Source organism: Scomber japonicus, chromosome 12 (assembly GCF_027409825.1).
Source record: "Scomber japonicus isolate fScoJap1 chromosome 12, fScoJap1.pri, whole genome shotgun sequence".
Classification (NCBI taxonomy): domain Eukaryota; kingdom Metazoa; phylum Chordata; class Actinopteri; order Scombriformes; family Scombridae; genus Scomber; species Scomber japonicus.
The window spans coordinates 11622318-11910675 of record NC_070589.1 but is presented as its reverse complement, the minus strand read 5'-3'; the positions used below and the strand labels follow the sequence as shown (position 1 = coordinate 11910675).

Below are 288358 nucleotides of genomic sequence, written 5' to 3'. Positions count from 1 at the left end.
AGGCATCCTTCATACGGTACAAATGGTTCTTGACAGGTCGGAACGCTTTATCACAAAAACACCCACAAAAACACCCAAAAGTACATCTTTATTTGAAATGACACTGACCACCTAGAAACCATTTGAGCTTGGCATTTATCATCGATCTGCCAGTTATAACCAGCATGTGACAGTGTCCGACGACCTCTTATCTCTCTCCTAAACCCTGGGAGTGCAGAGGATAGCTGTGATAATCATATGTGGAATTGGTTCAGTTCTCTGCTGCTGAAATGTGGCAAGATTATAAATGTGAAATATATGATTGATTTGGATTCTAGTCACTCCTGCATACAACCTGCCTCTTTGTAGTGGGTGTTTTTTTTTTAAAAGCTGTGTTTTCAGGAGAGGGTGTCTTTTTTTCTTGGTAGGAAAAGGTACACAAGCTGAAAACCATATACTTTTTTTATATCAAGCCCTCCTGCATTTGTGCATGCAATTATATGAACAATGATATGTATACAATCAATACTTTCTGAACTAGGATTCGGTCCCAACCCTTCCCTTGTTGGACCGAATGCCGGAGAGAGAATCACTATTTTGCGGGTAAAAGTTCAGTCACAGTGAACTCTGCGCAAGGCGCCAGGAAGCCAACACATCTCGCCTCCTTCTTCCCTGAAATAAATAAGGAGCGAGATTTGAACAAAGAACACGTTTGAATCTCTGCAAGATGTGTTCAGAAGCTCTATAGGAGGGACTAACATACTTATTGTGAAGCCAGAGTTAGTTAATACAATCAGATCATAGTATTTACTTTTCATGTCTTCGTTACCTGACAGACATTTTATCGCTTCATTACAGGCATAAAAGTGGTTTACACCTACATAGCTTCAGTCATGATTATCCCTTGTGTGTCATTATAGTTAATTTGCAGTACAGTTTAGCAGAGGTAATTATTCAGAGACTAAACCATATGTCTTTGATTTAAATGCTTCAAGAAGCTCTCGTCACATTACAATAAATGGTTTAGGTATTTAATTTGATGTGTGTGGGCAGCTGCTACAGCCATCATTTTACAAGATCTTTTACATGGAGCTTAAAAAAACCCTTTCCCGACTCCCTCCAGGAAGGAGAGAAGGTCGTCAAGAAGATTGGCGGAGTGTTCGCTTTCAAAGTGAAAGATGGACCAGATGGGAAGGAGGCGACTTGGGTGGTGGATGTGAAAAATGGCAAAGGTTCTATCACCAATGACCCAGGTTTGTATCTATAATCTAAGTTGTTAAGCTCTACTCGTGCTTTCTGTCGCAAAGATCTCTTTATTGGATGGGTACTTTTATGTCCATTGCAGTAGTTTTCAACATTTCACCACTCAACACTGTATGTCTTTCATGCTCCTGAAGGGGTCAAAACTCCAGCAGCACTTGTAGCATAAAGAACGGCTTGTAGCCTTCATCACATTCAGCATACAACACACTACAAAGAATATTACAGACTTCTTTACTTCTCCACGACTCCTTGGAAGTAGGTGAAGTGGGACCAGAAATCCCCTCTCTGCTGTTCAGTCTCTTGACACTGCACTCTCCAGAGTTCCAAGTCAATGTAATTAGAATGAGATGAAAGGAACACATGTATATATGGGAATGTAGATGGTGGTAATGAAAGGAAGTTCGGTGGGTTCAAATAAAAGATAGTGTTGAAATGTCAGTCAACACATTTAATTAAAGGTAAGGCATTCATAAAAGCCTCCAGGATCTTCCTGAAAGCTGCAACAATCCTTTATGACAATCAAGGATCTTCTTTGGAGTACAGTTATTGATAAGTGACTTTGTTGAGCCATTGTCTTTTTAAGGCAGGGAGTCTGATTTCCTGTTCACTAAGATACATTTTTAACCAACAGTGCAGGCAAATTAAATTATTATTTTTTTAAATAGTTTGGAGACACAAAAGTATTTCTTTAATTCAAGAGGATAAGATTGATTTGTGTTTTGGGTTCAGATGTCGGGGATTGCTTCAGCCATCTGGATGTGTATGAGTGAGATGCAATTTCTACAGGTGTGTGAAGCTCTCCTATACAGCACTTAACATTTTAAGACCAAGGCAGTCATTACAAGATTTGGCTCAATTTCCAAATAACTGAATCGATCTTTTAGATAGCTTCTGTGATGGATTTAAAGAGTGATAATGCTGCTGCACTTCATGTCAAAACATCAAAACATCAAACTAACTGAAAACACACACACACACACACACACACACACACACACACACACACACACACACACACACACACACACACACACACACACACAACTAAATAGCCACATGACTGTTTCCATTAGGCCGACTCTCTCTGTGATGCTCTCTGTATCTAATGGATCTAAGCCATTATTTCTGAGTTTACCATTGCTGTTTCATCTGATTGAATGTTCCTGAAATGTTCAGGGATGTCCTAAGATGCCCTTCTGCACAGTTTGTGCAACAAGAAATTCAAGTTCAGTGTTTTTTTTGTTGTGTTTTTGTTATTTGAAAAGTTAGAGATGTTAAATGTATACAGTGTTTGATTGCATCATTGTGTTGAATGATTTGTAGCTTGTATTTGTTATTCAAGCTTTATCTTTTTTTTCTTCTTTTTTTTTTTTTTTTTTAGAATTATTGTATATAGTTGAGAGGCAAGAACACGGTGTGTGTGTATATATATTAACATATAGAAGATCCCAGTCTGATAGAAACTCCATCTGTCCTTGAGCACAATATACAGTAGCAGATTTCCTTTACAGCACATCTCAGGGTGGACAAGAATAAAACACAACCTCTGCAAAACAAAAGAAAGCTAGTATGTGCTGATGTGTGTGGGGGGGGGGGGTAAGAATAGATAGCCAAATTATGGGATGGCCTTGCTGCTCTACCAGAACAAGGACGCAGCCATCACTATGGTGACAGATAGATGGTAGGCTTCACGGCTGTTATGCTATTTCACACTTTATACAGCCTTAAGAGCTGCCTTACCTTTTACACTGTCCCTGTGAATGCATCAAATCTAAATTTGACATATTTTAATGTGTTTTTATTTAGGTTGTGTGTGCAAACAGGCGTTTGTTAGTTTGGTAGAAGTCAAGCAACTTTAGGGACAAAGTGATATTCTCTCATTTTTGTTTTATCTTCAGTAAAACAAAGAGTAGAAAGACAGAACTCTTACATTTGTACATTTTTTCCCATCATTCTCCTGTTGCACATGCACTTCCCGTTAGGACAATTGTAAGCCTGCACCGATGCAGACTCGCTATTTACACTCCACATTGATTTGATTGGGACAGCCCTTTGATATGGACACGTGAACACGCAAATGAAGGGAGGGTGGATAGGACGAGGGGATAAGGGCTGGTTTGGGATTGGGCCTCAATATATGTGTATGCCTACATGTTGGGGGTAAAGTATGCTACACAGATTATGGTACACTGCCCAGGACTCCCCAGCAGTCAGTCACAGCTGATGAACCCTCTCTGATGAGTCCAGTTTCCTTTGGAAGTGAAGCAATCATGATTCTCTAATGTCATGAGATAGATTAGCTACAGATTAACCTTAATTTCTTGTATTATGTATGTGTACAAGGACACACATGCACATCAATGCACCATCAAAGCCCGGGAAGAAGAAGACTGCAACTTAGAAAACATGAACATAAACTAAATATGTAGTAACTGTATTTTGTTCGTGTTTTGTGAGGAAGGAAATGCATTCAACATGTTTATTAGACTTCAAGGATTCACCCAGTGTGAATATCATACCATTCTTAGCTTTAGATTGTATGTGAGAAAGGGCACTTGTAACATGATCCATCTCTCTGAAGTCTTCTTTCCATTTCACATCAGTCAATAAAGAGAGAGCCAAGCTGCAGAATGTAAAAAAAATATGTACCTGAGTTATACAGTACACAGCTCGATCAACACACATAGTCCATATACTGTTTATTGAACAGTACAGTGTACGGTTCATAACTCTGCCTGGAGTACTGCCTTTTAAAGCGAGATCACTTTTTGTGTAGATTATGTCACTGAGGCATCAGTTTATTGCAACACATTTTTTAAAGGGCTGTATAATTCACAGCACACACACTGCATGCTGTTTCTGCAGAAAAAATAAAAACCCAATTTCATCTGAATTCACTCTTTGATGCCTGATCAATGACATATTGATACATCACTACGCCTGAGGCAGAAATCATGATGGAAAAGGTTGTATCCTGTGTCAACACGCTGATGGTTACATATAGTATACATAGTATAGAATTATTGCTATAATAGTGATGTAACATTTACCTTTTCTATCTTTTTCTTCAATATATCCAACATTATATATATATATTATTTCCCTTCATATGTGTACAAGGAATAGCAAATATGAATTGTTTTTGAATTTTAATACGTTTGATATGTTTGATATGGCAGTATAATAAATACGTTCTTCTTCATTTTGTCTTTATTTTAGGTAAAAAGGCAGACTGCACCATAGCCATGAGTGATGAGGATCTTCTGGATCTGATGACAGGAAAGCTGAACCCACAAACGGTGAGTGCAATTGTGTATTAACAGTCAAGTTAAATGTTTAAAAAGTCTTATATTTAACATTTATTGACAGATTTCACTCCATTGAGTCATTTCAGTTCAGTTCAGAGCTTTATTGTCCTTCGAGGGGAAATTTGGTTTGCAGTGACAGTACAAAAAACAACTAAAACAACAACAATAAATAAATAAACAGTGACATAAAAAACATCATCTCAGCATACAGCACAACCAAACTTGATAAGAAACAATCACCATCGGAATAAAAAGTAAAAGTATCAATAGAGTCTCGCCACACAAGCAGTGCATTCAGGGGTTGTACAAGTTAACTGCATTGATTACACGTTGGAACAAAGGAAAAGTGGGTGATCAGAACTGGACAAGATTGACTGTGCTTTCTCTGAGAGAGAGCGCTGCTTCATGCCAATTATCTTACTGTCCTTAGTTTTCTGAATATTTAACTTGAGGAAATGGCTGTCACACCACTCCACAAAGTCCATCGCATCTGGTCCATGGTCAACCTCTCCATCCTGGAGCAAACTGACCAAGACTGTGCCTGTCATTGTGGTGACTTCTGCTGTCATTTATATATAAGATAAACAATAATGGGGACAGGACACACCCCTGTGGTGAGCCTGTAGACGACAACTTGTTTTGGGATAAGACATTATTTACCCTGACTGACCAAGGCCTGCATGTTAAAAAGTCTGGGAGCCATTTCACCATACTGACATTAGGATTAAAAAAGGACACTAGTTTCGGGCATAAGATGGGTGGCTGAATTGTGTTAAAAGCTGAGGAAAAGTCTGCAAATAAAAGTCTAGCATGAGTTTTTGTACCCTCAAGATGCTTGTAAAGAAAGTGAAATACAGTGGTGGAAGCGTCCTCCACTCTTCTATTTGGCCGATAAGCAAATTGCATCGGGTATCAGCCATCAGCCAGAAGAATTTTTAAAGCATCAGGAAACTCATTTTGAAATGTAACTAACAGCACAAAGGTGTAAATAGTGTTAGTGGCCTCAGTTTGAGCTTTCACAAATATGGTAAATATCTCATTATATATACGGTATATATATATTGTGCTGACAGAGGGGACAGAAATCCTCTGCATACTGCACAAGTAAAATGCATTTAATGGCTACATCTAAATGATACTGATACCAATTAGAAGGATTACATGTATGTAGCCTAACACAGAAAGTCCCTAGTATAAGTATGATGGTAAATTAATGAAAAATGAAAAACAGAACACTTCAATCAGTTCTCAGCACCTTTTTAGTCTGTTGGCACCAGCTGTATGGGAAAATGTGTCAACCTGTCCTAAAACTAGCTCTAGTTAGAGAGCTGGATAGCAACCCGCATACAGCTTACCTGTGAGAGGCTAACAAGCAACACCCTCATCCAGCAACAACAGGAAAACAAAAAAAAACTAGGTTTATGCTAAACTTTTAAACACTTTTAATTTATTTTGTTTATTTGTAGTTTATTTATTTAAAACATTTATTTCAATGTCAACACAAAGAAATATGCTCAGTCCATCTCCTCCAATATGTCACTGTACTTTAGTTATTAAAAAACGTATGTTTTCGATAGCCGACACTCTTTCAGTGACAGGTGAATTATTAAAAGTGTCTTTTCTTGGAGCTACAAGTTTATGTCTCTCCTCTGAACTGCTGTTTCCTCAGGCGTTCTTCAAAGGGAAGCTGAAGATCACAGGGAACATGGGCATGGCTATGAAGCTACAGAACCTCCAGGTTGCCCCAGGCAAAGCCAAGCTGTGAGACCCTGCAGAAGTTTGATTGGAAAACTTCATCCCTCCTATTGAAACTGTAATTTTGCTAATCAACAAGCCCACTGAATACTAAAATAATGTATTTAATTTTAGAAGACGGTCAATACAGTTTCGATTCCAGCTGCTACTTTGATATCAGGTTTGTCGTTAAGCTCCACATTGTTGGATCTTGGCCCATTATCTTCAAATCAAATTATAGAAACATCCAGTGAGTTCGTTACACACAGGAGCTGCATGTTTTTTCTGCTGCTTCCATGTATGCAACAACAGATTTCAAGAAAAGTGAGTAGCTCTTCTGTATTTTGTTAATAATATAGTCAAACCACTCAATGTGCCTCTGATTTCTGCCACTTCTAGCCTGAGCTATTTTGATAGATCATTTTCTAAAGCATACATGTCTGTAAATCATAGCAATCATCTAATTTTAAAAAAAAACTAATAAATCTTTCACTGAAAATAACTTTTTGGGCTGTGCAGTGATTATATTCATATTTTCTATCTTTCTATTTCATCATACTATGATATGATTTTTTGCTATCGGCATATTGGGATTCAAAGCTCTCTCTCATCTAGATGAATACATTAATTACATTTAATTTTACAGGAATCTGTTACGGCTTTGGATCTCAAATACTTGAGAAAATGCTTTTTTTTTAGTATTTTCCTATACAGTAGGTAAAATACTAAGAGAATATTTGATTCAATGGAATAAGAGGAACTTCTTTCCACATCATTATAATTTGGTAAATGTCATTACAAACCTATATAGATGTACGGGTGTGTGTGTACTTCTGTTGAATATCATTGTTCAATTCATGCACAAATACACTAGGAATCATTTATTGAAACATATTGATCAGGTGAAGCTCTTTGGTGTGTTAAGTTTGCTCAAATCAATAATATCATTGTTTGGCTTGTGGCAAAGCCTACATGAAGAATTGAATGCAGTCTGGAACAAAACAAGTGTTGCTGCTAACATTACAGCATTATAATGATATAGAATTTGACTGGTACCACTACATTTCTGTTCCTTCATGCCATACTTTATAAAACATGCATGTCCCATGATTGGTTGCTCTCATTTAGACTGCCAAACCTAAGAGTAGCAGCTTTGAAAATACTACGCAAAAGAAAACCTGTTTATTGGTCAAATGAGGTTCATATCACTTCTGTTGAAGATTCAGTTCTGGTTTCACTTGAACTCGAAACATTTTTTCTCTGCTAGCAAATCTGTCTCACTCAAATCTTGACAAACATGGAGCCTAACCAAAGAGCAGAGAGTGCCTAATGCATCGGATTACCAGAGTCAGGAGGTTGTGTTTGTACTCGGGCACCACAAGTGAGAGGTAGTTTATTTATTTGGAGGGTTTATCCCACTTTTTGAGGGATGTTTCAGGGCTTTATCAGATCAAATCAAATTGCTGGACTACAGATTAAGAAGAAAAATAAAAACTCCACCAGATTAAGTTGATTTATTTGCAATAAGGCCATCATTCTCCATTAATCTTAACAACAAATCCAATTTAACACGTATTATAGTTCTGCTTTACATATGTACTCTTTCACTGTAACATATTCACTGGTTAGAATTCAAACAAGAGTACTTCACTTGTTTTTGTTTTGGTCAGCCTTTGTGCCCTACTTCCCTCTTTCTCTATTTCCCCTCCATTTGTCTATTTATTATGGAGTTTATCCAAACCTCTCCCTGAAGGCCTGCACCCTCCGCCCACCACTGCGCACCTTCTGCTAGATCCAGCCTGCGTTCATAATTGCTCCTTTTCAGCCAACTCCGTTTAGCCCACTCTGCCCTCCATCCTCTCACTCTGCCAGGTGGCCTTGTGGCCAAATGACGATGTATGTTACACAAGCAGCACGGCTGGCCTGTCTCACTCAGCACCGGGCTAATGGGATATATAGTAACAACTACAGTGTGAAGGGGTGAAGGAGTGTGAAGTGAGGGTGAGTGGTGTTAGCGGAGGCTTTTTAGGCTTTGTTCGCCGCAAATCAAGTCGGAAGCTCAGCCTTGCTAGTTTTCTTTTCTTAGAAAGGGAAAAAAAGGGATATATTGGATTTGCTTCTATTTGAGCAAGGTGGACTTTGTTATTTGTTCAGTTGATCAATCATCTGCACACAGTATTAAAAAAAGTTCACCTTCTGCCTGTAAGAAAAATCGAAAAAATATATCCTGTAACTGTGAATATGAGATTTGAAAGTGACACTGTGGTGTCTTGGGATCTTTTCACAGACACAGTATGTACAGTATGAGTCAGAGCCAGAGTGCATCTAACATTCCCCATATGAGAAGAGTGAAGTTTGAATTTGTACAGTCAAACAAACAGTCCTGTGTTCTTGGGTAATTGCTACTATATATTGACAATCATCCCTCATCACTTTCTAGACCCCTCTTCTGACACAGCCTTGTTGAAACATCTTTAAAGTCAGGAAAACAATAAAAAAAGAAAAGTTTGCTTTCACTTGTGAGGAAATTCAGAGTTTATTAGCGATGTACTAAAGCGCCTGAACACCAAAATACAAGATCAATGTAGTGAAGAGAGTATTATCATTTAAAGAAAGACATTTGAATGTGGCCAGAAAGTGGCATTTACTGGGTAATGGCAGATTCAATTTCACTTAATTAACCAAGATTGTCTTAGGTCAATTTCTCAGGTCTTTGAGGGACCTGACTGAGAGGGAGTGAGATGGGACCACAAGCAGGAAACAATAAGCATCTTGACTGCTGAGCATATTATGAAACAGGTGCGCTTCTCCTGCACTGATATTCAGGCGGAAAGCAATGAGCCATCAGCCTATTAATGAAGCAATCTATGGGCTTACAGGCCATTGATTGCTGCCTTTGTTAATAAAGACAATAAATGATGTGATCCTTTTTGCTGGTTCTTTTTTCTCATGTATAGAGCCTTTTTTCCTTTGTCTCTTCAGAGCAACTGGAGAATATAGACATGTGTCATGTACAGTAGCAATCAGCCCATCTGTGAGGTTATCCCGCTTCTTTATTAACAATGCTGATGACGTCAGATCACTGTGCTTTTCCATGTTGCCTATCAAAGCAAGAACAGGCAATAGAGTGTTTTAACTCACCATGTTCCTGCTTTCTCCGGCATTGTCTGTCATTGCCAATATTTTAGCTTGGAACTGCCATCTCCCCTGTCCCAGCGCATCCACGGCTTTCAGGGAGAGGTCTGAGCTGTTACTTTTAAGAAACATTTTCTAATATGCCAGAAACAACTCATCTTTAGTACATCTGAACTCACGGCGTTGTGCCAGCTCGTACAAGCTTCCAACAAAAGCTTCAATTCACTCTCTGGGCTTCTGCACATGCTTGTGAATGCACGTCATATCTGCTCAGGCACAAAATGGTTGCTAAATTTAGCTATTACCATGGTGTATATAGCCTACTGAAAACAAAAAAGTCTGACCTTTCTGTCCCTTCTTCGTCTATGTCTAGCTTTGACACTACTTAAAAGCAGTCAAACCAACCATGCTACATTGACTATTCATACTGGTGAAATCAGAGAGTTTTGATGGTTGGAACTTCCAGGCATCCAGTCAGCCACCTTCTGACACCATGTACAATAGCAATTAAAAAGGAACCATCAGCCCGGTTGTGAATTTAACCTGTTTCTTTATTAACAAGAGCACACACTGATGACATTATGTTACTGCAGACATCTTTTTCCTCTTGTTTTGTTGTGATAAAACTGCTGTAATGTTTCTCCACGGCATGCTAAACTGAAAGTGTAACAGCAGTACAAGTAGAGAGAGTCATAAAGTAATGCCAGTAACATAGCAGTGATGTGACACCTTAGTTGTTACAGGTCATTTTAGCAAAGTAAGTCTGTTAGATTGGACTTTTTTTGTAAGCTGAAGAATGTGTTATTTCTTAGTCTCACTTTATCTCTGAATGCACAAGGAAGCTAACCTTCAGCTCCCCTGTTGACACATAAAAGAATCATGGGAGCTGTAGTTTATGAATGCAAACAAAGAAGTCATGACTTTTTATAATGATTAGGAGGTGCTGATGTACATACGTATTGAGAAGTCCATTCATTAGCTTTCAGAAATACTGAAAGAAACCAATTATATAACCATAACAATGGTATGCTCTATGGTATGTAAATGGGTATTTTTAAAAGGCATCACAACATTAAATGTATTTGATAAGTAGCCGGCTAATATGTGTGCCACTTCACAACACACACTTTGCACTGCTCAATAATTACATCTGTCCTGTTTTCTTGGGATATTTTTGATGGAGAGTGGAGTGGCTGGCTGAGTGCACTGGCCTCCACAGGTTTTTATATCTTTGACAGATGTAGTAACCTTGTACAATAGTTTCTTTAATACAGCCCTCTGTTCTGTCCTTTTAGTCAGCCTCTTGTGAACCTTTCGGTCAGTGGGCTGGCAATTGCACATAATTCCTGCAATTTGTTCTTCAAGGTTGTCTTGGTGATGGCCATTCTACATCATTTTGAACCTAGTCTTGTTCCAAAGCTGCTTTAGTTGCTCCTGTTCAGAGCGTTTGCTTTAAATTAGCAGAGCAACTAGTGAGATTATATCTTGTAGCTCACTTTAAAACAAGTCAATTCTACAGTCATTTTAGAGACAAAAAACTAGTGAGAAAACTCATTTTAGAGTATTGAAGTACTCAAAACAATTACTGACAAGATCATGTATTGCGGTGTCTTCGTGTACATCAAAATGAGATTTTAGCTGAGCCCAATTTTAATGAGTCATCCGTCGCGCCAAGTCACCTGAAGTGCACCGGTAATCTTTTAAATCTCTTCTCTTTACCTAACTGACAGCTTTAGTTTACATTGGCTTTAGTTTACATTGGGATTTATTCTGGTTTGAATAGGACATCTGCTCAGGCAAAAGAGTTGACAGTAGAGAATGGATGCATGGGAATGTCACAGCTTGTCAGCCTTCCAAATAAAGTTTTTAGTTTTAGTCCTTGAAGTGTCCGACACCTGACTTGTGCCTGCAGCTCTGACACACTTGAACAATCTTGTAACTCCAATTTTAGATCTCAGATCCATTAAACAAGTCAAACAGAATACTATTTGTATGTCTTTGATATATTTTTCATTTCTTGATGTTTTCTTTTTTTTACAGAGTTGGTACATTTTTATCAATTTAGGACTACAGTGAAATGTTCCTTTTTACAATTACAGAATGGCAGCTCATGAAACATACTGGTAGTAAAATCTACATTTTTTCACTTTTGAAATACATACAGTAGATGTACAGCATATATCACATACATATGGACAGAGTTCAGAGTGTGACCTGCGGATGATGACTTGAGTTGTGTGTTTTTTTTAATGCAGTTTGTCTTGGTGCACATCAGTAATGCACTGGTCCCATATGCTTCTCCTTTGGTTGTTTAAGGCAAAGAGGGAATACAATGGGGTGCAAAGACAACTTGACATGACTTCAACACAAGGGCAAACATTCATCTTCATTTTCATCATGACCTTCATCATCATTTCTGCCCTGATTCTGACAATGACCGTACAGTACTGTAGGTATTAGACAACAAGGCAGAGAAGTGCAGGGGAAAAGGTGTTGCTGAGAAAATATGGGAAATCTTAAAGAATCCCTATTTCTTTCTTTTTTTGAACATGAATGAAATAGTTCCATTTGTGTGTTTAAAATACCGATTTCAGCGATTTCCTTGTAACTCAACTTACGTGGATTTGTCCATCTCTGTCTCTTTGTTTTGCAGTTTACTGAGTCACTGAAGTCACTAATAGAAGATTTTAGTTTCATCATAGAGAACAGAGTGACAAAAAGTGAAATATACAAAAAACCCCAGTTAATATTATGCTAAAAACATACCAAAAAAGGTCATAATGAATAAAAACAGATACAAGTGAATTTCCATTTTTTCTGCAGTCCACAGAGGGAGAGGTTCCTTTAATTATATCTGACATTAGCTATTGTGTTCTCCATTTCTGCTCCTTAAAGACAGGCTGACTCACATTTATGGGAAGATGTTAGTTAAACCTCAAACAGGATCAGTTCTGCGGTTTGAAACATCTGACAGCCGGAGCGGCACAATGTCACTGCTTGTACCAAATAATACATCTCTGATAAATATGTACACACACAAACATACACAATCAAATGTGGGTCATTATTTAGGTTATGTAGAAAAAAAAAAGTCTTTTTTTCCTGGGTCATCTGCAGTCATCCACTTTTGGCCGCTCTCCTTCTCGGAGGGGAAAAGTGTGTGAATTGAATCACCTCAACTCTTCAATCTGCCTCCCTCTCCTGCTGGTCCAGCGGCTGTAGATGTGCTAGTAGCTGTTGGCAGGGCAGATGATTTTATACGTTAGTCTCCAGCCCGTTCATGTCGACGGAACAGTGGTCCTTGTCCCTGTGCTCTCTCTTATGGTGAGAGGAGTGAGCGTGTTTCTTCTTCTCAATCGGCCGAATCCCCTCCTCTAGCTGGATGAGGCGAGCCACGTCCGGGGACAGGTGGTCCTGCTTGCTACCCGGTGGAGGTGCCTGGTAGCAGCCGTTCTTCTGGTTCTGGTAGGTCATCATCTGCTGGATACTTATCATGGGCTTCGTCTCACAGATCAGAGGCACCTGGTGGACATAATGATCATAGATGAGAAGAAGAAGAAGAAGAAGAAGAGGGACTTTGTATCATTTAGTTAAGCAAGTCACATGTGCAGCAAACTCATTCAGAGTCTGTTTTTAAAATGGCAAACATATATGTACATAAAGCTTATATCAATATTTGGGATAATGATATGTTCTGGGGCTTTTTTAAGGAAAGAAAACACATGAATAAAGGCAACGATGACACTGGCAGAGGTTGTGATTTTCACTATTATCAGAATAATTTAAATGAAACAGTAAACTTGAAGCTTGTGCATGATTAATAATGGTTAAACATGTCAGCAGGTTTTTACTACAGTTGTTATGATGAAATGTGATGATCTAAAATCCATATTTCACCATAACATATGTTGAGTTTATATTGAACTCAAATAAGACCTAGAGACTACTGTACATGCCCGCTGCTGGTAAAGTGAAACAAATTAAAGGAACCATTCAATATTCTATATTTTCTCGCCAAGAAAAGACCACTTTCATGTATGTGCATTAACTAGGCCTATATTAGCTTAGCATAGCATACAGGGGGAAACAGCTAGCCTGGCTCCATCCAAAGGCAAAAAAAAACAACCTGAAAATAATCTTTTTTGGGGGAAATCTGGAGCTACTGTATTCCTTTAAATCTACATACAAAATACATTCTACATACTAAAAGAAACAATCAATTAATAACATTGATCTTCACCCACACATCTGTTATTAGACAACAGTTAAAGACAAAGGTTCCTATACACAAGGGAGAAGCCAGTCAAGAAGCCGGTGAATGGATGCTTGGCAGTCTCAGTATTTATTGATTTGTCCTTGCATGCTCTCACCTGCTCGCCCTCTTTGACAAAATCTTTTCTGCAGATGTGAGCCATGATACCTGTGGCCAGGGCATCACCCATCACATTGACCATCGTTCTGAATCGATCCCTGGGTGACAAAATCAAAAGTGAGTCATCATGAAAATTTGGGAAAATAGAAATGATTCATAGTTAACCTAACCCTAACCCTAACCCTCTGACCCTAGTATGGTATGTGTTTATTTTTCTCTACAGAATCTATAGATTAATAGATCAGTAGATACAGATGCTGTATACTGGAAGATGTCATAATCACTTCCCGAAATCATGGTTTTGATTGTATTCATCTATATAGAGAGATTAACCCTTACTTACAAAGCCCAGTCAACAGCAATGATGAGAGTGATGTCATCAGTGGGCAGACCCACAGAGGTCAACACGATCACCATGGTAACAAGTCCAGCTTGCGGGATTCCAGCTGCACCGATACTGGCTGCAGTAGCTGTAATGCTGATGGAACAGAAAGAAGAGCAGAGTGCCTTTATTTGTATAATGTACAGGGACATGATGTTCAACACCCCATTAAGGTGTACGTGGTCTTTCATCTAAATGAAGTAAAGGAAAATTATGAAGTAGGGACAGTGTTAGAAAGTAACTAAGTGCACTTACAATGCAATTTTTTAATACTTTATTTTCATTTGAAGAAGTTAGTACATTTTGATGATGATACCTCTGTACTTTACAATGCCATACTTGTTACTCACTATATGTTTACTCACTCATATGTTTACACTGCAGTATTGAATAAAGGGTCTGAACACTGTGTAGGGAGAGTGTGAGATCTAGGGAGCATGATTGCGAATGTGGCGGATGCTCTGTCTAAGATCTTGGAACTCTGAGTTCAAATTTATAAACTGTCCCTATGCAGGACAGGAGGGTGGAGGGGTGGAGGATGTAGGATGGATGGTGGTTCGGGGGGAAGGGGGGTATGGGTTTGCATGCAGATGGAGCAGCTCTGTGGTCAGCAGCCAAACGGCACGGGAACAGGACGCAGAGAGAGGGAAAAATGATTATAATTCTGGCGTGACAAGGGACATGAGTAATACAGGTCATATGGGTTTTACCGCCAAGGGATTATGAGGGAATGTGCACAGACTGAAGCCATGAGGAGAGGTCTGCTTAATGTTATTACAGTAGGACATGTCATCAAATCAGATGAGGGACAGGCATGTTTCTGGACCTGTGTAGACTTGTTTACCTGTGTGTGAAAGGTAGATGTGATAGTGTTAATGGGAGGGGTGTTAGTGTTTTTGTCTGCCAGTCTGTTTGTCTGTCTGTCTGTTTGTCTGTCTGTCTGTTTGTCTGTCTGTGTGTCTATCTGTCAGTCTGTCTCTGTCCCCGGGGCTTCCAGACTGATTTAGCAAAAATCTGATCAGACTAAGAAGCTCATATGAGGCGTAATCTGTGTGACATTTACATATATGTGTATCTAGTAAATCCCATAATATTTTTTATTAATTCAGAATTAAACTAAATGTGTGACGTGGTGTGATTAATTCACATGTTGTACTCAAAACACCACAAGTAGGCTAAATGCCTGTTTTTCAAACTCCATTAGTTTGAAATGTAGTCTCCAAGCCCAAGCTGTGATGATATCATTAGTGTTATTTTTTTCTAGCTTTAGAAAGCTGCCTTTAGAGTCACTGAGGACAGAATACAACAGTTTTCACAGGATGAGTAATATTCCTTGGGGAATTAAACTGAAATTGATGTGTCCCATACAGTATGTGGAGGTTTTCATCTGAATCTACACCTGCTGACATTTATTAGATTTTATATAACATTTCCATCAAATGCACATTTTTTGTGTGACAGTTACAGTCAAAATGTAGCCAGGCTTACCTAATTGTGATGATCTGTCCGAAATCTAGCTCATAATTATTCACTTGGGCGATGAAGATGGCTGCCACAGCCTCGTAGAGCGCGGTGCCGTCCATGTTGATGGTGGCCCCCACAGGCAGCACAAAGCGGATGATGCGTCTGTCGATATGGTTGTTCTCAAGGAGGCACTTGAAGGTGATAGGCAGAGTGGCTGAGCTGCAGCAAAAAAGATAAATAATGCCAGATAATGAGCCTCTTCTTAGACAAGATGTGTAATCAAGACTATAACATACAGAAGCTGTGATTATATGATTATTTGAGGTGTTTTTGATCACACAATAAAGACAGAAGTCTAACAATTTTGTTACATTATTCCAAGTAGCTATTTTCTCTGTGGGTCGTTGTATTGTTTTCCCCACCATGATGGAGTCATGACAGACTCACTAAAATTGGTGTTCATGCAGTTGGTAATATATATTTATTTACAGGATTATTTTTGCAGTAATTTCACAGTTGTTGTCACAGCTTCCAATATTTGGACTAAAAAACAAGTGTATGACAGACATTTTTTGTAATGCTGGAAAATGCTGAAGTAAACACATAGTTTGTTTTTAGAGGGTAACAAAAGGAACAAATAGGTTCGGAAATTAATGGAAAAAATTCCAGGTTATACATGGACACAAATGATTCAAGATCTTGACTCAAGTGGCCACATTATGTGTGCAAAAATGTGTACATTTTCTGAGATGCAATAACAAATCAGCCAAAAAAAAAAAAGGTTTATGTTTTTAATAATAGCAAGTTAGATGAGATCTGGAAATTCATCCTCTTGGTAAGCTGTACCAATATAATTGCGTTAATAGTGAATTATATTTATCCTTCACAGCCTCACTGAACAAATCCTGTAAATATTTCTCAGTAGCAGGAGAGCATTTGATGGGTGTATGCCAAAAGGTCATGGACGACGATCCAGGAGTAAACAATCTGTCACTCAACTACTAAACACTACGTATACGCCATATGCTACGTATGGTTATATTGCTAACAGACATATTTAATGTTGCAATTTCAGATCACTTTTGCATCCTCTTTGATTTGATCCATACTACAAAGTGCAGAGTGCCAATAGATATATTAAAAGTTGTCAAATGAATGCTAACTTGTTTACCAATGAGTAGCTCAAACTAGCCGTGTAATATCCAAGTAATATGATGGTGGATATTCTCAGTGAATTATCAACATTTAAAATAATGCTTCCTTCCTCTTTTCAGTTCCAGAAGAATTACACTCTACAAACAAATGTGATAAGTTTGCTGAGTTCCTTTATGACAAAGTTTCATTTATCAGAAACAATATTGTGGCTTACTACAAAAATACCTCTCATATGCTCTCTACTCTTCACCAATGCATGACAATACAGCCACTATGTCATTTTTCACACTTAAGGTCTGGACGGAGTCATCGAGCAGTTTAATTCTTCGACCACCTCACTTAACTCCATCCCCACTAAACTGTTAAGTCTGTCTTTCATTGAAAATTGTTAATGCCTTTTTGCTTACATAAAACTTCCCTACCTCCCTTCAGTGTGCTGTTGAAAAAGAGTCTGGATCCATGTTTAATTGGTATTTAGAGACCAATTACAAAACTTTCTCTCATCAGCAAAACACTGGAGAAAGTTGTATATAAGCAATTGGACAATTACCTTTTTACACAATAATATTTATGATGCATAGAAGAAAGCCCTCTAGAAATCAATCACATATTTACAACTAAAATGTATCATACACAGACAAAAGTAGTTTACAATCAGATTTGCCTGTAAAATATTTCACATGTACCATATAGCAATTAGGCAATAGAAAGAGGTTGGCCACCTATCAAATCATTATGGGATATAGATATCAATAGCTATGTGCACAGACACACTTCCTTTGTGCTGTAAATGGAGCCTTTATTTTCCAGGAAGATTATACCCAGGGGCAGACACATTTGCACAGTGAAAGCGTAGTTTATAGGGAAATAATCTAAAGACCAATGGTATCTTTATTCTATGGCCATTACACTGTCTAATCAACATTTGCTTTATAGTGATGAGTTAAAGCAAAAAAGTCACCTATTTCCACTTTAAAACGTTGGTGAATGGTGAATGGTGAATATGTGTGTGTGTGTGTGTTTGTGTATGTGTGTTGTGTGCTTGATTAGGTGTTCATTTTAAGTTGTTGTATTTCGGTACTTTTAAACTTTGATTCATAACAACTTTACCTTCTTGATCAATTACTTTTATGGTGATATTAAGCACCTTAAGGTGTCATTGTGTGTTATACAAGTAAAATTGACTTGACTTGTCTAGTGTTGTTGTAAAACATCAATATATAGCCTTAACAGAAAAGACAGCAGTGAGATTTGCGTCACGAGGTTAAAGGGTCACTGTGAAGTGAAGCATTCATTTCATTCAAGGTGAATTCCATTATCCACTCCATTTACACTGATAATGTAGTATATAAGCATAATTACTTTGACCTCAACACTTTGTTTGTTGCTTGTTATTTTTGGTGAGTTGCAAATTAAAGTTTGTTATTGTATATTATATAATGTTATATAATTGTACAATTATAAACATCATGAGAAAACCATTTCATTATTGTTCCTCAAGGGACCACAAAAAAACCTGAAGAAACAAATGTATGTGTACAAAATTAACAATAGAATGTGCTTGTAAAAAGTGGAGACTAGACTGTTACAGACTTCAAGATTTTTACCTAGAAGAGGTGGCCAAGGAAATAAGCAGGGCCTGTAGAATGCCTCTGATGTAAACGATGGGGCTCTTCTTAGTAATGAAGAAGTACATCGCTGGTAGAATGAATAGACCGTGCAGCACTAAGCCCATTACCACTGTAATGGCGTAAAAGCCCAGCTTCTTCCCCATGGCTGAAGGGTCATCCATCTCCAAGATCTTCCCGGCAACCAGGAATACAATGCCAAAGGGAAAATACCTGGAGGGAAGGAAGCAATGATGAGAGGGGTTTGTTCAGGAAATGCAGATACCAGATAAGCTTTCTTTTCAAAATGTTATTTCCTTTCATGGTGTGAAGTTTTAACATTCATGGTGCACTCAGTGTCCACATACAGCTCATTTACAATCATGCCAGTAGTAGGAAGTGTGTGAATAGCAATAAATTATAAATAATCTACAGTCACTTCATGGTAGCACTAGAGGTGGACGGACTGACTGACATTGCGACCCCTCGCACCATTGATGAAAAGATTCAGAATTTGTTTTCAGGTAAATTATGATTAGTATGATTTTTATATTAAAAAGTTGTAACCTGTAACTGTTCACTAATTTTTAAAAATCTAAAATGTAGCAGGTTTTTTTGTGTCGTTTACTTTGATGTTACAGCTCTTACCAGATGACAATGGCAACAATCTTCAAAACTGCCTCATTCACACTCTGGCAGAAGTTGACCAGAGCACTTCCATTGGGCCCCATTCTCCCCAACATTATCCCTGGATTGAAGAAAAACAACAAGTGGAACATGCATGAATTGATAAGTGCATCAGTAACACATCTACAATGATGTACCTCACAGGATAAATTAAAGACAATACACATAAACACTTTCAACTAAATTATGCAAAGGGGTGGGTGTGCCAATAATTTGATCCAGCATTTTTGCATATGAGTGCATTGTTCATGTTATTATGTGAAGGTTTGTGTGATGAAACCATGCCAACCACTTACCCATAGTCGCAGAGAAAATAACAATCCCCAGCACATTCATGCCCTCGCTGGTACCAGGTGATGTTTTCATTATGACGTCAGGTGGTGGCGTGAGATCCAGGGAGAAGTTCTGGATATCAGTGCCGTTGTCATCCTGGATACCGTAGATGTAGACCCTACGCGTGGTGGTCTCGTCCAGGAGCTGAGCCACTGTTGGCTTGGGGATGAGTTCTGGTACTCTCTGGGTTCGATACTTGAAACCAAACGAGAATACAGCTCATCAGTAAACACCAGCAACAAATCAAGCAGCATATTCTCACATGATGATGACACATATGGGCTCATTCATTAATAATACAGGTCATTATGTACAACCTTATACATTTGAGCATTAAAGGAATAGTTCCACATATTGGGAAATAAACATATTCACTTCCTTCTCGATAGTTCCATGAGGTGATCAATACCAGCACCTTTAAAGCTTACTAATTAACACGTTATATGTAATTTGTTAAAAGATATGATACACAAATATGTTGCTTTCACACTTTGATTTTTGTGCAGATGAAGCAAACAGAATATAATGTGTTAATTAGTCAGCTCTGGGGGTGCTGGTGGGTCGGACAAAGATGTTAGCTGTTTCACTTACCCATTCCACAAGTCTTTATGCTAAGCTAGCTAGCTGGCCTTAGTGTACAGATATGACATGAGAGTGATACAAAGTGAATATGTATATTTCCCAAAATATCAAATGAGTGCTTAAACCTTCATTCCTAAATATTTGTGCTGTTAGTTTGTGTTTTTAATCCCCCCCCCACACCTCTTTTTTTCTTTTTAGCATATCTTTGCCTTTATCATGTTAGCTTACCTGTTGAAATGTTGCTTGAACCAAGTTGGCTGGAAACATGTTGCTGAGGAAGATAATTTTGAGAATATATGAATAGCCTTCATTAAATGGAAGATGTAAAGAATAATGCATACATATGTATTTCCAAAGTAGGCCTGTTGTAAAAATGTCCTCTACAATCACAAAAAACAGAGCAAAACCACAACACAGAGGCTGATTTAAGACAGCATTCAATGCTGAAAGAAATATTTGTTTTTCTCTCAACATTAAACTGCCTTTAAAACTGAATTATTTATGAATTCACATGACAGATATGTTCACCTTATGTATATTAGAAACCTCATTATGGAACTGACTTGCACAATACACAACACTTCTGTTAACTCTGGAAGTCAATACGAAGGGACAGCTTTTACCTTGATGCAGCTCATTAGTGTTCTTCATGAAAAGAATAACTTTCCCAATAGATTAAAACATTGATCAGAACGTTTTTTTCTTGCCTTTATCTTTTCTGGGAAAACATTTATGGCCTTCATTATTTCCACACAAAAAGCTAGTTAGGTAGTACGAAGGTGATATACTTTTTAATAACCAGCCAAAAAAACCCACTCAAATCTCTGCTGAAAAAAATGGCATCGCATGCGCTGCCTACCAACGGCAGCTGCAGCAGAGGCAGAAACCTCAACAAAAGGAGCAGAGAGAGATGAAAACCTAAAAATAGTCAAACAAAAGGGAACCCAGGCTAAATTAGTGCAAAAGGGGGAAGCGTAACATGAGTGGGACATGGATGCCCAACATCTTTCATAAACAGGGGAACAGATGAATGCTTGTTCAACAGATCTGACTCATATAAGAGACTGAAATGGATGGCATATGTTTATTAACTATACAGTATAATGGTTGTTTTATATATATACCCAAACCTGCTGCTGGAGCTTGTTCCTGTGATAAATTTGCATAATCTCATGGTTCCTGTGGGGGTTTTCTTTGGGTGCTTTCCTCCTACAGTCCAAAGACATGCTGGTCTGGCTATTTATAGACTCTAAATGACTTGTGGGTGTGAATGGTTGTCTCTCTATGTGTCAGCCTGGCAACACACCTGAGTCCTTGCCAGAATGAACCCCACCTCTCGCCCACTATGAGCCTGATTACCATAACTGGTTATGGTCAATGGAAGGATGGATATACTGTATACTGATTTTACTTTGATTCAATCCTCACATAGTTCACAGTGATTTTCAAATATATTTTCTCAGATAATTAAATGAGACTGAGGGTTTACAGAACTGGTGCACTGCCGCAGTTACTATATAGGCTCACGTGGCAGAGGACAGGGTCAGAAATAATACCATGAGTACGCACTGATGACGCTGCAGTAATAATTTCATAGAGAAAAATAGATTATGACTTGAATCTTCTTGTTATTCTACTGCCAGCAGGAAGCTGTGGCTTAGGTCCACATGTCCAAGTGTCCTTGAGAAAAGATATGATTCAGTGAGTGAAAATACAATTACTAAAAATAATCAACTTTATTTATGCAACACATCCATGTTCAAGGTATTTCACAATAGAAACAAGAGGAGAATGGCATACTGACGAGAGCCTAGGGATAGTTGATAGAATTAAATTACACAAAAAAAAAGAACCAAACATGATTGTCGGAGCACAGCTGAAGCTTATGATGACTCACATAAAAATCCTTTAATCTGACAATGAATTGTTTATGTACACAATGTAAATTGTAGTAGGTCATTTCCTTTTTACATGTGACCATATAAAGGAGTGCAGCATAATGTGATAACCTCACTATGTTTCACACAATTTGACATGCTCATAAAATGAAAAATCAAGTTCAGTGTCCAGACTGAAGCCACACAAAAAGTTTTGTTCAGCAACCTCTTTGATTGATGGAGACTTAGAACACACACATGTACGCACACACACACACACACACACACACACACACACACACACACACACACACATGCACGCACAGACACACACATGCACGCACACACTTATTGGTAAATGTTCATCAGTCTGTTGCACCAGTGCATGATGAGAGGTTCCCCATCATGCCTACCTCACAAACTATAACTATGATTATGAGAAAAATACATAATTTCAGATTGTTGGAATTACAAAATAGTATAGTCTAAATGGGGAGAAGTGTAATAAGAGAAGTGTAATAAGAAGCACCTTTTGTTCCTGATGCAGACTGTTCCTACATGTGAGTCATATATGTAGCATTCTTAAAGCAGTGCAGAGAACAGAGAGTCTGTCATCAATCATAACCAAACTCACCATTGTAATAGCAGTGGCTGTAAATCCCACATCAACACAGAGCTCAAATCACATTCAAAATTTAAACAGCACATTTCACATACAGAGAGATTAAATGGCATATTGTATCTTCACAGCTTATACATTCAACAGATTGACTTCAAAGACATATGGTGAAGATATAGAGGGACAATGTGGTATAAGTCAGTGGCCTGCAGTGAGTATTCTACATGGATTTGACCATTTAGCCATTCAACAGCAAATCCTGTGTCTAAGACAGAGCAAAGCAGGCTAATGAACCACTCTGACCTCTGTGTCCCTATTAAATCCAAGTATGCACATATTCATACATACTGTGCTCACTTTACATACTTATCACACACATTCATACACACACACATGACCACACACAGTTGGGCCCATTTGTGAGTGTACCAATGTAGTATCCCTGCATGATAGATGAGGGCTCTAAAGAAGCTTTGCGAGATAAATCCAAAGCACAGCTGTGCTCTGTAAAACACACACACACAAACCACGCACACACACACAAATAGGCTGAGATCCTGTCGACGACAGAGCTTCACCACTGCCACATGATCAGTACATAGTTAGATTTTATGGGCTTGGCCAGTTTATTACTCCCTTTTTTAACATCCTGAGGGAGTCATTCAAATACAATGTATTTCTAATATGATTTGATTTTGTCATTAAAACACTCAAGAATATTAAAAAACAACACCAGAATTAAGAGGACAACTTTTAGATGACTGAGCTTGATTCTTTTTGTCCTCAGATAAAAACTCATAAGGCATTTTATGAAGTTTTTGAAAAATATACATTTGTATTCAAATAGAATCACAATAAACTTGAATATTCTGGTTGTGGAGTTAACACTTCAGCAGGTCTCTGTGTCGCAGGCCACTGACTTTAAGCCTACTGACCGACTGTCACACTGACACAGTGGCTCTCAGGGCCTCACTGTCCTGTTTCTCACTGCAGGGCTGACCCACGTTCACCTCAAACACACCACTGCATGCTTCAGCAGCGATAATTAGCTTAGCACAATAACCCATTGGCACATGAGGCTCAGGGCTTACACTTTGAGCTCAAGCAATTTCCTCCACTTCAGTCCTCATAAGACAGCACGCAGAGCAAGAAATTAAAAACACGGGTATTATAAGGCAACTTTAAGTGACAGTGCTGTGCACACAGTATCGGCGCTATAATTAAAGGGAACTTATAATGCTCATCTCCAGCTCTATATTTTTATTTTGGGAGTTTAAAAATACTGGCCCTTTATGCCGCCACTCAGTTCAGCCTCTGTTTCTAAAGGTAGAGGGTCAGTTAGAAATAATGCAGGGAGGAATAGTAGATGCAAAAACAGCCCTAATGACTAGCACATCTCCAACAGGTAAACTTCTTATTTTACTATGCCCTGCTGTGTAATAAAAAACTCTCACAGTGTTCCAGTTTGACTTAGTAATGGCTCAGTGTGACCACCCCCAAAACAATGGAAAAATACCATGATGTTAGCGGAGCAACATGCTTGGAGCAGATTACCATATAAAGAAATCTGTCATGAGCTATCAGAAAGTAATGATCCGGCTCCTGGGAGTCCACATTGGGGAGGGCCTGACCTGGAGCACGAACACCACTGAGCTGGTGAAAAAGGCCCAGCAGAGACTCTACTTCCTGAGAATACTCAGGAAAAATAATATCTGCTGGTGTCCTTCTACCAAGCCTCCATCGAGAGCATTCTTACATAGTGCATTTGTATATGGCACACCAGCTGCACAGTGGCTCAGAGGAAAGCGCTCCAGAGGGTCATCAACACGGCCCAAAAGATCGCCGGCTCTCCCCACACTAGAAGACCTACACAGTTCCCGTTGCATCAAAAAAGCGCAGAACATTATAAAGGACTCCTCTCACCCTGGGCACTCTCTGTTTGAACTGCTGCCATCAGGCAGACGATTCAGATCAGTTAAAACAAGGACAAACAGAGTTTTTATCCTACAGCTATAACTACACTCAATACTTCTAATTAATACTGTTTACTGCAATAGGGCTGTGCAATGACAGGATATAACCGTATGTGGGTATACTTGGACTGTTTTTATGTATAGTATTTATTGATTATCTTTTTCTTTCATTTTTATCTATTTTTTTATTTTTTTTATTTATGAATGATGCATGCACTGACTGGTGAGGGCTTTAACATTATTGTACTTTTGACAATGACAATACAGGATCTATTCTATTCTATTCTATATGTATATATGTAAATATCCTCTGTTTTGATTTGTCAGAAAAAGTACTGGGATTGCTGTCCAGGAGATTTCTCTATTTCATATTTTGTTAATTTCAGATGAGCAAATCTAATGCAGTATCACAAATGCAGTATTCTTTATTCATGCAAGTCATATGCTGTTCTGTCTCTCTGTGTAGCCCTCCGTGTGAAAGGTGACATTGCTTATGTGCCTCACGTCTGGGCCACCTGTCCTGCTTCTAATAATGATGATGATACTTTCCTGAGCTAACCAACACTGTGCATTGACAGTTTGACAGTCTCTTACCGAATGAGATCCAGCAGAGCGTCAGCAGAGCTGGTCATTGGCTTCTTGCTCTCATCAGAGTCCTCCTTCTGAGCGGCTCCCCCTGGATGGATGATGTACACCATGACAATGCCCACTACCACAGCCACAAAGGTGGTCCAGAGGTAGTAAGAGATGGTCATGATGCCCAGGCGGCTGGAGCACTTGGCGTCCAGGGCAGCTAGACCTGACATCAAACTGAAGTATGGAGAGAAAGTGGGAGCACACAGAGGCGGGGAGACAAAAAGACAGATGGTCGTGTTAGAAACTGAGAAGGACAATGTGAAACTGCTGCAACACATCTGTCCTTGTTCTGTGTCAATAACTGTCTGAGCTTCTGTTCCTGCTCTGGGGGACTGAATTAATACAAATGTTTGGCTTATTGGCATTCTGTTGCAGTTATTCAGCTAACAACCTCAGTGTTCATTTGTACTCAAAGCATTTGTGCAGCAAAGGAATAATTGAAAGTGGCACTAAATTATATTGTTAAGCTGCCAGTTGATTAAATATTACTGAGTTATAGGTTCAAAAGCATAGATGCAGATTTATTTATGTGGGCAAGTCAGTTCATGATAAAAGTTGTAAATGTACTTTACAACAGTGTCATGAGTGCCACCAACATTTAAAAGCCAGAATTCATATTGTTCACTATTTACTTTAATAACATACTTATGTGCAGGCTTAAGCAAACCCCCCAACCATCAAAGCTTCAGCTGAGTGTCTGGTTATGACATGACGGCAGCCACTTATCACAACTCTTTGTTTTCAAACCAGAGACTTGATTTACATGAAACACTGCCTCTGCAGAGAGCTGGAGATCTCATACAAGGCCATCTTTGAGAAAATGTTGAACGTGACAGTGAGAGGTAAGCATCAAATCAAAAGATATCCAAGTAATCTGTCTTTCTCTCTCTGTCTCCATATTCACATATGGATCCAGCCATTCAGAGCCTTGTTTGTTCTCACAGAAAAGCCTGGAGGAGGGGGAAAAAGCAACTGTAATCATGAACACTATAAACAGAAGAGAGTCATTTGCATTTAAATGGGCTGCTCTCTATTCTGATATTTATTTTTACTGTGCTGACAGGGTGACATTCACTGTAAGTTTTCAAAAAAGCTCATTCAGTGCTGTTTTCCTCTCAGCTGGTACAGAGAAAATGTGAAAAAAGAAGGCAGGATTTGTGGGAAGTGTGGAGAAACTGTTGAAATAGTGGAACAGCAGGTTGGTGAAGCCAGTGGCAGTAGGAGGAGAGAGTTGGAGAGATCTTTACTGTCTCTTGAGCTGGTGTGACAAGATTTTCCTTCCTGTTCAAAGCGTAATCTGGCTTGTGTTGGCAAGTGTTTTGATGGTGCTGCTCAGTCTCTCTGTGCAGTCGACCTTATTCTGCCATTCCTCTTTTTATCATCCCCAAAATGTACAGCAGTCTCCATTTCCTGTGGATGACTCTGCTTAGTGTGAATGTAAAGTGTTAAGTATGCAGTGCAAGTTGCGCCACTAGGATGCGAGGATGTATGTGATAGCAGATCATTCATTTATCCACAACTGAGTATGCTGAATCAAAAAATCAAAAAGCCTCTAATTTCTGCCTGATTTTTGCAGTGTACAAGTATGAAACTGGTTGAAAGTGTCAGCAGCAACAGCATGTAAAGGCTGCATGCATTTATATAAAGCTGGATTTAAGCACAGGATTATTTATTTTCACTGCACTGCAGCCATAGAACATTTTGACAGCTAGATGGGAAAAAAGATTCATGCAAGTGAATCAAAGCCACATTTGATTTGAACTGAAGCTTAATGATTAAAAGGACAGCTGAGCCTGAGCTAAGAAAGAGGTGGCAATACAGTATGTGCACAAGTGATGGGCTGCTTCCCTACAGCTGGTCTCATTACAATAAAATGACCTTGAATAAAGTTGAGACACTTTTCCAGCTGTACAGGGTAAATATTTCTAATCTTTCAAATTTCTGGATTGTCTGAGCAAATCTAGATAGGGCAAGGTAAAGAAAATACCCTTAAGAATTAAACGTAAAGGAATAGGCCATAGCACATAACATAAGCAAACATTATGTGTACTACTGATGCAAACCCAACATTTCATACTGCCTTTGCTTCCCATTGTTAGCATTCAATTGGTGAAACATGTGGTGACTTTTGTTGTAAAGCAGGAAAAGTAATGGTTCACCAAAAATGGACAATATATCATTTTTAAATATTTAAGGGAGTAATGGAATGAGCAGGAGCAGCTACAGTGAGCTGTTAGATGAGTGGTAACAAGCAACAGGCTGCACTTTCACTTCAGCAAGATAACTGACTTCATTTACTTATTGTTGTGTGGATTTGCACTGTGTGCAGCATGAAATCAAATTGTAATTATTATTACTTCATTTTAAAAACAATATTGGTTTGTCTTGCAGCACTGTAAACAGTTAACCAGTTGCTCCTCTGTTATATTTCTGACTGCTTAACAAAAGCAGGAAACCAGAAAGTTACTGTTCCTGGCCAACAAAATAGTCTGACACAAAACCTGTAAAATACTGTAAAACCACAACTTTTGTTTTCGTGCTTCCATTTTAGCGAAGCTTAAACATGTTGATCAGTGATATTTAAATGTGGTGGTACTGTTGGTGTTTTTAAGACTGCTTCCAGTCTGTCTACTAAGCTAAGCTAACTAACTGTCTCCCTTCTTTACTTACTGTATGTATTAAGCGCACAGACATGAGAGTAGTATCAATCTCAGCATATTCTCCAAATTGCCCAACTATTCCACTCAGCTGCAGTCCCTCAGCTGCTGTCGAGTTGCTAAAAGCACTTTGGCCATCTTTGTAGTTTGAAAGTGTCCCCACTTTTGCTCCCTGCAAACAAACCCTGTCTATGCATATGAATGAAGATGTGAAGCATAAAGGTACAGTGAAGACCAACTAGCTTTCTTTTGTCAGCACATAAAATATGGAGATGGATAAAATGTTTAACAATGCCATTATAAATGAAATGTATTCATGCATTCTTTTATTTTATTTTTGGACTTCTTGCCTTTATTTAGATGGTAACTTGCAGAAATGTCGATAGGAAACAGGGAGAGAGGGAGAGGGGAATCACCTGCAAAATAGGTCCTTGACTGGATTATGTGGCATGCGCTCTAAACACTTGACCACCTGGGTGTTTCACCAGGGTGTTTCATATCTCGAAAACACGCCAATTGTAATTTTTCTTTCTGAATAGTGTTACAGCTACCACTTCTTTTCCCACTCATAGATGTATCCAACCCACTGAATTGCCTGCTGCTTCAGGGAAGCTGATCTGCAGCTGACCTTGCACTTAGCAGGACAGACCCACACAATGAAATTCATCACCTGTCAGCAGGCTTTTTCTTTCAGGAAAGTGTTATTTCCATGTAGTATAGGTGTAATATCTGTCTGACAGATTTAACATATTTTAGCTGGGCCGAATAAGTATCTTCATTCATTGCTACAACATCACAGCTCTCTACTCACAGATACCACTACTTCAGTTTTCACTCTTCACTTACAGAGGTGACAGTGACAGGTGGTCACTTTTGATTCAAGTATTTCTAGTGTTTTGACAAAATAAAAGTAAAAGTGAGTGTTGTTAAAAGTACATTCTACCCTGAAGGACGTCTGTTGCTGCTGCTGCTGCACTCCACTGAACATTCCTATTTCAGTTTCATCATTGTATTGTACTCCAGGAATAAGGTGGGATTACAATTGATTAAATGTCTGCCTATAGCATGTGAGACAGTGTATATATTAGTATGCATAAGTAAGACCATTATGGAGCCAGTATAAAACCAATTAAGTGCTTGATTAGCCAGGATGTGGACACCATCATGATCTGAATTCTCGTTGTACATATTATAAAGTCATACATGCTGCAAATGGAGTGAAGTGGAGGTTATTATTATTCCATGTTGTTAGTGTTGTGGTGTTACTAGAATTACATTGACTAAAATGCAGCTGGTGTGAATAAACCTCGCCCCCTTTGGTATATCAGTATAAGTGCAGCTGCAGCGTTGATTCATTTAGGAGCCTTACAAGCACTAATCAGGGATAAGACTACCTTCAGCAGGAAAATCAGAACACTGTAAATACAGAGTCAAGCTGAAGTGGATTGGTGGTGCACAAAAAGCCACTCATCTGGAAAATGGCAGACAATGATTTCAACTATGGTGTGCTGTTGTAGTCCAGATGTTGACTATCTTGACATGATTTTTTTCATACAGCAGTTCTTTGGGAAACAAAAACAAACAAACAAACAAACAAAAAAAAAGCTTCAGCTGGAGATCATAAAGGGAAAAAAATTACATTTCCTGTTTCAGGGATTTACCTGTGACCCCTTCCTCCTCCTAGCTCTGTGTACTTAAATCTGATAATAATAATGTCAAACAATGAACTCAACAAAAAAGTGAAACGATAGAAATGAATAGCAATGAGTGATTAAAATATGAAGAAGAATTACGTTGGGATTATTTCATTTCATGGACATTAATACTGACAAAGTTTTCTTTTATCTCTGGCAGAATTATTCAAATCAGTTGCTGATTCATCATCAGATCAGATTATTTAGATGTTTCAACATGTAATTTGTCTTTCCTCTACTTTGGATAGATAAGTACTCTTTGTAATTTTAATGTGTTTTGCATCTTAATTCATGTGTGGGATAAATGAAAGTCTTGGTTTGATTTCAAATAGATGAATACTGATAAATGTGTTTTTTTGTCTTGAATCACACACACCCCAACTGATGAAAACATTTGATAATACATATTTCCTCATCAACCGTCAATCAGTTGGGAAAGACAGTAAACTTTATGTAGAAACATACTTCTATCACACTTCTTGCCACATATTCAGTGGGTTATTTGATATTCATTTGATAAAAATTGCATCCAGAAATAATTAAATTAATTGCAACACAGTGACATGGATACATTTGTGTATAAATTGGTAATTAATGCTATCAAGTATGCTATAAATACACTATGAATACAGTGGAACCCCCTCCCCTTGTCACTTGGCAGCAGCGGAAACATTGACACGTTTAAGTGAATGTGCTAAACTTGTTAGCAAACAGTTTTTTATGCACATCCAGCAGATATTAACAATTAGAATTCATCTGGCATAGTGTTTCTGGTCACCTGGAAAATTTAAGTTCAATATTCACTCTTTTTTACATTTATGTATCTCTCCAATAGCTTCAGAGTGAAATATGTGGCTCCTTAGCTGATAAATGTTTATTAGCTAGTAGCTAACTTGCTAACCACATGCTCTGAGGAAGGCTTTATGCTGAAATGCATCAGCAGATTTGTCACCTTACATGAGGTGACTCTTTTTGTTGTTGTTTTTTAACTATGGTGTGCTACCTTTTTTCTGACTTTGTTCTGGAGACTATAGCTATCACTGTCTGTCTGAGAATGAACCAAACAGTTAAATTGTGGACTGAAAAAACAAAATAATCAGCTGAAAGATGCTGTTAACCTCTGCAGCACAAGAGGCAACTGCATAGTCAGGTGACAATTCTCGGACGGATCCACCACTATGAGTCATGTGATCCATTGTTTAATATGAAGATTTTGAGCATGGTAGCTTTAAAATGAAGTCATGTCAGAAGAGAAGTCACAAATGAAGTGTAACTATTTCTCTAATCGTCCTGTGAAGATCCTGACCCCCGGGTTGGGAACCATATACAGAGTGTAGTTGGAAGATCTACACATGGAATTTACGTAAGATTTATGAAGCAAATTGATGAATGAATGTTACTGGGGGATATATGTTGAAATTGATGCTACAGGAGGTAGAACAGACAAAGTATCATCAATAATTACATACAATTAAAAATGAAATTATTAAGAAAAAACATCTTTTTAGAATAGATGTTGCATTGCATTCTTTTTGGTGATCAGAGTAAAACCTGTGAATTCAGAGGAACCCTACACATCAGCTCGTGTTCAGCCTGTTATCAACAGGAAATTGAATCACACACTGAAGAGTGACAGTACAGTAGCTACGCAGTGATTTGTCTCTCTCTGATATCTGAGTCAAGGTAGGATTACAGCGAGTTGCCTGCCATGTGTAGCTGCTTGGATCGTGAGATTCAAACACACGTTCAACAGATCTGCCACAAGATTTTTGGACCATATGGGGCTTATAGTCCTCCCTGCTGCACCTTCGTCGAGCAAGAGCATTACAGTAATCCTTCATCCAGATGAAAAAGAGAAGGCCGAGGCTCCTTGGAGAGGGGTTATCCATGACAACCTCGACAGCTAGTAGTGACACAGTGGCCTTTGATTCAGCAGCTCAGATCAACTTGTATAGACCACGTTGATGACGCTCTACCTCTTATATGAGAATTATGTATGGTCACACTATGTAATCCTGCATACAATTGTGCAAAGGAATTAATAAAATAGATTGATTTTTTAATGGGTCCTTTCTTGAAGAACTGTTCCCTCAAGGCATTTGGAAATCAATCTCATGACAGTCCGTGAGTTAAAACAACCCTGAGAAAAACCAGATTCTGCCCTGCTCACCGACTATACAGTATGTTGTTTGTGAAACAAAAGGCCATCACTACTCTTCTCCTTCTTTTTTTTCTTTTTTTTTTAACAATCAGGAGCATGTCTGGTTATGTCTGTAATCTGTTACTGTTGACAGGTCTCAAATAGCATGCTTGTCACCCTGCTGACAAAAATACTGTTGTTCCTGTAAGAAAGTCAATACAAGTCAGTGTGTGTGAGCATACTGTGTGAACCACTTAAGATGAAGGTCAGTGCTGATCAGTATTGGATAGTTCCAGTCTTGTTCTGATGGAAATGATGAAGTGACAGAGAGTGAAAACAAACAACAAGTCAAGGTGTTAGAACCTGAAGAAGCTCCTTTAATGGCTGTGTGGTGAGAGAGAATGATTGTTACAATGGAAATAACAAGTGTTGCGCTTTTAAAGTGGGTTACTGTTTACTGGCTATCAGGGTCAGTCAGTCAGGAAAATCCTTGCTGCCTTGCTGTACAACGCTGTGTATTTATCTGTCTGTCTGTATGCTGAGATTAAGAAAACCAATCATCTAACTCCATTGCCTGACCTGCTGAACTGACTGATAATATTGAGAGGCAATGCAGTCATTTGCCAGGTCTCTGTTTCCCTCTACGGTCAAATAGCTACAACAGTATTTATAAAGAGACAAACCCAGCAGGTAAAAACATCAATAAAAGAATTTATTAGACAGGAAACAACCAGCAAGGTAAAACACAGAGCAAATGTGTCACATACTGGGCAACGATATTTCTCATCGAAGTGAATATTGCCTCTTGAAGCTATAATTAAGGGACACACCAAAAAAAAAGAAAAAAAGAAGATGATTGGTTTTCTATTGCTCATTCACTCGTTATGTCTTCTTTTTATAATGTCGCGTGTGGATCATTAACCTTGTTACAGCTTCTACCTGCTGAGAAGATCTCAGTCAGAAGTAGGAGAGGAGGAGAGGAGCAGGTTAACCTCAGGTCTCTACACTGAGCCTGAGGAAGGAGGAGCAGGTATGGAAGCCTAATGATGCAAAAAGTAAAATGAGTCACACTACCAAATTATAACACAATCTATATGTTGTTCTACTTGTGTATTTATGTGATACAGGATTTGTGCAATTTACTTTTATTTCTGTTTTTTTATTAGCAATATGTTATAATTTGATAATTGGATACTCTATTTAATTTATATTTATATATTAGAATTGTTTCTAGTCTTTATAATTTACTTTGTAGTATTTGTGATTGTATCTAACTTTTGTATTTATGGTTGTTATTTCCATAAATACCAAAATTATTCATCTATAAAATATCTATATGGGGAAACCTTTCACAGTGCTGCATACTGCATATGATAATTATATATTTAGAAAGTAGAACTAAAGTGATTCATTACAAGATGATTAGTTAAAACATTTCAATTCAATTTCCATTTTGTGAATTTCAAATAAAAGAACAGTCATGTATTTCCTCATTGAAGTTTTCTTATTGTTAAAGTCTCGTCTCGATCTCGTGAACCCAATATCGTGTCTCGTCTCGTGAGCTGAGTGTATCGTCACACCCCTAATACTGCCTTAGCTGTGCTAATGTATGTAACGTAGCAAACAACCTGATCACCTCTTCATGCTGCTGATGCTGAATATGCTATGTATGTTTTAAGATGTGTTATATAAAAAGTATTTGTTAGATTACAGTAAATGCGGCACAGCATTATAGCTTCAGCTCTACAGCTACTTCACCAAACTGTGAGAAGAAAGTACTTTGAGTGAAAACTTATACAAAGCACAAGACAAAACAAACACTTCAGTAATGTGGTGCCCATTACTTCAAATTGAATGAAACCTTGATGAAGGGATGTTTAATGCGGATGAAATGTTAATTACTTGTTGCAAATATGAATTCCAATGTTACCTTGAAATGTTATGCTCTTCAGTGTTGTATATTCTCTGATGATGTGGTCTCACTCTACAGTTGATTATGATTGGCTCCATAGATGGACAACTAGATGAAATATCTTAAAATAACATGCAACAAACTCAGACACCTTTTCAGGCTGAAGAGACTCCTGAACAACTTTGCTTTTGTAGCCAGACAACTATCCATCACAATGTGAGTTTATGAGCACATGGTGTATGCCCAAACCCATTAAGTCACTGTGACATCCAGAAAACAGGACACAAGGATGAAAATTTGAAGCTATAACTAGAATCCTCATTTCCACTCTCTCTCTATCTCTATTATCTCTCTATTCACTAACTCTATTCATATTTGAATCCTATTTCCCTGTACAGTAGTCATGTCTCAAGAAAATTACTGAAGCTCATTTTGCCTCTACTTCTTTTAGTTAGATAACTATTCACAGGGAATTATCTGGCTACCAAGCCTAATCAGGCAATCAATCACCCCACCCCTACATAACAACACAAAATCTCTCCAGAGGGCAAACCCACACACACACACACACACACAAAACATATTTAAATTGTCATTTCCCTCGTGTTCTTTTAATGAGAAATCCAAAAACAGTGGGGAAAGCATGTGGGTGATCAATTAAAATGAACGCTCCATGCCGCTCTAAGAAGAATAACATAGACTTAAATGTTTAGGATGCACAAGTCTATTTTATTTTTAATCTTCAGGAGACTTTGTACATTATATTTAGGGATGTCAATCACTTATTTGAATTTCAGTCTGCTTCTAGAAATGTTAAATCTCACCATAAATCTTTAGAAGGATACCCATTGCTTTCTATGTGTTTTCTGAAAAGCAAAACATACCCAGGAGCTTCACAATCAAGCAAAACATGCTTCCATGCTACATATGACTCATATTCCTACAGACCTTGTCAACAACCTAGAGGACACAATTACCCAGATCTGTTTTTCGATACTCTACACTCACGCCAATTATTTCCTCTTAGCTGTGTGCATCTGACATGTACATGCTTAAAGATACATATGGATAGTGACTGAGAGCTAACTACATGTCAAATGGATATACAGACAAATACAAAGTGAAATGCCTGGAAACAAGTGCTTACTTCAGGGAAGCCATCTCAGTCAAGAAATTGTTACGTGGGGTAGAGCAGATAAACCCAAGAGCAGATACACAGAGGTAGCAAACCAGGGCTAACAAGACAACAGACAGGAGACACAGATAGGAGCCAGAGAGGGAGCACACAGGATGGTGCAGAGGGTATGATCTAGCAGTGTGGATTTAGCAGGATTGAGTGTAAGTAGAGTTCTTCATGGAGTAGGTTGTAGCTAGTGGGGCTCTGCTCTGACTCCAGCACACCTTTCTCCACTCAAACAATCACAAACACAGGGAGAGAGAGGGGGGAGAGCCATTGGGAGAGGTGGTGGAAGCAGGTAGGGAGAGGCAAGACTGAGGCAGGAATTGTCATTTTCCTCTCTCTGCAAGATTTCACACAAATGCGAATGCAATTATCAGCTCTCTGAATACAGTGTGGATCAGCCATATGTTTGTGCGGATGCTGCATATCATTAAAACAGAGCTTCACCTTTGACCTTCAGACCTCAGCCACAGCACTAGTAAACAAGAGCTCCCAAGGGCTTTATTAAAGAAGTAGAAACCACAATAAATCAAACAAAACACAATATTTTGTCCAAATCTCCTCCTGTTAGATACTTGATTTCAATTGCAGTCCTAAAAAATCAAAGAAACATGGAACATAAGGAGGCAGTAAGTGGAGTGGCCATTGATTCTGCATGACGCGTTCATGGGATAATCTGGTTTCCGCTTTGGCTGGTGTGCAGATGGCGCTGGGAGGGAAAAAATGGGGACAGGCAGGCTATAGGGCCGGGGCGGATATTCACCCCTAGATAAGCCCTACTGTACTATGAACCATGTCCACCAGTTGGTCTGTGCATCTCAATTTAGATGTACTGTCTTCTTCCACTGTCATCAGTATGTATGGCAGGAGAGAGACAGAGGGAGAAAAGCACAGCATGTTTATGGCTGTGGCTGGATTGACGTATGTGTCTGCAGAGGGTTGCAAAACTATGCAGATATACCGCAAATCACCACTGACTGGGTGGAAGCGGGGGGATAGTGATTAGTCCCAACACAACAGCTGTGAAGTAACAAGCCATGCCTTCTACCTTCATTATCCATTATTGCCTCCATCGAGTTGAAAGCAGGCACCGGGAACATTGAGTGTGGTAGAGACTCCACAGTAGCTCTGGCAGTCTGACTTGCCTCGAGAGCGCTAAATGTTTGCCGTGATTGCTTTTACATTCCCGTGTGCTCAAGTGGTTTGCTGAACTTGGCAGTGTTTGGCCCTCTGCCTACATCCGCTGTTTCAGATTAGTTGTAATTAATGTCTCTTGCCCTCACGTGCCTCAGGTTTGGCAGGAAACCTGGACGGAAGTGATCTGCTGCTCTATATCTGTGAAACTGTGGAAACGGATCATCACTATGCATGAGTACACAAATACATTCTTATACTGCCTTTTGCCTTCAATAACATAAAAAAAACAGAAAGAAACAAAGAGGAAAAAGACACAGACACACTGACTGATAGAGACAGTGAGACAGGCAGACAGAGAGAGACAGAGAGAGGAAGGGAGGATTAACTTCTCATCCAGTCTTTGCTGTTGCATAGATTGTAAGTAGCTTATTGCACAAAGCACCCTGCATGTAACCGGTGCGTTTGCATGATTTGTTTTGGGAGTTTTTTTGTGGTGAACATCACTGACCTCATGCAGGCAACTAAGAGCTTTGGGCCTAAAATAGTCAAACTGGAGGATCTGGCAGGATGTACACTCATAAAAAATGCATCTAAAGCTATAAAAGGGCAACAGGTTTACTTCAATATATACATTATTCTTTAATCCTTGATGTTTGAATGGGGTAATTGCTTTAAAAATCTCATAAAGTTTGTGCTTTTTTTCTACATAAATCAACGAATGTACAGTCATGCACAGTTAGAGTACCAAATCTTGTTGGCTATGCATAAAAAACTTTGGATTTACATCCAATACCAGTGCAGGAAGTAGTGTGTCCTTTATGTAGCAAAGCTGATGTAGGGTTGTGGAGGTTGGGTTGGTGGATGATGAGCGTGTAATACATTCAGCTTTCATGCAATTTATTTGCATAATGTAATTGTGGGTTTTGCAGAATTGGTGTTCTTGTCTGGCAGTAAAGAAGGTCAGAGTTATTATGTGATAAAATGCAATAATTTCCTTACTTTGCTTTGTAAATTTCTAATTGAGGTTGCAATTTCACGCATCTCCCAGCGTACTGTTCAACAAACCCAACAGACTAGCCTGGGTTGATTTGTTAAAGGTGGGTTTACAGGCGGATTAAATAATAAACTAAAATTATGAACATTGGGGTCTGTCTGTGAACAAAGCTGCACCATTTAAAAGCATATGTTATGATGTTAATTAATTCATAGGAATAAGAAAACAGAGCAAACATGGCCAAACTGACCATAGCACTATCATGGACAGATAATTGATTTGATGCAGAATAAGGCCAGTATAAACACAAAAAGAAAATGGTAATTAAATGTTAAAAAACAGCATGATACAGATACCAAACAACAAAATGGACCTAGACATGCATGATAAATTACTACTGTAACTTGCACAGTATCAGGGTGTCAAGGGCAGATGTTGTCTTTAATTTTTCATTTATAAACCCTAAGTGGAAAACTCATAATCTCAATATAATGTAACTGTGTAACTCAGTACACAGTGCATAAACTAATTTACATATACAATTAGAATGAATTACCCTTTCAGTTTCAGGAAACGTCTTATTGTAGACCCCAACTACTCACATGGCTCCATATGACCATTCGGGGGAAAAATGCCTCTTGGGGAGCAAGACCAAACATAATCAATTCTCTCTGAAGCCACTACAAAGCAAATCCAAATACATCATGTGGGGTCAGCAGCTCTGATTTCTCAGATGGCACATCTTCAAAGTGATATTACCTCTGCCAGAAGCAACAGTGTGATACCATCAAAATTATTCTACAGCATATGGCAGCGAAACTCATTTTATATGGAGGTGCAGGAGATTGACTCATGTGACACTCATAGTGCCTCAGATATATACAACTCATTTTGCCCATTAGAAATTCAAATAAATGTGGGTTTGCAAACCATCCAACACTGCAAATGTAACCCAACAGTATTTTCATTCCAAAATATGTCAAAGAGCTACAACGTGAATTGCAGAGAAATGTGATTTGCATCCAGAACCAGCAGGTGATGGTGATAAACTAGAAAATACTAAGGAAAGTGTAAAATATTTTGTGTTTGAAGTCCCTCCTTTTAATTCTTTATTGCGACCCGACAAATTTTATTTCTCAAGCACATACCAGCATTGGAAGTCAGTTTCCGCCCAAATAATTATACTACTTTTAACAAGTTTGGCATTTGCCACAAATGGCAAATTGTATATTTTTATGTGTGGGTGTGTGTGGAGCTGTGCTGCTCTTACCTGGACACGACAAGGGGCAAAATTAACATTTTCAACATCCTCATTAGTAGCTCTCCGGGAAACTGGAAGTATTTCACCTCCTGTAAGTGACAGAGAAAAACATACTGTTATAACACAAACTTTTATAATACATGCAAAACACATGATGTAAGTATTTGCTCAGCATACCTGCAAGATACCTTTTTTTAGGACAAAGTGCAAGTTGCTGTGGAGTTTTTTCATTATACTAACCAGATGTCAACCAATCACTGGTTCATTGATCTAACCATATTATTGGTGAGTGTGTTAGACTTTCTGGTATTTTGTTACAAGACATACTTCCATAAATTGTAGTGCATTTCTATTGAAGAATGTCTCCAAAATAAGTTTATACAAGGTGTTCCACAGGGATCAGTGCTTGGTACTCACTACTTTTATTTAAAATATGTTATGTTACAGAAATACATTATTCTATTAATCAGGCTCATCTAGATTACCTTTAACTAGTTCATTCAATTATTAAAGCCATTGATGCTGTATACTACTCCATGTGCTGCAGGTGTTTACAAAAGAGAGTTTGAAGAATAGGCAAGAAAACTTAAAAGTGATGAAGTGTCAAGAAGAATTTCATTTCATTTTTCATGTCAACTTCAATCCTCACAATGATAATGATATTCAGGTTTCTATCAATTAAATAACTTTGAAATATTGGGAAGAAATGTGTAAACTAAACTGGACTTCCTAAAAGACTGTGAGAGACTTAGAGAACACATTATTCACACAATTGACTTTTAGATTATTTTTTAAGTCTTCTATAAAATCTGAATGGATTTGCTTCACAAAATATGTTACACCTACTGAAAAGTGTATGAGCCACCTAAGGTCATTCCCCGGTGACTCATGCTGTCCTAACAATTAATTCAAAGTCTAGAGCTGCTTTTAGCTTTTATGCTCTTTGTTGGTGAAATTGTCTCCCCCCACAAAACCTTTTCAGTTTCCTGTCAATATTGTCTGTTGCCTTTTAGTACCTGAACATACAACATAACCTTTTACACAAACATGTTTTTTGTTTGAGTGTTTTAGAGAGTGCATCTCTTTACAGTGCCACCTGCTCTTCCACTTCCTCCCATCAGGAAGAAGACTTCAGTCCATCAAGACCAGCAGGACCAGACACACGAACAGTTTTTATCCTAGAGCTGTATCCCTTCTTAATCGCACTAAACATTTGAATGGATTGCACTAACTGCATTATATTGCAACTGCACTTTTTTTTACTGTAGCAATATTTATTGTATCTACTGTATGTCATCTTTGTACTTTAACTTGTCTGGTTTTCTGTCTTAGCTTTTATACTTCATCATTATGGTATGCAACTACCAAAGCAAATTCCTTGTATGTCTTTGACTACTTGGCAAATAAAGCACATTTGACCTTTGACCTTTACATGTAAGACAATAGTCTAATCACATTTTGTTGATACATTAGATTTAAAGCATACAAAGAACATTTTCCAATGCAGACTACATAAGTGCAACATCTCTACCCCAGTTTCCTGTCTCTCTGCACATTCAACTCTTCATGACAATTTCATGACAATCCATCCAATAGTTGTTGATATTGCCTAGAAACGTGTAAATGTGGCTAAAAAATATTCAAACATGGGATAATGGAGTATTGCAGCCCCTTGAGAGTAAGGAATAAAAATGAACAAAATGTGTCTGATATGTTTTTCACACCTTGGTAGCTTGATGTTGTCAGGTGAGAGATGACATGTATGTTTTGTCTTACATTTTAAATGTTAGTTTAAAATGAACACATTGCGTCATTATGCTACCTCTAACTTAATATTCAGTACATGTGTACTGAACAGTGGTCTGTTACAGAGAGTTAAAAAATGTCTGATGTAGCTAATGTACCTAATGTCAGACAAAAAGGTAACCATGCTGAGTGACCATAATTGAGGATGTCTCTGCATACTTAACTCACATCTATTTAAATACACTGTATTAAGAAATCGAGCATCCTTCTGCTTCTGCTGCGCTCTGTTTCTGGACACAATGTTAAACATTATATAACTACTTTATTGTTTAATTACATTATTTACCTGTGGAAAAATCAGAGCTCAGAGCTGCACCATGTATTCAGATTATATAACTTAATTCATTTAACTCTTCACGAAAGCAGCCATATTATTAGATGCACAGTTACATGTATGTGTTTGACTAGTCATTCTAAATAGTAATCTTCACAATTAAGCCTTGTTTATTGTATTGAATGATATCTGTATGGCTGTTTCCTCATCAGTATTCAATGAGTTCTCACTGCCACAGAGGTGTTATACAGCCGCTGAGGGTTATGTTTCACTCATATGACATTTTTGTCTAGTTTTATAAAGTGCTTTAGAAGCTTTTCCTGGTTTGTCAAGGGGCTTATGTGAAACTCTATCACCCATGAAACTTCACACAGTGTCTACATGTGCTTTTTATTGGTTGGTTGCTATTCAGCAGCCAACTTCTGATGTTGGAAGTCAGAGGTTTCCTTGAATGTAGTGGAAATAAGAATGTTTTATCAGATTTTCAACAGTCCCATCTTGCAACTATATATCCAACCATTAAAATGGCAACTTCATATTCTTTGGTTCATAGAAAATTAAAAGAAACTGTAAGTTTTGTGCTTTGTGGATTGACAATGAAAAGAACAAAAACTGACACTTCAAGTGGTGAGCAACAGGAAATATTAGAGTATATAAAAAGACTCTAATACATATATATCAGGTTCTTGTTCACAAGTAATTATGTAGTGTGAGATGGTTTGATGTGTCTGTTCAGCCTCAAGATGACACTCTCAAGTCATCCAGCCCTCATTCATGGTCACATATTCCAGACAATTGCCATTATGAACGTCCTGTGCAAGTCAGCTACACTTAAAGCTGCTGTGTATGACCCACAGAAAATAATCACCCAACTCAACAAATTGTTTTATTGTCTTCCTCCTGCTTGTTTTAGTTTTGCCATTCCCAAATGTATGTCAGTCTTTTTGTGTTGCCCCCAAATTGTTAAAAATGTATTAGTGCAGGTTTAACAAAGGTTTTCCAATAAGAAACAAAATGTCTGGGGTCACTTAGCTAATGGAGCTTTCATGACACAGTAGGAAATGCCCAGGTGTTGATAATGAGATTAATGATGGCTGACTCCCATTTAGCTGCTTCACTTTCATGGTCTTGACATTGCTCTCGGCCATTGCTTAATGTTATTAGTGACACCTGTGCTTTTGCATCTGTGCTGAAAAGGGAGGCAAAGTAAAAAAAATAGTGGCAAGAATATTCTGTTAAAACACCCTCCCAGTTATTATATCTTGATGAGAGTAAGACATGAAGCTAAAGCGGCAGTAGAAAAAAAAACCCCAAAGGTGAAGAGTTGGGAATGGAAATCAAATTTAAGTACACCACATCTGCGCAGTGACATGACTGAGCAGTAAAAGCTTTTTGCTTCTGGTTTGGAGTCAGAGAGCTTTTAGGGCTGAAAGGCTGTGTATGTGTGTGCAGGGGGCACATTGGGATATTTTGTGTTATTTTATGTCAAGTCTGTGTGTGTACACATGCATCTCCTGTATGTGCTCATGTGTGTATATATATATATATATATATATATGTGTGTGTGTGTGGGGGGGGGGGGGGCAGGGGGGTGTATTGTTTTTGTGCAGGATGGACAAACACAGCTGTCACTGCGTCGGCATCTGCTAGCAGCGGAACAAACACACTGGCTGTTTCTACTAGAGATTTGGTATACTCTCACACCACAGATACACGCACACACACATGCAGGCACACACTTAAAGTCCACGTTCTGGCACGTCATTTATGTGCAAATAAACATCCATCCAACATCCTTGGATCCAGCCTTGCATCAAATCCCTGTCTATTGGAGTGACGTCTGAAACGCTGAATGTGTTATGACCAATGTCTGTGTCCAATGAGAATTTAATGAACTGCAGCAGGGTGTCACATTTGTTTCCTGCTTGAGTAAAGCAGTTTGGTTGCTCAGAACTGTGATTTTTCAGTAGAAATGCTTTATGATAAGATGCTGATGCTGACACAATGAGCCAGTATAGAGCAGAACGGATGCTGGTTATTAATGTAAAGACGCAATCCACTGTTTGACATGCTTGTGCTGTAATTTAAAACTAAAGTGAAAAATGTCTGTTCAGTTGCATTGATAACAAACTTCGAATTGTATCAATCAATAAAAGAAAAAACAAATCTGCATCCATTGCACAAAAGTCCCCTCTTATTTGTGAGGCATAGAGACAGCCTAAAGGCCAATGTGAAGGCTCATGAATGCCCTGCATCAAAGCCAACACACATAGCACCATAACACACACACCCCTCCACCCCAAACTCTTACTTTCACCTTGTATTCATGACCGTCCTCACCTTTGTCTCTTCCATAACCCTGCCAGCTGCCACACAGTAGCCTCTAATCCACCACGATCCCCTTCATTCTACACTAAAATATTTAAACCCTTTTTTCACTGTGACAGAAACAAAGATGAAGAGAGAGAGAGAGAGAGAGAGAGAGAGTTTTGTGCTGCTCTGTTTCTGCTCTCTTCAAGGGATAGAAAAGCTTCTCATGTATGTCTTGTAAAAAAAAAACTCAAACAAACAAGCAAACAAAAACCAACTGTCAACCTTAATTGTTCTGTTTGTGACAGAGACAGAAATGAGCCTTGTTCCTCCATTCTCCCTAATCCCAATATTTGTTGTTGTTCAACCATCACCTCTTGGCAAAGCCACTCAGGAAGCAACTGAGAGCTGGTTTTAGTGTTTGGTCACCATACCAACAACATAAGTAGCGCAGTGCCTCAGTATAATACATAAGTTTTGGTAATAATACAAGTTAGATGAACCATTTTCAATTTATTTAAATCAAAGTACACTAATATAGAGTCTGACATATTTAAGATTTCAATTCTTACACCAAGATCCAATTACTGGATCTTTTCCAGTGCTTTCAGTACAATCTGGTGGCCTTCATCAGAGTCAAAGACATACATGTCCTGCTATCGAGTTGTCAAGACAACTGAAGCATCTCCATGACAACTGAGCAAACTACATCCACCGATGAAGGTTTTTTTTTGGTGTATAAATTGGATCTTTTGTGCTTTTAGCCATCCTAGCATTGTGGTTTCAGGCAGTACCAGTCCAGCACTTGGTTGTTCCAGACTGAAGTATCTCAACAACTATCACATGGAATGCAAAATTTTACACTGACATCCATTGTCCCTACAGGATGAATTAACTGAGAGTGGTAATTCCCAAGACATTTTATCTAGTGCTAACAACAAGTCAAATTTGTAATTAGCCCAAAACTTTGGTTTAAATATTAACATGCTAATAGGCTAGAGATCATAGCAACCATTATACCTGCTAAACATCATCATGTTAACTTTGTCATTGTGAGCATGTTAGCAAGCTGATATTGGCATTTAGCGCAAAGCACCACTTTGCCTTTGTACAGCATCACAGAGCTCCTAGCTGTAGACTTGTAGTCTTGTTATTGTAAATTGTCAAAAAAGTTAGAAGGAAATATAAAAGCTGTAGTCAACACTGGGAGCCATGTAGCTACTGTTGATTGATTTCACATGATGACTAATTTTGTGAACTCGCTGTAATAAATTCAGCCCACTGGCTCCTGTTGCCCCCTGTGACCCTGAACAGGAAAGGCAGTATGAAGTGGTCGCATGTTTATAAGCACATCTTTTCACTTTAACCCATAAAGACTCATAAAGAAGTAGCTTCTGCACATACTTCCTGCAGTATCTTAACCACATCATGTGGGAGGATAAAGTGATTTAGCCTTTTGTTTAGTACACTGAAACTGCTGTGAACCCCATCAGCAGTTTGTCAGAGATTGAGATTCTCCACTTGTATAAGTACGAGTTAGCTCTCATGTACACTGATTCTTCTTAAGGGACGTGTGTGCTCCAAATAAAATAGACAACTGTTACTATTGTAAGAGCATTGCCTTAGGACTTAGCACTTCATGCAAAACATGGATCAAACAAAGATCTGAAATTGCCTTGCTAGAATTTCCACTGACAATGCATGCATGCTCAACCATTAATTGTAATAACTACGCACATGATGAATACAAATGCACACATACACCCACCTCCTCCAATGGGAAGAATGTCAGCAGCCAATTTCAAAACTATTATTTTTTCTGTCATTATTTCAAGCTCCCTTAAAATTGCAACGTTTCACTTTGTCAGTCAAATGTACTTGAACAGAGGGTTTTTAAAATATAAATTCACACATAAAGGTAGTAATAATCTTTTCTTTTCCACTTCCCATTCTATCTAGGATGAATTATATAAGTGAATACGAATGGTATGTTGTTGACTTGATGTCTCTGTGAGTGATTGACAACTAATCTCCCCACCGGCAATCCCTTTCCATGGAGTTCATCTGAGAGGCTGCAGGCAATCAGAGCGACTGATGAGATACCATTTCGCATTCTAAAAAAGGCATAAAAGAAACATAGTTCCTGCTCCTGGGAATGTTCTGTATCAGTGGAGAAACTGGCTTTCGGATGAGTTTCAACCCCCTTTCATGCAGCATTATTCTCTCAGCCAGTAAGCTTCATAACGCTGTAATTTTACACTGTTCTGCAGAGTGAGCAGTTATGATAAAGAACCTTGCATCAGTCTCGTAGGCGTAATTGAACAGCCATCAGCACAGTCTTTTCCTCCCTCCATCTGTCAGAACCACAATCCACCATTCATTAAAATCTCCCTGCCTTATATGGCAGACTGCGGGGGAAAAAACTATATTTTGGTAGAGTTGTATGGGCTAAGAGAGGCTGGTTTATAGTAAACACTTTTATTTAAATCAAGTGTTTGTGTTTGGTCAAGTGTGTGTATCTGTCCCTTTGTGGGGACTTCTCATCTAGGGACAAGTCCCCACACGGTTAATTTTAGGGTTAAATTGGTTTACGGTTAAAATCAGAATCATGACCAGGTTGGGGTAGAGGTTGTGTCTAGGCATGTGATGGACATAGTTACTCCTCCAGAAAGTCATGTAAGTCAATACAACACCCTCTGAAAGATAGCGCATGTACATGTGTGTGTGTTTGTGAAAATGTTAGTGTGGAGCACACGGAGAGTAGATGTAAGGAACGGGGAATTGGGTAATCTCCTGCATTAGGAGTCATGGTGTCTGAATCCATCTCTGTATTTAAGAAGGAGACAGGGGGTAATAGTCAGACACTTTTGGGGGGAGGGTAAAGCGGATGAGCAGGCGAGTGTGTTTGGGGGGTAACCAGGGTTTACAGGGGAACCAACTGACCTGCTCGGAGAGGTGCTTGCCTCTGAGGAAGAAGCCCAGCAGGCAGCCTATGACCACAGCCAGCACAGAAAGGATGAGCAGTCCGTTCTGCTTGCACACATTCTTCACCCGCCCCCACACTTCATCCAGAGCCACCGCCATCCTCCTCCACCTCCTCCTCTCCTCCTGCTTGTCCTGGTCCTGACTGCAACTTTGCAACCACCCTCAGAGAAACCCACCAGAGCAGCCCCCCCTTTGCCACTTATTCAGCCATATAGATTCAGGACACAGCAAACAGCCGCCAACACTTTGTAGAAAACAGCAGGGCCTGGACGCAGCACGTGGGATGAGATAGATGGATGTAGACTGATAAAGGTGGGATTTAGAAATAAGAAATAACGAAGGAAGAAAGAAAAAGATTAAAGAAAGAAAAAAAAAGTTTGGATTTGATTAACGGAGGGAGGTGAAAAGTAAAATTAAAGAGGTAGTCGTCCAACAATAAAGCACTTCAGGAGTTCCTCTATTCCTTTTCCAAGCTGCTTCCTTGGTTATTCCACATGAGACTAACAGCAGCACACAGACAACCTTTCTATCACTGTCTGTCTCTCTCACCCAGTCAGTCACCTCCCTCCCTGTCTCTCTGCCCCCACCCCAACGTGTTCCTCCTGATGGCCAACAGGGGGCTCTGCGACAGCTGGTGGTATTGTCATCAGGGTTAATACTACGATCCTATTAGGCCGTGCTGCACGACTCAGATCTAAGGCTGGATTAGAGAGCTCTCTGAACAATTGGACAGCGGATTGTTCCAGACCACAGAAAAAAAGAAGAAAAAAAATGAATAGAAAAAATGTGCACAAGTGACATGAGGTAAATAATAAAAGAAACACAGTAAAGTTCATTACATTCACAGTGCCACAGTCACAAGAAATAAGCAAGACACATTCACTGTTGTCTGCGTCATTTTGGTAATATATACACCATGGTAAAATATTAATTTCAATCTCACAGCTGGAAAGCAAAGACCAGCAAATATTGATAATAGTGCTGCAGGTAAGGTGTGGAATTGTGTTCTCTGCACATATAAATTTATACCATCAAATCCTGGAAATTTGCTATTTATCTGCAACGCTTTACACCTAGAAGGCTACTTTAGACATCTCAAGCTGACGGGATAGCTTGTAAGCTGTACCATGTGTGTTCTTGAGCCGTCAGTTGCTGCTTGGGCTAATGACAGTATATTGATGTGGCCTGGTATAAATGACACCTTAAAAGTGGGAATATTATCAGGAAAAAGAGACTCATGTTGTGCCACGTGTTAAACAAATGGGGCCTTGACTCTATCGTCAGCAATGATGGAAAGTGTAATGAGAGTGTAGAAAGAAACATCACTGAGGAATCGCCTATTTTTAATTACCGGACCAATTGCATCTAAGCATCAAAGAATAAAACTTACAGACATTTAGAAGATATAGAAGCAATAAGGAGTGGTGGATAGAGGGTCAGCCTCTATCACACATGCTGCTTACTGTTGCTTAATATACTTTCAGGGTATGCTTAGTATACACCAAGATTGTCCTCATGTGTGAAAACAATCACACATAATAATTTAAATAAACTGTAATCAAATGGATATCAAGGCCAAGACATACAGACTTTAATGATTTGACAGATGTGAAGAGTGCTAATTGGATAAAGACCCAAAGAGCAAATTACTAAAAGGGTTATTGATAAAAAAAATGTTGTGAAAATGACCACGTTAAAGAAGGACATGCACATGAACACACACAAAGGAATCTTCATGGGTACGGTGGTACGTTCATTTAAAATAAAAGCATTCAATCAACAATTCCCTGGAGTTCACACAGGAACAGAAGGCAGACTCTGCAGTTATTTGGGAAACATTATTCTGAGCATGTCCTGCAGTAAGATTATTGACAGATAGAGTCCTTTCACCACTCCACTCCACCCTATCTCCCTTAATTAGCTTCTTTCTTCAAACACTGCTACAAACCCATTCATATCAGGGGAAATTATCTTCCACTGAGAGACATGTTTTTGTGCGCTGTATAAAAATGGAAAAGATACTTAATCTAGACTGCTGTGAAGCCCTCCTAGATGCAGGGAGATGGATATGTTATGTCCAGAGTGAACAAAACTGAATTCAAACCTGAGAACTCCAATTAGGTTATATGACTGAATACAATGAAGTGTATAATAGAAATGAAACTGTCACTCTTTCATGCAACAGGCAGTACTAGTCAGTGTCAGTGGGATTTAACAAATATATGAATCACAGACAGAAGAGTTTTTTTCTGCCTTTGATGAATTTTATTTCCCTGTTTTCTATTTTGAGATTTTTGAAAAAACTCTATGCGGTCGCTCCCTTTCATGCTTTTATCATAAAAGTGAATCTTCCATCAGTCATGTATTACTGACAAAAAGGAGAAATGATTGCCCCTCACAAGCCTCCTGCATGTGTTGTACCTACACAGTCCAATTAGGGAGCATGTAACAGGAAAGAGTGACCATAATGGCCATGTTTTGTATGTTTTCAAATGTAGCATAATCACAGTTAATATCAAGAACTTATGCTAATAAAAAGAGAACAAGCAAACTCTCGTAATCTTTTACCCTGAATGTGTTATTTGTATTTATTTGTGAGATAATTTCAGGGAAGGGACATCAATTGTCTTCTGTTTCACTCTATATGTGACATACAGAAGGCAGACAAGTTAAAGGAATCCAACTAACATAAAGTGTCTTAGTATGGTGTTGAGTCACCACATTCTGGACAGCTTCAATGTGCCTTGGCATTGATTCTACAGTATTTGAACTCTACTGGAAGGACATTTGGAACACATTGGTCTAAAATCTCCCATACATGTTTGACTGTGTTAAGATCTGGTGACTGTGAAGGCCATATCACCTCATTTTCACACTCATCAAAGCATTCAGTGACCATTCATTCTCTATGGATAAGGGCAAGGTCATCCTGGAAGAGACCACTCCTATCAGGATAGAAATGTTTCATCGTAGGATGAAGGTGACTTCCTTTAAACTTTCTTTAAAAACACAAGCAGTAGCCATTTTAACGAGGCTAAAGCAACACGACCTATATAAAACATGGATGAAAATAAAGGAGCAGCACTGCTCTTTTATTAGGATGTAGAACTTTTGCCCCAGTATTACAGTGGAGTATGACTATTATTTTTGCTGAAAAAATAATCCCTTTTTTGATGCTTTGCTATATGGGACAAAAGGTTATTGTAATGGTATCTCAGAAAATATAATCGTACTGTACCTAAATCCAATAAAGAGCAGAGTAGAGCTTACCCTACACTGATATGGTAGCATACCTACCACACAATGGGAAAACACTACACAAAGGCTGTTCCAATCCAATCCAGTGGCTTTTCTACTATAACCTGTAACCCCACAAAATAATGTTGAAAATAACACTGTGTTAGTGTTACTAATGTAGGTACTACAAGTTTGCAGTAGTCTAATCCATTCCATTACACCTTTTGTGTGTGTGTGTGTGTGTGTGTGTGTGTGTGTGTGTGTGTGTGTGTGTGTGTGTGTGTGTGTGTCAGTTTTGGTGTTTTTAAAAAGCAATAAAAAGACACCACCCTCTGAGCTCACTAAATCCACATGCACACTGCTTCAACATGTGCCTGCTGTGACTATAGTTACGAGTGAACCATGCTGTGCGTAGGAGGGTTTTTGTGAACAGTTAATTCAAAATACTTGCAGTTGTAGCTTCTCCATTGCTACCTGGGCTTTTGTTAACTATGACAAGTAGAGTTGAGGACCACAGTGTATATGCCGGCTGTCAGCTGGAAACATACATTTGAGTCAATACAGCTTCCAGTGATGACAAAAGATCAATGTTAAGATGTACTAAGGCATTGAATTTGGGGAGTCCAGTTTTATTGTCTCTCACTTTCGGCTCATTATTCTCTGTTACTGGGGTGCCATCAGTGTTTTATATCTGCACTGGTTCTAATCTGAAACAACTCTTTAGACACTGACTTCTCTTTTTATTCTGCAACGTCCCTTTGATCCAAACCAGAAGCTGATGGTGAGGATTTGCTTGGACATCTTGCAACAAAGGATCATGTGTCTGATGAGCCGTCTCCTTTTTGTTCCTTCACACATACAGGCACTAATGATATTATTAAGTAAGTTCCATTCTGTATGTGTATGGCTTTGTATTAAACAAACATCAATAAATTGTCCTGTGAACAAAAAGCCTGGAGTGAGCTAATGTCGTATTGAGAGGCTTTGCTGACTTGTAATGCACAGCATGCTGTGCACAAAAGAGCTCCTAGAATAGCTCCTGAAAATGTGGGACTTAATGTGTAAAGCACAAGATAAATTAATGGATATATTCTATCTTTTAACTTTCATCCAGGTATATACAAGGTCTGAAAGTCTGATGGTCATGGATAGATAAATCATGTGTTTTTAATGAGATAGATGAGTAACAGTTACATGATGAGACTGTGCAACACAATCATAAGTGATTCTTTGGTCATCACAGTACATCCATCAGTAGCAATTTCACCAAATTTAAATGTAGTAATCATTGGTCATTTCAATTTAAACTGACTATATTTTTTTATCTGATTTGCTGAGTTAAAAAATACATTTAATGGATGGGGAAGGTTGGAGAAAGCAACCTATTACAGCCCATAAAACAGGGAAGCAAAGGAAGAGTGGATGTTGTCTTGGATGGAGACACATACCAGGACAAATAAAGAAAAAAGTAAATGGGATATATGTAAGATGAGAGAGAACGAGAAAATGAGTCCAAAGTAGATATATTTATAATACATATAAGTCATAAGGAGAAGGAAAAGAGACTATTCATAGTTATGTAATGAAAGCAACAAAAGAGCTGAAAACTGGCTTGTTTCATCCCTCACAGGTCTGACACGCTCCTGTGCACTCAGACCTTAGACCTCCATCATCCTGATTACAAAGAAGACCAGCACAATGCAAACAGCTTATTTCATTTCCATTAACAACAATGCTCCACGTGCAACACATGGGGAAAGCAGAGGCTCTCCTGTCATGTTAACATAACAAGCTTTCACATGATGGATGATATTACTCTAATTGTAATCCCAGATGCCACATCTGGTGTGAGGCTGCGGCATAATCCCCAGCTGGGCTCTGGGATGTGCTGTTGTCTGCGGGCCAAAGACGTGGACTCGGACTCAGGCGGGCCCTTGCGCACAGAATCCACTCTAGTCTGAAATGCTAATCGCTAATGCCACTTCTGTGAACCACAGATTTTTTTTTTTAAAGCCAAGGGCCACTTTAGGCATAGATCAGAAAAAAGCTATTCAAGGCCCTGTCCCTAAGAGCTGCTCCCTGTGGGGAAAGAAGCCTCTGTGATAAGCCAAGGGACATGAGGGATTTCACTTAAAATGTAAATGTTGTAAGAAGAGTTTCAAGGGCCAAATAGGGAAAAGGGTGGTGGGGTGGATATTGATGGATGGCTCTTTTTCATTATATTACCCTTTAGCTTGCTACTGTTTGTCAGAAAACAAACATTCAATAAAGATCAATTTAATTCAGTCACTGGGCTCAGTCTGTGTGTCTATGTGTAATTACACTTTGTTGCAGACCTAGAGCTATAGTATAGTAGTATAGTATAGTATAGTATAGTATAGTAGTATAGTATAGTATAGTATAGTGGATCTTTGACTTGTTAATAATTACATTTTCATGGGAGTTCTACAAAGTATACTTGGCAATTATCTCCATTTTTAAAAAATCCAAAAACTGTGATGAAAGAAAGACAATTTCTTGACCCCAATTTACAAGAGTTTATCACAATTTATCTTATCTAAGGAACTCAGTGTTGAGAGGAATTACTGCTGAAAATCTAAAATTAACATCCAAGAGCACTTGTTCTTACCTTTTCTGAGTATTAAACGGCACTGAATCAATCAATTCTTTGCAATGAAAAGCTGTTTTATTCAACAGTTTTCACACAGTATAATTGATTTGTCCCTGGCAGAGTAAAACAGAAGAACCACTGAGATATAAACAATACTGACAATCATTCCTGAGCTAGAATAATAATAATAATAATTAGCTGCCAAGACTCATTAAACCTCCATGTGTTGAGACAGGATTGTTGATTTTTATACAATATAAAGCTGTATAATTTGTTGGACCCATGTCGAGAAACCTAGAGGCAAAAAGTCTTAGCCTTGTCTTTCAGTGTTGAAGAAGGAGAGAGTTAAGTAATTGTAAACTAAATAAATGACTTGCAGTTCCAACCTTTACGCTGGTGTTCCAATTTAATGGTTTCTGTGAAGGTGTGAAATTAGTTGTTAACTCGTTAGTCGTGACACAGGTAGGGTCTCGAGGAACAAGTCTATCTTCTTTTCTTTGTGCTTGCAGTATGCTAAAATGTATAAACCTGAGATGCTTCAGTGAAACATGTAACAACATCCACAAAAAGGCAGAACACATGGGTCACATGCTGTAAAGATAAGGTGTGAAACGTAACTCCAGCTCCCTGTGGGCTGAATGGAGCAGATACATCAGAATATATCACAGGATAGCACAGGCTGGTGCTTTTTGGTGTGGTTTCTCCTTTGATTGCAATGATATTAGCAAACCACTTTCAATGCCATTGTTGTTATATCCACCTTTTTTTATTGTAATCACATTGATTTAGAGATAATTTTATGTAATACACTCATTCCCACAAAATACCAATGGAGGTGCTAATTAAGAAATGACTTACTTGACTAATTGTGGCTTTTACAAGAGAGCTTGAGTTTATATGTTTGACAAATGATACATTGCTTTCAATTAGTGGAAAATTAAACAAATTAAAACATTACAGTCTTATTTGCAGGCAGGGTCTTATAACGCTGCACATGCAAGGCAGGAATAAAATCTTAATTCATTTGAAAAGAAGTGCGGCACATACTGAACAGGTGCAGGGATTTGCAGTGCTGTGGTGATTGTTGCTGTGCAGCATACAGAGCGCATGGGAGTGGTCAGCATTATCTGTCAAGTGACGGAGCATAGTGATTGAGGATGTTTACTGACAGTCCTCTGTGGGCTAATATATAGGGGAGGAGAGATGGATGAGGAAGAGAGAGAGTTAGTGGGTGAGGGGTAGGGTGTCAGTGGCAGGGGCCAAGTCCCTGCAGTGATCATTTGCCTCTCACATCGACACATTCATTAATAGTGTAGTGGAGAGAAGATGGACCTCAATCTTGAATAATCATGCTGCATATGAAGCTGTGCATATATGTGACTGTAATATGTTCATTTCTGTTTGTGTATGCACGTTTGTGAAGGTGTCTGTGTGTGTGTGTGTGTGTGTGTGTGTGTGTGTGTGTGTGTGTGTGTGTGTGTGTATGTGTATGTGTATGTGAGTGATGTTTATGAACAAGTAGGTGTGCGCTCTAACCACCACGTCCCTCCACAATCCTCCACCACTGTCAAATAATCCCCTTTCTTCTGCCAATTTTTCCCTGTTTCTGGATTGGACTGGCAGAGATAATCTGGGATTAGAGCGAGCAGTCAGGCCTGGTGTGCTCCTCATTCATTTAGACGGCCAGGCATGTTCGACATCCACAGGTCATCTGCTGTGAGCCTCAACATATTCCATTACATATCATCTCAGGGAAATTTAGCAGATTTGGTGCTTGGGATGCTAAACTGAGAACAAGAATGAATGGAACTGCTGCCTGTTAGGCTGCAGCTGAGCAGCCGATTCCATCATCAGCAACCTAAATGAATCGAGTCCTGAACTTCTGGCTGATACTGATTCCCTTTCTCATTGTAAAATGTTTTTCTAGTCACTTTTATCACAGGGTATCTGCTGCTCTTAATCCATATTATTTCCAGCATCAATGCATCATGTTCCTGTAACAAAATGTTTGTGTTTTTTATGATGGAATGCATTTTTCTCAGAATGGCAGGAGATATTATTCTCTTTGACTTAACTCTGGGCCACTCCTTGCACTCTTTTACTTGTGTCAAATACAAGTGACTGATTGGACTCCTGTTATCCATATGTCCTTTCTGACAGCTCCTTTGTAAGCCTCAGGAGTTTGTGCAAACATGTTTTTGGTTGCTGTGGCAAGCAATAATGAGAAAAATCAGAAGGGTGTTTCTGTGAAAAATTGCGTGCTGTTTTTTTTAAGTGGCTTGTCACTGTGAGTCTCCCAAAGTCCAATAAAGCTCCGAGCAGTCGACCTTTTCATTTGCATGACCAGCCATAACCCACAACCTTCTGTTTCCAGGGGTCTCACTGAGTGGGAGTATTGACTTCATTATCATTTCCTTACTTTATTTTAAAGGATTGTGTTATTTACTTACTTCTTGACTACTTCAAGACTCCTTCCACACAAGACGTTTCTCACATGTGATGATATTTCTGCACCATGTGTTTGCCCAGTAATGAGCAGGATCAATGCCCATCACAGAGAATTTGCATGATCCACTCTCTCCTTAACAAGATGACTAGAAACAGCATCTTTCATGTGCAGACTCCTCAAACCAGAAAACATTCCCTTGCGCCTTATCACTCTCACTGGAGCCCCTAATCCTGGGGCTGGGTGGTCTCATTAAAAATCTTCAAGTGTAATCTGTCACTGTCTAATTTAGAAGTACTGTAACTATAATCCACACCAGCAGTGTACCTCATACAAAAGAACCATGTAAATCCTTAAATCCGTTTTCTCCCCATGTTTTAACTCTATTTGCTACATGTACTGTCTGTACATCATTGTCAGAGGAGACAGTCATTTAAAAGACTGGTTGGACTGTTTTTGTGTCTGATTAAAAATGTGTGAGCTTTGGAAAAGATATGTGAATGCTCAGTTCAATTAATCATTTAATAAAACATCATCCAAGTGTCAGTGACTGTTTCATCTTCCCTTGATGTCACTTTTTTATGACTCATTTTATTAAATGCTTCTTGGCAAATTATCACCTAACTTCAAAAGCCTTCTTGTCAACATGGAAGCATACCACATGAGAAAGAATGTAGAAGTGATACACGTACAAATTAAAGTCCAAATTAAAGTCCAAATTTCCTCAATATTCTAAAAATGATTTGTTGTATGTAATTCTGGTATCAAACTAAGGGAGAAGATTGGATGGTAATTACATTAAAGGAAACTGGTACACCTCATGCACAGCATATTAAATCCCCATCTCTCATTATGCAATGAAGAGTGTGACATTTCCTCTGCGTGACATTTATCAGAAATGGTTCATAATTACAAACAAACATTTGACTTCCACAGCTTCATGTCATTTGTTAACAAGTGTCAAATAAATGACATCCTGCAAAAGATACAGTTTTCCATTTAATATGTTTCTAATGGTAGAATTATAGAATAATGCAGAACAGTGGTGTATTAAATGTGGCACCATATTGGGTATGTTAATAGATATGTTGAATGTCATTATGTTTTTCCACTCGAATCCCCTAAACCAAACTGTAAGCTTAAAGCTGCTCTAGCAATTATGTTTATATGAACAGTTGACTATATAATGTGGAAGCCATCACTCATAGTGACAAACCCACAGAGAATTATCACCTGGCTCCACATTTATTCTTCGCTGTACGGAGACTTTTTTGCATAATCCAGCTCGTTGTTTTGGTCTTACAGCAGTTTACTGGTTTAATTCGATCTCTTGCTCTCATCAGCGTTAGTTCTAGCAGCAGCTGGCAACTGTTTGCAGCAAGAAAGTCAATATTTGCTATTTGCCTACCACCAATGTCAAGTTAGTGATTAGATGGTGAAATAGAGGAGCATTTAACTAACTAGCATCTAAAGAGACGGTATTTCAAGACTAACATGTTCGCTAACATTTTTGCCATAACAACTTTATAACATTATAGTATGTCAAGCTCAACAATGAGCCAGTATATTTTTGTTCTGATTTTACAATATTGTTCATCTGACCAACCAAACCTATGTTTTACAAGCTCAGTATTGCGCAAGTGCACTTGAGACATATTTGTCTCCATTTTCTATCAATCAATCAATGTTTATTTATATAGCACCAAATCACAACAAAAGTCATCTCAAGGTATTTCACATATAGAGGTCTAGACCATACTCTTCAAGTTTAATTTAAAGAGACCAAACATTCCCACATGAGCAAGCACTTGGCGACAGTGGCAAGGAAAAACTCCCTTTTAACGGGAACAAACCTCAGGCAGAACCAGGCTGTTAACCAAGCTCTCTCTACACAGGCCATCAATTGGTTCAGATCATATCTTGCAGATAGAGAGCAGTGTGTGGTAGGTGTCAAATCCCCTTACCTGGACTGTCCTATAGGGGTTCTTCAGGGATCCATACTTGGACCTATTTTGTTTTCTTTTTACATTAACAATTTCTTTGAAGTCTCTCTTCTTTTAAAGGACAACTAAAACAATGGCTCAAATCAACCCAAAAGTGCAACCACTAACTGGACTAATTGAACATTACTTTTTATTGCATTGTTATATCCTGTCTGGGTCTGTATGTCCTTCTGATTGCGTAATGTATTGTGATGTGTGTGTTGTCTCTTCTATTTGTATTTTTTCTATTTATTTATTAGGGACTTCGGATGCAAATTAGCAGCTTTGCTATAATCCGGCATGTTTACAGAGATGTTTAAATATCGATGTTCATTAATGTGCACTGTCCCTATCCAAAAATAAAGCATTTATTTATTTATTATTTATTCTTTGTTCAAGCTTAGACTCCAGCACAAAATGTTAAAGGCATGGGTTCTTGAAACACTAGATGGTGCGATTTGGACACATCATCAGTAATTAACCCAGAGTCATTGGCTGTTTTGAGTCTTAGATAATCAGATATCCTCACTTGGGTGACCCAGCCAGGGGCGTCTAAGTAGAACCACATGAATAAATAAGGAGACATTCTTATAAAAATTTGAAATGGTTGTTCAGATAACTGGAGAAGTGAGGGAAATGTCAATCACACACCCACGCAATCCTGAGAAAAGGTTTATTAAACAAAAATGACAACAAATATGCAGGTGTAGCACAAGTTTTTAATTGTATGAGTATTTTATTACGTTATGTTGTATGTATAGTATTATTTATATACGCCATCTAAACTAAAAGCTTAATCATCTCTCTCTCTCTCTCTCTCTCTCTCTCTCTCTCTCTCTTTGACAAGGCATTTTGCAACATCCTTCCTACATGAACAAATAAAACGCCTGTTATGTAAACCATGGTACAGCTCCAATAATTACCGCAGCACGTGACCAGCAACTCCTCAATAATAATAATAAAAAAAAGGTGAGCACATTGCATCACAGTTAACTGGACAGATATCAGATATTCACGTCAACTCTGCTGCAGGGGAAGAGGATTATACCTGCAATTAAAATAGATGATAGAATCGAATTTATGACATTCACAAATCATCCCAAATCATTTTTCTTATACTGTACGTTTTCTACGGAGCCACTCTGGTGACATTTGAAAAAATTTAAATAACGTGGCCACGGCATATGAATACGTGTTGTAATTTCCATGAAGATACTGTTGATTGTTGCTGAGGCTCCATAAACATTTACAACTTTGAATTGATTTTCTTTTATTTTAATACGGGAATGAATGAATTACAATCACATACTCAAGTCACCTGCGGTTAGACATGGAGTAGTTCTTAATAATATGCTGATCTAGGGGATGTCATATTTCATCATTCACCAGCTGGAGTGATACCATAACAAATACTGTAGGTCCCTGAGCACATATACGTTTACATTCACCCAACACTCTCCAGACAGACCCCTCTCAGTTTACCAATGTCACCAGGGAGACCGTACTGTAGGTATAAGGTTTGGTTCTGGTTCTGGTAAAGAGAAACAAAAGTCTTCAATTCAATCCAAGTTTATTGAGTTAAAAAAACACAAGCAGATTAAGTTAGAAGGTGGGGACATCTGCGGGTGTTGAGGAAAAAAAGGAAGGGGGAGATGGAGATGGAGAGAGAGAGAGAGAGAGAGACAGAGAGAGAGAGAGAGACAGAGAGAGAGAGGGTTTCTTCAGATTCAAAGTTTTCCACCTCCGTCTCTCATCCTTTTCATTCAACACATCTGATGGAGAAACACACTCCGCCACTGCAGCGCAGAGCTCACAACTATTCCTGCTGAGGATATCATTGACTTTAATCCACGTTTAACGGATCATAAGTTTTTAAATTTTTTTTTTTTTTAATTTCTTTATATTCTTGCTGCAGTATGAGCGCTGAATGCAGCAGTTACTACAGCGCTGACGGCGTGTTTGTGGACGGTTTCTCCTGCCCCAAACCGGGAAGTGCTGCTATTGCTGTCTACTGTTGCGGATTCAATGATGTAAAGTATTGCTGTGATGATCCCAACAGTTTTTTCCCGTATGAGTATGGATACATGTGGTGGCTGAGGTAAGGAGAGAAAGTTTTTTTTCTTTCTTTCTTAATATTTCTCATTCAGTCATCCATTAAACTTCCTAAACATCACATGGGTTGTTGTCTATACTGATGTGTATTCCAATCAATTAACAGATTATTGTTTACATTTGATAATTGTGTAGGGATGTAGGTAGCAGCAGCTGTAAAAAAACAACAACAAAAAAACAACAACCCTAGTCAAATAATACTATATCACTTGTGACATAGTATTATTTGGTGATTCAGACTTTGTATTAATATCATTTCAAAAGCTATAATTTCTCTTTAGTTGCTGGAATCATTAGTTCCTAATGCACATCCTTTCTATCATTCTGGTCATTGTTTTTCTTCAGTGTGACAGAACTATGCTTCACACATTTTAGATTATTTTTGGCACGTGCAATTTTTTTTTTTTTTTTTTTTTACAGTGTTTTCCATGTCAATGTAGTTTCTCACCTGATAACCTTCACCCCACTATTTATTTTTCCATATTTGATCTTCCCTTTTTCAGTATGTTTTTTTCTTTTACATCTTTCACATCATCATATCTCCTCTTATTGCTCTCTTTCTCTCTCTCCCTCTCCTCTCCTCTCCTCTCCTCTCCTCTCCTCTCCTCTCCTCTCAGTATTGGCGCTCTTGTTGGTCTCTCCATTGCAGCGGTGGTCCTTCTTGCCTTCCTCATCACCGTATGTGTGCTTTGCTACCTCTTCATTGCCACCAAACCCAGTCGTCTTGACAACGGCCTGCCTCTCAGAGTGCCAGGTTAGTGTATGTGTGTATGTAGACTTCTCAAATATTGAAGTTTCACTTTGATTTGTCTCTCTGAAATCCTTCAGCTCTGTGAAATAGCTGCATTAAACAGCTTTATAAGACTTTATATGAGACCATTTTTAATTTGTGTTTATTGGACAGAGCTCATGGTATGTAATCTTAAACCTTGGATCGTCTGCAATTGTCTGTGTGTTTTCCAGCAGGAGATCCCCGTGAGGGATCCAGTCATGCAAGAGCTACCGGTGCCTCTGGTCCACAGGGATTCAGAAAGCATTTCATGAGCAGCAAGCTGCACTGTGATAATCAGCCACCAGACCCAGAGCGTCTGTTCCAGAGGTGCTTCACTGCGACTGTCACTGGTGTAAAGGTAGAAAGTCCCTCATAGGACACTGAGAGATTTCTCATTAAAAAGTTGGACCAGCAGTCCAGAGGTTAAGAGAGGCACTGAATCTTGAAGGTACACTGCACACCCTGTGAGCAGCACCACATCAGCAGCATTAATAGATAGTAGATTGGGTGCCCTTGAGTGCTGCTGACACACTGCTGACAAACCTCATGCCTTTTGAATTTCTTCATGCACTAATTCCTCTCCTCCTCATGGTTGCATAACAGAGTGGTTGCAGCATTGATTGAGAACATATGAATGGAAATTGATTACTAATCATCTTCTTGGAACAGAACGCATATAATTGGCTTCACGGAAGTCAAAAACTCACTACGTAAGATCTGTTGACTGATCAAGGCATCTGCTGGGCCAACAAGGAATGTAGAATGCCCAATCTACATTCTTGATATACAGCGTGCATTGTGCATTGAGGAACAATGCTGAAGATGAAACATGTGGCAGTAGAAAGAGACTTACACACCAGCCAACAGTTGAGTCTTGACAGCATGGATTCACCAGGACACACCCTGCTACAATTGGATGCTGTATACTTTTAGCCACATCCACTACATTTTACTCAGGGATTGGAGGAAGGCTCTACCGTGTGATGTCCTTGCTAGAAAAAAAAGGCAGCATCTGTTATTTGTTGCTGAGCGCTCTAAATGGCCTATGTTTTCTTGAGAAGTTACCTCTTGTGATCGTGCAAGGACTGACAAGAGGTTGGTGTGGATGGTTGTGAAACTGGGTTGACTGTGGTTTGCATCTGGACTCCTACCAAAAGTCAATGTTGTTTTTATTTATTTTTCATTTAAAACTATATTTTTAAATTATTTTTTGAAACATAAATGGACAAATTAACCTTAACCCCACTCAAACCACCCCTCCTGTCAGACTCCACCAGGCAAAACAATACAAACTAATGCTAAAAAATAGTAAGAATTCATAGCACATACTGAGAATTCAGGCCAGAGAGTTATCACAAAATATAGAAACACAAGATAAGAAAAACAAAGGACAAGATAAAAAACAAACAAAAAACCTTAAAACATACACATATACATAACCATGTAGATATATGCTTCTCTAACTAAATATCAAATATTGCTGTCTATCTGTATACACACAAATTGTCCTTCTTAGGGATCAGAATGATGCATTTCTGCCAACGTAACTCCTGTTCCTTGCCTTTTAAGAAACTGTTCTGGGGATCCTGCATTTGCCTCCTGTTTGTTCAGCAGTATAAATGTAATTTATACTATAATTTATATAAACAAGGCACCATCTTATTAATTTACTTGCCTATAGATTATTTATTTCTACTCCTCCAGTTGAAGGCTGTCAGCCTCTGTTGCAAAATACATGTGTTGATAAGCACCTACTGGCCCTTTTTAAATAATTAAATCCTTAAGGTATAAATTCATAAAAAATGGGTTCAAAGGGAAGGTGTACTGAAACAGACTGTGCAAGAGTATGATGTTACTCTTTCCAGAACTGTATCTAGAAAATCATACAGGGAGGAAATCAATAATTTTCTGTATAGCCTTTTTGTGTGTAAATACATCTAAGACAAGACAAGATCTTTTATTTTTTATTTTTTACATGACACAATGTAATTAAACAATGTTGCCCCTTCTGAACATCTCATCAAAGCCGTTAGAGGTAGAGGTATATTCTGAAACAAAAATAGAAACTTTGGAAGAATATTCATTTTTAAAATATTAATTATGCCGATTAAAGAGATTGGTAAAGTCATCCTTCATGATACTTTAAATTGTGCTACATTTTGATCAGTATTTTAATTCTATCCTTATATTTTCCTAACGATAGAGACAATATTTAAGGTTGTAATTGATTTATCTAACTTTTCATAAAAACAATGACATCATCGACAAACAGTTCTATGCTATGTTTAATTTGGCCTATTTGCATACCAGATAAATCCGTATGCCACCTTATTGCTATGGCAAGTTCTTCAGCAGCTAAAACAGAACGAAGAGGGGAGGGAGCATCCTTGGCAGGTTAAGACTTTGGCTGTTCATTTTTACTTTAATATAATTGCAGAATGTTTCCTTAATGCCAAATTTAGTAAGGATATGAAAACGATGTATGTATGATATCTACTTAAACTTATTTTTTTTAATTTATTAATTTATTTAGTTAATGTTGGAATGATCAATTTGTGTTGAACGATCTTTAACTGGGTCTAAAATACAACTGAAGTCTCCTGCAAAAAAAAAAAAAAAAAAGGTTCTGGAATGAATGGAAACTCTAAGGAATAAATGTTATAGAATCCAAGATCATTATTATCTGGGACATAAACATTTATCCGATTCAGTTTATCATCTTTAATTGTGCCTTGAACTACCAAAAATCTACCTCCTGGTCTTTGATTACATTCTGGATCTGATCTAATGTGAGTTATAAATATGTACAATGATCTATACATAATCTGATAAAAAAACCACCATGATTGTAGCATCATTTAAAAGTACAATTCATTGACCTTTTACAGTTTTATTTGCATTGCAGATATGTGCCTGATGTATAAATTCATGATCTTGTCCTACCATCACTTAATCAGTGTGTGTCATTCTGCAGGAATAATGCAAGGGAAACCAGGGCATGTGATTGCTCTGTTAAATTTAGCAAAACTGCTTTTGGACAATCCACATTTTCAGTTAGAGCAGCAGACAAATTAAACTGAATGTAATGTACATTTTTTAAAATGTTGATTATATGTGATGTACTGTAAATTTTGCATTGTATCGTTTTTGATTGTTTGTGTTGTATTATCTGTATTGTATTGTTTGTACCGTACTGTAATGTCTTCACTATTTTCCTACCCAGGGACCACAGATGTAAATGGGCTACATTGCTAACTCTGGCCTAGCAGTTGTGTTGTGCATGGTCCCTGTTACATCACTCTATTTAAACCACTATTGACTGGGAGGAAAATGATGGGAAAAAAACTGTCCTGGCCATCTCATACTAATAATACAGATTTCTTCTGGGAATAAATGTATCTCCTGAAGGAAGATAGGACAATTTTTCTTGTGACTGTTTTAGTCTGCTTATGATGCAGCGTGATCTTTTTGATCTTAGTGAATTTCCCCAGGCCCCTATAGGTCATGAAAGAAAGGAAACTTAATTTGGTCTTATAATTAATCAACTAAAGGACTTTTTTCTTTAGAGAGACACTTTATAAATTTGAGAGAAGCATATTACAAAAATAAATCCAAAATGTAATACACACTACCCTTAAAAACTCATTGTGTCCCTTGATATGTCTGTTCCCCTCAGACAATACCCCCCGCCCCGCTTAAAAAGTTAAAATGACCCTTTAACTTGGATGTCCCTTAAACCTCATATGATATAGAAAAACACAAAACCCCACACCCAAACTTAACCAAAATTAACAAAAGAAAAGAAAGAAAAAAGAAGTATAAAGTAGTATATAAGCCCAAAAACACATTTTTGTATTGGTAATCTGATTCTTAAATCCAAACAAAATGTGTACATTGATCCATTCTGGCTGTGTTTAGATTGAGTTTTTTAGTTAAACCAAATATATATATATATATATATATATATATGTATAGCCTATTTCCTACAACCTATTTATTCATTCCTCCCGTGTGAGTTTTGCAGCCCTCTATATGATCCACTCCTCTGAAGGAGAAAGTGAAAGAAAAACAAAAGACCCTTTCGTACTCCTTGAGACATGTTGGTTTTATTTGACTTCAATGGTTCCCTGAATTGAACCATCATCAGTCTGACACGCATGAAAGAATCAACCATTCATAGCTAAAGTAAAATGAAAAGTGGCGGAAAGAGAGCTCTCAAAGAATTTCAATGAAGACATTCACCCTTATTTTTTTTTATAGTATATCAGATCAAAAATACCAAAAATGTATCACATAAGGAGTTGTTTGGGGTGTTGGAGGGAACTGGGATGAGCCAGTATAATCAGTAGAGTGATAGTGATTGTAATGGTGGTGCTGTGCATCTGCATGAATATGATTGAGGTTTGAAATGAGGTTTTCTTGTCAGCTGATCACCACACGGCTGTGAATGAGATAGTCAGGGTCAGGCATGAATGAAACAGCAAATGCCAATCAGCTAGTAAAAGAAAGACTTCAGAGCTTTTCCTACACTAACACAAATGCTTGATACGTTTTTACCTAACCTGGAGAGGTGACAAATCAGACATTGCTCATAAGAATAAAAATGAGCCAGCAGGTTTCTACAGTGCAAAGCTCCTGCTCCTACCCAGCACTAAGGATGATACCAACCTACTGTAGCACTATGCACTGGTATACTTAGACTACATGTGTAAATATGAAAGTTGTTCAGGCCGAACTGTATACTGTAGCTGCCTGACCACTGTGCTGTTGAGCTAATGACATTTTTTCAGCCTCTTTTATTCAAGGACTCCAACCTTACTAATGTAGTATGTTCAAATAAGGAAAGAGGTGTAGAGTCAGCATTCATGTCATTATCATTATTTCACATCAGAGCACATGGTAAATAACAGTATATCAGCCTTTTAGCTTTTGTCAAAAGAGTTCTGAATGTTTTACAGTGTTACTGTATATTTAAAAAAGCATCAAAAGAGCTGCTTTACTGTGGACTCACTAACACACTGTGCTCTGTGTCTAATGGATGGTCAGTTGCTTCTCAGAATTTCAAGTGCCTTTGTATTTGTAACTCAGAGTGGTGGCTTAAGTATTCATAACTTCATGCAAAATGCATTGTTGTGATCACATTTCTCTTATGTAACTGTTGTATGGAAACTGACATCAATTTCTTAATTTTATCAAAATGTGTCACTTTTGTTAACAGTGTTATTTTCTCCAATAAAATGTGCCACATAAAGGTAAAATAAGAAGAGCCTCATTTACAATATGTTGATGTGTGTTTACATGTAAAATGTTTGGAGGCATGACGTTTTTTGTTGTACTTGTTGTATGTTGACAAATTCTCATTTCTTATTTGTGAATATCAGCAAAAAAAAAGATATGGGAATGATTGTGTTTTTGTGAGAAATCCCGTGTGAGCCCAGCTATCTAACAGTAATGCATATATTAAAGAATGGAAGAGGAAAAGCAAGATTGAGGGTTTGCTTTATTCTCATGATGTCCTACATGGCTGTGCCCTTCAGATGCAATCCATGATGGTAAAATGTGATTTATTTAAACAGTTTTTGAGCAAGACCATCACTAGAATGTGAATCACAAGACAACCTAATCATTATGTATTGATGCTGACATTTCAGTGACAGGCTATACTGCACAGATTTCATGTGCTGGTAAAGCAATGAACAAGTAAAAAGCTCATACAATTTTCTTTGTAAAGCAGCATTTTGATGCACTTAAAGATGTTATCTACAGAAGAATACCAGCATGCAAAACTAATGGTTATTATTACATACAACATACAGGAAAGGATGGTTTAATTATCTGTGAAAGCCATCCACTAAATTCAGCTTGTTGTGGTAACAAAAGACACAATTCAATTAATTGTATTTCTCTTTTCATTATTTATCAATTTATGTTAAATGACTGTTAAATGAGCAGCACAGCTGAGCAGCTTGGATGATGAAAGGCTTTTTTCTGTCTCCCCTTCTCTTCGCTATAAAGTCAGTGTGTCAGTTTAGGAGTTTAAGGGAAAAAGATTAGATGGTTCAGTGAGACGTAAAGTCAGGCAGTTCAGATTTGCCACTGGCTTTCGGTTCTTAATCTTTCTCAGCAGTGAGACACCGCTTGTAAAGAACATGTCTGCAAATGAAACTGATTTCATTATCTAATTACAAATGTGGTCATGATGACCTTTTTTGTCTTTGGTCAAAGAAAAGTGATACAGGTCCCTAATCCAGTACCTCACTGATGATTTTGCAACACTTCAGATTTTAATGCAGCCATTTTCCTTAGCTCCATCTCTCACAATGAGCATGATGAGACTAACTATTATGAATCAAAATTGGATGGATCTTCTCTCTCAGTCTAACTGTACTCTAATATGCACACTAAGAGAGAACTTTAAACTACATGCATCATGCCATTGTATTGATAAGCTACACACATACTTAGTGAGCATACGCTGTTTAGAAATATGGACATGGCCAAGCGCAAAATGCTAGCTATATATAAATGCTATGTCTAAAGCAGAAGGAAGCTCTTTGGATGATTGCTCCATTTCTATATTGAAGGTCAAGAGTGAAATTTCTAGATAAAAGGCTTGAAAAACATCCTGACCCTCTAACCACAAACTAAATTGCCCATCACTGACACATATCACAGCAGGAGGTACATTGCAGTGTTTTATGATGAATAGATGTACTTTTGGCCATTAATTATTTCAATAATCAGAATGGGGTCCTTTTAAAAAAAAGCTGAAATAATGTGTTCGCTTGTTTCCAATGCAAATTAATTCATATCATAGACATGTTTTTTTTTAAAAAGATCTATAATAATAAAATATAACACAATCCAATGCATTTGAAACTCATTGAATTTTCATGCCATGTACTAACCCCAAACATGTACTTGTTTGAAGAAAAACAATTAATAATGCAGATAATGACTAAATTAACTACCTCATTCATCTCACTATAAAGGGTGTAACTGTTAAGTGAATGGGGTGTGACAAATCGACTTCATTTCCTTTTTTACAAGGACAAGATTAAATTTGACTTACTGGACCAAGAAGTATTAAAAACATTGACACAGAATGCGTCTCTGCTATTCTTCCTGCTTAAGATAATAGTGAGCTGGAACTAAATGAGAGTGAACAGAGTTGATTAAAAAAAGAAAAAGTCTCACAAAGAAAATCACTCACTCCAGATGAAAAAACTTCAACGCTTAAAGCTGCTGTAAAGGACAAAACTCCAATACCAATGTGAGAGATTAATTTGACTTTGAAGCCATTTGGTTTATTGGCAATGGAGCAGTGACTCTCCCAATGCCAAAAAATAAAAAATCTTGAAATCTTTGTGGCTGAATTGATTTATTCTTGTACGACTGTCATTCTAAAAGAAATTTTAATTTTAAAGATGACTCAAAAAAAGTAAACAAAGAAAAGCAGAAGAAAAGTAAATAATCTTTTTAATCATTTCCCTTTTCAAAGAGGATATCTGGTGATTCATTGTGATGTGTGGCTCTATTCTTGGTGATAAAGCATAGTGTTTAACGAGTGTTAAGAGATGACAATCTCTGAGTCAAATGCCACTCAATTCTTAAGGCACTTCATGCTATTCTAAAGACACATTTCTTCTTCCCACAGGCTGAGACAAGATGATTGAAAGTGGATTAATAATAGAAGAGGCAACCTGTCATAATTTCACCTTGCCTTCCTTGCTGCACAATCTATTAGAGACTGGGAAGATGGAGTATGAAGTGATTCAAGAATAAAAAAACAACAACTTTATTTTCATGACAGAGGAATTCACTGAATGAAGTGTAAAGCCGGTCTTTTCACCTCACTGATTGAGTGTATAGTCCAATCAAATTGACACAGTTGCTCTCCATGAGCATTCAACAAGTTTACTTACTGCAGCACTTTTGTTTCACAGAAGTCTAATGTGATTACAGTGCCACTAGCTGGTGTCAGAGCACAGATGCAGCTACTGTGACGATCCATGTATCCAAAGGCTCTTCTGTCACTGAATGTTAAATGACTTCCTCTAATGGTTGATGATTGATAAGTGACCTCTATTTTAAGAGTAAACCATTTTCTATTCTTTCTGTTCTCAAGCAATAGTCATTATAAAGATTTCTATTATTTTTTCAAGTTGTTAAAGAAAGAAATAGTACCAGTCACATCTGTTTGAGGAATTAACAAGTAGAAACAGTCAACAAACCAAATCAAGTTATTCATTAACATCTCCGTCTTAAGGGCATGGTGCAGGAAGGGGGGCATTATGACATGTCCCACAACCTTTGCTCAGGAAGTCTTGTTATATTTTCAGAAGGAGTTGAGGAGAGCGACAAAAACACCAGTTAAGAGTCAGGACTCAGAGTGTGACACCTGCTTTGTCAATAATCCTATTTGTCACAGGTAAGTCAATTTAGATGTTGTTTTACATTGTTTCAGAAGACAATAGGTTGAGTGCTGCCTGGGCAATGTAGCTGAGACTGTATTCAGTCAGGTGACTTAAGCAGATGACTGAGACACAGCTATAGTGTAATGGTCTGTATTAGCAGGTACACTCTCACCTATATTACCTATGTACAGCTGCCTTAAATTGTATTACTTACTGACTTGAAAACATTTACAGCCAAAACATACTGTGTATAGCAGTGGGTGTACTGTTCATATACTATTCATCAACATATGCAATGTTTAAAGTTAATTGGTAAGCAGTTCAAGACTAGAGTCATGAGTGTTGCTCAATAGCTGGCAAGTCAACTCCCAAACATCATGTGACAGTTTATGTGTAAAAAAGACTACTATAACTATGAAATGTGTGCTAATTACAACAAGTTTTTTTGATGATGTTAACCCTATGAGTTTCCAGTGTCTATCTTAAGCTTACTGGTAATGGTAATGAGACAAAGGTTAATAGTGCTCCGTCCATGGAATATAAAATACAGATTGAAATATATGTCCAGGTGTCTAATTGGCCATACACTAAAAGGTACATTCACATTCACATTCATCTCTCTTAAAACAATGCTACCTATCCATTATGTACATTTGAAGAGTTGTTGCATGATTTCTGTGAAGGATCCCTCCTCTAATGAGATACCAATATAAAAGAGGAGACAAAAACCACTTCTCAGTCAGTCTTCTTTTTATATAAAATGTATTCAAAAGTTCAGCTGAAGCTTTTTTTAATGCAAATTTCCTCTCTTTGTGTTTCCCTGGACTGTATGTCATTGCTAAGGAGCAACGGAGGGTCAGTAACAAAAGGGGGACATGCTGATTTCCAAACTGATTTAAATTTTGTTTTGTGCCTTCCTACAGGACGCAGAGATGGGCTGGTGGAGCTTCAAAATCATTGTGGTTCTTTTCTTTTGCCAAGCGTATGTCAGAAAAACACATTCTGCATCTGTATTGGATGTCGAGGGTCACAAAGGCTCTCAAAGACATCTTCTGATGGAAGAAGACAATCCTGTCCTCCACATCAATAATACCACTGACATTCTAAGTGAGTGAGAAAAATCTGCTGGGTATTACACTATCACCTAACTATTTACAACCAGGTGTGCTTGAAGAACTTTGGACTCTATAACATTAGTTTTACAGGAAGCATTTTGAATGCACTGTTGTCGATCGTTCTGTCTTTACAGTTACATGTACATGCAAAACATTTTGTTCTTTTCGTCTTCCCAGGGGCATCTGATGCAGAAGCGGGTACAAGGCGACCAGAAATGTCTTATCTGGCTGCTGGACTTGGCACACTCCTCACCATGTCACTCCTGATTGTGATGGCTGTCAAGTTTCGTCTCTTCCATCGTTTTATGGCCAGCTACAGACACTCGCTGCTCCAAGAGGCCGACGGGGTCAGCCAATATGGCCAAGATGACATGTCCTTCCCTAGCAGTGTGTCAGGCAGAATAGGTGTAGGGGCTGTGAATGAGATGGAAGAAGATGATGATGGCTTCATTGAGGATAACTACATCCAGACCAGTGAGAAAGTCAGAGCAGACAGAGAAATAGAAGATGAAGAGGAGGGGATTGAGGAGGAGGACAGTGATGATGATCTTCATTTCACCATAGGATGAGATAAAAGGGAAGACAGCTGATTAACAACTTAGGTTAAATTACATCAGAGAGAAACTGATGACTAGCCTTTTTGGCAAATGAAACTTTTGATAAAAGTCACGTAAAAAAGGAAACAATAGAGGTAGAACGGTAGAACTTTGTCATTTCTCCTTTCTTTTAATCACCTCTCTACCCCTCAGATTTATGTTGTGTCATGTTGACGGGTCCCAGTCTGGTTGGGAACCACTGGTGTCACAGTAGATTATAAAGGTGAAAAAGATGTCCGATCTATGTGTGTAATGTGTGTTTTTTTTTTACAATGATAATGAAAACAGACAGAAAATATCAAAAAATATTAATCCTTGTCATTGAGCACATGAGCACAATGAGAAGAGATCCTACTGATTAATGCTGAATTTTGTATTTCCAGCTAATAAATTGTGGGTTTATATCCAACTGGGGTAGAGTGTTGCAACACTCTCACACTTGTATATTTATTGAGAGTGACAATGCTTTCAATACTCTGCTAACAAGTAATGTTGACTCCATTCGTTTATTGTTTCTATGTTTTTTCTATTCTACATCACTTCAATGAATAATACATGCACTTTGTTTGCTATCTGTTTGATAAATTACATTTTTACTGTGAATCGATTACAAAGAGGTGATACAACTTGACACTCCATCATCATTGTTGTAATCTGAACCGGCAAAAAGTTACAGATCTCAGTTTGTTAGTGTCCGACATGTAACACTTTGATTGTTGTGCTAGGGGCACTTGAGTACCTCGACTGCGATCAAGTGATTTAATACATTTGTATGTATAGTCTGAAATTACTTGGACCTGGAAGATGTACTGTACATCATAAATAAATTTGTTCTCATTGGAATTCCATATTCATTCATTATTTTCCAGCTGTAATCCTTGAGTCAGTGCTTTGAACACACATGGGATTTGATGAGAACACTTACTGAGTCTTTATTTTCAGGCATAAAACGGTACATTCAGACAGTAAAAAACATGAAATACATGTACTTGTCAGTACACTGATCCATTATTGAGATCAACATGCACAGCGCAGTGTTGTTTTGGTACAAATTATGTGCAAGTATTCTTTTGATAATGTTCAGCAGTAGTCCATTTTATTCTAATAGCAAAAAAAGGTCGGAAAAATACCACAAGAGCTGTGAGGTCTTCAATGTGCACTCTCATCAACCTTTGTCTCTCTTTATTTTCCTTTCACTTGTGTCTCCTTAATGTATTAAATTTAATTCTTCCTTTCACAAATGTTGAGTTTAGCCTATTCAGATGAGGCTGGTCCTGCTGGAGGACGTCTCTCTCCTGGTCTGGCTCATCTGTCCTCCTGAGACACTGAACACTCTGACAGCTTGACTCCCCAGCCTCCTCGCTCTGCTTACTCTCATCATCCTCCTCCTCCTCTGCTCTCTTTTCCTCTTCAGGTAGACCAGCACATTATAGCCCACTACTGCTAGAGTCATTCCTAGCCCAGCAGCCATCAGCACCAGACCAGACACTATCATTTCCCTGCTGTCATGACCCTGGCTGCCAATCATGGCCACACAGAGCAGCACTGTCCCACAGAGCATCACTGCCAGCCCCACAGCTAGGATCAATGCTGGGTCAGCTTGCCCACCGCTCTTCAGCTGGTCAATCCGACGCCGGCTGTGCACACAGTTCATGTCCTGGATGGCCGAGCTGAGGAGCTGCTTGAGCAGAACAGCCAGGGCCAAGAGGCAAAGAGTGGTGCCCACCCCGAGGCGCCACTCCCCGGACAGGCTGGTGGTGGTGGAGAGGAGGCCCACACCGCCAAGTCCCAGCCCTAGTATGAGGGCCACTGAGGCACAGTAACACAGTAGGGAGTGACGTGGCTCCCTGAACCACAACATCTCCACCTGATCCTCCAGGACATGCCGCTGGATCAAGGTAGGGTCCAAGTGGAGTTCTGGAGGGTAACGGATGGTGTGGCGCGGCTGGTAGAAGACTTGCATCTCAGGCATGGCAGTGGTCATGCAAAAACCAGACACCTTGTAAGATTGTGCAGAATTTGGGTCGATGATCAGTATACAGCATTACAACACGATTCAAAGGAATAGTCCTAAAAGTATTTCTACAGTTACTTTTCTTTTCACCACATTTATACTAACTGTGCTATCTGCTGAAATACAGAAGCAGCACATGCTTAATCTCGACTATAGTGAAAACAGTTACTCACTTGGTGTTAAATGAGTGTTATGTATTGCTGTCCATCCATCTGTATCCCATCAGATATCCTTGGTCATAGCATTATAACAGAGAGTTTGGAGGATCCTACGGTTGTTGTTGTTTAATTCTTCATAAGAAATGCTCTCCTTCTGAGTCGTAGGTGAAGGTAATCCAGCTTCAAGGACTTATAACTGCAGAGGTTGGTTTCGGAGATGAAAATCAGTGTTGATGATAGGCCAGCTGAAGGCAGTAAAGCAGCAACAATCCAACAGTGCAATAGAAGGAACTCCCACAACTCATCACAAGAAGAGAAGTGATGATGCTGACATCTCAGCAGAATGTTGTGCATGTAGCCTGTCCACATGTCCGCTCACCAAGCCTCCATCTCCTAAGTGATTGCACTGGCGTCACAGATTGATAATGTGTGTCCTCTTCTCATTCTCTACCCCAGTGCCAGGCAGAACAGCTGACCCCTGACCCACCACGCCGTTCTCTTATCACACGGGAACACCATCTTGTCTGGTTAAGTGGGAAAAAGACGGGTCACAATAGCAGTCTTGGATCATGGTTTGGAAGAAGATTGGCAACATTGTCTATCATGCTCCCTCACAGACAATGGGCTGCCCCATGAACACAATGACTGTGCTGCAGAAGGCGGGTGGTGGTGTGTGTGAGTTGAGAAGGGGTGTTGCGTGGCTGTTGTGGTGGGCTGAGTGATGTCAGTGTGTACTGATAATGGTGTTTCTGTGATCCAAAGGATAGCGTCACTCACACACTAAGCTGACCTCTTGGCCACAGTGAATGCTGCCTCTTCTCAAAGAGACTCTTACTGACCTGTACCTGCTGATCTGTGTATTACACCTGCCAATGCTGAAAATATTTCTTTAAAAGATTTTGCCTTGAATTTATGGGAAATGTTCAACACTTTATGAAATACACTCATTAGCTTTCTTGCAGAGAGTTAAATGAGATACCACTATGAAACTACAGCCAGGAGATGTTTGTTTAGCTTTGAAAAGTTAAACTAACATCTGTCATGCAGAAAACATAAAATTAAGATTCTGTTTCTTGTTTGCCTAGGCAGCAAATTATTTTGAACAATATTCCTGTAAATACAGGTAGATACATCTTTTACAGTCCCTCTAACATAAATGCTCGACTAGAGACCGCATCATATTGAAAAGGATGCTCAGACACAAAGTTCACAATTAAACCAAAAGTTTATTTAAATCAACAGTGAAACTCAAAGCAAAGTGTCAACCAAAAGGGGATGGAGATCCTCGCCGAAATAAACAAAAGAAGTGGAAATCACTGGGCCACACACGCAGTGAGCCATTGTACCCAACTATTACCCCCTAAACGATAAAAAAGGAAAAAAAGAGAAAGTATTCTAATCCTAAATGAACCACAGAAAACCGAAAACTGGACTACTGGCAATCTCCATCCCAAATGAAAATAACAAACTAACAAAACAAGACCCCAGCACTGAAAACAGGCTGAGGGGAATAAAACAAGGGGAAGGGAAGAAAAGTTTCCCCCTTGAGATGTGAGCTGGGCATTGGCTTGAGAGAGAATGAGCATTACTCTCAATCCTCCTTAAATGCTATCACCAGGGGATTACAAAACCACTGTCAGGTAGTGGAAGGGAGGGCGCCAGAGAGTGAGAAAGAGAGCAAAAAGAGGAACAGAGAGATGAAGCAGCCAGCCGTATGCAACACTGCCCCTACAGGGCCACACGTAACAACATCATGCATGTTTGTGTGATCAGGCTACTAATTCCTAAACTGCTGTTGCTGTTTTTGACACCACAGGCACTACAATAATCTCCAGCAGTCAACCAGAAAAGCAGCAATCCAACCAACCTGGCAAATGAAAACCTTGATAGGAGATTGACACTACTTATTACTCTTTTGTAACATTTACGTCCAAGTGTCAGTCTGAGTTCCTATTATGGGGTCCCTAGATGTATGTCAGAGATTAAGATGTGTTTAATCACTCTTATTTTATTGTAGGACACATCCTTAGTTGTCGTCCTCAGGGTGACTGGGTGTTTTGGATGTCATCACCAGACACCCTCATCAGAGAAACACAGAAAAACAGACTGCCTTTCTCAGATGAGGGTGTCTGGGCTTCCCCGTGCGCCGAGGCTTCCCTGGATGCCTGTCGCCCGTGCACCCTGAAGCGAACACGAATTTCTGCGTCTGATTGCACACCCAAAAGTAATCTGATTACTTGGAATCTGATTACTTGGAATCTGATTACCTTTATGTATTGTACAGCAGGTACATTTTAATACTATTCAATTTGAATCTTGCTGTAATGTTATGAAACCTTGTAACAATTCGCTGCAGTTGCCCTTTTAGAGGTTACCATAATGTATTTGGGAGGTTTGAAGTACAAAGAAGAGGTATGATTTCAGGTTGTCTTCTATAACTGTAAATATCTGTACCACATCTATATGTCTACTGTATGTCAATATAGAAAGATAAATATGATGATCACTTCCTAACCATTTTTTTTACTCAGACACATTTTCAGTGACTAAATGTTGAATCTTCAACAAATTCATTAAAATGAAAGATTAAAAATCTATCCATGACCATGTAAAGTTGATATAGATACATATGATATGATGAGTTGATATATTGATTTGGTTGATGGTCACTACTGATTTGTGAATGAAATTTCCATTTATAGCAGCCAACCTGTGACTACCATTTCTACAAACACTACCTACACAGTGCACTTTATACCTCTGGTGGACACTATCAGTAAATGTAAAATCCTCAACAAATAAATTAATCTAAATTACTGCCTTGTCATGTGAAAAAAGCATAATGGAGGCAGACAAAAAGACAATACAAAGGGAATGAACAAATGATTATAGACAGCGATTTTTGATTTGGTGCTCATTCTGTCCGCCTTGTCCTCCTCCTGCAGTTGGTCCTTGACAGCCTACATTATCAAGGACGGTGATGTACTAGATCCCTTTTTATATGATTATTATTAAGGGTTACACTACATTTTATGATTAGAAAATTATTGCTTAAGCCTGTTTTTCTATAATCTTCTCTTTTCCTAACAGTTTCATTTGAAATGCTAAATCCATCCAATGTGCTGACTCACTAATAACTATAATAATATAGGGTCATTTTGTCCTTTTGTGTAACTCTAAGAAATACTTTTTTTTTATACAAGAAGTCATACATTATAATAGTAGAATTAGTATTGACTACTGACATACAGTTGGATGGTGCTGATCAATCTACTAATTATATCAATGTAATGACAGTGGTTTGTCTCTGGTTAGTCTGATTCAACCACAAGGTGGCAACAAAGAACCACCAATGCTTTTCCAATCTCTTTAATCAACAGTGCAGTCACTCAAATCAAGATATGAAGCAAGCCATGTTTGTTTAAAATAATTACTCTTAATATTGATTATTTCTATTAGTTATTGTTACTAGTGTTGGTTTAAACTACAAAACACAGTTCTTATGAATTCTGAATAAAATGTACATTGTTATTTAAAATTCAGTAAGATTTGTATTTGCATATTTGGCATATTTGTGAGCAGCTGGTAAATGTGGCAGTGAATGTGTTGGTTAACTCTACTGATTGCCTTGTGGATGCTGGGAGAGACTCCAAAATTCAAAAAGCTCTTAATAGAAGGGACTAGATATATAAAATTGACGGAAAAATGGATGAGCAGATGTTAGAACAAATTAAGTATTATAATTTTCTAAGCATTAATATATAAATCCACAGTTTTACTGATTGACGAATTTGACTAAATTTCTGGCATGTTGTACATCGTGCAGTTCATATGGGTTTGCATGATGTGCTTTTCCATTCACTATTGTCTCACTGTTCACTGTTCAAAAATCTACGACTGCTTATCCGTTATGGACGCGTACCTTAAAAGTGAAAGCTTGGACTTTAACCTCATAATTGCTGGTTCAAATCTATCAAATCTAATAAGCAAGAGACTGAAAAATACTTAGGCGTTGCACTTTATATCATTATGAGCGTACTTCTTACAAAGACAGAGTAACTGAAAGTCACACTTCACACTTTATTGATGTGACTTGTGCCATGTCCTGTAATGAAAATTCAACTGTCCAGTTACATACAATGTTGTATTTCTGTGCAAAATGTGTGATGTTGTTGTAGACAGAAATAAACCTGTAGGGGGCAGCACCCTCAAGGTTAGCACAGTAGCTTGAAACATGCCCCATAAAAATTCAGGATGCATCACTTAAACTAGCCCAACAGCAATATCATAGTACACAAGTATTGTGCTCGAGTACAGTTTTAATGTTCTTGTATTTTACTTAAGTATTTCCAGTTAATGCCACTTTATACGTCCACTTCACTACATTATAGAGGGAAATGTTGTTTATTCTACTCCACTACATTTATTTGACAGCAGTGGTTTCCAACCTTTTTGTCTTTCGACAACTTAGAAACTAAAAAAAAGGCAATGTGTAGTCTTTCTCACAGTTCAGATGTCTATGAATTGTTAAAAGCCCCCCCCCCCCCAAACTTCTCACATGGTGTCAAATAATCCAAAAGTCCAAAAACTTCTTTCCTCTCCATTAAAGGTAGGGTTGGTAATGTTGGAAAGCTAGCAAGAGAGCTAGCAAGATTTGAAAATAGCACCTCCTCCTGCCTCCTCTAAGCTCAACCCCGCTGCTCCCCCTCCCGTCAGTGAGTCCGTCCAAGCCACGCCCCCACAAACTGGAACGCGCACACTGCTGCAGGGAGGAGAGCTACGAACTAGCCATTTCCAAGTATTTTGGACAACAACCAAACTACTCATGTCTCATTTACCTGTAAGTAAACTATATTATTATGTTTTTTGTTTGTTTTATAGCACATCAGTCTGTGCAGATTCAGATCCGGGACCCGGGTCTGAATCTGCTGAATCTCCCCAAGGATACGACTGGATTCAGACCTATCAGCTAAATTACATTGTAATAATTGTTACGTGTTTTTCACTGACAAACGTGTATTTTATGTTTTTATTAGTCACGTAGCATATCTGCTATGTTTTTAATTGACAATTATGCAGGGTGATGCAGAAGTGTTAGGAAAGTAAATTTGGGCCAATATCTCAATTTTACTATAAAACTTAGACACTTATGCTACTAGGCTAACGCTATGTTTGTCGTTTCATTGTTAGAGGTTACACGATGAGAGCACTGGCTCAGACCCGAGCTACAGTCCTGAATCGAGCACGTCTTCAGCTCCAAGGGGACGCGGTCGTGCTAGAGCCAGAGGAGGCCGTGCTAGAGGGGGTGCAAGGGGCAGAGGCCGAGGAACTTGAGGTCAAGGACGTGGAGCAAGCCGGACTGCGACCGGAGAGCTTTTACAAGATGAGGATATTCAACGAGTGGAGAATCTGCAAGCTCAAAGAATTGCAGATGAGCAGGTAGCCTTTCTAAAATAGCCTCTTTTTTCCTGATCTCAACATTATCAAGAACTGTAAACAATGACCTGCCATTTACTGTGAACACAACACTTCTGAGTTTATTGTCATTCATAAACTGTTAAAGAATATAATACTATAATATAAACACATGAAACTTTTAACTCTGGTCCGGCAACATACCAAAAATATAATAAATGAAATTACAATATTAGTAATAATAAAGGACAAGATGGTGAGAGTCTAATCTTCTTGATGAACTATTTTTTACAGGCTAGAATTGAACGACTGAGATTGGAAGAATCTCATCAGTTGCTTCAGATCAAGAGACCCAAGCCTCATGTTTGATGTCCTGCAGATGCTCCTCCACCAGGCCCTCCAGCTCCACGTCTACCTACATGGTGTGTGTGCAGGAAGTGCCGTGAGATGCCCACAGATCTAGAAAAAAAGTGCTGTGGGCAACAACCTGCTTCCTAACTCTCACCTGGAAGTATACATTTTACATTTTAAATTTGGTCTTTTGTTATTTATATTTTGTCAGTTTTTAATAAAAAGTTGAAAATGATGAATGCCTTTCATTTGACTATTTCTGCAACAGAAGCAATACATTTTCTCATCACCACATTAAAAATAAGTGATTACAGAATAATTACAACAAAATTGGTATAACCCTTTTTATTGTTACATAAATAATCTGTACATTTTCAACATGAGTGTATCTACACATTGGAAAAGGTGTTTCCAGGTAAGGCAGACAGGTCAGGCTGTGTGTAGGGAGTATTTGTCAGCGGTGGTGATCTACTCCTTTGGCAGTGATTTACCTTTAGGAAGAATATCACAATTACACATCTGACAATAATGAATACATTTTTGAGATAATCAAAGAATAAGAATACTTAGAGCTTTATTTCCCATTTCTTTTGGACATAATTATATTAGAACTTCTTCATCAAACTACAATATTGTAAGAAAACTCACCTAGGCCTCTGCTGAGTTGGGTCTGCAAAAGCTGTATGCTTTTGAGCTTAGTGGGGGTAGCATACTAGAGGTGTCAACGAGGGGGGTAGCTGCAGCAATGGCTGGGCTGGGGGAGGGACAGATGTCTGCTCAAACCAGTTGAAGAATTAACATCATCTCATCACGTCATCTCTGTGAAGATTACAAAATTAGAAAATACTGTCAACATACATTTACCCTTCATTCATAGAGGACAAAACACAGAACTTTTTATATGTAGAAATAGAAGTCTTGGGTTTGGCAGTTGGACCAAAGGAGCATAAAGATTGATATAAACTGTTGAGAAGATCCTCAGTTTGTTCTTATCCTCTCTGCATAGCATCTACCAGAGTATAGTCCATAGACAAGCTTGTAGCATGATCAATTACTCCACCAACACCACACACAGTTAGAGGTACAACTTATGCTAGCTGTGTTTTATTTTAGTGTTGATGGTTGTTGTTGTTGATGTTAACAACTCAGTGTGAAGTGCTGGACCTCCTAAGGTGAAGGACAGGTTTTATCCTCAGGCCATCATATTTCTCAAAATATCTAATCACTAACATTTACTCAATGTCTGTATAATGATATGGCAGATATCACTGATAACACATATTGTATGTGCAATAATGCTGTTTTCTGAAGTACCTCAAATGGCACTTTGAGGCACATAAAACAGAAAAAGCTAGATATGAAAGACATATATTTATATCCCAAAGACATATTCATAGCAGCAGCAGCAAGTTGAACACACCGGTCGGACAGAGACTCAGAAACAATAGTTGAACTGGAGGGAGAGTAGGTCTCATCAATCCGTGTTTAGACGGCGTCGAGGTTGATCGGTCCTTCTCATGGCTATGAAAACATAGATGAGCTACATCACCACAGTTGTAACGTGTAAAAGCCAATATACGTAGGTCTTTTTATCACAATAATAATGCAGACACTGAAGACTAGGGTAGAGTAATATCTTTCAAAATAATATACTATAATCTATTCAATACTGGCGTCACCGACCCATTTTAAACACACAGCAAAGCTAATATTAGCATTACGCTAATACAAGCTACAAAAGTAGCTACGTTAGCATAACTTACATATATATAACAAATCCTCCCCGAAGCAAAACAAATAATTACCTGTCCAACAGAAAGAGAGTAACCTCGGCATCACGTTCAGGCCCTTCAGATCCCTCAGTTGTCTCCACCGCTCAAATGCTACTCCGATGTTGATTCTTGTTTGACCTCTTGCTTTATCCAGAGCCTTTTTATTAGCAGTCCTTTCCTCCTCCGGCTTCTCTTTCTTGGCTTTTTGTCTGGACGAGCCGTTACAAGTAGACGTGCAAGTGGTATTTTCTCAGCCATTGCTCTTACATAAATATTACATCCGTATTCGGTAGTTCTGCAGAGAGGTGTGCTGCTTTTTCTGGCAACAGCGACAGGTGAAGACTGTGCACGCGCGCAGTAGGCAGGGAGAGAGGGGGGCGGGGCGTAGACTGTATGCGGAAGCAAAACTAGACATGAAGCCACCTGATTGGTTTTTTCTGTTCGCACCGAACGGCTCGGATTGGTCGGGGTTTTATCAGTCCTGTGGCCGCTACAGAGCTCTGATTTTTTCCGTTCCTTTTTCTAAAGCCATAATGTATTGATACCTTTCATAATAGAAGGACCATTTCTCCCAGTATAACAAAAAGTGTTTCTGAACAGGATTACCAACCCTACCTTTAATCATCCCACTACTAAAGAACCACTACTTTCCCCTCAATTCTTTAACTAAACTTGCCATCAATACTTTCACTTAAGTCCGATTTGTCATGCAGGACTTTTACTCATAATAGAGTTTTTTTACATTTCTGTCTCAGTACTTTTCTTAAGTAAAATATCTAAATACTTCTTCCACTGTACTAGCCTGTATGTGCAGCAAAATGTACAGTTCCTTCAAGTTTATAAACAGTTAGTTGTAAATGAACAAGTTATGTTGGGTGTGTGTAGGAGGAAAAAAGTCTCCTTAGAGCTTTTAAAAATGCCAGGTTGGTTATGGATAAATTAGTGTAGGAGGTTGTAAGAGCGTTCTGTCTTGACTGCGGCCCCTGAAAACCTGCAGTAGTATGCTGTCTGGCAAATTGGACTCCAAGCATTCGCTACAGAGAGATTTGTTCGAACGCTTTCTCATTCTGGCCCAACACTACAGCAGCTGATTTCACTGGCAGGTGCAGCATCAACCGGAGAGGATGAACCAATCTCACGGTTGCAGACCACTGGGCTAGACAAACAGGGTTTGTGACAAGAGCCTTGCTGTTCCAGTTACCCTCAACCAGCGAGTGAAAGGTGGGAGGAAACAGGCAAATGTGTGTCTCTCTCATCTCTCAACAGCAGCTGCTGAGGTGTTCTTGAGCAAGGTACTTAAACCTAATTGCTTCAGTGCTCAGAGGCCATCAGTGGAGAGCTATACTGTAACTGAACCATGAAGCCTGTCGATGCCAGCTCCTCAGCTGTGTGAATGTAGAGCAGTGTGTGCGTGTGTGTGTGTGGGAAGGGGGGTGCAGTTTGCATGCTCAGCAAATGTTCCCTAAAGGTTAATTAAATAAGAAATGTGACCAGAGAAGAAGTCTCACTATTTACTGAAATGCTGTTTACATGCAAGAGGAACTGGAACAGATTTCTATGATCACTGTGACTGTATGTGGGGATGATGGAAGCCATTCCTGAATCCAAAATGTTGAGAAAATGTGGCACATCATCCTGCCTGCTGGCTGCTGTGTATGGGATCTGCTGCCAATTCTTGAGGCCCCTGACAACAGGTGACAAACAAGGCAAACACAGACAAACCTTACCAATCCTGACATTTTAGAGTTTGTCACAGTACTACTTTTCCCCTAAATTAAGAGCCCCGGCAGAGACATAGTTTATCTATAGGTGTCAGTCAGATACTAACTTAACTAACTAACATGTGTCATGGTGTGATTTAATTTCAACAGCAATGATAATTGAGGTGATAACTGCAGTTTGTCAAGAAGCTTGAGTGATGAATGATTTTGATGTGGCATGTGCCATAGTCTGCAGCATAGTGAAAATTGTTCTACATATTTACACATATGAATATAACTGAATATATATAACTGTTCTACATATGTATACATACACACACACACACACACACACACACACACACACACACACACACACACACACACACACACACACACACACACACACACATACACATGTAGGAAATACTGACCAGGATCAGTATAAGACTATGTGCTTTATTATCATCATTATTATTATTATTATTATTATTATTAATAATAATAATACTAATAATTATAATAGAAATAGAAATAGCATTGGAATGCCATGTAAAATCAAAGATCACAGATGTGCAAATGTTAGACTGTGGGTAATGTCCACAGGGGAGAAAGAGTCCGTGTCAGTTGGGGTCCCAGGTCTTGTTGATGAGGCTGGCTGCAGATGTGAGGTTTGGGTCTTGACAGATGCATGCCTCTTGCTGTAAGGGAGCTTTTCAAAAAGTTTATGTCCGAGGGGGGAGGGGGGGCGGGGTCAGGCATGATCTGCTCGCCTGAGTGTTCTGGAGGCATGCAGGTCCTGGAGGGATGGCAGATTGCATTCGATCACCTTTTCGGCCCAGTGGAGGATACGCACAGTCTGCCTTTGTCCTTGACAGTTTCAGCAGCACACCAGATGGTGATATAGGAGGTGAGGATGGACTCAGTGATGGTAGTATAGAAATGCACCATCACTGACTTATACAGGTTGACCTTCTTCAGCTACCTCAGGAAGTAGTACTTTCTCTGCTAAGGCTGCTGATGTTCAGGTCCAACTAGAGGTCCTGGCTAATGATGGTTCCCAGGAAGCAGAAGGACTCCACAGTGTCAACTGGGGAGCTCTCCCAGCTGCCTGTCCTCGGTTTCTGCAACTGGAGCTGATGGTGGAGGTCTTGAAGCAGGCTGGTTCATGGCATTGTCTCCAGTTAGGTAAAAAAAAAAGATTCCCTTTGTTAAAGCTGCTGAGGACAACAGGAAAGAGTTGTGGTTTGTACCTTTTAAACACAGTATGTTCGGCGAGCATGCACTGTGCTTCCTGCACTAGAATCACTTCAATAGTTACAAGGGAAATATTGTTGAAATTTTGGCAATGGCAGTCAATCAGACCACCACCCTGGTCCAGATTGAAGTATCTCTATTTTTTTGTGATTGACGTTTCCTCTGGCACTACTGTGAAGTTAACACTTTTGGTATTGAATGAAATTGCACAGACACCCATATTCCCTACAGGATGAACTGTAATAACTTTTGTCATCCCCTGGTTTTCTATTTTAATTTGATCTGCAAACTAAATACATTCCCATCTGCCTCCGCTGTACCGTTTCATTATTAAATAGCTAGCATGTTAATAAGTCAAACTACCCATACTAATCTAAGATGGTGAACATAATAAATATTATACCTGCTAAACATGAGCTTGTTTACATTGTCATTATGAGAATGTGAGCATGCTGACATCATCAGTACTCTGTCAGTACAACCTCACAGAGCTGCAAACATGGATGTATTCATTTGACTGTTGTTTTTCTTGATTATTACAGTAAATGATTTAAGAGGGCCAAGGTTGTCAAACTATAGCAACACCTTAGTTTTCTGAGCCATACACTGGAGGACTGACTGGTGGAGGAGGCACTGAAGCATGCGCAGGGAAAGCACAGTCTACAGTTTGTTAGGTATGCAAAATCTACTCTATAGTATTTCTTTATTTCCAGTTGACTGACAATCTCTCTCTCTCTCTCTCTCAGATATACCCTACCTCCTGCTTAATCCTATGTGCTAAAAGCATTTTCATTTAGTCATAACTCACTCCTCACAGCAAATTGACTTTAAACTCAATTCAGTATGTGTTATCTCTGATAAGTGGGAATCAGATTTGCGACCAAACCAAAACATTTCTTGTGCTACATCAGTATGCATTGCTTTAATTTTCACTTGAATGAGCTAGATGTGCATGAATGATAATACATACTGTGCTTTACATGTTATAATTACCTTTGGAAGTACAAAACCTGGAGCATGTAAGCTGTTTCTTTGAACAGCTGGTTCCTTACATGTTACATAATGAGCCTACATTGCTTTAAGGGGGTCATACACCCTCAGATGATAGAAATTACAACTACAATCTCATAACTTTGCAATTCCCAACTTATTTTCCTGAGAGCTTTGAGTATTGTGAAGGATTTTACTGAGCGATTGTATTGGTATATTTTGCTACAGGGCTAAGCATCCTGGTCACAGCTCATCAGATGAGTATTTCTGATGGGGCGAGCCTGGAACAAGCCGCTGATATTGCTAACATGCTGATTTCCAGACAGTAATTCCTATTTCAGATTTGAACACCTGTTCGACGACAACCACTGTGTTTTGCTTTCACCCTGGTGATGCTTCCTCATCCTTAATGGATGGTTGCAGTGCAACCATGACAACAGGCCCCAACTACCATGATTCTCTACACAGTGCCATAACTAAGTTGGCTATGAATAGTAATATTGGCGCAAATGTGTGTTGCTGTCTGTATTAACTATATGTTGGGATGGGGATTAAGTTATCCTTCAGCTTATCTCCATTAAAATGACTGATTATGCTGACAGCAATGGCCATGGCCTAGATTTGAAAGACAGCCTCGTTAACTCTGGCTGGAAGCCACAAGACCCTGTAAATACTACTGATGCACTTTTATCTGCAGACAAGTATTACCTCATTGTGTTTAGAAAGAGCAATAAAGCTGCAGTTTGGTTAATGAAAGAGGTACAGGGGGCTTTTCCTGTTGCTGTTGCTACTGCTGAGGAACTGTATAGCCTGCGGTTCACCTTAGCATTCGCATAATTTGCATATAGATGAGACTCATATCACATTATTGCTTAGGGGGTATATTAATAATGGGGTTGTTGAACAGGATACGGTACTGTACAAAAGCAGATGCTGAAACAGGTGGGGCTGAGAGTGTTTTCTTTCAGTCTGTTGTTTACATTTTTGTATATGGATTTGTTGCTTGTGTAGATCCACTGTCATCCCCTAGCTAGGCCCCAAGTTAGGAATTTTACGTAGGTTTTCTAAATTACTCCCTCCAAACTGAACACAAAAACACCACAGGGACACAAAATTGCATGACCTCCTGATCCCCTCCTATCTGGTCCTGCTAGTCCCCACCACTATACTGCTATTACCTGTCTGTCATGCCCTAAAATTGATTTCACTGGCTCAGTGGGTATGACACAGACAATCCAAGGAATACACCCCCACCCCACCCACCCCAAAACACACCACACATACAGTTGCACTGCTTCCAGTACTTGCTGCTATAATTTGACTTTAAAAATGATAAGCTACCTGTGAAATTATCTGCTTTCCAAAAAGAAGCCATAACTGCCTAAAAACTGTCTTATAAAAACATTTTTCCATACATTAATATAGAATTCTAAAAATGTTCAGTACAAGAATAAATCTTAATGCAATATATCACTTGCTAACATATTAAGAATATCATACAGTACAGGCAGACGTTTTTGGCCATGCCTTTATGCAGAATGAACTGGCTTAAAATGTTTAAATGGTGATACATATTTTCATGGAAATATTATTGTGAAAGTTCAATGAAAAGGTTTTAACTTTTTACAAAGGTTAAGACTTTGGAGGAAATTATTTTGTAAAATAAAAATTAAAGGAATATATAAAAAAGACAAGAAAATATTGGATCAAGGTCCACCCATTTTTCATAGGGTCCGAAGCATTTGATGGTCTTCCGCAGCAGTTGCAGTTTGCACAGTTGTCATGGAGATAGGTCAGTTGTTATCTATATATCAATATACAGTATGTGTGGTAATATTAATCATAATAAGATTTAATGTGGTTTAACTAATAAATTAATTTAAACAAAGGAGCAATCTAACAAATAATTCAACATTTAGGCACATTCAGCATAAAGTTCTATTCTATTCTATTCTATTCTATTCTTAAGATTTGGAGTTCATTCTGGCCTTGGAAACAATATGAGACATGCGGATCTCTGCTCAAGGTCCATTTAGTAGCTATTACCATGCCCAGTGAAAGCTAAACAGCTATTACCTAAATGGACCTTGAAATTGAAACAAACACGAGGTAAGATCATTTCCTCAGTTATTCTATTCTATTCAATTCTATTCAATTCAATTCAATTCTATTCTATTCTTTTCTATTTTATTCTATTCTATTTTGAGATTTGGAGTTCATTCTTGCTTTGGAAACAATTTTGGACATCACAATCTCTGCCCAAGGTCCACTTGGTAGGTATTACCATTCTGAACAGCTACTAAACGGACTTTGCAATTGAAACTGAGATGAGGTTAGATTGGTTTCTCAATTTTTTTATTCTATTCTATTCTATTCTATTCTATTCTACTATTCTCCCCGCCCCACGCTATGTCGTCACGCTCCGGGCAGCCAGTGAGGCGGAGGGAGGGGGTGTTTCACGGCGGAGAGGCAGGCAGCGGCGTCGCAGCGCTACAAGAGCGGCTCTCGGGCTTTGTTTTGTGGATGTGAATGAGCTCCATCACCTCCACCAGAAATGTGGACGGATATAAGGACGCTGCTACTTTTTCATTTATTAGTCCTGAGGCTTCATTTCTCGGAAGGTCAGTGCTTTCTCCCTACCCGACCGGTGTTTTGGCGTGTGTGACATTAAATGAAATATCAAAATTTAACCGGTGGTGTGTGTGTGTGTGTGTGTGTGTGTGTGTGTGAATGATGGGCTGTAGAGGTGAGAGACTGGGAGCGCTCCCGGCACTATACGCGCGTGTGTGCGTTTTAATACTAATAGAAAAAGAAGACAAAAAGACTTTTCTCTAACATGAATGGTCAGTAATGAGTTTGATCAGTTTTAATAGATGGTAGCTTGGTCTCTGAATGAATTACTGTGGCGGGTCTGTCATGTGTTGGCTGGCAGTGAGCGTCCATACTGCATTAGAGGGAGCAGACTGTAGTAACCCAGACTGAATCTTTGTCTTCATGTTGTGGAGAATTACTGTATGTCCTGCAGACACGGGGCCTTGTCTGCTGAACAGTTTTTTTTAATTATCTTAAGAAAGTAGGACCAATAACTGAGAGAAATAACACAGCCCCGTGACGCTCCCAAGCGCCTCAGCCAATTGACCTGAATGAACGCTGAATATCAATTAGGCATTCATTTGCAAATGACAGTTGAACTACTAGCGGATACTACTCACTATGTTCGTTTGTTGCTGATCCATCTGGACGCTGTCTCCCCTCCTCTTTTTCTTTTTTTCTTTTTTTCCAGCAACGGATGAGTGTGAGGATGGACAGTTTCAGTGCAACAACAAAAGGTGTATACCAACCATCTGGAGGTGCGACGATGACGACGACTGTTCAGACAACAGCGATGAAGAAAACTGTCGTAAGTGTTCAAATCAGAGAAACAAAGAAAGATGAATGTCTGCTCCATGCTTAACTGCGATTATTAAGGCGCAGTTAGAATGCCACAGCGAATGGGAATAACCTGTTACAGCACTAGTAAAATAGGAAATCATGATAAATAAATAATATCTGAGTTGAGAAAATGTGCACTAAGACACAACAACAACCTAATGTGTTCTTATTATATAAGTTTGTGCAATTAGAGTTTTTATCCCACTCCAATCAGCTATCCATTAGAGTTTGACTTAATGGTCAGTTCATGTCTATTGAAGCTTCTCTATATTAATGAGCTGTATTTTCTCATAATGTTAACAGTTACAGAATCAAAAAGTGCACCCATGGGTCCCTATTAGCATTTTATCTCTTTTTTTTCTATTTGCCCATTGTTCCTGGCAGTGCCTTATTTTTAGAAAAGCAGAGAAGCTTACAGAGTTTACAGGACATGCCAAAGAGACACAGACACAAATATAATATAATGTTTCTGAGTGCAGATTAAGCCTGTGTGTGTTTATGTGTGTGCCTTAGGCCCTTGAATTTGTGCAGGTGATTTCACCCCTACTGCTCCTATACAAAGCTCAACAAGCGTGTTTGTTAAGTGAGGGTTGATTGGGTGGAACCATTTTCCAATCATCTTCAAATAAAAAGCTGTCCAGCTGAGAGACAGATTGCCTGGTGCTCCGGTCTATCGCACAAGGCTCTGACAGGTATCTTGGATGTGTTGTTCCTGCGTGGAAATAATGGAATTTCAGTTTCCTTTCTGACTGCGTGCCAGTGGCCTATATTTTGGAAGAATGCTTGCGCTGAAACCAGTGAAGTTGTGCCAAAGCTGAATCTAAGCTCTGCATGTTTGCCATGCAGCTATGTTCTTTTGTGTCTGGGTTAATTGTGGCTCGGGAGGAATTCCTGCACCTCCTCACACATGTGTTACATACAGTATACGCTCTCTACTTCTCCTCATACCCCCTGTCTCTCTCTCTCTCTCTGTCTTTGTTTCTGTCTCCCTCAAACTCCCTCACACGCACATAGACCTGCTGGATACAACCACCTTTTGAGTCCTATGTGCTGACTGCATGTGTGTTAGTCCGGAGGTGTTGCCATTGTTTCCCGCTCTCTGAGATCAGCAGAATATGTCCTCTGGGCATGCCAAAGAAAGCAGGTCATTTGGAGCATCTTTGTGCCTAAAACATTCATGTGTCACTGCTTCTCTCTCTCTCTCTCTCTCTCTCTCTCACCCTCCCTCACACAAACCCCCTGATGTTAGAGAAAAACAATACACTGTCTGGCTTATTTCCTTTTATTTCTTTTATTAATAAAACAGGAAATTGTCTGGGATGGTTTTATTACCCACTGTGTGTTTTCTATCAGGCAGAGCTTCTGATACATTTAGAGCTTGAGTAAAAAAAACTCCTCCTGAAAGCCTTTTTAGCTGTGGCTACTGTCAACGAGGCATTTGATGACTGACAGTCTGTCATTACTTGCTATTATATTAGAGAGTGGCCTCCCTCTGTGTTTGTCTCTTTTCCTCATGCTGTATGTGCGTGGGCAGGCAGATGATGCTGGTAGGTCTGTGCGGAGTCAGCTCTGTCTCTACACTGGCATCCTTGTAGTGTTTGACCACTGATTGGCTAAGGATGGTAGTTGTTTAACTTACACTCTGTTTGATTTGGAGAAGAAGCTCTAAGGCACAATGTGCAGCTCTGGCAATATTTCATTAATGTGTTACTATTACAGTAAAGTGATTCTCAGGGGTTTCTCATGTAAACCCCCTTTTTTCCTATTTGTAAGAGGCTAAAAGACTGAGGACAGTAGTGTAATGCGGTGAAGTGTAAACTTGTCCAACATATGCTGCACAGAAGGAGAGTACTTTGAGGATTTAGCTTGTACACACAGCAAATCCTGCGTAGAAATGACACAGTTATGTTTCCTTTCAACTATGAATGATTGCATTTTTAAATTAACTTTCTGAACGGCTGAAAGGACAGTTTCTTTTAGTTTTCTTGTATTCACAATATATTATTTTACAACACAATGTGAAGCCTGAGAATCCAGTGACTGAATGTGTGCAACAGACCGTGGTTATGAAATATGCTGACAGGTATAAACCTTTGCCGCAGCTCCTTATTTATCATGCCAGAGTCACCTTATTTCCAACCTGCCTGCTTGAAGTTGAAATCTCACAGAACAGGTGGAAAGGCCTAAAAGCACTGTTATTGCTCACAGCAGTATCATACCCTTTATGCATCACGAGTCTCCTCCATACTCCACCCCTTTGCCGTTGCCCCATCCCCCACCAGTCCACCCCCAGACTGCACTCTTATCTCTCCATCCCCCATCATCTGAACTCTATTCCCCACTGACCAGTCACTCGCTGCATGCACCCATACATTCATACATGCATAATTACACTCATAAGTATGCGTGGACACAAGCACGGACGAGACGCACGTGAGCATAAATACATACATGGACACATACATAAATGCATAATGCGCTCTGCACTTTACTGATAAAGAATCATAGAAAATTGAATCCACATAATAGAAATAGAAAAGTTTAGTTTACTGGTTGCATAACAGTTCTGGTGAGGATGAGATGCAAAGCCACGCTGCTTCTCGCCTCATCTAGAGTTGACAGCAGTGGAGGCAACAAAAGAATTCTGCCTTGAGTTCTCGGAGTCAGATTTGTGCCAACTCTGACATGGAGCTGCTGTTTAATCCTCATCCTGATTATAACAGTTCTTCACTCAGTCTCCATCTATCTGCCTTACCTTCAAAGTCCAGCAGGCCTGCTTGACTTTTTTTTCTCTCATTCTTGGATGTGATAACAATCTATTTCATCTGTGTTCATGAATTTAACATAGGGTTTCTCATTGTCACGTAAAACTCAAAGAGCTTCTTTGTTTCTCTCTGTGATGCAGAGTCAGCAACAAACTCTGTGCCTCCTCCCTTTGTGTTCTTTTACCTAATAAATCCCCATAACTTCTTCAGATGCAAACACACTTTTGAAACTGCTGGCGTTCCTCCACACCTCCTGTAGTCATTGTTATTGTTATCTTCATTCCAAAGTGTTCAAATGGAAGCAGCTTCCTCTACTGCAGACACACCAAATTGCACAATAACAAACACACTTGATCAATGATTATTTAATGCTTTATTCAACAGTGTTTAAACTGCAGCTCGACTTTTCCCAGCAGACACTTGACACCAGTTGAAGTCAGAACTTTTCTGAGTTTAACAGAGAGTGTGAATCTTTTATATTGTGTCATGAGCACGGTCAGGAATTTGAATGTTCTCTTGGGTGCACTGCCTGTAAATGAACTAATCTGAGATTAGTAATGGTTTTTAACAATATTGTTGCCTTTCTATAGGGTTGCTTGCATAGTTCTTATTAAGTGAAAGTCATGCCATGCCCACTGAAGGGCTCCAAAGCCTTTCCAAGAGCATTTTCATCACTTCACAGTAGTCATAATAGCTCACTGGCTTGAACTTTTTAAAATCCTGCTATTTTCTGCTTTACAATTCTTCTGCACTGAAGTACTGCACTGAATACATTGAGAGAAAATAGAGAAACAAGCAGTTGAATGGGAACTGAAAGCGAGTGGGCTTCCCATAATTGGATTTACTTTTTTTGTTTTGCTTATCCTTTGCATTTAATGTTTGAACCACCTTCTTTTTTTCAGAAAGGAAGAAGGAGCTTGTCTCCCCCAGACCTCTTAATCCTCAGTTAAAACTATGCCTTGTGTGAACTGCAGCTCAATTTAAATCTGAGCCCATCTAGGAAAACTACCTGTTTCCCAAATGAAACCTAGAAATCAGCATACAGCGGTTGCTAACTGGTTTTTGAGCTCTTTCATTCCATTACTTATCAGCTTTGTGGTAGAATAAGTAATGTGGGGTGTTGCTGGCTGTGGATGTAACAAGATGGTCACCTGGTTTGTGGCTTCTTCTTCTACCTCTTCATGCTGCTTTCTCCAGATGTTTTTGGTGACAAATGACACAAACAACAGTGATCCATGCACTTTTTGTTTATTGTGTTTCTTATTCCCTTCTTCATTCATATTCATATCTATTATTATTGAATACTCATTCAAAGTCAAATTACACCTTGGGAACACAAAAAGCACTGCTCTAACCACCTACAATATCATCTCTTTTCTTCTCTTCTCTTCCTGCACCCACCCACAGTGTAACTAAGCAGTGCAGCTCTGTGTCTGTTGGCACTGATGAGTGACTGGAGCGCAAACACTTTCAGTCAGCTCTACTTGTCAAGTACTGGTGGCTCTGTTTTTGTTGTTTTGGCTTGCAGTTCTTTTTGCTAGCTGGGTGGGCATTATTCACAGCCAGGTTAACAGAGAGCAGTAGTTCCAAACATTTTGAATTATTTCTTCTAAGTATTTGTGAGTAAGCTGTTTGGTCACAAGCTGAGGATCTACGTTAACAGGCTAATGCTGTTGCTAAATGTCAGAGGTTTCGGAAAAACACAAAGATTGCCTTCATCCTGTAGTGTTTTTTTAGCTTTATCAGTCTTAAAAAACATGTTCTTTTTTTGTGGGCATGTATTTTCCTCCCGCAGGCTTTGTGTCCGCCTGTCTGTGTCTTGTGAAGGGATGTGTTTGACAGCGGAGAAGTGAGGGGTTGTCGATGATTTGGAACAACAAAGGGAGCCGGATAAAAACGAGTGAGGTTGAAGTGATAGAAAGTCAGGAAAGAAATCATTTTGACCTGCGGGGTGAGTCGGGGAAGATGTTTGTGTTCTTATCAAATTCTCTCCATAATCTCCACAGCTGTTGACGTCTGTACACAGCGTGGAAAGGATTATGCCTTTATCTCTCCACGCAATGAGGCAATGTTTTCCTTTGGGCCTGTGGTCAATTTATGCTGTTAACTCATTCAGTCAAAATTCCCATAATCAGAACCTTAATTAGTGCAACATACTTTTAATAGCCTGGCTTGGAGCTTAAAAAACAACTGAATTAAATGAGCAGAACTGACCTCTGTCGTTTTTATCTGTACCTTTTCTATTCTGCTCATTAAAACAAAAAGCTATGAGTGTGTTTATCGAGTATATAAGAGAGCTGTCAAGCATGTTCTTGTCCAATAGTTTAACAACGTGCTGGATTGTAGTGGTGACTGCTGCAAGCATTTGCTGGCATCGGATGTCGAAAACTCTCAGAGGCCATTGCCCTGGTACAGCCTGTCAGTCATCATCATCAACATGTGTTTGTGTTTGTTTGCTTGGCACTACTGGCCTACTGCCCTGTGTCTGGGTGTCTCAAAGCCAGCTTGCCCAAAGTGATCATTAAGAAGTCAGCAGCTCCAATTGAGCTATTATCTCAGATTAGTGCGTGTCGCTATGCAAAGATGGAGAGAGGGAGAGAGGGAGAGGGGGAGAGAGGGAGAGAGGGGGAAGAGAGAGAGAGAGAGAGAGAGAGAGAGAGAGAGAGAGAGAGAGAGAGAGAGAGAGGAGACACGGGGGATTAATGTGGGGGTATGAAAACATTACTCGGCCCCAACCTCTTTGCCCTCACCCGCCAATGTGTTTATCCCCCTGCTCTTTCCTTTTAATGCTCCACACCAAAAAAAAAAAAAAAAGAAAGCATTTGTTTGCATCATTTGAAACGTTACACCTCCCAGAAATCTCTGTTCATTTCAAAGGATGAAAAGCAGATATTTCTCAGGGGACACTCTTAGCGGTTTGAGACGCCTCTTGAAAAATGCTGTTTCGGTTCAGTTGAATCATTGAATTGCTGCCGCGGTATGATACAGCAGCGTAAACTGTGGTCTGTACTACACCGGGTGTTTTAAACAGAATGATGTGTATGGTTTCAACATTAGATTCTGGCTTAAGCTTCCTAAACTAGGTCCATGGAGACATTGTTGCACCTCCATTTGAATTATGCTGTTTAAAAGCCATTGTGAACTTATTTTTGTGTATGCTTGATTGTCATTTTAATTAGCACAACAGGGTGCTTTAAATGTCTGTAAATGTCAAGTAAAAAAACAGAGGCTGTGGATGTCAAGAGGTTAATTCAAAATCCATTGAGACATTCACAAGACTGGTAGAAATCAGGACACAAATCCCACCATTCAGTTTTACATTAAAATGTTACAGGCAAAGCTCCAGTTTTTAGATCAGTGACTCCGTTGTGGCAGTGAAATGAACCCAGGCTAGCTTGAAAATCAATAAGACACATGCTGGATGTTTGAGAGAAGCTGCCTGCTCTTTGAACCCAGGCACTTTGGGCCACAGGCATCCAGGTAGACAGCACCTTTCATCCAGAATCACTGTCAGAAAAACAGACCTACAGGGGGAGACGGTGGCACACATTGCAAGAACCGTGGGCCCTTTGCAACTTGTGACTCATTGCTGTGAAAAATGCCACTTCATGTGACTCAACAGGCGTGCTTGTGAATCTCCGTTGGCAGCTGCAGGGATGTCGGGATCGGCTGTGTGTAGCTGTGAGTTTTCACTTTATTTTGATTTATCTATTTGTGGATGAGTACACACACTCATCACAGACCTACATAGGACATTATGCCAGTCTAAAGTTAAGGTAGGGTAACAGAGAGCGTCAGCACCATAGCAAATTGGGATGCTGAGAAAATGGCTGTGACGCAGCAACTAAAGCCCCTCAGTCTCTTTCTTGTTATTGATGATTCAGTGTATCTGAAAGCATTCAGAGCATCGCCTCCACTCACAGAAGTAGCTGCATTTGCCTGCTTTTGCCCAGCTACGCCGTGACTCACGACAATGCCACCATCACAATGTTGCCTTTACACGCAGGACGTCACTTTCTTGAAATCATTCCACCTGCCTACACGTCTCCTCCATTAGCACTATGCTTGTTTAGGAATGAAATGTGGACAGTGTATCATTTTTACAGACAAAAGGGACTAGACATTGGTAAGTAAATGCAACATGAGAACAGATGAATTACAGTTACAGTAAATTACAGTATCTTCTTTATTTATTTATGTCCATCACAAGTCCTGTGAGCTCAAAGTTAGGTTCTCCAGTTTTGACCAACAGTCTTAAACCTTAACATATTCAATTTGGAATGATATAAAACAGAGAAAAGCAGATGTTTTCAATATTTTCACATTTGAGAAGCTTGAACCAGAGACTGTTTGGTGCTTGAGAAATGACTTGAATGAGTTGTGGATAGTTTTTGCTGTTCATCAACTTATTGTGTAGAGATATTGTTGTTTACAGTTCCTATACATTAAAGGAATGATGAACACACTGGGTTGTTGCTGTATGCTGATTGTGAGGAAGTGTAGATGTTGAAAATATTCTGTTTTTAGTTATAAAGCTTGCTATGCATTTACTGTAAAAGTGTGTCCTTGCTTTATTTGTGCACGAGAAACAACAGTGCACATGTGACATACTCATTCCTTCACACTGTTTTGCTGATTGACAGTTGGTATGCACAATGAAACAATGTGCAAACATGAATTATTGATTTAAAATGTGATATGAGGCGTTGAGGATTCCCACAATGTGCTTTGATGTGTAGCCCTGAATGTATTCATGGGCTCAGCTGGTCATCATGAAACATCAGCCGAATCAATACGTGAAGGCAAAAAGTGCTCTGAAGCGTTTTATTCATAGTAGGAGTAAAGTGGGAGATGATCTCTGAGTAATGTTCTGCAAATAACAATCAGTCTTGAGCTAATTTACTCCTCAGTATATTTATAAGTGTGAGACTTGACCAGACAGGGACTATCAAATTATGTTCCTGCAAAACAACAAACCAATTAGTGGAAGACTAGTTTTTAAATGAACTGATCAAAAGTCTAGACTACAGTTTAGATCTGTAGAAAAATTACACTTTTTGACTGGTGGAGAATCACATAACAGGCTCAAGCTCTGACACAATTCGCTGGGTTTGTGTTTCTGCAGAACAGCTTTTTTATCCCCTCAGTCCTCTGCAGGCCTGTTTTACATCAAAGTGCATTTTTTGCAAGACCCTTTCCTTCCTCTAAAATTTGGATTAAAAAAATGTAATGAAAGCACGCATAAAATGGGTTGTTAATGAATCGGGAACAATGAAAATCTTATCAGTCTTTTAAGGATTGCAAAACCTGCTCATATATATGACAGTAACAAAGTCCTAATTTCCAAATCTCTCAAAATACAGCAGCTAAAACCTGATTTTGAATTTAAAATGATTTTTCCCATCATTCTGATCTTTAATTATAGTTCTATAGAGCTTTTATTAGAATTCTACAGATCTTATATCAGAAAAGGTCAGCTAGATCTGTTTTAATTTAGAAAGCTTATATTTATATATGGATAATATAAAAACTGAATGCTTATTCAAGTTTCACATGGCCTTGTGTGTGAACACTGAAGTTATAGCTCGGTGTGTTAATAGAAGTTTTCTAGGAAGTAGTAGGATATATAATGCTGATAGAGTAGTAGTGGGAACCGTAGCTGGATGGTTTCTGAGAGTTGTGCCTGACCTCATGTGCTTTGGGGAGGCATATTGTGATCAAAGCTCAGGAGCTAAGCTCTGCCTAGAGATAGATCTGTTTTAAATGCATAGCCATCGGCCACTCACATGCACACGCAAATATGTATGTGCACATGCACACACACGCGCAAAAAAACACACTCATGGAATTGCTTGATGTACAGAGACACACATACACAACAGAAGACAGGCTATTTTATTGGTTCGTGCTTGGAGAGTGATGTAATCTTTTGTGACATGGATCACCAGAGAAAGAAGGAGAGCAATGGAGAGTGGAGAAAAAATGAAAGGAGGAGAAAAATAGGAGGCAGTATAGAGGCAAGCCAAGGATAGTGTTAGTGTGGAACAAGGGAAGGGGGTGGAGTGGGGGTGGAGTGGGGGGGGGCAGTTGGGATGAAGAATGCTGCAGTGTCATTGATTTTAGAGTGGTTGTTTTGCAGTGTTATTGTTGTGATGCAGATCAGATAGAGTGTACAGACAGCCCATTAAGAATCACCTGTGCTCTCTGCTTCGGAAAAGTCAGAGTTGAGGTTGTGTTTCCTGTCTTACGCTGCACAGTCTCTGTCTGTCATGTGGCATAGGATCTTATTAAGTATGTGCAGAGCAGAAGGAGACTTATCCACAGCAACAAAGTGAGAGCACCCACCACAGCAACAAGACAATAAAGTAAACTTACAATCGAGAGATCATTAAAACCAATGGCACCCTCTTGGTTTGAATGAAGACAAGTAAAGCATCTTTATGGGAGGCTTTGACTCACTGCAGAACATCTGCTCATCATATCAGACAGTCAGACTGCTGGGAACACCTGGTGTGTGTGCAGTTTTCCTGCTCTACTTACAGAGCTGGTTGAAGTACATTTTCTGTATTTAACTATCAGTCAAAACATTAGAAAACCAGGCTTCCTTTATTGACATTTAAAAACAATATAGTTTGTATATTTGAAATTGAGCCAAAATATACAATATGATATAAGTAAGCTACAGTGCTTTGGTAAAACAGTCACTTGTTCAAACTATACAACCTAAAGAAGAATATATATATACATACAAAGGAATAACCCAGCAGTAATTGCCACCTTTGTGAACTCAAAGTGAAAGCTTAACAAAGGTAATACTTGCTGCTGCATACTAGATTATATTATATTCAGGTGTTTATTTTATCCACCTGTTCCACCCACCAAATCACTGATTCACTGTCTTATTACTTTCAGTGGTCTGCACTAATCAGTTAGTTCTTTGTGTCTTTGTAGCAGAAACCTCCCTTTTGCATACAGTTCCACAACCTACTTTGCTTTGAATCTCGACACCACATATATTACAACAAGGGTAGAAATAGCAACAAAAGTGCCCCAGAAAATCCTTCATTAATTCGCCTCACGCAACAGAAAGCTGCTATTGCAACTGAAAGCTGGAAAGAATGTCATGATCTCGCCATTAATGCGCAAGCTCACATTAATTTTATGTCAAAGATTGTAAGAATAAGTGGAGTTGTAAATACAGAATCTGTGCGAACAATTTTAAGTGCTTTACATATGCCTTTAAATAAGTCTCCAAAACCACTGACAACTTCATGCTATCAAAGCCGTCTCATGTTCCTCATATTGTGGAGTGAATGGCCATGTGATTGCTTATTTAGTCTACCCAGTACCACGGTAAATTACTTTTGTGTTGTGACATTTACTTCAGATTCTTTAGAAATGCAGACCAATGTGACTGTAATGTTCCTCAGCCCATTAAGGCTTAAGTAAGATTTTATGAAAACAGCTAATGAATCACTTCCCCTCTCCCCTATTAGTTTAAATGAGGCCAACCGAAATGCGACATCTGTAACAGTGCTTTTAATGGAACCATCTGAGCCTTACGCATGAAAGAAACTGCAGTTAAAGAGTGTTCTTGCTGAGTCACCTTCACTATTTTTACAAAGACACTCACTCAGACACATCAAATGTAGTCGTGCAGTCTTGAATTGTAAAAAAGTTATATCAAGTTCATATATGGGCTGACAAGTTTTGAAGTGAAATTTGTAAGTATTTAGTATTCTTAGTAGTACATATTTTAGCTGAGCATTATTCGTGGTAAGTTGACCCCAATTGACCTCTCTCTGGCATGAACCAACACCTTTTTCATAAGTCTCTTTTTGCTAATTTGTATTTATTGGATACCATTTTTGATGTACTGTACACTCCATATACTGCACATGTTTTTCTTTGAAACATAGGATAAGAAAAATTCATGCTCCTCACCGTGGTTACCTAGTTATGTTTCTGCATATCGCGTGAAAATTGCAGCGCAACAGAGACATAGAGTGCTCCCGTAACCATAGTAACTCAAACGGATGGAGATGGGGGACGGCGTGCTTCTACCAGAAGAGCCGCTGAGTGAGATTACTCTGAGCTGCATGCATGGGGATAAATTACAGTACATCATAATATAGATTTGTATATATTTCTCGCTTCCCCCTTGATGGTCTGAATCACTCACTGCTGCACTGTGCTGCTCTTGTGTTGTGCTGCTCTGTCTTGTCTGTATGTGCGCTATCAGTGTCCTCTATTTGTGCCATAATGTTATCAGTTTTTAATACATTTTTCACTGCATAAGAAAATGGTCAAGTGTCAATTACATGAGTCTCACGGTCAATGCGTGAGACTTGGCAGACCTGGTTTATATCATGCGCCTGCCCTGTACTGTAGCTACATTGTGCTACTTAACTAACATTGCATCATGGCAGCTTCAGCAGATCTAGTGATGAGAGGGGAGCCTTTAATACCAGTCTGAGTAATCTGGTGGGTGGTTTCTAAACTCTTTGATTGGTGCTTTTTTACAGCAGGTATTTGGTGAGCCCACACTAAAGGATATTAGCCCACAATCCATCAATAGCTGTCTGAGACTTTGCTCCTCTTGTCTGACCCCAGTGTGCTATTTGTGTTACTAGGAGAGAAGAAACCCTGAAAGTAGGCAACATTTGGAGCTTGAAACACAGATAAACAGAAGGTCTACTTGCACATATGCAGAAGTGGGCGGTGCATGTGAGTTGTGTTTGCGTGTAACTGCCGGGTTATGTTCAAAGGCAAACAGCGGCTGTGACTACAATCAGAGTGTGTCTTAATTACTCTGTCTTGTTGCTAGGAGCAGATTTTCTAGAAAAAGAAATTTGACCTCGGGCAGTATTACAGTTATGTTAATTTTTCGTCTGCAGTGGGAAATGTAATATCCTGCTCTCTGTGCCTTGTCACAGCAATTTGAGTGCCTTGCTCTTCAGGCCAGTGAGAGTCTCTCTGAAAATTCAGTCTGCAGCTGTCATTATGTTCTGTGTTATTGGAAGCAGGTCTTTGCAAGAAAGCGAGAGAAAAAGAAGGACGGAGAAATAGAGAGAGATGCGGTTTATTGTCTGCACAGGGTAAAAGGCTAAGCTCCCAATTCCCATTACAGTCCCGCAGTTAGTAGACAGACACTGTAATCCAGTGTGGCAAACATTTCCATATACAGGAGTGAATGCGCTCTAGGCTCTCCTCATGCAGTTCCCTTTGGCTTCATGTAATTCAAGAGTTGCTGACATTTCTTAGCATTTATTCTTTAATACAAGCCTATTTTATTTTATTTTTAATATGCATAATAGAGCTCTGAACACTAGATTTGTATACAATAAGAAAAATATAGAAAATCACTGTAACTGCAACCAGTTGTTCCAATCCAGCACTATTCATGCAACTCAGGATGGACCATACTCCAGTGGTGGTGATGCACCTGAAGGTGTTTGGTAACAGGTACAACACTTTAACTGGCTTGCTAATAACTATCCTAATACTGACACAAATATGACTGAAATGACACATGAAAGGACTACTCCTGCAGCTCTCTCAACCAGACAGATTATACAATGCTTGCACTTATCAGGGGTCAGATATATACTACAACAGTAGTTTGTGTCACTTTGTGAGACAGGGAGAATGACGGGTCATTTCAGTGTCATTTGAATCACTTTAGTTGCCATAATCACAGGGGACACACACTGTAGAGGCTATTTTTACAGACCACTTACTGACGTAGTTTCACTTGAGATTGATTCATTTACATATTTTCAACATCTGGGTAAAATGGAACTCATTTATACTCTAATGAAGTGGCAGAGTGTAAATGGGGTAAAAAAATCATTGCAAACTCACTTTAATCTTTATTCATATTCCATACTTGGGGGAAGTATATCACCAGAAAGATATACTGGTCCTTGGCTCCTCCCCTCTCATGTAAGACTGGGGGCAGACTGGACACTACAGTGACTCATTATCACCTCTTGAGGTACAAAGTGGTATTATGAGACAGAATGGGCCGTGGCCATTCTTACATATAATACCTTTTTAAAATGATAGCCCCGCCAGCTCTTTCATTGTGGATAATGATTGTATAAGAAGAGTGTCTCCTTTCTGCAGCTACATAGAAACTGAGAAGAGATTGTCCAAGTGAATAGGAAAATGACTCTCCGATTCTCCTCATTAATTTCTTTTCATTTGATCTCTCTCTCTCATTTCTGAGTCATACTTGTTCTCAATTTGCTGGAAAAGAGGGTTAAAGGCTGTTTTTTTGTGTCATTTCACCAGTGCCAAAAGGTTGGATGAAAGTGGATGGAAAGATTGAATGTGTGTTCACATCAAAACAGTTTGTGTGTGTGTGTGTGTGTGTGTGTGTGTGCTGTGGCCTAGACACACTTCAGATGTTATTTATCATCTTGAAGTCAAGATGTTTTGATGTCTTTACAGTTTTGCGCTCAGTTAATCAGTGAATGTGCACTGTGGTTTATTGTAAACTCTCAGCACCAGTATTCCCCCACTGAGATCTATGAGACTTTGACCAGTTCTGTGCTTCTAATGTGTGAACTGGCAAGATTTTCAGTTGTGTCTTTGTAATGTAAGCTTTTATTCAGGATTTATTAGTAACTTCAAAACTGATGTTGAACTGTATGAGCAGTCATTACCTAGAGTTAAAGATGTGGTCTTTGGAGATTGGAGATTTGGGCTCTAGCTTTAGGAAAGTAACACACTCTTCTTTGATTTTCCCAAATGTCTGCCTTATACAGTATGTAAGCAAGCTTCTGAACTCCCTGCTGCACCAATGGAGCTACTTAGCAGCTCACTGTAAAAGATTGTGCTGTTCTTATAAAGCTGCAGGTTTAAGGTTGGAGCAGTTTGAAAGTAAAGCAGTATTGCTGAGAAAGATTTTGTGTTGACTGGATGGATCGGCAACCCTCCCTGAATTATTAAAAATTAAACCCACAGTCTGATCAGTATCTCTGAGGAAATGGTCTGGTGAGACTGCCGTGACTGTGATGAGAAATGATGAGAACTCATGACTCAATAACCCTCGGAACAACAGAAAGCACAAGTGTAAAACCTCAGCAGAACATGTAAGTTAGATTTTCCAGGATCTTGGTTTGAACCCCTCACTGCAGATTGTGTTTCAGACCAGGACGAAAGAGAGTCTGGCTGCTGTGCTGATTTTGGAGTCATTTCCACTGGAGTGTGCAAGAGAGGCTCTGGAGGGAAGAGCAGCAGTGAAGGTGTCAGCTGTTTGGCTGAGGGAACCGTCCTCAAACTGTGTCTTGGTGTTTTCTAGATCAGAGAGGCTTGCAGCTATATATGTGTGCACTATGACATTTATATACAAATTTATCATTGTCTGCAAACATTTCTTCATGAATTCTTTTTGCAAAAGCCTTTGATTGTTTGTGTAAAAAAAAAAAGCTCTCAGCATTTCGTCTTACCAAAAGAGGCCTGTCCATCTGTCTGGCAGGATTAGTTTTATTAGGAAGTTTCCCATTGCTGCTCTTTTCTGATAAAAGTGGGATTTGAGGGAGGATACACTAGCTCCAGCTGTGGAACTGTGCACATTATGTGACCCTTGCCATGGAATTAGAATCAGCAGTAAGGGCTGGTTGCTGCTGACACCTACTGTTAAAACCTTGCTTGCTTCCGCCACAGTCCAAAATAATTCGATTTCCTTGCCAAAATCTCCAAGAACAGATTACTGAGTGAAATGCACAGTAATTGCTTGACTCTTCATCCCAGCTGCTCGTGTTCTCGAAGGCACAACAACATTTTGCAAACAAATTAAAGAAACGTTAGCCTGCAGTTCAGCATTTAAGTTACTCGTGCCACACGCGCTGATCTGACAAATACAAACCATATTCAATACATGAAACAAGGTGTTCCTGTTAGGTTTCTCCCTGCGTGTCCTACCTGCTGCTCTGCTTCAGACTGTGCTGTTCACCCCCTCCAACATCCACCTTCCACCATCCACCATCCACCATCCACCATCCACCATCCACCATCCTTCTGTGTGGCTCCTGACGTCTCTTTCTCGAGGTGTTTCTGTTGAAGCCATGCCTTCCATATCTCAGCGATACGTGTCTACCGGGCTCAGTTTTGACACCCCTGGGGTTTGGTTGTGCTCCCCGCTGAATCATTAGCAGACTGCTGGAATTCACACAGGGAACTCCCTAAAGAGCACAACCTGCACTGCCAAGTGTAACTGTGTAACCACTCGTACAACAATTGTTTTTACTCCATAATGAGAGATAAAATTCCTGGCTGAATCTAGGTTAGCAGTGGTGGTAATGACATAGGACTGGATGACATTACAGCTAGGTTGCATCAGTCATACTATGTTTTACCATATGTATGCAGTGCAGTATGACACACTTTGAAATAGGTTATATATTGCTTGAATCACTGTTCTTCGTCTAGTTTCAACTTTATTCTTTATTCAGATTATTTCTTTCTCATCTACAATTTCTATAGGTATTTTTTGTGTTTATGGCCACAGTCTGATATCTCCTGATGATACCGTTCTACATGCAAACAGTTCACAAAAGCAAAAAAATTAAAAGGTGCCAATTGTATCAACTTAGTATATATCTCATGATGTTTCTTTGCAGTGGCTGTATAGTAAAAAGGATAAGTAGGCAGCTGTGGTGGAGTCAAACACGCGTGTCTGTATTGTTGTTGCTAATGTAGGTCAATTAATTATCTCACTAAACTCCTCACAGACAGTGTGAATAACATGGACTTGTGGAATATTCAGTAGGTTTCTGCATGACACAAATGCTTCATGGAGGTCCATGTCGTGTGATAAAGAAGCGGAAGACATTCTTTTCATTTCCATAATAGATTGTTTGCCTCCTTAGTCTTCATTCTTAACCAAGTACTTTATGCTGTACCTTCTTTATGTAAAGAAATGCCGTTTTTAAGGCTGACTGACACTGTAAACTTGCCAGGTCCTGTCTGCTGTAGCTTGATAGTTCCTTCAGTACACCTGGAAACTGGAAACCAGTGAATTGGAAAAGATTTTCTTCTTGTCCAGAATACTTAAGTTTTACCAGCCTCCCTTTTTTCACCCTTGACTAAATTAATTATTTGAACAGAGCGCTCACCATGTTTGACCTGGGTTTTGGCTTGCCATGTATTTTGCATTATGGAACAATGTGTTGCAGTGAAGATGCCAGGCTGTAGGATAAAAGTGTTGACATATGCCTGTTGGGTCAACCATATTTTGCTTCTCTAAAGCAGTAAACAGGAAAAAAAGAAGAGCGGCAGAAGGTCAGACACATGGAGCAAGCATCATGCTGTGAAGGGTAGGGACGTGTGTGTGTATGTGTGTATATACAGTATGTTACTGCATTTACTGATATTCAGAGCAGCGGCAAGCCTTTCTTGCAAACAGTGATGTATGTGTTATCTCAGCAAAATGTGTCAGTTTGATTTCACTGCTCTGCGGTATGTGTGCATTCTATATTTGTGTTTGCGTTCACCCCCATGCATGCTCCATATGAGCATGCAGAGCGAAAGGAAGTGGAGCGTCACATGAGCATGAATAAAAAAAAAAAAAAATTGCATCAAAGCTTAAAAACAACTTGCAGATTGATAAATCAAGATATTCTCTCAGTGTTGATGTGGCTCAGCTGTGTGCTATTGCCCTTTCTCAGACAGCGGTGTACAACCACCTGTATCGCTGTCTGATATTGGTCTGTCACACTTCAAGCATCAAGGTAAATCTCTTGGGGTTTAGCCAAGCTGAACCAAACCGTCTTCCTTATAAATCACTCTCAGGCTCCCTCGGAGGGACTAAGGAGCTCTGCTGGCGGAGGCTACCCATGCAGGCTCCTCCTTGGCCAGGAAGTGTTTGTGCCAATGTGACCTGACAGGGAGGGAGAAAATATGTCTTATAGCAGGCTGTGAGCTATAATTAGCACTGTATGTGTCTTTGATCAGTACACAAGGTCTGAAGAAACACAAGGCAGTGTGAACAGCAGCAAGTAGGTTCAAGCAGCCTCCTTTGGTAATCTTCACCATGATTCTGATTAAAAATTTTAAGGCATAAACTTATAACATGGCTTTTTTCAACTAGAGTAAAATGCTTCAGGATTGCTAACTTAATGACATGGATAGTGACTGAAGAAAAGGAAAACAATGGAAGTAATGACATGTCTATATATTTTGGAAATACACTTTTAAAATTGCCAGCTACTATCTTAGTCAACTATTACTAAACCAACAACTAGGACAAGCCGTTGCCTAGTAACAGCCAGTGTTGGCAGCCTACCAGAAGATATCCTATAAAGTGTCTGTATGTGTATTCTCTATTATTGTGTTCAGCTCCTCCTCTATAAAGACCCAAAACCTTTTGTATTTTAATTTTAATTTTCCACATCCATGAGTTTGTCATCCGTCTTTCTCAAATTTAAAATGAATTTAAAATGATTTTTACCTGCTATAGTTCAGAAATAAAGAGTATTATTGGTGATAAGGAGTCATTGTCATGAAAGAATACACAGCTTCTGTCCAATCCAACTCTTTAATCAGAAAAGTTTCATTTATACAGTACCCAGCAAATCACAAAAAACAGCCAAATGAACCTCAGTACAACATTGTCTATCATTATACCCATGATTTGGATAAATAAATGAGAGAGATTGAATTCATAGATACCACTGCTCTGTGTTTCCAGATCAATACTCTATCAACCAGTGCTGAGTTAGAGCTCAGTCCCATGTGACCTTTCATCTTCCTGTTGGTTCGAGTATCTCACAGCTCTCTCAGCATAGCACTGACTGATGGGAGAAAATACCTCTCTGTTGACAGATGAAAGGATAGACTCAATGGGAGAATTTATTTACTCACTCTCATTCACTTTAAGTCAGCTTTGTGGGCCTTAGTATACAAAAGGAGACACATATTAAGAATATAAATTGAAACTGAACAAAGAAGATGATTTCTACCTGTGCATTTGGCTATTCTGGCAAACCCCAACTCTCAAATTAGCCTAATTAGAATCTATAATCATTCAAAAAAGCAATTTTGAGAACAGCATGTCCCAAGTCTTGTTGATGCCATGCTGTATTTTGTATGCTACCATGATATCCCATTAATTTGGGAAGGTTTAGTCATTTGCATGCAGGCTTAAGCCAACAGGATACATTATGTTTCTTGCTTCGACAACACTCTCGTACTTCACTCTGGACTAATGAGGCCATTTGTCTTCTAATGCCCAGGAGAATGTGCTTATCACTGCATTACCTATTAAGCCTCTCATGGCCTCCAAATGGAAAGAGCTGTCATTAATATCCTTCATGGTTAAAAAAAAGTTTCTTCAAGGGGTTAGCTGTGTGTGTGTGTGTGTGTGTGTGTGTGTGTGTGTGTGTGTGTGTGTCTGTGTGGGTCTGTGTGTGTATGTACGTTTTTGATGCCTCTTGGGGACCATTTCTGGTGTAAACCATTAGTCCTCATGGGGACCAAAGCCCGGTCCTAATATGGCAAAAACTCATTTCAAGTCTTGGTTAAGGTCAGGAGTAAGCTGTGAATTGAGGTTAGGGTTAAGGTTTGGGTTAGACTGTGCACAAGAAATGGAAGTCATTGCAATGTCCTAACAAGTATAGCTGTGCAAACCTCCATGTGTGTGTGAATGTCTGAAGGCTGTCTGCTGCTCTACTCTTGAAAATCACTGAATGATTGAGTGAGCTCAGATACCATCACTGTGCATTAAGATGTACATCCATTAGACCCACACTCACACATACATACTGGTCAAACACAGGTTTGATGGCTTTTTGAAGTTTCTGGGTTAATGTCTTACAAATGTCGTACAAATATTTACATTAATATTTACCAAGCTTAGTGTATGGCTAATTACCACTAAACAAAGTAGAGCTGGTTATTAAGTCATAAATCAGTGTTTTCACTTTGAACTAATGATGGAGTTAGATGAACATTAAGGGATTATTATGGTTAATAAAAATCATTCTGGGAGGATGTGAATTTCTGTACTAGATTTCATGGCAATATATCAAGTAGCTTAGAGATTTCATTCAAAACCCACCAAAGTCAACCTCACTGTGGTGATGAAGGAAGAGTCAGAGGTTTGCCAAAGTCAATAGAGCTTATTTTCTGGAGACCATGAAATGTCCATAGAAAGCTTCATGGCAATCAGTCTGATAGTTGTTGGGATATTTCAGTCTGTACCAAAGTCATGGACTGATTGACTGTGAATATCCATCCCTAAAAATGTTAGAAGTTGGCTTACAGCCCCTTTAAAACAGGAAGAGACATATTTCATTGCAGGTTTTACAGTCTGATACCTCTGAAGCTGCTGAGGAAAATTATAGTTTTACATCAGTCACATCAGCGGTGACCAACACTGACTGTCCTTTATCTGATTTCATACATAGCTCAACATCAGCCAAATGTAGCAGCAAACCCACGCTGTATATAAGTCTTCTGTGTACATTTGCATGGATGGTGTCTAAGAAAGATGAAAAGGAGTAGAAGCAGTAAAATGTTGACAACAATGGCCTTGCAGGAGAAGGCTCCAGGTGGGGTTGTCGGAGCGTGGAGCTCCTTCCCACTGTACCTCCTCCAGGAGACATAACATGGCTGGGTGAACTCCCCTGTGTTAGGCCCTTATTCTGTCTGTGTCACATCCCATTTGTAATGTTCACGATAGGTGATTCACACAACACTGAATGGCTATTGTATTTTTCTTAGATTTTTCTCAGATGTGCCGGAGTGTCTCTGTGTTAAAGTCTACCAAACAAGAAGAAGATTTAGTGTGTATGTGTGAGACAGTGAGGGGGTGGGTTTACATGTGTGCAGTACATGTCACAGGGATTAACGTTCAGTAAGTGCTATCCCTTCTATCTACAGTAATACTGTCTGTTTTTATTCAGTATCACACTTTCCATTAGGATTCCATGAGGCATTAATACTGTGTATGTCATTCTCTATTTCTGCAGCTATTACTCACTTCTGTTATTTTCTGGGCTCTCAGTCTAACGGCTTGCTTTCTCTTCATTCTACTGTCACTTTCCCCTTCAGCCCACCCTCACGCTTGCCATCCCCCCCACAAGCCTAACATTTTAAAATCTCTCCTAATTAAAACAGAAAGTCATTCCAAGCAGATGGCATGAGCTGGCCTGGGTAATTATTGCCAAGTGAACCATGGCCCCTGTAGACCTTGACTGAAATGAGTAGCGAGCTCGGCAGGATTGGGTTAGGAGCTAAAGCTCTGAGAGAAACTGCACCATGCGGGCACATCTGACCCGCAGGGGCCACATACTGGATCAACCTGAGATTTTTAAGTTCTTTGTCATGCGATCAAATGAAGTCTTAAGCACAGTCTTAACCAGCACACACTGCGGCGCCTTAGGTTCTCAGTTTTGCCTTCATCTCTCTTTTGGTTCATCTCATGGGACTCAGATTAATTAACACTGTATTAATACCCATACATGGATTTGGTAGATGAATGGGAATGAAAGGTTTGTTTTGGAAGTGAAAATGTATTTTTTTAGGATTTCTAGAGGAGAGGGTGAATGTCTTATGAATCTAATTTTTGTATTGTGCAAGGTGTGATACCTTTAAACCTGTTGCCCCAGGGTCTCTATCTGTCTCTTATTTTTACACCACAACACCTCCCTACATGAGTGACAAAAAGGTTTTGAAAATATGCATGTAGTATGATGACAAGGATACATGTGTGCTTCTGTATACTGCAAGATATATATATTTATATATTTTTTATATAATGTAAGCTCACCACTGATGCATTTATACACTTGAGGGAGGTGTTGGTTAAAGGGATGTCACAATCCCTGTTTGCCCCATAATCATCCATCCTTACCTTTTTAACAAAGGCCAACATTCCAGTTCTCTAATGAGCACACAAGTGGCACTTAAGCTGCACTCTGGAAACCTGCATGTTTTATTTGATCTAGGAAAAATAACAATCAAAAATGTGTGGATCTTTTTGTGGTGGCGTCCATAGACTCAGGCCTGGGGTTTCAGGAATATAGAGCAAAAAAAAGAGGGAGAGAGCTCAGATTGAAGGAACAAAGGGAGAAGAGGGGGCATCACGATGAACAGGGGATGTTTTTCTCAGTAGTGTAATGGGGTCAGTTCGTCACAATTTTCAGGAAAAGTGAGAGAGGAAGTTAATTGGCAATTTTGAAGTGGAATGAAGGGTTGCCAGTTGTGATTAAAAGCTGAAAACACATCCACGGCCGAAACACATGTCCTGTTCCAGGTGCTATCAGATATTTGATCATATATTTTAATGGCGTCAACAAGTCGAGATGAGCCATTATTGGTTTGACTTTGGCACTCTGACACAGGACAGTCGGGCAATTAAACTAGATTTAGAATTAGAGACAAGCAGTTTCTAATTGGAGTGCTTCTTGGTGGCAGACAATCCTGTAACTGCTCCACTCCACAGTCATAGATAACACTTAAGTGACCCCATACTCCAAATGTGAGAATTAGATTTAAGTGAGGATTTTATGCATCTTGCTAACCACTGTATGTACTCACAGTAAAAATCATGAGCAGCAGATAGTGTAAACATTTTTGTCATCCTGAATTTTGCCTGTCAGGCTACATGAATCAAATTATGACATGAGCCAATCGGTGCTGTACGGGAAGCGCTGCAAACACCCCTGTGATTTCTTTTTTTTTTTAAGTAACAAATGTGATTTAGTGTTTAATAGCCTACCAAGCTAAAGAGAGGACAGCAGTTGGATTATTGTGAGCACAGCAAAGAAAGACTCAGGAAAAATCACAGTTTGCTCTCTTTCCTCACAGCCCCTCTGCTAAACCTACGCTCCCTGTACATCTCTTAACGCTATATCTAATTTGAAGTATTAGAGTCAAGATAGGGCCAGCTTAGGAACCGTTGTGGCAGTGTAACAACACTGGAGAGCTCAGAGGAGGGCCTTTTACCCAGTGATTTATTAGACTGTACTGCAGGTCCTCCTGGAGTAACAGGGTGAGGAAATTGAATGGCTCTGACCTCCGCCTACGTCTGGCTCTAGCTGGCCGAGCTCTCAGCCGAGTTGCCACAGGTGGAAGGTTCGTGTGTAGTACTCTTTGAACTCTGCAGGTGTGCGGGTTTCGGTAGCAACTGTGAAAACCTTTGGGGTATTACGTGAAAATTTTTATCAGTCTCAGTTTCCTTGTTGTTTATGTAATACTGTAAGTCTTTTTTTCCCCCGATATGTTTTTTTTTTTAAATTTCCATTTCTCAGCACACTTGACATGTTTATCAGTCCGTGGCCTTGTCGGCTGTGTAGCTCTCAGTGGTAAACAGTTCAGGGAGGTAAAAGGTTTAACCTCCCTGAGCTGGTGGTGTTAGGTAATCAGCATCCATTTCACTGCTCTGTGATGAAAAACCTGAAGGAGAGATTAGACGCTTTTTGGAGACCAGCAGATGGAGAGTAGGGGGAGGGAGGCGGGTGTTAGACAGCACAATGAATAAGAGTCAAGGAAATAGGCAAAGTGAGATAATTAGTGAGGGATTACAGGAGAGAGAGCACTGGAGAGGGGAATAATGTGAGAGATGATCTCCTCCGATGAGAGGAATGATTGCTGGGGTTCACATATTGTGACCAGTTTCACTACAGAGATTTTAAGCCCTGCTATGGAGTGACCATGCTAACCCAGCCTGTAACCTCCTGTTCTCACTTTGTTATTCTCTGTCTTTGCTTTTCTCTTTCTCTGAGCAGCCAGGAAGACATGTGCCCCCGCAGAGTTCGCCTGCTTGAACGGCCAGTGTGTCCCAGGACGCTGGCGCTGTGATGGGGAACCAGAATGCCCCGATGGCTCTGATGAGGCAGAGGAAACATGCAGTAAGTGAAACCATTCAGCTTCTAGCAACAAGGACATTTTCAAGGGATACTTCAAGGCTGGGCGATGATGAGTAGGAGTAAAAAAAAAAAAGATTCTATCTAAAATTCTTTTTTTCAGATTGTTCAGAATGTTTTACTTGTCTTGTAAAACACTTCATAGTGTTATACCTTCAGTCCTCAAAAAAGTATTCAAATGAAACAGTCTATCAAGGGAATATAACTCTTTGTATTTGGAAGGATGCAACCTGAGATAAGGGGTTGCAGGTAGACAGTGATGTGCAATAAGATGTCACAAGCAAAAAATATTTAAACCAATTTATTTGGAGGTAAAACTGAAAGTGAGTTCATCCGTAATGTCAATTATAATCCATCTTTGCACAGGAAAACTTTTCAGTGATGTAACTTTGACCTAAGTACATTAGGTAAAAGTGGTGAATGTTCACAATTGAGTGTTTGAATATTAATTTTATCGTTTCTTTTAAATAAGTTTAGCTAAAATTAGTATCTATTAGTGCTTCTTTTCTCAGAGGACTTCATTTTAGTGATGTCACTGCATGACCAGATATCAGCATTTAACTTGGTGAAGACAAAGTTATTATCAATAGAAATCATGGATAACTTAAAAAGAAGTAGCCTCTTTTTTCTGAATGATGTTGTTTTTGTTCTTATCTGGATCATCTGAAAGGCACAGTGATCTACTGTTGCAGTAAATCAAATTCTTAAAAAAACCCAAAACTCTGGCTGTCTAATTATGTTGCCATTTTATGCGTCTCAACTGCGTATGCTGTCACACCTTCATCTCAGATATTTGCGGCAAGATTTTGTGAAAAAAAAAAAGCGTTCAGATTCGTAATTTCCCTTGTTATCTCGGCTCCGGTGGCAGTTCAGCCGTCGCCAGCCTCCACTCACCCACACACTTCAATACTCAATGCTGTCTGATGGCGAGTGCAAGAAAGGCCTCGATTACCTCTCTGCCAAGCTGTTAGAGCCGAGGATCTCTGGCTGGCTCACTTTGAGCCTGTGTCAGTCTAGCTCACCCACACACAGGTTCTGATGGGGGTGAGGTGAGTTGACGTTACCGCAACCAAGCAGAGATTTGCGTGGGAGGCTTGAGCCACTTATTAATTGTTTTCGTTCTTCCTTAGATGCTAATGTCTGTTTTTCCCATGGCTTGCTCTCTTGGGGGTGAGAGATATAAGTTGGAGCTGAGAGTAAAATAGATAGCATTAATGTTTTTTTGGAGGGCTGTACCTGACTACCGCACTGGAAAATAATAATGTCTTATAGAAAAGCAGACAGTATCTACACAGTGGAACACTGCTCCTGAAATTTATCAGACTGAATAGACATTTCGATCCTACCAGCTCTTCAGGCAACTGGCTCACATGAAAAAGGACGAATGTAATCTTTGTGGGCATAAGATAGATGACGTGATGCAAAGTTCATAAAGCAAAGAAAACAACAGCAAAGGAAGGTAAGAAAAAGGCTGCTGGTAAGGATGTAAACAATATAAGTTTCAAACATTTAAAGAAAATCTGCCTTTTAAATGTTTTAGTAAAGACGAGTAAGGAAATGCACTCAGCACGTTCGTAAGACATCACAGCTTGAGTTTTAGTGAATAACACTGAAATTAAGAAGGGCATTTTATAGGTGGTCTTTAACCATATCAAATATACTTACACACTGTGACTTTAAGACCTTTGTCTTATCAAAACACTGAAAAATCTTTCCCACCAGTATAATAACAAAGAGCTGAGATTCATGGATCTGTTGGAACAAATGTTTACTAGGCATTATTCAGAAAATTGACATATTTGCACGTAGTTGGTCAGGGGTTCATCCTACAGCAAGATAATGACCCAAAACATTTGTCCAAGCTATGCCACAACTACCTTAGGAAAAAAGACCAAGATGGTAAACAGTTTTGAGACTGTACTAGACAAGTTTTGTTTGGTTCATAGTTTTAAAAGAAATCATTATTTATTTTATTGTGGCCCTTTAAACTGCAGGCTGTTTTATCTCCTGTCTCTTGAAGGCCCCTCCTCCCAGTGAGCCCACTCTTTTTTGATTGGCCAGATCTCCAGAAGCCTGCCAAGAGGTGGTCTATCAGAGTTACTGCTGATGAAAACCCAACATTTCTTGCTTTGTTGCATCATATTTAGAACTTTTATATGATTAAATATCAGGAGACCTTTATTGTGAAGAATTTACTGGAAATGAAACATGTTCCTCATTGAATTAATGGAGCTTCAATAGCAGCACTAAAAATAGGTGACACAACAACACATGGAGATATTTGGAGCTCTTTGTTTAGTGCAAATAATGCAGGTAGGAATAGTAGCGCTACAAACACACCTCCAAAAGGTGAACTATTTATTTGACTTTTCTGTGCCGTGTAATGGAAAAACCCTCACAGCATGCCAGCTCGACTTGAGTCATGAGTCGGCATGACTAACCCCACAACAATGGTAATATGCCATAATGATGTATGCTGTGTGTGGAACAGATGCCCATGTAAAGAAATCCATCATGAGCTGAAATCTGCCTGGGCTAAAAGTAGAAAAAATCCTCATTAATTGACACTTTGGCCATATTTAACATGAACATCAGACATTGTAACATTTTAAATATGACTTAAAATAAGCAAAAGGCATAATGATGTTTTTCAGAGTGCTCAGGTAGGATAGGGGACGTTGATAAAGATGAAGTTTCTATTCATATAGTATAACCTGTTTTCGATATTTTGATTCTACCTAACATAATCATCTTTAAAGTCTTTTTAAAAGTTATTGTGGGAAGGAATTAAATTGCACCAAGCTGTGTGGGAAATGAATCAAGAAAAAGCAGAATGAATCTTTCAGGAGATATTCATTCTAGTTTTGTTCCATTTTATTGGCTGTGGATGTGTGGGATGGTTAGATGAATAATGTAGCAAGCCTCTAATGTCACCCCCAGAAAGTTGAGTGCAAGGAGGGAGACATAAAGGGACCTCTGAAGGATAACAAGTTTATATTGGAAATCCAATTAAAGATAAATGAAGGAAGAATTCATCTCTTGGCTTCAGAATAAAGAGATAGAGATCTGGGCTGAGAAGAAAGCCATTTATATGGAAATATCTTATGTATTCACACGGTGTAGTAATGTAAAATTTCCTGAACACCAACAGAGTGAGGAATTTTTTGGGGTTCTTCTTTTGCTCTGCAAACAAAAAAATGGTTATTATATTATTCTTTTTGACACATAGAAATACAGTGCTTCTTTTTTAACTTTTTTCCTGGTCTGTCGGCAAAATGGAAAACATGTATATCCTCTTCCTTCCTTCTAGAAGTCAAGGATAACTAAAATGCAGGTTGTCCTCACCATGCAGCATTTAGCCCTCCTAATGATCTGCTCAGATGAGAAGTGTCAGGCTGAGGCCATATCCTGAACAGAGCGATTGCTAATGAGATCCACTTCATCACAGCTGTCTTTCTGTTTGAGTGGATCCAACTGTGCCATAATCACACTGAAGAGAAAAGAACTGGATGGACACTATACGAAAATTCATGCGGCACATCCAGAAACAGCAACCAACCTGGTCATGAATAGCTCTCTTATATCTATCTCATTAACCTCGTTTCAGATGGTAAATTACCTGTCTGACACTTGGTAAGATTACAAAGCTATAATAAGAACCGTACATCTGTCAGCAAAAACCTCTTGACACGCTATATTTTTCTGAGTAGACTTGAAGATGCCAGAAACAATATCCAACACAGCAAAATGCCTGAAACGCCCCAATTCCATGCAACATTTCACTTTAAAATCAAAAACTACCAAGCTTCACATTAATCAATTAAACTTGCCTCTAAAGTGGCACTTGTCTTGCTTTAATAACAAGAGAGGGAACGGCTGAATTTCACACAGCCTGCATCCAATCTTGAATGTGATCATTTATCGAGAGATATGAAAGTTGCAACTATGTAAATAGCAGAGACCAGTGACTGCACGACATGGGCTAATTACATACAGCTCAGCATACACCTTTAATGCGTCATGCTCCAGTTATGCGAGAGCTCGATCAGCTCGGCTGTACTTCCGCATGCAGGAAACTCATGTTGTTTTCCGTTCAGTTTGCCCCTTCACAAACCCTCCTGTACTTTCTGTCTTTTTCTGTTTCACATGTGTACAAACGTACAGTACACACACTGGCACCCACACACACTGCACTGGCACTTTGGCCTCTGTGCTACAGACATCTGTGCCACAATCATTCTGGCTCACTGAGTGGATTCCCAATTACACGCTGGAGTAGCGTTACACTGGCATATTAAGAATTCACATTTGGGCCACACTGAGTGAGTTACTCTCAAGCACTAAAAAATGAATGACTCTTTGAAGAAACATGTGAAGTGCCAGAGCTCATAGTTTTTGTATTAGATTAATGTGTAATCAAGGAGGAACTGGGCCATGGCAGCCAGCTGTGCAGCGGCTTCCCTGCTCCATCCCCGGTGACAAACCGGTGACATTTTGATGCTCTCTTATTTGGCTGAGTCACTTTTAAATGGGACCTATTATACTTATTTCCATCTTTATATTTATATTCTGGGACTCCACTTAAGTAGCTTTGGATGATTCACTGTTCAAAAACTGTTAATCATATAGTGGCCCTCTATGCAGTCCCTCAGTTTAGCCTCTGTCTCTTACAGGCAATCTTAGCTCCTGTGTCTTTAAAGGTGCAATAAATGACATTGAGAATCACTGGATGTCAAATAGCAAACAACTATTTGCTATGTAAAGATATAGTGGACTAATGGTGACTAGAGCAGAGAATTAACCCACACTAACCCTGTGTGTGTTGTTGTCCGAGCTCTGTTCTTTGCTTTGGTGGCTGCAACCCTATCCAATTAGAGTAGTGGTCTTACGCACTGTGGGTGAAGACGATGACCATAAAGAAATCCGCCACAAGCTGATGTCAGCTCGACCTGAAAGTAGAAAAAAAACATTGAAAACTGGGTATAAAAACAGAGAAAAAGATCTGAGGTGCAAATCAGAGCTGACATTATAAGCCACAGCAAAAATAGAAACAGTACTAAGAGTTCAACTTCAATAGTGCACAAATTGTTGCAGGTAAATCACGTCTAAGAAAGTGCTTTTTGCTCTCTCTATGTACGTTTACCTCATTATTTTACACATCTGACCTAATATATACAGTATATACATATATTATACATTCATTTCTAGGACTTGACAGGTGTTGGGGAACTTCAGTCTGTGTGCCCTCTTCCTTGAGGAGTCTTTCATTACATTAGGAGTGTATTTAGGAAAAATGTGGACTATTCAAACAGAAGGAACTTCTTTATTAAATCCACTGTATTGCACATTCAGTTTGATCTTTCAAGTGTTTTGTTATTTGAATTGGATTATAAATATTTCTCTGAGGGAGGTTTTTATAAAAACTTCCCCCTCTAAACCTCTTTGTAGGTATTGAGCTTCAAACCTGTTGAAATTCAAATGGGGGAGTTAATAATAAAGCCTCTCTTTTATATTGACTTTATAAATAGGAAGATGTTCTTTGTAAAGATGTTTGTATTGCAAGTACTGGATGCTACTGTGTGTGTGTGTGTGTGTGTGTGTGTGTGTGTGTGGTGTGTGTGGTGTGTGTGTGTGTGTGTGTGTGAGTGAATCTTTAAACTTTGGGATTCCATAACATGTACAGATATGTTAGGTGCTATGAGATGGACTGTTTGCAGGTACATGTTATGTAGGTTTACATCAACACTGGTGCTAACAAGAAGTGTGTAACACACACACTGAATCTACTGTATATATGCCATGTCGGTCTGTTTTCCCATTGAAAGTGTTGTTTTCCTGTTGACTCTTCTGTCTCTTCTTTGATATTTTGTATATTTTAGTAAATTATTCATGTGTCACCACACCTGTCATAAAAAAGTAGGTTTACCTAGTGGTGTTTTGCAAGTCGTGATGCATCTTGGCTCTTCTTCTAGGTAAACTCAGAAACATGGCTGATCGGGATGCCATCAGACTCCTAGGATGTGGGATTTTTGATGCCATGACTGTTATTCATATTTTATTTCTTTTGTTACACAAACACCAGCAGAGTTTATAAGAGAAAACAGATGTGTTTTCTCCTGCACTTATTCAGTAGGGGGCACTGTCAAAAAAAGAAAAAGGGAAAAAAAACTGTAATGTTTTTTCCTCAACACAAATCTCTGATGATGACATGCTGATCTCAAGCATTTGTTAGAGTTTGTAGTGACAAAGATATGCACATACAGCCCTACAGAATTGGATACTGATGTGCAAACATCATGCTACAGTACATAACTCCCTGATGCGCATTGCTGAAAATAACAATTTCCCATATCGTAGTTTTAAAGCAGCAACTGTACCGGATCCGTAATTCAGAGAAGAGGACGTGGCCACGCTAACCCAACTTAATGAAGCAGTGAATCTAACTGTGACTCATGTTACATCAGAGCGTTTTGTGCCTTTTTAGCTCTGAGGCAGAACGACTGATTTATCCCTTAGAACATCAGCACCCTCACATTAACCTACACAGGTGTACATGCTCACAGCACACAGATGCAAATACGCAGTCATTCACTGAGGCGTGCACATAATTGCACACATAAGCCTCTCAGCTATGGCAGTTACAATAAAAGGCGAGAATTATGCAGAATTATGTTTTTCAAATCAAGATGTGTGTCCTTAAGATTTTGTTGAAAGTGTTAAACACAATAGTGAAGTGTGACTCTTAAACTTTGCCCTGTGACCCCTCCTTCCCTGATCAGGAAAAATAAAACTACTAAACTAGCTTCCAGTGTCCTTCCCTATAGTACTGCAAAAGTTACCTGTGACAGTTCCAGCCTCAGCAATAGAACAAGCAAACAGCACAGAGGGAGTGAGAGTTATCACCAAAACAAAACAACAGCAAATTTCTTAAGCTAAATGCAAGTCGTCCTTGCAAATAATCACATCATCACACAAGCTGTGTGTGCACTTCAGTGGAATATAATAACAACAGGCCAGGGGCAAAATGCATGACAGCCTTCCCATCCTAACACATATGAAACCAAAAAAATGTTATGCAAGCCTACCCATGCCAACAGAGCCAAGGGACCACTAGGGACAGACACTTCAGAACCATGGACAGGGACCAGTGATCATGACATTTTGAAATCCACCGACACAAACAAACACTATTGTTACTAAATGATATTAGACTTGCAGAGTGGTCTATATAATATATAAGTTATGATTTATTTGAGAAACCTGTTTGTGAATTTAGTTCATTCATTTAAGGTCACAATGCACATTTACTGCTAAGTTGGTACATTTATAGATTGAACGGTAATTCTCAAATAAACATCAACATATACAAAAAAATTGGCAGCAGCAGCCAGGTGACCCATTAGGTCTTAGATAATTTATCCTATGATGATTGGATTACTTTCATTTCAAGTTTCTTTCATAGTTAATTTTGAAATCGGCTCAGATAATAATTTCGCAACGACATCTTCCTCGGTAGTGGTAATGATACGCATGACTTCTATTGTGAACCAACAGGCAAGCTAGCTAGTTTCTCTGCACTAGCTTGTGATTGGTGTCCCCCACAGCAGGCAAAGTTTATCGTAAAGTTTGCAATAAGAAAAGACCACCCATTGATTGGTCAGTTTTACTGTCCTTTTAAATTAGTCCCTTTGAATTACTATTGCTCAGCCCTCTGTAGATTTATAGCTGGACCACCATCTTCCCAGCAACTGCAGAGGCAGCACAATTCTGACAGGGAGACAAAGGGTCTCCTTTCATTTAACCCTTCACATCCCAACGCAAACTGAACAGGCATATTTGAAAGGTTTGTTTCCTCAGAAGAATTTTATTTAGATATTGATTGTCAAATTATGAATTGGTAAAATACAATTACTGATAACTTTTTAAATATTACTTTTTAAAATATGATAGACCCTCTCTGAGGATCTGGAGGGCCCTGGCAGTTTCCCTGTGATTTAACAAAAGGCAGTTATATAGACAAGTCAAGCGGTCACAATCTGCTGAGTGCACAAATTTACATGTAAAAGCGGTCCAGATGAGTCACCACTGCACATTATCTATTAATGATTGAATGCAGCAAAAAGGATATTCATTTATCATATTAGTAGGCTGCAAACGATTACCTCAGGAAGTCTGTGTCATGTTGTAGTGTAGGTGGAGGTTTTATTTTGAAGCTGACGCAAATGAGGTTCAACACATTTTCAGCCCTGCAGTGATTATTAAGGGTTCATGTATCGCAGTATTATACAACATATCCACTGACAACTGACAAATACACTTCTTCATTGACAGTCAGGTTCAGGATGAGAGGCTGTCAGCAATAACAAAGTTAATCGTGGTGATCAAATAAAAATTAAAGCTATTACAGCAGTGCAGTGTTGAGATGAGAGCTGCCTTGGGTCTTGTAAAAGGTGATGAATTCTAAACAGATCTCCTGCCAAAATGCCACAGTGGAGATGAACCCTCATTTTTCACTCTGATGATGAACAACAGCTCAGTCAGTTTGTCTGAGTAATTGGCTTTTATTATGTTGCCTCCTCCTCAAGCAAAAACCTATTACCTGTGTCTTTATAAAATCTCAGGTTTTACTAATCAATCCCTGTCAAGAGGAGCAGGGAGGTACCACTGCTTCAGCTAAGTTTGGTTTCTGTGTTTGGATTTGGGATGAGCAGAGCTTTATTAAAGAGTCATTGATTAAAAGGACAGGACAGCTCGACCTCCGTTCAGCGGATTCAGATTCTGCTCCACGCTCTCCCTGCCTGCCACTCTTTCTTCATCTCTTTCCACTTGCTTTGATTTTGCTTTAGGATAAGAAAGTGAAGGATCAGGCAGCATTTTGTCTCATCATCCTTTCCCTCTTACCTCTGTACTGTACCTCACTCTTGACGTGATTCCCTTCTTACATATTCCCTTTGTCTCTCAGAAGCTGCCCTCTGTATTTACCTTTTCTCTCCTCTCTTCTCCCTGTCACCCTTTCTTTTATATCCGTGGACTGTTTCTTGTTTTCTGCCAGGTCCTCTTTGGCCCTACATCGGTTTGAATTCATTTAGACAGCATGTTATTACCTCTCTCAAAGATTCCACTTCCTCGCCTGTTTCATCTCTGAAATGGTTCTTTTTTATTTCCTCCCTGATCAGCCAGCCTGTCTTTTGGCTTTCAGACATTACTCGGTTGTAATCTTTCATTTTAGCTGATCATTCTTCCCTGTCTGTATTGCACTTGTTTGCTCATTCGTCAGTGTTCTCTGCAAAGAAGTGAAACATTTTTTTTTTACCAAAAGAGTGATCATAATTATCATAATTGCCTCTGTTGTGTGCTAGAATAATTTCGTTGTTGCTCTTGTAGTCAACATCAAATTCTGTCACAGAGCTTAAGTGGATATTTTGTGTGCTGCTACACTTTCTAAACACGAAATAGAAGAAGACAAACTCATTAGAACTCCTCAAATAAATAAATCAGGAGAGTAATGGCGGCATTGCGGATGGAAGAGGTTAAACGGTGTGATCACTTTGCTCATGTCTGCTGTTTCACTCTTCAGCAGTGTAACAGCAATGTTTCACTTCAATATAACTGTCAAGAGTGTTGAGTGACAAAGCATGAATTGCACTTCCCTTTTGTTCACAGGCCTTACTCGGCAATTTTTACAGAACTACAATATGTCAACTATAAATTGGTTAGAGGTAGATGTCACTACTCCGCTAGCAGGATGATACAACGCTCCCCAAGTCTGAAGTGTTCCTGCTTTAAAACACTTTCAGGCTCTATCCCCCCCAGAGCACTGCAGTGGCCAGTGCTATTTTATTTTTGTGGGGTCAGGGCCTGGCTGCATCAGCCATTCTTGCCCGCTCGGTCTCCCGGGCACCAGCTGCTTCTCCAATCTTTCTCTCCCCACCTCTCCTCTGTCACCCATCACTGCTTGCAGGGACAGTTACACACAGAAATGAAGGACTGACTAACAAGTCTTTACACACAAATGACGTCTAATGGTTTTTATTTTGGAGTAGTCACTTTATCTATCTGCGGGATCGATATATCAGCCAGCATTAGCTTATCATCGATCAACCGGATTGGCGTATACAGTATGTTGTCCGATAAGTTAAAAGAAAATGTGGTGCCAAAAATCAAACTACTTCTCTTCTGCCTTTACTACACCGGCTCTCTGATGTAGCTTGCATCCAGATCAAGACTCTAGTTTTGAACCTCCCTTTGCCTCTTGATGATAGGCAGCCCTGTCACGGCAAGGATCTCGTGGTTGCTCGTCTCAGTGAAGACTCTTTATGTTCTTGCCTCAGGGTGTGCAGTGTTAAAGTCGGGGCAGGAGTCATCTTTTTCTCAGTCTGAAAACCCATCTCTTCAGACTACACGTTGACACCACACGCAAGCACTTCCATGTAATTTCTTTAAAAAAAGACGATGTAGCTTTCTAACATACTTTCGACCATTTATTTTGAGAGGGTACAATTATGATGACAGCTATTTTGAATGCACTCTTGTGTTTGTCAAATGAAAGGAGTGAATGCATCCTGGTGGCATAACAGTTTAAGTAAGCTGCACACCATATGACCACTGCATCCCTGCTTCGATTATGACAGGGGACATTTATTGCACGTCTCACCACTTTCTCACACACTATCTTTCCTTTCTGTACCTCCACCGTCACTATGGAAACATGCCCAAGAAATAACCTCGAATAAAGGTTATTTCTAAAGATACCTTTGAGGTAATATATTAATAGTGTTGCCATTTGTCCACCGGAGATTATTGAAAAGTCTATTGAGTTTCTATGAGAGCAGTTACATTGCAAATTGCATCTTGGTTAGATACCAATTAAATTTTTGAATAGACAAAATGGATATCAGGTAAAATATCATTATCTGATTTTTAAATTCTCAAATATGGTTATTGATATTAGCACCAAGAACCTGATATTGATTGGGCTATATTCTAATCTTTAAGGCAAATTAGCAGAATTATTCCGACTTTAAAGAAGAGATTCTTTGCTAGATCATGAAAACGACTTCACTTTATGCTTATTGTATAAATAATTTGGACACTGATCTCACAGAATATAGATTTATATTGGGTATGAAAGATATTAATGTATCATTCATACTCGGAAAACTGCCATACGATGAGGGTTACATGAACACATGGACATGCACACCACAATTTAAGCTTGCTGGTATTGTCAACAGTATACAGTTAATAATTAATTGGCTTTACATTACATAAAAAGGAATTTGCATTTAGCCTAAGTACTATGTTCTAACAAACGTATTTCTATATGAACAGATGTTGTTTGTTTTTTCTTTAGAAAGATGGCTTGGCAGTCCTTCTCCATGTCTGGTCCAATTACCCATAATACAGTTGACACCTAGCATTGATAGTGACAGCATCAGAGATTCAGTTATAACCCCATAAACGGAATTCATTATGGTGCTTGTTCTCAATCATCACGCTACAAATGATCCTCTTATAGCATTGTTTGTTAGCTGTAACAATGCTGCTTCACAGAGCTTGTATGAAAAAAACCATGAAGACCTTTTGAAAAGTGTGTAAACTCACATTTATATGCAACTGTGGAGGGTGGTGATATTCTAAAATATACTATGAAAATAAATGATCAAAGATAAATGTTTTGCCATGTATGCTGACCCTTTGATTTCATTCTGGGAGGCTTAAGGCTGCACTGTAAGCAAAGATGTATAATTAACAACATGCTTCATATTAAACGCAATCTAATCTGGATCAAACCCACCCTGTGCCAACTAGAGCAGATTGGCAGGAAAAGGAGGAGAGGGCTGGGCTGTTCTTTTGCTTTACAGCCAAACTGTGCATTTGCTATATTTCATGATGTTTCTGCGTGCCTCTTTAGAGCCAGTCCAGACAGTAAAATCAATTGGCCAGAGTGGTGGAGTTTTGGATGAGTTTTAACTGCATCGTGGGGGCGATAGAATCCAATCCAGCGCTGTCTTGTAGTTTGTTTTTGTTGTTGGCTATATGGGACCATAAAACCACTGCAGTAATCTCCCTATCTCTTTAATCTCTGCCCACAGGCAAACAGACGTGCCCTCCAGAGAAATTTGACTGTGGGGGATCCACCAACAAGTGTGTCTCGTTGTCATGGAGATGTGATGGGGAGAAAGACTGCGAGAACGGGGCGGATGAGGAGGACTGCGCGTCCGGTGAGTTTGTTGGAGTTGGCGCTCATTTCTCTGTCATAATGGACCATTTTTTTCTGCTGGTTCTACTTTAATTTTACACTGCTCAATGCATTCAAAGAAGGTATTTAAATTCATATAGTGGAGAACTCAGATCCCTCCTTTTTTGTATTTTATAAGGTTTCTGATCCTCTCTGATCTTCCTTACCATCAAGCAGCTCAAGACATTAAAGCACAGTAGGGAACACTCTATATAATTGGAGTGAGTTCTGATTTAAGACGGTCGCACTTGACAGTAAAGTCCCCTTTGATGTGGAAGGATGTTTGGTGTGGAGTACCAGATATTTGAAGCTTTCTGTTGATATTTTCTGAGGTTCCTGTCATTACATTTCAATCCTCGAGTCTTTAGCCTTTCTACTGCAGGCCCCTCAGAACCATCAAAAATGACATCACCTCCTGCCCAGCCAATCAGACGACTCAGTCATCTGCTACCCCCACCCCTAGCCCCCTGCAGGGACTATCCTTGCCCTACTTCTGAGGCGGCGTGAAGAATCAGCTTCTTCTCTTCTCTCCCTCTCTTGCCTCTTCACATCAAGAAAAATAGATTGAGGCAACGGAGCTGTAGGGGGTGTGATGTTTAGACTTTGAAGACTGAGCAAAATGGCACGTGATGGAAAATGCACAGAGGGAATGAAAAGAGCCACCCTTATTATCCTATAGAAATGATGTCGCTTTCTCAGATATCCGCTCTCTCACAGTTGTTTGTGTTTGTGTGTGTGTGTGTGTGTGTGTGTGTGTGTGTGTGTGTGTGTGTGTGTGTGTGTGTGTGTGACTGGCTGGCTCCTAAGCAAGAAGTGTTTTATTTGCTGATAATACACACTCACTTTTGAGTTTTTATAAATATAAATCAGAGAAAGCATAGTCTTGAATCAACATTTATCCCCTTTCTTCTTGAAGATACAGATTGAAGTTCTTGTCATGCTTGAAATTTGTTGTGCAATAAAGATATTTTTTCGGAGATCAGCCCACAAAGTCGCCTGTCAGTGGCTTACCGTCACCAAGTGGCCTCACACACTCGAGTGGTAGTGATTCCATCGACTTTAGATCTAATGCCGTCTTAGCTTGGATGGCTTTTCACTGCACTGTCCATTGAGACGCAGTCTAGCCTGTGCTAATCCTTTTTTCATTCTAATGTCTGTATTGATGCGGCAGTCTTAAGCTTCTCAGTGGTGACATGGGGGCAGGCAGCAGGCTGTCGCCCACCCAGGCAAAGGCCAAAATCCCTCCAGAGGTAAACTCTGCTCAGCATGACCAACAGGGAGAAGTTGACTCCAACAACAGTGCAGCACTGTGCTAGGTAGCATTGCAAATTAAGCCTATCATGTGCTGTTCAGGCCAGTTTATCTGAAGACTGATTGAGCTCAATGTCAGTCTGAAAGTTGATATTTAAAGCAGAAGCTTTTAAATACCATCTCACAGCTGATCATTATAAAGGTACCAGACACTGATTCTTTAGTGTTATGTTTGTTATGTCAGTGACTTAAGGAATAATATCCATGTTGGACTGTTCTATAGGAGGTAGTCTGATGTTCATATAAGCGTGTACATGTGTTTTAATTACCTAAATGTAAGCAGACCTTACCCATTCGGTTTGGCCATACCTTAAACAAGAATCCATGTTTTGCAGACTTGTAAAATCAACGTTCTCAGTGGAGAGTGTGTTTTGTTTGGTTAAAAGTATTGTTAATGACACAAAACCTGTATAAATACAAGCTCAAAAGAAGTCATAGTTCAGGGAATTAGAGCTGGGCACAGATGATAATTGGCTTATGTGTCAAAAACACAGCTTGCTGTATTATTCCAACAGCTGCAGACTGAAGCCTTCAGATCTTTCACATTCACAGTCATGAAGTGAAGCGAGGGAGGAGTGGTGGAAATTACCAATTGGTCGGAGCACGTCTCAGTGTGTCTGTTCGTTGCAGCCTATAGCTGTTGGCACATGGGCAGCTGGAGAATTCACTTCAAAGCGGCGTTAAGTCTGCTGTATGTTTGGGTTTGTAGCAAGAAGATGAATGAATGAAGATGTGGAGAATGATACAGCAGCAGTCATAAAACAGTGATAATTTGCTCCTGCATTTGCTTCTGTCAGCAATTTCAGGAAGTTGACTAAGGTTTCTGTTTTCCTATATTCCTATTACATAGAAGTGATGGGTGCTACAACACCACCTCTGTGTTGGAGGAGGTGTGTGGCATGCTTTCAAAATAGCTCACCTTCATCTTTTTGAATGAAACTCCCATTATTACTGTATATACACCGGCATATGCTATAAATATATACACACAGATACAGCATCCGGTCTGTGGGACATGCTCAGCCACCACCATATTGCAGCATATTCCACTTTACATAGTACAGAATACCAGACTTTTGTGCTTGGTTTGAATGTAGTGCTGAGAGAAAACCCAAAACCAATGAATGATGAGTAGCATTTAATAGTCATTTTTACAACATTCTATTGTAACAATGACATTGACATCATCACTTGAGCCTCATATCTTTCACTGTGAGCATCTTTCACAAGTTGAGACAACCCCACAGAGTAAACGTTTTAAGAAGTAACAGCTATGTAGCAGTGTTGCTCCAGGGCTGTTAATATTTTCATATTGTAGAACTTTCCTTTTGAGAATTTGAGTGAAGTGGACTTGTATCTTCCATACTGACAGCAAGCCTGGATACAGCCGCAGGCACACATAGGAGCAACAACTAGTGCTCAAAACTAGTTATTTTCACATTCACTAACTCTTCGTGTCTCCTATACACAGACATGCAGCCCACAAGTCATCTTTATTTTTGTAAATAATACGAGAAGTAGAGTGTGTAATAGAATGTGTAAGAAAACTATAAAAGAAAATTACGATTGGGAGACTGGTCAAATATAAAATAAAATAAACCTTTATTCTAAAAACCCTTCACTGTATTCATACAAATCATCATAGTCATGCTACAACACATTAGGGAAAGAATAGAATACATTTACAGAAACCATCTTTAAAAAAAAAGACTTATACACATGAATTCCTATGGACTGACATATAAATCATTTAATGGAAAGTTTCGGTGGCAGCCCGTGGTGCTATGTAGGCTCACTGAGAAGTTAATTCTGGTGACTGTCATATCAAGTCACACTGCACTTCACTGCTCCTTGTGGCTGTATTTACTCTCTCTAGGGACCAAAAGACTTCAGGTAGTAAGAGTTGATTAACAGGTCACAAATGACATCTGACAGGTTACAAAAAAAAAACAAAAAAAAAACCATCAAACAGAAAGTGTGTGCGCCTTACTGCTAAAATACAAGTCTGGTACAAGGAATCCACTATTAAACAATCCACTAGTTGGTCCAATTGTTTGTTCTACACCAGAGTTTGAATGCCAGTAGATTTGATTAGAACTGCACCAAACCAGTACGCAGCGAAAGCTCCCTCAACACTCTCCTGCTTTAGTGAGCATGGTCAGGTTTTATCCCGCTCCCACTCAACAAAACCTTCTAGCTTTCACTTTATACTTTCATTTGTATATTCCCAAGTGGGTGTGTGTGTATAGAGGTTACACTCCTAAAACTGACAGAGCAGGATTGCGCCCAGTTAGCCCCAGTGCGCTCTGCTATTAGTAGAAAATTTACAGAGTGCATAGCCTGCCGCATACTTGAAAAAGTAAATCTTAGAGAGGCATCCTGCTAATTGAATCATGTTGAATTATGTATTAAGTAGAATCTAGCCCTCACCAGAGGAAGCCTTCCCTGATCAACATTACATTAAGCAGCAGATCCAGAGATGCAAGGAAGTTGAACTGTGTCCTCAACCCTCAGTGATGTAGAGATTAATGTGCACTTACTCCCATCTCCTCTATTTACCGCTCTTGGTTGTTACTGTAGACGAGAGAGAGAGTTGTCTCTTCTATGTTTGCTCTGTAAATGTGTTCATGGCGTCACAGTGAAGGTCAGCTACCGAGCAGTTTCCCTGGTGAGGCAGTGGATCTGTCTGAATTGGCAGGCATTGTGAGTGTGTGTGTGTGTGTGAGTGTGTGTGCATGCGTGTGTTTTATACCTTTCTTTTCTTTAGCGGATGTGTGTGTGCATGTTCCAGTGACCTTGCTGCAGTGGAGAAAGTCTGTGGCTACAGCGGACCTCTGCACCCTGCTCTTTCAGTCCATATTTATGATGATCTATGAGAGAGCTAAGAGGATGTTGAGCTGCTCAGACAGTGACTGATATTCGCACAGTTACTTGGGTGTTCAGATAAAAAACTGAATGACTAATTTTGCATGCTTACTCACACCGTGTATATCTTTCTTTTCATCGTAGTCCTCCTTGTCTCCCCCTTGGCCTTCTTCTGCACTTAAAATTATTTCTTTACCTTTCACACTTTATTCTGTCTTTCCTTTCTGCATCCTGACTCATCTCACACACACACACACACACGCGCGCGCACACACGCACACACACACACACACACACACACACACACACACACACACCACACACTCATCAGCTGTAATGCTAATGCGAGTAGAGCGACCAGTCATCTCTCGCTTCTACATCTGAACCACTGGTTGCCGCTGGCAACAATCTCCCATCATCAAAGCCCCTTGAAAAAGTAAAGTGGGTTACGCTGTCAGCTCCTGGCTACCACAGCGGTAGTCATAGTAAAGGTTCTCCCACCCAAGGAATTATAAAGAAGGGGCAGTTCATGACTGTGTGCCACCAGTGTCAAGCTCTCGATGAATTTAGCATACTGATGGATTTTTGTATTAGATATTCATCATAGCTGGCAAACAACATATAAAATTGATAAGAAAAGTTACTAGTCTGTCAACAGTTTCAGAAAGAGAGCAGAAGGTGCACATTTCAGTAAAATAAGCAGCACAGACAGAACTCACACAGCCAATTATTGCAATAACTGGTGTGTTCTGTGATTTGTGAATTAATTGTTGAATCATTAGTTTGTGTTACTTGCCCTTTGTGCAATGTGCAACATGATGCCAAAAGTGAACTGAGTCATTTTAATGGCTTGTTCCACTTCTTTGTCAGCTTCTTCATTTCACCACAAGAGTCTGCTGCTATGCTAGTGGCTCAGTGAGGCTGTACATGGAGACAGCACTGCTTTGGGATACATGCTAACATGGGTTTACAGTAATGGCAATATGTAGCATCTTCACATTGTAAGTTGAGTGAGTTAACATGCTGACATTTGCTTATTATCATTGAAAACAAAGTCCAGCTGAGGTTGATGTAATTGGTAAAGCTTTTTTCTTTACCTGATATTGACAAAAGAGGAAAAAGGAAAGAGATCACCAAAGTCATGCCAGTTCATCTTTTAGGGGGACATGAATGCCTGCAACAAAAGTTCATGGAAATCCATCAAAGCAACAACTAGACATGTTACTAATTTCAAAAGTCAGGAGATCACCAAAGTCATTAAGATTCATCCTTGCATAACCACACATTCCTGTGCTAAATGTTATGGTTATCAAACCAATAGTTGCTGTGATATTTCAGTATGGACCAACACTTGCTTTTATAATGATGATGTGGGGAAAAGGCTTTTTGGGCTGCAGAGGATTTCTGTTGCAGTACTTTGAGTGGCAGAGCTAAGGTTTTTTATATCAGCATCCTAGAGCCTCTCTGCTAGCATGGCTGAAAAACCTGACTTGAATACAGTTTAATAATACACCCTCTATAAGTATCAATAAGTATACAAAAATGCAATATACATACTTTACATGCAATATGTGCATACAGTACATACAGTATATATATATATATATATGTTTATTTAATGTTCATGGTATGTTCCCGCTTTTGTTTAAAGACACAAACACTAATTAGATAAATGGATTTTTAAAAAAGCCACTCAATAAAATGCTGGATCCCACTGCAATTTATTTATCATGTTAAACCCACGGACTTGTACAACAAAGTTGCTCAAAAGTCTGAAATTCATTTACTTGGTGCCCCCAGTGGAAAACAAAGTCTCTCTCCAGTGTAACCAGGCCACTCATGTACATTACTAATGGTCTGCCCCTTGTGTAATAATGTACATGTCTATTGAATCTCCTTAATTATTTAGTGCCAAATTAGTTTGGAGTAAGAGTAGAAGCATAACAGGGACAGTGCTTATAAAACACATCAGAATCAGATGGAGCTTGTTTAATATTAATGGGTATAAACCCTTTCACTGAGCTGAATCCACGACACTTGTTTTTCATTTCACTAGCTTTGCCCGTGCTTCCGTGGCCGTCACGTCAGTACCAGTGAATTAATTAAACACAGATGTTCGCAACGGAGAAAATAGATAGTGACTTTAACATATGGTATAATTACATAGTATAGTAATTAGGACACTATCTTGCACGTAGGGAAGCCTGTGATTTTCCACTCTACTCAAATGTTTAATTTGTCCTTAAAACTGGTCTTGATCCTGTTAGTGTTTTTTCACAGCGTATTGAAGACAACTACACAGCTTATCATCATTTTTGACAATAATTAAATACAGATGCTTTCAATTTCCATTCAGAGTATTTTCAAATTGGCCTGGTCCCTGATCCACATATCAGTATCACTTAAGAAATAACTGTGTGTGAACATCAAATCTTGTTTCTAGGATCCAAGTACTGCTGTAGGATGCAAGACAGCTCATGTGTGGGAGATGTGAGGTTCATACTGCAGGTCACTGACAGTATGCTGCGACCTCACAATGTGCTGATTCAGTTTAAAAATGTTTTAAAACAGCGAATGTTTCCAGTAACCAGCCTAAACAGCCAAAAGCAGCGGTGTCGAAACTGAACTCCCTGCGGTTTGTGTAAATATCAAATTCTGCTTCCTCCTTATGCTGCCCTGTGTGCAGCTGCAAGACACTCAGTGGGAACTCTGACTGTCTTCACAGCTCGAGTGCTTCAGGCCAGACTGAGTAGAGACAAAGAAAGTTGGAAACATTAGGGAGAAAGAGAAATGGACTTACAGATGCCTCGATGTTGACTTTGTGAAGAGGAGAGGTAGAATACAAACATTTCCCTCCTGCATAGCAACATTTTAATGCAGACTAGAACGGTAACTAAATATTAGGACAAAACTGAGCCAAGAACAGCCTTTTTTGATGTAGTTTAAAGCTTATTATGACAAAGAAATGTTTAAAATGTGTAAAATGTTCAGTAACTACAAAACAGGTCAAAACCAAACTGAGGTAACGACCCAATTTACCCAATTTACCCAATTTCCATCATCTTTTTCTGTACTTAAAACATATATTCTCTGATATCATGGTAATTAAGTTTGTTATACCAAATAAATAAAGCAGTAGCTAAATATATAATGAATAAAAAAAAGGAACACCAGATAAACTAGCTCACTAAAAGCTAATTAGTAAAGTGACAGCAATTTCCATCTAAGCCTCTGACTGTAGGGTAGATTTTGTGATTGGTTGTGGTTAAGCTACATTTAAAGCACACATTTAAATGTATTACATTTTAAATTGAGCAACTTTATCAGTTAGTGTAAATGCACAAACTGAAAAATGTTGTTTGTGCATTCAGGGATTGTGACAATAATGTTTGTCTTTTCTTTGAAAGTGTGTGGGATAATCGGCTTAGAAGGCATGACAAGGTAGCCTGGGAACTTCAATTCATTTTTCTCACCTTCACTGTTCCTGTAGTTACTGCTCTGTGCCTATACTGTAGTAACTTAGAGTATTTTGGCATTTCTGCTAACATACAGTATAGGGATTAACCAATCTCTCCTTGTTGATCCCAGACAAGAGACTGAAGAGCCAGAAATCAGACAGAGGGAGGAAACATACTAAAAAGAGAGGGATATTTTGAGTACCGTGATCCATCACAGAGAGAGGAGAAGCACTGATGGCAGAGAGAGCTCGATTATCTCACTCTCCTCGACATGAAGTCTCTCACCATCTTCTTGTCATAACCACCAACGTACTCTTCTCCAGCTCTCTTTCTGTCTCCTCCCCAGTTATGATACCAATATTGGTCTTCATTCTGCCTGAAAAACTCTATTTCTCTTATAATATTACTGTGCTTCACTCACAGGCTTCGAGCCTAATGCTATTAGACATTCACATAAGGCAATAGGGTTCTCTTTGCTTGTCTTACTTTCTGTCATCTGCCTGTACCTGTAGACAATGATTAACATATATTTATATGACTGTGAAAATGAGAACTACACACTTTACTTTAATGTTGAGAAGTCAGAAGATCTTCACTTGGTGTTCAAACATCTTCCTGAGTTTTTTTTCTTTTTCTGTTCCAGATGCCAAAGCCTGCCCCAGCGGGGAGTTCATGTGTTCCAACCGCAAGTGCTTGGCCGCCGTCTATGTGTGTGACGGTGACGACGACTGCGGAGACGGCAGCGATGAGCTCAAGTGTACCTCCCCTCTGACCTGCGGGCCCAACCATCTCCGCTGCAACACCTCAGAGTGTGTGCCGCTCATGTGGAGCTGCGACGGAGACCCCGATTGCTCAGACAGTTCAGATGAGGGGCCGGAGCGTTGCGGCGGCGACGGGGTCCCATACTTGACTAACCGCCGGGCCAACTGCACTGCCGGGGAGTTCCGCTGTGCCAACGGGGAGTGTGTGCGGCTGACCTGGAAGTGTGATGGAGATCCTGACTGCAAGGACAAGTCTGATGAGTCTGACTGCCGTGAGTTTCTCTTTTTGTCTTGTTTCATCTCCTTGCCTCCCTACACTTCTGCTCCCCTGTGTTCTTTCTCTCTTTAATTTCACAAGAGCTTATTCATGTTCTCCATTGTGTCAAGAATTTCTCTATACCCATGTTCAAGAGGCTGTCCTCTGCTAACAATGATACAGAACAATGCTGCTCTGTCTGTAAGTGTTTTCCGTACATATAGAATATGTATCTAGGCTGAGTACTTTTAGTACAATAGAGATGCTACATGTGTAACCATGGTTCACTGAGTGAAGAGACTACATCCCAATTTAGCACTACGTACAAATACAAGCAAGTTGTGAGTATGTAGTGTGTTCACTCTGCGGCAGTAGGCATCCTAATTAACACTGTGTTCTCAAGTGTGCTGCACATGTACATCACTGTCCCACAATACCATGCATAAAGATAATGGAGAGTCATTTATAGCTGCTAAACATGAAATCAAACTGTAGTTGTTGGGAAAACATCTCAAAAGAGATAAAGGAAAACAAGAAAACATGCAACATGACAGACATTTTGCTCTGAAGGTTGACAGTGGACTTTAAAATTGTAGTTTAAATTTCCATCTGCACACATATGCGCACATCATTTGCTGTTTATACAAAACAGCAGTAAAACTGATTGATTGAAATTAGTATGTAGCACAATCTGTTTACATTTAGTTTGTTTTATGAAATTAGGACACAGCGCATTTCCTATTGAAGCATACATATAAAAGCTTTTGTTCTTGGTTGCAGTGTGCAGTTTGATTACATTATTGTGGATAGTCAATTTTCATTTCTCATTTAAATCTTAACAGGTCATGTTATTTCTGGGTTGTTTTTGTTTATTTGATTCTTAATATACTACTGAGAATATTTTAACCAGCAGCATATATAGATTCTACTTATTACATCCATCTTATTCAACAACAGCTTCACACCAATCAAACTGTAACACATTCAGAAGTAATTACACTGAAGGTCAATTTAATAATACATTAGCGTTGTGCTGCTTTTCTTCCAAGATATTAAACCTGTTTTCTCTGTGATTGGAAAGCAGGAAATTCACAGCCAACAATATTTCCTCCTTCTTCTGAGGTGTTACTTTGTCATTTAGCACATCTCAACATTTCCCCCTAAATGTCTGGTAAAGAATGTGTTTCTGTTGATAAACGCTGTGTGAAGATGAGGCCATGTGATAAAACAGGTTTTCCTATTAGCTGGTCATGGATGGGGGAGCCCTGAAGCTCTTGTCTCACTAAGCTCGAGTGTGAAGCCTAGATAGTCCCACTATTCATTATCAAGATGTGCCGTGCACACATCAAACCCCACCTCTCACACTCTGTGGTGTCATATAAGCAGCACTTAGATGAGATTGATGTTTTGTTAGCCAACTGGATCTCTGCATTAAAGGAGAGGCTCGGAGACAGTTAAAGGCTCAACCTTGTATTTGTCCAGAGGTTACGAAGCAACTCTTTTGTGCTTTTACCTTCACTACCTTTTTATAATCAGACAGTTATATCTGTGTGAGGATTTCTCTACCATAAAAATGTAATTTCCTGCCAACTCCTCAGCTGAAGACAAATGCTATTGCTGTGATGCATCGATACATTTCCAATTCCAACTTTGCTGCTAGTCTAGCCTTAAAAGGAATATTCAGCACGTGCATCTATCAGTATACAGTATTAGGTTATTATCCAGTCAGATACTAGATTTCTAGATGCAGAGAAACACATAAAGACAAAGATGTTTGTGTAATGTGTATGCATAAATGTGTGTGTGTGTGTCCAGTGCACTGCCCTGTCTCCATTACATTCCCTCTGTTCTGCTCATCTTGTGATAACACTAAATCATATTCCCCTCAACCATATATATTGCTTTTTAGTGTGGTTTAGAGAGAAGTTATATGAGCACACTGGGCCCCGTTGATGAAATGCTTGTCTGTGCTTGGGGTATTAATGAAATTTGCTGTGGCTTCTCACAGCCTCCATCTTTGCGTTACTATATTGAAAATCGTTCATCACACGCCCTCAGGTTAGCTGTCTCTGTCCTCAGCAACACCTAACACAGGCTGTGACTGGATAGAAGTATGAGGATGTTTATGTGATTGCACAGTGCTTTTTTATTTCATGCACACTTCTATAAAGGATCTTTTTCAAACCATATTTTTGGGCATGTCTTCCTTTTTCCTTTTTTTTTTTTTTTTTTTTTGACAAGCGGAAATAGAAAGGCCCGTGATAGACTGACGGGGGTGAAATACAACAAAAGGTCTCGGTTTTGGATTGGACCCCAGGATATTGTGTTCTTCTTGAAAGGATTAAAGGGGGATTTCAAAGTCCCAATTTCATGTGTGTGTCTGTGTGTGTTTGTGTATCTCTTTACAGCCCTGTTGACATGTCGTCCTGATGAGTTCCAGTGTGGTGATGGTTCCTGTATCCACGGCACCAAGCAGTGTAACAAAGTCCATGACTGTCCTGACCAAAGTGATGAATCTGGATGTGTTAATGGTGGGTTCATCTATTATGTCTGTCTGTCTGACTGGCTGCCAGAATATGCCCTCCTCTCTGCCTATTCAAAGGTCTTCTATTATTCTTGCGTCTGTTTAAATCTGTCCCATTTGTTGCTCTGTCTGCTGGTAGTTACAGTATAAATGCCTGCCTGTGTAATAATGTTAAACTGTAGCTGCTTTGGGCAAAATACTATACAATAAGAGAGTTTATAGTCTGCAGTCTGTATAATATAGCTGTCCAAAATCCCTCCTAAGTGTATTTGTTATACATATTAAGATAAAAGTAATGCAGTTGTTCCACTACATGTTGTTACAAGTTGTGTAAGTCGTTTTCATCTCATGCTTTGACTTAAAATCCAAGCATAGATGTTGCACAAATTAAACAAAAAATGATGAGTAGAAAATATGAGTTATGTTGTAATACTTAAGACTTCAGCTCTGGTTGATTTGGTGACACCTTGTATTGCTGATGGTAACAATTGTGATTTACAGTAATTCTACAGCAAGATGAGAAGCTGTTGCTGCTGTCAGTGAAACAGAAGAAGAATAACTGATACATCTGTTTACAGTGCAGCCAAACAAATTCACATTTTAATAAAAAACCTAACCAGTAATCTACCTTCTTTTCATCACGCTATGAGCAGCCCCTGATCGCATTCATGCGTGAAGCGAGTAGTTTGATGGCAGCGGTTAACTTGTTCCATTCAAATTTTTAAAACTGATCCACTGTCAGAATCATATGTAACTGACCATGTCTTGTTTTATAGATGAATATTTCATGAACGGTTTTGGTTTGACCAGACATTCAGGGGGAAATGATGACTACTGCATTGATTTCCTGTGGATTCTTCACAAGAAAAGCCACCTTGTGTTTTGCTGATTGAATGCTTTTAATGTGAAACAGCAGCAGCAGTAGGAAATGTCAAGTTTGCATTAACTCTGATTTGGTGTAAAGAGGGTAAACAGTAAGCAGTGAGGCTGCTATTAATGAACAAAAATGATACATCTGTTGTTTCCTGTTAGTCCCATGTAAGTGAAGGCAGGAGCGGACCCATCCACTAACAATGAAATGTATTAGATAGAGATCTGACATAACTACAGAATATAACTACATTAAATAGCTATGGCAGAAAAATACTGATCATAAATAGTATAAAAATGAGGTTTGTTTTCATGAAAATCTTAAGAATGGTGACTTTAACGTCCGTTAAAAAACTAATGTGGGGTTTTTCTGGACATAAATTATTGTGGAATGCATTTCTCTAATGGCCATTGATGTCATCTTGTGTGGATCTATTCCAGTGCTTTTTGTGAGCCAATTTCAATACTTTTCCCTCTCTTGACTAGGATGCATAATTTACCAGCATACTGCAAAGTAATTTTGCAGGAAATTAAGCAGCAGCCCTGTGAAACTGGACCAAATTAAAGCCTAGATTTTGTCATACCAGGCGTTTAATGTGGTATAATATGAATATGTGAGTGGGCAGTATTTCCTGCTGCCACTGTGAGCCTTTAATAATTTGGCAAACCACTAGAGATATTCAACTTGACTTAACACTCTCTTTGAGGCATGGTATTCTGAATCAGTTTGCAGTAGCTTATGCAAATAGATGTGAGAATGCAGTTTTCAGTGAAGATGCTGATCTATCTTCTGCTTTTATGTTGCAGCCACCAAATGTGAGGGACCCCTCAAGTTCCTCTGCAAGAATGGAGAGTGCATTGACAGCTCCAAAGTGTGCGACTCTGTCAAAGACTGCAAGGACCGATCAGATGAGCCCAAGAAAGAGTGTGGTAAGAGGAGTCTTTTTCAACACACAGTAACTTGGTAGTTAATTTCTGTCAGCTGTTAAAAAATGCTTTGTAAACCTTTGATGCAAATACAGTTTATAATATTGCATTTCATCTGGTTTGCTCATAAGTGTTTTCTTCATTTCCCAGCTGTATGAAATGAGGGAAAGCTTACTGTAGCTTGGAAACAGAATCATTTGTTACTGTGTGTCAGTGGAGCTTTTGTCTCAGTCTCGTGCAATGAGAGAGCATGCACATATCTATTGTAAATGGATTCAAGCACTTAATGCAGCATTGTAATCGTATTTGCCATAACAAAATGTGACTACCTCCCTCCTTTTACCTTGCATTTCAAAGGGTTCTGAGATGCACTCAAATTAACAGAAGCCTGTGTTGATCAGAACAAGAGCAGGCATGTACTAATTACCATCAGACGGTAGAATAAGGCCTCTTCTGCTCTATGATAATCACCCTTCCTGTCTCCATATACCTTTATCTCTTAATCTGTTAACCAGCCATTATTAAACGAAAGTGATGTTTGAGTCAAAGGAGAAAAAAAAGCCAGTGCTCTTTTATTAATTTCTCAGTGCGAGGTCAGTGAGAAAATATCTGACATGAGGGACTGAGAAGCAGACACCCTCATAAAATGACATTTCCTCAGAGGAACAAAAAAGTTCAGAAAGGAAAAGTGGCAGCTAGCAGAGTGGACTGACCTCTGCCAGGGAAGGAAATTGCAAAGACAGAAACAGGTATTCCAGGGAGTAATTCTCCACCCTTTCTCCTCCGTCTTCCACCTTTTCCTCTCTCGCTTCCCATCATATCTCCCTCCCTCTCTCCTTCAACTCAGGTCTTGTTCTCAGCTCATTAAAAGTGTGTCCACACACACCTAGCTCATCGCTCTGCTCGCTCAACCATTTATTTGCAAGATGTTCCCCCACACACACACAAAAACCACACACACAGGCAATAATGCTCCCCGCTGCACTGAAACACACTTACACGAAGATGTTCATTGTGATTGCATTTTCCGCATCAACCTTACATCAGGGAAAATACAGACAATGCGTTTCTGTCTGCGCTCAAGCAAATGTTTTCTGTGTTTCCCATCTCATTAGAAATAATGGCATATTACCACAGTATTGACTCATTACTTGGCACACCATTCATTTCTTAACTGTGCCCCATCACTCCCATCACTCCCCACTTTCTGTAAGAGGAACGGCTGAAAATGGGTTGTACATGATGGGTTACCATGGTGAAAGAGAGATGTCGGTGGAGTAGAGAAGGAGAGATGTCATGTATGCTTGCCGATGGGAGAAAGAAAAGTGACCTCCAAAATTATGGCTGCCCTTGGAGGCTGTGTGGAAAAAGCTGTTAGTGTTTTCACACAGGGTCCCTCCTTGGGCATCTTTGTTGCTAACCCAGCTTCTCTCAAAGAAACCGGAATGAGTGAGTCTTAAAATACAGATACATCTCAGGCTTTTCTCGTCTCTACAGTTAATTTCGAGCCAACAAAAAGAATAGCTTGAACTGCTGTGAGTGTCAGATTGCTGTCAGCCATCCAGCTGAATTAGAGATGGGACTTTAATGCCGGCAGTTGCTGTGCTCAAAGTCTGCTGGCACTTAAACACAAAGCAGAGATGACAATGCTCTCACAAAATTAACCTTCCGTAAAGAGAGTTAACATTTTCTCCATTTTTGTCACTATAACTAAAGAATAATGTTGTGCAGCTGTTCACATTTTTCAAATATTTCTGTCTTTCCTCCAACACTCCATTTATTAGGTGAACAGCTCATCTTGGTGCCCCGCAATCATCATGTGTTGCTAGTGTTGTGAGTTTTAACTCTGCATTGTGTTACATGATGGACAAACACTGCAATTATTGGGTCTCTCTTTCAGCAATTTATGGCAAGGCACCAGCATGTGTAATTGTACATAAGCAAAGTATTCATGTGTTTCTCTTGAATAAATGCTGTGTGGTAATACTGTCAGCAGTTTTACAAAATGTCTTGTCCACTAATGAGCAGATTTATATGAAAAAAATAATAGAACATTAAAGGTACCCCTTGGAGTTTTTGACTATTAATAGCACCAAGGATTGGTGTTTTAGTAAGTGTAACCCATTTAGTTTGTTTTGTGCATGGGAACACAGGAACACATGCACCTGCAGGCAATGTTATTCACATTCATTCATTCATATTGATTTCATACTACGCCACTGATCAAAAGGTGGCAGTCACGTGTAAAGAAAAACAACAGTGTATCAGCAAAGGCAGAGAAGAAGAAGCAGAGTGCTCATAAACATGGAAATAATGATTATGTTTGGTATTCATGAGATGACAAAATGTGAAAATTGAATTGATACTTAAATGTTGGAGAGTTCGCTGATGCTGCGCTTTGTTATGTACTGACTGCTCTCCCTCACTAATTCACAGACGTACAGTAGCTCTGCTTTCAATGAATGATTTATTGGTTAGAATATAAAGCTCACTGGCCATTGACAAATGTGTTACACTAGATTTGGTAGGATGCTGTTGACAGAATTAAGCATTCACTCTCGTATTGAGGAGTATGGTTTCTCTTGCAGTATAATCCATTTTTCTCTTTATCACCCCTTTCCAGTTGTCTGTTGTTCAGCACGCAGCTGTGCTTAATTGTTTGTGTAAAAAGCTAAGTCTGCATTCTATTGAAAGAAATGTTGGAGAGATTTTTTTTTCTGGTGATGTTAGCTTTCACTCAGTGTGGCTTACCTTGTTTAATTCATTCAGACAATTGGCTTCTTCCTTTTTTTTCAAACCAAACATGGACAGAAAGTGGGCTGGAGAGCTCTACAAATGATTCATTGGTCTCTCTCTCAATACAGCGAGTGAAATGATACACATTTCTCCTCTATGTGTCGAGCTAGAAGCTAGTTGTGAATTTCATTCTCAGCCGTATTGAACAAATATGTGGAGGAGATTGTAAAACTAACCCAAAATATTTTCAATTTGAGCCTCTCTTGCTACAGTATCAAGTCATTCATAAACCCATTGTGTGTGTAACAGGTCTCAGACTGAGAACCTGATAAGACTTCCAGTAAAAACAGGAGACAGAATGAGCCAGGAGACAGATGCTAAAGTGCAGCTGTGCTCAGCAGAATGTAGTTTCGTCAATCCAAAGAACCATAATATCAGAAATAAAACATAACACACAGGCTATTGCAATCATTTTTTGCTTAATCTCTTAATTAAATGTTGAGTAATGTAGCGGCTTTAGTTAAAAAAAATGAATAACAAATGACAAAAAACATCATAGCTTCTGTGCTCCTGAGTCCTGAAGAAAAACATGGAGCAGGCATGAGACATTTGAAAGTTGTGCTGAGTGTCACAAAAAGACTGAAAATTCATGATTATTTTTATGATCAGTTCAATGCATGTGTGAAGGCATGTTTTCACTTTGCGTTAATGTCATCATGGTATATCAAGAGAATAACAGTGCCAACAGATGTGCTCTATTGAATGTGCTTGTTTTGCAAGCTCCACAACCTTGGTAAAGGGATGCGAATGTACAATTTTTGTGCAATTTCTTTCCATTAAATGTAATATTCATAGTAGGTTGGGTGCAGATGTCCTCAGTCACTCCTGTAATAGATCCTTATGAGGAATCTCAGGATCCCTGTTTGCAGCATTAATCCCCTCTACATACATATTTCATATCCCTGCAGATGGACCTGCGTCTCAGTTTAAGAGCTTACCATGTGTGTGATGTTGTGTCTCTCTGATTCCATCTCCACTTTTGAGAACATCTGATAAGGATTTGAAAAGGACAGAAAAGAGCTGAGTACAAGAGCCGAAATAGAATGAAGATTATGATGATATCTATCCTCCCAACCTATGGGCCTCACACATTTATACACCTCTGTCCAAGCCCACAGGAATAGCATCGGGCTTTGAAGCCAAAACCATGTAATTGAAACGTCACATGATGCTATTAAGCCCAAAATGACTTTTTACTGTAGACTTACATTGTAAATGAGTCATCTGTAAATCAGCAGATACACTCGTTATGTACTGCAGAGGCGGCTGTGGGCAGGAGGTAGAGCGGTCGTCCTCCAATTGGAAGATTGGTGGTTCGATTCCCGGCTCCTCCAGTCCACATGTCGATGTGTCCTTGGGCAAGACACTTAACCCCAAATTGCTCCCGTTGCTGTGCCAACGGTGTGTGAATGTGAATGAATGGTTAGATCCTCCTGATGAGCAGGTTGGCGCCCTGCGTGGTAGCCCCTGTGAAAGGGTGAATGACGTGTCATGTAAAGCGCTTTGAGTGGTCGCACAGACTAGAAAGGCGCTATATAAGTACAGTCCATTTACTACGCTATCAGAATTTGATCAATTTGATCCAATAATATTTAGAAATTCGAGAGGAGCCTCACGATTGAATTGTTTTTATCCCCATTCAAGTTAGCCGGAGGGATAGATGGAGGTCACTAGTGTGCTTGTTCTATGGGCCCCACAGATGCAGAAGCTATACAGAAGAATTCTAACTTTTTTGGCTTCATTTGCCACTGAGCAACTTTCATAGGGAAGAATGGAGCCCTGCCTCTGATGCTGTATCCATTTCTCTTAATATATCTGTGTCTCTACAATATATCAAAGTCATTTCACTGCTCTACATCCTGTTCAGGGATATTTTTGAGTAAATGAGCCTGAGGACTTTTCTAAATCTGATTTTGACCTTTTAAATGACGTTCTAGATGACTATAATGTCCCTGTCTCATCTCTGATTGGCTGCACACCTGACCACTGGCTCCTTCTCTTTCTCTCACAGGGCTGAATGAGTGCATGATCAACAACGGCGGCTGCTCCCATGTCTGCATGGACCGACCAATCGGTTTTGAGTGCCAGTGCCCCACTGGCTACCAGCTACTGGACAAAAAGACCTGTGGTGGTAAATAAAGAAACACACTTCAGATAGACAGACAAATACAATAGACCAACAAAAGGTGTATGTGTGTGCTGCTTTGGGCAGCTCTCAGCTTCCTAGCCGCCTCTTTGTGTAGTGCACCCAGCCCCTCACTTGCCAGGGAAACTAGCACAGTCATATTACTCTCTCACACACTCACACACATACATGGTATATCCTTTACACCCTTCCAAAACATTTTAACACTAATGTTTTTCCATCACACCCAAAGAGAAAGCCTGAGATCTGCTGGAAGGAAGCAGATCAGACACACTCTGTCTCCTTGTCAACTTCTGTCTCCCATCAATGACTAGTTGTCATTGATGGGAGATGGGAGGTTTCTCCAGCACTTACAGCAAAAAAGTGCATATTTAGCTCCTATTATAGCTTTCATCTTACTGAAAATCATTGCTATATTTACATTTTTGGAATTTAGTCTGCACTCTTATGTGGTGCTACTCATGAAGGTGAATTAGTCACTGTCTTTCTCTGTCTGACTGTCTCACTCTGCCTTTCAGTTGATTGATGACCTCTCTTTCCTCTCCTCCCTGCAGACATTGATGAGTGTGAGAACCCTGACGCCTGTAGCCAGATCTGCATCAACTACAAGGGGGATTTTAAGTGTGAATGCTACGAAGGTTATGAGATGGACCCTGTCACTAAGACCTGCAAGGCAGAGGGTGAGTCTTAATGATCAATGATCCACAATGCAAGTGCAGGGTCTCTTGTTTTAAGGGGTTTAAATGTATGAATGTATGTATGTAAATTCTAGTGGACTGAAAAGGTCCAGAGATTCCAGATGTTTAGAAAATGTTGTGTGTTAATGGGTACATATTTTTCTGCAGTTCCTAAATTAGTGTAGCTCACAAAGTTCCTATTTTGAGTTGTAAAGAAAAATTTGCCTGGTCTGAAAAAAATCTTGTCTTGTTGATAACGAGACATTCTCTCAGATATCGCGCTGCCTCATTAGTGCAACATTTCACTCTCCTCCAGCTTTGGTGCCACAGTGTCAAACTCTTCTCATCTCATAATCACTAACATCTTTCTGCTCTTAGGTTCTTATCATTGCTTTGCACTTGTTTGTGTACTTGACATAATTGCTAAATCACAAAAAAAGAAAAAATAGCAAGCATCACCGAGGCAACCGCTCAATTTCTACCAGAGTCAAATTTGTCCTCAAGTGTCCCATCCTGCTCGACACTTTCATGAGTGACATACTGATGTGTTCAACCATGCTGAACACTTGTAATTAGGTGCAGCAACTCTTCAGGGGTACCTGGCTCAGGCACAGCAGAGGCTAATTACATCAAATTTAATCTGGCCTTCAGTTTGACTTGTTGACGACGGTTGTCAGACTAGTGGAGAACAAAGTGAACTGCTAAGAGGCAAATTCATTTTCTTTGACCTCCAGCTATGGCCAAAAGCTATTAATGAGAGGATTACATTTAGAGGCCAGATTATATGTTTATGCTTCATTTCCCCCCAAAGTGTTCATTTCTTAATTGGCAGGAAATAGCAAGTCAAATTAAATGTAGTGATTTGGTCCCTGTGGCTGTAAAACGCTGTGATATGATTTCCCTCAATTAAACTCAGCCAATATTGTCTCTAAGAAAACTCTGCGCTTTGCATGTGTGTGTGTGTGTGTGTGTGTGTGTGTGTGTATGTATGCATTTGTAAACGCTGTATTTGTGTGTACATTATATTTGCCCTCCCCCTACCTCCTGTCTACACTTGTGTATTTCTCCATGCATGACTGCCCAGTGTATTTACTATCAGTTTTTTGTTGCCAGGAGAGAATTGTGTATGGCTGTGTGTCAAGAGCAGTGAAAGCAGAGCTGCACTTCCACTGCTTGGGTTTGAAGCAATGAGAACGACTCCTGTGACAGCCCATAAAACCAGCAGGGGACTATTTTCCTCTTTAGAGGGGCTAGAAATGTTGTCACCGTTATGGACAGTTTATAAGAACACTTAGTCCTGAACGGCAATGTCATCCCTCAGACTTTAGGTTTGGAGAGGAAGGCAAGGGCAGAAAGAGGGAACGTTTAGGAGTACAATACCGCAATGAGGCAACGTCACAGACTGTCAAAAGGGAAACTGAAGCAAGCAGGCTATTAATGAGAGAATTTCAGATTTGCCTCTAGAGATAACTGGCTGCAGCTGCCACCCTGTTACCATGCAGTGTCAGAAAGAAATAGGCTCAATATAGATGTTACAAGACAAAGGTGGGCTGTAGTTGCTAGCCAGAGGCATAAAACCTTTCCTGCAGGCACACTCTGTTACTGTGTATGTTACTCACTTGACTTTTTTCCTTCCAGAGTTATAAGGTAATAAACTTAAAGACGTGATAATATAAATGTGTCTAAAGTTCCTGTTCAGATCAGGTTCTAATTAAAATGCATCCTGGGTGACCCTATCACAAGTGGACAGCTCTAAAAATAGACTTGAACGCACCAAATATGAAACAAGACACTTAGTGCTAATAGCTCTGTGTGCCAGTAGCATGACAAAGCACATCTTTCTTGGCTGTCTATGACTGTGTGATTTTGCGTTGTCATGTCAGGATTTTGTTGCCTGCGTTGTCTGATGTTGTGTTTTTCTGTGTAATCTTTTTTATCCAGTATGCAAATATCCACCGCAGTCCTTTTCTCTCGGTCCATAGCCAAAAAACAAATGTGTACTTTTGTGGTGAACAGCTGTCACAGTTTCCCTCCTGATAAGATCAAATGGGAGTGCCGGATGGAAAATCGAATCACAAGTGATCACAGGGTAGATTTGAGATGCCATAGCTGCCCTTGTAACAGACACAGTGCAGGTTTTTAAAAGATAGTAATTCTGTTGGATCGGTGGGTTCAAGTTTGTTGCAGTGTGTGTGTTGAGGGAACTAAATAACTGATCTTTATTGTTCTTGGTAGGCAGTTACAACAAGGGCAAGAAATCTGTCTCATTTTATTGTTGGTTAGGTTGGCTGGTTAAGGTTGTTGAACTGCCCTCAGTGGAAATGTCTACAGGGCTGCCAAGTTTCATGCATTGACTCTAAGACTCACACAATCGACACTTTGCACACGCTCTCAAGCCACACATCCATCCAAGCAGTGAAAAACAAATTAATTACTAATAACATTGTAGCATAAATAGAGGATACAGACGTCACACAGACATATAAGACAGAGCAGCACAGTGCAACAGCAGCACCGCACAGTAGCGAGTAATTCAGACTATTAGAGGGAAAGGGAGAAATATACATACTATATTGTCATGTATTCCCATGCATGCTGCTCTGAGTAATCTCAGTCAGCAGCTCTCTCTCTCCTTTCTCACCATGTACAGGCAGGCAGGAGTGAGACTGACTTACTATGGTTACGGGGATGCCCTGCTCCTCTGTTGCTCTGAAACTTACTTGCGATTTGAAGCTATTTCATTCATCCACATTACTTTTTTTTTTGCAATTGTTTGACTTTGAAGATGGCCTTGTGACTATTGAGCACAGCAACCCTCAGGTTTAACAATGTTTAAGCATTGTTTAATTATCCAAATTATGTTGTAATGTGTTGCAAAGCTTTTTCATTTATAAAAATGGTTTGACCTTGAAAATGGCCTACTAACTGATATACTATTTTAGGCTGCACAGTGGTCATTCTTCAGATCATTTCCTATCCTGATCTACCTGATCTATTACAGTATATGCTGCTCTTCACAACACCCTCAATTACAGTATGTCTATTTCATTCTTCTGTCTGTGTAAAGGTTGACAGTTTGCTACACGGCCAAATACTTCTAATCTATATTGCCAGGAGAAGATAATAAGGAGCGCACAACTTAATGATGCCTACAGACACACAGATCAATACATGAAATACTCAGCAGTTTTTAATGACAGATTATTGTCCCCACAATCTTGTTAGAGGAAGGATATTGAGCTGTGTCACATAAGCTTTGTTGTGTTATTTATCTGTGTTAAAAGATGACATTTAGTGCTACAAATGTGCAGCACCGCATTAAGCTGCAATGCTTTTTGACACTGAGGTGTTATTACTGTAGCGAAATGTTTACATCATTTTTCTGACACGCAGCATTTCCCATCAGGGCCAGCGCTCTATAGTTCAATGCACAAACATTTCAATACTGTGCTGAAAAAACAGAGCTCCCAGGCTTATAGGCATCTACTCTTATTAAGTCCTTTGCAGCAGAACAGTGCGACATGTTTAGATGTAATTATTGACACAAGTGCTGTTTCAGCCATTATTTCATATCATTTTTGATCTTAATCCAGACCACATTTTTGCAGAATGTGTTTAGAGCTTGATTGCACTGGCTGAAGGTTAAAATTATTGTATTACACTGCACTTGCTTGCCAAATTGTGTTCATATCATGAGTGTAACAAATCCAGGATCTGTGCAGCTCCTGGATGAGAGCAGTTTTATAATAGGAGATACCAGCTTGGCCTGTTCCTCTGGCCCGTTATCAAACTGTCGGAGCTGATTTGATTGGCCATTATTGAAGCAGATACTCATGCAATACTAACAAAATGCTTCAAGCCTTTTTCTGCAGTGGCCAGCACTGTAGCTGGTATATAAATTTAGCTGGATAAAAGCGCCCACCCCTGTGCCCTGAGTTCATGTTTGCCATTGTGACCTATTTTCATAACATAATTGTAATTATTTTTTTCCTCTGTGTGCAGGGAAAAGCCCTTATCTACTGTTTACCAACCGGCATGAGATCCGACGCATTGACCTGGTGAAGAGGGACTACAGCCAGGTGGTTTCCACCCAGAAGAACGCAGTGGCTGTAGACATGGACGTGGCCAATAACCGTGTCTTCTGGTGTGATCGCTTTCACCGGAAAATCTACAGGTATACAATAACAGAAAACTGAGTGAAACCTTGGGTTCACACTAATAATTTCATTTTAGAAACTTGATCTTAGCAGGAATTCAGACAGCCCTGAGTTTAATGTAGAACAAAGGGTTGGGTTTGTGTGGGTGTGTTGCTTTAGGCACTGGTGAAACACGGAATCCAGTTTGAGTTGATTTTGAAATTTTATCAGACTTCAAAACATTGTGCAATGGTTTATAATCCTGTGAGAATTAATTTTACTGCTCTGGAAACGTTATAATTGCAAGTATGTGATTGGCAAACACACCTTGGCAAAAACTGAGCCAGATTATCAGGCAGTCCTGTGAATGAGTTGGAATGGCTCGCTTAGATTAGAAAATTAATCTTGGATTAGAAAACCAAACTTTAATTAACACTACAAATATTGAATTTAGATTTAAGAATGTAGGTCAGTAAAAAAATATTAAATTGGAAGCTTAATTTAAATTCAAACTATTCATTGTGATTAGACTTCTATACTAGATGGTCTAAGATGAGGTATTTTAGACCATATAGTGTAGAAGTCTAAATGTGGCAATGTACATGATTTTACAATTGACTCCTGAACTTAGTCATGCTTGAATGAATACAGCAATATACTTTTGGTGATTATATTGCATTCCAATATTCCCACCTGTACTAGGAGGAATTTTGTTGCCCTGTTTGTGAAAAGGATTTTATTTTACCCCAGAGATGCTATTATCAGATGTTGTACACACCATCTGCCTACTTCTAGTGCTTTGTTGATAATCCTCAGAATAGACTTTTGATCAATTTTCAGCATGATTAGGCTTCAATCTGTCATAATAGACTTTTAAAACATTAGTAACATAGCATTAACTCTTTAAAAACTCTATAGTTAGAAACATCTGCCTCTATGTTGCCTCCCCTGTTTTTCAAAGAGGAACCACTAGAACATGTAAATGTTACAAATATTAAAACTGACACTGACAATATTCACATCTGATTTGAACTAAATGTGACAGTTCAAATTTTATTTTGAAAGTAAATTAGCCAAATCCTGTATTGTTGCACCTCAACATGACTTCACTGTTCCTCATATGAATGTTGTACTGAGCATCTCGCTGTTCAGTTTTTTGTAGATTTTTACACTTAATCCACTGAGTCGCTGGCTCTGGCCTGCCATTATTTTAGATTTAGACTTCCTATTGTTATCCCAACTGCGTTTTCTCCCCAGAGTGTATTCTAATTGGAGCACTGTGTTCTCTTTATAAAATGGATGTTAAGAGAAAAGATCTCTGGGGAAACTCAAATTGAAATTCCTGTTCGGGAGCAGGTGCAGGGCCCTCACCTCACACCTCCGCCAGGGTCAAATCATTAGCGAACAGGGGCAACCCCAGAGTGAGGCCTTGTCTCTTCTGATAAGTAGTCTACCTAAGAAGGACGGTAACCCCCGGATGAACCTGCTCAGCACATGGCTCAAGGCTACAGCTCTCACACCATGCCTATACTTCACTCTGCAGTAGCTTTACAGCACAGTGGAGAATGGAGAATTCACATTCACATAATAAGCTATTCACTTGGCCTATGGTTGTTATATATGTGCTCTCTTATCCACTCATTTTTTTTTATCTAAAGATGTTTTTTACATGTTTGTTTCTCATCAAATGAATTCTCCAAAAAGACAGACTCTGGAAAAAAACGAATTGTTTATTGCTAGATTTGCTAACACTGCTCTAAATAAGATTTCGTTGGGGGAGGGGTTTTTTCTCTCCAAAATGTTTAAGCTGGTAATGAAATTATTAAAATTCAATATTTTACAATGATGAATGCTTTTGATAGGTTGCCATGTAATAAGAGCGATAGAGCATTCAGACTCATTATCACAAAATAGGGCCCACCATGCAGACAATATCCCTCCATTTGTCATTGATTTTGCAATAATGTCTGGCTCGCAATAGATGATCCCTTACGTATTCTCCTCTGCTCAAAAATACCACCACCCTCCCTTCTCCAACCATTGTTCCCCCATTCTCTCCCATAATCCCTTATTCACTTATATTTCTACCCTCTTCTCCTTCACCTCCCCATCCTTCCCCTGCAGTGCCTTCATCCATGAGGCCAGTGACCCCTCGCAGCAGGTGCCGCTGGTGGATTCATCGTTGCAGACCCCTGTGGGCTTGGCTCTGGATTGGCTCCAACACAACCTGTACTGGGCAGACTCCGGGGACAAATCCATCTCTGTGGCCTCTGTGGATGGCACCAAGAGACGTGTCCTCATCAACACTGACCTCAGTGAGCCCAGAGCCATAGCGCTGGATCCCCATCACGGGTGAGGATGTGTGTGTGCGTGTGTGTGTGTGTGTGTGTGTGTGTGTGTATCTGTCCAGGGTCAAAATACCAGATGCTTTGAAACCAGCCATGCAAATAAAGCATTGACCTTATTGTAAAAAAGCCAATATTAAAGACTGAATGACAGGATCAATAATTATAGTCTTAAACAATGATCCCTATTGCTCATTATAATGCAAGCAGCCACTGACCTACACAATATACTCATCATAACTGAACTGTATGCCGTAAATTTACATAACAATTTACAATACATCAGCATAAAATGGTGTCAGACTGAGTTCATATACTTTATAACTTTGCTGGAGGACACTGTACTGATGCTGTTTTCTTCTGTTCTGTCATACTTAAGATGATGGTCAATGACCCCAAACAAAGATTTAAGTGATTTCAGCCCAGGACTCAGAAATTTAATAAGCATAATCCTCTTCCGGGACCAAGTCTAATGATAAACATGAGAGAACTCTTGTTGCTGTGTATGGGAATCTAGCGTAACAAGCCTATGACCTATTTAGCATCCTGACTCAATAGTTTTTTAGAAATTCTGTCCTAGATGATCGCTCCTAATCTGGGAAGCTTTATGAATTCATGCCAGCGTGTGCTTTTGCAGCTTTTTGTGTTCTGGTGATCCAAACCCAGATGAAAACAAACAGGCACCAAAATAAACTAAAAAAACAAAATAGGCTCATACAGTAGCTCAAACTGAGGCATACACACAGTGAATATTTCCTGCACATTACAGATCCAATCATAACTTCCCACCAGGAGTCCAGATCACACAGATTTCTTACTGTGACACCAAATGGCAGTTTGTCTTTGCAGGACAATTGCATTTGATGTTGATTATAAACATTTACATAGAAACCACTGAGCCTTTTGCAGATGATATCACACAATAACCGTTAAACGTATTGAATCTCCTGCTATAACAGCATTTAAATGTGCTAGTTGGAACATCTGGGGTTGGTTTAAACCTGCAAATCACAACCATCACAGCAGATGTTTGCGTGTTTATATCTTAATGGGCTGTTTAAGATATGTCTAATGCTGGTCTGGAAATCTACAGCACACAAAGAAATGCAAATCATGTGATAATAAACTTGAATATTAGTGGAAGAAACCAATAAAAGTGTTTTGGAACTGCAATTATATAATGTACTCCTCCCACAAGGGCAAAATCAGCATGAAAGGAAATGGTAACAGTGAACTTGTCAGAGGTCAGTGATTTAATTACCAAAAAAAGACTTATAAAAGATCACCCTGAAGAAGAACAAGTAACTGGAAACGTCACTGGTGGATGTCTCATTAAATTGCATCTTAGGGAGCTGCAATGTGCGGAGCCTTATCTCTCCTTTTTACATTGTTTCTTTGGTCCAACGCTTGTTTGAAGTTTATTGGGTGTGCTCATCTACTCCACATTATAAAAGATCAGTGAGGGAACATTTTGGTCATTCTTCAAACTTAAAAGAACCTCATACACACGAGATTACTACTTAACACATACACAGAATGCTGTGCAGAGTACAATAAGTAATATTATCTAATAACATTATCACATTATGCACTATTGTGTTTGTATGTGCCCTATGTGTTTTTTGCTTTGTACTGTTTGTTATTGTGCTGTCATGTTTTAATATGTAATACACCTACTGAAAGGACTGCAGATGAAAATGAGCTATAAGCTAACTCTGGTACAGTATATCAGACACTGTATATGGTCCCAATAGACAAACTACTACTAATATGTGACAAGAGAGAGAGAGAGAGAGAGAAATCAGTGAGGAACAGCTTTCTGTCTGTAAGTCAAATCTCCACTTGTATGTGTCTGTCTAAACAACCAGACATTAAATTATATTTTTAGCAGCGTTGCTGTATTTGGTCATCTTGTCAGTGTTAACAAAAATGTTAAATATAAAAGAATCAAATCTGTCTCATTAGTGCCTAAAAAGCTGTGGCATAATTTTAGTTAATCAGCCACATGGTTAATGGGAGCATCAGGCTGAACAGTCAAAATAAAGAAAGTCTATAGAAACTTCATCAAAAACATAAAAGAGGAAAATGGACACAACAGTGACTGCTTAGTAAGACAATGTCACCAGAGTGATGATAATATCATTAATTATTAGACTGGAATGATTAGGCTAGAAAAAAAAACAGAAGCTATTTGTGGCTTGTGCACTATAATATGATTATTTCCTCTGCAGCACAAACCATCATGAGCTCTCCGTGTTAACACAGTGATAACGCTTTCTTTGTTCCACCCAGCTTTATGTACTGGTCAGACTGGGGCACGAGAGCCAAGATAGAGAAGGCCGGGATGAATGGAGTGGACCGACAGGTGCTAGTGGCTGATAATATTGAATGGCCCAATGGTATCACTCTAGGTAAGCGGAGGACGAGAGCTGTTTTTCAACTCTTCTTACATACCATACTGCATTTCACACTTTTTAGTCATTTGTTTAGTTTTGATAAATGTGCCTGAATCAAAGTTCTGAAAACTCGATCAACACATTGTCGGTAAAGGTCGAACGTAATTGAAATAGTATGGCTAAATGTTAAAATGAAAAGAAAAAAAAAAGATTAATAAAGTTTTAATATTTGCTTTGGGAATGGTTTTTGAGGTGTTACAGATCTTGCATGGATCGACACAGTCAAAATTGCAGTGGTGTAATCGTGAGAATCTGACATTTTAAAACATAATCAATATCACCTGAAGGGATTTGTTGGTCAGAGTGCATGAGTGCTTACCATGAAGACAATCAATTTCTGCTCAGCTTAGGAACGTCCCCATCTGTGTGTTTGTGTGTGTGTGTTTCTCAGATGTAGCCAACAGGCGTCTGTACTGGGTAGATTCAAAGCTGCACCTCATCGCCAGTGTGGACCTGAACGGAGCTCACCGGAGAACACACTTGGCATCTGCAGAGAGACTGGGACATCCCTACGCTGTGGCTGTTTTTGAGGTTGGTGTGTGTTAGTGTGTATGTCTCTTTATAGATTCAGCCCCTCATATTGCAGCACTCAGCAATAGATTTCAAGGATTTTGGGCAGCTGTCCGTGAGATCATCCAGCCTCCCACAACTCATCATATCTCCATCTCTCTCATTATCCTCGTGGGGGCCTGCGGTGTGACTGGGGGTTAGAATGTAATTGCTGTTAAATGCAATTTACTAAATGCTCAGCCTGTGTGTGTCCTTGTGTGTGGTCAGCCTCTTTTATTGCAGCGCTGATGATGCAGCCGCCAAAACTGTCCAATCAGCGTTACCATTTGATCTATAGGCTTAATGCTTATAATTTACAAGCCAATGTGAAACTGAACAGGACCTGAACTAGAAGACAACAATGTTCGGTTTTTGACTTGGATCAAGTGAACCGAACTACAGCTGTGAAAACACCCTTACATATTATTCTTTTCCAAACAGCAAAGTAAATTCACTGCTTTGTGGTTTGTATTTTATGTGTGCATGTTTTTGTGCATGCTTTATTGGAACCAGTATAAACCAACCTGGTTGAGACCAATAGTCCCCATGGACCAAAACCCACTCCTAATGAGGCAAACATCATTTCTGAAGTCCTGTTTAAGGTTCTGGGTAAAGTTTGAATTGAGATTAGGTTGAGGTTAGGTTAGAATTTGGGTTGCAATGAATGAATGGAAGTCAATGCAAGGTCTTGAAAAGGATAGCTGTACGAACTTGAGTGTGTGTTCATAATGTTGTGCACAAACGTTTGTGTTTGTTACTACTGCGGCAAAGTCCCAAATGGGTGGTAATGACATCACCCTAGTGGCCTACTCCACAGTGGGACTCCACCCAGAGGGAACTCAGACTTTATTCAGCTGCAGTGATTGATTCTTTAAAATATCTACTTCCATTTGAATTATATTTGGGAGCTGAGGGGCCGGAAAACTTGTCCTGGGTGACTTTCAGAACACTAAGCCTCTCTAATGTGACAGAAGCAACAGGCCAGACTTGAACTAGAACACTTTCTTGCGACAGAATTTTTTTTTCTGCTCTTACAGTGGTTCAAAATTCCAATCCATCCATTGCATAACCTTGAGGATTTGTTTTTTACTCTACTGTTACTCTGTACTGTTGGTCCACTATACAGCCAGCACTGTAGTGTATCTCAGGGAAATGATGATAGATACCCTCCGGTGTAATACATAATCGATCCGAGGCTTCTCTGCTCTCTGCCCTGTTGTGAGTACAAGGTGACCTTCTTGTTCAGGATGTGAGCCGTTCTCTTGAACATACACATCAGTGTTATTGAATGGAGCTTGTTGTGGTGTACCTCACATTACCATCTCATTTTGTCTCAGTGACTGACTCAAAACAAACACACACACACATACACTTGTGTGGCGAGGCTTATTGTCTCACCATTCGCTAGAGATTAGCCTGCAGTTTCTAAGGCAACTGCAAAAAATACCATCTCCTGTCTGTAACTGTGTCTTTGTAAACTGCTGAGGGAGTGAACAGGGAAACAAAGCAAACAAATTAATTAGCCATGGTTAAAAATAATTCCTCTCAGCTGTATTTGATCTAAATAGGAAACATTTGAATCCTAAAGTTTGATCAATTTAAATAATTTAAAAGCTGAATTATCAGTAGCACTCTTTCTTTTGAAAAAGTAATGAATTAGATTTTATGTGGCAACAAATATTTACCAGTGCATCTTTCTTGTGCTGTAACTTCCTTTTCATTCTTTTTTATCAAATATATTGGAATAATGAGCTCTCTAAGCCAGCGTTGCCAGCTGTTTGGCCTGTTTAATCTCCCAGCATCCTTCCTTTGTCTTTGCGCTCTCTCTCTGTGTGTAAGTCACAGTCTTTTCAATCATCTGCACTCATGTTTTATTCCACAGCTCCTCTGTTCGTTTCAGCCCTCATCAGTCTCCTGTACGCACAATAAGATGACTCATTTTTAGTACATTTTCTCTCAATTTGAAGACTTCCTTACACGAACAACTTCCAGAAAATGACCTCAGTTATAATGCATTGTCAGTACATTTTGCTTCATGCTGTATACTGTAGATGCTGTAAAATATCTACTCTTATTAAAGCAATGACTCTCCCTGTGTGTAGGATCGTATCTACTGGACAGACAGAGACAGGGCGGCAGTCTTCATGGTCAACAGGCTGACTGGACAAGACATCCACACCCTGGCTGAAAACCTCAACGACCCCCACGACATTGTGGTCTTCCACCAGCTCAGACAGCCGCAAGGTGCGTGCACAGTATGTGTGAGCGTTGTCAGTTCATGTGTCGTCTCACAGTTTCCTCCCAACGCTGTGACTGCGAGAGCTGAGTCGTATCTCTGTGACCAATCCTCAGCAGGTCCCTGTCATCTCAGGCACGTGAATAAATGATGGCGAGGCGTGTGAACGTGGTAGAGCGATCAAAGCGTCGGGAGCCGCGGTACATTCACACATCTGTCAAAGCCCTGCCTCCAAGCCAGTTTTCTCTTACAGGACAATCCAGATTTGAATTGAACGGAACTGAGCGCTTAATCATAAATGTGATGGCTTTGCTCGTCTCCGTGTTTCCTTTTCAGCGTGTCAGTTTCCATATCTATCGCTGCCCGCCTGTCTCTTTTTATTCTTACTATCCAGTGCATCGTCACGCCTGTTAATATTCTAATCTTTCACTGTATTTCATCACCATCTTTCCAATTCAATATCCATACAGGAACATGTCTCTTAGTTTGTATTTGAGTAAGACTTTAGGATGAACACAGTAGAGTTGTACCTGGCACAGTAGTGAAATAAACTCCAAGTGTCTGTATGTTGCCAGATTTTATTGTTTTTATCCTTTTAGATCTTGTTTACACGACATAATAGGCTTTGTTTAAAGGGAATTCACAGCGGAGAACAATAAAGTACTGCATCTTCTTCTGTCTCCATCCGACTCTCTCTATCTCGCCATGTTGAATAAGTGATAATCTTATTTACAGTATGTGTTTTTCTCTCTGTTACTGTCTCCAGGCCCAGACAGCTGTAATCTGGGTAGTGTGGCTAACGGAGGCTGCGAGTACTTGTGTCTTAAGGCGCCGCAGATTACAGAACACTCTCCTAAATACACATGCGCCTGCCCCGACGGACAGGACCTGGGGCCTGATATGAGGGGCTGTGTAGCAGGTGAGGACGTTTATGAATGGTAATTGAGAATATTGGGTAATCAATAGCACCTGAGGGGATTTGTTGGGCAGAGCGCCATAGGGCTTGCCGCGTCAATAATCAGTTTCTACCCAGCTCAAAGCTCATTTTGTGTAATGTAGAGTGTCTGTATGTGTTTATAATAAAAAGCCACAGAGCAAAAATAAAAATACACATTATAACACTGAACTGAATTGCATTTTAGGTTCATCTGGGAAATCATGCTTAAAAATGTATAACTTCATAATCTTCCACAGTTTTCACATTTTATTATTACCAGCTCAGTATAAATAATTTGATGTGCCTAATGAGGTTAATAAGGAAACATATTTTGATATAATCTATGAATAATAATTTGTGAAAGTCATTTAACAGTTATTAAACGTTTTTAATTCAAGTACAAGTTTGTAAGCACTTGACGAGCAAATTGAACTGCCTGAAACAGTTTGCTGCTCTGAAATGACTTATGATTAATGTATTTTATCACTGGGGAACAAATCAATAAATATTTTATTTGTAGTAGGTGATAATTAATAATTTATTATTGAATAAGCTTCCTCCAGGCAACGCAGTTATTGAACTTGCAATTAAAAAAGACTGTTGCTAAGCAACACGTAGAGGAAGTGAATACAATAACATGGGCTATGGTGCAATTCATCACAACATCCTGGGACAACTGCATTTATATAATCTCATAATGTTGTATCACATTGCATTATAATATATGATATACATGCTATCGTGTCTCCCCAGGGGAAAAGACAGCTGCTTTGAACAGAACAGAGATTAGTTGTATTTACAATGATGATAAACAGGAATATGTGAAATGGTATATATTGAATTTATGTTAATGTTACTATATAAAGTCCTGTATAAAAAAGAACAAGTGCATTAATGTGATGTTTGAATTTGTTTCTATATGGATCCTACAGCAACATTGAGCCAATAACAATAGACAACCATATATCAAATAACTAAAATATCGGTGAATAGTGAATATGTGAACACAGAACAGTTTTTTATCTGTGTTCAACCATCTGGTTTGAAGAAGTTCATTTTAGTTAAAATGTGGTGACAGTTGTTTGTGTATGGCAAGTCACTGCCAATCAAATATCATCAAACCACACCCTGATGAGGCAGATTGAAGTTTTTGTAATAAGCTCTTAATGAATAATATGCAAGGATGTTTTTCCAGCATTTAAACATTGAGGATTACTTATTTAGTCATGAATCCCCAGAGGAATTGTTCAAAGACAGTTATTTGCTTTATTGCTGAAAGTTACATTTGAAGATTGATACTTCTCTCATTCCTGCACTTTAAATAAAAAACTGTAGCCAGCCTTACTCTAAACCCCTTTCATTTCATAGAGAAAATTCAAGTTTCAGGGGCATAAACATTTTTAATAATTCAGTGTCTTAAGTTAAAGTTTTCTCCTTTTATTCTGTCCTTGTAGCAGCACCAAGAAATGACATGTCAGCAACGTCCTCACCTTCTGAGATTACACCTGGCATCAGAGCGACCGTTGCTGAGGACTTCCCACCGCCCTCAGGGGGAGTATCACAGGCGGACGCCACCCCCCACTTGACCACAGCTCCCTCCGCCTCCCCTGAGTCCCTCACCCCCATCAGCACACTCAAGTCTGTATCGTCGCAGGAGTCGAAGGCGCTGGGATCGCACTCTACTGCCACCGTTATGGTCGTCTCCACCACACCTGCAGGGGACAGCAGCGTCTCACAACACTGTAAGAAAATTATAATCAATTCTGACTGTATGTGAATATGCTGACAATGCCTTTGCAAATACTGGAAATAACTCTCATTTAGAGATACCGCAGATACACAGATTCACAGTCACATTCTTTTATTAAAGTTTCTCGATTTATCGCCTCAGCACCTCCAGCCCAACTGTATGCAATTAACATTCTCATTTGACCTCATATGGGGCAGATTGGCCCATTCAGAAATTAACAGTAGATGGGGTGCAGTCCTCTGATAAAGCGGCACTTTCACCTTAGTGTCCTCATCTACTGTGGAGGACCACATCCTCTGGTCCTACTCACACTCATTATGAAGCTAACAACCTCACCCTCTTTGTAATTACGACATTAAAGTGAGATATCTATCTTTAAGGTATCTATAAGCCCCAACAACCAGGTTCAACTGACTTTAATAGGAGTGATGGATGGTGACTTGTCGCTTTGAAAATATCGCCTTTACCTCTATAAATTGTGCTCTGTGTGGGATGTAGACATGTCTACCTGTGTAGGTGTGCATTAACACTGTAAGTGTTTTAGTAAGTATGTGGTATGTTTATGAGTGTGAGCTGTAAGGTGGTGCTGGAGTTGATGGATGAACTTTAAAAGGCAAGGAGTAGTGTCAAGGTCACAATGCCAGCACCTGGGTCTCACAATGGGACCACACTCTGGCAAATGCCAACCAACTCATCAATTTCTTCTCCCTTTTTCATTTTTCCACCTTCTTTTTCTCATATCTGTCTCTCTTTGTAAAACACTCACGGCTGTGCACGCATGATCACCCACTCCCCGCCTCTGTGTTTTATCTCCCTTCTCTTCCACCGGCTCTCCTTTCTTGCTTCCCCTGCTTATCGCTCACTCTGTTTCTCACACATTTTTTTTTTCATCCCTTGTGCTTTCTCACTCTTATCCTCCCTTGCTCCGGTGTCTTTTCTTCCACTCGCCCTAACTCCTCTGTCCTCTCACCCCGTTTCATGTCTCTCTTCAGCTGGAAGTGAGCATTTTCTCCTGGGCGAGAACCTGACAGTGGCTGTTTTGGGAGTGGTCATCCCCATCGGTAAGTCACCCGAAGCCTCTTTGTCTGTGTTTGTCCGTCCATACTAGAAGGCCTGCATGGCTGCGTAAAACTGCTGTCTACCTGCTGCCGACGGCCACTTTGTAGTCCATTCACACTGACCCTGCTGTGGCAGGATGAGAGAAGCCTGGCCCTCAGGTCTTCCTCACTGAGGTCTCTCAGGAGTCATTTTCTGTACATCTGACATCGCTGCCACACTGCATTATTCACTTCACACTGTGCTGTTGTGTTGGGTGCTGCTACAGCCAGAGGACTCCATGTGAGTAGACCTTTTATCTCAGTCAGAGCACACTAAGGGGTTGAGCTGCTTCACTCAAATCAGTATCACTTTTACTCTAAGTAATATAACAGACTCTTTTAAATAAGAATACCATTTGATTACAATAATCATTTCCCTTGGGAACGTTTTCCTCTCGAGTAAAGCAGCTCATGCTTTGACACCACTTCTAATAGGAATATAAAGACTTCAGGAAAACCAACTGTATGTGAAGGAAATTTTACTACAGGTTCTTCCTCTGTGCATCCATAGGTTGAAGTATTAACAAGCAAAACATATACAACAATACACAACAATGAAGTGAATTAATGTGAACAAAATGAACCAGCCACTTAGTTCAGATTGGCTGTCCTTATTATATACTTCATAAGGTGAACAGGCAGAACAGGATTTAAAAAAAAACATTAAATAAAGCATGAAAGCTTTATTGGTGTAATTTAATAAAGCATTATTAAATGGCTTATTCAAGGGCAGATTTGCTGTGGATGAAATGTGATGTAATATGATACTTTAATTTTTTCTCAGCTGTGATAGTTTAAAACTAATTTACTCCATAGCCAGTCCCCTAATGGTGCTTTGCGCGACTAATTTAGAGTCTGTGTTTAAAATCTGTAAACATTTGGTGTATGACCAGAATTTGAACCGATGTTTACCCAAGCGTGCACCCATACACACACACACACACACACACACAACCTCTCTATCACTGCCCTCACCACCCTCTCCTTCCCCCGCATGCCTGTTCTGCTCCTCTCTGTGCCTGTCATTTCATGCCATGGACTTGTTATGCCTCGTTAACGCTCCCCCCCTTCCCATGTCCCTGCCGCTGTGTGTTAAACGCATGCAGTTCCTATCGTTGCCACAGTGGTGTTTGGCCTGGTCTGTGCCGGAGTCTACCTGGTGTGGCGCAACTGGCGGCGCAACTCTACAAAGAGCATGAACTTCGACAACCCTGTCTACCGCAAGACCACTGGCGAAGGAGAAGAAGATGAGATCCACATCGGGCGGACTGACGGCATGGGGCACCACGCGCACCACCACCCGTACCCGCAGGGCGTCGGCATGGGAGTTGTGGGAGCGGGAGGTGGCACGTGCCCACAGTTTATCGCCCTGCCACTTGGCGGCAGCATGCCAGACCCAGGGACTCACTGGTATACGGAGCAGCCCATGCTCTCTACTGCGAAGTGACCCAAAGGGGGTTGCTTCCGGGGAAAGATGGCCGCTCAGGCACACGCACACACAGTGAGGTCAGGGGTCACTTGGACTGAGTTTGCTGAAGGGAGGAACAACATATCATCATGTGTTACATGCAGCCATTCACAGCCGTGTCCTATGCCAATTTCCATATGAAAAACAGCATTAATAAGATGAACATGATTCTTCTCAAAAAATAGTTTCATATCTTCTCAGTGCTGAAGCCAGCTCTTTTTTTCTCTGCTGAGAATTAATTACAGAATACTTAATGCGTACTAAGCTGAAATACAGAGTCAGACTGGTTTCTCTTTTGAGTTGTCTTTTACATTGATAACTAAGTGAGGTGTGTGCCATTTGTCTTCTATTTTGTGTGACGGGCTAGTGAAAGCGTTTCGTCCTTGATGTATTAATTTGGGCTTTGTGTTATTCCTGGGTGGGGAGGGGGGCATGGAGCTCTGGGAACGCTGTTTAGGAAGGAGGAGCTCTGAAACTGGGACAGTACCTGCGTTGTGGGACAATCTGTATAGGTTCATGTTAGAATCAATCATAAATGTCATTACTTGGAGCTGTCTGTTGTGGTTAACATTTTCATCTATGGATTTTCTTTTCGGAAGGTTTTTCATCTGATTTATTTTCAAGAAAGGTTATCACCCACATTTTCAGCTTTCTCTCTGGTTCAGAGGCTAGCCTTTAAGGGTGAGTTGTCTTAATATTTCAGAGTGCAGTTTTATACAGTTGATTTGAGAGGTTGTATTTTTATTTGACCTCCAACACCCCAGAGTGTAAGGAGAGTAGCCGATTTGAAGACTGGAGAGAAATAAATTGAGACGTACTAGGTTTTTTTTCTATGTGCATAGAGGATGTGAGTTTAGAGAGAACCCAGGAGTTCTGTTTTCTTTATTGTGACTTTTTTTTAGATGTTAAACGATATGAGAAAAGCAATAGACTGCAGCTTTTAGTAAGGCCACAGTGTTACGTGGTTGACAAATATCCTCGAGTGGTATGAATATTATTTAATCACCTACTTTTGACTGTGACACATGCACACATAAATACATATGGGGCACAGTGATAGCTAAACTCCTGTTGTTCTCCAGAGGAAGGAGACAGTGTGCACTTGCCCTTGGTAAACACAAACAGCATGCATAATTGCTCACCAACTGACAATGCAGCCATTCATTGTTCCAGGCAAAATACGCATGCACATACATGCACACGCATTCACTAAAGCGAGAAAGATTCCACGCCTGCTCTCCCCCTGAGATGGCCGAAATATGAGTAGACAGTTTAGGATAGTGCCATGTGGGAGGGCCCAGCAGGTGGCTGCATGATGAGAAAGGCTCGTCATGTGATGTAATGAAAGAAAACAAAATTCAGACTCTGATGTTAAGAGTTTGAGACCAACTTGTCCTGTCAGTGAAGATGTTTCTCCCATTATTCATGCTGGTTTAGTCCTGTCATTAACACTCCGTTTATAAAACCCTAAAAGGAGTAGGTGTGTTTGTGTGTGTGTGTGTGTGTGTGTGTGTGCGTGTGTGTGTGCGTGTGCGTGCGCGTGTGTGTTCATTATTATGCATGTGAGTGCTAATATTCATCCCACAGCCATATTTGGACCGTTTTGTATGCTATTTGTTGCACAACCCTCTTAGAATGCCTTCTGTATTGTGTATTGCATGGAAGAAAACTGTATGAAGGTGTGCACGGTGCGTGGATGAACTAGTGTGTATGTGTGTGTGTTTGTTTGGGAGAGTGAGTATGACACTGGAGTGAAGTTTTGAGGGTGCTTTTTGATTCATTGAGTTGTAAATATGTTTTCATAAGGTTTTTGATAATGTATTATACAATTATGTAAAAGAAATGATGTACATAAGATTTTAGATAAAGTGTTGACAGGTATATTAATTTATTTGTACAAAGGAGAGCACTGCATTCCCTGATTGTAAGAAATTCAAGTTATCCACCAAAGTGGTTTGTGTTGTTTCTTGCTGTGCATCATTTAGCATCATTTTGTGTGCAACCCTTATTTCTTTGTTAGCCCACGTAAAAAACATGGTGTCCCCTCCCAAAAAGCCTCTCACATCTTTGTAACGCTTCCCAACCTTGGTGTTAAGGAGTTGATTGATTTTTGTTTATTTGTGCCTTTTTTGTTTACTTTTTCATTCTTCTCCAGTATTTTTCATGAAAAGGACAGGGATCAGCCAGCTACTTTACATGCAAAGAAAAACTGTATTACGACCAAACTGGTTCCACTTTTTGATTTTCTGTAATGGATTACTTTTGAATATCTCTATATATTGATATATAAAATCTGACTGAAAATTTCCTCAAATGTGTACTGTTTCATTTTCACCCACATATGATCTAATATAACACATATCACAATTCAACTGCTCACGGTGAATACTTTTTGGCACTTAAGGTCTTAAAATCATTAATTTTTTTTTATTGACAATAGATCGATTTGAAATGTGAACTTAGTTGTTCTGGGTGCCAAACCCACTGAGAATTATCATCCACTTCTGCAGTTCCTTGCAGCTCTAAAGTGCATTTTAGCATCTTTTGGCTCATTGTTTTGGTTTTTCGCCAGCAACTTTACTCTTTCGCTTCATTCTCCCTGCTTTGATCAACCTTGTTTCCTGCCTCAGCAGGTACCTTTTTAAAAAAACAAACCAACCAATGTAAAACCCAACAACAGCAGATAAAACATACTTACTTACTGTACACTACCTGTCAAAAATAGCAGACAAATCAGCTAGCTGGTAGACATAGTGGGGCAGCTAATTTGATGGAGACCAACCTTGTGTTCACCAATTGGCTGAAAACACAGCTTCTAATAAATGCTAACGTTGCTTCGGATCTGCTGGATGTGTAAATAGGCTGCTAAGTGGTTAGCCATATCACCATATTTAACTTGATGAGGAGTTCTGCCTGTTTAAGGCAAGAAACAACAAATAGTGTATTAACATCTTGATTCTCTTTTGTCATAAAGAAATGAGATTTTTATTTATTTATTTATTTTTGACATGCTAGCATGTAGTGAATAGTTAATGTCTGCAAACTGTCTAAATAATGTAATTTGCATAGAAATACAGTCAATCTTCAGTTTGCTAACATCAGCTAACCTTAGTCACCATTAGCTACTGGATATAGGCTGTGTCCGAAATCACTCACTACACCCTAATAGTGCACTATATAGTGAGTATGCCGTTTTGTAGTGCTGTGCAAATGTATAGTGGGAATTTTTATACCCTATATAGTGGACTCAAAGTATCTCACGAAGCATTGCGAAGAGTAGTGTACAACTGATGGTCACTAACCAAGCAATATTTACCATCATGTATTGCACTGATGTAATTAACGGCACCTGAGTAGTGTCCGAAAGTGCTTTTTTTCTTTCTGCTGATGAGCTCCCTATATAGTCCACTATGTTGGACTCCCTATGTAGTGAATAGGGAGTAGGGAATGAGTGAGTGATTTCAGACACAGCCATCGACTAAATAAAGAAGCATGTAGAGAGAAATTGATGCATTTCAAATGGTCAGTCAATGGCAATGCACTTTAGGGTCGGCCTTCTTCCACATTTGACCATGGTAGTTGCTGCTTGGTCATACCACACCAAGCAAGATGTGTTTCATTTTCAAAAGCTACATCTCAGTTTAATGTGAACCTGAAGCTGTTTTAACAGATTATTGAGGATCCACTGACTTCATCATTTTGTATTCATCCACTGTCTAAGTGATTCATCAGCAGATGTAAAAACAGGGGTAGATAAATCCAGTCCATTATCATTATTAGACTGAAGCTGAATGCCTTTAAATCCATCCTCCCTGTTGTACCCCACACCATTAGGATATTATGTAATATGTATCTTTTATTAGTCCAGCGTCGCCTGCAGCAGACAAAATAAGAGTCATACATTGGTGCACAAAGATAAACACTTTTATTCACTTTGGCATTAAGGCTGGATTGAGTGTAATAGTGTATAAATATTTGTGGAAAGATCTTTTTGCCTTTGCTTATACAAAACAAATAATGTTTTATTTGCATACTGAATTTCATACCTGTATCACTTTATTAAAGTGCTAATATATGATCTGTGACACTTGATGGATAGAAAAGGAGCTGATTCCATCTGCGTCTATCCAACTCTCCTTCTGAGGATATATTTGCTCAGGGTCATTACAGCAGCAGGACAGACAGTCAGCCAGGCTGGAAAAATCCTCAGGGGAAATGAGGTGGCTTTGCTCTGTCAGATAGAAATCCAGCCTCCTCCCCATCTCTACTGTCAATCCTTTTTTTATTTTTTGTCTTATCTCACAAATGTAATCTCCAGTCCTCGGCATAAAACTAAAGCTCTGCCCCTTAGTGTTCCATAGGGGGTCATGAGAACAAAGGCCACTCCAACACATCTGCTTTCATGCCCGACTAGGCCATTCCAACTACCATACAGGTGAATCTTATTGTGTCCTCTCTCACAGTGGAATTAGTGCAATTCGGTGGGTGTCATGTCTATAATTGTATGTCACACTTGAAAGGGATTAGATCTAATCCCTTGGATAAGATCAGTTTGGAATTCCAGATTTATGTATGTTGTTGCTTTCTGTATATGTTTGATTTGGCTGCAGCGACAGTGGGATGGAGGAGCTGTGCCACCTACTGGTCAGGTTTGTCACTACAGCAACAAAGCTGATAAATGAGTTCTCGATGAAATGCCATATGTTTGCTTGTTCAAAACAACACAATATCATCCATTTCTAATCATTTTATTAAAAACAAACATCAAAATAGCATTTTCTAGGGGGTGAAATTAAAAGGGTAGTTTACTGTCTCCAAAAATGTGTCTTTCTTTCAACTGCTTAATATGCAGCATTTCTTAATGTATTTCACAAGCATTTTTTTAAAGTGCTCAGCTGCTGAAAAGAGTGAAACACTTTAAATTCCCTTTAAAAACATCAACATATCTGTAATTTTGAAAATGTAATTATAAGTACTGACTTTTGAATCTCATATTCATGACCAATACATAAAAGTCTTGTAATAAATATCTTTTTCATTGCATAGTTTGCAGAGCAAAGCTGCTACTTGGATGTGCAAAGATCAGACATAACTATGAACATCAACAGTAAAGACAAAAGAGCACAGCACATTTACTGTATATTGCATCAGTAATCATAACAAACACTCACTGATGTCTTCTTACAAAATATTTCAAGCTTATGCTGATTTGCAGAAGCCCAGAATTCCGTAACAGTATCACGAAAGCGAGAGCTCAATCCAAGCACGTAGCGTCAATACTAAACTGGGTTTTGAAGTGCCTGCGAGAGATAGCACGTGAAAGGATCATAGGTCTTCTTTTCCATTTTTCCACCACTACAGAGCTCGAGCTTTAGCGTGGGCCTGCAGCAGGGCGGCTGTATCAGTGTGGGAACCTTGCATGGTGATAGAGAGTGCAGTTCGACCACGCTGGAGTACAGAAAGAAAGCACAACAAGAAATTAGGATCAAGTCACAAATCTTATAGTCTTATATACACACTGGACACAAGTGTGCCAAACACCTGTATCTCTTTCATGCAAATAATTTCAAGGTGCAGCATTTAGGATCCTAAGAAAGATTAAATAAAAAATCTATGTGCAAGGTTGAATTTTCAGTTTTTAGTCTAGTCTCAATCTTGTGTCAAGGTGAATCAGAGTAGGAAGTCTGAGTTTAATGGACATTTTTGTTCTCTTAAACTGCACTTTAAAGGCAGATTTGGTCAAAACTAGAATATACATATGCATCCTCTGCTCTCTTCCCTGCCTCCTCTTCCAGACTTGGCAGATAAGGTACTGTTAGCGGATTAGCTCATCTTAGCCCAGGGAGATTTGTCTTCACTGTAGCTCTGATTAATCCTGAGAAAAGCTCCATTCTGCTACATCCAGACTGTCAGTCCACCCACATCCACATACAGTGAGTCAAAACATTTGTGCTTTCATACATCTAAGCTCTTTTTTGTGTTCATTTATGTGGATACAGAAGTAGATATGCAATTTTGTTAACAAATATTACAGGATTTCACAAAAGAAATGGAGTAGGAGTCATCTTGTGAACTCCTGAAAATCAATTTAATGGCAGTTGTGCCAATTCTTGTGTATTAAAAGTGATTTTCCTATTAACTGTGATTAATGTGGTATAATTACCACCAAAGGAACAATTATGACCAAGTATGAGACAACTGTTAACCTGCTCTCACACAAATGAAGTGAGAACTATTCTCTGTAATATGATGTTGCTTCTTTGGTCAAAGTATTAAAGGACAAACATACTGTATGCCCACGTGAGCTGTGAGTCATTCAGTCTCTCTGTTCAGTAAATGAACTCTGAAGGGTTTAGCTCTGTTTGCTCTGAAAGGGAGATATACTGTACCAGTCAAAAGTTTCCATTCACTTGAAAGAGAAAGTGTGTCCAAACTTTTGACAGGTACTGTATATCTGACAAACTCTCTGCAAACTGTGAACCAATAGCACAAAATCTTTCTAAAAGGTCACATGTGCTGTATCACCTTGTCAGTCAGGGTGAGGTCGCACTGGCTCCTCTCCAGCAGCAGCCTTGCAATGTGTGTGTAGCCTTTCTCAGATGCGAACATCAGGGCCGTGGTTCCCTGGCTGTCCTGCATGTTAGCGTCAGCCCCACAGCTCAGCAGCAGGCGAACCATCACAACTCGCCCATGTCTCACCGCCAGGTGCAAAGCTGTCTGGCCAGTCTGTGTGGACAGGGACAAATGATAGGACAGAGAAAAAGAATAGAGATTGGTGAAAAAACACTTCTCTCACTGTGAATTTGGCCCATATTTACAGTAGATTCTGTTCATCTTATTTCAACACATTGCATTTTGAGGTGCAATGTCATGCCAAAGTGTGCTTTAAAGGACACTTCAGAAATTCATTATCAACTTTTATGAAATTTTGGGGCTCACAAGAGACACATTTTTTTAAAGATAGACATATTGTGACTCTTAGTCCCTAGCATTGATTACCTTGAAAAAACACTGGGTCCTCCATTTGTCACAATATATTTTGTTAGACCCATTCTGTCTGCTAAATGCTCACACATTTCAACCCCCCCCCCACAGTTTTTATGTGTATCATTAGTGAAATTTACTACTTAACATCTGGAAAACAAATAAGCTCACCCTTTTAATTACTTATGTTACATTTGAACAGTGAACATTAGTCATTGTACCTGGCTGGAGTGAATGTTAATGTTGCCCTGCTCCATGAGTCTGCGGACCACCTCCATGCCACCAGGGCCATCTGGGGCTGTCAGTGAGGCTAGCATCACTGCTGTGTAGCCAGCATTGTTCTGAAGGTTAATGTCACTCACACCTGTGGTGCAGAGATTTACAACACAAATAATTTGTAAGCGACTGAGTAAATTCAGTTCAAATTCAGTTCTGATCTGAAGAGTACCTGTGTCCAGTATCAGGCTGACAATACTGTAGTTGCAGTGGGACACACTGTAATGCAGGACTGTGTTGCCGTTGTCGTCAGCCAGGTTGATCATGAAGGCCAACAGTGCAGGTGTTGCCTTCTTCACTTCTCTCAGATACATGGCCACCCTGTCGGCCACTGAACCCTCCTCTGCTGCCGCACCAAACCAGTTCTGAAACAGCACAACAAGGGCCTTCCTCTGGAACATAGAGGAACACAGGAATAATAACAATATTGGATGAAGCTTTCTGAAATGGATTAGGGCAACACAGTGCTTCATTTTTACTAGAGGTATACATTTTGTTAACATAAGCAGCTTCATTAAAGTCAAAAATTGTCTGTCAAAGAATAATGACTACACACCATGTCATCGCTGGGGTTCTCCATGTTTTCCATGTGATCATTGAGGAACTGACAGGCAATCACAAATTCTGCACTTACTGTCTCCCTAGAAGAAGGTGCATGTGTGTATCATAGAAAGAGAGAAAAGGGTAAATTAGGCCTCACAGCACTGAAAAAGATGAAATAAAAACATATTCCCTGAGGTGTAAACACAACAATTAGCATCTCCAAACAAACACTGACAAGTCTTCTGTTCTGGTCCTCTCACCTGCCCCTGGTGGTTGTTTCGGAGCCAGAGTAGCCCTCCATCTGTTCTCCTAGAGGCTGCAGTTTTGCCTTGGCCATTTTCTCTGGAGCTTGCACAGACGCTACGCCTCCATCTGTCCACCCTGATCCTGTTCCTCCTGATATCATCTGTCTGTCTGGGCTCATTTGCCTCACCCCCTCCATCCCTCTCTTCCCTGGGTCTGCATCCACCTGGGCAGAAGCCATCTCCCGAGGGCTGATGCTGCCCTCCTTCTGCTCCCAATCACCATGAACGCTCCGCTTCACAGAGTCCTGCCCAAGGAGATTTCCACTTGTGGTTGTTTTGCGTCTTTAAAATAATTAAAGAAAGGACAGCAGGGCAAAAAAATTGAGAGAGTCTGCTATCCAAGTGTTGGCAAATGACTATGTGAATCTGTTTTATGATCATTATGTGATGTGTAGTAAAGTAGTGAAAGAGGTCTGTATGAATGTCTGAAAGTGGGATCTTCCAATTAAAAAGTTTTAAAACAGTTCACCACATTGACATGAAACTTGACATAAAACTAGTAGCTGGCATTGTCCACAAGTTGGCTCATTTAGGAACAAGAGATTTCTGATGCATAATTCATGTTGTATGATCCAGGATAATTCAATCAATAGTTACTTAGGCCAGTCCTTTTAAACCTTCAAAGCTTGGCATTGTTTAATTTTCAAGAGTGGTCTGACTTTGTGGACTCATAGAGGACTAATATAGGCCTATAGAAGTATTGCAAAGCCAAAAATACCCTGATCCCCTGAGTCATTTACTGGGCCGTGGGAGTCAACACTTTCCTCAAATTGACAATTTTAAAAGGAGAAGCATTCATCTTTCGTTCTTAAATAATGATGTTTTTCTCGGTCAGAACAATGCAAACTATAGCTTAAAGAAGTTAGTTGGCTATGGCTATAAACAATAATTTAACCAATAATCATAACTCTGAGGGTTTCAAAAGGCTGAGAGTTATTTACTAACCCTTCATTAACACCTCCAGGGTGTAGGTTTTCTGACATCCAGACACATCCGCCTGTCTTCATGGTGGATTTATGGGCTACAGAAAGAATAAACACAGAGGATGTGAAATATATGAAAACACAGCTGAACACAGTATATGCTCCTTTTGAAATACATATTCACTATGGTTAATTTTCTGTTTTATATACTGCCATTTCTCAAAGCTATAGTGTAATGCTCTGTTAACCGACTCTAAGAAATGCTAATATTTTTTAATTGCGTAATTTGATACCCTGAACACATATTTAGTCTAAATTGCTTACGTTGATAAAGAAGCGATTCAATGAAAGAAAACTACAAAAATGGAATTTGTGCATCATGATGAAGCCACTACTAAATAGTTTTTAAAAAATCAGTATTTTCTTTAAACTTCCAGCAAAATAAAATCTGTTCATTTTGGCAAGACTTCTGTGGTGTTAGACAAAATGTGTGGATACAATTTTAAACACATTCAGCAACTCTTTGAAGACATACAGTGTTTCATAATTGAAATTTAAATGAGACTGTGGCTTTTCTACAACTGCCAAAGTCCACACATGAACTTGCCCTTACTCATGTGTTGATACAGCTGTTGAGTTGCCATAGATGTTTGTGCTGTAACTGTGGGAGTAATTTCTGTTCTGTGACGCAGACATAAATGCTGCATGCTGGATTATCTCTCATTGAAATGTAAATAACCACTTTTAATCTTATGGGGCAACAGCAAGACTGCTCCTCGTTCACTTTGTCTCCTGTGACTCCTGTTTTTACTTCAACTCACAAGAGTGAAAACTAGATTTAAAAATTTCAAAATGTGCTTTAAAGGTGTTTAGTAACTGACTCACCCTCCTTTTACAACCTTAAGAATGGCCTTACTTACAAACTAGTGACCTAAATCATAAACAGTTGAATTAGCTGGAGGCTATGTTTGATTTAACAGTATGATTCATTCTCATTCCTCAGGCTGATGTTGTGTGGTTGAACATGTGCATGAAGACCTCAGTGTGCTGAGATTGGCTAAGCTAATTAGCCTGTCCTATATGTGAGATATAAGTCCTAATAGTGAATACTTCTTTGTTAACTACAGTTTGTTTTGGTTGACTCTGGAGGTACCCCTGACAAAATGTGACCAACACATTTCTTCTTGCAGTGCTACACAGGCATTTATTAATCATGTCATTGATACGATGGTCATTCTGTGGACTGTAATACCTTCATCTAGAATTTTCTCTCCGTCACTATGTCCGTGTTGAGTGTAGTAGGAGGTGAGGATGTCGACAAGTCCCATCATCTCCTGCTGTAGGGAGTTGACTTTAGGGTCCTGGTGCTGCAGTGGTTTACCCCCCTCGGCCGATGTGCTGTCTGCACACAAATACTCCCACTGCTGATCCAGGAGCCTCTTGATCTTCTTTATGTGGTGAACGACCATTGCTGTGTCCATACCCTCAGAACGTTCCACGGACAATAGTGGACTCCTTTCCATAGAAGGGACAATGCAGTCATGATGCTGATTTCCTTGTCCATTTGCGGTAACACTTCTGGTGACAGTAAATGCATTAGGACTTCTTGATCTCACCATCACCTCATCTCCATCCTGGTTTACCACTACCCTCTCTGCACGGACCCACACCCCAGGATTCCTAGTAAGGTGGTCAATGTTCTCATCTTTCTTTCTGCTCTCGTCCTGCTGCTCCTTAAGCAGCCCTGAGACCCTCTTGAGTTCCAGTCCAGTCTCATGAAGCTTCTGCTCCAGCACAGCTACCTTGGCTTGTAGGGATGTCACGGTCAGCAGCTCATCCAAATCTGTACTAGTCCTCCACTCATGTGTAGGATTAGAGACGTCTTGGCTGTGATCTCTAGGAAACATGATATGACTTTCAGGTTGAGGCCTTTTGATGTCCACAGTGCTGTAGTGGGAGGAGATGCAAGGGTCTGTTGTCCCGTTCATGGATGGAGGTTGGATATGTGGATTCAGGCCCAGACGGAGCCTTTCTTTTTCCTCCTGAAGTATGCAAATGTGAGCCCGGAGCTCTGGAATGACCCGCACCTCCATCTCCAGCTCCCCCACACGTTCCAGTGCCTCTGTCAGGCGCCTCAACAGCCCTGAGCAGTCTTGGGCACGAGGGCTGTCTGAGGAGTGGAAGACGTCTTCGCAGGAGGTGTTTCCTCCACAAAGGTGATCTCTTGAACTTCGGAGGCTGCCAGGGTCATCTGTGGACTCTGATCCCTGTCTCAGTAATACTGTGAGAGGCAGACTGGAGGCACGGAGAAGATGAGGTCGGATGTGTTCACCCAAGGGTTGCTCATCAAACTCCCTGATTCTAGCATCCATTTCTGCCAGAGATTTTAGACCTGTCGGAGAAAGTGACGACCTGTTATCATATGCCCAGGAAGAGTAGCCATGATGATGGCCGTCTGACAGTCGGGACCTGGGGGCAAGAGCTCCAGTAGATCCCCAAGCGCTCGGGCGGTAGCCAAACCCAGAAGGGTTAAGGTGCCTGGGAAGAGTGCTGGCCCGTGGGCCCTTGCTTCGGCGCTGGATGGGGACTCTTTTTATGGTGTTGCCTTTCTCTATGTCATCTACATATTTCAGGAAGTCCAGGTCAAGTTGAAAACCATAGGGAGTTTCCACTGAGTAAGGGGGCTTTCTTTTAATTCCATTCTCGGTTGTTTTATGAGGTGAGATATTGCCTGTAAATATTAAAACAGCAGTTTAGAATCTATAGCACACGCAAGTCTGATATAACATTAAAGTTAGTACAATTATTTTTCATGTTTGGGACCTTCTTACCATTTTGTCCTTCCATCATGTTGCTGTCTTTAATGTTCCAATTTGTTGTCACATTATCTGGTTGGGTGTTTTGTATCTAACAAAACAAGCAAAATTAAAAATTCAACAACACATATAAAATACATGATAGGGCATTTTTACAAGAGGAAGAAGTGGTTATTGATTGGTTATGTAATAAAATAATGAACATGTTCATGATTTTGATGGGGTCAAGCCAGATTAACTTTGGTGGTGACATCCAATTCAGCTGTGGTAATTTTGGGACTCAGTTTTAATTTCATGACCAAATAGGAAATAATTCTAAACAGCAATAGTACATTTTTGTACTTTATTAACAATCTGCCTCTTATCCATTCTCCCACATGTAGCACAAAGCACAAAACACAAACATCAAGTTACACTGAAGTGCTTTCTCTCTCTTCTTCCCTCTCATTCTGCTCTTCTCTCAAAGACTTCTGTTTTTTCTCACCCTTTCCCTGCTTCATTTCTTCCACGCATGAAGTTGCTGTTATCCAACAGTGGCAGGCCTGATGTTCACTTGATTACAGCCCTGCCATCCAGGATGAGATCTGAAAATAACTTTAGGCTGTTTAGCCCAGCAGCTATGGCCAGCAGAAAAAAAATACTCCTACAGACATAAATACAGACAACCATTGTCTGACTCACTGCTTTCCCCTCGTCTTGCTCCATGCCTCCTACAGTAGTTGATCTACACTCTTGTCTGAGATCACTGGTCTACTTTTAATAAACTCTCACATTTGACTGCACTTCTGACCTTTTGATCCGCTGCTTCTTTTTTCTTACAACTTTGCTGTATACAGTCTATATTCAGTAGAGTACATACTGTAGCCTGTACTCTATATAGTAATTTTGCTCCCTCCCTCACTCTCATGGTGTCTCTCTCTTCCTTCCTCACCTCGTCCCATGTTTTTCCTCCCCTCTCCTGACCACCAGCCCCTGTGGCAGCTCGCTGTCCTCTTGAGGCGCCGCAGCCACCGAGCCGCAGCCCCAAACAATGTCAGCTATGCAGTAAACAGACAAACACCACCAAATGGCCCTGCTGGGAATTTTGACCTCCACCATTCACACACTCTCTGATGGCCAGCAATAAACAGCAAATCTGCAAATTACAGACAGGGATGTGCACATTTTCGTGAGCTTAAAATTTAAACACTATTTAAATTTTATATACAGATACATTGGAACTTAAGGATACTTGTTACATATGCACACACACGACCACATCTTGTATTTTGTGTTATATGTTACTTTTCATTGAGATGATTATTTTCATTTAAGACAAGTTATATGTTGTCTGAACACAAGCAGCCTAACACAAAAACAAATAAAAAATAAAAACTTGCAACAAAGGCTGCATTCTCACTGGGGATATTTTTCTTGTATTTCTAAATATTGTTTTCCTAAGTCTGGTGAAAGCATCTATCATAGTAAAATTCCTTTTCACTATCTGTTCTGTTGCCCTTACAGACATCTGATAATGTGTTATACATTGAAACTGATACACTATACATGTTGTTATGCCTGTGGGGTTTTACAATGTTGTGAGGAATCTTTCAGCACGCAATCTGACAAGTCTATGTTTAGCCCATACATGTGGGTGTAAAGCTAAAGTACATGTTAAGAGAGGAGACCCAGACATGTGTCTTCATTTTACAAGTTAGAAGATCGCTTCATTGAACGTCCTCCAGGTAGAAAGAATAACCAGAAGAGAAACAATAAAATAGCATATATTTTCTTCTGATGAAATGTGTACAGAGCTAGTAAGGGATTCAGGTTAGGAGGAGAGCCTATTGTTCGACTACAAGCAGAGGCTGTTTTCACTGTTGACTCTGTCAATCAGCAGTATGCATTAGCGCACCTGTTACCGCAGACATTTCAGTCAGTCTTACTGTTGGCTCTGTTAGTCTTACTGTTTCATCAAGTTCACAATGCTGGCGGCTGGCTGGTCTTCAGAACATTTCCGGGAAAGAATTTTACATGAAGAGTTTCATGTCAACATTAGATGTCTACTATGTGAAAAATGAGTGATTATTCTAAAGAAATGTATGAAAAGAAAAAATGTATTCTCTGTAGTTAAAAGAATAGATTGACATTTTGAGAAATACATATTTGCTTTCTTGCCGAGATTGATACCACATATATGTGGTATCAAGTTACAGCAGAAAACAGTTAGCATAAAAATGAATAATCTGGGGAAAACAGCTAGCCTAGCCCTGGCTCCACGTAGCTCACAACCCCCATAAAATAACAACTTGTTTTTATTCTTTGGCTTTTGTACAGATTAAACACAAATATATATAACATACTAGTGAGCTTTAGAAGTGATATTTGGTAGATTTTTTATACCCATTGTGCAAAACCAGGATAGCTGTTTTCCCCTCTTTTCAGTGTGTATGCTAAGCTAAGTGGATTGGCTTCTGGCTATAGCTTCATATTTAACAGACAGATACAAAGTGGTATCGATCTCTCCATCTTACTCTCAGTAAGAAAGCTAAATATGCATATTTCTCATTTCCTATTATAAAGTATAGCATTCGGATGCAGAAAAGTTACATTTTTAGACTATTTATTGTTTGCTTCCAGGCAAGCAAATGAGATTCAACTGTTGTATCCCTCATGGCCTCTCTTACTTATACCTAAATATAGACATAGATGTCTTGGCCAGGTTACCACAGAGGAAACACTATAGCAGAGTTAAGGTTAGGCAATTCCCAATAGTCATTGCCTAACTTTCTCCACATTTCCGTGGCACAGGTTTTAATTGTCTATGCTTGGAGCAGTCGGCCCACCTCACAGGAAACCCAAGAAATGAAACGTAAAATATTCGCCTTACCCCAAACAGGCCCCAGCCAAACAATACTGCACAGCACTACAGTAATGCTGCCTCTGCACACACTGAACTCAATCCAAAGTCAAGCATCGAAGTGAGTTTAATATTTTCTGGGTTTTTTTTAAATCAATGCGTCCTTTGTATCCAGCTAAAGCTCTTGTCATATTTTAGTTCACAGGAATGCCACAGTTTCTTTGAGTGGCCATTTTGCTTTATTTGAGTTCTTTCACCTCTCTGTTCCCACAACAGCTGCTCTCCTCCTCTGAGTAAGTGTGTCCCTTCACACACACACAGGCCTTTTACACTCTCCCTGCATCGGCACAAAACCTCATAATCACAACATCTCCATCCACAGCATTCTTTACCAAAGCCACAGATTAAATTTGAACTCAATGCAAGAGGGTCCATCCTTCTAAAGCAATGACAAGTTCTGACACTCAGTTGAGGACAAAGGCATAATTTTGTATCTAAAATTCAAGGGTGAAGTTATTTAAAATGTGTTTTAGACACTGGTGATGACAGCAAAGATGGTTGCCCCGCTCATTTTTAGCCATGCCAGCAGTGGCTCTAGAGGGATGGTGATGTTGGTCGATTGGTCAGTCCACCTCTTTTGTGCAGACAGAAATATCTCAACAACTGTTTGATGAATTGCCATGACATTTTGTGCAGACATTCATGGCCCCCAAAAGCAGAATCTTAATGACTTATGTGATCCTCTTCCTCTATCGCCACCATGAGGTAGACATTTGTTGTTTTGAGTGAAATAGTTTCTCAACTATTGAATGCATGGGAAATTTGGTGCAATCATTCATCTTGAGGATGGATAGTTTTTAATTAGTTGATCCCTCACTTAATCTAGCACTTCATCAGCTCAAAAATGTAGTATGCTTTGGTTTATGACCAAATACCTGAAAACCTAATGACATTCCTATCAGCCTCAGCTGTGCCTTTTGTTTGGTGCTAATTACCAAATATTAGCATGCTAACACAGTGAACAGTGAACTTTTTATCTGCTAAACACAGATGTTAATATTGTAATTTTGAGCCTCTGCACGAGAAAAGTAAAAGAGCTATCAATCCCAACCACTTAAAAAGTTGACACCCTTTAAAAGTTGAGCTAATTAATGTAATCCTGAATTTGAGACATTTCAGAGAGATTTAAAACAGTGTATCAATGCTTTCACCATGCACTTTGCCCATCTCTGAGTTTCTCCCACTGTCCCTCTTTCTTTTTCACTGTCCATCAGTCTGTACAGTATGTAATTCTACATGTTTCCCAGCCTATGTTCTGTTCCCAGAAAAATCATTCCTCTCCTCTGCTTTTTGGCTGTACAGACAGTGGTTTTCCAGCGCATAACTCTAAACCTTGTCTTCTGTTCAGAGTTGATTTAGAAACCAAAGCCAAGTGTTTGGACTCAAGCTTTCCCTTCTGCTCAATCTGTCTCCTCTTTTTTTTCTCCTTCAAAAACTCACATTTTTCACTCACTGTCTGCAACAAGACTTCCTAGAAATCCTCAGGATCTGTAGTCTTTTTTCAATCCGTATGTTTTTGTTTGGGATTTTGGACCACTAAAGTTGTCCTGGTCCTAATCCAGCAGCAACAGAGTCAGATTTGCATTGTGGCATCTAAGCCTCATTGTATGGTATGTGGAGCCAAAGCTCATAGGATGAAACAGCTGCCAGGGGCTTCACGCAAGGAAGGACGCCATGGTATGTTAACATGGAAAGGTTAAAGTAGAAAGTATGCTGTCTGCGTGTGTCTTTACGTGGACGTGTGTTGGTCAAGTGCACTGCTGTACAATATGTGTAAATATAGGTGTAATAAAATGTAAATATGTTATTCTCCTAAAACTCTGATTAGTATTCAGCACAGGCCCAGAGGTCCACTCCACACAATTTGTTAAATCACGTTAGAGTCAAAAGCTTTTCTGACCCTGAATTTAGATCAGCCATTCTCCCAGATCGAAGACATTCAAGGTCAACATTCAGCATCTTGGCTTTGATTAACAATCCAAATCAACAGTTCTCCACTGGCAGAGAGATATGAGATGAATATTAAATCAGAGCTTACCTTGTGACATGTGTTCAGCAGTTTCCTCCACTTTGTCTTGCTGATGCGAGGGCGTGTTTGTCAGACAGTCCACTACAGTCTGCTCTCAGCTCAGTTCAGCCTCTCTGTCTGTCTCCTGAGAGGGCAGGGAGGTGCTGTCAGGGAGAGTGGCATGCCGTGACTGTTTGACAAATGCCAATGTGCAGCCCCTGCCATAACAGAAGCTGGGTTTGCTTGTGTGTGTAAAAGAGAGTGGGGAGGGGCTTGAAAACATGCCTCCCTACTGAATGTCCTCTCCAACGAGACTGATAAGTGGGAGGCTAGACGTAAGGAACCACACCCTCTACTTCAGGCAGCAGCGAATAGGAATCCAGAGGTGTAGCTGTGCTGGGAAGGACAGCAGCTCTTCTGGGACCCCAGTGACAACATGTCAAAATATGGAGCATCTGGTATGAAGTCGAGAAAGTACTGGAGTAACCTTATCGTTTACCATCCATAATCATCTCAGATAACTTCAGTGACCATGCAGTGCTTCGCAGACCTCCCTCTGACAGAATGTGCAACTCTATCTGATGTTATGGGGTCTCTATAATCAAGTAAACAGGGGGGAGAGCAGAGGGCTTGGTGCCATCCATGAGGGTTAACTCTCACAGTGCATACCTCTCATTCCTCATGGATCCTCTTTCAGCCTGTTACCGGCATCTTCCTCTGGGGCAACACCATCATGCCAGAAAAGCATTATATCCTTTGTTATTCATAAGGTCACTGTGCAACGGTCAAGTAACAACTGTTAGTGGTTACCTTTTCTTTACCACCCAATTTGTTGTGGAGAAATGGATTGCTTTTTAGCCTGCTAGCAGTGTGATACTAAGGATGTCAGTTTGTTTGTCAATCAACTACATCAGTCTTGACTGAAATATCTAAATACAGGATGGATTGCCATGAAATTTTGTACAGACATTAATGGTTCCCAGATGAGGTCTCCTAATGACTTTGGTGCTCCCCGCGGATTCCATTTCCACCATGAGGTTGACATTTGTGGTTTTGAGTGAAATGGTTTAACAATTCATAGACCCTCAGGGTGAATTCTGATAACTTTAATGATTCTCTGTTTTTTCATCTTGCACCACAGGACAATATTTTTTAATTGTCCAAATACCTGCTAATGCAATTTCCATCAGCTTCAGTTGTACTTTGGGTTTTGCAGTAATTAGTAAATGCTGACATGCTAGAATGCTAAAATAAGATTGTTAAAGGTGACATCATACACATTTACAGGTTTATATATTTAATCTGTTTTAATCTAATTTTAATAGTTGAATATTTTCCATAATTTAAAGTTGTTTTTTTAAAACCTTATTTAGCACTATTTAAGCTCCTGTCTCTTTAAGACCCATCTTGCGGAGTCCTGTTTGTTCTGATTGGCCAGCTCTAAGAAGCTGCCCTTAGAGCTGGAAGATATGTCAACACACCATGAATGAAACAAACTAAGAGGATATCACTACTTTTCTCCTTCTTTACTTGAAATGTCAACTGAAATTTTTAAGCCAAAATCCAGTCGAAATGTGACAACACGTGGAAAGACCTTAGCAAAAAAATCGGCTCTTCAGCAAGACTGGAAAAAAAAATTGAAAATAAAGCATTCAGAGCAGGTTGAAGCCTGGGCTTTTGACTTGCAGGGAGCATTTCTACATACTGTACTGTACGTTTGCAACTTTGACCATGTTCATCATAGACATCTGATATCAAAACAATATATAAATAATAGAGAATAACAAAAAGCATGTCCCCTTTAACTTGGTGAACACTATACCTGCTAGACATCAGCATGTTAGCATTGTCATTGTGAGCATGTTAGTATACTGATGATAGCCTTTAGCCAAAAACACCACTGTACAGCCTCACAGAGCCACTAGCATGGCTGCAGGCTCTTGCTCTTTAATCCTCCTTCTTTCCTTCTCCTTTGGTTAGTTTATATAGTTTGTTTATTATAATTAATCTTTCTTTAGTTTCTTTCCATCTTGTTTCTTTCTATTTGTATGTGAGTGGAAGTGGCTCCATTTGTTTGCACAGGCCAAGAGAAATGTATTTCCCATCTTGTATAACTATTTTATGTGCCATAGTGAATTACAGTCCCCAACTGGGAGATTCCTACCCTAAATCAAAATAAACTGGGCGATGTTCATGAAGAGTCTATGGCATGATGGCATAGGAGAGAACCACTCAGAACTGCAACCACTGCCTTGTGCCCCACCATGGATGGAAAAGGAATTAGTGAGAATTAGCAAGAAATGCTCCTTTTCCATTACCCAAGCAGACAACTGACTCCGAGAGGGATTGTGGTTTGAGTGGAAGGGAGAGGGAGAGAAAAAAACAGTCTTTATTGGACCAAATGACTGCTGACGGATTGACCACATACTGCAGAAAACTTGGCCAAAAGTTGCATCACATTCAAGGGGAAATATGGGATATAAATTCAGTTTGTAATTTACTTAAAACATTAGCTGGAAAAGGAGATGTTATTTATTAACTTACACAAATAGACAGTTTAGGCCCACAAAGTGAAATGCATAAGGCATGAGGCTTGCCTGCTGCAGGGTATTCATTTTCCTCTCATTTGTTATTACTTGTGGAAGCTGCCTTCTGGTAGAAAGTATAGCTGGAGGTAAGTTAAATAGTGCTAGTGGGTAGGTCCACTTTTTAGGAATCTCTTGTGATGTTTTCGGAGGCTGGAAAGTGTTCACTGAGGTTTTATGTTGATTAACATTTTGTCAGTATCAGTCTATATGTTTATCTACTATGACTCAGTGAGCATGTCAAAGAAATAACACAAAACAGATGGAAGAGTTTTAAAGTACGTCAGTCCACCTTAAGATCTGTCACAGTAGACATTTTCCCTCCATTTGATGTCCGTTATGTAACTGTGGCTTGTGGTCATGGGAGTTACAGGTTGTGCTGTAGCTGCATTGGACAGCTGAAACAGTGTAAGCAGTCATGTAACACTGACCTATGAATCAAGTGCGTTTAGTTGACCAGAGGGCCACAGACCTTTGACAGGTGGGCCTGGAAAGAACAAATCACTCAAACAAACAGAATGCTCCTTTAATTCTATCCATTCAGTTTCATGTTAAAGAATTACAATGTTCAGACATTTTAGCCCTCTTTACTGTGCAATGAGCTTCAGTAGTCAAGTGGCTTTTTGTATTAAGATTATAGTTGAAAATCCGACACATTAAATCTGAAATAGGTAAATCAAACACACATCTACAAACTACCTTCAGTGATGTAAACAAGGTGGACAAAAGTCAACAGCACTGCAGATGACAGCCTTCAAAATGGATGTTGAATAAGACTGTTTCAATAATAACTGAACATTGTAATATTCATAAAAATAGGATTTATTGCAGTGCTGTTGTATTAGACTGGATTACCTTAGATTATGTGACCTTATTCTATTACAGTATACAATTCATATCTATATACAAATATGCACATTCAGAGAGAGTCTATTAAATATGAAACTAATGAGTTTTTGAAAAGAAATTTAAGGTGCATAAGTAAAGCACCTGAAATTCATCATTTAAACAAGTTTAGAATTATAATGAATAAGTATGGGATGGCTCCAAAAACACAATCAGTACTTCCTCACAGTCCATTATGTGGGTTTTAATAAGCAACGCTTGTCATTTAATACATCTATCCATTTTAAAATACATTCAGGTAACAAACTAGCCAACTGACTTATTATTACCGTGACAGGAAACCTTATTTATGAAGAAGATAGTATATTGTTATTGTGAGTGTGAAGAAAATAGTAATGAAAACAGTTCAGATCCATGTTACAGTATTTGCAGCTCCTTGGTGAAAATAGAAGAGAATTGAAAAGTTAAAAAGTATTTAATATTTTATAATAACATGTCCTTGGATATGCTTGGCATATAAACTTGGACCTTCAAAATAATGTACTGTATCTCCCTTTGGAGTCAAACTTTTGACATTTTATCAGTTCACTGACAACACACAGAAAATGTAAAATGTGTGGGGGTAAAGTTATTATTTTGTTGAGAAATCATTACAACGTCCACAGCAGAAACAATGTGTGAGAAATATGGATTAACCACTTATATCCCAGCTGGACAAAAGTCTATTTGGCTTTGGATATTTGAACAAGCGTGTAAACAGTCTGTGTGCATAGTAGATAAATAGCATTAAGAAATAATTTGAACTGTTATCTATTTTTCAGCAGCAGCCCAAAGAGAAAGCAATAACTGCTAAACCTGCTCATGTTGCTGCATGTGTCTATTTAGAAAATATCATTAAATTAAATCATATTTAGTTCATTGCTAAGAGAGAGACAGAGACAGCAAGGGCAGCTTGTACTGTGGATGTTGCAGGAGACTTAACTCAGCCCCCTCCAGCAGGAGCTGTTCAGGCGGGAAGATTGATGGCCAAAAGGTACAAAAGAGCACCTTAGGCCATTTTCCCCCTGAGATGTACAGTACATGATGTCCAACCTTGGATTTTGGACTTCATGAAGGACTTGCATACATGGTCATGGAAGTGTTTAAGACTAATACTGTTTAATGATATTTGGTATAATTTAAGAAGATGAATAGTTTGTTGTAAAAAATATAGCTTTATATATATATATAAATATATAGTATTTATAAATATACACTCAAAATTTAAGTTATGATAACCTGACTGCTCTAATGTGGATTCAGGGACCGTAAAATCAAAAAAGGATGAGAAACAGATCTTAAAGGACCAGTATGTAAGATTAAGTGGCATCTAGCAGAATAGACATAGCAGAAATTGTTAATTAAAAGTATGTTTTGATTTGTGTGTAATCACCTTAAAATAAGAATCGTTGTTTTTGTTACCTTTGAGCTCTTTATATTTACATAGGGAGCCATATTCATTTGGTGAATACGCACTGACAAATATTACACACTGTAGCAGTGAGGTTGCAGATTGGAACCAACTTAGCACCCTTCCCAAAAAAATGCAAAAGCCAGTGTTTGGTTTGTCTGTTCTGGGCAGCTGTAGAAACATGACCTACCATAGAAACTGCTCCCTATATAGATACAAAGGGCTCATTCTAAGGTAAAGAGAACACAATGATTCATACATATAAAAGTCCTGAATTTAAAAGCACAAAAGTTGTGGCAGCAAGTATCAAAATTTAAATGACTCATTATAAAACAGAATGTGCCATTTATTATTATGAGCAGTCATGAGAAGCCAATTTATATGCTATTGGGTGATTTAGTCTGTAGCAAATCTATCATATAATAAACTGATGCTGTCAAGTAAAGCTGTTATAAATGTACTTTCCAGAAATGTCCTAGTATTTACCTCTACAGCGTCAGACCGACTACAGAGCCAAGTTAACTCTCATTTGTACAGAATTCTGCATGTGCCACGACTCAGAGATGAAGCACTGAGATTGAAACACCTACACGATTCTGCAGAATGTTGGCCAGGCCCAGACACACACTTCGTAGGCAGACTAATTGTTGCCTCTTGATGAGATAACCCTTAAAATCATAGCACTGACTTCCCACATGTCGCTGCCCTGCTTTCTAAGCAGGGGAAGCTTTATATCACAGAAAGCCATGAGAAAATAAAAGAACATGATTTAATTGTCACCATGTGCCCAGGCCTCTGCGGGTGTAAACATGATGCTGTTCACACTGACAGGATGTGGTTCTGGTCAAATTCCATCCTCAAGCCTTTTTTCACATGTAACAGTCACTGCCTCTCTCTTTCCTTCCTTTGTTTATCACACCAACCTCCCCTGCACTCATCATGGCCTCTATAAGCCCTGTATTCTTTGAAGCTAGATTGAGCCAGCTGCCCAGTTAGAGGCTTTATAAAAGTGGGCCACTGTACACCTACACACTCTATTTCACCTTCAGAGAGCAGGGCCCCCGGCTGGAGTCAGGGTTGTGGAGTGTGTTTACTGTGTACACACTGTGGGGCTCACGTAACTCTGCTCTCATATGGGTAGTTAACATTTAACACAGGAGAACCTGTAGAATCATCACCCTGTGTGGATAGGCAGTCACAATATATCTTGCTTCATCACACTCCAGTTGAAAATTGCAAGGGCGTGTGCAGCACAAATGAGTTTTCTAGCATTATGTGTGTGTGTGTATGGGTGGCTGTAAAGTGAAAGTTGGAGTGGGTGGCGTTGGAGAAATAGAGTCAGGCCTTTAAATTGAGTGGTGCTCAATAACATAGGAACACATTTTGTATCAGGTGGCATTTTTGTCTTTAGACTGACAGTAGATGCAATCTATGATACTTAGAGGAACTGCTGTTTATTCTGAGTTGATTCCATATACTGCATTCCAAGCCATGCATCATATGGACCAATGTATTAAGCACTATAGCAAGCCTCAAAATTAACTTTTTTATCTGGTCAAATGGCGAGTGAATGTTCAAACTTTACCAGTCCCTCAATGGATTAATGTTGTTTTAACCCTAACCCTAACCCTAACCCTAACCCAGTCACTTGCATATTTTACCAGCATTTAGATCATGGTTGGGGCCCATTTTAAGCTCTGCATCGTGCCTTAGTGACATCTGGTTCAAAATACATTGCAAAACCATGAACTTGTAAGTCATATTTCTCAATCGATTCTATACGTAAAGTAGGACACCTTCCTGTTTAAAAATAAACCAGCCACACAACAATAACAGACCTGCAGTGGCCTCGGCACAGGTAACTGTAGGTCAGATGAAAACACTGTGTCATGTTGTCCGGGCTCAGAGAAAAAAAAATCCTTTAGTTGTTTGCGTTGTTAGGTTTAGATACATATCATAGAAGTGCAATGTCCTTTATTGGGTTTTGACCAAGGACCTTTCTTGCCAGTCCTCTCCCCCAGTTTCCATTCTGTCTCTATCCCATCAGTTAAAAGAAAGCCAAAAAAGTGTGCTGCAAGCAGATAACAAATTAAATGACTGTGTAAATGCAATCTGGTGGGTGCAAGTTATGTGTGGAAAATTGTAAGCTTTTCAAACTGGGTTGAGCCAATTTGATGCAGAAAAACTCATCACAATGTAAAATGACATGCACAATATTCTTAATTTTCATGAAATGATTTTAGCACTATTGTGTTCTGTTTAATCTCTACAGTTTGATTCTTTTTTGTTTAGACACAGATGAAGATACTAAGCAGTGAATAAGCATCTAATGTGGTGATTACATCAATACTAATCAGAAAAATTTGTCATGCTGTATATTACGAATATTAAGTCTTGTTCCACTCAGCAGGAGGAAATTCATCCTGCTTGTTGGACCAAATGATTCAGTTAATCATTAACCTGATTCCAGATACAATATAAAGCCCAGGATCTTCACTCAGTAGCTGTTCATCCAGTCACAGAGGAGGGACAGGGCGGCCAGTTGTTCACCTGACATCATCGACACACAGCTGGAGAAGCGGCACGACAACAACATGAAAATAACACTTATTCTCTTTTTGTTTGTTCTGGCTTCTGCCTGGGCCTCTGTCCTCTGTGACAAAGATGAGCTGACTGTCCTCCAGCCCGAGGCTCCTGTTGAAACCCGCTCCCGCTTTGCCGCTCTGGATGATGTGCGTCTCCTGGCGAACGGTCTCCTCCAGCTGGGTCAGAGCCTGCGAGAGTTTGTGCACAAGACAAAAGGTCAAATAAATGACATTTTCCAGAAACTCAACATCTTCGACCGCTCTTTCTATCAGCTGTCTGTGCTGGCCAGCGAGATCAAGGAGGAAGAGGAGGAGCTGAAGAAGACCACGGTGGTACTGAAGGCCAACAATGAAGAGATTAAGGGTCTATCTGTTCAGATCAGCTCCAAGGTGGACAGCATCTTGCAGGAGAAGAGTGGGCTGCAGAACAAAGTGAAAGGCCTGGAGGAGAAGCTGAGCAGTCTGTCCCAGGGCCTGCTGACCGGTGAGCAAATGGCAGAGATCAACAGCCTCAGGGTGAGTCACCTGGAGTAAAGTTCCTGGGTTTTTTCCCCTTTCTGCAGTGGAAATTCCTTTAAAAGTACTTGTACAACCCTATTATGATGCAACCCTCAACACAGCAACAACTGAAATGCTTCCTCTTACTTTTCAGCTCAGGAAGAAATTATAACTGAAAAATGTGAACTCCAATAAAAAAATTCCATTAGTCATTATATCATTTTTTGTTAAAATAGACGTAACTGTGTACATAAACATGTATACATACATACACATACGCATGATTCATAGACAAGAATAAACAAAACACAGTTTGCCTTAAAACTTTATTTGAAGCCAATATAAAGCTTCAGCTATCCAAAAACAGTCAAATCAACTCAATATCTTTCAAAGTTACAGTCTTTTTAGTGCCAAAGTCCCTCTTTTCATTACTATCCTCAACAGGGTAACACTGTCTGAGAAAAAAGAGGGAACTGTATACTAGAATGTAACTGTGGAAGATATCCACTTTATTTCAATATCTGCGATAGCTGAAACCTCACATTATCTTACGATACATGAAAATAAACTGGACAGGACTATTGGAGGGGATGTTCTAACATTTAATAGGAAAAAGCAATCGTCATTGTTCATATGGATACCTGACTTTTGTATTAAAGCTACCCTTACCATTGTTACATTTTTACACGTTTTTGTTTAGGTTAAAATGCTATTAATAAGGTAAAGTCAGTCTAAAATGTTAGAGAAATCCACCAGGCATAGAAACTAATCATTATTCCATTCTCATAATATTCTGTGAAAAATTCTTATCATTCGGTCCGAATGATATGATTGGCCTTCCGCATTACGTAATCGGACCAAATGATATGATTGGCCTTCCGCATTACGTAATTGCGCGCACCCCCACCCGGAAGAGTGTCTGTTGTCTGTTGTGGATCCAAGGCATTATAATACATCCATGATCCATGGAGCGGGCCACGGCTTCCACCTCCAGCCACTCCCACGGGGAAAAAGAAAACTATATCAGATAACTATTGTAGTGCGCGTGCGCGGAGGGAGAGGGGGGGTGGGACATAGGAGGGAGGAGGGGTTGTTGTTGTTCAACAATTTTCAAAGTGCTGTGTGAAATGCAAGAAAGGTAAGAGTCGCTTTAAGATAGACTTGAAAATAAATTGTGAACCTGCCCTTTAATAGGTCTCACTTTTCTTCACCAGACGGTGATCCACAGCCAGGAACATAGCATCACAGAGCTGCTGAACGCTGTGAGGGAGCAGAGTGACCAGCTTAACCACCAGCGGACAAAGATAAAGTCTCTGGAGGAAAAGGTAGATGTACGGTAATGCACTGTTAGAAGTGACTGGCTTTTTACTTTGTTGTAAAAAGTTCAGCATTTTTTCCATATGATTTAAATAATTTTGCCAGCACTTTGAGGCTATGAGCTGTCAACATCATGGCATTGCAATGAAAGAAACTTTAATGGAGTCATCCTGCTCTACTATATAATTTAGATTTTAAATCTTTAGTAGGTGCAGAAATGATGAAGAAGCTGTCGGTATTTTTAATAATCTCCGCCAGTGCCTTAGTGATATTTGCATTTTCCTTGGTCTTGAGAGCTCAAAATTCATATTCTAACTATAAAACATCTGGAAAAATTTTACTTTTGCAAAATAACAACCCAAAGTTTAATATGTGTGGAATTGCTATTTAATCCACAGTATTTCTCTGGAGTCAGAAAGATTATGTCTGCAAGCTAAAGTGTTTCCCTGACAATTTCCCCAGCTTACAGCCAACACATTTGCCCAAGAGACCATTGAGAAGATGCCTGAAATGCTCACCAATGAAGCACCAACACTCACCCCTTATCTGACCAGCTCCACCAACAGAATGATGGGTGAGATGGGTAATAAAATTTAGCATAATGTGCTGAGTGATATAACAATGAATTATCTTTATTTGGCATACAGTGTTTCATTGACCACAAAGGTCAAGTATCCAATCTTACTGTGCCAATGCTCATTATTTAAGAATGTGTGCGGGCAATTTCAAGCAATTTTCTGCTTCACATTTACACATTTTCATAGTCTCAGATGCCTGATGCATCCAGTCTCACTACTTACTGAGCAATTAAATCAATTATCCCACAAACATTTTTCCTGCTAATGCTTCGGATGTGAACTGGTGACTTTCTAGGTGTTGGTGTGCACAAACGTCTCTGCTCTAGAGAACTGCTTTGCTGCTAAATTGGACACAGCTTCACGCATTCTGTGTGTGATTGGGTTTTTTTCTTTTATAGATCTGCCTCCAGACTGCAGTGAACTGTACAACAGAGGAGAGCGAGCCAGTGGTGTGTACGCCATCAGACCCAACAGATCAGAGCCCTTCATGGCCTTTTGTGATATGAGCAAAGGTACTGTGATGCCTCAAAAAAATCTAACTTTTTTACACTACATGCCTACTCTTTTTTAGGATCCCTTATTAAAAATGTGTCTTCTCTTAGTCCAGCTGGCTGTTGTACATGTAATAATTGGATATTTTATGAAATGTGTTTATTCTTTCTCTGGCTGAGAGCTACATGAAAAAACTTGATCTGTCTAGTAAATATCAAGCTACAGAAAGCAGAGGATTTGTTTTTCAAATTGTAGTTTTTATACTTATATTTTGTATTAATTATACAAACAAGATATAACATTAAATTAGAGAGCTGTAGGTATATGTAGGCTGATTTTGTTAAAGCCAGGCTAGCCATTTCATCTCGTTTCCATTCTTTATGCTAAGCTATGCTAACCAGCAGTTGTTTGTTATAGCTTAATATTCACCCCACACATTTTAAAGTAGAATCAATCTTCTCACTGAGCTCCCAGCTAGGAAGTGAATAAGAGTGTCTCCAAAACGTCAAGCTATTCCTTAAAATTAGTTTTTCTTTTTCTCTTCACTTAGACCATGGAGCAACAGTCATCCAGCGGAGGAGAGATGGTTCAGTGAATTTTGATCAAACCTGGGAGAAGTATGAAAATGGGTTTGGAGATTTTCAAGGTGAGAGACACTCCACAAGGGGCAATTACCCATAATGTGAGGAAATGAATTCTAAACTGCAAAATTCTCAACTACTTATGTTTCATTTTGAGATGATAAAATTTGTCATTTTAAACCACTGTAAATGAAAGCGCACCTTCATGTCTGCTTGTATATTCATGATACACACTTATCACACACTTAAAAAAAGCAAAAATGAATATCAGGCTATTTATAAACTATTAGGCTAAGCAATAAATACCAAGTTGACAACAGGTCCCTGCACACTTAGGATTTTATTTGTTTTACAACTGATATGGATAACCCAACTCTCAGCACACTTGTGCTACAATCCATAACTTCACAAATAAAACAAATACAACAAATGAATACGTCATGAATGTAGTCTATGACAAAAATGCAATACTGTCATCATGAACCACATACTGTAGCAAAAAACTGGACCCTGGACAAAAGCTTTCCTGTAGGCCTATCCAAATGATGATATGGAAATGTATGTTAATTAACAACACTCATGACATATTGTTCACAGTTGATCTGATGCAATCCACACATCAGTCAGGATTTCATGCTACTGACACTATTTAAATGTTCATTCACTGCTATTGTTAGGCAAAGTGCATTTTCTTCCCCACATTGCTAGTGGTGGCCTTGCAGCCCACTAGGTGAGCAGGCCCATCTGGCATTCTTCAGTATTGCCAGATTCCCAGTCAGAGCCTGGTCACTTCTCATTGGTGCTTGTTAAACTATGTCAGCACTGAGCTCTCAATGATGTCTTTCTCACAGGGGAGTTTTGGCTGGGTCTCAGGAAGATACACTCTCTAGCTGCTCTGGGCAACTCTGTCCTTCATATCCAGCTGGAAGATTGGAAACAGAACAGGCGCCTTTTCGAATACAGATTTTACCTTGGTGGTCCAGAGAGCAACTACACCATTCATTTATCACATCTATCTGGAGATTTGCCTGAGCCCATGAGTAACCTCACAGGCATGAAGTTCTCCACCAAGGACAGGGATAATGATAAAAACCAGGACTCCAACTGTGCCCACACCTATACAGGTACAGCAGATGCACACAACAAGCAGATTTATCACAATACAATACTTGACATTTGCACAACATGTAATTTGTGTAATATGTGTTATCCTACAGGTGGATGGTGGTTCAATGCCTGTGGAGACACCAACCTGAATGGGAGATACTTCCACATGAGGCCAAAGGGGCGTTCAGAGCGTCGGAAAGGGATCCAGTGGAAGCCTGGTCGAAAGGCTTCGTACTCCCTGAAGTTCACTCAGATGTCTGTTTACCCCATGGCTCACCACAGCACCACCTCCTCCACATCGGCTTCATCTGAGACAGGCTTCTTTCTCTAACATTACAGACATTCTCCAGTAAAAAATACTCAACATCAACCAGCAGTATATACAGTAGCCTCTTCCGGAGAGCCTCGGCAATGATCCATGTGGGCAGGTTCAGAAGAGGCAGAGAGGAAGATATTTCATTAGACTTTTAAATCCTAGTAGATTAAAATATGTCTTCACTCACTGTATGTCAGAGGTCAAAGGTTACAGAGGTGATGTTCAGTTCTCATATTGGGTCACATTGACTCTCAGTATACAGCAGTGATTCCCAACCAAGGTGACAGGACCCTTGAAAGGGTACAGGATACAGGATAGGAATGACAGAACAGACTTTTTGCATTTACTTTTTCTGTCCTTTAAAAAAAACCTTGAAGGGGACATATTATGCTTGTAGGTTTATATGTATATTCGTGAGCTCTGCTGGAACATCTTCATATGATTGACAGAGCTCAAAAGACTCCTTATTTATCTTTTACTGACCCTTAATGTGGCCCCTCAGTTCAGTGTCTGTCCGAAACAGGTCATTTTAGCCCCTTGCTTGTTAAGGCCATGGCCTGATACTGTATGTACACTCTGTTCAGATTGGCCAATTCTTGGAAAGCTGCCCCGAGAGATAGAGACTGTGTCAACAAACCATAAAACAAACTACCTTAGTATAATTTCACAATTCCTTGGTATTCTCTACTCATAACATCAACTTTTCAAATAGATCCGTATATGTTGGAGTAAGAAACTTTAGCAACAATCTAAGTAATGGAGGGCCTCTATGGGCATGCGCATAAGCCACTGTCAGCTTGTTGGCAAGATAGAAACACAGCAACAGTCTTTTGACTTGTGGGGACAATTCCTACAAATTTTCACCTGGGTTAGGGTTACATATCCAACATCATAACAGTATATAAATAACATAAAATCACAAAAAGTATAATATGTCCCCTTTAATGAAACAAAACTGAAAATCATTGGTGAAACTATTTACAATTGCTTAATTTCATGGTACTCATAGGGCAAATAAGGTTGGGAACCACTGGTAAAGAGCATACTCATCTATACTTAATGTTCTCTATTTTTGATATATTTGCTATATTTTATTTAACTTAAAGGGAAACTTCACTACTGTGAATATGATGATTTCTGAAAACTAGGTCACCTACGTAGTAGAAATGTGCAACATTTTTTGAAAATGGTGCCCCATGACTAGAGAAAACTGACAAAACATTGTATGTTCCCTATAGCCTATCGCTCTTAAGGGGAATCCTACAACAACCAGAATCCACTACTAATGGGCGAGTATGTGCTGAGACATAGTGAGCATATAGTGTTATATCTCTTCTCCTCTTCATTGAGGCTTATTTTCATAAAATAAACATTTTTCCTCATTGAGTCTGGATACATTATATTGGTGTGCAAGGATCATAACACAAAGACTAAGGTCGTCACGATACCAGAATTTTAAACTTTGATACAATACTACTATTAAAAAAAGACAATGCATACTTCTTTTGATACCATGCCAAAAACAAAACAAAAATGTCTGGGGCACACAAAATAGGATCATTTTTTTACACCACATTTGCCATGGCTAACATGGCAAATGCTGGAGAGAATTGCTGGAGAGAATTCTGTAACAGCCAAAGATTGAGGATCAGTTGATATTCTTCCCCATTGTTTCATCTGTGCAGCCCTGGGTTGAAAATCTCATTGTTGATCTGTTTTTCTATTGCCTCAGTACAACACATGGTATCGAAAAAGTATTAAAGAATTGATACTATTGACAACCTTACAATGGACAGTCAAAAAACCTCCCAGTCTGCCATCTCCATTTCAGCTTAGTTTGAGAAACATGGATGTTGGAGTGAAAAAGTACAACTATGCTGTTAAACAATTTATTTCATTGTTTTAGATGAACAGGAGCTGTAACCAGATTGTGCTCAAAGGGCCTGATTTACTAAGGTCCCAAATAGTGGGTACTAAATTGCGTCCACAGTGCAAAAGATTGCGTGTTTCGCTTGCGTGCGTTTTGCGGAGACAGCATTATTTAAATGAAGGTTTTGTGTGTCTGAATGGAGAGTTTGGACGAGCAGAAAGCTGCAAGCGTAAAATGAAATGTGATCAGGTTCTAGTGGAAGAGGTTAACTAATATATTGAGTTATAACAACAACAAATATTACCAGAAAAAACGATATATGGGAGAGTATTTGTGACAAAGTCAATTCTGTTAGTAAAACCAAAAATATTCCACTCCAAAATTATTAATACAGGTGGAAAAACTCTGTATTGTACGTATTCTGTCATTGTACCTACATCTCCTCCTCTCCACAGTAACAGAAGTCATCTGAGCGCAGTGCGCAGCCGGTTAATGCCTGCCCTTCAAAGGTATTATTTAAAGACGCAGTTAGCATCAGAAATAATACCTTCAGGTTTGGTAAATCACAATGCGTGTGCTAAATAACATATTTGCATTTTCTCCTCCCTGTATTTTGCACACTGGGCTTGAAACGCCCCATATTACATATTCATTATGGCAAACATGCATACAGTTGAAAGACACAAACCTCAGTGCGCTGCGTTAGTAGATCAGCTTGCACATTTTTTTGCTGTTTGCACACGTTTTTACACACGCAGACCTTTAGTAAATCAGACCCATAGTGCAATATTCAACCGTTTGTCGTAAAACTACTTTTCCTTCAAATATACTGATATTTTAAAGAATTTAGAAGTATGATAATTTAGTGTCTGCTTTTCCCTATCACTAACGCAACATGAGTAGACGGAGAGTTTTGGGAGACCCACTTTTGACTCTCCTTGAAGGCAACACTTGAAGGCCTGTAGTTCTTCCTTGCCCCAACTACATCACTGGACACATCAAATAAAGGCGCTGGTGCTGAAAGAACAACACATTTTACAGCTGCGCTCCAGAAACACAGAGAACATCAGCAACCACTGTAGGCATATTTCACACTATATCCCTAATTTGGAAAGCTAGAGATGAGATGGAAAATCTGCACAATGGTCCTTTAAATAAATTCATGTAATGCTAATATAATTTGCTGTGGATGAACCTAACTGAAAATATCATGAAAACACTTACACTCTCCAGCTGCTTATTATGGGCTGAAGATTGTTTGTGTTTATGTGTTGGTCTGGTACGAGGTTGTCTCTCTATATCAACAAAGACTTGGCACGGTGAAAATTCATCCTTGAACTAAAAAAACATTAAACACTGACTTTGTTTTGATGTTTTGAGTGAATCAATGAATGTGTGTGCATGTGTGTGATTACTACGTACTGAAACTTTCAGAATGTTGGATGATGAGGTTGTGCCAAACTTTTTTGTACTGTGTTGCAAGGTGCCATTAATAAACACTAGAGGGCAGTGCTGTCTTGTGTCATGAATAGATTTTTTTCCACTCTGATGAGACATTGCTGCATGTATAATTAGATTTTTACAAATCATGTCTGTTTTGTAAACCTATCCTTTCTTAAAACCACACATCAATATCAAAAAGTGTGTCTAATTGCGCTTCACACTCTCTGTTCTCACCATTTAAGAAAGGGTAAATACTTTTCTAATCTCAAATGAGAGATGTCATCCTTCTTTTTGCATATCACCACAGGAGCACAGCTGCAACCCTTCACAGTTGGACAGATTGCTCCCATAACACCTCAGTGCTTCCATGCAGACACACCCAAACACACACACACACACACACTTCTTTGTAACTGGGCCTGCAGCCTTGACAGTGATCTCCCTGCACATGTGTGAGGGAGCGTCTTCAGTTACTCTCCCTGCACACTGCATACACTCGTTTCAAAGGTTATTTTGGGCTGCACAAGTACCACTGTGACCCCATGCTTCCAGCCTGTGTGAAATAATAGGAGGAGTCAAGATTTCACCCTCCCATTCCCCATGTAAACTGGCAGGGGGATTTCCCTCCAAACAACAGGTTCCCCCAGCTCTCCAAGCTGCAGCATACGGTCAAATCGTCATTTTGAAACAATGGACAACAGTCCCCTGCAGGTGTTGACTGTCCCCACAGCCCCTTACCCTGACCAGAGACCTAGCACCAGTGGCCTGAGGAAAAAGGTCTATGTCTTCCAGACTAAGAGGAACTATCTGCACAACTTCATCCAAAGTATCTTCTCTTCCATTGACCTTCGTGACCGCCAGGGTTCAACAGTAGTGGTGGGGGGAGATGGACGCTACTTTAACCGGACCGCTATTGAGGTCATTGTGCAGATGGCAGCTGCCAACGGGGTCAGTGTCACCATGTGTGTGGATTTACTGACTGTGTGTGTTTGTTTGTGTGTGCATGCTGGTAAGTGGGTGGGTGGGTGTGAGAGTGGATAGATGTATCACTGTGTGCAAATCACTGCATGTATGTCAGTGTCACCTGCCCCAGCACCTTTTATTATCTTATCCTTTTGTCTTTGGTTATACCAACATCATATTATATTTGTATTCAAGTAGCAGCTTTTGGCTCATGGTTGTATTTATTTCATTAATTGATTACAAAGAATGTAAAATTATGAATTCTAAGAATTAACAAGTTAAAGATGCACATAGATCCAAATTCAAACAAAATACTAGACAAATCAACAAGATGATTGGAATTGGTTGGCTTTTAGTATTGTAATACATTACATTATTATATTCAAAATTATTGAATTAAGCAATTAATTCAATAAAACATTAATTAAGAAACATTACATTGTAACGTTAAATTCAAAATAAAAGATACCTTTAAAACATTCCCATTTAGATTCATTTAAGTCACTCTTGGTGTACTTTAATAAATATTTAGACAGTCTTTAAGAATCTATGTTTGCATTTAATGCTATGAAAAAGTTTGGCAGAAGAGTCACAACTCAAGGTCCACTTACTAACTTTTTTGGGGGGCTTGATGCCATATTACACAGTCCGCCTAATTGTACTTTTATGTCATCATTATGTTAAAAAAGTAATAATTTTAATAAGAAACTGTTGGTCTTGTCAAGATTGATATATGATTAGCTGTAAGTCACAATGTAAGCAATGCAATACAACAACAGAACAGTGTAATGCTGAGAAATAAATAAATGAGAAACAATAAATGCTGCCTTTCAGCAAACAGGTAGTCACCGCTATAGCTGTAGCTGCAGCTCCAGCTACTCTGCTGTCTTCAAATAGAAACATTTGAAACTTGTTTTGTTTTCAGTCATCCTGCCAGCAGCAGTAATGAGCTCTCTGTGATCCACAGGTTTAAATTACACAAGCTCCAAACTTGTGATGCTTTCACAGATGGAGGGTATACTTAAAGGGATTTAAAATACGCTTAGACATGACAGAACTTGCTGTTGATGCTGTAACGGCTGCACATTAAGTGAAATTCTAGTAACTCTTTAAAAGAAGCATGACACCCTGATAGTCAGCAGCATTCCCTCCCCTCCCCCACTCAAATAATCCAAGACACATACTCATACCAGCCAATATTTCCTCAGGTGGGCCGTCTGATCATTGGACACCATGGGATAATGTCCACGCCTGCTATCTCCTGTGTGATCAGGAAATACAAAGCCATTGGTGGCATCATCCTCACTGCCAGTCATAATCCTGGTGGACCTGATGGAGACTTTGGCATTAAGTTCAATACTGCAAGTGGAGGTATGGTAACTGGAGAGGAGGAAGCATGCAGGGGCCTTGGCCAAGTGCAAAATAGTGCAAGAGATGTCAGACATTTAACAAGGCCTCATTCAGGCATGCAGTATGGACACAGTTCTGAGATATAGTTTGTTTGACATAAAATCTGGGACAAAGTTCAAGCACATCAAAACAACAACAGTCTGTTCAGTATACTGAATGTTTACAGCTGTGGTTTTACAGTACACTACATGCAAATATCAAAGGTAACAGCAGTTTCTCTGCCTCATCCAGGACCAGCCAGTGAGGCTGTCACAAGCAAGATCTTTCAGATCAGCAGAACCATTGAGGAGTTTGCCATCTGCCCCGGACTCCGAGTGGATCTGACAACTCTGGGAAAACAAATGTTTGATCTGGAGAACAAATTCAAACCTTTCACAGGTGAAGTGCAGCATGAGTGTGTCACCCATCACATCAAATTAGGAGAAGATAGAGGCAGTGTGAGAAAAGAAAGGGTATCGTGTCACTTTATCCTTTCCTAATTTGATGGATGTATCACTGAATTGTCTAAGCACTGAGAAGCCAGCGAAGCTCAAAGTTCACTAACAATAAATCCGTCTTTCTGTTTCATTTGTGGTTATCTCCAGTGGAAATTGTGGACTCTGTGGAGTCTTATGCTAACCTGTTGAGGAACATCTTTGACTTTGCTGCTCTGAAGGAGCTTCTGTCTGGCGAGAACCGCATCAAGATAAGACTTGATGCCATGCATGGAGGTGAGAGAATATACCAGGAACATGTCTTCAGACAGAAAGAGTCCTACATGCTTGTTTTGCATTGAAACATTCTTAATTATGTTGATTTAAAGAACGTATCAATGAATCCTTTCTCAGAGGTGTCCTATTATCTCGGTTAGATTCGGAGATTATTCATTAAACTGTCATGGGTTTGAGATCAAACTGGGCCCTTTGTTTCGCATCTAATTCCAATCTTTTTTTCTTCTGTTCCTCTCTTCTTTCAACTATCTAATTAAGTCACAAAGAGACTCACAGGTCAGTGTATGTAGATTTGGAATCTGCACTCAGTATTTGTTTTATAACTTAGTCATGGGCTTTCAGTAAAAACAACTTGTTATGATGCACATGTTCCTCCCTTGTTTGCATAAGGTGAAATGTGAAGGACAAGTAAAGTCACCTGTCAGTACACAAATCACCAAAACATCTGACTGTTGATTTTTTGGAGATCCCATCAATATGAGTGCATCATTCAAAAGAAACTTAAGATCACAGAAGTGTTGCAACCTTGTTAGAAAGTTCTGGGCTTTGTTCTTGTATTGAAAAGGTGACATGAGGTTGTAGGAGCAGTTGGCCTTGCACTGATTCAAAATGATTAGGTTACTGAAGCTATTTTAAGTTTCCCCAAACACTGAAACTGAAACTAATGGTTGAACACTCTCTTCACACCCTCACCAACACCACAATACAATTTGAACCCTCCCAGGAGAGGAAGTCATGCCTAGTATTGATATTGATAGGGTCTGTATTTTACTACACACTCCTATCACTCGCTAGTTTTCTTAAATATGAAACACAGCTATGCCCACAGTGCCACTTTGTACAATTGAACATCCTTGTTTCATACTGGTCTTCTCTCATCCCTGCATATCTGTCACCTGTGTATGTTCTCCAGTGGTAGGACCATATGTGAAGAGAATACTGTGTGAGGAGCTGGGCTGCCCTGCAAATTCTGCTATCAACTGTGTCCCAGTGGAAGACTTTGAGGGTCAACACCCAGATCCTAACCTCACATACGCTGCAGATCTGGTTGACAGCATGAGAGACGGAGAGTATGATTTTGGCGCAGCATTTGACGGTGATGGGGTGAGTGCATCTATTTCTATTTTCTAAAAAACAAACAAACAAAAAAAAACAGTATCACTTTTCTATTTGGAGGTGAAGAGTACTTCACAGTCACGTCTGGAAAGAACCTGAACCGGACGTTTTGACCTCTGACCCCTGTCTGTCTGCTGGCTTTCTAGGACCGTAACATGATCCTTGGTAAGCACGGCTTCTTTGTCACCCCATCTGACTCTGTGGCTGTGATTGCTGACAACATCTTCTGCATCCCATACTTTCAGCATACAGGGGTGAGAGGCTTCGCCCGCAGCATGCCCACAAGTGCAGCTTTAGACAGGTAAAACCTTTGCCTGGCTTTTACATATCACTCTCAGTGTGGTGATGTTTTAAAGGGTTTGGCCAAGTAAAAACATGATTTAGTGTCACTGTGTGTCTCCAGAGTTGTACATGTAACTGTACAAGTTTTTTGATGTTAACCTTTTGTTTTAGTAGGTTTTTTGTGCTTCCTTTAAATACTCCTTTGCTGTATTTCCTGCAGAGTAGCCAAGGCAACAAAAATAGAGCTATATGAAACTCCCACTGGGTGGACATTCTTTGGGAACCTAATGGACGCAGGCAGACTGTCTTTGTGTGGAGAAGAAAGCTTTGGAACAGGTATCATATTTTTTGTTGTTGTCTTGAATTGTTGCCTTAATTTAATTCTTGAATGAATTCTTTAATTTTAGTTTTTTGTTTGTTTGTTTTTTTTTTTTTTGTACATAACATCTTTCAGGTGGAGACCATATTCGTGAGAAGGATGGGCTTTGGGCTGTGCTGGCATGGCTGTCCATCCTGGCCACCAGGAGACAGAGCGTGGAGAGTATTCTTAAGGACCATTGGCTAAAATATGGAAGGAACTACTTCACCAGGTGAGATGTGGGCATAAACCAATGGTCCAATAAACACTGGGTCTGTATTCAATGTTGTATCCCATCAACCATCAACTGAAGTTAAAAAGAATGAGTAAAAATCAGTGGTTCAATTATTCATTAGTAAAATATTGAACATCATTTTCTAATATAGATATAACTATTATGAAATATGGGCTGAAATTATTCTGTGCTACTACATGGGACTAAGAAATATAAAGACCATGACTGACACCTAGTGGAAAATATACACCATTACATATTCCCATCAACCTGCCACTGCTGAGTACATAAAAACTGTCAAAGACTTTAAAGAGTGAAAGACCAGGTATATATCAGCAAATCTGCTAATTTGGTGCTAATTTAACATTCTTGATTTTCCTTTATTAGCATCAGTACCTCACCAGAGATATAAATAAGTTTGAAGTTTATACAACTGTCCTGATTTTGGGTTACACATAATCTCATAAAGCTGTATTCACAATTTGAAGGAAAGGTAGATTTTCTTGGTGTTTTGGCAATGTTATGGTGGCAAAAACCCTATATTATGAAAAAACAAATCTGGGTGTATTTTAGTATTTTGGTTGTTTATTCCCTCCTGGACCAATATCTGCTCTAGGACTATTATCTGCTCCAAGAGGAAACAAACAACTCTCTAGTCAACAGAGGGAAATTCAGAACCTCAGAAGTGAGATATTTGCAGTACAACTAAGCTTGCACATATTCTGTTTGCTGTTGTTTGTTCTAGATATGACTATGAGAACGTAGACATAGATGCAGCCTGTGACATGATGGAAGATGTGGAGCTCATGATTGCCGACAAGTCCTTTGTGAAGCAGAGATTTGCTGTAGAAGACAACATCTACCAGGTGGAGAAAGCCGACAATTTTGAGTACACGGACCCAGTAGACAGCACCATCTCCAGGAACCAGGTACGTAACAGAAACACAGTGAGCTGTATGATAAAGTTGTTATTTGTACAGATTAGGACTCATTTTAGCATTAGACTGGACGACTAGCCTGCAAATCCTATAAGCTTCAAACAGTCTGTGCTTGGATCTTTTTGCTGCAGGGTCTGCGGATAATCTTCTCTGATGGTTCCCGAATCATCTACAGACTCAGTGGGACAAGCAGTGATGGGGCCACAGTCCGAATATATATTGACAGCTATGAGAAGGAGCACATTTTTCAAGATACACAGGTAGAGTATCCAATTTTGATCATTTGTAAAACTAAAATAGTCAAGATTTTTCCAATTATTGAGTGCACAATATTGAAAAACAGTGTGAATGCTGCTGTGTGGTTGTGAAGAACAAGGCCCAGAGTAGAAATGTATATTCTCATATATGAAGCCCTAATTTGTTTTCATTAAATACTGAATGCACCATCAATATATATTCCAGAATTTTAACAAATGGGAATCAAGTAATTCACATATATTTCCCCTTCTGGTTATTTGAAGGACTTTCATATTCACAATAGTAATAAACAGTACTATATATGCCTGCTTATAGTCATTTAATATCCATGAGGAAATGCATCACTGGCCCATGTTCTTGAGTCTAGATATATTATCTATGTTTGGGACAGGTGATGCTGGCACCCCTGGCAACTATCGCTCTGAAGATTTCTCAGCTCCATCACAGGACGGGTCGAAGCGGTCCATCAGTCATCACATGATTTAACTCATAAATTACTCCATCATTGCTAATCTAATGACCTTGTTGTTTTTCTTTCCAGATTTTTTTTATAAACTTATAAACTATAATCTTCAGTTCCAAATGTAGCAGTGAAACATACAATAGTTTGCATTTTAGGTAAAAATATATCCAATGACTGTGTCTGTATACCACATTAAATAGCTTTTTTAAATTTTTGGTTCATGATTGTTGTTCTCATATAGTAGACTATGTGTTGCGGTTTAGTCACTGTTTTTTAATCTGTGTCTATTTTATCTTTTGTTATCTGCAATTGTATTTTATTCCAACGAGTCACTGCAAAAAATCAGCAGCCTGTTGAAATCATCAATTTCATCATCTAGTTCAAAACATCTCATTCTGATGTTATATTTTTCTATTAAAAGCAGCATGCAGCTTCAACAGCAGTTAAACTTCCTCAGTGAAACTTTTCTTATGAAATGTGGTTTTGCATACTCAGGATGTCTGCTTCATGGTTTTGCAGAAAGTTACTCTGATGACTGATGAAGAGATTGCAATAAATGAGCATCTTTGCAGAGCAGGAGTCCTCCCATAAGTTGCATATTCTCATGTGCACAGTGCTCATTTCTAAAGTGAAGGACTGGGTGTGTCCTGCCATGAAGCCTTAAATTATTATTTGGATCATCTGTACTCCTTCATTCAGAGAAATTAAAATTCATCTGTGAAAAACAACTTGAAAATGAAGTTGAGTGTCTGGAGGATGAGTGACAACACGCCAGCTTGCTCTTGCATAAGCAAACTCTTGAAAATGGCAAATAACAAAGAAACTCAGCAGCATCAGTCCACAAACATCTGGTCCAGCTCTGTGATCACTCATGCCCTTTGATGTACTGCGCCTTTCTCCTGGTTTCATCTCCATATTAGTCCGAACCTGAACATCAGCGAGAGGCACACTGAGCTTAACTCAGGTTCATTTAAGGTTATCTTATTGTGTATTTCAGTTCCACTAAAAATTTTAAATGGAAGTGAAAGTAACATTCTGTCAACAGAAAAAGCCCACACATGGTGTTCTGAGTTAAATTTGATATGTACTTATTCAGCATTACAAAATCACCAAGCAAACATGGTGTTGTATTCTTCACATTCAGTAAAATGCATTTAAACTGTGGTGGCTGGTAATTCCCTGTTTCAGGTAACATAAGACCATAATATGATCATCAGAGGTGGAAAGTAACATTTACTGAAGTACTGTATTTAAGCATAATTATGAGGTATTTGCACTTTACTTGAGTATTTCCATACTTAATACCTCCACTACACTACACTACTAGGGAAATATTGTACTTTCTACTCAACTACATTTATTTGACAGCTTTTGTTACTTTTCAGATTAAGATTTGACATAATGGATAATATGACAAACTTAAGACATTGTAAGAGTATGTTTTTTCCAGTTTTTTTCAACCTTTTTAGTTTTTGAAGTCTTACAAAAAGCAGTGTGTAGTTGGGGTCACATTTCAGATGCTCCCCCATATAGTGATTTTCCCTCTATACTTCTCACATGGTTTAATATAAATAAACATTCAAATGATCCAAATAAATCACCAAAAATCGTTAGATAAGAGAAAAGACTGAAAACACTTTTTTTCTTCTTGCCTCTCTCAATCATCTCTGGAGCCCTCAGATTTATCTGGTGAACTAGTTAACTAAACTAGTTAACTGTGTTTAAAGTAGTGTAAACTATCTCCACCTCCAGCAGCTACAACAGCAACATGCTGCTCTAACACTGATACTTCAGTATTAATAATCTAATGAGGTCAGACTATATACTGTATATTAAAACATACAAACAACAATACAAAATCTTCATACCATTGTATCAATGTTGTAACACAAAGTACCTCATTCATCATCCAAATCTCTGTTACACTACACTGTTACAGTTTACCTGCCATGCATAAGTGCATGCTACTTCTATGCTTCTTCTTCTTCAAACTTGTTGTGCAATACCTTTTTATTATCTTGTTTTCTATTGCTGCTGGCCTCTGACAGTTACTACACATAATTTTGTTGTATGCCTACAATGAAAAATAACGTGTGTATATACAGTACTAGTTGTATAAAGTACAATACAATGGATTTTTTGTAAATGTAGTTACATTCCAATGTGTGAATCAGCTGCAACAACATGGGGAGTAAACTATGCCTGATTGACCGGCTGATTCATTTCCCTATAAGCAGCTGATGATGAGAGGAGTTACTGTATCTGCTGCACCTGGCGGCTTCCAGGTGTATTGGCATTTTCAACACTCGGCTGTAGTGACCAGTGTTTTTGCGTAGATGATACCCAAAAAGTTGGTACCAGATAGCAAGTACCAGGACATATTCACAACTTAAACCTAAAAGACGAGCAGAGTAGAGTCGAGTTAAGCTGATACTATGTAGTGGAAAAGCGGCCTTATTGAACTTTCTGAGCTACTGCAGCTTTAAGACAGTCACCTGACGACAAAGACGGGGAGGGGGGCTCATGGAGGAAGCAGGAAGTTCGTCTACCAAGAAACAGAGCCTGAGCACATAAACAATACACAAAGGAACTAAAGTCGTACTGACACTTGGACACAGTTTTCGCAATGGCGGGTATCAAAGGTAATGACTGTATGCGTTAATAATCCGTTTTGAGTAGAGAGTTATTTCCATTAAGTGACGCAGTGTTACTCGGTAGCGTTAATGTCTGAAAACTTTGTTAGCCTAACTAAGTGTTGTACACTTTTCAAAACCTTTGCTGAATCATTTCGAAACTTATAAGAGCGCCAGTCAAGAATAGTAATATCTGTTACAGTTTGGCTGAGCCATATACTCACCTGAGCTCCATTTTAGCTCAGCTTTAGTGATATTTACAGTAATGCTAAATGTTAGTGTAGCGTACACATTTTGCATTTAGCCTGCTTCTGTTGTGTTTCTCACTATGATTCTCTTCTTCCAGCACTGGTTGGTTTGTCCTTCAGTGGTGCCATCGGCCTGACATTTCTTCTTCTGGGTTGTGCACTGGAACAATATGGGTGGGTCATAAAGTGTTCATAATATGGCAAATAGATGGAGTATTGATGCTTTAAAGGGATAGTCAGTAAATAGTTGGATGGTCGTCTAGGACTGCAGCTGTTTCCATTACTAATACATTTGCACGATTTTGTCATTATTTTTAAAATATTTTTTTAGTAATTATTTGATTTGTATAATGTCAGGAATTGTCATAAACCTCTTTTAACAATTCTGAAACCCACGACGGATGTCTTTAAATAAATGGTAAATGGACTACATTTATATATTTATTAGGATATCATATCCTCATGATAGTGCAGCCTTCAGGAGCAATTTGGGGCTCAGTATCTTGCCCAAGGGCACTTCAGCATGCAGACTGGAGGAACCAGGGATTGAACCACCAATTTCCCAACTAGTATATGACCTGGTCTACCATCTGAGCCATAGCCACAAAACAAATAGACTGTTTCGTCTGAGCAAAAGTTAAAAAAAACAACAAATATTTAAGAGGACAAAAAAGGAGCAGCAAATCTTTACAGGTTAGAAGCTGTAGCTAAAGGTTGTTTGTATTTTTGCTTGAAAAAGTGCTTTATCACAAATAACCAGTTGAGGTGGTAAGGCACTGCAGCATATTAGCCAGTGATAATGCTACTGATATTTTGGCATTATGTGTGTATGTATGTATGTATGTATGTATGTATGTATGTATATATAATAACAGGATCTGGAGACTGAGCAAATGTCTGTGCATCACTATCCTTGAGTAACTTGTGCTTTTTTTTTACATCTGAAAATATGAACCATCCATTTATCTGCTCTACACCTGTTTTTTAGGGACTACTGGCCACTGTTTGTCCTGATTTTTTATGTCTTGAGCCCCATCCCGACCTTCATATCCAGACGCCTCAGTGATGATGACTCCTCCAGCAATGCATGCAGAGAGCTAGCCTACTTCTTAACAACTGGCATTGTCGTGTCAGCCTTTGGGCTCCCTATTGTCTTAGCCCGCACCAGCAAAGTGAGTTCTCTCTCCGTGTGTTAAAAAATGTTAGAGGTTGATTTACATACAGTTAAATTTTTTACTTGTTTGTGTAAATATATTTATGCTGTCTGCATTATATCAGTTGTTACTATGTATCATCCATGCTTTATGCCTTGTAATAACCAATAGATGACAACAGATAACTTTTAAACACTTGAACTTAAATATTTCTGTGTCACAGATCCAGTGGGGTGCCTGCGGCCTCGTGATGACAGGAAACGCCGTCATATTCCTCACAATCCTCGGCTTTTTCGTGGTGTTTGGAGGTGGCGACGACTTTAGCTGGGAGCAGTGGTAGTGCGCCTTTGGACAGTGGCCATACAGAAGGAATGATTGATGAATGGATGGATGGATGGATGGATGTGTGGGTGAGTGGTGGGTTGGTGGATAGTTAATGTATAGACTGCAGACTGAGGGGCACGTGTGTCCTGTACTCAGTGGAGGGGGGTCACACTCAGGTATAGGCCTTTAAAAAATGTAAAGAAATGATTGGGCATGTTATTTGGCCAATTTTTATATTAGGGGGTATCACAACCTGTTAATGTGCCTTATGTCTGAGACCAGAGAGACACTGATGTCTACACCCCTCTCATGCTATAACTCCATCACTATCCACCTTAATCCGTGTATTTTAGCTTGTCTTGCATTTGTTTCACCCCTCAAATCATCTTTCCCATTGCAGCTTTCTGCTATTTCATTAGTTAATCACTTTCATAAAGGGATCCTAAAGAGTAACTCTATTGTAATCTACATTATCTGTCCTCAGTGGTCAAGGGGGAAGTGGCTATACTGAGTTACGGCTTGCTTATTACGAGTCTTTCTATTTAAAGCGTAATGGCAAGGCAAGTTATCCTAATTCATGCTATCTGACAAGTAGTTACAGAACTCCTAATCAGGTAAGATGTGTTTGTATGGAGGTCTTGTTTTTTTGTTTTTTTTGTTTTTTTTTTGTCGTTTTGCTAGAAGACTTTACAGCCTTACATTTTGTTCTGGTGCAATTGTTTACATGCTCACCAAAGATCATTTTTTAGACTGCAAAAAAAAGGAGGAGCAAATTCACCACTGAATTGTGGGGATTTGATGTAGCACTGTGTAGTGAATATCTAAACCTCTATGCTTCGTTGTTGTGTGAACTGTCCAGAGAAGTCCATTTATATATTCATACAGACAATAAACAAATTCATACTATTGATAAAAGAACATATTGTTAAATTGTGAAATATATTTAACATGTTTAAATGCAGTACATGTTTTTATGCTCAATATCCTAATGGAGAGGACTCCACCTGCAAAATCATTCATAAGTGCCTGTTCATACACGGATATTTGAATTTAGGGAAAAATCACTGTCATTTTTTCCATTGACATCTGTAAATCAATACTTCATCCTCGTGTATTTTTTTCGTCATCAGTAACTGACCTTTAATGACTTCCTGGAGTTTGTCAGTTTGGTTCATAGACTATCATCAGATCCAATACTATCAATGTTATGAAAATTCTGCTCACTGTCATATATATATGTATAGTTGCTCATGTGCTTAATTCCTCATACACAACTCTTTTGCAAAAGGAAAAAATATACTGTGCCTTTGACAACTGACATTTTCATTACCATCTGTGGGGGAGCTTTGCTCTTTCTTTTGTGACTTTCCTAGCCACACTTTAAAAACACTAACGAGCACTTTATGAGCTCTCAAGTGTCATTTTGTAAGCTCCTGACTGCATTTTGTTTTCTAACATTGATTAAAATTCTCTGTATAGTGAAACAAACTTACAGACTCTGTCTTTCTGTACACTGCTGGCGTGAGGAGAGAAGTGAATATTGCAGGAATCAGTGAGGTAGATTTAGAGGTTGATTTAACCAGCAGGTCTCTGGGCATTGCTGCTGATGGATGATGCATCCAAACGAACACCTGTACATTACTTATACAGTGCAGTAGCAGTAGTGAACCTCAGTAACTGACTCCCACAAGACAGACTGGAACAGAAGGAGAGGTGATGTGTGGGCGAGTGTGTTTCTGGGGTTATGTATACCTCTGTCTTACCAGACATTGAGAGCAAACCCCAGGCCTGTCTGACAGAAATTCAGGTGTGAACTGCTGTTTAATAATTTAGACATTCTGCAATATTCGACAAGCAGCATGTAAAACAGCTCCATTTTTTCCTAGTAACCTATAATTTTCACAACAAAAACATCTCTCTACCTCCCTCTCTGTTTTACTCTTGCTAAACACAAACATTAAATGTTGAATACAGATTGGCATCATTGCCAGTTATGAGGAAGTTGCATAACAAAAGACAGATACACGCCAACATTATCTATTCAGGGTTAAATAGGTTGTGATCAAAATCAACCATGCAGCTGTGCACAACTTGAGTGGTTCAATTTCAATCTCTGTTCACGTGTGTCAGGAATGTATTGAAGCTGCTTCACCAATTTGAGTGTACAGCTGAGTGCATTTCCTCCTCAAACAAAAGGAGCCCACACAGCAAAATAAATTATTTCTGTGGAAAAATATGTGTGTTTCCCGCCTCCAGTGATTGCAATTCACAAGGGAAGACGCAGCATGTGTGGACTAACTTCCCACGGAGAGAGAGTGGTTAGCGGCTGTTTCAGTGCTGCTGTATGAAGATTCCCAAATGTTTTGACATGCAATATGCTGTATATTGTACCCTGCATGCACATTATCAGTTGTGTGGCGTTTCAGGAATTAGTTGAAATATTAAATATTAAGACTGTCTGCTAAAAGTTGGTCCAGGAGGTAGCTTAAATCCCCGGAGAAACCATCAAACAGCTACACTAAGGCCAGACACGCTGCTTTCTGGAACATCAAGCCACGTGAGAGATGGAGAGTGACTGAGAAATCAACATGATGATCACAACCAAGTAAAACTGTGCTATGGAAAAAGGTGGTGTGTTTGAGGTACACTTCACTGAGGTACTCTGTAGAGGGTTTCCAAGCCAAGTTTTCATTCCAGTGCTAGTATGTGCAATGTGAGGTCTACCAGAACCAGAGAGAGCCTTTGAGGTGGATATGGATCAGGACAAGCCAGCTGTTAACTGCAAGTTACTTGAAGAGAAGATAGAGACTGGTATCCCCTGTTTGACGAAATTAGGTAAGACTGATGTTGAAAGAAACACCACAGGTTACATCACTAACACTTGAGAGTTGTAACCTAAAATCCATAACCCTACATCTAGATGGCCAATAAGTGATAGAGGAAAACTGATCAAGTCATTCTGAATTTATTCTCAACACAATCTGTGTGAGTGAGAGACAGTGATGGAAAAAAAGATTAAGGTAAAGATGGAATAGAAGAAAGAGAAATACCTCAGGGACATCCATTCATCTCTGTTCCAGGACAGCTGTTGCCTGGCAACAGCCAAGGCATCAAAATTATACTTAAAGACTGCTGAGTCTGGCCTTGTACTAATACAAAAAACCAGTTCAGAGCAGGCAGCACATACTGTATGCTGGTGTTGTGTGCAACTGTAATATACACTGCAGCTATGGTGAGTTACAATGTCAAATAAGGCAAAACAACACGCAGTTAAGTGCAGCTGCACGACTCAGTGAAGCCAGTTGGAACACATCACAAGATGAGAAAGAGTGGGACACATTACAGTGCAATGAATCACATCACAATGTAATACAGCATGATATAATACAAAGTGATACATAATGCAATTCAACAACAAAAGACAACACACTTTAAAATAGCACAACAGACAGGTCTATTAAGGGTCCACAACAAAATACAGATAAATAGATATAAAAGTAATGGAAACTGTGATATACCATATTTACTATGATATTCGTGTTAAATGTATATTATTATATAGGTTAATTATAGTTCCCAGTTGCTACTGAATTAGTCAAGTACATTTATAGTTGTAGTAATTACTTGTCCTCTAAACATAATCAAAATATGACTTTAAATTCTAACTTTGCCACAGCTCATCAGACAGTTATAAAAACAATGTAGCTGTTATCTAAAAAACACACAACTAAAAGACGTCAGAGAGTCAATGAGAGACAAAGAGCTGAAGGGTTTTAGCCTCATTAAACCGGCGGAACACAGACGGATCCATACTCTGCTATGGCTGGAAATCAGATGGATGCAGGCAGCAGTGGGGAAGCACAGGGGCGTGCGCACACACAGCCACTGGTAAACGGAAGGATTTGCGTCGTCGGTGTCAAAGCCAATCGATGGGCTCGCGGGGTCGGGAAGGGGAACGAGCGCGAATGGCACAAATGGAACCTGATAAAAAGGGGGCGCGTGCTTCCGAAGCGTGGCAGAGAAAGAGGAGACCAGAGTGTGTGTCACAGCTGCACCGCGGGACAGCGGATACAACACCGGTAAGAGCAGAAACACCGCATTCACATTTCACATGTCCTGTGACATATACTACAGCGTAAGTGTTCCTCGACTCAAGGGAAACTGCTCTGTTTTTAATCTTCCTGCAGTTTTTTTTTATCCGCTTTATCCTCTCCACTCTGCTCCCTTTCCTACAACCAACATCCCGCCCGACATTGTAAAGTTTTACGACGTTTTGCACCGTTTAATTTTTTATTTTTTTTTAAGTTAACCACTTATATTTTGAGTGTTTTTTTTGTTAGTGGCAGCTCTCCTTTGTCAGTTTTGTTATTCGAGCCGCTATGTTCGTGTCAACATGAGCAGCAGTCAAACATGTTGAGTTCCTCTGAAAGGGCTTTTTGATTCAGTCATACCACGTAGGCTACTTGTCTGTATGTAGGCTGTGCTCTTCATCCCTTTCAGGACTGGGCATTGTGGGCATCTCTTCCCCCTCTCCACAGTGGACTTGTTCAGTTTTGTCTGTGTGCCTGTTCTGAAAGATATTTCTGCATCAGTGATGTGCTGCACTGGATACAGCCCACACTTGAATATTTGTGCCTTTTCCCATGAAGTATGATGATGATGATGATGATGATAATAAAAGCCAGTTAGTGATTTTATCTTACAATAAAAATACAAAATATAAATGAGAAATATATTAATATGAATAATTTGTATAAAAACCTAGGTTAACCCAGTGAAACACACTACCAGGGAGTCCATAAAGCATTATGTGCCATTACACAATCAATCACTTTCCATTTAGAAATTGAGTCTGGGTCAAATGCGTGAACCAAGACTCCTAGCTGATAAATGACCGTAGTTAGGCTCTTTATTTTCCTAGAGGAGAAATCAACATAATATTTGTGATGAGGCTTAATGTGTGTGAGATGTCAATAGAGACTCAATAGTGACCTTTCATTACCAACAGGGAGACTTGGGATGATTGTAACAGATGTGTAATCAATAATTATCTACATTTTAGTTGTTTGTGCCGGACCTTTCAAACAAGCCACCACTGTTTGTTAGCTACACAGACCAATAAACACTCTCTCAATCAGGTGAATGGATATGTGAGTCATTTGACAGACTTATCACAGCATGCACGTATGTGAGGTTGTGCAGGTGTTCCACTGTTAAGGCGCTGTTTCTATGCCACAGGAATAGTCACTGTGCTCTTTTCATTATTAATCAATTGAAGTGTTTGGTTTCTCACTGTTTCCCCTCAGATGTCTTGTTTTGTCTTAGCTTACAGTCCACAACCCAAAGATATTCTGTTTATTATCATAGAAGACTACAGAAACAATAAAATATTCACTTTTGTTTTTCTCTCAAAATGATGAATCAATCACCAATATTGTTGGCAGTTACTTTCCTGTTGATGGACTAAACAGTAAGTCAACAGATGGTCAGTAGTTTTAGTTTGTTTTTGTTTTTTTTAGCAAAAATGTGAAATTTCTCTGTTTCCAGCTTCTCAAATGCCAGAATTTATTTGTTTTTTAAATGTTCTCTTTTTTTATCTCTTCATCTTTTGGACTGCTGATGGAACAAAACAAGACATCTGAACACGTCACTATAGACTGTGGGAAACTGTAACGAGTATTTTTCACTATTATCTGACATTTTATACATCAAGTTAGTAACTATTTCATCAAGATAATTATCATCAGGTAAATAGATAATATTTGTTAGTTTCAGCCATGATATTGGTCTGGAGCTGATCAGTATCTTTGGTTTGTATCTCTAAATGCAGCATCCTCAATGAATGCTGGGTAATGTAGGTGCAGCTGAAAAACATGAATGTGTCCATTCAAACTTAAAATGTCATTAGTTTTTCATTTCACCATCATCAATTTAGTTTGATCTTGTTGGTTTGTGTGCAACATAATGTAGTGCAACATAACCCTGAAATATATCCACTGAGGCTAGAGAGGAAGTGTGTGTGTGTGTGTGTGTGTGTATATTGCTCACATCACTGTACTTAATTTGTGCCCAGTCACATGGGCAGCATTACAACCAACCTAATGTAACAACATTCCCAGGCCTCCCTCAGTCTTTCCGACTCTACTGGGATTTAACATCAGTGGAGCTCCTCTACAGAGACTGGTATTACCAGCAGAGCACCGGTAGATATTCTAATTTTGCTGCTGATCTTTGCTTGATTGAACATCTGCAGCAACATCCAGAGTGTGAAAGGTCTTTCTAATCAAGAGGATGGCATTTGTAGACTCTAAACAGTATAATGTCTACATTTTAAATTAAACATTTTAAACTGAAATACATCAATTCTAAAACACATAACATTAATTCATATCATTTTTGCACTTTCCCTCTCTTTTTAAAGAGCTTTGCATTGGTTTGATATCCCATGTTCCTGTAGTTGTTTGGTAGATCGACTGTGTGTCCTCCTCCATGCTGGCATGCACTGAGTAAAGAGAAAGATTCATCACTCCGTCATCTGTGCTTCTTCAGAAAAACATCTAGTAACAAAAATTCTACTACACTCCTCTCTGGTGTCTAACATGCCATATGATATATCACTATACTACTATCTCATTACATATCTGACATCCAGCTGTTTTCCCCTTTTGAAACCCAGTTCATAGCATTTCTCTGGTCATTCTGTGTGAACTCAACCGGCCACTGTCTGTTTTATTATCAGTCAGCGCAGAAACAACAGAGCACATACATACAGTCTCTTGATAAGAGACCTCTGGCTGCCAGACCGATGACTCACTTACTGGCTGCTCGGTGGCTTTGCTGGTGATGTGGTTACTATACCACATATGACATCTGTGTTACTGACCACTAATGTTTCGCTTCCAACTGATGAATACATGCCGTGTCTGCTTGATCGCATTTAGGTTTTCACGCTGTTTGGGGTGTTTGTCATACTGGGAGCTGTGATGGGAAAACCAGCTGACTCTGAATACAGAAGGCATTGTGTGTGTGTGTGTATGTGTGTGTGTTTCTGAGCGTGTGTGTGTGTGTTTGTGTGTGTGCTGGATGGTAAACTGAATCGTGCTTTTTTCAATCTGGTAAAAGTGGCTAATTTTTATTTCTTTTGTGAAGATTTTGGTGCTGTTCTGTGTCATACTGTGAAAGGGACTATTTTGGGGTGTATAGACAAAAACAGTTTGAAGACATCAACTTGGGCTTCAGGAAATTATGATGGAAACTTTACACTTCTGACATATTTTTTATACCAAATAGGGGCAAAAGAGTAAGTGGCAGGTTTGTGTGAATGATCAATTAATCCATGATGAAAATAATCATCCCATCAACCCTAAAAGAATGGTAGCAATTTTATTATATTCATAATGGGAAGGGGACTCTAATGGGGATTCTAATATTACCAAATCCATTTTTTTACATCTTCAATTTGTTACTGTGAAATCATGTAAAATCTCAATATTCCCTTTCTATACTCAAAGGGAAAAACACGTATCTTGTTGGCCCTGATTTAAGAACAATCTCATAGTTTCAACTGCTCACAGTGTTGTCATTCAGTATTTTTCTTCTTTCAAATGTTTTGCTGTGCTACGTGATCTTTAATGTAACCGGTACATCGTCTGTCTTTAAAGCCAGCAGACTGCTGACGTGACTTCATGCCTCTCCTCTCACCACAGGCGCCTGCAGAGCACTTTCAGCTGTGAGTGTGAGTACGTTTCTGTAGTGTTTATTGTAGTCTAAATAAGATTACTGCGAGTCTTGGCTCAGACTGAGTAATGTGTAATATTTCTTCACTGGCTTTCAAACAGAATAGCTTCAGTTTTTTTATGTATTAAGAAAAATGGTTAAAAAATTGACAGTAGGTCTACAGCACAACAACACACCTGTTGTTTTGACTCCTCTTTGATTCACTATAACCAAAGAGAGAGAGACAGAGACACAGGTGGTGAACAGGAACGGGAAAGGGTGGGGGTGTATATCTCGGGGTCCATCATAGTTCACGATCCAACAAGTAGCTCCCCAGCAGGATATAGTCACCATGTGTGTACAGGAGGTTGCAGGTTATGTTGATTTATCCAGTTTTTTTAACCTCAGGAGTATCTCCTGGATGCACAGGTTGATTCATTTCTACCTCAGTGGACATCTGAAGGATTTACAGCCATGTTGAAGTGGAGGTTGCCAGCTGGTGATACTCACCAAAGGCCCTCTCTGCGCCCCCGAATCCTGCAAACACTGCCAAGCCTTCTGTCGCCTCTTTACTCTCCAAGTTATTTGTAATTCACCCTAAAAGCTTTCATCCATGTAGCCGGCAGTGGAAAGTTTCATGCAGTGAATGGGGTAAGGTAATTGATGAAGTGCTGACACAAGCAGCGTTTCAATCACAATGCACTCCAAATAGGGTGACTTGAATACGATGGGGTAATTAGTACAGGAGTGCTACGTGGGTGTTTGAATCTTACTGAGAGGCACTCCTTCACATAATTATTGGGCCTTTTCACACAACTTCAATTATGTAGTGACTCCTCCAGAGACTTGGCTCACCGATAATTTCTCATTTCTTTCTAATTATCTTAAATTGTTTGATAGGTCTCTGTGTCAGCACAGCATGAAAAGCTCATGATGATTTCACGTTTGTTTACCTCTTTCATCCGAATGGAAGAAAGGAATGGAATAATGAGCGCTCGATAGGGGCAAAAGAGTAAGTGGCAGGTTGGTGTGAAGCAGAGGATGCCATTAAAACATCATTATTACATGACAGAGGAAGTTAATCTCCATTTTTTTTTAAGGGAGGTACCAGTGAACAAAATGGGACTTTATATTGTAAACCAAACAAGTCATGAGTTTTAAACATAAGAACTGGACATCTACCAGTTGCTGCTTCCACTTGTTTTTCAGTTGAGAGAGTGACTTTTTGTTGCTACTTCCCCAGTGATGGTATTTTGCAATGCCAACCTGACAAACCACATGGTGTGTTAGCAGAACAATCCTAAAATGTTCTTGTGATATGTGGCCCAGTGGCAACAAACTTTCAGTGCCTAGGCTGCCCAGACTCTTACTCTCTCTCTGTCTCACACATTCACACACACACACACACACACACATACACACACACACTCTCTCTCTCTGTTTGTACAGTGGGTCAGTGGGTTCCCTGTATGTGGCCTCCAACAGTGACGTCATCTTTCTGCTGTAACAAATCGGTTTGTTTCTCTCGACCTCCTCAACAAACGCCTCAGTCTTCGCTTGTCTCAAAAGTTCATTTCTGACACGAAATACCAACAGCTAAAATTTGCCAGTGCAACTAATTTGTTTATTTATTTATTTTTTTTAATTTTTTTTCAGTGACAACTAATCCAAATTGACAAGTGTTGATTGGTGATTCTTTTTCAGTAATATAGTTCATATGGCTTTGGGGTGAGTGTTAAAAACAATACAAAACCGTTGAATAGTCTTTGATAGGTGTCCAATTAAATCACACAATAGAAAAAAGGTTTGATCGTTTGCATCATGACAGTTATATGAAGTCTGACAATTTAACTTTGCAGTATGTTGTTGTGGACAAACTAACTCCATCCCTACTCACAGAGGGTCTGCATTATTGATCTCTGTATCAGCAGGGAGAGATACACAAAGTGAAATATTTCAAGTTTCTTCGCAGTAATAATACGTACATTCATTTCATGCCCTAAAACTAGAGCCCTCTGTCTTCAAATAAATGTGGAGCTCCGATGCATGCATAATTTACATGTTTGTATCAATTACCTTGTAATATCCATCTCTGTGGAGTGCTGATTCTTGGTGGTAGATGTATGAAAACTCAATAGGCTGGAAGGTTTATAGTAATAATGGGTAGTTCGTAAGTGTTGAACACCTGCATGAAGAGAAACAACTGCTTTGTGTGGTGAATATGCCCACACAGTGTGGGAAGCAAGGATGGATAAGATTAGAAGAGATGATGAAGAGATGAAGAGATGAAGAGTGTGAGCCTTAAAACTTATTGCAACCTTCCAGCAAGTCATTTTTCTTCTTGACATGTAGTTTTCAACCTTTTTATATATTCATAACATAATTAACAAACTAACACATCTGGGCAAATATGGATGGGTATCGTATTCAGTGCTTTATATCATTACATTAAGATGTATGTGCCAAAGAAGGCACTGAGCCAGACAGGAGAGAGTAAAATGTCTGGAAGTAAAAAAAACTGATTAACAAATTGCACCCAGTGTACCGCAGTGAACACAATGGAGTTTTTTCACAGTATTTTATTCATTAGTATATTACTTGTGCATGTGGATCTTCCAGAAAATGAATTTCAGTCACAGTCACAAGTTGCAGCAGTCTGGAAGGAATCAGGTTGGTAGTAGCAGGTGTGATTTGCATTTTGAGCTATAATAAATTAGTGTGTATCCTGGATGTTCATCAAACACAGGTTTTGTGCTGCCTGCAGCTGCTACATCTAAAATTAAGTCATAAAAGTGCTTGGCAAAACAAATTAAACAAAAAACAAGCACACCTACATACAACAAGCGCTGTATTCTTTCCATGCTACTTTTGCAATGCTTCAAAGAAATTCTGTGGACAGTGAATGTAGTATGTTTTATGATCAGTGGACATGCAATGTGTTCATACTGGACTTCCCCCAGTTCAGATTTCAGATGTGAGAATATGGGAGGGTGTGGTGTTGTTCAAACCAAATAAATGTAGGCGGACCTTAACTGTCAAACAGGACCTGCTGCTGTTCTGTCAACAGCTGTCCTGTCTTGTGACAAGAGTTACTCACTTCATGAGTGAGTATTTTAAGGCTGATCAAAAATAGATAATTGCCCAACTAATGGATCAAAGCTGGGTAAGTTGAGTCAATTTACTTGATGGTCATATGGTCATTTTTTTTATGGTACATCTAACAGTAAATCTGAGTCTCTGAGATATGGATATGAGTTAATTTGTCATGGTTGTGGTACACTGATGTATATGTATGTTCGTTGAAAGCTCTTATTGTTGGTTTGGAGTAATCAGAACGTAATAGCAACGCAGGTTCATTCATGATTTCTTGAGCCTCCTTTGTCTTGGCACCACAAAAGCTACTTTTGTGTGGGTGTCCAAATGTAAATGTATGACGATCCCTGACTCACCCTTCACAGTTCTCAGCTGTGCACAAATGCTGTGAGACATAGATTGACCGGTCAGATGGGAAAATGTTGTCCCTGCTTGCCGACCTCTGATGTCTACTATGAAGAAGTGCCAACACTGGTTGTGATGTGTCTGTTTACACTACGGTGCATGCTCTAAGAGCATTAGGCTTGTGTTGGATGATGATAGATGAGCGTAAGATAAAACAGAAATGTCTTCCACATCCATCCATGCACCCTGTTGTATAAAACCACTTATTCCGACTAAGGGTCAGTGGGGATGGTGGCTGGGGGTTGATGTCTCTTCCAGAGTACACTGAGCAAAGAGCATGGCAACAATCTGAATTGGACAAACCTAATTTATGACATACACAAGCACATTCACACTCTAATCCACAACTGTAACCTTGGAGTTTTTAGTTCACTTATTGTACAAATCTTTGAACTGTGGCAGGAAAGAAAACTAGGATGATGACAAAGAGTCTATGATATATTACATAAATCCAAATCATATTTTGCGTAATTTTCTGTCGAGCATTTTTGAGGAAGGTGAAGCATTTAACCTGCTGTGGAGACTTCTGTCCACAGTACCTAGAAAATAACATTGTTTACTCAAATATATTGGATAGATACTTTATTCTCACTTTTGTTTTTGAAACCTTTTTAAGCACCCATTTTTAATGGACGAAGTAAAAGTCTCAAAGTCTTCTAGTCAAGTCCATCTTCTCCCTCTTCATCATTGTGCTTGAGTTGTATATTAATCAAACTTTGCTTGCTTTGATTTGTTGTGTTCCCCTATAGCACTGATGATAGACTACAGCTCAGCACAATGATCCCTGGTGTTCTCATCAAAATCCAAGCCAAATCCTCACAATCAGTGTCTCAAGTGCTGCCTCATGACTGTGCATTCTCTAACCCGCTTCACATCAACAATCAATCATTTGTAGAGGTACAGACGGCCGCCATGGGGATGACCTATCGCATGGGTCACAAGGATGAGAGGTCACTTGAAGCTTGTTTCTCGAAAAAGTGGAGGCAGTCAAAGTGAAACGCCAGGGCATTTTCAATCCACTGTCTTTTGTCCAATCATCTTGCATTTGAGAGCGCTCCTGGGTTTTAGGTTTAAATGCTCTTCAGATTCTAAGAGAGTGTCCAGGTTCATCCTTTCCCTTGATGTAAAGCCCAAGCCCTGCTCCTTTCAAGAGTGCTGCTTGTTATTAATACAACTTGTTACACAACAAACACTTCCTGTCCTACCATGATTACGAGAGATTTTTTTTGGATGTGTCAATATTTCTGTAAAAATAGTGACAGTCAGAATTTAACACTGCTGTTTCCTTTCGAAGCTCTCACCAATATACTATCAATCAGTATTTACCCCAAAAAGGTTTTTTGGAATATATGAAAATAAGGGATAGTGAATAACAAGAAAAGTAAACCCATTATCCACTATGTTGTCATTATCATAGGACAATATGTATTGTCAGACTGTATGCCATACATGTACATGTGGAGCTCAAATAAGTAAAATTAAAGTAAGTAAAATTAAGTAAGTTAAGTTAAATCAATCAATCATTTCATAGAAAAATAATCTGTAACCAATCAATCAGTCATTTATCAAGCAAGAATGCTTTGCTGGTTCCAACATTAGAGATTCAAAGTTTTTCGTAATTTCTCTGTTTAATATCAGGAATTTAATATATTTTCTATTTTTGACTGCTGGTCAGGCTAAACAAGCATTTCAAATGAAATTGGCTCTAGGAACTTGTGATGGTGTTTTCCACTATTTTACAATGCTTTATAGACAAAACAATTGAAACAAATAAAAACAATTTGATTAATCAAATAAATGGTCAAGAGATTAATGAATAATTAAAACCATTAGTTTTTGATTAAATGAGTAATGTCCCTTTTTAGTGTTGACTGGGAAATCTAATGTTACTGGTGTCAGTGTTACATCGGGGGTTGACCCAGCACAAACACAGCCACAATAAGTTCTGTCTACTTTAGTCTGTCCTTTTTTATTGACCACATACTGTACACACTTCCACAACATAAACATGGGTCTCACTCTTAACTCCTCTGCTCACTTGCCAGAGGGCAAACAGTCCAGTTTCTCAAACAACATAAAATCAATATACAATTATAACGGAGGGCTGGCGTGACAGTTCTCTGGTTCCTGTGTGTGTGTGTATCTCCCAGGTCCATCACACTACTGTGTCAAGAAGGGAGAATAATTAGACATTAAACAGATAACACCTATCCCAAATAAACTAACAGTGGTACTGCTCCCATCAGCCATCTCTCGCCTGCACCTGAGCCCAAACCACACCCCACCACCTCATATAAGTACTCTAGATTTCATAGGTGCTGTTGGACCAGAGGAACTTTTTCATAGTTCAAAGGAGGAACCACCCCCTTTTTAATATGTCCAAACTAGAGGAACTGGGAACAATCATAGTGCTTAGAATGACATTTTGAGGGACTTTTTTAGCTCCTACTTCATAGTAGGTAATCCCCCAGCACAAGAGGAACCTTGAGTGGCCTAAGTGTACAACACATGAGCCAATGTATCACAGATAACCACCATTTTTAAAAACCATTCTAAAACAACTGCATAATCTAAATTTGCACATCTCCCTTTCCAAATCTGTTATTATAATGAAACCCAGGAAACACAACAAAGGCAGCTCTGATCACAGTGTTCCCCATCTTGCTGTTGTAGCTGTATCTTGTGGAGAAGTGACATTACTATAACTATTGCTGGCCGTCACTTCAAGGTATGTTGTTCTTGGGGGAGCTCTCCATTGGGTAGTCCATCTTATGGAGTCCCCAGAACTGTTTGGTTCGAAAGTGCTTATTGATGACCTTGTTAGTAGAGGTACTAGGCCCCTTTACAACACTAACTCATCCAGATTTTGGAGCAGTTTGTTGAACTGTGTTTTGTTGCCCAGCAATGTGATATTTTCCTTACACTGGTCAGCTCATTAGAGATACTACAGTCTCTTAGAGACTGACAACTCCCATAACTGCTTGTTCCAATATATAACAGAGTAACACAGTTACAGTTTGTTGAGCCTTTTGGGAATGGTGTGCACGGAAAGTGAACTTTAGTGGCATAAAGACATACTTTCCTTTTATTAAGTATTTAAACTTTAAAGCAATAACCTTTTACAGTCTGTCTTCTGTTCTTGTTTGATTAAATCATTCTCAGCTCTAGTGTTCATTCATCCAGTAATAATTTGTAACAGCTTGATCTTTTTTTTTAAAAAAGAAGTGTTGTACACAAAACCTTTTAGGAAAGCATGACATATTGGTATTTGAAAATCTTTCCATTAAAGCATTTTGGAGTGTAAAAGTTGATCAGTACTGTGTAAAGTGCTCTTTGGAATGATGAAAGACTTTTCTGATGGCAGGAGGAGTATTTTCTGGGGAAATGGTGCTATTTGAAGCACTCATTTGGCAGAAGTCTTGGTTTTGATGAGTAAATGATTTTCTGGTTTATCAAGCTATCATAAAGTTGCCTTTACCATTGTATTTAACCATTCTAAAAATGTAACCTTAACATTTGTCGCCATGCTAGAAGAATGACTCTTGCTTATTGACCCAGACTGAAATACAACTATAAGACTATCTATGACATTTTGTACAGACTTTCATCGTCCTCAGGGGACACATTCTCACTTCAGTGATCCCACTGACTTTACCTTGAGCTCAACCCTGACATTTAGTGAATTGTCTCAACAACTGCTGCTTTTCAATTTTTTTGGTCTATGACCAAATACCTGCAAAGCTAATGATATTCCAATAATCCAAATGAGTACTTTGTTTTATGCTAACTAAGATGATGAACATGGTAAACATTGCTTACTAAACGTCAGCATGTTGGTACATGTTTGCATGCTGAGATTAGCATTTAGCTTATAGCACTGCTGTCAAGTACAGCCTCAGTACAGTCATTATTTTGGAGGATTCTTATGATGGAGGATAATTTTATTAAATTAACATACGTTCTGAAAATTTAAATAGTATAGAAAAGGTAAGTTCTAGGGCATATGGATTTTCTCATATTTGTCAGTCCACAGCCTACTAGCCTTAACATTATGGTTTCAGAAAAACACAGCTGAAGACAGACAGCTTTAAAGGAGCAGACATTTAAATTCCCCAAAAATGTTTTCACTGATACTATGTTCAGTTTTCCTTTCACAGTGGTTTACTCTATCTTGTTATGGTCAAAACACTATCTACTTGAAACCTGTATATCATGAAGTATAAATAATTGAAATGTGTTCTTGTGAAACCTACAATGGACACATCTATGCAAGCTCATACATTATTGATAGCCATTCCCACCTGCTGAGATTTGAACCAGCAGCTGAAGAGCTACCTTACAGATGCTCAAACCATGCTGAATCCCTGATGTACTGCCATTTCACCTATCATGTTTTTTTTTTAAACAATAACTGAGGGTAGCAGGAAGTCGCACAGAGTTGTTTGTTTTGAAAGCTACAAACAAGAACAAGCAAGATCTGGTTGCACGTGCTGCAGAGAAATTCTCTTTTTATGCCACTTGACTTGGCAGCAGCTGGTGAGCACCAACAACATGCCTCCTTCAACAGCAGTCCTACAATGACTTTAATGCAAGGACACAGGGCCTGTCAAGCAGAGGATACTGTGGATGGTGGACAGGGGTGGGGATGAATCAATGGTAACATGGAAAATATCGATTCATGTCTGTCACATAGATTAGTCACTCATGTCTGCCTGTTGGTGGCTTTCCAGCTGTGGTCAGTCTATAATTGATGAGTGTCCTTACTGCAGTCAGAGCAGGCTGACAGGACTAGACTACTGTGGAAGACCTTTAGGCAAATACAACAAGCGATGTATCATGCCACAATTCATTCTTTCTTATTATAGAGTATTCATTCTTTCTCATCACAGAGTCATCTCTGAGTATTTTATGTAGTGACTCATTCCATGGTTAAAGTAGCATTGATTTAGTTTTTTCATATTTTAGCTGTAGAGTGACTAATACTGTATTTTGAGGCAGATACAGACATCAATATTTGGTGTGTAAAGAATCCAATATATCAGCAGAAAGTAATTTGTTTTTCTATAAGCACATGACATAAACAATGTAGTTTAAGCTGATTTATTTATATTACATATATTTAACATGAAACGTAGCACACTAGTAGCACATTCTGGCATCAAATGTGTGGTTGGATTACTACTGTTGTCTTCTATGAAACGCATTGGTCTATTAATAAAGTTAATCTATACTACAAGTGTGGCTGGAGCTTTAACTTTTTTCCCTTCTCCATGCACCTCGGAAGTAGGTGAAGCTGTGCCAGAAACCTCCACCCCATTTTACAGGTTTAGACTTTGTAACATAAGCAATGTTCTTGTGTAGCAGCTGCTTGTGTTTGGACAACATTGAATTTGTAGGCTTTTTAATCACATATTTTGATACATCATTTCATGGTAGTCCACCCAATAGTAGAGTAAATACGTCTCAAAAAAGTCTAGACTTTGGATAACATGAAGGTCTGGTCAAAATTTCATGGCACTCCATCCTCAATAGTTGTTGAGATATTGATACTGAAAGATGGACCAGCATTAGAGCTTTAGAAAAATGTAAAAACTAATACAGGAAAAGTAATCTATTTCCAAGCATTATAGACATTTGCTATTTTTTTCCACCTTTTTGTTTCCATTCATTTTTTGAAAGTCAACTTGTACAGACTTGTTTCTGCTGAGAAAGGTAATCCCTCACACGCATAGTAATGTCTACTTTTTTGGTCAAAGTTGTGTAATGCATTGCGTAATGCAAAGACGGGAAGACTCGTTAAATTGCTGCACAGAGAACTGCATTACGCACGCAGAACAATCACGCAATCACAAGTCTTACAACAACTGCAGACATAATATTAACTGTGAAAGCAGAATAACTTTTGGAACCGGTTACTTTATCATCATCATTTCCCCACTCCCCTCTCTCACTCTCTCTGCTTCCCATGTGCAGGCGTACTGGTGAGGCTGCCCAGAGCCCGAGAAGCAGGACTGGAAGCTGCGTTTTCAGAGAGAGCATCAGAGACAGCGAACGAGAGACAGAGAGAGAGAGGGAGTCTGGCTAAACATCCCTCGCGATGAAGAAAAGCAGGAGTGCACAGGGGGTTACACCGGGTGACGTAAGTATTGATTTTTACATCCATCCATTTGTGCAACCATCCATGCATTCATTACACAGCCACTCATGATTTTCTCTTTTTATCTAAGATTCTGCATCTTGCCTCTAAACTTTACAGCATAATACTCCAGTTTGCTCAGTTACTGTACATTTTATAGCGTTTGCCTTCCTTTTGTTTCCTCCCGAACAAAGATACAGTGAGCTCTTAAAGGAGTACACTGAGGTAGTGAGATGCATTATGTCTGTGCGGCGGCCAGTGACTCATAAACAGATGACTGTACTGTACACAACAGACCGCTATCCGGCAGGACACACCGCAGAGAGGGAGAGAGAGATTGTTTTTGTGTGTGTGTGTGTGTGTGTGTGTGTGTGTGTGTGAGTGACAGAGAGAGAGAGAGAGAGAGTTAAGAAGATGAAACAGATATGGAAACAGAGAGTTGAGGAGTGATGTGGAATTAAGAAAAAAGGAAGAGCCCAAAAGGTGTTTATATAAAAGCGAGACAGATTTCGGGCATCGACTAAATGGAAACATGATAAGAGGAAGGACAGAGATCTGACAGAGCGGCCCATCTGTTTCTCCTCTACGCCATCAGTGTTTATGACTGGGCAGGTTATTTTTCTTTGACATTGTCCAACAGGCCTAGCTACATCCTGGAATGACAAAGTTTTCCTGCTGTGACCTGCCTCCATCAGAGCCCCAGAGTTTATAGCTGGCTGGTGACTGAAAATTGATGATAATGCAAACATATTTTTAAAGCTGTTTGTTGTAACACATTTTATTGATGTTCATTTCTGGGTTTTTATAGAGGAAATGCACAAAGTTAATTTAGTATAATGGCGAATGATGTCAGGAGTGATCAATGGTGACCTACTTTCATGCCAGCAGTGATTTTGTTGACTGTGGGAATATTTTTCACAGGGTGGGAAAGTCACTTAGGAATGAAAAGCGTCATTAACAGTGCCTAAAATGCTCATTGCAGGAATGTTTGTGCAGGCTTCATTAACATTTCAGAGGTTCCTGTATTTCAGTGCTTTGTAATATAATAGTTCTTATTGCTCCCTGTAGTTCCCAGAAATGCATGAGACACTCAGATAACACACAGGAATAACAGTGCATTGTCTAAGTCAGTGTTTTATTTATTTGAGTGTGGTTAGGTTTAAACATTTTTAATATAGCTATAAAAATACAACATACAGCATCAGACCACTATTAGGGATACAACAATACAGTCTTGAATTGATTTCCTTTAATGTGAATAGTGTTTACACTATTCATCAACCTTTATTAACATGGAAACAGACATTCAGGTTTGTGTCTGACATTTAGTTTGGAACAAAACCACAAGAAAACTGAGTCAGTTGAACATTCAACATTCAACTTAAATTCAGGAAACAGAGAAAGTAATGCTTCGGAAGCGAAGCATTATAAAATGAAAACTCATGTTGAAACTCATAGTTGGTCTCAGGCAGAGGTGGACTCCCCGTGATGTATTCCTGCAATTTCTCCAAATAACACAGAGTCACAAAATGGTCCACTTTTCAGTGCTGATGTGTGGAGAGGGGCACACATCACACATATCTGATGTGATTATTTTCCTCCAACTGTCAGTAGATAGAAGTGAGGCTCTATCTATGGTTAAAACATGCTGCAGCCATTTGGTCCTACCATGAAGGCTACGGAGAGATATCTGCTCTTCTTATAAAAGGAGTCAGAAGAACACAACCTGTGTGCTCCTTGATGTATGTGTTAGTGCTTATGGACTATGATGGCTCCTCCAACATTACATCAATGAAGGATGTTACCTCCAGAAGGTCAGACTCATTCATCCTGTATACATCAGGATGAATGAGTCCAACCTTCTGTATACATCCCCATGCATTTTAATTGCATTTTCTCCGTGAAGCTTATCAAAGTATCATCCACTGGGCTCAGTAATAGCAGACTATTTTCATGTCCCAACCCAGGCATGAAGTACAACTTAATCAAATTGTGTAAATGGGCCATATTCCTATCTGTTCTCCGCACACCGTTTCCTCATTCAAACATAAGTTTCAAATGATAACATAATAAGTTTAATGTTATTACGTAATAAGTTTATCATTGTAACGTAATATAGATGCTTTTTTCTTTTTCTGGATGGGCAGCAAGACGCTTCCGTACGCAGCAAAGTCACCTTACAATGAAATCATATCATAAAAGACAACATTTGTGTGTGTGAATTGAATTATGTGTAAGTTATCTGCATGCATTATGTTATAGAAGCTCAATTTGAAGCTACCATCATATTTCTTCATTTCCTGGAAAAGATCAAAGTAATTTTATACAGACATCTGCTGGGCTACATCACTCAACACTCGAGTATCTCCCACCTTTCATTCAGATTCTATAGCTTCTTAATAATTAAAGCATTTTTTCTTTTTCTTTTTGACTGCTAGACTCAATAATTCAGACAGCTCATTGAACCACGCTCCTGGAGCCTCGCTCCTAAAGCCATCTCATTTATATCACCTTCTTCAAAAAAGGCTTTTTGGAAGTAACCCAGAGAATGCTGGAGTTGTTTAGGTTCGGCAGCCAAAGAAGCCCTCTCATCTTCATCTGGAAAACACCCACTCCACCTCTGTTTGACACTGGAGTTACACTTCCTCCATTTGATAAATATTGTTTTACCCTTTCATCTCCTGTCCTTTCATGACCATGTTCTGGCACACGTTCTGATAAATAAAGGTTTCTAAATGTACTTATGTTTTGAATTCTAAAATTATCACTATCTTATTCTATTCTGGGCCTATATACAGTCAGTAATTTAGCATTTCCTCCTCCAAATGCTATTTAGACCATGGACAAGAGATCAATAAAAAGCTAGAATTATATGTTCACATGTCAGAGATGCAATCAGAGCACAATTTATTGATAATTTGAAAGTGAAACAGCAATGGCACTAAGACATATTGGCAAGAGGCTATTTAGATCACTGGTTATAGGGTGTGTTTGACAAGAGGCTTGTCTAAGTGGAAACACTCCCAGATCAAAGTCCTTGGGACAGAGTTTTGCTAGATCTAATTTTCACCCTCTTCCTGGGACAGGAAGAATGTTTCTTTAAGACAGGAACAATATATCAGATAAATTGCATTTCCTAGAAGGAGTAGAGAAGTCGGCAGATCTGAGTTTACTGACTGATCAGAAAGGATGGCAGACTCCCGCCTGTGTCTCTGACCTTTTTTTCCAGTCTCTCTGCCTTCCTCTCTCACTCAGTAACTTTATCTCTCCTGGTCTAATGCGTCTATTACTCCTCTCATTCATGTCTCTTCTTTGCCTCCCAATTGGTGTCTCTACCATTACTGTCAGTCACTTGTATATAGAAATGGCAGCGGGATGATTGTCCTCTTTCACATTCATTCTGTGACACCGCTCTGTCTGCTGTGTCTACACTCACCCACTCTCTTCCATTTCCCAAATGACTCGCAACACTGTCATTTGCTCCTGTTAAAAATTCAGAGAGGATTTTTCTGTATCTCACGAAGACCAGATGGACTTGAAATGCACTTTTCTTAAACCTGCAATGACTGATTTTTGTCCACTTGGAGGCAGTGGAAACTACCCTATAACATCTTTATATTATCCACTTAAGTGATATACTATGACTTTCACTAAGTGGTCATTTACTTTGTCCTCTCCTGGTCTGTTGTTTGGTGCAAGGCAGGTTGTGTGTTTTGAGCTTTTTTACCTAAAAGCAGCTGCCTGCTTTAGCCGAGAACTATGAGATCTGAGAGAATGAACCAAGAGTTGGGCTATAAAACCACAGCAATGAGGTGAAAGATGCTGGAAAGGTCTGTAAAGCTGAGAGGAACTGGTGATAATTCTCTGTAGGTTTGAGCAACCCTTTTGAGTAGTGATAGCTGCTTTAATGTAATAAAAAATGAATTAAAATGAGAGCAGATAATAGTGTTGCCAGCCTGTTAAAAGATATAATTCATAGTTAAAGTCTTTTAGACTCCACATCTGGAAAAAGATAGAAGTATGTGTGTGTTACATTGACTTTTTACAACAGTTAAAACTGAATCCTACACAATGCTCCATTTTACTGTAACTTTTTCCATAGAATTAAAACAATTCATCAAGTAGCTGACTGTCTCAAAATGAATTGGTAACAATAATTGATTCATTGTAAATATACTAATGTACTGGTTCCAGCTTCTTAATGCAAAGATTTGCTGATTTATTAGTTTTCTGTCATAGTAACTTTTTGTCTTATTTTGGACTGGTGGTTGAACAAACAAGCAACTTTTCACATTTTTGTAGGAGAATAATAAGTTAATCAACTAAAGTAAGTATTTATTTTAAATATCGGTTATTTGAAATAATCGATATCTGAAATTATTGTTAGTTTCAGCCTTTGTAGGTAAATATTGATAATATACAGGGAATGAGAAGTATATGATGTGCAGGTTTTGGTTTTGTTAAATCGCGCTGAGCTATCAGGCGTGATGATAATGGGGTCAAACTGTGGTTTCCCTCTTCTTTCACACTCTTGCTTTCTTTCTCGCTCTCACTCTGTCTAGTCTCTTGCTCCACACATGCAAGCACACACACGCACACACAAAGCGAACAAATAATTTCTTGTTTGTCACAGCCACTTTCTAAGAAATCTTCAATCCTCTGATTCCCCCCTCTGTGTCGTCGTGCCGCCCTATCTCCCTAATTCATTTGGAGCTGTCAGTGTGTTTCATTTATACTTGAACGCAGTGAATATAAAGTGGAGGGTGATGTATGCAGAATGAGCTCTGGCAGCCTGGCTCTGTTTCCTCAGTGCCCTGGCTTGTTTACAGCCAGCCATCACAGTGAAGCACCCTGGGCTCCTCGCCGGAACCATCGCACACATTAAACACACAATTTATATTCAGCGCATCTTCATAAAAATGTAAATAGTCATCTCAGGTGTCAAGGCCCTGAAATAAGCTTTGATCAAATTGTTAATTTTTTTTCCTGTGTAATGAAAAGCATGTGGCCACTATAGGGAACCGTATTTTTTTTTAATCCCTCCAGCAAATTCATGTTTGTGTCCTAAATTGGTTTCTCCTTGTTTATTCCTCATTCTTATTATTTTACTTTTTTTTTTTTTACTCTGGATTTATTGAGTATTTTTTATATTAGAAAAACTATGATTTCTTAATATACCCTAGATATTGACCTGATATTAACATTTCACCCACAATATTATGTTTTTTAATTTTAAAATCAATAATTTACCATCATATTCTTTTTCTCTTCCATCAGGAGAGTAAGGAGCCTCCTATGGGACAGTCTACAGGCAACACCCTCGGGGTAGAAGTGTGCAAAGTCCACAGGCGGTTTTCTGGCAACCTGCAGCTGCCTCCGTTGTCGTGGCGACAGGCAGAGAAAGAGAGGGATAGGGGAAGCGCGCTCACACCTGAAGAAGACATAGTGACCCGGACCAGACCGACGAGCCTACCCATTGTTTCCCTGCCCCGCATAGACATCACACAGGCTGACCCAGACAGGTGAGACCACTGAGAATAACCACACATATGATGTTTTGTAGTGCAGGATTTAGTGTAGAGGCTGTGATTATAGTTTGTTTTATTGTCCGAGGAGGATTACGCCACTTTTATGATAAACTTTTTAAAACATTTTTTGCAGTTCCTAATTTTTGTTCTTTGGATGGATATAGAACTCTAGTTTACTTTTTACTCAGTTTGAATTGTATTTGAGTCAGAGCTGGACCTTTTTGAAACAAGCCTTGTGTCGGTAACAGTGTCAAGTTGTTTTCTCCCATGTAGTTCTGATGTTAGACTCCCAAATTAGCAGCAAAGTCGGAGGTGGTATTTTTATTTCCACTCACTGTTTTTAACACCTTATTAGTTTGTTCTGCTATTTACAGTCACAACTATGGTGCCGTGCACTGGAGAAGAACACATTTATCATATTTAAAGGTATCAGATGGTGCAATATAATTTGTCAGCAATTTAATTAAGCACTGTGTAACTGATGTGTCTGCCTCTGAGCTAGAATACAGACGGCTGCTGTTCTGTGGTAGCATTCATTTAGGGCACATATGCGAGAGGGCTTTTTTATGATGGCTACCACTTTACCTTATTGAATAGTAATTTGCCTTGTCATATATCTTATTCTTTGAACTAATATGACTCACCCCACTAAACTACAGATAATTATGGGCTCTCTTCTGAGATGTATTTTTCATTTGACTCTGTCATCTGCTGCTTTCATCTCTACAGCACTCATATTCTGCTGTACTGCTTTATAAAAGCGTGGCTTGCATTTATCTGGAATAAAGGTCAGGAATTGGGAGACTTTTGCTCTGTTTATTGCATGACACTTTGAACGCTCAGCAGCTTTTGGTTTGGTATTTTCCAGCTGTCATTGATCAGCCAATCAGCGCGTTGATGGTGCTATTTTGGATTTGGATTTGCATTATAAATACTGCAGAGGGCCTTGTCTGAAAAAAAAGAGATATCCACCAACTCTGAGAGTCATGTTATTCTGGGTTTAATCTTTAAATATTTTACTAATAGAGTATCATGAAAGTGATCTATGTGAAGGAGAGATCCTGCCTTATATGTGAATCTTTACGGCATGATTACAAAACCAGTGAGGGGAAAAAGTGCTCTGACGGTTTTCCTAACAGTGTGATTTCGACTGTTTCTTGGGAAGGTCGTAGCTTTTAAATGCCAGGAAAGTGCTGTAGCTCATCTTGCACCAGACTTGGTTTTAAAGCACTAATGGAAGCCAGCGGAGAGAGCAAGAGGCTCGGGTTAGACGAGGCAGACTCATGCGGCGTTGTCGCTGTTAATCCTGGCCCTCAACTCTCACCACACAGCTCACCAAGACGCTTTCGCAAGCAGGTGGCGACCAAGCATCCCCGTCGATATAGGCGTTTCACAGTAGCCAACACCTGGTAAGGATTTGCTTGGGTTTTTCTGTGTGTGTGTATGTGTGTGTGTGTGTGTGTGTGTGGCTTTGAAACTGCCAGAATGAAAGATAGGGGAAAAAGAATAGCTGTTTCTTCACTGTTTGTCTCTATTTGTTAATTTTTGTGCACTATTTATTAACACACCCAAGTCCTTATTTAGCTGTGTTTTTTTTCAAGTTGCCAAAAATCTCTCTGCTGCAGGATGAGTTAGAGTCCAGACGAGCTATTTATCAAAGAGATTCATCTGTATGTAAAAACACAGGAAAGAGACCCAGACACTAACATATCAAGAGTCTGGTGATATTTATAGGACGCAGTCTCTGCATGTCTTTACTAAAATCAAGTTCAAGTTCAAGTTGTATTTTATGGCCTCAAATCAGAAGTTGATCACAGAGGGCTTTACTTATAAATAATTGTTAGAAACATCAAGAAAAGAAGAAAGATCCTTATTCTAGGATGAGGAGATGTATAGATGCAGTAGACAATAAAAACACTGTAAATGCACATGCTGTTGCAGTGCTTCTTTTCTTTATGTGATGAAATTTTCAGATGAGAAAATTCACCATTCAGACATTATTGCATCATAAAAATGTTTCTATTAGTGAAATGCTGTAAAGTACAAACTGAGCCGAGCACAGCGCCAAGTAGTTTTTTCCTCTGGGATGTACTGTGCTTAAGAAATGTCTTCCATGAACCCTGCACGATGAAATGCTCCTTATCACCATCATTTATTTGAGTAATGTGAAGATTATTTTAGATAGCGGGGGTCTGGATTAGAAAAGCCAGCGTGCTTCTTTCTTCATCTGTTTCCGCTCAGTGGGATTGTGTGACATTTTGGAGAGTGAGCAGAACCAGAGCCTCCCAGAGTCTGTCAGGTTTGCTTTCAGCCTATTCAGATAGTTTTAATGTTGGATTATCGCTACTGATGTGGACCCGCACTATATAAAGCCATGCAGATCATTAAATAAACACAGGATTCTGCCATTAATACACTGCCAGAACTGCAGTACAGTATTTGTGTTATTTTGGGATAGCAGTGAAAAAGAAGAAGGAGCCCTCTGAGAATCTTTAAATCTCTATCTTTAAAATAAATGATCAGTGCATATTGAACTGTACTATAGCTCTTGTCCTTGGACCCTTGTCCCACTTCCCTATACCCCACTGACAGTCATTCCTCTGACCGTCTCTCCCTTTCTATTCCTTTTCCATTTAATTTTTACAGCTAATGAGAGCTGTACCTTCATTGTACCTTTGTTTGTTCCTGATGGCATTGTTTTATTATTAGCAGTTGGAAAAAAATGGTGTTTTGTATTGAATTTAAAGATTAAAGTACAAGACACTTGCAGTGTGAAAAGGTCGATTTGTTGTGTGAAATTATCTAAGGATTCTAAATTCCAAAATCCTCTTTTCCCACCTCCCTTTTGGCTGCTTCTTAGTAGATTTGATGTGAGCCAAGGTGAAAGAGGCTCTCACAGCTGATATTTTTTATCTCCACTACACTATATCCACACTAGTGAGTATCTACACTGACCAATAATAACCACGGTATAGATTAGTATGTTTGTAGGACATCATACTGTAGGTGGCCAAGTGAAGGACGGGTGGGATGATGAACACGCTGACTAATCTGCAGTGATTTAATATACAGGAGGGGGAAAAAAGGACAGGCGGTCAGATAAACACTGACTGTGAATCCATTCCCTGCGTTCCAGCCCAGATCTGCCTCTTAACGTCTGCCAAGCCTACGTTATTCCAGCACGTGGCCTGTTACTGGACAGAAAGGGGGTCTGTTAGTGTTTTGTGTGTGCATGTGTGTGAGTGAGTGAGCAGCTACAGCATCAGTGTTTTTTGGTGCCCGATGAGGAAGGAGGAGGTTGAAGGAAGAGAAGAATGTTTCGGAGGTCCCCAAGGTGCAGAATTGGGCACTTTGACTTCAGCGAGGAAGTTGTCAATAGAGCACTCCTCTCAGCTCCCAGGTGATTCTTTAGCACTTCTTCTACGTAGTATTTCTTTATTTATCTTAATATTTCTGTATTGTTCTTATCAAAAAAATGTTCTTTGCAGACTTACTCATTTAGACTGAGTATGAGTATTTTGAGCCATTTCTGTCTTCATTTTCTCTGTGTTTTAGAGTGATTGCACCACTGGTAGATTGCAACATGAGATTCTGAACACTACAGTACGTTGCCAAGAGGGTTTTTTTTTTTTTTTTTACATCTCTCATTCACTGGGTCAGACTGTTGCTGTGAGCTTTATAGCATCTGCAAATCTTGCACGTTGTTAATATGCTGTGCTTTACTGTCTGTGTCAGATTAAGAGATTAGATTAGATTGGCGTAGGTAAAGCACGCCACTAATGTTGTGTGAAGTTGGGATTTAAATGACGTAAAATGCAACATGGATGATGTACACAGTCCTGCATGTGTGCAATCAGAGTTGGCACATTTCACATTAATCTGAGCTTTTCCTGGCAGAGGTGTGGGACTGAGAGTGTCTCAGTGGGATACGCGACAAGTTAATCCCACATGTTACAGAAATGACATGTATACAAATACTGAAATCTTTTGAGATGGTCAGTCCATTATGAGATAGATTTGGTTGAGTAGCTTGAGAGGATTTAGAGATGGTGATTTTTTATTTTCCTGTGGTCACTGCTGCAATTGCACTCAAAAAAAATTAGAATGATTTAAATGCAATAGTTTTAGAGTATGATGTGGCTCATTATATATCATAACATATCATTTACACAAGTCATGTCAACATATCAATGTTTATAATAACCTGTTTGCAGATATTATCTTGAGCTAAACTCAGGATTTAAAAAGATTATTCTTTCTTTTTTTAATTCATGGTTTGTGGCATCTGTTGTTCCTGCAGGACATTGATACTTTGACCTTTTAACTCTTGGTCCAGCTGACCTGATCATCTGGTTACACAATAGCTCGTCATCTCCCTCAGCATCCACTCCTTGATTATATCCGTCTGTGCGTCTATAGTGGTTTTATTACGGCGTCAGCAAACATTAGGATAATTCTTGATGTGTATATTTGCACACTTTCCATTAAACCTGGCTTTAGTTTAGATTAGAGCATTTCCACATAAACTTTGATGTGTTCTCCTTGACAGAGCTGCTTTCACTATCTGCTGTTTTTGTTCTCTATAATTTTGTACATTTGTTCTGAACTGTGTATGTATTTTTAATAGAAGCCCAGGGGCAAGCAATGCAAATGAATTTAGTCCATAATCTATTTGAAATGAGATTATACTCTTTTTGTTTTATTCTTATTAGATTTTTGTCAGGGCCATATCCAAAAAGCATAAATCTAAAGCAATGAGAGGAGATGCTTGTGTCAGATTTAGCCACTAGCTTCACTTCCCATTTTTAGTTCTGGGTTTGGTAGATACAAACACTGCAAATTACAGATGTAATAGATCCTGAATATACAAGTAAGTATTTTAGACCATTGTCTGTAAAAAATAAATAAAGAGCACTAAATAGGAACCCCTTACATGATAATTCCTTACATGATAAGGAACTAATCTGTGTGCTTGTTACTTGCTATTGACGAATGAATTGATGAAGATGTCACATGTAGTATGTCAAGGGTCAAGGAGATTGACCAGACCAGCAGTTTACGATACCACCCCCCCTTACTGCCCAGCAAAGCATACTTATTTAATGAGCACAATAGTTTTGTTTTCAGGCCATGGATGGATGGGTAAGTAATCATTTTAGGGTTTATGCAACCATCTATTTCCTGGATGGGATTTGTTAACATGTTGCACAAGCCACTACTCAGAAGAAGCTTAATGAAACTGTTCACTACTTGGTGATTAGGGCTGGGTATCAGTACTCGATACCATTGAGGTACTGACCGAGATAAATCGATACCAAGCAGTATCAAAACGTCTCCTGTCAAATTATCCTTTTTGCACCCAGAGTTAGAAAATATGACCATTTGTATGGATTTGCTCACAGCCAATCAACACAAGCCTTCTTCCATTTAATGCAAAGTGGGATTGGCCCACTGCCACAGCAGTTACAACCCATCTATGTTGGTGAAGTCCTGGTGAATTTGGGTCAGAGCACTTAGCAGTTCAGCAGCCAAGAAGCCACCTAAATGCTCTAAAGTGTGGCTACACGACATGCCTATCACGCTTGATAAAAGTGCATAAAATGTGTAAGGGGTATTACATGGTATCGGTATCACTTTAAGGGTACCTGGATTGGTACTGGTATTGTAATTTTTTAAATAATACCCAGCCCTACTTGGTGATAGTAATGATGTGATTGATAATGGATCGCATATGTCTTAAAAGTAACTTTCAGAACTTTTGTAACATCTGCTGCTGTAGTATAACAGATCAATCCTGAAGTTGATTGAGGAATCATCCATCACCATTGTCTGATTTTATGTCATAATATAGCACACATGATTTAAATACTAAGAATGTTTTCTCTCCTTTTTACCTGGTTGATGTTGTTTATCTCTCTTTTCATAGCTTTGAGGTAGAGAATGGCCCATCGTTGTGCTGCAGTCCTTCAGACCCACAGGCGTCCCCGGGTTCAGGTCTGGTTCTACATCCCAACCTGGCGAGCCATGGCCAGCGCAGGGAATCCTTCCTGTACCGGTCTGACAGTGACTACGAACTGTCACCAAAGTCCTTGTCTCGAAACTCATCTATTGTTGGAGAACTGTGAGTTGTTCACATCACTGCCCTATGAAATAATAGCTGAGACAAACTGCTTCTGTACCAAATTCTCTATAATCAACTGTGTATTCTGTTTCAGACATGGAGAGGACTTGATAGTGACTCCATTTGCCCAGGTAAGAGCTTAATACAAACCAATAAATCTGCTCAAAAGAACATCAAAATCAGCCTATTGATGTTCTTCCTAATTGGCATTAAAACTCACAAACAGCGTTTTCCCCGAGGCGTTTTTAGATGTGAATCTCTTTATGGATTAAGAAAGTAACTCAATCATTCATGATTAACCTCTCTGCCCCCTGGTGGCTTTTATTGGACATAGCAAGGTCATTTACACTTGATCTCTTCAACTGTAGTTGAACTGGTTCTGCCTTACTGTACACTGATTTTTTTCATGGTTGCAATAATCAATAATGAATACAGCAGTTATATTTTTATATATATATTATATTTTAGAAACAATTCAGAAACATTTTTGATAAAATCCAGGCAGAAGAGAATACAGAAAAGAAAGAAACATCTAGTACTGGTTTTGGGTACGAGTGGGAGACACACATACACTATTGATTGAAAGAAAGCTGCCAAGACTGCATTGAATTCACATCCTATTAATACTCGCAAATTAAAACAAAATTCAGAAAGAAAACTCAGTGTGCATTTCTACAGATATCTTTTAGAAGAACACTTAAACGTAAAAATACAGAAAAACACTGCACATACTCCAACATACTGTAAGCTTAGAATAGTCATGATATTATCACAATCCTGTCAACATTATCTATGGTTATCATCATTGTGTATATTCTTTGAAAACTGCCTTGAATGTGTTTTCTTATTCATTCTTCTTCTGATCCTTCTTCTTATTATTTTTTTAAGGTTCTGGCAAGCCTTAGGACTGTCAGGAACAACTTCACCACCTTGACGAATGTACAATGTGCATCTAATAAGTAAGTAGTTACTTTCTGACCTTTTTGTGTTTTTACTTTTGTGACTATGTGCTGCAGATTGTCAAAGTCAGCTATTCAATGAAGGTTTCTTACAAGTAGAAATGTGCGAGAATGAGAGAAAGCCATGACATGATTTTTTGTAGGAAATCTACCAGTGGATTCTCACTTCTACTCGAGATGCTGATATGTATCACTTGGGGGCGCTAATGCATCAAAAATGTTTCTCATGCTAGTTGCTTAGGAAGTAGCCACTCACATTAAACTATATATATTTAAAAAACCAAAGATTTTTGTCCTTGTCATACTGAAGTTGATTTACAGCAGATATGAAATCCTAATCTGCAGACAGTGAAATTTACTACCTACTACCTAAAAGCTCGGAAAGCTTGGAAATAGACCTAAAAGGTGGGTCAGTGGCTGCAGTTGCATCAGGTCTGCCAGAGGTGGACTCTGAGGCAGTATGACCTCAGTCAGATGGGTCACTGTGAGCCAAAATTGAAATAAGACACGAAAATGTCACGTGATAAAAAAATCTGACCTGTGACCAGTCCAGATAACGGAGGGAGTATCTGTTTTATGTTTGTGCTTTGGCAAGATGATGAAAAAATGATAATCTCACTGTGAGAAAATAACACATTTGTGAAATGAAGAAAAAAAATGTGTTAAACATCAGGACTTTTGATTCTGACTTGTTTCTCTTTGGTTGTAGGAGGTCTCCTGCTGCGAATCAGCCCTCTGTCACCAAAGTCTGTCTGTCCGGTGAGTGCTGTCATAAACACTCCAGTATGTGTAATGAACTTACTCACCCTCATCAGATAAGGTGATTCTAGGAAATGTGGAAAATTTCAGCATGCATGTAGTGATTTGCAACTCTGCATTGTGTTTACAATTCTCTGCTTAAAAAATGCACATATCATCAGAATGTAAGTCTATACATACAGTCTCATGCATGAAAGCCACAGATGGAGAGATTACTTGCATGGGACTAGATTTTTTTAAAAACTCTTAGTTTAAAGGAAGTGCTTTAAAGGCGTATTTGACACAACCACAAACTTTGCACTTGGATTGTGTCTTTGCAAAGACAGCATACATTCTCTAAAAGTATTTCACATTCAGTGTTGTCCATGCAAACACTTGCCTTTGTATTCCTGTAAATGGCTTGAGCTGTGATTCCATGTGAAAAGGCCTATTGTAACAGATGTTTACATTGCTAGCACAGATTGTGTTATCAGTTTCACACATAAACAGAAGAACTAATCTTGAGTCATTGATACAGAAAATGATGATGTGATAACAAAGAACGCTAAAATTCCCATGTATGCACTGACGTCAACAACGGAAGAAGTAAGGAGGGAAATACAGAAGAGTCTGTAATGATCCAGATTCAGATCAGGTAGATGGGATGGAGAGAATGGACGGGTGAAAGAAGGGGAGGAGGGTAAAAGAAGGGGAGGAGGGAGGCCTGGGATATTGCTTCCTGCTGCACTGGTTCTTCAAGCCCAATTGACGTCAGCACAGCCTGCAAACGGGTGCTCTCAGCTTCCTATCAGCACAGATGGGCTGCTTGGAGCGTCCCGCTGCAGGAAAAAATACAAGACAACCGCTAGTGTCTTATTGTCCTTCCTCCTCCACACTTCTCACAAACCTTGACCTTCTCCAACTAATCGCAGATGAGTGAAACCATGGCGTTTTTGACTTCCATCATGACGCATGGGGAAGATAGAATAAGAAAAACAAATAAGTCTGTTTTTGAAACCTTTGAGGCAAAGGACACTTATGTTTTTTTAATTCCTGTCCCACCAGAGAATATCACTGTCATCAGGTTTTCTTGAGCATACAAAGAACATACAGTATAGTACACCTGCCACTAAATAATAGTTATTGTTCAGGAGTACACTACAACAATTAACAATATCACAAGGAGAGATGCCCTCATATCCTCCTTTGTGCTGTTTTCTCTCTCGTTTTTGTCAACTCTCTGACCGGAAAAGGAGAACAGATTTTTCCTGTTTTGAATCTGTGTTTCCAGTGAGGCAATATCCCCAGTGGTGAAAAGGATACAGTACCTGCGTCTTTATGAGTGGATGGATGAATAAGAGCCCCACGCAACTTCAAATACCTCCATAAAGGGATTTGAGATGAACACAGAGAAATAGAAACACAGACAGTAGAAATGAAAAGAGAGTAGTGGGACTTCTTACTTGGACGATGATGTGGTTCAAGACGGAGAGTGAGGGATAGATGCCAGATTGCTGAAAGGAGTGACATAGGAGAGAAAGAAAACACAGCAAAGGTCAGAGAGAGACGTCACTGTTGTTGAACCTTTTTAATCAGATGCGATATGGGAGAAGCAGATTAAAAGGTCATATTGGATGAAACAAACAAAAAGAGCAAGAACGTGACCAGTCACTGGGTGAAAGTGCCCAAGAAGCAGAAAATGAAGGGTAGGAGCGAGGGTGTGTGTGTGTGTGTGTGTGGGGGGGGGGGGTGGTAATAGTAGAAATTAGCTCAGCTCAGCTCTGAAATGCGTCACTGCGGACTGTTTATGCTATTAACCATCTTACTCCAGTAACGTGAGCGCATTGTAGATTTCCTCATGTGAGTTTGCAGTTTAGGCTTCACAAACCATCTTGGCCCTATCACACAAAGTCCTGTGACTCGACAAAGCCAACAAAGGGCTCACTCTTCCCTGTCTGATTCAGATTAAGGGCTTTGCTTTATATTACACTTGATAAATGCTACTTTTGATGAAAATGCTTCACTATGACGTCTTTCACCGCCAAGGGCTAGTGATTAATCTGTAATGTTGGCGTTAGCTGGCTATTGTCACAGATGCAAGCGGCTCTATGATACATGGTTAGTCATTTGACGAAAACAGGGATGTGAAACCTCATAATGATCTCAGCTGGACTTGAGAAATAAATGTTTACTCAAGAATACACAGAAATTAATGTTTAAGGCAGAGCAGTTAGAGCTGTGGGGCCTGTGGGCCAAAGTAGGCCATTTTAGTAAACTTTAAATTCAACCAAGCAGAGGTCAAAGAGGTAAAGTAAACATGTAAAACCTCTTCGTTTTTTTCTTCTTCTTCTTCTTCTTCTTGTATTTTTGTACATTTTTTATTGAATTGGACACACTGTATATCTTTTTGTAATTGATTTTCTGCTATCAAATCAAATCTTGTTACATGACTTGGTTTTGATAGGAGCATGAGCTAACTGGGATTTAAGTCAGTTTTATAATACACAGTATACTTTTTTATATATGTCATGTTGAGCTGAGCTTCTTTGTTGAAGTCCCCCCATGCAGCATTTTAAACAATATAAAACATTTATTTAATTGTTTATCATGTACAGTAATGCAATTTCAACCAAATTTAGGGACAATATCAAATATCAATGTACAGGCATATATTATTATCACAACTGTGTTTCACTATATTCATTATCTCCATATATGGATGACCACAGCCGGAGTGATAGTTGCTGACAATTACGTTACAGTAATAAACATTTATTTATGATTATAATTACATTACAGTGTGTTATAAACACAATTTAAATATTTGTTGTCTGATTATAAATCCTAAATAGGGAGAATAGGGAAGTAAAGTGTTACCTCCAGATGTCCCATTATAAGACTTAATCAAATTCATACTGGAGAATCAATAGTTAAGCTGTTTTTAATCATATTTTATATGAATAAATTAACTGAGAATGTCATATTATTTAGAATTTTAATACAGTATCCTTTAGTATAATTTTGCATTTCATTTGCATATTCCAATGCATTTGCCACTTATGTAACATTTTCCTGATCAACACTTGTAATCAGTTTTCTTATCAGTTTAGAATGCGTCTGCTCTCATATATTTTTGTTTATCATTTACAAAGTATTCAGGTTTTGTCATTCATTGTAACGTTCATGATTCAGCTTCCTTGTAAACCTGTGTGTAAGAATGTGTTGCAGTCCAAACAGTGACTGTGTAAAATAAACACAGCGCAGTAGACAACTACAGTGAGATATGAAAAACCTTTTCCTTGAAACTCCACAAGCTTAGTGCGTTAACTGCCCAGGGCGTGGGCCACCATACAATAAGCATTGCTCATTCATCTTTTGTCTTTTTTCGTAAACATGTCATGAAAGAGAAGGAATCAAAGGCGAGCCTGAAACAGGTTATTCTGACAGTAAGAGGAATTACTGGTAATCTGCACCTTAATGCCAAATAACAAGGAGTAATCACTTTTAAGTAAGGACAGGAGTGTTTTCATGCTTATAGTTAAGTATATGCGCTTGCATATGGGCATGGTGTGCACAATGAAATCTAGAAGCCTGTTGTAAGAAAAGGGGAAAGCAGCAGTGTTGTAATATGCAGCCCATTATCTCAGGTGAAATCATTGAAAAAAAAAATGTTCCTGGAACTGTGCTACAACTTTAGTTTGTGCAAAGATGAGTCGTGGTATTATTGAGGAACTACTGAAATTAAATTGATAGGTTAATCTTCATATTTGGATCAAAGCTGGATGAAGTAGCCATTATTAAGTATTTTCTAATTATCTTCTGTATCTTAATTGTGCTATCATTGTAAACCAAGTCAGATCACAATATGTATGTATGTATGGATGATTTATTTAAGACCATAGTGTCTGTCTTAAAGGAATAGACACGTCAAATTTTATTTATATAGTGCATATCATACACAGGTCAATACATTGTGCTTTACATAAAATTACAATATAATAACAACATATAGGTGGACATTTTTGGAAATAGACTTAATTACTTACTCTCACAGTCATATTAATTTGTTCAATTAAACTCAGTTTTCAATTCATTCTCAATGGTAGTTCTTATCGCTATGGATTGTAATCTCATCTCTGACTACAGTGTGGGTTGCAACGAAAGAATGGTGCTGTCCGTGTTTCCCCTCATTGAATCCACATGCAGAAGAAGAAGCAGAAGCAACGTTGTTAATTAAGTATTTTTATATATTTCTCGAGAACCGCTTTTCCAAACAACGTCACACTTTGACGTCCTCGATTCCCCAGCAATCCATCTGCCAGGTATGAAGTAGATCGGATGAACGGTTCTCGAGACATGCAAAGGACAAGCAGAGAGACAGAGGTTCCTTGCTTTATGTAGGGCAAAAATGCCAGTGTCCACTTTTATGGGGTTTATGTGTCAGACTATTTCTTAGTCAGGGCCAGTAACTTCCTAGAGTCTCTGCTGGTTGCCTGTCAACAACTCAGAGCCAAGAAAAAGTCTGACACATAAGCCATTGCAAACCAGTGAATTGTCATCCTATGTAACTGTTGGACGGAGCAAGCTTCCCCTTTTTTCCAGTACTTATCCTAACTTGCTGCCCGAAGTAGTTTCATATTTGTCGTACCAACATTAGATTGGTATCAACTTCTAATTCTAACTCTCTAATCTAACTCATCAACACAAATAAGCATATTTCCCAAAATGTCAAATTATTGCTTTAAGCTAATAATAGTGTTGTTTGTTCAACTTTAAACAGAGAATAATGCAATTGTGTGTTTTCCCCTAACCTTCAAAACATATGGGGGAGAGCTTTATGAATATCATGATCCACTGTCTTTCACAATATGATGAGGTTTTACTCCTTCACAAAATACACAGAGGGGTAGATTGACATTGAGACACCACATATTGAGGCCCAGAACAAATTTGACCTGTCGTTGTCGATCTGGGTAGTCCGGTTCCTGGCCTGTCTGCAGTGGTTACTCTGCTCCACCGTATGCAGCAGGAATCCATGTCAGGTTTTCCAGGCTCGCAGCCAGAGGAGAGGATCTGGAGGGATGGAAGCGTGCAGCCTGGTTAAGTATTTGAATTATGTCATTGACGTCAGCACAGTCATAAACCTCGCTGTGGCCCATCCCTCAGGCTGGCCCTTGCCAACACAGCTCCATGGTGCATTGTGAGAGAGCTGTCAAACAGGCCCTGATGAGGTGTGTGTGTGTGGGGGGGGGGGGGGGTGTATGTGTGTGTGTGTGTGTGTGTGTGTTTGAAGCCATTTGTTTTGATAGGTGAAGATTGTGCTGCTTTTGTAAACTATAAAGAAACGTAGTGAGCGGTGAAGATTGTTTGTGAGAGCAAACAAAGAGTGATAGTGTGGTTTCGGGGTTGAACCTGAATGTCTGCAATACCACAGGTCCTCCTGAAATGACTGCATTAAAAACAACACCACCTCTTACAGTCTCAAATTTTGTTTCACACTATATTATTTTCAGTTGTCAAATTAACACACTATACATTTCACAGTTTGGGGGCTTTTCTGTGCCAATATGTGAAAGAGAAACCTGCATGTGTGTATGTGAGCAGAAAACATTTTTGAATCATAATTTGATCAGTTTTTTTAAAGATAAGATGAGACTTTACTGATCTCTGTGGAGAAGTTACAGGCCCTGTAATGAAAGTACTGAACAGAATACAAACCAATACTAAGTTGTGCTGAAACAAGATGAGACAACAAATCAAAAAGTATAAAACAATAAAGGCACAAAAATACAAAAACATTAATAATATTACATTAATGGATTTCCTTTCTTTTAACTCATATATGGCACTCATGTCAACTGTCATAAATAATACTAATACTAATGTTTTTAATATACTGTAAATCTTAAAAAATATTCATACATTTTATTTATTATAATAATATAATTTGTCATATAATGAATCAACAGAAATTCATTAAATTTGAACAAACATTAAATAAACTAAATATAAAAAAATAAGGAAGCAGGTGACTAATTTTTTTCTAGCAGTTTACACAATGCAAGTTATTGGTTCAAGGAGCAAAGTTTGTTTTACTTGAAGAACAAATAGTGTGAAACCGGCTGTGTGCAAGTCACTAATCAAACTCACTGTATTTACAGTTTTAGTGTATTTTCCCACCAAATGTGCACTGAGCATTCACCTACGGAGAAATGGTCCCTTTGTGTAGCTTTTCAGACGGGACAAACATAATAAAACTAAGGTGCCTCTCTTTCTTTCTGTTTAATTTTCGGTCTCTTATGTAATGTCGAGCTTTTTTTGCCTTCTCTGCCAATGAATGAGTTGACGCAGATTGGTGGTGATGCAAAGGTGATTCATTACCCCTCTCTCCTTCTCTTCCTCCCCCTTTTGTGCAGGCTCCACATGTAGTGTGAAGTCGAGCACAAACAACACCAAGTATATGCAGGCATCGATGTCAAATTGTGCACGTCTCCTTCAGGAATGTGTGTGTTTGCGTACCTGCTGATAACTCACAGTTGTTTACATTTTAACTGATGGTGGTGACTCAAGCCTTTTCTTCTTGAGCCTTTCTTGTAACTGGACGCCTTATTTCCTGAAAAATCAAATCAGTCACTGTCAAAACTACCACAAATAATCAAATAAACAACAAACCTTAATTGTTAAGCTGCTTACACACCAAAACTCATGGGGACGTACAGTTTGAGTATTCCAAGTATTTCCATTGTATTACACTTTTTACTTTTTCCTTACATATCATAGTAAATATTTTTATTCAATTGACTGAACTTGTGTATAGTATTTGATGGCCTTAGTTACTTTGCAGACAAATATGATACATTGTTATAGATCTACTCACCCAACAGTGTATAAAGTAGTTAAAACTAGCTACCACTTGTCCAACTACGACATTTTAATGTTGCTTACATGTTACTGCATTGGTAATCATTGCCCAATAATAAAGAACACTCTGACACTCATCATACTGAGTAGTTTTACTTTAAATATGCAAGCGCTGTTTTAGAGTAAAGCTCCTGTACTTAAGTACTATATTAACATTGATGTATTACTAGTATACTTTCCAGCACTGTCTGTAGCTCATCAGTAGGTGGTATAATGGATGAGGCAGTGCAGTTCTGCAAAACCAAGCTTTAGCCAGACAGCGAAGGAAACAGGTTTGGGGGGTAGAGTGAGAGCACAGAGACGGGCAGTGTGAGGTGGATGTGAGCGGAAGGTGTCTCGGGCGGGAATGGAGTTGGGGGGATGTTTGAGCCCAGCCCTGGCTGTTAGTGCAGTTGATGGTTCTCACAGAGGCTGGTTTGTGGCCCTATAGGGGAGAGAGATGGAGGGAAAAGGGGGAGAGAGGGGAGGCAGACAGGGTCTGTCTGCACACTGAGGTCTGTTGTCCTCTCAGAAGCCGCCAGCATATGGCCAAAGCATTAGGACACAGAAGAGAAAAAAAAATAGACTTCCACTGAAAAAACAGGCTGGAAAAGTACCCCGCACTCTGTCTCAGAGCAGGTTTCTCAGTCTCAAAGTGCGTCACGCCACCTTTGACTGGTGACATTGTTGAGTGTCTGTCTGGCAATTTAGCACTGTATCAGCAGGAGGTAATGATGAGTCGAGCAGTTCCATCTATCCCTACTGTGTGCATGTACACGTGGATACCTTCTGTTTTTTAATTCCAAGCTTTAACTTGCAAACATAATTACAACATGAGTCTGGTTAGAGAAGATCCAGCTGTTGTCATTTTTAGAAATACACAACAGATGAATGTGTGAAGTTCTGCGTCACTAAAAAAAAAAAAAAACAGCAAACATTTGTTCTGCAGTGTTGCATTGCCATTAAATTCTTGACTGTGTATGTGAATCATCTGCCAGCTTCAAAATGACCTGTATCCCGGTGTGGATGAGCCATGCCTTTGATGTTTCCTGACTGCGCCGTTTAAAATGTCTAATGTCTCCGTATACCCTCATGGAAGGGAATGGGGGCAGGATGTGGTCGCACCTTCTTGGCAACGTTTCCTGCGCCTATGGCTTAAGACAGCCACACATTGGTGTATACCCAGTTTCAACAGCTCTCTGCCTTGTGCATGATCCGCTTTGATGTTGTACTTTCTGCTCTGTGTCACTGACTTTTACGTGGCTTGGATGCCAGTGGTTGTAGTGAATAGTTTGGGCCAAAGAGCTTGGCGTCCAGCAGTATATTGTAGCTAAGACTTATTTGAATTCTCCAACCTGGAGCTCAAATTGAGGGAAATTGGTCTGACCTGAGAGCTTATGGTAAAACTAGCAGTCGTGCTCTTGAAATCTGAGGAGCCAGTGGCATGATTTTTAAAAAACCGCAGTCAAACCCAAGCAGCTGAAACTCGACTCTCCTTTGTGATTCAGAAGAGTCACTGTCATCATTGTTCTAATACCTTTCAGTGGTGGGAGGATCCTCAACTGCACATATACATTGCTCGAGATTTCATTTAAGTTCTTTGTTAAACACCTGTGGTTCAGAGTCTGTATGCCATCGCTGTGCTTTGAAGTACTTTGATCCACTATATTGACGTAAATTGGGGAGCAGCACGCTGGCTGTCCTGTTGTGCTAAGCATATGGGGTAAATTTCTTCCATGTGTGAAGCCTATGAAGTCGAGATCAGTCTTTTCCATAGAAAAAAAAAGGTGGGGAGATCCAGATGGGTTCAGCGGTAGCTCCCTCCAGGCAGAAATTTGTTAAAACATTCTTCCTTGTATATCTGCGTATGAGACTTTCTGATTTGTTTCCTCATGTTTTGTCATCTCAGTGTACTTCTCATAAATCAGTATTTTTCTTCTAAAACTTGGATGCCTACCACATGTGAGTCATAGTAACAGAGCGATTTCATTGAATGACATGATGATTGTGCGTAGCAGTCACTCCACCATTCAGTAATTCCACTCCATGTTTTGTGTGAGTTCAGGGCCAAAGAGGAAGTGCTTTGGTTTCTTTGGCACACAGGGAGGCCCTGGTCTGGCCTCCCCCCAATTCAGGGAGTCAAAGTTTGCCTCTCGTGTTGCTTGTGCAAACACAGAGTTTGGTGTTTGATATAATTTTTTTCTCTCTCTCTCTCCCTCTCGTCTTCCTCAGAGAGGTTCAGAGAGGAGAGAGCCAGTTTGTTAAGCATGGTGGTGTGGTGTGAGTTGCTGCTGCAGTTCACCAGAGTACAGCCTTGAAGTGGTCTGCATGTTTCGGAAAGGAAGTCATCGGGAGTGGAGGGAGTTGGAGTAGTTGTCTTTGCAGAAGTGACAAAATGCGTCAAATCAATTAAAGCAGTTTTTTTCTTACTGCATCATCTTCCTGCCATTTTTCATTTTCTTGTCCCCAAAGTTTTCATATATTAGATGTGCATTTGTTTGGGTGGAAAATTAAAAAGGCAGTAAAAAAAAAAAAAAAGCAAATCCAGATGGATCTCTTTCACCAAAAGCCCCTCTTCAGGCAGTGGCGTTTGTGTACAGTACCTGTGTGTACACACCATTTGTATGTGTTTAAATGGGAGAGGGGTGGGGGTCACAACATATCAACAGCAGGAGGCTGCAGACCGCCTAGTTTGCACGCCACTCACTTAGTAGAGTGGTAGTGAGAGGGGGATAAACGAACGAGAGACAGTTTGAGAAGGGGTGGGGGAACCAGACAGAGTGGGAGGGGGTTTGCAGAGCGCATGAGAGCGAGGGAAAGAGGGGGTATGGAGAGAAAGAGGCTACAGAGAGAGAGTCAGCAAACAGTAACTCTAGCCTCAGTTTGTCTGAGAGTACGACTTCCTTGAACTTTCTGAGGTGGTGGAGCGTAACAAGATGAAGGAGCTCTGTGTACACACCTCCCCCTCTCCCTCTGCATCTCCCGGATGTCCTGCGGGCCAGTCCTCCGTACGATCAAGCCACTCTGGGACACTTGGACCTCCGCGCATGGTGTCAGGGGGCTCCAGTATGGATATGGATCCTCTGGGTCCTGATTATGTGTCCATGTGTCTGTTGGCAGATGAGTCCTACCAGAAGCTGGCTATGGAAACCATGGAGGAGCTGGACTGGTGTCTGGACCAGTTGGAAACAATCCAGACCTACCGCTCTGTCAGCGACATGGCCTCCAACAAGGTAGGACAGTTTGACTTGTATGTGTGCATGTGTGCAACTTCACAGATGCACTGCATTTGTTTTGTTGCTTTCTCTTTGAATTTGCTTTTGTTCCAGTTCATGTTCATTTTCAATTGAGCTGTTTTTTATGCAAGATAGATTTCTAATCTTCAAACCAGACCTTCATGTTTAAGACAATTAGTTGAGAGGAGTCATGTATGATTGTATGTAACTTAAAAAGCACAGCTTAAAAAATGTGAAATTTTTCTTAAAATGAGAACTAAAATGCTTCTAGGCTTTCACATCAATGTTCTCATGGTTGGTCAAAGTGGGTTTGTGAAAAGTTTTCACGAGGCCAAAGCTTTTATCAACCCACTTAGAAACCTGTAATCCTAAAAGTTCAAACTTTTTATTATTACAGCAAAATTTAAACTCTTTGAATGTGTGATTCACTGTGTCAATGCCTGCTTAACCCACTGAGATAATGATCACCATAAGACCTCCCAGGAACACAGCATACCACCACTATACAGTGTCATGTCTCTCAAACCACAGTTATCCAAGATTGACATCAAAGACCGGTCATTAAATTAACAAGTTCAATCCAAATTCTGATAGTTGTGCGAAATTTCAAAAGCATTATTTTCATTGCAGTGGGGGTTTGTATATTTGCTGTCTAAGGACATGATGGTGAGACCGAAACTGAGATGATGACTTGGCTAGTCTGGTTGCAGTTATACAATTGGTCTTTGTTGTGATGTGTTTGTGAAATTGCAAAGTGTATGCAAAATGTAAATGGCTCTCTGCCACATTGACGCACTTGCAAAATGACAGCTGTTCTGTGATAGTGTATGAGCTGGCATCATCATTTTATGGATCTCTTATTTTTAAAAAGACAGGGCATTGTGCATACATGTTATCTTTGAAAGGCATAATTGTGAGTACTCCATGAAAAGCATATTTCTTTGTCAGTTTCCTTACCTTATGCAAATGACTACACTACATGTTACACAACCCGGTTGAGCCATGGTTGCATTTGCAGTATGATTTAAACTGCACGCATATGTATTTGTCATTCATTTTAGTTTGATGTAGAATTTGGTTCTGTTGTAATGCTGAACTCAGTGGGACATTGGTCCACTTTCTCAAGTGACGTCATCATGAAAGGTCACATTTAACTGACAGACACCATTTTGTCCCAACCATAGTTTAAGATTAACATTTTAACTAAAGGAAAGTTCATGCTGGCTACTCCACTGTATTTCAACCATATCTTCATATCTTCACAGGGAGTGATGACAGTTCCATTGTGTTGTATCCTCACTGCTCTTATTTCATCCTCCTTTATACTGCATCACTATTCTTCCTCTAACTATTATATAGAGCAGACAAGGTCATATTTACTGTATGTCTGCTTTTAACTAAGGAAGTCATGCTACAAGAATGGCTGATGTTTTTCATTTTAGTGCTGAAGTCTGTGTCGGAGTTATGTTGGACCAAACATTTCTGCTTTGCCAACAAATGTGCAAACACCACAAAATTTTGCACGCAACAACAATACATCTGGAAACTAAAACTGCCAACACAAATGTTAGCAAGCTAAATGCCACTGATGTAGCACTACTTCATTGTTGACAAGTGGCCAAACTAGTCTTTCTGTAGCTGGAATGTATACCTGAACTACATTAACTGCATTGCTATACCTTGTGCATATTACTGGCATGAAATGACTTGTAGTCCACCAACAATGAGTTTATTTTAAAGAATTTCTCAAAAAATGAAAAGAAAAAAAACGAGTGGAGCATACTTCTAAGGTTACAGTTCACACCATGAAAACATCAAGTACAATATTTTGTATACTACATAGCCTTAAAATATAATGAAGTTAATTAGTAAAGAAGACTCTGTGAGATTAAGCTAAATGCTAAAGTCATCACGCTAGCATGTTTATATGTGACAATATTAACATGCTCATGTTCAGCAGCTATAATGTTTAATGTGTTAACCACCTTAGTTTAACATCTTAGCATGTTTGCTAATTACTGCTAAACACAAAGTAGACCTAAGCTATGTGAATGTCGTTAGTTGTCAAGACATTACAGTCTGAATCATAAATGTGAACCTCATGGTGGCGCTAGATGAAAATTAGTCAGTAGGCTTCATCTTCTGGAAACCATGAAGATCTGTTCAAAATGTCCAATCCAGTACGCTAATAGACAAGCCATATTTAAAGCTATGTAGCTAAAAAGGACGAAGAAAAGAATCCATTCTCATCGATTGGCATGACAGATTTGATAAATGACAACAATTGATGTTATTTTGATGTTTTGAAAAAAAAGTAAACTTTATGATTTAATGTCAGTGCATCTAAACACATTGTGGTTTTACATGACAACACAAAGCAGCTATTTAGAACTAATTACTTCCCTTTGCTTTGATGCATATAAACGTTTCTTGCGTGTTTAATTTGTGCACAACTCAACTAAATTACACTACAGCGCACAGTATTACTTAACCCCCGCACAGACAGTGGAGACTGTACGGCGGCGTCAGATTATAAACACCCAGAGTGGTGTTGTCCATTTCCGTTTGTATTCTACACTGTGGTCTGAGGGAGGATTGGGATGGGGAGGGGTGTTGTCAAACTGTGACGGGTGACTGTGACCATGACACCAGTTTCCTGTCTCTTTATTTCCCGTGGCCCCTACTGCCCTCCCTCCTCTGCTCCCTAGTTACCAGACGACAATAGCGGCGCTTTGACTAGGCAGCCAGGTTGAGTCTTTACAGACAACCACGTCACTGGGACTGTACAGACAATGAGCACAAGGCTGCACAAGCGCGCAGCAGCATAGACAGTCGGTCAGGCAGCTCGGCCACATTGTTCACCGTGAGTCCCTCCCAATGTGACCCAGCACCACCACTAAGCATTGTTGACCAATGCTGCTTTTGAAAGAGTGGAGGTCAATAGGTTATGATGTTACAGTTAAGATATCCATGCACCGGAATTTTGTGCAACAGCACTGGCATGTGAGGAAATCATTTATTGGTCCATTCATGCTTTTATTGCAAAATTAATGTCACATATTTTTCAGTTTTGCACAATTAATGCACCATCTGCAGGCTTTTGCTCATGCCCAGCTTTTTATATGACGTGATGTCTGACAAAGAGCCCGTTTCTTTTCGGACCCAGAGAGGATGTAATTGAACCCACGATCAAAACCCACGGTGTCTCCACTTTCAGTGTCCAAGGGCACAGGTGTATCCGGGGGGGTACGGGACCACACACCCTGCTGACCGCCAGCCTGGTCGCTGTGACCTCAGAGCGGGGAGCTGCTTCCCTGCTTCCCTCACTATCATTAGCGTCGCCACACTTCCACGCTGATGCCGGTGACGGCCTTGGACAAACACTGCCATCTGAATCCAGTTAGGGGGAGGTTTAGCGCTCTGTGGGTTAGCGTGCAAGCAAGCCCCCGAGCAGAGCGCAAGCGAGTAGGAAACTTTAACTCACGTGTGGTCACTTCCACTTTGAAGCGCCGCCGTCTTCAGAGGGGGAAAAAATGACAAAATTATTGAAACAGATGTAGTTGTGGGTCTGTAGCTGTGGCAGGGGTAATGGACATTAAATTATAGCGTTGTGATTCTGTTTGACTGAAAGGGTGGTGAGCAGATCAGACAGGCTGCAGTGGTGATTACAGTCCCTAATTGTAATTAAAAAGTTTAACCTCTGTAATCTGCTCTTATCATGGAAAATAAACTAGAAGGAGAAAGATAAATAAGAAACCCCTATTCATACCTACTATTGTCCAGCAGCGTCTAGGAAATGTTTCTTCCTAATGTTACTAAACTGTGAAAACTTGCTGGGCATAATCCACGTTGTGTTGACACTGTAAACAGCCACAAGTGGGGCAGAGACAGCATTGACTCACTCTGGGCTTTGAGAGATTGCAGAGTTGTGGTATTGCAATATGATGTCAAACTCCTCCTGTGTAGTCCCCTTTCTATCTCTTTCTGTTTCAGTTGAAGTCAGTGGGCCAAGATTTTAAAAGGCTGATCCTAAGGGAATACATTCATATCATTTGTGATTTTCCACCACATTACGTCAGCATGATTGTCTGCTAAACGTGTTATCTGGGACTTTTCAGTGATGAACTCAGGTATGTTAGTTGTTTGGTGCCTTGGGCCATGTTAGGAAGCAGGATGTCTACCAGTAAATGACCTCAGTGAATTACTCTATCAGCAGAGAAGTAAAAGGGGAAGTAGGTGGGGACACAAGCTCGGGCCTGTGGTGGAGGGAGGAGCTGTCGATCTCTTGTTAGACCATGTAGGCCAGTCACTCAAGTCAGCTTTATCGCTATATGTTTCCTGTCTGACGCCACTTCAGAAAAGAGAATAGAGAGAGGAAGCAGGCAGGAGTCTTTAGACGCGCTGAACAGTGTTGTTACTCTAAGAACTTTTAAAGGATTTCTTTCGTGTTGCGTTTTGGGTTTTGTTAAGAGACAATGGGATTATGTTGTTCTGAAAAGCAGAAGAAAAACTTTGGGATGCCTACCAGTTGGAAAAAGGTGAGTTTATTTTGGAGATTATGCTTTAAGAGTACGGTTCGCTATATGGAGAGTGTGACTTATCCAAGAAGAGATTCATTGATTTGATTTAAAGTGATTTAATTTCTGTTTAAAAGTGTCATTTAATATTCAATTTAATTTTTTTTTTTACTAATTACTATGAGAATTTACTTTCTTGATTTGGCTTGATTGTTTTAGAATCCAGGTGGGTTACACAAAGTCCTTCATAGTGTTTGAAGACTTTGTCTTCATTTTAGGAAGTTTTAGGTCTAAATAGGGTTTTTGCGTACACCCTGACATATCATTGACATCACCATTTTGCAAAAGAATGGCTCTCGTATGCACCTATTTTGAATATGCAAAATCTATGAGGCATCTTCTGAGAACAAACCACATGTTGTTCTGGTTAAGTTTTGGTAACTTCTCTAGATTACCCAAATGACGTTCTTTTCTCTGAATATGAGCACTGTTTGCATGTAAAAGGATGTATGACTTAACACCATGCATTGAGTAATCTGTTCTCTTGAACAGTCATAGATAGTCACCCCGCTACGAGCGTATGCTGTCTGAGATGAACTGTGTGACCCTTTGTGACTGACATGTGGCTCAGTGCCTGAATCATAGGGTCACACAAATCCACACTATTCCGCTGCTTTAAAGAATCAATTACAAGTCCCTTTGAATGGAATAAAGCCGCCTGATTCCAAGCTCAAATTTTTGTCCTTACGAGCTCTCTTTGATTTTTATGGGTTGCCTCTGGCAGTCTGGGTTTTGAGTGCAGCCAAGGCTTTGAAAATGGTATTAAAGTTTCACAGTCAAGTAGATGTTAGTTGTCTGCTTGACAGCTATTAGACAGCTGTTGAGACCGGCGAGAGCTACACTACAAAGAAAAAAGACCCCATTGTAGGAAATAAAAGGATAGAAAAGAAAATCAGCCACGATTATGGCTTTTGCCAGTTTTCAGTGTTTGAAGACATTATAAAACCAGAAAAGCACAATCACATGCTCAGGGAAGCAAATTAATTGCACCATTATTCCATTGTATTCATTATAAAGATTAGGATGTGGTTTCGCATTAATGCTTCTCTTTCAGTTTTACACGACTGGTCAGAATGTGCAATCTGCAAAATATAAACTGTGCCTGTGGTTGTGTGTTTTTGTCGAGTGTAATTGTTTCTGTTTACAGCATCTCTGCTGCAGATTGTGTGTTGAATGTGTGTGTGTGTGTGCGGTTGTATGTACATGCCTGTGTGTTTGTGTGTGTGTATGTGTGTGTGCGTCAGTATCTGATGAGATGCAATGTGTTTAGAGTGGGGACCACCGTGAGAACAACGGAGGGGGGAGGGGGGGCACGTGACTCTGTTGCCATGGCGTTGAGGTTGTCGTGCAATTGGTGGTGCACTGGTGGGCTGCAGACTGAAAACTCTCATCTGTTTGTCCCCCATCATCTCCGTTTTTTAGTTTTTCTACAAAGAGCTGCTCCAGTGAGGAGCCAGATAAACAGTTTTCTGCAGATATTTTAGACTGTACCTACAATTGAGAACAAAGACATATCTTTCCAATATAACAATGATTGAATGACTGAACTGTGTACAGCAGCTTCTGGTCATACGCCTACAATATAAAAAAAAAAGACTCAAACTTAATCTGCTTAATTAAAACCCAGCATCTCCTCACCCATGTGATAAACACTCTGCTGCTTTGAAGCCTCACATTGCGCAGTATGCGTTGGATCTGTTCTGCATTACTGAGCAGGAGGGGAGCAAATCAAGAAGGGAGGGAGCAACAGAGATGGGTGGGGGTGAAAGAGACAGAGGGAGAGGGGTTTGCAGAGAGTGCAGGAGTAAGGGAGAAATAGCTAGAAAGATGTGGGGGGGATTCTCCAAAGTCCCGTTTTCTGCAGTGCTGTGCATGGTTTAGTGTTTAGCAGGGGTGGGAGCAAAAGAAAGAGAGAGAGAGTCTCCACCAGTCTGTCTGCCACCGGGGACTCTACAGCTACAGCGCACCCCCCCCCCTCCTCCTCCCACTCCTCTCCGTTTCTCCGTCCCTTCTTTCCGTTTCTCCCTCTGTCTCAGAGCTTGCCCTTCCTCCCTGCCTTGTTCAATCTGGGCTCGGGAAGGCTGGTCCCCCCCCCGTACCCCCCCCGCCGCATGTCACTGGATCCCATTTGGATGGTGGCAGGAGGAGGCAGAGGTTTAGAGAGACGGACAGAGTCACCGAGAACGAGAGAAAAGAAAAAGCAATATTGATTGCATCCAGGGGGGATTCCATCACTCCGTCGCTTAACGTCTCGCAATCCTGGGAAACAAGAGTGGGCGTCGCTATGAGGAGGCACATTTGGCCGGGGATGTAGGGGGTCCGCCACAGCCCCTCTGTAGAGAGTTCAGCTGGGGCGTTTTTTTACCATAGTTGACCGTTGGAAAGCAGCGGTTTGGTGGCGTCTTGAGCTTCAGGCTGTAGGGCTTAGCTCAGCCTTGGGGGTCCACTCAGAGAGGAGCGTACAGGGCTTCTGCTGGGGAGCGCCAGGGGCTCAGCACAGCTCAGCACCATGCCTGAGGCCAACTACCTGTTCTCTGTGTCCTGGGGATACATCAAGGTGTGTCCCAGAGGAGAGTTGGCATAGATGGGACTCTGTGTGTGTGTGTGTGTGTGTGTATGTGTGTGTGTGTGTTTCTCTATGCGTGTGCATGCAGTATATTGTATATTAATGTATTTCCTCTGCAGCTGATTGATTTTGTTGTGTTTCAACTAGACACTTGCACGAATTTGATCAGATTCTGTCACTATGCTGTAGCTCAGTGGTTGCGTGCACTGAGAAAAACTGGCGCATTTTGTTACCCTAGAAGAACTGTGCATAAACATTACACCACCATATTTTGTATATTATGCATGTGTCTATTGTTTGTTGAAATGCTAAGGAGTCAAGTGACTTAGCGGCTAACTGGAAGCAGGACCCAGAAGACATAAACACTGACCTTATATGGCGCATGAGAAAAAAAAACAGAAGCAATGTTCTCTTGGGACATATTCCAGTGGAAAATAACAGGAAATGCTTTATCGCTCTTCTCGGAAACCACAGTTAAATTATTTAATGAGTGTGAATTTCCTTTGTATAGATTTGTAAAGCATTATTAATGTATGTCCATTTAATCATAATAATCATCATAATAATGTATGTTTTATCTCTTTGCCTCCAGTTCAAGAGGATGCTGAACCGTGAGCTAAGCCACCTGTCTGAGATGAGTCGCTCAGGCAACCAAGTGTCAGAGTACATCTCCAACACTTTCCTAGGTGAGCACAGCAGCACATATTCACACACACACACACACACACACACACACACACACACACACATACACAGACAGGCTGTCTCAAAATATGCTGTATGTGTCACTGTAACGTGAGACTTAAATGAGCCAACATCCGTCAGGAATGACACCGTCTGCAGGACGCGAGGTTACACTAAACATGTGCTAAGTAGTGGAGGAACTCTTAGTTGGTCTGCACCACGGCTCTAAAACCAGTCTGATCTGGTCTGGAGGAGAGAGACAGAGAGTCCCCCCTCGCTCTGACTGCAGAGAGATGTGGAGGGAGGATGGGGTGGGGAGGGGGTTGTTCTCAGGGAAGACTTCCCTCAGGAGGAATCGGGGGCAGTGAGTGAGGGAGAATGTTTATGTGCATGTCTGCGCACTCGAGGCTGGAGAGTTTTTGTACACTATGCATGTGTGTGTGTGTGTGTGTGTATACGGTGCCATCAGGACACTGCATTATTCATCAGGAGGACAGCAGTGTTTCCTTGTCTTTTCTTTAAAAGCCCAGCAGTATTTCATGACTCACGTTAGCCAGCCAAGTCTGCCACAGCTTTTCCACCTTGCATGCAGCTGAACAGCAACACAGAGCCAGACATGCAGCTCGTGAGGTTGATTGGGGCTTTTGCTTTAGCTGGTAAACACACCTTCATCCTCACCTCAAATGACAAGAAAAACCCAAAAGGGAAGGGGGGGGGGGGGGTGCGAGGGGCGAGGCATCAGGAAATGTATTGTGGAGAAATCAGAGCTTTTGTAACAATAGACACGATGCGGTGGAAATGATAGAGCTGCTTGCGTAAAAGAAACAAACATAAGAGCGCAGGAGGAAGCTCAGCTCATCTTTGAAGCTCAGCGGTTTTGTCGTCATCTGCATTGCAGCGAGCACCTGTCAGGTGTAGCAAGCATCATTTTCTTCCTTTGCTTTGTGAAGGAGGCAGCTGAGATATATCTTCTTTCTTTTTTTTCTCTCTCTCGCTCTGCGGTGCATGTGGTGCACATACGCACACAGACCGAGGGAGTCTCACTCTCACACTGTCAGTTGTGTGCAGCATGTGAGAGTCTCACTCAGCCAACACGGGCTGAATCACATGCACCAAACAAACCCCTCCTCTAAACATTTCAGCTTAACATGAGCCAACTTTCCACAGTTCTGCGGATTGTTATTACAATATGACTGGGTTTCCTAAGAATGCATGGCCCATTAGGATATCGTCAGGCTTCATAAACATCTCATTAACACCTCATGCAACCTGTGTGTCAGTAATATTCCTATTGTCCTCATTTAGAAACATTTTTGTAAATGATAAAAGTTTTTTTTGGTCTTAAGTACAGTCAACAGAAATCTATTTTTAATGAAATAAACTGTAACTGAAAGATTACTTGCTAATGAAGTAGCTGTCAGTGCAGCTTTAATGTGTTGCCACGTACGTGTGAGAGGTCAACTACCTCCAACATCCCCTAGCCTAGTGTGCTTTTGATCTTTGAAGTACTTGAAAACCACTCATCTTTTTATTCTCATCTTTAAACCGTTCCTCTTTTCATTCCCTCACAGACAAACAGAATGAGTTGGAGCTTCCATGTCCAGTTCCCAAATCAAGGGAAAGGAAGAGGAGGCAGGGCCAGCAGCAGCATCAGCAACAGCAGCAGCAACAGCAGCAAGGCGGGATGATGAATCAGATCAGCGGGGTGAGGAAGGTCAGCCACACACCCAGCATATCTGGAGGCAGCAGCAATCGTTTCGGGGTCAAGACAGATCAGGAGGAACTGCTGTCGAAGGTAAGCGATGGAAGGATCCAGCAGGGTTAAAATAAAAGCATGAGAATTGTGCCGTGTGTGGCGTCTCACTGGCTGAAACACTAACACACCTCTCTATGTCTTCTGACCTTTCTAATAGGATCTGGAAGACATCAATAAATGGGGACTGAACATCTTCAGGGTAGCAGAGCACTCCCACAACCGACCGCTCACATGCGTCATGTACACTATCTTTCAGGTCAGTGCCCTGCCTCCTCATCCTCCTCATCTTCTGCCTCATCATCAAGATAGAGAGAGCTCATTAAAAAAAAGAAGTGTGAAAGCATTCATACATATACACACACACACACACACACACACACACACACACACACACAGGGCTGTAAAAGGCATGAGGAGCAATCTGCGTCAATGTGTACAGTAGCTTATGTTCTCTGTTACGTTCAGCTGTCACTATCACTACAGGAACATCTGTCAGAAGGACCTTTAGCAGACCAAATAGATTTGTCACCGTGAATCATCTTGGCAGGAGAACATTCATTTTCCAGCCTTTTTATATGATTCACAATTTATACAGGGAATTGTATTTAAGGTTAGCTCATCGGTCTGCTAAGAGACGCTTGAAAACGTGCTCTCTTTTTTTCACTGTTAACTTGTTGTTTTTCTCATTTTCGTTCACTGTCGCACACAGGAGCGAGACCTGATGAGGACGTTCAAGATTCCAACAGACACCTTTGTGACGTTCATGCTGACCCTGGAGGGCCACTATCACTCGGACGTGGCCTACCACAACAGCCTGCACGCCGCCGACGTAGCCCAGTCCACTCACATCCTCCTTTCCACCCCCGCACTGGATGTAAGTTTTTTAAAGTTTCAGCTGTTGTTTTTTTACACTGCACTTTTGATGTAACAGGATAGATTGAAATCTCATCATCTAAATTTATAATGAAGGCAAAGTGTCAAAATGTGTAATAGGTCTTCAAATTATACATTTGTTGTATTTCGAAAATGTTATCAATCATTAAACCTTATCATATTGTACGATTGTCATTTTTCAGCAATAACACATTTGAAAATAGTTTTAGTTTAATTTTACAATTGTTTTGCTTCTTCAAATCAGCTGTGGCTGCTTATCTAGTAAGTTTAGATTAAGGTTAAAGCTGTGGATCATCACCCACACCTTTTTTCTGAAGTAGGTTATTATAATTTAAGGAGGTGACTGTCATTACTGTCATTAATAGTGATTTGCCCATGAAACTGCATGACAGAGATAGTGACACGTAGAAAGGAATGTCTGCTACATCAACTTGTCTAGCCAGTTCTCTTTTATTCATCTCTTTTTCCTTCTTCCTGCAGGCGGTCTTCACTGATCTTGAGATCTTGGCAGCCATTTTCGCTGCAGCGATTCATGACGTGGACCACCCCGGAGTGTCCAACCAGTTCCTCATCAATACCAGTAAGTCTTCTTTTGGCACCTGTTGTCCATCAACACATTTCCACAACTTTTGATTTATTTAGTCTACATTTACAGAACAGTTGGAAACGTCCACGCTTTAACAAGATTCGTCTCCAAAGGCAACAATGTGGGGTTTTTTAGGGACACTGCACGGTTGCCATAGTTAGCTGACCTGAGTTTTAAAAAACTGAAGCTCCATTTAATTTCTCGCTTCCTGTCGTCTCCCTCTCCCTCCCTCCTCTCTCTGCCTGTAGACTCCGAGCTGGCTCTGATGTACAATGATGAGTCAGTGCTGGAGAACCACCACCTGGCTGTGGGCTTCAAACTGCTGCAGGAAGACAACTGCGACATCTTCCAAAACCTCACTAAGAAGCAGAGGCAGACGCTCAGGAGGATGGTCATAGACATGGTGAGGAAATGTCTGCGTGTCTGTCTGAGGCTGGAGGCCATCTTTTTTAGATTCAATAGTGATGTCTTGTCTACTTTATTGTTTCGCTCTTAAATGATTTCTGACATCATTCTCCGTCTCTTCCTCTCCTCCAAGGTTTTGGCAACAGACATGTCTAAACACATGAGCCTGCTGGCCGACTTGAAGACGATGGTGGAAACTAAGAAGGTGACCAGCTCTGGAGTGCTCCTGCTGGACAACTACACGGACAGGATGCAGGTAAGAGGCCTGCCTATACACACACACATGACAGATGACAGACACTCTTATGCACACCAGAAAGATGCAAGGCGCCTAAACAGTGGATTTCTTGCAGGTTCTTCGTAACATGGTTCACTGCGCTGATCTGAGCAATCCCACCAAGCCTCTGGATCTGTACCGGCAGTGGACGGACAGGATCATGGATGAGTTCTTCCACCAGGGAGACAGAGAGAGGGAGAGGGGGATGGAGATCAGCCCCATGTGTGACAAACACACAGCTTCAGTGGAGAGGACACAGGTATAGACTCAGCTCCCAAACTACCACTTCTATAATCTTACTTATTCACAAGAGTATTTTTTACTAACGTCATCCTCCATTATCAATTTCAGGTGGGCTTCATTGATTACATCGTCCATCCACTGTGGGAGACGTGGGCCGACCTGGTCCACCCGGACGCCCAGGATATCCTCGACATGTTGGAGGACAACAGAAACTGGTACCAGAGCATGATCCCTCAGAGCCCCTCCCCTCCTTTCTACACCAGCGACGGGGAGGGGGGACCACTCGGGGAAGTGGAAGGGGTGCCTGTGGCGAATAAATTTCAGTTCGAACTGACGCTGGGCGACCAGGATGGAGGCAGGCAGAGCGGAATAATGGAGATGACCGACAGGTGTGACGGCGTGATGCTCCAAGATCATCTCTCCGATCCAGACGGGGCGGATACAGTGACACGTGATGTCTCTCCAGCGGAAACATAGTTGTGAACTGACGTCGTTTCGTGAAGAGTGCAGCAAGGTTTTTTGCTGTTTTGGCTGAAATCATTTTATTGCAGTGGAGCAATCCTGCAATCTGGCTCTTTGGAGCTGCCTGGCTAAGAGGGCCTGACTGAATGTGAGGCACCCCTGCAAACGAGGCTTGGAAACCCTGCGGCAGTTTGTTTATGAGCCCCCTAGACGGGAGGTGGAAGAGCGTAGCCTCTGTTCTTTTAAAGAAGAGACTACTGTGGGACTGCAGAGGCAGGGCTGTATCTGAGCTCTCACTGACAAAGAAGGTGAAATGGGCGATCCGTGTACTGGGACAAGTAAAAATTCCAAACTTGCACTTCAGGACCTTATTTTTTTATGTTCATTTAGATTATTTGTATTGTTTTGGGATGGATGCCACCTGGTAAAGTGTCCAACCAAAACTAGTGGTCAGCAAGTTATTTGTAACCACGTTTTTTTTTTCTAACACTTGTCTAAAAAAAAAAAAAAATGTGTGTGCCTTTTTTTACACCTGTATCCTTTTGTAAGTGTTTTTATAATTTATTGAACACATTCATGTAGCTGTAAAATGTGTAACATTTTCTACAAGAAGGACATATTTGTCTCACACAGTCTTCCTGATGTTTTGGCAATAGTATAAGCTTGTCCTCACTAAAGCGTTCAGTGGATGTATTTCTAAAAATCGTTTGACTTCCCAGCACAGTTTGCACTTTGTCACGCCGAGAGTGTGAAAAGTATCAGTAATTTTATTAAGTCAGAAGACGTGATAGTAAACCAAAACAATAATTTTATTTGATTTATCCAGCTGTTTCGTTTTTTCCAATAATTCATCACATAAGCAATGAAATAACTCACAGATCAGATTCCTTGAAAGCGGAAAAACATTTTTTATTTGGTTAAAAAAGCAAAGAATCCAAAACCATTTTTAAAAAGTCCAAAGATCCTATAAAGAAAGCACTTTTGATGAATTCACTGCCACCTCGTAAAAGTGTGACCCAAATCTTAAACAGTCACTAGTGTTACAAGTCAAACTTCCAAGCAGAAGTCAAATTGATACTTTGCATCTTCCTGTAGCTGGATAAAGAATTCATGCAAACAGAAGCCAATCATTAAATTTAATTTCACCAAAAGTTTCCAACACAAAATCCAATAATTTAGTTTCATACCGAGCTGTTCCAGTATGGGAAAATCTGTTTCCACCCCTATAATTCACTCTTTTCATTAGCTCACACACACCTGTTGTGGTTAACAGCATTCCTTTCTCGTGAATATACGTATACACATTGAACTTTGAATGACTGTAGACTGCGTGCACATTTTAAAAAGACACCTGTTAGTGATATAATAATTGTATCTTGTAGTTTTTATTGCAGCACTTTGAATATGTCGACAGTTCTGCAGCTGGTTGCTGATCTGTCCAACACTACCTTAAAGGTACCACATTGTTAGGTGCAACCTTCAGAATAAAGAGGGGAGGTCAACATCGTGTCATGACATGATACGTCTTCTCCTGTGCGTGTGTGTGTGTGTGTTTGTGTGTGTGTGCGCTTGCGTGCATCTGAGTGTGTGTGTGTGTGTGTGTGTGCGCGTAAGCGATCACAGAGTTGCACAATCGTGTTGCACCCAGCCATGTCGAGCTGACCCTTCAACTGTTTGTAACAGTGTATTTATTACCTTTTCCTTGTACATTATAATATTGATATTGATTGATAATATTCACTGTATATTTGTTATTATTTATATGCCCTACCACATGTCAAATCACAGTTTGACTGAACTCGTCTGGTGATTCTGATTTATTGTATTCAGCAAGCTATTTTGCTATAAGACCATAACATGAAGTTATGCAGTTCAATTCTGACAAATTGAAATGTATGTTTGGTTTGAAATTCCTGCCAGATAATGTTTATACAGTCTGAACCCACAACATCCTTGCTGGAGGTGCAGAAGTCTGGCTTATGTTTGTGTCATTTAGTTCCTGGCGGATTATGAAGGCTGGAAATGTACTGCAGTATAATGTGTACGGTGACGGGTCATTGTACAGCTATAGGAATATTTGCTGAAATATGTAACATTGTTCCAAATGTATTTTTTCAGTGTTTTCCTCACAATATATGGTAAAATGGTATATGTTGTGCTCAACAAATGTTTTCTATCAGATTATTAAAATGGGCATGTATTACAAAAAATTTGGGTCTTTTGAGTCTTATTGGATCACAACCGCAAAGAGATCATAAGAATGAATGAATCACCACAAATCACAAGTTTAAAAAGTAGATACACTTTTTTTGTCCAACCTGGAGAGGGAGTGATGAAAGTAAACTACAAATCATCACTTGAAAGGCAGCCAGGTGCACGAGACAATTAAAATTAATCTTCAGCTGCATTCTCAAACACAATCCTGCAATTACAGCATACCAACCAATGTGGTTTTATTCACGTCATGGTTCCAGTTGTGCAACTCTGAGGGGAAAACCGTGTGGAAATGAAAGAAGAAGGAGGAAAACAAGTTGACTGAGTCTTAGTTGCTCTTTGCTGTGACACCAGTGGCATGTGATTCCTCTGACTGAGTTGCTGCTGGACACTGAGCAATGTAAACAGGAAGTATAGAGATAGTAAAGCTATGTGCTGGGCCCTCAGGGCATTCACTCTCCCATGGCCATGAGCACCTCGACCCAAACAGATAAGAATCTGAAATACGTGATCAAGGGGAGGTATGAGTAAAATTAACATGAAGACAGAGATGACATTTACAGATTTCCGATTCTGAGTAACTCCAACAAAACAGAAGAGGGAAGACTTAACTGATCTAATCTCAACCTCATTGCGTATTTTATGTGTAGCACAGCTCTTCCTCATAATGACTTACAACACTTCAGTGTTACATGGTGAGAGGTAATAGATGTTTTGAGGGTTTTGTAATAGTGAACACCTTCATATTTTAAATATTTATCATACAGTCTTACGCTGTATTTAAAGCTCTGGTCCTGGTTTTGTGCTGTAGAGTGTTTTTTATGTCCGGTTTTTAATTACGTTCAAATGGTCACATTGCTTTAAAAAGCACTCATTTAACCATTTAGGACAGAAAATTGGCAATACTCAAAGACCAGTGCTGAGGAAAATGATCCTTGACACAACTTAAAATGTACTGAGCTAAAATGCACTACGTGTTTGAAATATACATTAATCACAAGTCACATCTTGAAAAAAAAATTTGTGTGACTAGGTTATGTTTATTTTGGAGTTTGAAGTATAGATGACAGCAGGAAACCTGAACCATCCATCCTCTTCCTTTAGATTCAGCAAAACTGAGGCAAGTGTTTACAGTAAACACTGGCGCAGACAGGGAGTAGTGTTTTCCATGGTGGTGGTCCCTACTGCCATGGCAATGGGCAGAGAGTTTGTTTGAAACTCTAACACAAGTCTTGTGGTTTGTTGGTGACTGACGTCAGCAGGGTGAAAGCAGAATTCCCCAGCCCCGCCAGCAGTGTCTGAGCCGCCTGGTTTAAGGCTGGACCGGAGGCTACAGCCAATAGATCCAGCTGACAGCCAGTCAACCTCCTCTCTCCACTCAAACAGCCAGGCCCTGAAAGGGCCCACGGCCTAGGGCCAAGGCAGAGAGGAAGAGAACCACTTCCAGCAAAACAAACCTGCTCTCTCCATATCCACTTTATAAAAACAAATGTCTTCCTGGTGTTTCTAATTGCCCACTGCTGTTTGTTTTTAGTTGGATTGACAGTAAGGGCTGAAGTCAACTGGTTAGCCTGTGGAAGGGATACAGGGTAATAAGGGGCATTCCAGGATAATTCAATAGCAGTCCGGGCATGTGTGTAGATGGCAGAGATCAACTCAGAGTGGCTGAGACAGATGGGTGAGGAAGTGAGCTGAAAAAGACAGTTCTGCCTCGCTCTGAAGAAAATGATGAATCTGGAAAAGATCAGATGAGGCAGTTAGCTTCCTCTAAGGCCTCTTGTATGTGTGTGTATTTGTGTGTCTTGCATTTCATGGACTCTAAAATGCAGGATTAGGACAATAACAGGATGCGTCCTTCCCAGAAAATGTCACAAATCATCTAGTTATCAAACACGGTGGCAGTCATAGATATGCCATTGTCCCTCTGAGTTTGGTTTTGCCTCGCATGCAACTGTCTGAAATATCTAGAAATACACAGAATGTGTGTGGCAGCAGTTGTATAATCTGCAGAATGAGTAAATGTATAAGAAATGTGAAAACATACCCAAATATAAGGTAGTTTCTTCTGACCTTTCTGTGATACCAACATTGAGTAATATGGTCTTTGCTTTCATGGCAAAAACGGAATACCAGTGAAAAAAATATTATGGATATATTATGGTTATGCAACCATAGAATGTGTGCGATCAAAAAATGAGAGAATCCTAAGTCAGTGTGTAAATCACTTGGCTGCATCCAATCACATTCATCACACTTAAGTACACTGTTACATTTAAAGACATGGGTACATCTAAGGGCATGGACACATTTACGTACATGGATACATTTAAGGACATGGATACACTTAAGGACACACACACATTTAAGGACATGCCACCAGCCTGACATTTGCACTGGATTCTTCAGGGCTTTTTACCCAGCATGCAGCCAGCCCAGGAATTGTTTGGACATGGAAGGGAACATCCCTGTAGCGACAGAGCAGCACACACTGTCTGGTTTGCCAAAAAACATATATATTTAAAAATCACCATTGGGATCATACATGCATACTCAAAGACGACACATTAAGGCACACACACACACACACACACACACACACACACACACACACACACACACACACACACACACACACACACACACACACACACACACACACTAAAAACTGCACATGAACAGTGCACATGAACAAATGTTACCCTTGAGGATGGAGGCAACCAAATATTCTTGAAGGGGGAAGACATAAAAGTGAGTATTAATTATGCATGTACCAAAAATCAATGTGGGTGTCAGATTTTCACCACTATGACCTTTTAGTTGCTCACATTAAAACTGCAGTGCAGCTATACAAAAATGTTGGCTTTCTCAGCAAGTGATCTGCTTTTTGGCTCTACTCCGCTCAATTTAAAGCTTGACCATGCATGACCTTCTCATGATTTTGCCCAAATCAATAATTGTCCTCATTTGACATAAAGACAGAGAGAGAGAGAGAGAGAGAGAGAGAGAGAGAGAGAGAGAGAGAGAGAGAGAGGCAGACAGAGAGAGAGAGAGAGAGAGAGAGAGAGAGAGAGAGAGACAGAGAGAAAGGGAGAGCAGCTCTCGACTCTCTGCTGTGTCAAAGTGAGCAAGTGCGTGGGAGGAGATGTTCAACATGTGCTGCATAGGCACAGTCTGTGGTGGAGGGAGAAAAGAAACAGAGTGAGAGAGAGAGAAAAAGAGAGGGAAGGCCTACACGATATGAAAATATCACGTCAGCCACATCTATAGGGGGGAGATAAACAAAACGTTTCTGCAGCACAACACACATTTCTGAGATGCCATCTGAGCTGCTCCTCAGGCTTATAAATCTGATCTAAGTGCTCTCATTAATGTTGCATGTTGTCCACTTTTTTTGCACCAAAGCACAATTGTCTATGTGAAAATCACTGAAATACTCAATATCTGCAGCTTGTATAATGCTTCAGGGACTAAAAACATAGGGGTATGACTGTGGCCCTGATAAGATGCAAAGATTGTTATATTACAGTAAGTCTGTCGTGTTTTCCACTCCGCAGTTTATCATACATGAGCTTTGTTCCATAACAAGTACAGATGAACAATATAGCTGTACAGTAAATGTTTGCCAGGAAATATAAAACACCTACAGTGTTACATTCTTTCCATTTTTAATCATCATGAAACTAATTATTTTTCACCATCATATAGGAGATGAGATGAGTCACAGCCAGTGTATTGTTTTTGTTGTTAATTCCAGTAAGGATCAGGGAGCGTCACAGTCTGCAAGCACTGACCCAGCTTCCTCTGTGCCCACTCAACTGCACTGTATTACAGGAGCGATAAGGCCTCAGCATTTCCCCCTCCACCCTGACCGGGGTTAGACAGCTGCTCTACTACACCTCCCCAGACGCTGCTCCTGCGTTTCAGCATCAGGCTCCTCGAATGTGGGCCCTGCTGCACGTTGCCTTGCGTGGAGCTGATGGAGGATGCAGATAAGACAGGCTGTTGTGACTATTCTGTCTGGAGGCTAAATGTGACGATGGTCAGATAGGCGCTGTGGGCCTGCATGTGCACATGTGGAGTGGTGTAAACATGCTTACAGACTACAATGTATGGTGGAGAAAATTTATTTAAGTAATAGCACCAATACAACAATTCAATAATAATTCATAATCCAAGACAATCCAGGGATAGATTTTGCATTCAAAATCCCATACATCCTAGATTAAGTCCACCTCTGAGGTACTTCACTCTTTATACTTCTACTTTACTACATTTCAGAGGTAAATATTGTACTTTTTACTTTACAGCGTCTGGTTGGGGCCCATTGTCACATTTCAGGTATCTGTGAGTTGTTAACCATTCCACTAAAGAGACCAACATTTCACAACAAAACAAAAAATGAAAACAGATTTGTGCAGCAGAACTTTTCTTTTTCTTTTTCACCGGGCTCCCATTAATCATCTTATGACCTTTTGGAGGACCCTGACCCCTAGGTTGGGAACTGTATGTAAAGTAGGTTAAACTAGTTCCATCTCCAGCAGCTACAAGAGTCGCATGCTTCTTCCAAATGGGTGCACAAGTTTTGACAATCTAACACTGCATTTTGCTGCTTAACTAATACTTTGTTTTTTGATACTTGAAGTATTTTGCTAATTATACTTCCTTTACTTAAGTAGGATGTTGAATGCAGGCTTTTCATTCTATTTTTACATTGCAGACCGGGCATTTTTACTTAAGTAAATGATCAGAGTACATCTTTCACAACGGTTGAAACGTGACAAAGGGCTGCAACGTGACACTGTTTGTTTTTTTTTAGAGTTCACAGGCCAAAAATGGTGAGAACCAGTAGTTTAATTTTTTACAATGTGTAGATATAATGTTTTTAAATAATACAAAATCCTATTAAGAAAAGTAACTAGTCAGATAAATAAAGGTATTGAGTAAAATAAACCTAAACATTTCATTTAAGTACATTAGCTACTTGAATAAATGTACTTAATTACATTCCACCACTGATAGTGTATGTGCTTATGTGCTTTGTGAGCTTACCACTGAAGACGCAGGAAGTGTATCAGAGCTCATCTACAAACAGTGTCTGTGTAAAATACACCGGTTTACCAGCATGTAAATGTGTCAAAGAGCAGCACGGTAGAGGGCCTACGTGCAGCTTGCAGCACCACCAAAGATGCCATGCCTTGTCTTCACTCTACCATGTGAGCCAGCCTTGTCGCAAGCCTAACAGCAGCAGGGCAGCTTAATTTCTTATCGGTCTTCATTTCTTTGTGTTTTTGTGTCTCAAAACAGAAATTGCAACATGAAAGGGGAGTTGACAGACTGAACCTTTATCTGCCTGTGCCATTTGAAAAGTGGACTCTCTCCAGTGCTGTTAGCTGGGGGTTTAGAAAATGTAGTGTCAGTGAGGGCAAATGTAAGATCTTTATTTACTTTGAAGTCATTCACACTGGGGCCCTTTAGGCAAGCATGTGCCATCAATACTGTCATCCTCTGCTGGACACACAATCACTGATGATAGCACAGATGGTACAACATGAGAGGCATGGTTTTAACACTTAATTAAAAATGTATTTATAGGCTGTTCGGTCCTTTGATGAACCTGGCATTGGTGTAGTATGAGGAGATTGTTTAACTTGTGTTGTTAACTTGTGATAATCTTTTATTTCTCGTTATTTGGGGTGCCACAAACCCCAATATTAATTTACTTATTCATTTTTTTCTGACCTTATTAAAACCCAATATGTTCAAGAGTACTGAAGAGGTGGGGAAAACATGGAAACTGGAGTACTGTTTTTATACCACTAAAGGCATTTTTTTATATGTTATGTTCTGTGCATGGACAAATACTGTATATATTATTTTGTTTGGAATATATGTTCAGAAACAAGTATAAAGCATGTAAACAATGTTATAATTGCTTTTGTGAGCTGTTGAAGATGGCACAGAGGATAAACGGATAAACAGTTCATACACATTTTTATGTTTTATGTTTTAATATAAGCTTACTGTTACCATTTAAAACTTAGGCCTATCTAAAATTCAGAAAACCTCTGCTAAGATTTTTTTTTAATGAGCATTGTATCAATGGTGAGCTAGATGTGTTTAATGCAGAGTGGGGTTAAGTTGACAGTTACTTACTTTATTATGCTGACAAACAAGACATTATGTAGTATTATGCTAGACATTGTAATACTGCTAATATTATTAACCATGTAGTTAATGTATTTATCTCCTTTAGGTAGAACGATCCATGAATCAAACTCTGGTCTGGACTTGAGGTTGAGTAGGTTAGTTAGTTAGTTAGTTAGTCATCATTTTAAAAATCGAAAAATCTATTTATGAATATGAATGAATGAATGAATGAATGAATGAATTAATTTAATATGATAATGCAAACCCAGGTTGGGGCTTGGGTTTTTAAATCATCTGTTTGTTGCTTTGTTACGTTTCTGTGCTTCTGTGAGACAGGAGATGAATTACATTTTAAAAAGAAGAAAAAGAAAACCTCTGATTAGATCAGAAATGCTAAAAATATATATTTTTGCAGTGCAGCAGCGACACCGTGTGGCCACATAGGGGCAAACGCAGGGTGATTTCACCTGCAGTAAACCCAGACTTCCGGCGGGCGTCGCCGTAGAGCCGCTGCGCCGCTCTGACTGCACAGACAGCAGAAGTCAACCAAACTATTTCTGCTACAGCTGATTCGGTCGCCATCTTTTGTAGCGAACATAAACAACAGCGGCGCTTTAACGTTGGCATTTACATTGTATCGGTGCTGTTTGGAAAGGAAACGACAGCCAGTCATCCCGCCGGAGCTCCGAGGTTTCCAACCGACGATGACAGTTGATTTTGTCCGCTGAGCCGCCGTGTCAGCCGGGTGAGCGAGCAGCAGCTGGGTCGTCAGCTGATGTTAACATTGCTTGTAAACGGGTTGTTGTGTGAGCGAGCAGGATGCCATGACAACGGTGCGGCTGTCATTAGCGCTCTCTGGGGGTATTTAACATTTTAGAGCTCGCTGTGTGTCTGTTTTTTTTTGTGAGCGATGAACGACAAACGCAGTGTGGGTGTTTAAAAACCATGTTACGATAACAGGACATAAACAAAAACGAGCTGACATTAGTAAGCCAGGCTCATCAGGCCATTGTGTTATCCGAGCCAGAGATGCCACTATGTCTCAAAACACTCGAGTTTCTGCTCTGAGTTCAGCTATAACCTCTTTTATTTTACACAGAGATGGGAGTCCAGTGTGGATTTCCTCACCGGGAGGGAGCGGGGGTTTAAAGGGGGCGGGGAGGGCAGCAGAGGGGCCTTGCTGCTCGTCAGCCCTGCAGAGATGGACCAAGAGTATGAGAGACGTCTGCTGAGGCAAATCAACCACCAGAACCTGCCGACAGAGGCCCGCCTGACCAAGGTGAGATACAGAGAGGGACAAGCTGGTTAAATGACTGCTGGTGCATGCACCACTATCTTTATTATAACATAGACTGACTGCATGATTGGAATTAATAATGAAGTTCTGCTTATCCACACAGTATAGTATGAGCAGGGACCAATTTAGGAATTATATGACTCCTGAGTTATTACTCTCCCCCTCCCCTCCCCTAACCCTAACCCCCCCCTTTTTTTACAATATAATAACATCCTTCCTGGATTTTGTATGACTTTACTATCTTTCTCTCTGACCATCCCAGTGTGTAAGTGCTACCTGCAGTCCTGTCAGCGTTAAATCAGGGGACCGCTTCATTCCCACCCGCGCTGGAAGTAACTGGAGCATCAACTTCCACTATGCCAATGTGAGCAATTCATTTACATGTCAACTCAGTCTGCTGTTCACTTGACTTGCCATGCTGTGCCACAAGAAGGCCAACTGTAACAGTGATTCTGAAAGTATTCCATGTTAAGGACCCTTTAATTGACACATACTACATCACAGAAGCCCATTTGATAATATTTGCTCCCAGGGTCCCACATCTGATAAGATTTTGTTCCTTTTAGATGTTTAACTACAGAAAGTGTATGAAACTCATAACCAAAGTAATCATACATTCTGTCATTACTTATGAATCCATTGCTTATAGATGGATTTAAAGCTGGGGACTAGTGGTCCAGTAACCAAAAGCTGTAGCTATAGTTGACATACTGTTCCCTTTCTCTACAGGAGAACTGTCGCTCTCCCAACCAGAACCACAAAGCGAAAGATGCCAGTTCAGATTCAAGCAAAGGTCAGAAATCTGCTGTGGACGATAGTTTATGTGAACTTGTGCTTGTGGGGTAATTTTAAATTTTATCTTTGGCCATATCTCCCAAACATCACCACTCCCCCCCCCCCCCCCCCACACCTCCAGATGCTGTGGCGTATGCTGCCCTGTTGAGGAATGAGTTGCTTGGGGCAGGGATAGAGACTGTGCCAGACCCCCACACGGACGACCGACGTCACGCAGTCCTCTCTCAAGACTCTCACAGCCTGTTTAGGGTAACGTATGAGTCATGAAAAAATAAAAAGTTCCCATAATCTCTGTAGTGCATTCAATTGCTAGAGTGAATCAACAGTAGAAATTTCTAGCTAAGATTGTGCTGTGTGTGTTCATTCTCCATAGTACACTGTCCACACGAAGAGAGTGCCTTTTGATAGCGATAATGAAGTCTCACCGTACTCCCTTTCTCCACTTAGTAACAAGAGGTATGAAATATCTCTCTTTGCTGCACACTGAACAGATTTTGCACTTTAGCTATACTTTCAGATAACTGGTTGATTAACTTCTCCCATTCCTTTTTTGATATTTCCGTAGTCACAAGCTGCTCCGCTCTCCTCGTAAGCCAGCACGGAAGATCTCCAAGATCCCCTTCAAAGTGCTGGATGCTCCGGAGCTGCAGGATGACTTCTACCTCAACCTGGTAGACTGGTCAGCGGGTAACCTGCTCAGTGTCGGCCTGGGAGCCTGTGTCTACCTGTGGAGTGCCTGCACCAGCCAGGTCAGGGGCAGATGTTTCAATTTTAGAGTGTAATTCCTCCCCAGTTGTCTGAAAAGTGTTTTTAGGCTTGTTGTGTTGCAAAGTGCTTAACTGTAAATGTATTTTGTGTGTTATATAACAGGTGACAAGGTTATGTGACCTCTCGGTGGACGGGGACTCTGTTACTTCAGTTTGTTGGAATGAGAGGGTGAGCTGCCAGCATTGAATCTATTTTTAATGAGAAGCAATACTCGTTTATAGGAAAGAATCACAGTTCGATCGTCCCTGAATTTGATCTGGCTTTGGCTTTGGTCCCATCAGGGAAGTCTGGTCGCTGTCGGAACCCACAAGGGGTACGTTCAGATCTGGGACGCAGCAGGAGGGAGGAAGCTGACCAGTCTGGAGGGTCACTCAGCCCGTGTAGGTCAGTCATAGCCACAGAGAAGTGGAATCACACACAGCTGGTTAAAGTCTGTTTGCCTTTAGGAAAAGAAACAGACATGCAGACTACGTGGAAAAAATGAGAATGTTATAGCAGAGGTTTTATTTTAGAAAATTCAGCTGTTGTTATTTTGTTCATAAACGTGTCATTATCAGATATCAAGAAACACCAAATGGGGTTTTTGATAGCCTCAGTGAAATATGAGACCTTCCCCTCTTCCCCTTTGTGCCCAAGGTGCCCTGGCGTGGAACGGGGAGCAGCTGTCGTCGGGAAGTCGTGACAGAGTGATCCTACAGCGGGATGTCAGAACCCCCCCTTCTGCTGAGAGGAGGTTGCAAGGTCATCGGCAAGAAGTGTGTGGTCTTAAATGGTCCCCTGACCACCAGCACCTTGCGTCCGGAGGCAATGACAACAAGGTGTGAGATGAAGAATTTCTTTTGTTATTTTGGTCAGTGAATAAGATAAAATATCTTCACCTAGCTTTAAAGGAATGAAATAAAAAAAAGCCAATTTATCCAACTGTTATTCATCTTACATTAAATCTTTCCTGTCAGTTACTGGTGTGGAACAGCTCCAGCCTACTCCCAGTGCAGCAGTACAGTGACCACCTGGCAGCAGTGAAAGCCATTGCATGGTCCCCCCACCAACACGGGCTGCTGGCGTCAGGCGGCGGCACTGCTGACCGCTGCCTGCGCTTCTGGAATACACTAACAGGCCAGGCACTGCAGAGCACAGACACGGGCTCCCAGGTCTGCAACCTGGCCTGGTCCAAACATGCCAATGAACTGGTGAGGATGCATATGCACACACATGCACACTCACACACACTTAGTTGTCTTACAAGGGAACTAAATCTCTGTACCTAGATATTGGTCTAGGATTTTAAAACACATTAAAATGGAAAGTGTGCAGTTTTTGTTGAGGTTGTAGTCAGTGTTGGTGTTATACTCCACCCTCCTAATGGTTTTAAATTGTGTCGATGACGTGATGTAACCCAGTGTCAATTGGTGTAACCAGTATTTTTTCAAAAATTTGATTTTATATATGTATATATATATATATATATATATATATAACCAACATAAATACAAAATATACATTTTAACAAACCTGATGCTGCCAACTCTTATTTGTCACTGACCCAAATAGAGACAGACTGAATATTAGATACATGTTTTTTGCATAATGCATTTTAGTGCAAAAATAATTCCAATTCCAGGATATGTAGAAATGTATTTTTTCACACTTTCTGAGTTGCTTTTCTTTTTATCCTTTTAAGGTAAGCACTCACGGCTACTCTCAGAACCAGATCTTGGTGTGGAAATATCCGTCACTAACACAGGTGGCCAAGTTGACAGGACACTCCTACAGAGTGCTGTACCTGGTAAGACTATAGGTCAAATGAAAGGCCATACATCTGCAATGCAACTGTTAGATCTATCCCGCTTTCAGTTTCTAAAATAGCAGAAATAACCTGTTTTCATATATTTATCAGAGCTAATATCCAACTAGCTATATAACTGTGCTCATTATCATCCTTTCATGTTTCTGTCCTCCCCTCTCAGGCCGTGTCACCAGATGGAGAAGCCATTGTTACAGGCGCTGGAGATGAAACACTACGATTTTGGAACGTCTTCAGTAAGACACGTTGCACCAAGGTACGGATTTTTTTAATTACAAAACCACATTATGTATTATATACACCTGTCTGTCATCTCTTCCATAGCCAATAAATGAATATCTTGAAAGAATCTCAACATTTTTCTAAATCTCACCTCTCTGAAAACACTCAGGGCTCCTTGTGTTGATCGAGTAAAACTATTGCTTCAAAGCTGCTATGATGAGGTCTACATGATTTCTAATTCTGAGTTTTTGAATCTCACCAAACAAGAAGACATCTAAAACTCCTTGATATTGATTTCGCACTGATATGCAGTACCAGTCAAAAGTTTGGACACACTTTCCCATTCACATCAATGAGACATGACTGTACATGTAAAAACAAACGTGCATTATAGGACAGTTTGACACACTTTCATATCTTTTTATTACATTTGAATTTCTTCGTTTTCCTCAGGAATCAAAGTCAGTGCTGAACCTCTTCACCAGAATACGATAGTGGACGGCTCGGGTCAGGACTGGTTCAGTTAATAAGCTGTGGTTGAACTGCACAGAGTCACCAATGACACTCACAAGACTAGCTTCTACTCTCAAGTGCACCGACCACCACTACAACAGCACTTCTCAAATCCTCTTTTTTTTTCTACGAAGGATGCAGTCCAAACCTAAACTTCAACTGCCACCCCTCACAGTGATGTCACACTGATTAAAAAAACGAACAAGCAGTCTACTGTCAGGACATGTTGTCTGCTTTTAAAAAAAACACTAGTCTTGTTTTCTTTTCTGTTGTGGATGTGATAAAATTGTTTCATGATATATTAGCAGAAGTATATGTGTACAAGAGTTCTAAGCTATATAATGTTATGACGTCACATTTTTAAAAAGGCTCTCCTTTGTAACAGAGAGAAGAAGAAGCCTGGCTCGGGTGGGAAGGAGGTGTGTGTGTGGGGAGGGGGGGGGGGGGGTTTCTATATTTTGATAATGTGTGAATATGATCTACAAACAGTATGCGGAAGAGAGACAATAAATAAGTGAACACACACACAGTTGCTCATGCAGCTGCAACAAATTGTTTATTAGTGTTTTTTGTTTTTTTAGTTCCTCTTTTGAATCCATGAATGTCACATCTGGGGATTTCTTCTGCTTTCAAACTGACAATGGTATTTTATTAAAAACATGTTGCACAAAGCCCACGCATGCTAATACTAGCCATTTTCAAAGTCCTCTTATTAGTCTGTGTTTCTGCTTTGGTTCAGTCCAAGTATCATGGATTTTGAGTCCAGTGTCACCTCCCCACAAGTGAGCAGTCCTATTTGTTTTTGCTCCTTCTGCTTCTGAAACACAATTCAGATTGGCTTTTTGGGTCACTTTTCCCCAAAAAAATGAAAGCTGAGATGCAACAGTGGCATCTCAGGCTAATAATCTGAGTATCCAGACCCCTGCAGGCCTCTGCAGAGCAGCGAGAACTCCTTCACGATCTCCTTAACGCGGTGCTTGTTGGTTTGCTCCCTGGGAGGAAAGAAACAACGTGTCACTAGTTACACTATTAACATTTTTATTTTTGTCTGTCATCCAGGTCAGTGATTGATGATGATGATGTATTTGATTTCCTTTGCTTAAAGTGAGAACACTATCCAACAATACAGGAAACATTATAGCCATTATGATGGAAACATTAAGGGTATTTAAGCTGTGCAATATCAACATTATTACCATATTAGTAATTATGACATGCATATTCTTTGTTATTGTTATATTACAGTTTTCTCAATTGATTTGATGCACTTTTACCTGCTGTGTTTGAAGACAGCAAATGCAATATTCATAACAATATTCAAATGCAGTAACGTTCTAGTTCTTTTCACAGCAATCACAGAAAACGTCTCAGCTCATTCACTGTGTGAGAATATTAGAGGTACAACATTCTTGTCTGTGTACTCTGTAAAGACACATAAGTAGATACCAGGTGACCTATTGCTAAAATAGAGGAAAAAGCAAAAAGAGAAGGAAAAGCAGCTGATCTGATGTAGGGGTGTGTGTGAGTGAAAGGTGTTTGGGGTTGTCCATCTTTACAGTATAATATTAATATACATTGGACAACATGAAGTTCTGTCAGGCCACATTGCAGTGTTTCAAACCCACCCAACAATAACAATGTTATTACAAACCATTCATAATGTCATGTTTAAGATGTACTCTGTGTTGACACCACTGTAATTTTCACCTTTGAGTGAGGAGTTTTTCTTTGCTGTGTTTTCATTTTTGCCTTTTAGAGATTGCATTTGCCAATGTTTGTTTTTGTTGTTTGTGTCACATATTCTCAATATTGGGCGTTTATTACCTTAGAAGCTGCTGACTGAAGGTGTGTTTCTGCTCTGTGGAGACCTGGGCAGAGGGGAACCCTGGCGCCTGCAGTGTTTCTTTGAGCCACTGGGACAGCAGGGCAGGGCAGTGTCTGTTTAAACTCAGCAGCACCTCAGAAAAATGCTCTGTCAGACTGCGAGGAGACCCGCCTCCAACTGCCTGAGACCAAAATAAAAACACAGTGTCATAACATCAGTAAACAGTGTGATGACAGGTTTATATTAGACTAAATATCAGGGATAAATTGCATGCACAGGATGTGAACTGCACGCTAATATTTTGTTTACAAAGTGTCTGTGTGTGTGTGTGTGTGTGTGTGTGTGTGTGTGTGTGTGTGTGTGTGTGTGTGTGTGTGTGTGTGTGTGTGTCTGGTTCACCTGGAGTATGGTCTCTGTCAGGAGCTTCCCATCCCTCTGCAGCACTTCACCCAGTGATGGCATGTCCTTACAGCGAGGCAGCAGCTCTGTCTGCCAGAGAAAAGTCAGAAATCACAAGACTTCATAAACTGATGAGTTGAAATTAGACACAAAGGATGAAAAGTGTAAAATTAAATCTTGCATGCTTCTGTCTCAACTTACAAAGAAATGACTTGTAGCTTTCACTGTAGGTGTCTCTGGAAATTTAAGTGATAGAATTCCTGGACAAAAGAAAAAGGAAAAAAAAATAGATTTTTTTAAATCTTACTGCTAATTGGCTGTTTGATATAAATATTTAAGATAATGGGGGTTAGGGTTAGGGTTGTCTGGGAAAGATTTATGAAACCAAGCACAAACATGTAGAAGCAATAAAAATCACAACATAACATTCATCATTATAAATATGACACACTTTACTAATCCTCAAAAGCTGGACACCTTTCCTTAAATATGTAATAAATATCTGAGCTATACGATCCCTTTGCCAATGACTTGTATACAGTACAAGAATATATATATATACTCACCACAGTAAAACAGCGCTTTCACATCCAGTTCATCAGACAGATACAAATCAGGTTTTCTTTTAAGAATCTAACAGGAATGAACACACTACATGTTACACCATATCATTATGTGAGAGGCAGTAGTGCATAAAGATGGACAGGTGTATTCAACCAACCTGAGCATGAAGGTGCATAAATGATTCTGCAATATCAGGATGATCCCTTGGACCTGTAAAATAAATATAAAATAAAATCAAGACAAAGTTACAGAATGTATAAAAATTAATTCAATTTATTTGCAGGTGTATTAAATATTACCTTGTTGAAATATGGTGAGTGTGGCATTAGTCAAAACTACAATAAGGCTTTTAATGGAAGACGTGTGTTGATCCTCTCCAGCAAATATGTGAACCATCTAAAAAGAAAATGGAAAAAAAGAGAATGACATCTAAGCCCAAAAGCATGCTGGACTCATCATTACATTTGGAGGGATAATGCTTTTATCCAGGCTGTGATCTGTGGAGGCGTACCTGACGTGTCAGGTCCAGAGCTGAGGCTTGTGGGAAGGCACTATAGATCTGCCCCAGCATCTCACTCAGCTGAGCCACCATGGGCCCGAAATCATGTAGGAGGGTTCGAACTGACTTATCAAATACCCCACACACCGCCTGGAGGGGAGAGGGGGGGGGGAACTGTGAGCAAGTGTGAGTCAGTACACACACACACACACACACACACAGACAAATCATACATGCACATACACTCACAACACCATAAACATACATATTTTTGCAAGCGGTTAAAAACCCTCCTACCTCGACCACCTCTGAGTCATCAAGCCATTTGCTGAGGATGGTCTGGATCAATGTGAACACTTGCTGCAGCACAACCACAACCTAAAAAATGACATACAATTTGGTATCAGTTGTAGAGCAATACATAGAATACAGGTAGAAATTGTTGGAATGTACAGAATAGTTAAACTAATTTAAATACATTTCATAAGAATACAAAAAAAGTATTTTACTTTTAGGTCATTGCAAAACATTTAAAAATTGTGCATGCTGACTTAATCATTAAGAAACAGTTAATGTAGGATGATACTTATTTCCTGGGTACACCGAGGACAAACAGGATAGGATAGAAAGGATTTGTGACACTTATGTTCATGAGTACACCATCTCCACAAAGGTTTTGTATGTTATCATAACAACCAGAACCTACTGGGTTGCGTGAGGTCTGGGACGGTGGGGGTCTGGGGTTGACTGATCCCTCTACACCGTCTGCCTGTCTGTTGATATCCAGAGTGGTAAAGAGACTGGACAGCATCCCCAGGATGTGGATGATGGACTGTTTGTTGGTGGGATCAGGCTGCAGAGAGAGAAAACGTGGTCAGGTGTGACATGAACAGTTAAAGCCTTTGGTGACAGCAACCACAGAAGACAAAGATTAAATGTGAAAGAAAACTGTGAGAGGGAGGAGTAATTTTACTGCTGTTATTGTAAAAGTTGAGTCAGTGTTTGCCGATGCAAAAATGCTGCAATGAAAGAAAGTCGCTTGTGTCTGTGTCAGAGATAGTCGAAACATGGAGCTCATTAGAATGTATCTACTCTCATAACTGTGCATTATCTTCATCTAAATCTCTGCACACAATGTGACACAGTATTTACAATTTAAGTAGTATTATTTCTATTAAGTATACTTTTAATAATAAAAAGGTTATGCACAGTATTACATAAATCTTAAAATTATGACAATTGTTGCTTTGAAAGGTAGTTCATCATTATTTCTTACTTGCAGTATACTGGTATTTCCACTAATCAGTGTACATTGTTACCAGGTCTTCTTACTGTATACTATATTGGATTGATTCATAATGCAATAAATTACTTTTAGTTTAAAATGATTAGTGAAATTATGTTTTTTTATATTTTTAAATGTTTTTAAAGCTAATGCAAGTTTTTACAGTACAGTAAGTATGCTTGAAAACCACTACTGTAATAATACATGGAAAACAGACTGCAAAAGACATCAAAATATACCCAATTAAGTGTACTTACTTCATATATGACAATCCTCTTTAATAGTACCTTGCATTATAAACACCACCCTTATTTAATTTATGCTGATCAAAGCATAAACAACACGCTATTTCTTGGGGAATTCACTAACTTATAATTGAAACCTTTATGCACAATTACTTTATAACAGTTAAATAGTACAAGAGGAATCATACAAGTATAATATATAGTTTGTACATGCGCACCACCACCTCTACTACAGTGATAATTTTACTGTTCACTGGGTTTGTTGTCTGAATTGTATCAAGTTCTTTGGTTGTACCTCCTGCTGGGCCAGTGTATCCAGCTGCTGGACGTGAGGGGTGATGAGCGAGTGGAGTCTGCCCAGAATCTCATCTACCGGCAGGGCGGACAGCAGGAAACCCAGAGCCTGCATGAGCCACATGCACTGGCTGCTCTGCACACAGACACACATGAACATACAGTGCACATCATAAACGCTGCCCTCACAGAGACGCTTGGTGCATTAATGTTTCCAGGATGAAACAGAACTGTTAAATACTGAAGGCTGTTTACTCACCTTATGGATTTCTTTAACCAGCACATCCTACAGAAAAAAAGTGTCAGTAAGTTTACAAAATAGTAATCACACCACTGTTTATAATGCACGTAGAACTTTTACAGATAAAGCTGTGTGTCTGACCTGTGACACCGTCAGGATGTCCTGAGCATACGGGCTGAGGTCGTGCCGACACTCCCTGCAGATCCTCTTCAGAGTTGATACGCTGGATATAGACAGCTCGGCCTTCACGAGACCCTGGAGCACCATGGGTAAAATGCCACCGAGCATCACTGGGTGGTCGGCCAGCCACTCAGCCAGAGATCCTGGGCAACACAGGAAAAGCAGAAGGGGGACAAAACGTGAATTAAAATACATTTATTGTATTTAATGTGTAAAATTCTGCTACATGTTAAAATTGATTTTTTTTACATGTAGGCTAATTGACAGTATGGTGTTTCAAACTAACTGGCTCCTACCTTTCCCTACTATTACACTTTTAAGTCAAAGTAGGAGGAATGAAATATGAGCTAGCACATTCAATATATATAAGAATATATTATTTATGTGAAATGTTACCTATAGTGTACATGACAGTGTCGGCCAGCATGACATTGCTGATGTTGATTCTGGGGATGAGGCCAATAAGACCGGGGATAACATCAGAGTAGTTTACATCTATGGTCTCGGCGATGGACTGGAAGCCAAATAATAAAGCCTCTGTGTCCTTGAAAAGGAGAAAGTATGATGTTAGATCATGAGAAGAGGAGGAGTGAACACAATAGCAAAGTGTAAGGTATGTGCAGGTGAACAGGTGCTGTCTGAACATGCATTTCATTTTCACACCAAGTTTTTTCATGGGATTACATTACCTGCCATACTGCTGATTGCTGGGGGTCCATCAGCTGCCCACCCAGCCTGTCATACAGGTTACTGAGCAGCTCTGCCCCCAACATTTCATAGACATACATCAGAGTGTCAGAGATGTCCACTCTGAAATGCACATACACATAAATAACATAGAAGTTATAAAAAAGAGTGGGAGTTAATGGTGTAATTACAAAACTGTGATTTACTTTTTATTTGTATTGTGAGTGGATAAAAATCTACCTTCTTAAAAACCTTCTTTACTTTCCCGTCTTACCTGTAGATTCTGAACTGCTCCTTGTCATCAGAGGACCAGGATGTGTACTCCTCCTGGGAGGGATAGTGGGATTTATGTAGCAGTACATCCACCAGTTGGAAGTAAACTGGCCTGTAGACCTGCAGGTACACGGCCTGCTTCTCCTCCTCAAATGATAAGATGTCATCCTGAACAGGCAGGACAAATAAATAAAAAATTGACAAACCAGTAAGTGCATGTAAATCCCTTCTTACAGAGAGTTATATAAATAATATCGTCTTTCTTACTAATCTGCAAGAAAAAGAGATTACACACAGAAAATAAAATCATCCTTGCATAATTCATACCTGTAGAGTGTACCAGAAAGTGAGTGTAAGCGAGCTGGTGGTCTCACTGACTGGGTAGTGCCCAGGTATACCAGTACAGAACAGAATCATGTTGACCAAGGCCAGATACTCTTGCCAGTGCTCCACTTGTTCCAACAAAACCCTGTCATACACAAACACAACGACCCAAATTAAGAAATAAAAGCCAAAAACTGAGGGTGATTGATATAAGTGATAGGCAGAGTTGTGTGTGTACCTATGTTTACCTAGAGTGAGTTTCTCCCATGGCGACGGCGATACGACAGATACCGTGTGAGGTCTCCATGTCTCCGTCCTGAGCTGCCGTCTTCAGCTGGTCATGAAGACCCAACACCAGAGGCATCAAGTTCACCAGAGCATCGATGAACCTGCACACACACACACGATTGTACCACCTTACAAGTTGATTCATATGAAAATTGATTGTGACCTTAAAACCCAGCATGTATCTCACCTCTGGCAGTCAGGCTGTGAGATGGCGTTAACTATCGTCTCAACAGCTGTGTCAAACAGCTCTGGGTTGGACAGTGCGGTGAAACAGTCCTGGACCAGCTCTTGGCTCTCCCCTAACGGCACATCCAGCCCCACCCAGCTGGACAGACAGCGGAGCACCTTCTCCTTCACCTGGTTCGACGAGTCCTGGCTTTGGAGTAGCTGACGCAGCATGGGACACACCACCGTCCACTCCCCAGCCAGGGCATCCCTCAGCTGGGTTCGTCGAGCCTGAGCCAGCCGGCTGCTCTGGAACTCCTCTGGAAGTACGGTGAGGAGCTCCAGCAGTGCGAGGCAGTGTGCTTGAGGGTCCTGCGTGGCCTCTGCACCAGAGCTGCCTTCAGGTTCAGGTTTCTGTGGCTGGAAGGCTCTTACCATGTCTGCAACTGGCTGGGACCAAGCCTGGGGAATTAAGTTAAGTGCCATAGAGGCCAGGGCTACACACAGCCGAGTCAGCACCATCTTGGGCCCTGAGGAGAAGTGCAAGATGTGGGAGAGGAGCTGCATCCTCAGGCTCTCGTGCTGGTCTGCGGGGAGCTCGCTCCAGTGACGTGAGATCTTGGTGTGGAGGGTGCTGGCGCCAAAAAACTGAACCTCTGGGAGCTTTAAAGAGGGAGATGCACACAGCAGCATTAAGATACTGTAACAGATGCTGAAACACCTGTTTTAAATTCAGCACACAGCAGTAGTAGCAGATGAGTATGCACTAATAGAGGTGTTTAAAGCAAAAGCACACAGACATACCTTGTCAGGGCTGAGCAGCACCCAGCAGAACTGCCATGCCTGTGCAGAGGCCTGGGCCTGGGTCAGCCACTTCTGGGCCAGATTCTTACGTTCCATGTCTGGGTCAAAGTACAGCTGGTAGAGCGCCTGCAGGGGGAGAGAAGAAGTGAATCAAAGTCATTATCAAGTTAAATAATGAACCAATAATCAATTATATCTATTCATTTTGATTGAGATATGGTAGTAACCATAAAGACGTGCATATCTTTTATCTTGTGTATCAGCTGCATAGAACTCCTTTTAAATTAATTGCAGAGCTGCATTAATAACCATACATGCTAGATGACCAGTTGTTTGAATGGAGTAAAAAAATGTGTTGTCATAGCAACTAATCCAAAGCACATGGTGTTAGTTATTATTAGGACAGCATATGCTTATAGCTGGTTTCATGTTACAAAAGGTCCTGTGAACCTAATCTGCCTAGACTACAATTAACAAATGCAGTTTGCCTTATTACTGTACACTGCCATTGTTTTACTGTTAGTTATTGTATAAAATATGAGATCAACTCTTTGTGGTACAGAAATCAGCGGCTGTATTGTTGAGTGGTGCAACAGAAGCTGCATCTGTAGGTCTAAATCTATAAACAGTCATTCAGTGAAGTGTGCATATTGACAAGTAACTCACCGACTCCACATTCTCCACCGTTAACTCCAACTCCACCGGGCTCTCTCCCGGATTGGCTGGAGGCTCCATCTGGCTCAACGTAAAGGTTTCTTCCTGTTGCTTCTGGGTATCCTTTAGAAATGAAAGGACGGTAGGTAAAAGCTAATTGCTTAAAACGAGCGTGCACTGTCCTCTAAAGTGTGTCAAAGCAGGCTGACAGAGGACGCAGCGGGCCATTCAGCTGTCCATACAGTACACATGTGGGCAGTGCGCTCAGGCATGACGACACACTGACCTCTGTGGGGACTGAAAAGTTGTTGCCTCACATTACCACCAGCAAACACTGTCAACTACAAGCTGTCACTGTTAAATGTCTATACACCAATCTGTGCGCCAAGCCTACATTCATACAGAACACAGTCAAAGTGGCCACAGCTTGATAGTGTGTGCCACAACGCTCTACAACAGGCGCTCCTGACGCAGGCAACTGCGTCTCTGACGCACTGACAGCTGATTGGAGTGCGCCCTCCACAGCTGAGCAACAGTGAGTGCCAACTGATGCTTTTCACAGGAACAGATGCAAAGATGAATGACTGTGAAGGAAGAAAACCACAAAGCTGGAGGTGAAAGATGAATGTGCAATGGGATCTGTGACATTTCTTTACGCTTCAGGGTAAAGACGTGTGTGTTTGTGTTGCTCCCATCGCCGCCTGCATGCAGCCAGACACACAGCCCCACCCCTACTTCTCTTCTGCCCGACTCCCTCAGGATATTTTTAGCGCTGATGATGTGCCCTGTCAAATCACGTAACGGAAACAACCTCAGAGCGAGAGACCAGAGCTACTGTGGAGAGCCCACTCGGTCCAGTCTTTTTGTGATCTCCAAGGGAGAGCCGCGAATGAGATGAAATTTGAAAACAATTTGGCGTTTTGCGTGTTGGTGGTCCTTACCGGCTCATCGCAGACAAGAGGTAGGGTGTATGTGTGTGTGTGGGGTGGGGTGGTGGTGGTTGGGATTGATGTGGACAGACTTCACATCCTGCTGACGTGAGTCGGGTTAGTTATTGATTCAGTTCACATGATGCTCTCAGAGGTCTATTGATAATATAGAAAGTTCATGCAGTGTATTGGCTTCATTTTTTATTATGATTAAATTACGTTTGATTCCTTATTTGCAACTTAATTGAGTCCACTCAACATATCTGCAGGATGTGCGCGTACAGTTGATATATTTTCAAGGTGTTGATAGAGAAGGCGAGCACTCCTTTCTCTGTGTGGTTACTCCTTTACTCATGATATATTATATTTGTGTCCACCAGCCTCCTATTTATTTATTATAACTTATTAAGCCACATGCCTGCTATGTTCAGTCTCCTCAGGGTAGCTCATTTTCATGATAAATTAAAATAAGATATTAGTACCACGATGGGGAAATTTACAATGCAAGACATTTGATGCAAAACTCATAACCTTCAAAAGTGCAATCAGTCCTCATAGTTTAGAATTGTGATTACAATGTCTCCGATAATTATTATTTTAATCGTCAATAAATCTGACAATTGATAGAAAAAAATAATTGTTGAAAATTACTAATTGTTTTATGTTATGTTATTTGGTTTCACCTTGTCCAGTGTGACAGTTTTCTGGTATTATTTGTCCTTTATGATAGCACATTTGGGTGTTGGAAAATGGGACTGAAACAATTCTTTATAGATTTAAAAAATGAATATTAGCTGCAGCCTTGCACTCATCCTGAAGAAAATAGGCTTTATTCAACGATTAAAGAAATGTATTTTACAGGTCAGAGCAGTGCTTTGCCTCCTGTCGTCACCCTGGCTGCCTTCCCAAGTCATGCTGACTTCTCAGCATCTCCTGACCTGACAGAGGATCCTGGGATCGAGGTCCCACAGTGGACACATAATCCTGCAGGCAGGAATGAAACCTCAGCTGAAACCACAACCATTACCAAGATCGAAGGGACAGTCTATTCAGAATCTGTGACAAATGCTGTGCACACAACGCATACGTTGCCCACCAGCTCTCCAGCGGCTCCATCTCAACACGTGAATGTATCTGTTGCCATGACTTCTCAGCCTGGTACCACCTCTCCATCAGGTAATCAAGACAAACCGGCATGTTTTTGTGACCCATGAACAACTAAAAATAAATTATAGCCAACATTTAGTCTATATTGCTATAATTTTGCATCTGTAATTTTCCAGTCCAGTCTGTTTTCTTTGTCCAGAGTCTTAAAATAAAACATTCCACACACTGAGAGCTGCCTGTTTGCAAACACAGACGTTATCCTCAGACTCTGCTCCAGTGCCAGCAGTGCTCCAGGAACATAGTTCCCCCAGACCCCCACGTGATTGGACTGGGATGGAGTATGTATGTCGTAACCTGTTTTAAGAGATTCCCTTTTATAGATCAGATAAATATAACCCCTCAGCTGATGCTGTGTTGCTCCTTTGAGCTGCTCAGAAATAACAAACAATATCCAGATTGCACTCTCTTGCACCCTCTCAAGCTGCTGTCATCACTGGGAAATTAGGATGTTGTTGCTTTACAGTCTGTCAGCGTACAGACAGTACTTTGCCATTTTCTTTTGGCCATTTTGCCCTCAGGATCACCACTGACTCCACCACTCATTCTGTCCTGCACACATTAACTGCAGAGAGGTAGCCTGACTGGTACTTAAACTGTATACCATGTTAACCCAACCCCCCTCCTCAGCTGTCAGCATGGGCTGCCAAACTTGATGTAAACAGCCACACATGCTTAAAGTAAGGTGAGACTGTACCCATGATGAAATGGAAAAAGGTAGTGAAAGTGCTACCATCAGTTTGGACACATCTTCCTGTTCTCTTCAATAAGAAAATGCGTCCAAACTTTTGACTGGTGCTGGAAATTAAATAGTATTACAGAGAAAATAACAACTTAAACCACCGATACAAATAACTATTATCTTCATTATTGATTTAACTGTTGATTTGAATTGTTTGCTCTGTAAAATGTCAGAAAATTGTGAAAAATGGCCATCTCAGCTTCATCAATGAGTTAGAAAACGTGAAATATTTACATTTGCAAAGCTGCTCATTAATAGACTAATTGTTGCAGGTCTAGTATTTCAGAGGATTGTTACTTCAACTGTATGTGGCGTGTTTTGAGACTGTAAGTTGATTTGGACAGCATTATATTTTCAGGTGTTTTTGATTTTCTTTATATATGTTAATGAAGTGGACAAAACATCAGAACTACAAACTTTAAAATAATTATATTAAAACACCACTCAAATGGCAGCCATACCAGTCTGCCTAGTGAGGTCATTCTGATGTTCACTAAAACAGATTTAAGCTGACAGTTTAGCACATTGTTGTTACCAAAACCAAAATGATGTTCAAGATGGTGGTCAGCATAGTTTGTGTGGAAGCCTGAAGCTGCCACTGCATAACTGCAAAGATGCAGCAGTAAGTGTGACATCTGCCACCGTGCTGTTGATTTGATGCATAAAAACAGGTCATCGCCTTTGTGGCTGCTGCAGGACAGATGAGACCTGAAGACAAAAACCTTTTGGATAGCAGCTTTAAAGTCTGTGTGAATGATCCAATTTCATGAGCAAGGTGGTGTACAGTTACCTCTGGCTGCTGTGTGTATGGTTCACTTCCTTTGAAGAACTGTCTGGATTGTTTTGAATTGACACAGCACTGCTCTCACATCCCCATTTTTAGCTGTACCAGACAGCCCTTCATCCACACTGACTGTACAGAGCACCAACCCTCCACAGCACGTTTCAACCAGTGAAGGCACAGCCTCCCCGACCAGAGACCCCCTCACAACCTTTTCATCTCAGCCAACACAGGATACAAACTCCACATCCCATACCTCCACACAGCCACAGTCTGAATCACTCGCAACAGCCAGCACAACCACAGGACGCCCAGGCCAGGGCCCAGGCCAGGGCCCTGTTGGGCCAACACACCAGGAGGTCCCATCTGAACTTAATGTTGGAGATGAAGGTAAGGGGATGGGCAGGTGTATGAGTATGGTAGTCACTATTAGATTAAATTATGTTATGTTGTGTTCAAAATATAACAGCTTCTTTCCCTCATTTTATCTAAAAAAAAAAGCAAAAATAATGTATTTTTTATTTTTGTTTCTATGTCACGTAGACTTCAAAGGGTCCCGCTACCACTCAAACTCTCCTTTAGACCCCCTGTTAGCTGGTCTGCTTTCAGTCTTTATTGTCACCACTGCTATCGTCTTCGTCATCCTCTTCCTCAAGTTCCGCCAGAGGACCAACCACCCAGAGTTCCACCGACTGCAGGACCTACCCATGGTAAGATACACTTCTTCATGCATCATAGTAAAGTAAAGGTGTAAAAGATTCCCTCCTTGATTTTGTTTGTAATTAAAGGGACAGTTTTTTTTCATTATTATGGTTAGTTACATTTTTTAGCTTTTGGGAGCTTGATCTGCATAAAAGACTTTAATTCAGGATATGTCATCAACATCAATTTGTATGTCAGTTGCAAGTCCCCCAGCTTCTTCCAACTTCTCAATTCTTCTTTCACTAAGTCAGTGGTTAAAACTCTCAAAGGCCATTGGTCCAGTTAATTACACACAACACAGTATATAAAATATCATATATATTAGTACATACAGTACAAGGAGAGATAATCAGAGGAGAAACATATATATAGAAAGAAAAAAGAAAATCAGTGGCCAGTTCTTTCAGTTTAACATTAATTTACATGACTCCTCATACTCTAATGGCCTGATTTACTAAAGGTCTGTGTGTGTAAAAACGTGTGCAAACTTGACATCACCCACAAAAAATGTGCAAGCTGATCTACTAACGCAACGCACTGAGGTTTGAGTCTTTCAGCTGTGTAAGATAGTACGCGCTGTCCATTTAGCACGTTTGCCATAATGAATATGTAATATGGGGCGTTTCAACCCCAGTGTGCAAAATACAGGGAGGAGAAAATGCTAAATATGTTATTTAGCATGCGCATTGTGATTTACCAAACCTGAAGGTATTATTTCTGACGCTAACTGCGTCTATAAATAATACCTTTGAAGTTCTCCCATATGTGGGTTTTCTGGTAATATTAGTTTTTGTTATAACTCAACATATTAGTTAACCTCTTCCACTGATCACATTTCATTTTGCGCTTGCAGCTTTCTGCTCGTCCAAACTCTCCATTCAGACACAAAACCCTCATTTAAATACTGCTGTCTCCACCCTGCTGCACCTGTCTTCATTTACGCAGTTATTCTTAGTAGATCACCCGCAATACACACGCAAACCAAACGCCCAATCTATTGCACCGTGCACGCAATTTAGTACCCACTATTTGGGATCTTAGTAAATCAGGCCCTATGTATCTATATAGTATACTATATATATCTATGGAGGTATGGAATCCTGTGGATGTAGGCGCTCTGTAAATGTTATCAGGCATACTATGTAAAATACAAATAACTTCCATCAAAAGTCACAACTTATCAATTAACCATTTTTGGTAATGTTCTACTTTTTGGGATATAGTATTCTGATATGTTTACTTTAAGTTAACTACTGTACATTATATTTAATTAAATACAAGCACTTGTAGCTATTTGACCTCATAAATAGAGGCTAAGTTAACATCACTATTCTATAGGCACTCATCTTATTGTCTCCATTTTCTCCAGGATGATTTGATGGAGGACACGCCACTCTCCAGATACACCTATTGATGAAGTCTCTCTGTCACTTCCACTACTCAGAGAACAGAAGCAAAACAGACACCAAAGGAAGACCAGCATGGATCTGAGCAAAGCCTCTGCTTGGATGCAGCTGCGTCTCTGCAGACAAGTTTTCCCCTGTCACTGAGAGTTTTGGGTCAGTGATAAAACAAATATTTATCTGTGGTTCCATGAGAAGGGTTCATAAATGGGAGATTTCAGTATAACTTTTTTCCACATTCCCTTTAAACTTCCAGAGATCTTCAGTGTGATGGGAACCTTTTTGTTTTCTTTCTGTCCTGGGGGCGAGTAAATACAGTAGTACCTCTCAACCCCTGACTGACTCCTTAAGTATGCACAGCACTTTAATGTGGCATGAACAGTCACAATGCCCTCTAGGGGACATCTGAGGTAATGTGGATCAAGGTTGCATGAAGTCCTCCACTGTGACTAAGAGACAACCTCAGGAATACCATAGTGAGAAACAGAGAGAGGAAATTAAGTTCTTCAGGACACATTGGAAAGTTACCCGAAACCATCATGTAATATAATTTATGATCCCTTAGCTGACCAAATATTAGAGAAGTGCACTTTGAAACCAAATTGCCAGGTTGCACAGGTTGTCTTAAAAATGACATCTGGGGTCACAAAACACAAAAATCAAGAGCTTTTAAAAAGTCAGAAGCCATATTTTTGCAAAAGAATAGACATGCCAGTTCTCTCAGAGACCACTCATTCAATTGTATAAGTTAAAGTCAGAGTTTCTTAAAAAGATACATGAGACTATATCATGTTTCTGCCTTTAATGTGTACTTATAGGTGTTACTTGAATTTGGTCACCCTGTTGTTGATGATGAATGTTTAATTCAGTAGTTCACAATGAAAAGAGACACGAAACAAACACTTTAACCTGAGTAAATTGTAAAAAGTAAAATGCACTTGTATTGTTAAATGTGTTGTAAAATTCATATTTATAAAAGGATGTATATGTTTCTGCACAGGTTGTGTCCTTCTAATGCTTTAGGTTGAGGTAATGAGACGCAGCATCTGGGAAGTTTTCCAGTTGTCATTACTCTGTATATCTGTGCTGGTCAGAGTATCATGAAAATGTGCTAGAGCAGAGCTGTTGTATCAGTTTTTACCTGCTTGTCATTTCTGAGTTACCTTACTGTTAAGTGCCAACAGTGATGTATGATTATATGCCATTGAATAGTGGATTATAAGAGCTTATTGATAAAAAAATTTCCTGTTTGATAATAAAATAGAAACCATTATATTGTTGGCAGGGCAGGATGTTTCATTGCTGAGTTTTAAGCATTATTCTCATTGTGTCATTATGCTGTATGAAGGGCACTCTTTTGTTAATAAGACTTGTCGTTGGTTTTAAATCCAACAGAGTTATAAATGTACCTGCCCAGACAAGTAATGTGGACTTTGAACAACTACTCCACTTCAAAAAAAAGAGAGAAAGAAAGCTGCTCCCTTTACACACACACCAATGTTATGACTGTATAATCAATCATTCAACTCCCAATTGAAATAAAGCAGAGGATCAATTATGACCAACATTTAATAAGTAGTATGATCAGTCCACCTTTATTGTCAGTAAGAGAAACCTACATTTTTTTTAGGATTTGGAATGGATTTCTAATATAAGACTTACAAGCCCTACAACAGCAGTTTATTTGACTAAACATTCCCAGTTATTCATGGTGGTACAAAATCTGACTTTTACACAGCTTAGGAAATGCAAAAAGTGAAGTAATATTCTATCAAAAAGTAAAGGCAATCAAACATCAAAGGCTAATTTCCCTCTAAAATGTCTCTTTTCTCCACAGTCTCGCTTGGCATAAAATTACATATGATATGAGAAGTCAAGTGGTCGATTCATTTAATGACTTCAAAACCAGGGTGCAGATGAAAAACTCTAGTCACACTGACAGGTGCCAACAGGTGATTACACCACATCTGTTAACTATTCCAAATGAGGTATTTCCATTCCTGAAGAACCAGTCAGGTCACTTGACGACATGAATTTTACCTGCTTTCAAATGTTAAACTAGCCAAAAGGTTAACACACATTCTGCATGGTACATGGTGCACGTGAAGTGGCCACGATAACAATCATGAGGTCCTCTTCACTGGCTAATCGGCAGGCTATGCGGCATGCGACCGAAGTGCCTCATCCGTGGTCCTGCCCAGCCCAACATGTGACATCCGCAGCAGGCCGTGGACAGCATCATCCCGAGCAAAGCGACGTTCCCAAACGCTCCCCTCATTCTTTTCTTAGGATCTAATTGGGAATCATGATAATAACACCTTAAAATGCTAAAGTCAGTTTACATTGAAAAAGTAGGGGAAAAAAGGAGGCGTTCAACATGATCTTACCTCCTGTTGAGTACCCATGTGCGTACACCTCTCTGCTTATAATCCATACAAATCCCAGTCCACTGACCAGACGCTGAGACAGCCAGACACATATATAAAGCACAAATATAAGCAAAGGCAACACAGGAATGAACAAACTACACATTTTTCTCTAGAATTTCTCTACATGAAGGTTACATTGTTTAATAATTGTCTATTACTTTCATTTGGTGCAATAATTGCATTAGAATATGTATTCAACAACCTAATCTGGAACGTATCATGTTGGTGCAACAGTAGAGTAGAGCATGACAGTGCAAAAATAAACTTACAGGACAATGTAAACCACCAACAGCCAGACAGAAAAGAAAGGCGGGGTAGATCTCCAGCCTAGTGAGAGATGATAACATGTTAACTTTAACCTCCTTTTCCATTGTTCCAGTACTGTGAATCATCAGAGCTTCATGCAATCCATCAGTAAAAACAGAGTTATCCAAGTTGCATTTCAGCTCATACTTACGTGTTTTGGTGTGCACGCTGGATACAGTTGAAAATGTTTCCATTTTCTGTGTCATCACTGTACATCTGAGGTAACTGGAAACCAAAGCAAAGTTAATTTGAATAAGCTGGCACCCTTCCAACAACAAGGATTCAAAGGTATTTTACATAAACCACAAAAACCACACTGCACTGAAATCAAAGGGCTGAAACAGGAAGAGGTACTACATTCAAACAGACAGCACTTAACAACAACATGATATAAGAGATTATTCATCACCTATTTCTATTTCTGTGCTCTCAAATTGTTCTTTATTTTTGTTCCTTCATCATTTTTCATTCCCTTTCTTTTTGTTGTCCTTGTTGTTGGTCTTATTATCAGCTTGTCAATCAACTGTGAAGCCCTTTGAACTACATTAACCTGTATGAAAGGTACAATATAAAGTTGGATTGATTGATCACCAGGCATAAAACAATGTCAACTAACATTGTTTAATGGAGGTGTTAGTGCAGATAATTAACAGAATGACTGAGAGAGAGTGGACTATAATCAGCAAACAATCCAACTCACTGGCACGTTGTACTTCTTGCGGGCCTTGCCAACTCTGATGGCCAGGTGTCCAACCATCATAATGCTGGCAACACCGGTTAAGGCCACCAATCCATACTCTTTTGAAAGCACGACCATGTTGATTACCCTGAAAGAGGAAACATATCACATACCAGTTGGTTTAGTTTATTCCTAATAGAAAGTGCAAGTGCAGTTATTATACTGTGTTTATCATTATAGCTTTTGACTAACTGTGAAAGGATTCTTCTGTTACAGGTAGGAAAAGGGAATAGTTCATTTCCAGGCACATAAAGATACAAAACGTTGCTGTTTTTCCTGCATATAAATACACAATAGCCTGGTGCTTGTCTGCATCTGATATCAAACTCATACTTTATAGATATATCAAAGAGGAGCCATTTGAGGCTGTAAAATGAACGGCGCAGAGCAAGGACGCGTTCAAAACGAAAGGTCAAATAAGGATAACAGCGGCGCCATGATAATGACCTACAAGTGTATGACAGCGAACAGGTGAAAATCTCAGCATTCAGAAACACTTCTTACCTTACAGAGATGGGATGAACGACGTCGACGGTTATAACACTCAGCGACTAACCCGAGTACACTGAAGTTTCCTGCTTATGTTGCCTATCTGTGTGCGTAATGTTGCGTAAGAAAGCGGGGGTGTGGTGGCCGCTTGTATCCTCCCACTGTCATTAGAAGCTGATTCACTCAATAGTTTTTAAATAGGTAAAGTGTAAGTATGAAGGTAATATCCAGGGGTGCACTTTGTAATGTAGCATAGCGCTCCACAGCTGTATTTCCTCATATAATCATCTTCATTATCTGACATGCGCAGTAGACAGCAGGCAAGCTAAACTGCTAATTATACCAGTGAGAGGTTACCAATGAGAATTAATTAGGAGGGTTTGGGTTTATTTTTTTAACCATTTCTTTTTTCTTGTTTTTTTATATATAGCTTTACTTCTTTAGGTTTTGCGTGTTTATTCTAATGATGCATTCTGAGATGTTTAGAGGCAAAACTCAACCCACAGATTTGTGAGTTTTCAGGGGTCATAAGCCAAAAATGTTGAGAACCAGACCAATTATCTGAAGTAGCTACAGTTTCTCTGCCAAAGACAAGCAGAGATTTTCCCCTTGAAAACCCCCACCTCCTTCCCTACATTTGATTCAATATCAGATCCTGCTACTTTGCCCATTGATCTTATCTGTGTCACACTCCAACATCTGAATGCACATACCTCCCTTCTTCCTTTTGATCTGATCACAATGCCTTTACACACTAATCATAACTGTATTTGCATGCAGTCTGATCACTGCCTCTCACCCCACTGTGTAACTGTCCCTCTGCCCTCTGCTCTGGGTCAGTCTGCTGTTTCAGATCTGATCTGTGTCACTTACCTCATCACATTCCACTAATAAAAAAAACACCACTACAGGAAACTGTGAACAAGGACTTGAGTGATTTTCTTCAACAATGGTCACCTCCTCAACTTCTCTGGTTTCCTCTAGAACCTGAGGTACATTTAAAACTGCTTGAATTGATGCTAAAAAGGAGTTTTATTGAATTATTATCAGATCATTAGTGAATTATTATCAGATATTGCATATTTTAACTGATTAGTCAATCAATCTTATCAGAAACACTTGATTTGTTCTATACTATATGTGACCAGCCTTATCTGACAGTGTCGGTGATTACAGGAAAGTTAGCAGACTTCTTTAGATTAAGCACAATTGCAAATGAATGATGACTCTGTAGCAGGCTAGACCTGTATTAGCCTGATATTGAGTGCAGTGATCATCAATGTTATTGCTTAGTGTACCTAATGTGTGCCCTTTGGGTGTGGTTTTCTCATGGTGAGGGATGACTTGCATGCTTATGGCCTGATGGTATACAGGTGTGGTTGGGTGTGACTTCTAGTCTGCAGTTACTTACCCAGTAACACACACACACTAGAGTCAGTCATTACACAGTACTTTAATGGTTGTATTTGGTGTAGTTGTTCCCTGCACAAGTATAAGAATCTGAGTGTTTTAGTGTTTGGCTTTGTTTCTGCCCTTTTATTCATTTATTTAGAAGCTACTCAATAAATATTGTTATGTTTTTTAACTACCCTGTCTACTGTCTTTTGCCTTACAGCTACATTCAGCTACTTAAGTGTTTCAGTAAGCTGCTGCAGTGAACCAACATCCACACTACTGCAGGGACTCAAAGTCAATGAACCTAAAGGAAATGGAGCCAAAAATCTGCCCTGTGATGAGGTGACTAACCTGAATTATACTTGTAGCACATATCAGGTCAGTTTGAGGTGTGCAAGACACTGTCGTTGTTGTTGTTGTTGTTGTTATTTGTTCTGCGGGCTCATCACTGCATGAACCACTGAGATGAGACTGAATTCAGACAGAGGCTAATCATTTTAGACATCTCATTAGTCTAATCATAGCTGGAAGCCAATGTAATTTCATAAAAATGGCATTAACTGTGATTGATGGACATCATTTTGCTATGTCAATAGAACATCACGGGTTCTAGTGATGTCGTTTTTATTTGCTTTGTATGACCTATGACACACCAAAACGTATCACTGCTCACTGGATAAACAAAAACCCACATGTCAGTGGTTGTTTTGTGAATGCAGATTAACAGATATAAACGGAGGCAAGTCCTTGCAAGCTGCACCATGTGTCTGACCTGCTCGACTACCGCACCATAGGGTTACATAAACAAACATTTACATTCTTGTTTGAGAGTATACTGTAAGCTCTTCATTTTACATTTCACAATACACAGTTGATGTAGTAATGCCGAACAAGTGCAGAACATGTTTTGAGGTGAATTAAACTATAACTATACCTGTTACAACTGCACAATTATTCAGGTTGGAAGTGACAGGAAAGAAATGTAAGCAGAAGAAGAAGAAGAGATTTGAAAACATCTGATTTGGTTACTTAGTTACTTTATTTTAAAGAATACTGGCTGAGGTTTGTCAGGCTTTGTACATTCATTAAATAATACAATTGCATCAAAAATAATACAGATTTTTTTGAGTTTGCATAGATCAATACAGTGCCTGTGTGTTATCAAACTCCTAGCAGTGATTGTTGCATGCTTGCAGTAGCTGCTCACTTCACAAAACATTACCAAGTATTCATCACTAGATGTCCTCATAGGCAAGGCAAGTTTAATTATATAGCACACTTCAACAGCAAGGCAATTCAAAGTGCTTTACATAAAACATAAAAGGCACAAAGAAAAAATGTAAAAGAAGCCGACATTCAAACACTATTAAAAGGAGTTATTTAAGAGCTAAGAGAATAGAAAATAAAAATAAGGTGAAATAGTGAATAATGTAGCGTCAGTGAATACTCTTGACACAAAACAGTTGTATGGATTAGTTCAGTCCACAGGATGCCAAGTGTGAAAAAGCATTGGATTATACATGCCTAAAGGCCTCCTGTTCTAATTTTGTTTGACATTGGGGGGGGGGACATGAAAAAGGATGAACTTTTTCTGTCGATGTGTGAGTGAGCGGGAAAAACGGCGAGCGTGGTCAGTGTGTGGTGGGTTTGTTGACTGTCAGCTAGGGGTAGTTTCTTTCGCGGACTGTCAGCTGCACATCTGTCCTCCTCCTCCT

General features: G+C 39.8%; 14 protein-coding genes across 17 annotated transcripts in view; 9 read left to right on the top strand and 5 right to left on the bottom strand.

The window, feature by feature from the left end:
• Positions 1-6840, top strand: part of scp2a (sterol carrier protein 2a) — a 15172-nt gene extending 8332 nt beyond the window's left edge. Inside the window, exons 14-16 of the mRNA XM_053330054.1 lie at positions 1103-1232; positions 4462-4541; positions 6220-6840. Of these exons, the coding sequence (XP_053186029.1) occupies positions 1103-1232; positions 4462-4541; positions 6220-6315 (306 nt within the window). The 3' untranslated portion in view covers positions 6316-6840. The remainder of the gene's footprint in view (positions 1-1102; positions 1233-4461; positions 4542-6219) is intronic.
• A 5834-nt stretch (positions 6841-12674) lies between these two features.
• Positions 12675-45555, bottom strand: slc1a7a (solute carrier family 1 member 7a). 2 transcript variants are annotated; one of them, XM_053330057.1, is made up of 11 exons: positions 45415-45555; positions 38091-38170; positions 25065-25280; positions 20230-20272; positions 19383-19614; positions 19048-19147; positions 18400-18633; positions 15662-15856; positions 14135-14269; positions 13784-13889; positions 12675-12941 (listed from the first exon to the last, which is right to left on the bottom strand). In XM_053330057.1, exons 1-11 carry the CDS (start codon positions 45553-45555, stop codon positions 12675-12677), a joined length of 1749 nt encoding a protein of 582 aa, XP_053186032.1. The 2 variants fall into 2 exon arrangements, with proteins under 2 accessions (XP_053186032.1, XP_053186033.1); XM_053330058.1 differs by having other exon boundaries at positions 13790-13889.
• Positions 45556-57648: 12093 nt separating this feature from the next.
• On the top strand, positions 57649-58992 carry LOC128369099 (protein shisa-like-2A). The gene is made up of 3 exons (XM_053330065.1): positions 57649-57830; positions 58462-58598; positions 58808-58992. Exons 1-3 carry the CDS (start codon positions 57649-57651, stop codon positions 58990-58992), a joined length of 504 nt encoding a protein of 167 aa, XP_053186040.1.
• Positions 58993-70002: 11010 nt separating this feature from the next.
• Positions 70003-70716, bottom strand: LOC128369095 (transmembrane protein 125-like). The gene has a single exon (XM_053330060.1). The coding sequence runs from the start codon at positions 70714-70716 to the stop codon at positions 70003-70005; it is 714 nt and encodes a 237-aa protein (XP_053186035.1).
• Positions 70717-84895: 14179 nt separating this feature from the next.
• LOC128369594 (low-density lipoprotein receptor-related protein 8-like) lies at positions 84896-121213 on the top strand. The gene is made up of 5 exons (XM_053330671.1): positions 84896-85022; positions 85685-85805; positions 108342-108460; positions 120571-120699; positions 121140-121213. Exons 1-5 carry the CDS (start codon positions 84956-84958, stop codon positions 121211-121213), a joined length of 510 nt encoding a protein of 169 aa, XP_053186646.1. The 5' UTR covers positions 84896-84955.
• A 7785-nt stretch (positions 121214-128998) lies between these two features.
• LOC128369100 (low-density lipoprotein receptor-related protein 8-like) lies at positions 128999-158495 on the top strand. The gene is made up of 14 exons (XM_053330066.1): positions 128999-129383; positions 131776-131898; positions 133569-133691; positions 138496-138615; positions 139185-139310; positions 143310-143481; positions 145568-145795; positions 148081-148199; positions 148636-148775; positions 150896-151037; positions 151796-151948; positions 153421-153708; positions 154709-154777; positions 155920-158495. Exons 1-14 carry the CDS (start codon positions 129023-129025, stop codon positions 156258-156260), a joined length of 2505 nt encoding a protein of 834 aa, XP_053186041.1. The 5' UTR covers positions 128999-129022; the 3' UTR covers positions 156261-158495.
• A 2537-nt stretch (positions 158496-161032) lies between these two features.
• Positions 161033-168162, bottom strand: LOC128369593 (KN motif and ankyrin repeat domain-containing protein 4-like). The gene is made up of 9 exons (XM_053330670.1): positions 168144-168162; positions 166565-168043; positions 165335-165410; positions 164345-164671; positions 164098-164182; positions 163714-163933; positions 163487-163629; positions 162807-163007; positions 161033-161729 (listed from the first exon to the last, which is right to left on the bottom strand). Exons 1-9 carry the CDS (start codon positions 168160-168162, stop codon positions 161637-161639), a joined length of 2643 nt encoding a protein of 880 aa, XP_053186645.1. The 3' UTR covers positions 161033-161636.
• A 12096-nt stretch (positions 168163-180258) lies between these two features.
• On the top strand, positions 180259-185444 carry LOC128368554 (angiopoietin-related protein 3-like). 2 transcript variants are annotated; one of them, XM_053329400.1, is made up of 7 exons: positions 180259-181017; positions 182214-182324; positions 182779-182899; positions 183293-183406; positions 183937-184032; positions 184819-185091; positions 185185-185444. In XM_053329400.1, exons 1-7 carry the CDS (start codon positions 180511-180513, stop codon positions 185403-185405), a joined length of 1443 nt encoding a protein of 480 aa, XP_053185375.1. In that variant the 5' UTR covers positions 180259-180510; the 3' UTR covers positions 185406-185444. The 2 variants fall into 2 exon arrangements, with proteins under 2 accessions (XP_053185375.1, XP_053185376.1); XM_053329401.1 differs by having other exon boundaries at positions 180350-181017; positions 182779-182890.
• A 3667-nt stretch (positions 185445-189111) lies between these two features.
• On the top strand, positions 189112-195914 carry LOC128368550 (phosphoglucomutase-1-like). The gene is made up of 11 exons (XM_053329395.1): positions 189112-189651; positions 190875-191037; positions 191308-191454; positions 191661-191786; positions 192700-192890; positions 193049-193203; positions 193405-193520; positions 193639-193774; positions 194523-194706; positions 194847-194975; positions 195365-195914. The coding sequence occupies exons 1-11, from the start codon at positions 189394-189396 to the stop codon at positions 195452-195454; spliced, it is 1695 nt and encodes a 564-aa protein (XP_053185370.1). The 5' UTR covers positions 189112-189393; the 3' UTR covers positions 195455-195914.
• A 1994-nt stretch (positions 195915-197908) lies between these two features.
• On the top strand, positions 197909-201283 carry LOC128368563 (leptin receptor gene-related protein). The gene is made up of 4 exons (XM_053329410.1): positions 197909-198078; positions 198416-198491; positions 199306-199489; positions 199695-201283. Exons 1-4 carry the CDS (start codon positions 198063-198065, stop codon positions 199809-199811), a joined length of 393 nt encoding a protein of 130 aa, XP_053185385.1. The 5' UTR covers positions 197909-198062; the 3' UTR covers positions 199812-201283.
• A 15801-nt stretch (positions 201284-217084) lies between these two features.
• On the top strand, positions 217085-255281 carry LOC128368552 (cAMP-specific 3',5'-cyclic phosphodiesterase 4B-like). Of its 2 annotated transcripts, XM_053329398.1 has the most exons (16): positions 217085-217148; positions 222423-222667; positions 228600-228794; positions 228889-228925; positions 229683-229753; positions 230463-230512; positions 240512-240624; positions 248363-248456; positions 250026-250249; positions 250368-250466; positions 250920-251084; positions 251585-251684; positions 251939-252093; positions 252229-252351; positions 252449-252631; positions 252724-255281. In XM_053329398.1, exons 1-16 carry the CDS (start codon positions 217107-217109, stop codon positions 253090-253092), a joined length of 2265 nt encoding a protein of 754 aa, XP_053185373.1. In that variant the 5' UTR covers positions 217085-217106; the 3' UTR covers positions 253093-255281. The 2 variants fall into 2 exon arrangements, with proteins under 2 accessions (XP_053185373.1, XP_053185372.1); XM_053329397.1 differs by lacking the exons at positions 217085-217148; positions 222423-222667; positions 228600-228794; ... (2 more) ...; positions 230463-230512; positions 240512-240624 and adding an exon at positions 247316-247761.
• A 6718-nt stretch (positions 255282-261999) lies between these two features.
• fzr1b (fizzy/cell division cycle 20 related 1b) lies at positions 262000-267244 on the top strand. The gene is made up of 14 exons (XM_053329399.1): positions 262000-262183; positions 262538-262717; positions 262998-263099; positions 263465-263528; positions 263652-263779; positions 263904-263986; positions 264096-264279; positions 264401-264466; positions 264580-264682; positions 264935-265116; positions 265255-265488; positions 265980-266084; positions 266266-266358; positions 266778-267244. The coding sequence occupies exons 2-14, from the start codon at positions 262640-262642 to the stop codon at positions 266817-266819; spliced, it is 1464 nt and encodes a 487-aa protein (XP_053185374.1). The 5' UTR covers positions 262000-262183; positions 262538-262639; the 3' UTR covers positions 266820-267244.
• A 458-nt stretch (positions 267245-267702) lies between these two features.
• LOC128368545 (importin-13-like) lies at positions 267703-275645 on the bottom strand. Its single transcript, XM_053329388.1, has 21 exons — positions 275577-275645; positions 274911-275036; positions 274129-274769; positions 273902-274042; positions 273657-273798; positions 273331-273497; positions 273059-273179; positions 272766-272913; positions 272331-272512; positions 272208-272234; positions 271950-272084; positions 270831-270977; positions 270422-270502; positions 270137-270274; positions 269925-270021; positions 269783-269835; positions 269628-269694; positions 269263-269321; positions 269062-269151; positions 268662-268843; positions 267703-267829 (listed from the first exon to the last, which is right to left on the bottom strand). The coding sequence occupies exons 1-21, from the start codon at positions 275643-275645 to the stop codon at positions 267736-267738; spliced, it is 2907 nt and encodes a 968-aa protein (XP_053185363.1). The 3' UTR covers positions 267703-267735.
• A 7219-nt stretch (positions 275646-282864) lies between these two features.
• On the bottom strand, positions 282865-285417 carry mgst3a (microsomal glutathione S-transferase 3a). The gene is made up of 6 exons (XM_053329409.1): positions 285264-285417; positions 284721-284847; positions 284172-284245; positions 283984-284041; positions 283673-283745; positions 282865-283577 (listed from the first exon to the last, which is right to left on the bottom strand). The coding sequence occupies exons 2-6, from the start codon at positions 284835-284837 to the stop codon at positions 283423-283425; spliced, it is 477 nt and encodes a 158-aa protein (XP_053185384.1). The 5' UTR covers positions 284838-284847; positions 285264-285417; the 3' UTR covers positions 282865-283422.
• Positions 285418-288358: the final 2941 nt, after the last annotated feature.

Excerpts from the sequence above, each read along its gene's own strand:
- LOC128369594 (XM_053330671.1), top strand. The coding sequence starts at position 84,956 with ATGTGGACGGATATAAGGACGCTGCTACTTTTTCATTTATTAGTCCTG. Across the intron at positions 85,806-108,341 it reads GATGAAGAAAACTGTCGTAA|GAAGACATGTGCCCCCGCAG; the intron begins GTGTTCAAATCA and ends CTGAGCAGCCAG. Across the intron at positions 120,700-121,139 it reads TGAGGAGGACTGCGCGTCCG|CCAATCAGACGACTCAGTCA; the intron begins GTGAGTTTGTTG and ends CCTCCTGCCCAG.
- LOC128369099 (XM_053330065.1), top strand. The coding sequence starts at position 57,649 with ATGAGCGCTGAATGCAGCAGTTACTACAGCGCTGACGGCGTGTTTGTG. Across the intron at positions 57,831-58,461 it reads GGATACATGTGGTGGCTGAG|TATTGGCGCTCTTGTTGGTC; the intron begins GTAAGGAGAGAA and ends CTCTCCTCTCAG. Across the intron at positions 58,599-58,807 it reads CCTGCCTCTCAGAGTGCCAG|CAGGAGATCCCCGTGAGGGA; the intron begins GTTAGTGTATGT and ends TGTGTTTTCCAG.
- LOC128368554 (XM_053329400.1), top strand. The coding sequence starts at position 180,511 with ATGAAAATAACACTTATTCTCTTTTTGTTTGTTCTGGCTTCTGCCTGG. Across the intron at positions 181,018-182,213 it reads CAGAGATCAACAGCCTCAGG|ACGGTGATCCACAGCCAGGA; the intron begins GTGAGTCACCTG and ends TTTCTTCACCAG. Across the intron at positions 182,325-182,778 it reads TAAAGTCTCTGGAGGAAAAG|CTTACAGCCAACACATTTGC; the intron begins GTAGATGTACGG and ends CAATTTCCCCAG.
- LOC128368552 (XM_053329398.1), top strand. The coding sequence starts at position 217,107 with ATGAAGAAAAGCAGGAGTGCACAGGGGGTTACACCGGGTGAC. Across the intron at positions 250,467-250,919 it reads TCATGTACACTATCTTTCAG|GAGCGAGACCTGATGAGGAC; the intron begins GTCAGTGCCCTG and ends TGTCGCACACAG. Across the intron at positions 251,685-251,938 it reads CCAGTTCCTCATCAATACCA|ACTCCGAGCTGGCTCTGATG; the intron begins GTAAGTCTTCTT and ends CTCTGCCTGTAG.
- LOC128369100 (XM_053330066.1), top strand. The coding sequence starts at position 129,023 with ATGTGTTCCAACCGCAAGTGCTTGGCCGCCGTCTATGTGTGTGACGGT. Across the intron at positions 139,311-143,309 it reads TAAGACCTGCAAGGCAGAGG|GGAAAAGCCCTTATCTACTG; the intron begins GTGAGTCTTAAT and ends CTCTGTGTGCAG. Across the intron at positions 148,776-150,895 it reads ACGCTGTGGCTGTTTTTGAG|GATCGTATCTACTGGACAGA; the intron begins GTTGGTGTGTGT and ends CCCTGTGTGTAG.
- mgst3a (XM_053329409.1), bottom strand. The coding sequence starts at position 284,837 with ATGGTCGTGCTTTCAAAAGAGTATGGATTGGTGGCCTTAACCGGTGTT. Across the intron at positions 284,042-284,171 it reads CAGCGTGCACACCAAAACAC|GCTGGAGATCTACCCCGCCT; the intron begins GTAAGTATGAGC and ends ATCTCTCACTAG. Across the intron at positions 283,578-283,672 it reads ACATGGGTACTCAACAGGAG|ATCCTAAGAAAAGAATGAGG; the intron begins GTAAGATCATGT and ends ATTCCCAATTAG.
- LOC128368545 (XM_053329388.1), bottom strand. The coding sequence starts at position 275,645 with ATGGAGCCTCCAGCCAATCCGGGAGAGAGCCCGGTGGAGTTGGAGTTA. Across the intron at positions 274,043-274,128 it reads TCACAGCCTGACTGCCAGAG|GTTCATCGATGCTCTGGTGA; the intron begins GTGAGATACATG and ends GTGTGTGTGCAG. Across the intron at positions 269,836-269,924 it reads ACTCACCATATTTCAACAAG|GTCCAAGGGATCATCCTGAT; the intron begins GTAATATTTAAT and ends TTTATTTTACAG.
- LOC128368563 (XM_053329410.1), top strand. Across the intron at positions 198,492-199,305 it reads TGTGCACTGGAACAATATGG|GGACTACTGGCCACTGTTTG; the intron begins GTGGGTCATAAA and ends CCTGTTTTTTAG. Across the intron at positions 199,490-199,694 it reads TCTTAGCCCGCACCAGCAAA|ATCCAGTGGGGTGCCTGCGG; the intron begins GTGAGTTCTCTC and ends TCTGTGTCACAG.
- LOC128369095 (XM_053330060.1), bottom strand. The coding sequence starts at position 70,716 with ATGCCTGAGATGCAAGTCTTCTACCAGCCGCGCCACACCATCCGTTAC.
- LOC128369593 (XM_053330670.1), bottom strand. Across the intron at positions 165,411-166,564 it reads AGAGAAAATTCTAGATGAAG|CCCATAAATCCACCATGAAG; the intron begins GTATTACAGTCC and ends TTCTTTCTGTAG. Across the intron at positions 164,183-164,344 it reads GAAACAACCACCAGGGGCAG|GGAGACAGTAAGTGCAGAAT; the intron begins GTGAGAGGACCA and ends ACCTTCTTCTAG.
- fzr1b (XM_053329399.1), top strand. The coding sequence starts at position 262,640 with ATGGACCAAGAGTATGAGAGACGTCTGCTGAGGCAAATCAACCACCAG. Across the intron at positions 263,529-263,651 it reads CAGTTCAGATTCAAGCAAAG|ATGCTGTGGCGTATGCTGCC; the intron begins GTCAGAAATCTG and ends CCACACCTCCAG. Across the intron at positions 264,683-264,934 it reads GGGTCACTCAGCCCGTGTAG|GTGCCCTGGCGTGGAACGGG; the intron begins GTCAGTCATAGC and ends TTTGTGCCCAAG.
- slc1a7a (XM_053330057.1), bottom strand. The coding sequence starts at position 45,555 with ATGGCGGTGGCTCTGGATGAAGTGTGGGGGCGGGTGAAGAATGTGTGC. Across the intron at positions 15,857-18,399 it reads TCCTTGGCCACCTCTTCTAG|CTCAGCCACTCTGCCTATCA; the intron begins GTAAAAATCTTG and ends TTTTTGCTGCAG. Across the intron at positions 12,942-13,783 it reads AAGAGGGCGAGCAGGTGAGA|GTGCCTCTGATCTGTGAGAC; the intron begins GCATGCAAGGAC and ends TATGTCCACCAG.
- LOC128368550 (XM_053329395.1), top strand. The coding sequence starts at position 189,394 with ATGGACAACAGTCCCCTGCAGGTGTTGACTGTCCCCACAGCCCCTTAC. Across the intron at positions 191,455-191,660 it reads CAAATTCAAACCTTTCACAG|TGGAAATTGTGGACTCTGTG; the intron begins GTGAAGTGCAGC and ends GGTTATCTCCAG. Across the intron at positions 194,707-194,846 it reads GCACCATCTCCAGGAACCAG|GGTCTGCGGATAATCTTCTC; the intron begins GTACGTAACAGA and ends TTTTTGCTGCAG.